The sequence below is a fragment of the Danio aesculapii genome, chromosome 6 (assembly GCF_903798145.1).
Source record: "Danio aesculapii chromosome 6, fDanAes4.1, whole genome shotgun sequence".
In the NCBI taxonomy this organism is placed as follows: Eukaryota; Metazoa; Chordata; class Actinopteri; order Cypriniformes; family Danionidae; genus Danio; species Danio aesculapii.
The window spans coordinates 10631784-10866065 of record NC_079440.1 but is presented as its reverse complement, the minus strand read 5'-3'; the positions used below and the strand labels follow the sequence as shown (position 1 = coordinate 10866065).

General features: G+C 35.6%; 6 protein-coding genes across 11 annotated transcripts; 5 read left to right on the top strand and 1 right to left on the bottom strand.

Moving 5' to 3' along the window:
- Positions 1–11580: 11580 nt before the first annotated feature.
- ube2g2 (ubiquitin-conjugating enzyme E2G 2 (UBC7 homolog, yeast)) lies at positions 11581–27442 on the bottom strand. The gene is made up of 6 exons (XM_056459507.1): positions 27323–27442; positions 26982–27017; positions 26819–26864; positions 20406–20524; positions 15854–15994; positions 11581–12461 (listed from the first exon to the last, which is right to left on the bottom strand). The coding sequence occupies exons 1-6, from the start codon at positions 27363–27365 to the stop codon at positions 12349–12351; spliced, it is 498 nt and encodes a 165-aa protein (XP_056315482.1). The 5' UTR covers positions 27366–27442; the 3' UTR covers positions 11581–12348.
- Positions 27443–29082: 1640 nt separating this feature from the next.
- cep20 (centrosomal protein 20) lies at positions 29083–35873 on the top strand. Its single transcript, XM_056459506.1, has 5 exons — positions 29083–29125; positions 29338–29535; positions 32009–32093; positions 33782–33919; positions 34006–35873. The coding sequence occupies exons 1-4, from the start codon at positions 29098–29100 to the stop codon at positions 33909–33911; spliced, it is 441 nt and encodes a 146-aa protein (XP_056315481.1). The 5' UTR covers positions 29083–29097; the 3' UTR covers positions 33912–33919; positions 34006–35873.
- Positions 35874–45498: 9625 nt separating this feature from the next.
- Positions 45499–144408, top strand: myh11a (myosin, heavy chain 11a, smooth muscle). 3 transcript variants are annotated; one of them, XM_056459505.1, is made up of 43 exons: positions 45499–45584; positions 59712–60074; positions 62195–62351; positions 75887–75914; positions 90200–90299; positions 92433–92459; positions 96739–96831; positions 96920–96983; positions 97111–97209; positions 97904–98047; positions 99358–99453; positions 99545–99663; positions 99751–99903; positions 99991–100164; positions 100293–100466; positions 101905–102019; positions 102196–102389; positions 102497–102618; positions 103314–103383; positions 103475–103635; positions 103721–103829; positions 105650–105781; positions 105848–106054; positions 109171–109308; positions 109397–109520; positions 109623–109794; positions 110183–110395; positions 112741–112885; positions 112982–113188; positions 114491–114595; positions 115442–115594; positions 115681–115929; positions 116775–116987; positions 119049–119261; positions 119336–119497; positions 121249–121377; positions 124088–124176; positions 124454–124577; positions 126708–126916; positions 127659–127767; positions 138614–138786; positions 139810–139842; positions 143234–143320. In XM_056459505.1, exons 2-42 carry the CDS (start codon positions 59733–59735, stop codon positions 139832–139834), a joined length of 5832 nt encoding a protein of 1943 aa, XP_056315480.1. In that variant the 5' UTR covers positions 45499–45584; positions 59712–59732; the 3' UTR covers positions 139835–139842; positions 143234–143320. The 3 variants fall into 3 exon arrangements, with proteins under 3 accessions (XP_056315480.1, XP_056315478.1, XP_056315479.1); XM_056459503.1 differs by lacking the exon at positions 139810–139842 and having other exon boundaries at positions 143234–144408; XM_056459504.1 differs by lacking the exons at positions 92433–92459; positions 139810–139842 and having other exon boundaries at positions 143234–144408.
- Positions 144409–145372: 964 nt separating this feature from the next.
- pglyrp2 (peptidoglycan recognition protein 2) lies at positions 145373–158082 on the top strand. 2 transcript variants are annotated; one of them, XM_056459502.1, is made up of 5 exons: positions 145373–145738; positions 148153–148971; positions 152874–152979; positions 155127–155424; positions 157296–158082. In XM_056459502.1, the coding sequence occupies exons 1-5, from the start codon at positions 145675–145677 to the stop codon at positions 157314–157316; spliced, it is 1308 nt and encodes a 435-aa protein (XP_056315477.1). In that variant the 5' UTR covers positions 145373–145674; the 3' UTR covers positions 157317–158082. The 2 variants fall into 2 exon arrangements, with proteins under 2 accessions (XP_056315477.1, XP_056315475.1); XM_056459500.1 differs by having other exon boundaries at positions 152769–152979.
- Positions 158083–158587: 505 nt separating this feature from the next.
- On the top strand, positions 158588–177377 carry rasal3 (RAS protein activator like 3). 2 transcript variants are annotated; one of them, XM_056459497.1, is made up of 18 exons: positions 158588–159464; positions 164424–164557; positions 164709–164787; positions 170038–170105; positions 170188–170273; positions 170374–170500; positions 171771–171869; positions 171963–172625; positions 172698–172842; positions 172923–173067; positions 173577–173813; positions 173896–174097; positions 174206–174297; positions 174424–174706; positions 174798–174914; positions 176520–176710; positions 176803–176887; positions 176987–177377. In XM_056459497.1, exons 1-18 carry the CDS (start codon positions 158930–158932, stop codon positions 177074–177076), a joined length of 3378 nt encoding a protein of 1125 aa, XP_056315472.1. In that variant the 5' UTR covers positions 158588–158929; the 3' UTR covers positions 177077–177377. The 2 variants fall into 2 exon arrangements, with proteins under 2 accessions (XP_056315472.1, XP_056315470.1); XM_056459495.1 differs by having other exon boundaries at positions 174421–174706.
- Positions 177378–179494: 2117 nt separating this feature from the next.
- wiza (WIZ zinc finger a) lies at positions 179495–201381 on the top strand. Of its 2 annotated transcripts, none has more exons than XM_056459499.1 (10): positions 179495–179561; positions 180637–180751; positions 182110–182673; positions 182829–183575; positions 185108–185584; positions 189004–189318; positions 192716–192930; positions 198561–198816; positions 198922–199087; positions 199824–201381. In XM_056459499.1, exons 2-10 carry the CDS (start codon positions 180658–180660, stop codon positions 199990–199992), a joined length of 3003 nt encoding a protein of 1000 aa, XP_056315474.1. In that variant the 5' UTR covers positions 179495–179561; positions 180637–180657; the 3' UTR covers positions 199993–201381. The 2 variants fall into 2 exon arrangements, with proteins under 2 accessions (XP_056315474.1, XP_056315473.1); XM_056459498.1 differs by having other exon boundaries at positions 182107–182673.
- Positions 201382–234282: the final 32901 nt, after the last annotated feature.

The following is a 234282-nucleotide window of genomic DNA, read 5'->3' as shown; positions in this document are numbered from 1 at the left end:
ATTTTAATTTCATGGGACCTTTAAGAATATTGTGACTGAAGCCGTCAAACTGACCTCAACAGAAGGAACAGCACTCTAATAGCAGAAGCAAATGGTCAGATTTTGATTGAAGATTACCAAAACAAACTTTTTTTTCCAGTGGATTAACTTACACTGATTAAATGTTAAGGATATCAATGTGACCTAGCAAAACAAACATTGCACATTTGGATCTCACACAGACTTTTAAGTCTGTGTAAAACTAAAGTTGCTGCAGCCTTTATTTAAGTTTAATTATGTATTTAACCCAGGTTCATTCTGAAAACGTACCGCTACATACATTTCTGGACAGTGGCAAATACATCCCAGGAGCTACGTTTTTTTTTTTTTTTTTTTTGCAGTTTTTGTTGCGCCAGAGTGGATTCGCAGATTTATCTCGTGAGTGCCATTCGCGCCTGCTCTTCTTGCGTAAATCCACCATAGGATTGACTGAATGACTGACCGATCGACCCATGTCCTTCCCTAAACCCAACCAATAGTATTTTCAAAAGCACCGATTGACCCGCCCACCCACTTCCCTTAACCCAATCAACAGTTTTCAAAAGCAATCCAGAAAAAGAAAAGCCATCAGCTGATTTTACCACATTTTAAGATTTTACCACATTCTCACCCTGTTATTTACTTGTTTATTTTATTGTTGGTCTTACCAGCTTTCTGGAACCGTTCTTCGCAAGACTCGAACCCCATCGTCATGGTCAGCTCCTCTCTGCGTCTCAAGTCCGTCGATGTACATGGCGAGCTAACTGGACAATCAAGTAACAGTGGGAAAGTCGTCCATATGGAGATAAGCTGTCAGCTGGTAATCGTGTAAAGGAACGGTCATACCGCCCTGTAGCGTTCGTTTTAAAGACGAAATGCAGCCATACGTACTTCTGGCTACATAATTTGCGATCTCCAGAGATGTATATGGGACTACGTTTTCAGAATGAGCCTATGTTGGATGTATTTCCACATGAAATGGAACATTGAGTAGGAGGTGGGGATTTACTTTTGCACCTCTCCTCTCGTCTTTCACTCACAGCAAACGCATGCATTATAGGTGAACTCGATAAATTAAATTGGCTGTAGTGTATAAGTATGATTGTTTCTCACCACAGGGGGTTCACAAGCTAGTGTACCCTCAGTGCTGGGTAGCGGCTGGAAGGGCATCTGCCTCATAAAATATATGCCAGAGTAATTGACGCTTCATTCCACTGTGAAACCCCTTTAAATCAGGGTTTAGGCCAAAGGAAAGTGAGTAAATGAAACCATAAAAATAAATAGTGAACAATATTACCACACCTCTCTTCAATGTCCTAAATGATCTGAGGTATCATTCGTGTCAGTGGCTGTTACCACCCAACCTGTTTTTCCCAGGAATATTTGTTTTGCATGACTTTTCCCTCTTACTCTCGGTCTCTCCCTCTTCTGGTACATTTTAGGATGTAATGGTTAAATGATTTGGGTTTGACTAATTAGTGAAGCAGGTATTACAGGTATTTTTTCAAAACACACATTCTACCCTACTGAAAACTACACCACAACATGTACTGTAAGTGCTAATGTACTAATCCTAAGGTAAGAGGCTTGTTTATCAAAAACTGTGATTGTGAGAAATATTTAGAAAGGGCATCTGCTGTATAAAACATATGCCAGAGTAACTGACAGAGAAAAAGACACATTACTCAACAAAAACTGACACCACACCTTAATATTATCTCATTAGCTAAGTGCTAACCTACTAATTCTAATATGAGGGGTTTGTTTATCCAAAATTGTTATTATAAGCAATATTTATAAAGTGCCTTTCCCACATAAAACATATGCCAGAGTAATTGACAGTAAAACGCACATTACCCTGCATAAAATGACACCACAACAGTAATCTAGAAGCAGTAGCTAAGTGCTAACATACTAATCCTACTAAAGGTGAGGGGTTTGTTTATCCAAAACTGTTATTGTGAGAAATATTTAGAAAGGGCATCTGCTGTATAAAACATATGCCAGAGTAACTGACAGAGCAAAAGACACATTACTCTACACAAAATGACACCATGCCATAATATTGTCGCATTAGCTAAGTGCTAACCTACTAATTCTAAGATGAGGGATTTGTTTATCCAAAATTGTTATTATAAGAAATATTTATAAAGGGCCTTTCCCACATAAAACATATGCCAGAGTAATTGACAGTAAAACGCACATTACCCTGCATAAAATGACACCACAACATTAATCTAGAAGCAGTAGCTAAGTGCTAACATACTAATCCTACTTAAGGTAAGGGGTTTGTTTATCCAAAACTGTTATTGTGAGAAATATTTAGAAAGGGCATCTGCTGTATAAAACATATGCCAGAGTAACTGACAGAGTAAAACACACATTACCCCACAAGAAATGACACCACAACATTAATCTTGTAGCAGTGGCTAGGTGTTAATTTACTAATCCTACTTGAGTTGAAGGGGTTTGTTTATCTAAAACTGTTTATTATGAGAAATATTTAGAAAGGACATCTACCACATAAAACATATGCCAGAGTAATTAACCAGGTAAAGCCACATTACCCTACAAAAAAAAAATTACACAATAATCTTGTAGCATTAGCGAAGTGCTAACTTACTATTCCTTAAGGTGAGGGGCTTATTTATCCAAACTGTTATTGTGAGAAATATTTAGAAAGGGCATCTGCCACAAAACATATGCCAGAGTAACTGACAGAGTAAAACACACATTACATTACAAAAACTACACCGCAAGATAAATATTATAGCAGTAATTAAGTGCTAACATACTAATCCCACTGAAGGTGAGAGGTTTGTCTATAAACTGTTTTTATGAGAAATATTTAGAAAGGGCATCTGCCACAAAACATATGCCAGAGTAATTGAGAGAGTAAAACACACATTACCCCACAGGAAATATACACCACAACATTAATCTTGTAGCATTAGCTAAGTGCTAACATACTAGTCCTACTTAAGGTGAGTGGTTTGTTTATCTAAAACTGCTATAATAAGAAATATTTAGAATTATATTTAAAAGTAAAATCCTTACATTAATTACATTTTACAAAGTTTGACAAACTGTTCAAGACAACATAGCTTACATGAACAATTAAAGACTAGCAGATTTGCTAATAGTTTAACAACATCTGAAGCTAAGAGCAGCATGCAGCACACCTGACCCACTTCACATTTGTCACTTAAAGTCTTGCTCACATCAAAGCTGGTAGAAAACGAGGAACATTAGAGACGTTAAAATGGGAGGAACACGGCAATTGAAATTCTTTTGCGAGCAGCAACGGCCTTTGACAAACACTTGACTTGTGTTTTGTAGTGGATATTAAAACACTGCGCTACCAGTTCATGAACTCTTGACAGAATCCTGCCGTCCCAACTGAATATTTATAATAGAAAATGACATTTTAATAGAGGAAAGCAGTCCATAACAGACTTCCAGAGCAGCCCTTTATCATAAAACTGCATTTTAGTGTTTGTGTTGTCGTAATTCAGGTTGTGTTACTTCATGGGTTTGATGACTTTACTAGTGGAGAGTAAACAGAGAGGGGAGGAAAAAAATTACTTACGGTAGATATTTGATGCAAAACAAAACTTTTTAAAAGTTACATTTTTATCTTAATGGGATAGTTGACCCCAAAATGAAAATTGGTTGATCATTTAATCTCCCTCATGTGGTTTTAAAACTTTATTTACTATGAAAGTCAATGGGCGCCATCAAAAAAATAATAAATAAATAAATAAAATAAATAAAATAAATATATATATATATATATATATATATATATATATATATATATATATATATATATATATATATATATATATATATATATATATATATATACATACAGTTGAAATCAGAATTATTAAACTCCCTTTTTTTTCTTTTTTAAATATTCCCAAATGATGTTTAACCGAGCAAAATAAATTTTCACAGTGTGTCTGATAATATTTTTTCTTCTGGAGAACGTCTTATTTCTTTTATTTCGGCTAGAAAAAAAGCAGTTTTAAATTTTTTATGAACCATTTTAAGGTCAATATTATTAGCCCCTTTAAGCAAATTGTTTTTCGATAGTCTAAAGAACAAACCATCATTATACAATAACTTGCCTAATTACCCTAACTTGCCTAGTTAAGCTAATTAACCTAGTTAAGCCTTTAAATTTCGCTTTAAGCTGTATAGAAGTGTCTATAGAAATATCTAGCAAATTATTATTTACCATCATCATGGCAAAAATAAAATAAATCAGTTATTAGAAATGAGTTATTAAAACTATTATGCTTAGAAATGTGTTGAAAAAATATTCTTTTCGTTAAACAGAAATTGGGGGAAAAAAAAAACAGGGGGGCTAATAATTCTGACTTCAACTGTATAATACAGTTTATATATATATATATATATATATATATATATATATATATATATATATATATATATATATATATATATATATATATATATATATATATATAGTGTTCAACAAACAAAAGAACTTTGTCAATGTAGAATCAAGATTTTTGATAGCCACATTGTCACATACAATATTTGATCTTTAATGGAAAAATAGTCCACCAATATTTGCCATTAGACCATTTGACAAAGTTTAATTGTGCATCTTTTAATTTGATTTGAAAATTTTGCGTTTGAGGATATTTGAGATAAAAGTTTTAAAAGTTACGTTACATTATATGTTTTAATTAGAAACAGCCTGTTATTTCATATTTTATTTATTTTATATTTAATTCTTTATCTTTATATTTATGATGGCCAAAATTATACACTGTTAAATTTCAAAGATATCCTAAGTGCTGCTAAAAGGAGACAAAATAGTTTTAAACATAATAGTTAAAATTGAGGGTGACACGGTGGCGCAGTGGGTAGCACGTTCGCCTCACAGTAAGAAGGTCACTGGTTCGAGCCTTCGCTGGTTCAGTTGGCCTTTCTGTGTGGAGTTTGCATGTTCTCCCCATGTTTGCCTGGGTTTCCTCCCGGTGTTCCGGTTTCCCCCACAGTCAAAAGACGTGCTATAGGTGAATTGGGTAAGCTAAATTGTCCGCAGTGTATGTGTGTGAATGAGTGTGTGTGGGTGTTTCCCAGTGACGGGTTGCGGCTGGGAGGGTATCCGCTGTGTAAAATGTGCTGGATAATTTGGCGGTTCATTCTGCTGTGGCGACCCCTGATTAAAAAAGGGACTAAGCCAGAAAGAAAATGAATGAATGAGTTTTAACTAATGGCTAATATCTTTTATTTTTGCCATGATGAAAGTACATAATAAAAGTGTATTATACACAAAAAAAAAAAAAGATTTTTGCTGCTTGTTCAAACTACTATTTAAAATGAGCTGAATCAACACAATTTTCGAGTTTTTTTTTTTTTGGGAGACAACTTAATTGTTTTATGTTCAATCCACTTAAATTTATAAAAACAATTAAGTTAACTTAATGGATTTGTGTCAGGACAACATGAAGATGGGTTTCCTCTGGGTGCTCCGTTTTCCCCCACAGTCCAAAGACATGCGCTATGTGAATTGAATAAACTAAACTGGCTGTAGTGTATGTGTGTGAATGAATGTGTATGGATGTTACTGGGTTGCAGCTGGAAGGGCATCCACTGTGTAAAACATATGCTGGATAAGTTGGCGGTTCATTTCGCTGTGGCAACCCCTGATAAATTAAGGGAACAAAGCGAAGGAAGATGAATGAACTTACGGTTTTACGTTACTTTAACTTAATTTAGAACGCTAATCAGGTAAATTTAACTTGAATTTTTTAGGTTAACTTAATTGATGCAAGTTAAAATGACTTGTACAGTTAAATTGGTACTTAAAAATTGAAGTGAGAAACATTTTTTTAACAGTAAATGTTAATTAGGTTAAAGTTAATTAGACATGTCATTGAACAAAAGTGGTTTGTTCTGTAGCCACTTAAATTTTTTTTTGCAGTTTTTACATTTTTAAATATATATATTTTAACTTAAAACAAGAGAAATAAATGAGACTTTCTCCATAAGACAAATGAGTATTCGCGGAATACAGTGAAAAATGTCCTCGCTCTGTTAAACACCTTTACATAAAACTTTTTTGCGAACCATATACGGACTTAAAGGTAAACAAGTCAAACAACTCATTAAAATTTAACCAAAGATCTGTTGGCTGATGACGTTAGTCTTAGGGTTGGGTGAATTGGGACATACTGGACTCCAGATTCAGATCAAATATGAGGAGTGTTGGAGGTGTGTGTGTGTGTGTGTGCGTGTGCGTGTGTGTCACATTTGCTCTTCTTTGAAAGCTGTTGTGGTCTCACGTCTGACCCTCAGGCTGAGCTCTGCTTTGAGCTCCATTTATGTTTCATTATCAGCACTGTGTGTGAAGTATCAGACGTGTTTGGACAGGGAAACTCATCACCAAACTGCAGCATTTCTGTTCCCGTTGATGAGATTCCAGAAGAGATCATTTGCTTTTGCTGCAGTCTCGTTCTTTTTAATTTGATACATTCAGTGGGTTTGATTATTAGTCACAAGTAGGCCCAGACTGAATCTGCTCCTGAAGATCTGCAGATATTTAAGACCATCATTGAGTTTATATAATTTACTTAGGTAAATGTGTGTAAATATAGATTTATTTATATTAGATAATATTTTTTTATCTAGTAATATTATTGAGTCTATATTATTTACTTATGTAAATGTGTGTAAATATAATTAATTTAGTTTATCTAATAATTTCAGTAATATTAATGGGTCTATTTATTTACTTATGTAAAGTGTGTAAATATAGATTTATTTATATTATATAATAGTTTCAGTAATATTATTGAGCCTATTTATTTACTTATGTAAAGTGGGTAAATATAGATTTATTTATATTATATAATAATTTCAGTAATATTATTGACTATATTTGTGTAAATATAGATTAATTTAATCAATCTAATAATTTCAGTAATATTAATAAATAATGCGCAAATGTTTATATGATTTATGCACAGTTTGCAATGTAATATTTTCTGTCTTTTAGTAGATATATTATATATGGGACTTACTTTGTTTCTAATCAGATTTGCATTATAAACCTTAAATAAAAGATTTTTTAAAAGACTTCTATTTCATTTGTTAAGTTTTTCGTTACTATACTCTCAAAATCATTCAGCAAAAATTATTATTATTTATATATATATAAAAATGTATATATATTTATTTTTTTTACAAAATTCTGTGCAGAAATACCAAAAAATGTCTGAAGATTCTGTATGGCCATAGTTATACATATGGACAGGATAGGGGAAATATATATATATATATATATATATATATATATATATATATATATATATATATATATATATATATATATATATATATATATATATATACACACACAGCTATGAACAAACATTAAGAGGAAGCTTGCAAACTCTTAATTTCTCTGGATTGACTGTATTTATTAGGTTTGAGCTTGAGCTTATTGTTAATTTGTGTTTTATTCTATGAAGATAAGAACATTTTTTAAAAGTGTTGAATGAAAAGTTGGTCATTTAGTGCATTTTTGACTTTATGGATTTCTTTACTCTTTTAACAGTTAAAATGTCATTATTGTCTTGTCTATAAATGCATATAAACACATCTGAAACATGGCATGGCTCTGAAAGGCAGAATTTTATTTAAAAAAATATTTATTTGGAAGAAATGTTATCAGCCCTTTAAAAAATAAAACAAATTGGATGTTTTCCTCATAAATCTTAACTATAAATTGTTTATTAAGTGGTCTGTATATATTTTTTTTACTGTATGTGAATAATACAGTACATTTAATCATGTATTTGGGATAGCAAAATAAATGGTAAAAATGCTTTAATACATGTTGGGTCTCTACTTGATAACTTTGCTCTATTTTGGTCACCCAGAAATATTAAAATGCTTTTAAATATATTAAAAATCATTTAAAAGACTTAATTCACTTTAGCTGCACCAATAAACCTTCATATACTCACAGAAATGTTTTGGGTCACACTTTACAATAAGGTTTCGTTAGTTATTGCATTTCTTAACATGAATTAAGTATGAACGATACTTGTACAGCATTTATGTATCATAGTTATTATTAAAATCCAAATTCATGCTTGCTAACATCGTAGCACCGTGACTTAATATGACCTAACAATGAACAACTGTTTTCATTAACTAACGTTAGCTAACATTAACAAATACTGTAATACATGTATTAATCATTGTTTATTCATGCACTAACATTAACTAATACCACATTAATGTAAAGTGTTACCATGTTTTGAAGTAAGTTTACAATTTAAAATAATATATGTTAAGCAATATTTTCATTCAATTACCAAATTCTTTTTTTTTTACTTTTAATTTTAGTTTGATTTGTGTCATTTGAGTGTCAGCAGACTGTGGGAATCCATGGGGTTATAGATGAGAGAAATGTGAGAGTAGGTGTGTATGTGGGAGATGATCAGAGCCTGAGCTGTTTTGTCAGAAGTGACAGCAAAGTCATCATATTTGACATTCAATTACAGTAATGTGTGGGAGGTAATAGCAGTACAGAAGCACAGCTCTCTCAGTACTGTCAATAAAGTTAACCCGCCTGTGTCTAGTATGCAGATGGTGAAGTTGAACCACAGGGAAGCGGCTGTGTTATAATGAGCTACATCAGCTGATAGGCCATTAAGAATAACAGGAGTTAATCTGGCCTCTGATGCGGTCAGATTCCTGCAAACCCTGATTGAGCTCTGCCAACTCAAACAGGCCTGATGATGTTCACTGGAAAGTTATGTCACCACATATACACTAAAGCTCAAATGATCAAGGTCAGCAAGTGCACTTGATTTTATTATTCTTGTGAAATATAGATTATTATTTAAATTCAGAACCAATACTTAAATTAATCAGAAGTGACATTAAAGCCGTGTTTTTTATATAATAATTTAAGGCTCCTTTTAAGAAACTCAAGGTCAGTATACATTTATACACCAAAAAACAATAAACCAACAGAATAAAATAATAAATGAATTCGTATATGTAGCCTAACAACGTATTTTTCTCTTAAACATGGACGATAATTATGTTGCTTGATCTATCTATGTGGTTGTTCCCTGCTAAAAAAAACAGCTTAAACCAGCCTAGGCTGGTTGGCTGCTTTTAGCTGGTCGACCAGCCTGGTTTAAGATGGATTTTGGCCATTCCAGACTGGGAGATGAACAGCTAAAACCAGCTTGACCAGCCTAGCCGGAAGCCCATCCAAAACCAGCTATGTCCAGCTTAAACCAGGCTGGTCAAGCTGGTTTTAGCTGGTCATTTTCCAGCCTAACCAGCTAAGACTGGAAATGGCCAAAACCCCTCTAAAACCAGGCTGCCACCAGCTAAAACTGGCCAACCATCCTTGGCTGGTTTAAGCTGTTTTTTTTTCAGCAGGGTTGCTGGATCAGATACGGTTGTGGCCAGAAGTTAACGAGAATTATTCATATTATTTATTAAATTTCCCATTTATTGTATTTTATTAACGTCTACCCCCAACTGTCAAAGTAATGTAAAAACAGTAGTTGTACCGATTATTACTTATGTTATTTATTAAATTACCCAATAAACTGTATTTTTTACGTCTACCCCACCTCAACCCTAAACCCAACCGTCACAGTACTGTAAAAATATTAATTATTGTTATTGTGTCATAAAAATGATGCTATATTTATGTGCGTATCCACAGCTGTATTCTATCTACTCATCTATGCTACAAACACACTAGCATTGTTTTAAAACATGCTAATAACATAATGAAGGAGTGACTTATCACTTAGCAAGCTATTAGTAATGAAACAACATATTTTGATTATTTTATGTACACATGCTATTGTTATGTATATTTCGTTTTATTTCCATGTATACAGACATTAATTTAACAATTAAAACAAAGTTACAATGAAACTTACACCGATAGTATTCTGCTGTGGATGCCATCTTGTGGTAAGACGCGGGAATTCGGCGAGTGAACTCACTGAGCATTTTGCATATTCTCTACATCGGTTGCACCCTACGGTTGTACCATATACCTGAATAGAAATAAATGCGATTAAATTAGATTAGGGTTGTACAGTCATTATTGTGGCGCATTGTGGAATGATCTATGAAAAAATCCATTAAGATGCCATCATTATACCGTTTTACAAAAGCATAAATTGTTAAGTTGGGACAATGTCAGGCAGATCAAATCTGTCTGATATATAAAATCTTTCATGGTCTGTCATCATCTCCACCACTCAAGTCAGATAAATTGATCAAGCGCACTTCATAACGTCCACTATGGTTTCGGACACCATAAATTGTTGCTCCCTCAAAGTGCACCATTTCTGGGTAGGCCTACAGCCTATGTATGCTTAGTAACATGCTAAAATGCTAATTCATGCTAACTATGTGTTAAGCATAATAGAAACATGTTAGCACCATGTTTATTCATGCTGGAAAATTATCATCATTCATTCATTTTCTTTTCGGCTTAGTCCCTTTATTAATCAGGGTTTGCCACAGTGCAATGTACCGCCAACTTATTCAACTTGTTTTACACAGCGGATGCCCTTCCAGCCACCACCCATCACTGGGATACACCCATACACTCTCATTTACATACACACACTACAGACAATTTAGCTTACCCAATTCACCTGTACCACATGTGTTTCGACTTGTGGGGGAGACTGGAGCACCTGGAGGAAACCCACGTAAACAAAAGGAGAACATGCAAACTCCACACAGAAAGGCCAACTGACCCAGCTGAGGCTCGAACCAGCGACCTTCTCGCTGTAAGGCAACAGCGCTACCCACTGCTCCACTGCTGAAAAAATAATTAATTCACATTATCAATGTGTTATTTTATCCATAACATTATCAATCATTGCTAAAACATTAACATGTTGATGTCATGTTAACAACAGGTTTAAATAACTTTACACATGCTAACAACATGCTAATTAATGATTGGGACGAATGTGGTAGTGCAGGAAGATGTTAATGCATGTTCAACATGCTAATACATTAATGTTGAAACATGTTAAGATAGCAACATGCTAAAACAGGTTACCAATGTGCTATACCATGCTACACCCTCATTGTGAATGACATGTTAGCAACATCTTAATGTGAAACATGCTAATTAATGACTGCAATGCGGTAATGCAGCAAGAGGTTAATGCATATTCAACATGCTAACATGATAGTAACATGCTAAAAATGTGCTATACGTGTTGAAACAGTCTAGCAACATATTTCAAATGTTCAACATGGCAGATAAATATTTTACAAAGCCATATAAATAATGTGTAAAGCTTAGTAGGATATTGTCTATTTACCCCACTCTGCTCCCCTTTAACATTATCTTGTATTAATCAATCTATACAGCAAATTTACCCATATATTTAACACTTTTTTCTGTGCATAAGATTTGCTTTTCCTTTCATGCTGGAGCAATACCTGAAATGAATAAAAACGATTCTGTATTTGAACACATTAAAAAAAATCAACTGCAGGCGTTCATAAATCACAAACATTTATTGATTTCATTGGCTTTACAATCCTTGAGAACAGATGAAAAGCAAAATATCAGAATTCAAAAGATTTTATTTATGAAAGTAATGATGAATCAAGCACTTCTCTCTGGCGAAGGCTGGATTATTCAAACTTGGTACAACAGAATCTAAAAACTTCAAAAAATGAAAACAGTGAGATTGAACAAAACACTGACCTACTGTATATGACCCTTACCAAATTGTAAAAATTGTTCATATGAAATGTAGTTAATCAAATGTTTTTACCATTAACGTGATCTTCAATCCTAAAAGATCAACAGTATAGTCTGTTCATGAAAAAAAAAGTGGATGTGATAGTCTCAGTGTCTGCCTCGTCGATGCATTTATTAGAATGAGGCATTATTAACGCATGCATCAGCATACCGTCATCAAAGCTGCATTCCTTTAGGTATCTCATGGATCTATAGATGGGTAACAGGCATGACCGGCAGCCCCAAAATGGCTGTGAATAACTGTAATTTGCTTGACTTTCAATTAGAACACTGTCCGGTGAATGCATAAAGATTTGCCTTCTTCAACAAAAGCCGTTCATCTACGCATCCGACCAATCCCCAGGACCGGGAAGGGAGTATGAAAAAGACTGGATGAGAATAAAGTGCTCACACTGGTGGAGGTAGGGGTAGTACACAACAACACTCACTCTTCCGCTGGGAGTTTGCATCCTCGTAAAACGTCACTGTCCTGGAGTGTGAGAGAGTGTCCGAACGCGGCGGAGTCAGAGACCCAGAGATTTGCGCACAATCTGCTTAGCTAATCGATTAAACTGCTCTCTGTCCTCTCGCCACATCTTTGAGGCGTCCACGTTCGCCCCGCTCTCGTCATTGGGCTCTGTGGGAGCAAACGGATGATTATTTACAAATCGAGCACAGCAGTCAATTTTGTTTTTGAATTTTTAACAACTGATGAACATTTAAATACAGCTGTTGTGAGCTCTAAAGGTGGAATGGTGGTTAATCAGTTTTGGACACCACTACAAATGGCTGCTCCCTCAAATAATGCACCATTTAGGGGCGATTTCAGGTAAAGGCCATGCATGCTAGCAATGTGCTAATTAATACTAACAATTTACAAGACATACGTACTTGCTAATTCATGCTAACCATGTGTTAAATTTAGTGTTGTCACGATACTGGAATTTCTAACTTTGATACGATACCTTGAAAAATATTGATGTTCTATACCAGCGTTTCCCAACCCTGTTCCTGAAGGCACACCAACAGTACACATTTTCAACCTCTCCCTAATCAAACACACCTGAATCAACTTATCATAACATCAGAAGAGACTCCAACACCTGAAGTTAATGGGTCAGAAAAGGGAGACATCCAAAATATGTACTGTTGGTGTGCCTCCAGGAACAGGGTTAGGAAACTGTTCTATACCATTTTTGATACTGTGAGAAACAATTTTCACAACATTATAAGTATGAAAATGTGTCGGCGCCAGTGGTGTAGTGGTTAGTGCATCGACACATGCACTCCGGTGCTCACGGCGACCCGAGTTAGATTCCCGCCTCGCGGTCCTATGCCGATCCTTCCCCCTCTCTCTGCTCCCCATGCTTTCCTGTTAATAATCTCTACTGTCCTATACATTACAGGTGAAAACCTCGAAGAAAATTATTAAAGAAAAAAAAAATAAAATAAAAAAATAAACCTCATAATGCTAATACCAGGTAAGTCAGGAGTCCTTAAATTCAAAAGGTAACAAAATCTATTATTAAAACAAAATATTTTTATTAATTATTTATCTCCCTGCTGGTGAGAAGAGAGAGTGAGATAGAGCAAAGTCATTATTGATACTAACCAAAAGCCAAAATGCCAGAAAAAAAATTAATTCATCCTGAAATTTTAACTTTCTTCGAAGAAAACTGACCTTTTAGTAACTGATAAACATTTAAAGACAGGTCTATTGTGAGATCTAAAGGTGGAATGGTGGATAATCATCCATATGGGCTTTTCTTGAAACCATTTGTTAGCATCAATTCAACAAATTGCGTTAAAAACTGAATTTGTGCAAAAATAACCAAAAAAAACCCCTACATTTCCAATGAAGCTGAACAGGAACATCAACCAAACATTAAGTCACAGTGAGCAAAGAGCACTAGGGATGACTTTGGTACCAATCAGTACAGTAAGTTTTAAAACAACTTATTCCCGCTAACTTTTATATAAACATGTAGTAGATACTGGAATTTCTAACTTCGATACGATTCAAATATTGATATTCTATACCATTTTCGATACTGTGAGAAACAATTTTCACAACATTAAAAGAATGAAAATGTGTCGGCGCCAGTGGTGTAGTGGTTAGTGCATCGACACATGCACTCCGGTGCTCACGCCGTCCCGAGTTAGATTCCCGCCTCACGGTCCTATGCCGATCCTTCCCCCTCTCTCTGCTCCCCATGCTTTCCTGTCAATAATCTCTACTGTCCTATACATTACAGGTGAAAACCCCGAAAAAAAAAAAAAATAACTAAACCTTATAATGCTTATACAAGTTATATCAGGAGTCCTTAAGTTCAAAAGGTAACAAAATCTATTATTAAAACAAAATATTTTTATTAATTATTTATCTCCCTGCTGGAGAGAAGAGAGAGAGAGAGAGAGAGAGAGAGAGATTCAGCATTCATGCTGAAATTGTAACTTTCTTCAAAAGAAAACTGACCTTTTAGTAACTGATAAACATTTAAAGACAGGTCTATTGTGAGATCTAAAGGTGGAATGGTGGATAATCATCCATATGGGCTTTTCTTGAAACCATTTGTTAGCATCGATTCAACAAATTGCGTTAAAAACTGAATTTGTGCAAAAATAACCAAAAAAAAAAACCTACATTTCCAATGAAGCTGAACAGGAACATCAACCAAACATTAAGTCACAGTGAGCAAAGAGCACTAGGGATGACTTTGGTACCAATCAGTACTGTAACTTTTAAAACATCTATTTCCCGCTAACTTTTATATAAACATGTAGTAGTCCAGCCTGATATCACAAGGAAACGTAACTATTTTATGTTTAGTCAGTTTAGTGGCTAATCTATATAACTTTGTACGAGTTCATACAAAAATATACGATTTTAAAAAGGAGGTGTGGCACCAAACCACACCCCTAAACCCATCTATCATTAGGGGATTAGCAAATCGTACTAAATTGCACGAACGAGATCGAACGAATTCATATGAATTAGCCACTAAATCAAAAAGTTAAGAACTGGCGTGAGATAGCGTTGAGTAGTCAACAATTTAATTGGATGCAAAAAAAAAGTTTATCAAAATTATCCCAAGAGCGAATGTTTTTCAACTGTTCTGCTGCATTCATTCTTACATGACGGGGCGCCACATCAAAATTCATTCCCGCCACGGCTACATTACAGCTTCTCATTCGAAACCTTCAGTTGTTGCTGTTTTTTATAGCGGGTTATAATCACACCAAAGCAAATTAAAATGTAAGTGAATTATAACAGAGCAAACATTTCTGTAATCATAGTAGTGCTGTGCATTATTTGTTTAAGCTTTACAGTTACATACTGACTGAAGTGCTGCGCGATGTATGAAGGCAGCAAACATGACGTAGCTTTCAGTTATGATGAACACGGTTTCCCTGATTATACTTTATTTATAGATAAAAGTCTATGCTTCTGCATACGATTACTTTATCTTGCTGGAGTTTATGGCCGTTTCACTGTACTTCAGGACGCATCAATGGTGTTCTGTAGGTCTATTTGAGACATTCATAAATGCTCCTAGCAAGTCTAATAAATGTTGGAGACATACTCATTACATAAACGCACTAAATCACGCTTCAGCAGTATTTATTTGAGAGCTTACAAGAAAATCTATGCTTGAGCAGCGTATATTTGAGGGCGTGCTGAAAGTTTGAATATCTGTGTAGAAAAGGCCTGGCACAACCGCTGGAAAAAATCCTAGAGGAAACACTGTAAGGTATTATATTATAAATTTATTACAAAAAATATGGACTTGTATCAGTGTTTGAATTATTTGCTTCTGATGCCCTGCATTTAATATTTTTTGCATTTCATTGTAGATGAGTAAAACAAACAAATTTAGATTTTTTTTTTTTAAATACAGACTGTTTAGCTGCATTTTCACCATTTCAGCAGGTGAAAACCCAAAAGCACCACAAAATAATGTAGAGTATTGGCCTTCTGACTTCTCAGGAGCCACTTTTAGGCAAATAGGATCAAGAATGGTGACTGACCGGCGAGCATGCTGACCACAGACAGCAGGATCTTCTCCACGCTCTGCACTGGACTCCACCTCTCAGCACTGCTCTCATATCCCATAGGATCATCACCGGGAGCGTGTAGGATTGAGATGCACACACGTCCATCTGGGTAGACTGCACAAAACAAACCACAACCAAACCAATGATTATGAAGCCATGTAATGGATTTGATTTCTGTGGTCATATGACCTCTATATGACCAGTGGATCTCAATCCAATGTCCTTGCATCCTCTTGTTATGCATATTTATACATTACATTTACTGCTTCAGAAGATATTCTGCCATAATACAAGTTTGACAGTGTGCTCTAGACTTCCATGCTAATGACATTACGGTTATGATTATTTGTGCAGAGCAAATCTTTTTTGTTTTTAATGAATGAAGTTCACTTCAGAGCATCAAACACTGTGTAAGGAACATGTCGATCTCAACACAGTTCCTTCTTGGAGCTCTTTTCTAATGAGCTGGTTATCTAAATCAGGTGTGTTAAATAAAGAGACATGCAAAATAAGCAGAGCGCGGTGAGCGAGGACTAGAACTGAGAACCACTGCTCTAGACATCTTTACGGTCTTCATTGCCGGTTGACTGAATACATTTGAATACACTTCCAACTTGATTATATCTGTTCGTGAGACTATATATAACAAACTAGCTGGTTCAGTTCATGGCATTTCATCCCACAGAATGAACCACTTCTCCCAATTCACCGAAAAACGCAATGTTGAATAGAGTTCAATCAGCAACTATGAACAGATGTCAAGGTCCTTAAAGGATAAAAGAACATACAAATTAATCTGTTAAATCAATTAAAGCATTAGTTCCATGAGCGTTGACCTGTGACGGGTTTCCCTTATAAAGCAAGAAAGAGCAAGTTATAAGAGGACACAATTAAAGATGAGATTATTAACCCTGAATGAAACCACCCCCGCATGGTATCAGCCCGGCTGATGTTATCTGGCGTTTCTCCCCACAGCTGAGGACAGTGATCAGAATCTGAGCCGTCCCGCTCTGATAACCGCCTCCAGAGCCACGGCACCATCAGAGGACGCTCTGCTGCTATCTGTGGCCTGCAGGAAGACCTTTATCTGGGCTCACTTCCCTGAACGCTGTGTCCACACATCCACCAGCCGGACCAGACGAAATGACCCAACCATAAAGATCCTACAGGGTCAGACTATGCTCATGTGCCACTTAGCACTGCATTAAAAGCCTCTCAATCAAGATTCTGGAGTCTCTACAACTCATAAAGAGGACAATTTTAAGTGATTGTTAAAAGGCTCAGGAAGTAATATATTTGACTCTTAAACTGCCACATTAGGGATGTTAAAATACTAGCTTATAAAAAAAAAATAAAAAAAAATACTAGTATATTATTTTATTTCTTTTTAAACATTAATGTTTTGCTTTATGATATTACGAAAGGCTACATTCGAATGACTTTTGTGTCAATGTTACAAATCATTTGGGAAAAGTGTATTTATTGGAGCAGAAAACAGCATTTAATGTTACCTCAGAGCTTGCATAGAGGAAGATCTCAGAATGACAGTTTATAATACTATGTAGGGCTGGGCCATTAATCAAAAAGTAATCGAAAGTGTGGAGTCATGTGACCACGCTCTGTTAAAACTGACTATGGTTGACACATGGGTATGATCCGGTGCAGCACTTCGCGTGGTCGCATACCCGTGTACCTCTCAAAAAATGTAACTCCACATCGCACGTTTGAACTACATTGACGATGATAGTAAGCTGCGTCAGACATGCCTTGAGATGGCATATTTTCCATTACATTAAAATTATTATTTACATTAATATATTCGTTTACAGAAGATGCAAGAAATGTGCTGTTTAAATACTATTTACAGGATATGCAAGAGTTTATAAATAATCATTTATTTTGTTTCCAAAAGTGCAAGTTATTTATTTATTTATTTATTTATTTTAACTTTTTTATAAGTTCGTTTAGGCAATGTGTGTTTTAATTTCAGTTGTTCAACGTTGATGTTCAATTACTAATCTTATATAGTAGAGTGTGTGTTTCCTTCAATTATTTTAAAATCAAGTAATGCTCCCTTTCATTCAGAAATTTCTCACTTGTAATATGTGAACATTTTTACTCTACAAAACTTGCCAATGAACTATGAGGTTAAAAAAAAGTTTATTAATTGTAATAGAGTTAAAATATTATAATAATAAAGTTAAAATTTTAATGAATTAAATTAATCGAAATTTTGCTTTTATGCCAAATCGCTCAGCCCTAATACTACGAGTTATGGGGACAATGCTGGATGTTTTACATTGATTCAAAGGGGATTTATGTGCTTCAGTAATTTATTTGTGTATGTTTGTTTATTTTAGGGTGTTAATGCTTTGTTAATGCATTTAGGGTGTCACCTTTTATAAATGTTTTAACTGTACTAACCTCAAACTTTTAAATACCAATACAAATTTATGTATAAAGGTTATGAGCTTTTATTTTGTTGAATTGGATTCATTTATCACTGTGTATTAAAATTAAATGTGAACATGGGGTGAAAGTGAAACCGATTTAATCCAAAACTGATAAAAGCATATGCTTCTTCTTATTTCCTTTTTGGAGTTAAATTTCTTTTGTAGTTAATTGTATTATCAGCTTTGCTTAACAATTGTATTCATTTATTTGATTTGTTATATTTTCGAAATAGCCATGGGCCAGTATAAGTTTCTGATAGTTTCATGATATTGTGATTACTGCTCTAAAATATCTTCTTTTTAAATGTCTTAGTAAAAAAAAAAAAATTCCCCATCAAACACAATATATTTAATTTTAGGAAACATTTATAATATTTTGGAACAGTAAACATGTCAGGATAAATAATTTTAATAAATCATTGACTTCTGCTAGCTTCAATAATTTCAAATACACAGATTCTTTTTACAAAACATAAAAAAACACAATAAAAAAAACCTTTTTTGCAGTTTTAAAACCTTCCCTTTTCCAAACCACAGAAAACCTTTGAAACTGGTTATCGTCCCATGCCTAGTTCAAAAGAAAGTACTTAAAAGAAAGTGCTTAAACAATCTTTAACATTTGAAGTTGACAACAACATTTATTGTGTAATTAATAAATAGATAAATAAATAAACTATATAATAAATGTATAAATAGTTACAGTGTATGCTACTGTAAAAATATTAACATTTTTCAATACACATTAAGCTTTTAGGACAACCTTTATGAAAGGTTTTGATCCACTTCAAATGTTGACTACTGTATAGTCTCTTACTATAATAATAATGTCATATGAAAACAGTTTGTCCAGGTAAAGAACAGTCGCTCTGATGCAGTCTCAGTCACTCATGGTGTTCCACGGGGATCTGTATTGGGCCCTCTTATTTATTATTTACATTGTACCTTTATGTACCATATATATGACCTATGTTTCGTTCTTATGGCTTAAATTTAAATTTTTATGACAACGATATGCAAGTTTATATCTCTACTAATGCTTCATCTTACCCCCTCACCGATCTTACTAAATATCTGCAAGATATTACTATTTAGACCAGTAAGTTAAATGCCAGTAAAACTGAAGCCCTTCTGGTTGGCTCTAAGACTGTTCTATCCAAACCACAATCCTTTACTCTATCTATCAATAAATCTCTAGTAAATTTTACAACTCCTACCAAAAATCTTGGGGTTATGCTAGATAGTATGCTTTCGTTTAATTCACATATTAGTAGTATTTCACGATCTACCTTTTTCACTTGCGTAACATTGCAAGACTTCGCCCTTCACTATCTCAACGAAGTACTGAAGTGCTTGTTCATGCTCTGGTTACATCAAGGATTGATTATTGCAATTCCTTCCTATCTGGTATTCCTATTAACCAACTTCACAGATTAATTCAGAACACAGCAGCTAAGAGAGTCACCCGCTCGCGTGCTTCTGAACACATATCCCCAATTCTCTTTCACTGGCTTCCTGTTCTTTATCGTGTACAAAATAAAATTCTCCTATTAACTTACAAAACTCTCCACAACCTGGCACCCGATTACCTCCCTGATCTTCTTCACTGGTACACTCCTCAGCACTCACTGAGATCTTCTGCGGCTGAACCAAATTCCAAATTTTAAGATGAAGTCATTTGGTGGCAGGGCTTTTAGCTGCATAGCACCACAGTTATGGAATTCCCTGCTGTTAGATATTCATCAGGTGGACTCTACTTCCAATTTTAAATCCCAGGTTTCAGGATTGCTTTTAATTATTTTCTGGTTTAATATTATTTTTATTATTCTTTTGTCTTGTATTTTATGATGTGCCTGTGACATATTGTAAGGTGTCATTGAGTGCTTTGAAAGGCACTAATAAATAAAAGGTATTATTATTATTATAATAAACACATGATAAAATATAATTATATCATGTAACAAATATATAAAACTAAATTAAACCTCACATTACAGTACATACGAGTCAGTAAACCTCTCAATAAACTGAATGTCTGAATGCTAAATGTGTAGTCCAGAAGAAAGAGCACTCACTGTTGGGATGAAACATGTCGCATGTGAACTTCATCTTGGGAGGGCTGAGAGGGTAGTCTGAGGGAAAACTGAGGATTGCAGGGAACACGCCGCCCTCAAAACATGTGTCCTCTGGGCCCCTAAAATAAGAAAACAAGAAGAAGATAATGCAAATATAAGCCTGTGACATATCCAGACTAACAAGACTGCTTCGGAATCGTTTTCGAATTTAATGCTTGGCCTTTGCTGCAAAAGAGAGCAAATAAAGAATAAGCATTCCAGCGGTGACTCCTCTAAGCAGGGGCTATACGCGGATGTCTGGAAAAGCTATTACTGTATTACTCTCAAATCCTAACCATTCAGTAGAGTTTTATTACAACGTTTTAATGTACATTAAAGCTTTATGCAGGAATTTTTACTCTCAAGAATTTTTGAGAAAATAATAAAATCTTTAGCATCGGGAATTAGATTAACCTGCAGGGAGTTTCCCAGACAAAAGGCATGCAAACTTGTCTACACTGTATAGAACTTTGACTTTCTAAAAAAAAAATTCTTTGTCCAACTGCAACTTTTGTTTTGGGAAAAACACAAATTTCCAAATTTGTGGTTGTGAAAATTACTCAAATGTGGCAGATGAAAATACAGTATTTTCTAACTTCAGTAGTAAGTCGACGAAACACTAAATCGATGCATTTATCCCAAAATCAGAGGGAAATAATAGCTGGATAACAAACATGTAGAAGTACAAAACCCTAACTGTAGGCCAATCCCTTGATTCTGATAGGCTGATTGGAATGTTGTTCCAGGATCAACACAGATGTCCTATTTGGTGAAATGCCCTAACCGAAAAAAGACACCAGAGGATGCTCACGTGAAAACTGCAAAAATGCCACAAAGAAGATTATACTAGCGTTACATTATAAACAGAAGATTTAACTTTCATTGATTCAGTGTGACTAATAATCATATGACTACAGTATCATCTCATTGAATGATTTATTTGAAACACTTGACTGAAGTTATGAAGAGAATTGAGTAAAAACATTATTAATGTGGCATATTCACACGCAGACTTTAATACACAGGGGTGCGTTTCTGAAAACCATCGTTAGCCAACTTAGGTGGTTTGATGATTTGGTGTTTCCCAAATCCATCGTTCAAACGAACATTTGCAAACTGCGTCGCAAACTTGTATGCTTGCAACTACACCTCTAGAGCTGTAGTTAGAAGCATAGTTCCTGGTTGTGTTCTAATCCCAGTTATCCCCACTATGGCCTATTTCTTTCGAACATTTGAACATTTAAAATTGGAATGATTAAATAATAAAAAAACAAACAAACATTAAAGTCATCTCTCCTCCATCTAATTTGCTTTTAAAGTATTAGTATTAAGTTTTACCGATGTTCATATTGACAATTTGCTCCCTTCATAGTGCTCTTTGAAAACATTTATGCCATTTTGATCGCAGCCGTGGCTCATGACGAAAGCTATAGGGGACCTATTATTTAAAAGGGGAATCTACGTTATGTCTCCAAAGCTTGTGAAAACAGAAACAAATTGCACATGTTATTGGTTTTAATTTATAGTAATAATATAGTAAAATGTGTCTGTACTGTATATGACATGGGCATGTTGGTTAGAACATTTCTGCAGTGGTTTAAATGTGTCAAAGTTATAAAAGAAGATTTTTAAAAAAAAAAATAAACAAAAAATAAAATAAATAAACAATATCCTACAAAAAGGAAATAATAAATTAATATTACAAAAAATTATTATTAATAATAATAATCATTATTATCCTTATTAAGTCTCAATAAATAGTGTTAAATTAATGTAAATTTCAACCATTAAAAATTAATATGATTTATATATGAGATTAGAATTAGTGTAAGTGGTTTTATGTTTAAGAATTGAATAAGGAATATTCTCAATAATATTTGTAAAGGAAATACAGGCCATATATGTGCCATTTATATATATTTAAATAACATGGAAAACGAGTGCATGTAAATATTGTAATACTGGATTTTATTTTATTTTTTTAAATGCGTGTGCGTGTAAAACAATATAATTTGCACAAATCAATGTTACTCCACACCGTTTCACATCATAACTAACGTGGTTCAATTGACAGATCTGCGACAGAGCAACTACAGTTTCGGGAAACACTCCTCACTACATGGTTCTGTGTACTAACTTTGGTTCTGTGTACTAAATAGGCATGGGATAATAACTGGTTTCAAAGTTTACCACGGTTTGGAAAATTCAAGGTTTTAAAACTGCCATAATTTTCTGTTACCATTTCTACAAAATTTTAGTTATTGTTTTTTTTACATGTTGTTTACAACAATTTTATTTCATTTTTAGAGCAATGGTATCTCCAGCAGAAAATGACCCTCCACATCAAAAGCTACTGTTCCAAAATATTTTAAATTTTTCTTAAAATACAATATATTTTGTTCGATGGGGAAAAAGTTGTTACCTAGACATTTAAAAAGAACTTATTTTAGAGCAGTAATCACAATATTGTGATATTAGAGCTGGGCGATATGGCAAACATGCAGTCTCGATAATTATTTTCCATTTTGAACAACAATGATATATACAGGTGAAGTTAGAATTATTAGCCCCCCTTTTGAATTTTTGTTTCTTTTTTAAATATTCCCAAAATTATGTTTAACAGAGCAAGGAAATATTCACAGTATGTCTGATAATATTTTTTCTTCTGGAGAAAGTCTTATTTGTTTTATTTTATAGCTTATTTTATAGTATTTTATAATTTTATTTTATTTTATAGTTTTTATTTTTTCAAAAAAAAAAAACATTTTAAAGGACAAAATTATTATACACTTTAAGCTAATTATTTTTTCAATAGTCTACCAAACCATCATCATCATCATACAATAACTTGCCTAATTACCCTAACCTGCCTAGTTAACCTAATTAACCTAGTTAAGCCTTTAAACGTCACTTTAAGCTGTATAGAAGTGTCTTGAAAAATATCTAGTCAAATATTATTTCCTGTCATCATGACAAAGATTAAATAAATCAGTTATTAGAAATTAGTTATTAAAACTTGTTTAAAAATGTGTTGAAAAAAAATCTTCTCTCCGGTAAACAGAAATTGGGGAAAAAAAATATAATTCTGACTTCAACTGTATATTTTGATATAAGTTGTTAATGATTCCAGATTTAAAAAAGAGAACCCCAACAATGACTGAACCCATAAAAATTAGAGGGTCCATTAAATGGCACAATATATTTTTGGCTGATAATTTTACAGTGGCCAAAAATTCAGTACATCCCTAATATCAACACACTTCTAGATTCCCATTGTTGCGCATTTCTGCTGCGTGATTGGCTCTTAGATCAATATGGAGTAAAAAAAGTGCAGAGCTTATCATTGTTATTGACATAAATTTTATCGCGATTCAATATAATATCATTTATTGGCTCAGCCCTATGTGATACCGTGAAGCCGCGATGTTTTTAATTAAGGTTATCATACCATCAGAATCTTATACTGGCCCATGCCTAGTACTAAATGCTGCTCTATCTGAAGAAATGTGCTGGAACCGGCTTTACTGACAAAATGCTTCAAACAGACTGAATAAAATGCGTTGGACATTTAAGAGTACAGAAATTAAAACCAGAGAGAAATAAGAGAGAAACCACAGCTGATATCTTTATATCGATGGATGCTACAATAAAATAAAAACCTATCTATATCATAAACGTCATAAATCACCGAAATCCATCCAGCGCTGCTGACAGAATTGGCAGAACTTCATGGAATCATTCTGAAAGGTCCATTTGACATGCAAATCTCCTTCTGTTTACCCACCATATCCAGCTGTCGGTCAAATACTGTGTCTATGGGCGGATATCGATCAGTATTCATGATTAGCACCGCATCAAAAGAGCTCCGTCCCGTATCTGTGGAACAGCTGTCGGGGAGTTGCTAGGGGACACTGTTCCTTATTTTGCTTGGCACTTCATTTCACTTAAAGGGTTATCGGTCAAAACCGCTGATCTAACCACCAGTTTGATTGACCGGAGGACACGCTGATTGGTCTTATCCAAAATCAAAACCACTTATCATCACTTAATGTGCCCTCATTGACTAAGTAGTGCAAGTGAATAAAAAGTAGCGCAGGCTGTGAATGAACACAAGCAATATTGTATACAGTTGCAAATGCCAAATTGTAAAATATGACAAGTGTTCTATTAAATTCTAGGCGTACAAAAGGTTTGATAAATCTATTGAATGATCACAATATCATAGCATTAGCAGTTTTAGATCAACGTAACACTAAACTGATTAAAATACAAAAGTACAAAGTTAAACTGCTTTAAGAATTTAGTAAATGTTAATGTTAATTTTTATAAATTAACTTGTTGCATGCTCTTAACTGATCTCTTTTAATATATTATATTTTAAATAATCTCCTACTTTTGACACGTTCATTAATACTTTGTTTTTAATGATAGACTATAGGATAATGCTTTACTTGAAAGTGGTGTTCATAAGACTGTTATAACACCTTTATAATGACATGACACATCAGGAATATGAATGAGATTTTATGCATAGTTATGACAACTGTAATTGAGAGTCATTCGCTCAGTTGTGTCATTTTAAATGCAAAGATGACTTTGTTTGAGATTTGTCAACTTCAAACTACCAAGAGGACATAGCTTGTTATGTTTATGACAGCTTTATTTAAGCTATGTAGTCTTTAAAATGACAAGTTGCCCTGATAAAGACAGATTATGATTTATTTTTTATGTCAAGTTGTTTAAAAAAAGACATTTTAAAACATTATCACCTTTGCATTTAAAATGACATAACTGTGCTAATGACACTTAATGATAATTATCATAAGCATGCATACAATTTCATTTATATTCATGATGTCATGTTTATGAAAGTTTCATTATGAACCTCTAATGAACTGCCCCTTCATGTTAAGTGATACTGAAAATGTTCACCTGGTAGAAATAAGAAAAGCAGCCAAACAATCAATAAACCAATAAACATATTTAGACACACACACACACACACACACACACACCCCATAGGGATCTTAATATTATTTGGAAAATCTAATTCATAGCATATAATTATTTTTCTAAGAGAATATAATTGTGTCTGTGGTTGTTTTATACACATCCTCACTATTTTTGTGTGAATCTGTTTGAATGTTCAGTATGAGGAATGACACCTATAGGTGCATGCATTTGCACACTTTGCACTATTCTTAACCCCTTTGTAAAGTAAATAGTGTGAGGAATATTAATAAAAGCCATCTATATAGTTTTTTAAATGCAGACCTAAAGTATACTGTGAACAAATAACAATATCATAAATGAAATCTTGTAATATCATTAAAAAAGGGTATATTTCCCAGTGATGGGTTGTGGCTGGAAATGCATCCGCTGCGTAAAAATGTGCTGGATAAGTTGGCGGTTCACTCCGCTGTGGACCCCGGATTAATAAAGGGACTAAGTCGAAAAGAAAATGAATGATGAAAATGGGTATACATATTATTTGAAAAACATCTGTTTCTACAAAGTTATAATTAAATATTTTTTCTACTCAGTACAGTAATCCATGCATTAATTTACTAATTTAACCACACTATTAATTCTAGTTTATCTAGTTTGTACGTGTTTAATCATGTTTTTGAGTAATTTATTTATTATTAATAACAATAATACTAATAATTTCTAAGTTTTATATATTTTAAATGTTTTTAAATGTTTGTTTGCTTTGTGCTAAAGTGTTGATTAATTCATGTGGGGTTTTTTAGCAACTAAATTATGTATTAATTATATATATATATTGTTTTTATATGTATGTTCTGTTTTTCCCAGAAAAACTTTTTTGGACCCCAAGCACTCCATTGCAGCCCCCTGGAGGTCCCCAAATCCCTGCAGTAGGCAGCACGTAAAGTACAAAGATATCCAGTACACAGATACCACTGTTTTTAACATCAAGAAAAAAATGTTCTCGCTCGTATCTTCAAATTATGTGACTAAATAAATAAAGGCAGCAGCAGGGTGGCTCAGTGGTTAGCACTATCGCCTGACAGCAAGAAGGTCGCTAGTTTGAGTCCCGACTGGGTAAGTTGGCATTTCTGTGTGGAGAATGTTCTCCCCATGTTAGCTCCGGTTTCCCCCAAAGTCCAAAGACATGCAGAATATGTGAATCGAATAAGCTAAACTGGCCATAGTGTATGAGTGTTTGTGTGAATGAGCGTGCATGGGTGTTTCCCGGTTCTGGATTGCGGCTGGAAGGGCATCCACTGTGTAAAGCATATGCTGGATAAGTTGGTGGTTCATTGCGCTGTTGTGACCACTGATAAATAAAGGGACTAAGCCGAAGGAAAATGAATGAATGAATAAGAAGAAGAATTATATGCAATACTTACATAATCAGAGCTTCCCACTCAAAGAAATTCTCCTCATTTACAGGCCCTGTGAGAATGGCATGAGTCAGACTATTCAATGAATGAGTTATTATTATTTTAATTTTCTTAACGATGTGATACAATGAGGTAAATGGAGCGGTTCACTAACTATCCCAAATCTCACCTGCCACAATCCCCTCTGGAGGGTTTAGGGTTAGTTCTGCAAAGAAACAAAAGCATTTAGAGAACAGAAACCTGATACATATAAAGCAATTTGAGTACAGCATACATGTTGTGAACTGAAGTTCGAGTTATTTACGGCCATTTTCAGTGTATTCAGTGTGACTTCGGCTGATGTGTTGGTCTAAATCTAAGTAATTCGTACTGTTCTAGTATGCAGGTAAAGTTCTGGAAGTATCGGAGTGTTTTGGGGGACAACAGCTGCCAAACTGTTGCTAGCAAAACACTGAAACATCCTCTGCTCACAAGCAACAACACTGCGCTGAATGGTATTACATGACTTACGTTTGTATTCGGCCATGAGTCTTTTTAAAGCTGTTCCAGCCATTTTATAGCCTGGTCTGGAAAGAAGTTGTTTTGACACGAAGGATGACGACAACTGACACGATGAAAAAACCTTCTTCTTCCGGGACAAAAGCGAGTGAAGAATCTCACACGCGGTGGATTTTCCACTCGATCTTCACTTCCGCGTAACGTCACGTGGCCCCCTTCAACGTTCCTACTGTTAAAATAACAATGGAACAACAAAAGCATCTTCGATTTTTTTTATAAGAATTGGCATGAAAAAGATATCAATTATCTTTGGGATTTACTTGATCCTCAAGGGAACTTCTATTCATACGGTGATTTTATGGTTAAATATAATTTCCATGTTATTCATAAAGAATTTCATACTTTGATTAAGGCCATACCTGATGGGCTTGCTCTTTAATGAAATGCCTCTTGTTTTTGAAGCGATTAGTTGAAGACAAATGGATTTACGATCTAAAATATAGTAATAAAAATATCAGGAATGTGTTTCAGTCAAAGAAAAGAATCACTCCTATTTGTTTTATTAAAATTAATTACCTTAAAATTAATTAATTATTCTGTGCTCCCAACAAAGTTAAAGAAATACACTTAAAAGTGTTACGCAATATCTACCCCACAAACGAGATTGTTTCTAAATTTGGTAATCCTAATTCAAATAGTGTTTTCTGTAACTCAAGTATCAAACCGATAGTTCATCTTTTTGAACTTTAACCCACATGTTAAAGTGTTTTGGACTGAGTTATCCGTCTTTTTTTCATAACATAGAATTTATAGGGTATTTACTTTATTGGGTAAATATTATATTCACAAATGTAAATTTTCCTCATGATTACCTAATTTGCTGAATTTTCTTTGTGACTTAAATTGTTTAATTTCTACTTTACAAAATGTTTACAGCAATACAAGTGTAAAAACTGTGAAACTCTATAAGGACTTTGTAAACATTTAATTTGATAGTTTTGCCGCTGTACCCTGTTTTTTATTATTATTATTTTTAGTACTATTTATTTTCTTTTATTTATTTTTCCCTTGTTTATTATTATGCTGGTTAATATGATTGTATTGTTAACAATAAAAAAACACACTAATAAATACATTTTAAAAAACGATTAAAATAATAATAATAATAATAATAATAATAATGATAAAATTAATTAAATAAAAAAAAATTGTGAGGGGAAGTGGGGGAAAAAATCCCCCAAAATTCTTAATTAATTTAGCTTAATAATAAATAATCTATGTTTCAAATAATTCTTATTAATTTGCTTTTGTTTGTTTGTTATTATTCATTCAGTCATTCATTCATTTATGTTGTTTGAATTAATTGTGTTTGTTGTTAATAATTACAATCCCTGTATTTTATATAAAGTGGCTTAATAAAGGATGAAAAAGGAGAAAGAAATGCATTATTAAACATTTTTATATTTTAAACAATTTTCAATAATATTAATATATTAATAAAAATATACAGAAATTTGTAAATTTGCTGAAAAAATATTTAAATTAGGTGCAATATATTAATATATAATAATATAAATTAATATATATTTATACATATAGTAATATATATTAGAGTAATTTTTTAAAAGTCTCTACTTTTTTTAACAGAAATGACCATGTTTGGTCTCCTGCTGTTTCTTGGTATGTAGAGTGGACGGGCTAGGCCTTAGCTTCTCTCTTTACTACACACATAATAAGCGCCACACTGACCTCTAGCGGAAGCGTCAGGTCACTGCAGAAGGGTTTCAATGGCAACCATCACTGAGTTGAAAAGCGGTGAGCTGATACTCAGAAAATGTCATCAATGTCATGTTTCTCATCGTTTTGCAGTCATTGGGTGCTTGTTAGATAAAGTCTAAAGTCGACACGCTTCTTAATGTTGCACTTTTAGCACCAAACGTTAGCCGCATAGTCGTCGGTGTGTGTAGTGAACTGTATGTTAGCCGAGCTGACTGAATTGTGTGTCCGTTTCCATGACTGATGTTTAGCGCTGAGGGAGACCCTGGAGGCCCGCGGGGTCCTGGGACAGCTGAAGGCTCGGGTCCGGGCGGAGGTGTTCAGCGCGCTGGATGACCCGAATACCCCGCGTCCGCCGCTCTCCCACGACAACCTGCTGATCAACGAGCTGATCCGAGAATACCTGGAGTTCAACAAGTATCGGTACACCGCATCAGTGCTGACCGCAGGTAAACACACACCTGTGTCCTGTGCAGGGCTAGTCCTGTACATGCGGGGGCTTTAAGCAGAATTATTTTAGGGGCCGACCTTGCTCTGAAGAGTGAAGTAATGCCATTGCAAACAAACTCACAAGCATTTTATTGCTTATTAAATACAGTCAATAAAACAAAAAAGTACAGCTTAAAGATTCGCTATATTTCTTCTACAACCTAGTTTTTGTCAACTACCAGCCTCAAAATGAAGAATTAATATTAATATTAAAATTATCTTTAATAATGAGACCAGTAGTGGTGTAAAGTAGCTAATTACAAATACTCAAATTACTGTAATTGAGTAGTTTTTCTCAGAAATTGTAATTTGCTAAGTAGTTGTAAAAATGTGTACTTTAACTTTCCCTTGAGTACATTTTAGTGCTGTAGCGGTACTTTTACTCCACTACTTTATTATTTCTTGTCAATGGGGATTAGAAACACCAGTCCTGTGATTCCTGTCCAATCAAATCGCACACAGAAAGTAAATCGCATCATTCTGAACAACCTCAAGACATGGCGATTTATAAATGCAGCAAACCGTTTGAAAGCGTTAAAAGTGTCCAAGATGTCCAAAATCTTTACACGCATTGACCTAGAGACTGTTTAGATGCATGCCACTGATGAGAAGATAAAAGATGTTTACTGTATGATGACCAAAATGGCCTTAAACACCCAGAAGGCACAAGACATCAGATTGACGTTGTACCCCAACGTTGTGGGCAAAATGCATTTTGTTTGGAAATAAAAATCTAGTTGACGTCAGAACCCATTGTCAGGCCGATGCCAATGTCCAACATCCAACCTAAAATTAACCAAATATCAACGTCTAATGATGTTCCAGCTTGACGTTGTGTGGACGTTACCACTATGACGTCTGTCAGATGTTGGACTTTAGTTGCCATACCTGATGAATAAATGTCAGGATTTGATGTCAATATGACGTTTGTTTAAGATGTTGGCTCGACATTGGATTTTAGTCACTTTCTAACAACCTAAAATCAACCAAATATCAATGTCAATACACGTCATTATTGGACATCAAAATAACGTTGTCCTTAGATGTTGGCTAGACATTGAATTTTGGTCACCTGACATCACAACCTAAATCTAACCTAATAATAGCATCTTATGGTGTTGTGTGCCTTCTGGGCACTACAGAATGTTACGTTTACACACATTCATAAATTACATGTAAATGCATCAGCTTTTTACAGCGTAATACTCATTATTCTTGAGTACTTATGAAAGGTCAACTTTTTACTCTTACTTTGAGTAATATTTACAACTGATCAGGGGCGTAGCAACCAGGGGGGACGGGGGGATACGTCCCCTGCACTTTTAGAGACAGACCATTTAGAAACAGGTGATTAAAAATGTAAACCTTTGGCTGTCCTCCCCACTTTTAAAATGTCCTCTACACCCCTGCAACTGATACTTTTACTCTACTTGCACTACATTTTTAGGCAAGTAATGGTACTTTTACTTGAGTATGATTTTTCAGTACTCTTTCCACCACTTGGGGCCAGTGATTCTTTGCTTCATTGGAGTGTTTCAAACATATGCTATTAATTTACAGCAAACAGATTAAAGATTCTAAAAGATTCTAGGTTGAGTGTTTTTCCCCAAACACAAAAACCCTGCAACGAAACACAGACACGGACTTTCAATTTCAGTCAGCCAGCCAGCCTCGGTGCTTCTGGTGAACTGCCTTTCCATTATAAAATAGCCTCGTTTAAGGTCTGATTTCTCTAAAAATCAGTGATCTTCACTGCCTTATAGATAAGCGATATAAAGTGGGTCTCAGACTCGACAAGAAGCACTGCATTAAATTCCAGCTTCCCCTACCATGTCTTTAAAATATGACAATTTATTTTACCCCAGTATTTTCAATGGAGTTTCTGCACTACGCAGGGTTACACAGTCTTTCATCTCGTTTTACGCTTAAACAGCTAAATGAATGCTTGAGTCTATTTAACTGACTGTATTGAAATTCCATTACAACATTGATGCCTTAAAAGGAACCTTATGAAATTGAAAATAGTCACATTAAGCTTTCACCAGAAGTTTGTCATTGGCTGAAAAACACTAGCTGTGCATATAGCCCATTAGCCAAAAGTGAAAAAGCAATATTTAGTCATAAATTATACATACATTCAGAACTCATGAAAAAAAGCAAAAATCAACAAAACAATTAACGTTATACAGTGCAAAGATTGATCCATAAATAATAAAATCAATAGGCAAATAATGTATTAAAAATACAATAGAAATAGAAATAACACTTGCTTGAGAAATACTATGAAAGATTGCCTTGCTCTGTTAAACATGATTTAGGAAGTATTCGAGAAATAATAAAAATTTCACAGCAGGGCCTTTTCTTTTTCAACTGTATATCACAGGAAATATGTTGGGTTTTTAAGGTTGATCTGTTTAAAATGATGTATCTCAGAATCAGGTCAGCCCGAAGTTCCTCTGGACCGTGAATTTTTGGCCAAAGAGCTCAACGTGGCAGAAGATTCAAGTGCCAGATCAGTGTGAGTATGATTGGTGTGACCAGCCTTACTCATGGGGCACTTAAATATAGCATTTACAAAGTGCTGCATAGAAGTGCACCATACAAGTGCACACACATATACATGCCACAACATTAAAGATGGCCCAGGGTCAGTGTGATTGAATTTTATGGCCTGTAAAATGTCTCTTCATCTAGAGCTCCATTGCTTTTCGTGTTTCAGTGATATGATGATCCTTTATGTGATTTTATGGCTTGCACATTTAAACTTTAAATAAATAAAAATCCGATAATCAGATATTTAAGCCAGGGACCTCTGGATGAGTTGACATAAAACAATTCGTTATTTGACCAATATTGTGACACAAGATATTTGAAACCAAGCATACACTTTATTTATATACAATTCTAGAATTTAATATATTTTTTCCTTAAATAAAATACAAACAATGTTGCAATCTGTACCATTGCCACAGCCATATCACCCTGCAGCCCAAGCCTGCTTACTCACCTAAACTAAGCAGGGCTGAGCCTGGTCAATACCTGGATGGGAGACTAGGTTGCTATTGGAAGTGGTGTAAGTGAGGCCAGCAGAGGGCACTCAACCTGTGGTCTCTGAGTCTTTCTGCCCCAGTATAGTGTCCCCTGAGCACCGTATAGTGTCAGTGAGCACCGACTTATGGATGAGACGTTAAACCGAGGTCGATATATATATATATATATATATATATATATATATATATATATATATATATATATATATATATATATATATATATATATATATATATATATATAATCCATCATAATAATCAACGAATTAATGTGTAAAATATTTTTTTAAGTTATATAATTTAATAATTTTTAATATAATTTATTATTATTATTATTATTATCATTATTTTATGCATTATTTGTTATTATTTTATGCATTAATTAATTAATTAATTTAGGGATCATGTACTAGTTAAAACAAAACTTATATTTACATATTTGGAAACTGACATAAGTATTAACTCGCTTGTAAATAGATAATTAAAAAAATATATTCAATAAAAAAAATTATATTGAAACTGAATAAAAAAAGACAGGAAATTTAAATGATTGTAAACTGGGAAAAAGTTTTACAGTGTTTTAAGTGCGAACACCGCTTGAGAGCCAGTGATTAAAAGCTGACTTGCCACTTTTTTTGCCACGCTTCAGATACGATCAGCAAAGAATGTTGGAGCAATAACATGAAGACGTTTTTAAATTTATTAAGAGGGTCTTTAAATTAGTTCTGTACGACACAAGTAGCCAGTGAAATGATTTAAGTGCTGGATATGATTCCTCGGTCTAGTATGAGGAAAAATTCCTGCTGCTCAGTGTTTGATTGAGATCTTCGGTCAGTCAGCCAAAACACTACTGCAGTAGCCCAGTCTGGATGTAACTACTGCAATACACAGACAGATTTTGCTCAAAGCACAACCATTTAGCTGTTTTGATCATATTAAAATTTCTATTGACTCACTTCTACAACTTTACCCAATATTCTTTCTGTTTCATATTAAAGGAATGGTTACCAAAATATTAAAATAACAGCCTCAACATTTACTTTGTTTTTTTTAATAAATTTGTATATAATATCCAAAACACACTTGTTTTTTTTAAACAGACATAATTATAATGTATGCTTAATGGTATTTGTGTTGTTTTGCTTTGTGGATTTAGGCCATTGTTGTATGGATTGTTCCATCATTTTCTTAGCAGTAAGGAAGAACACAAAGGACAAATCTTTCTAAAAGGCTCAGCAACAGTTACTTCACAAGAACCACATGGTCACCGTGATGCAGAGTCATAAACATGAAGGTAAGGAAGTGTTTGATTTTTATTATTATTTCTTTTTAAATATTCATAAATCTGAGAAACTTCAGCTGTTTCTGTTGTGATTTCAGCTCAACTGTCATCTAGAACCAACACACAAGAGGACGTAGCAAGATCCTAAGTAAACAGTTAATGCACTGCTGTTGTCAAAGAGGCCAAATTAGTCTGATCTTGTTTTTATTTAGAAGATTTTTACATGTTTTCACTTTATTTTCTTTTTAGCTTTTTATTTAATTTAGCTTTTTATCTGCATATCTGATGTGTCCTGAATGTAAGCAATTTTTATATTTGTCCAAATGACTTTGAATTTGATTTGAACATTAAATTTACTTTTGCTGTAAAATAGCTGTATTTTGATTTTTACACTTACTGTAACTAGCCACTTTACTAGGTACACTTTGCCAGTATCTAGTTGGACCGCTTTTTGCCATAAAAATCTGGAAATATTCCTCAGTTTAGTTTATATTGATGTATTCTGTCAACTAGAGCTGGGTGATATTGACCCTGTATTTCTTGGATGAAAAGCAATATATGGTAAATATTCATTCATTCATTTTTTCATTGGCTTAGTCCCTCATCAGAGGTCGCCACAGCAGAGCAAACCGCCAACTTATGCAGCATTTGTTTTACACAGTGGATGCCCTTCTAGCTGCAACCCAGCAAACAACCATACACATACAGTGCATCTGGCAAGTATTCATAGCGCTTCACTTTTTCCACATCTTTTTATGTTTTAACCTTATTCCAAAATGGATTAAATTCATTTATTTCCTCAAAATTCTCCACACAATACCCCATAATGACAATGTGAAAAAAGATTTTTTGAAAGTGTTGCAAATTTATTAAAAATAAAAAACCTGAAAAATCACATGTACAGAGCTATTCACAGTCTTTGCTCAATACTTTGTTGAAGGACCTTTGACAGCAATTACACCCTTGACAGCCTCAAGTCTTTTTGAATATGATGCCACAAGCTTTGGGTCATTGTCCTGCTGGAAGATGAACCGTCGCCCCAGTCTGAGGTCAAGAGCACTCTGAAGCAGGTTTTTATTCAGGATGTCTCTGTAGACTGTGGTCATATTATTTTTGAATTGCTATTGCCTTGCTATCACCTCCAATCTGGTAATTTGGACTTCCGACATCAACAATATTTGCTTTTAAGGTGCCATAGAAGAAAAATCTGGATATACCTAGCTAAAGAATAAGAGTTTAGTAAATGGAAATGGCTGTACTGTGATCCTCAAACATCATTGTTTCTTTGCTTTTATTGTACATCCCACAAGTGAAACACGCCCATTGACAAAACACAGACTATGGCCATCCACACAGAGAGATTAGCCACAACATTTTCTATTGGGATTACAGCAATTCATTTTTCTCCAGATTTTTGCATTCATCCCAGCTTGATTTATACTTGAGTTGTATGTGGGACTCTTATTTTGAAAACAGAAACAGGCTTTAAGGAAGAGTAAGCGGTTCTGTGAAGCATCCAACCATGCATCACCACAAAGTCTCTCATCTGTTCATAGCACTTTAGAACACAAAATGCAGGATCTACAGATTAAATATTTATTCAGTGCCGCCCCAAAGAGGCATAAGGTCTGTTTCAATGTATATTTTGTTAGTTTAACGTGTACATAGTAGCGGATGGCAAATCAAGGCTTCAAGAAACACTGAAACAGTTGAAGCAAATGTGTCGAAGCTTCAAAACGTTTTGAAACTCATGTCTACAGTGACACCTAGGGGTCATTTTTTATGTAATGCTCTGGAACAGCTTCAGCAAAGAATCAGTAAAGCAAATTGAGGTATTAAACCTCATATTGTAGATTTGAGGTTTCAAGTGATTTAGTGGAGCGGTGAGAGTTCCTGACTAGCATGCAGAGATAATGGGTTTGAATCCAGAGTGATGCAGCTGTAAATGTTAGTTTTGAAATGCTCTGTTCTTGTAACGTGTTATGTTTTAACATTGGTCTGACATCCAGATGATCACTTTGTGAATAAATGTGTCTTGGTCATACAAAAAAATCACCACAAAGTGTCACATCAGCACTTCAGAGAACAAAATGCAGGATCTACGGATTAAAAATATATTCAGTGCCACCCCAAATAGTCAAAAGGCCTCTTTCAATGTATATTTTGTTCATTTAACGTGTATATTATTAAATTTGCAGTGTATGTTTGTAATGAGGCAGCAGACACGTGTATGTTTGTAATGAGGCAACAAACACATGTAAACTGCTTAAGTGTTTAATATGTTTATGCATCATGTCAAATCGCTCAGCTCTACCATGATTATTCTGGAATGAAACATAGCCATTAAACATTAAAAACCTGTATAAAAGTTTCTGGATAATTTTCGCACTTAACTAAGCCACATACCGTCTGCTCATATATATGTCAGGGAACAATTTAATATATTGTTTCAATGCATTCTCTGACAAGTAGTGTACCTAATAAAGTGGCCAGTGAGTTTATATTTTAATGGTTTCTAATTCTAAAGGATGCAACTTTTGCTCACTTCCAAAGTTAAACTGTTACTTTTGAGACTTTTACTGTTCATCTTAAATTGCAATACATTACGAAATGCCAAAACGAGCCTTGATTGTTGGACAGCTTCTAAGTTGAGTCTTTCTGGTGAAGCCCCAGGTCCTTGAACTTTACATTTTTGAGCATTCTTTCTTTTGATTGGTTTTCATCTCTCACAGCCTTATCATCTTGCCAAAAGCCAGGCTGTCTAGAAGTGACATTTGAACTGCAGTTTCCTGCCGTTCTTTTCAACCCTTCTACAGAAAGCATTTTATATACTTTATACAGATGAATAAGCATGTTATAATCAAATGAACATCACTCGTGATTACTCTTGCTTTAATCTCTTAAGTGCTTCAGCAGAGAAACTCTTTAAGAATTTCAGTTGTGTTGTAATATGTTTGGTTTTCTTTCACCTCGAAACTTGCACCGCTCACAAACACTGTAAACATCATCCGTTGCCAAGTTCTGCAAATTCCCTCATTCTCCTTAAAAGGTAAGTCACTTACTCAATACTTCACTCAATATGTTTTATTGAGTATTGTTGCAGATAAAGCATTACGTTGAAAGGTTGATGTTAAAGTTTTCCCCAGTACACTCAGGGTACATTTTTCTTAACTAAAAGGTTATCATCAACAGATAGATCATGTGAAACATTTTGAATAAATATGAGCGGCCAAATATTTGCTTTCTCTCCTGCTGCTAAGCTGGAGAACGACGTTCCAATGGAGACAAAAATATCCAAACACATAACCCTCTAAAATAGTGCATCCTTCCATATTTTCTCTATGGGAACTGAATGTGCGCATGCAGAAGTTGTAGATAACAGACATTTTGTTCTTCTTTGTTAACTTGTTTTTATTATTAACAATTTCCTGGTTTTGTATCTCTGTGGGTAAGCATTCCGATACCAAAAGTGGTACCATACACACCTTGTCGTCAGATTTTTGTCTAGTAAATCTTGACGTCCGCTCATGATTAATTTGAACGCTCCAGTTCCTCTAAACGGATTCACTCTGAATGAGTTTTTGGATGAGTCTCAGGAGACTCTCCAGCTTGTACAGCCTGTGCCTCTCTCAGCTTTAATCTCGCACATATTTCCCGTTCCCTCCTCTCCTTCAAACGCACTGTCAGGAGTAATTCCTCAGATAGAGTTCTTCGGGTACAGCTAAGCATCTAGACTTTAGTATAGTCTTTGAAACTTCAGGTGTGCATATTGTAGTCTTTTTTTAATGCTTTTTTTTAACTAAGCAAGGAATTGTTTTTCCCTAAATATTGAAAAGTATTGCTGTTTCAAACTGTAAAACTGAAAGGAATAGCCCTTTATTATTATTAGATTTTTTTTTTATATTATTATTTATTTATTTTTTTATTTTTGGAAATACATGCAGGCTAAAAAAACCTTTTTACAAGTCACCTAGAGTTGAACAGTTGAGTTTTATATATTTTTTTGTCCATTCAGCCAATATCCACGTCTGGCGGGAGCACTTTTAGCTTAGCTTAGCATAGATCATTGAATCGGATTAGACCATTAGCATCTCACTCAAAAGAAAAAACAAGTTTATATAATTTTCTTATATTTAAGTTAGACTATTTTGTTGTTACATTGTGTACTAAGACCGATGGAAAATGAACAGTTGTTTTTGTCTAGGCTGATAGGCTGACTAGGAACTATACTCATGTTCTGGCGTAATAATCGGCGACTGCTACCGCGTTTTATTTGGAAATTTATTACCGCGGCGCAAGAACTGGTCGGGTCATGCAGCTCCCGCGTTGAAATGCAGTGAAAACAGCATCGCAAACTCACGGTTGACAAAATAGCAAATCAAATAAGCATTGCAATTGACTTGACGGGTTTTGTAAAGGCAATGCTATAAAAATATTTTGTGAATATATATATATATATATATATATATATTTTTTTTTTTTTTTATTGCAAATATTTTAGGTTTTTTTGCACTGCTTGATTTTTATTTGCAGATCTTTTTTTCTTTTTCTTTTTGAAAATTTTACTTTTATTTCCCAAAACTTAATTTTCCCTTTGTAGTTCTTTATTTTTGTTAGCAAATCAATTTTTATTTCTCAAAAAAAAAATTTCATAGCGATTATTTTTTTTTTTTGAGATTTTCATTTATTTGTTTATTTGTTTTGCCTAATACTTTATTTTTTGTTTGTGAAACTTTCTTTAAATTTTTGCAGGTTTATATGGCCCTAGACTGACTCCATATTGGATCCTCAACTCCGTTGTACCCCAACTCTTTACAGATATAGTGTCTGGAAATAGTCCTTGATTATTATGCCAGACTGAGTAGTAGAAAGACCAAAACTGTACCATCATGCAAAACATGTTACAATAATTTTTAGTTTACAACTTTGAAAAAAAATTCGACTTAGTCCCTTTATTAATCAGGGGTCACCACAGCGGAATGAACCGCCAACTTATCCAGCTGCAACCCATAACTGGAAAACATCCAAACATCCACACTCATTCACTCACATACACTATGGTCAGTGTTAGCTTATTCAATTCACCTATAGCGCATGTCTTTGGACTGTGGGAGAAACCGGAGCACCCGGAGGAAAGCCACGCAAACACAGAGAACATGCAAACTCCTCACAGGAATGTCAATTGACCCAGCCGAGGCTCAAACCAGCGACCTCCTTGCTTCTTGCTCATGTAATCTTTTTGGTAACATGTTTATCGTGGAGCTGAGAGAAAAGTTGCTCCGCTCTTTTTCTTTACGCCTTCATATGTTTTATATTCACACTCACACACAGTATTTAGTGTCTTTCTGCGTGAGTCTCTATAGTCCAGCTTACATTAATGTTGCTGCTGCTGTTAAATCATCATACGCTATGGGCAGGTGCAATACCTCACATTCCTTAATTGGCGTTTGTCTTTGCCGGCCTGAGAGTCTGCAGCTACTCAAAAGTTTATTGTTGGTGAGTAAACAGTCGAAAGATATCCCAATGAATGCCTATTTGTCTTAACAATGACACCGCTGTTGCACCATATTTAGTCAGTCGGTCCGAGTCTTTCGGTGTTCCCTTCTAAACACATACAGCCGAGATTCCAGGCAGACCCCATTGTACTTATATGGCACAACAGTGGAGCCATGCATCTCGATTTCACTCTCACTGTACACCCCCAAACCTTCATCCGTCTCCGGGACACTCGCTCTGCCTCCCTTCTTTTCCTTCACACATCCAGGAGAGCTTGATGCTGACCAGTGACAGGGATGAGCTTCTTTCCCTGCAGGCTTCGTGTTCTCTTTGCAGTGGAGGATGAAGTACACAATTTAGATACTTGACTAAAAGTACAGATACCCTAATAATATATGATTCCAGTAGAAGTACGTTGGAAAAAATGCTGGGTTCCACTCAGTCAGTTTGTGTTGGGACAACCTATTTGTTTTACAAATTTAAGTGGACTGAACGTAAAACAATTAAGTTGTCTCAAAATAAACTTAAAGAATTGTGTTGTTTCAGCTCATTTTGAATAAGTATTTTGAACAAAAGCAAACATCATTTGTTGTGTATAAAGTCATTCTTTTCTATATTACTTGAGTCAAAGTGCAAAAGTACTTTAATTTTAGCTTACTTAATAAAAGTTTAAGCACTTCCTGACTAATCTGTATTTACTACAATGTGTCAAACTCTGATAACAACACTGATAATTCATAATAGTTCAAGTAAAAACATGTGATACATTCACAACTGAAACCCATTCAGATCAGTTTGTAAATCAGTGAATTGTTTAGACTCTCTTTCAATTGATCATTTGAATCAGTTAATCGTGTACAGGAGACTCACTCTGATTTGATCAGTTGAATCATTTACTGGAGACTCACTGTTAATTGATCAGTTGAATCAGTGAATCATTTACTGGAGATTTACCCAGAATAGATCATTTGAATCAATTAACCATATATTGGACTCACTCTGAATTGATCATTTGTATAAGTGAATCATTTACTGGAGACTCATTCTGAATGGTTCATTTGAATCAGTAAATTTACTGGAGACTTACTCAGAACAGATCATTTGAATCAATGAATCGTTTATTGAAGACTCTCTCTGAATTGATTATTTGAATCAGTTAATCATTTACTGGAGACTCGTTCTGAGTTGATCATTTGAATCAGTTAATCGTGTACAGGAGACTCGCTCTGATTTGATCAGTTGCATCATTTACTGGAGACTCACTCTTAATTGATCATTTGAATCAATTAATCGTGTACTGGAGACTCACTCTGAATTGATTAGTTGAATCAGTGAATCATTTACTGGAGATTTACCCGGAATGGATCATTTGAATCAATGAACCATATATTGGACTCACTCTGAATTGATCCTTTGAATAAGTGAATCATTTACTGGAGTCTCCATATGAATTGATCATTTGAATCAGTGAATCATTTACTGGAGACTAATTCTGAATGGTTCATTTGAATCAGTGAATTTACTGGAGACTTACTAAGAACAGATCGTTTGAATCAATTAATCATTTATTGAAGACTCACTCTGAATTGATAATTTGAATAAGTGAATCATTTACTGGAGTCTCCATATGAATTGATCATTTGAATCAGTGAATCATTTACTGGAGACTAATTCTGAATGGTTTATTTGAATCAGTGAATTTACTGGAGACTTACTCAGAACAGATCATTTGAATCAATAAATCATTTATTGAAGACTCACTCTGAATTGATTATTTGAATCGGTTAATCATTTACTATCGACTCATTCTGAGTTGATCATTTGATTCAGTTAATCGTGTACTGAAGGCGCACTCTGAATTAATCATTTGAATCAGTAAATCATGCACTGGAGACTCACTCTGAATTGCTCATTTGAATCAGTGAATCATGCACTGGATACTCACTCTGAATTGATCATTTGAATCAGTAAATCATGTACCTGAGACTTACTCTCAATTGATCATTTCAATCAGTTAATCGTGTACAGGAGACTCACTCTAAATTGATCATTTCAATCAGTGAATCATGGAGACTTCCACAGAACAGATTATTTGAATCAGTGAATCGTGTACTGGACACTCACTTTGAATTGATCATTTGAATCAGTAAATCATGGACTGGAGACTCACTTTGAATCAATCATTTGAATCAGTGAATCATTTACTGGAGACTCACTCTGAACAGATCATTTAAATCAGTGAGTTATTGACTTGATGCTGTTGGTTAGGTACAGTTCACAATTCAAATTTTCAGTGCAATTTGTGATCTGATTTAGCAGGTTAACTTATAAATTGAATCTTATTCACCAATTAAACACCACAGTCTCATCTCTTAGCAATTGATAATTTCTCCCATCCACAACAACTTTTTACTCAGCTTGAGTAAAAAGTGCAATATTTTGTCATTTGGAATGTAGTAAAGTAAAAGTTTCCTGAAAGAAATATACTCCAATAAGGTACAGATGCTTAAAATGTGTACTTAATTAGTATTGAAGTAAATGCACTTAGCTACTGTCCACCACTGCACTTTTGGACTTCATCAAGGCCTTCAAACATACCAGCCATGGTCCTGTTCCCTGGAAACATCACACAGATGTGATTTACTGGACGCAATAGGAGGTTGTCCTTATATAGGAAGTTCCATTAGATAGCCGGAGACCGTTGTGGGAATGGAGGGGACGGAATGTGATTTGCGTAACGATAAGGGTCCCAAAAAGGATCTCAGGGGATTCGCTTTGTCCAGATGTAGTGTATTGCATGTAGCCTAGGGAATCTCCCTTCCTTTACATTTAATCCTTCTGTTTCTTTCGTCTGTAGATTTCTTATATATTTCTGCTGCTCATTTATGTTCACTGAATGGATGAACAAAACATCTCCTTTGTTTCAGACAAGAATAAGTCAGGAAGCATGCTCAGAACTGAGACTAATGTCATATAAGTACCATTGATGAAATATTTTGTTCGGTTATCTCGTCTTCAAAGGGGTAGTTCCCCCAAAATGAAATTTCACTGACCATTTACTCACCCTCAGATGGTTCTGAACTGTTTTTTATTTGTATGTTCAACACAAAAGAAATAGGCGTCACAGTGGCGCAGTGGGTAGCACAATCGCCTCACAGCAAGGAGGTTGCTGAACTGAACTGAATTTAAACACTAAAAACTGAACTACACTGTTCCAATTTACTATGACCTTTTATGTGAAGCTGCTTTGACACAATCTACATTGTATAAGCGCTATACAAATAAAGGTGAATTGAATTGAATTGAATTGAATTGCTGGTTTGAGCCTTGGCTGGGTCAGTTGGCATTTCTGTGTGGAGTTTCTATGGTGGTTTATTCCGCTGTGGCGACCCCAGATTAATAAAAGGACTAAGCCGAAAGAAAATGAATGAATGAATGAACACAAAAGAAGATATTTGGAAGAATGTTTGGTAATTATAGTCATTAACTTCCACTGTAGAATAAACAAATACTATCGAAGTCAATGGGTACGGTGATGACAGATTTTCGTGTTTTTATTTTGGGGTTTTCTCAGAATGATTGTCATCTCAAATAAATAATTCTACATCAAAACATGTTCATTGAATGCTCATCTAACATTGTTTTAGAATATTTAGAATATTCAAGAATATTTTAGGGGGTTTTACAATATTTGTGAAATGAAAACATGTTGCCAAGAAAAGATTTTGATGAATAATTTCAAACAGAAATTCATGAGAAATAATGTTTCTGTAACTTGGGAAAGTATCTTGTTTTAAACCAGCAAACAAAAATATTTTTTTGTAATTTTCAGCAAGTTTTGTTCTGCTAAGGGATTATTAACCCCAAATAAATATTATGCCACCATTTATTCACTTCAAATTTAGTGGTTCCAAAATTCAAAAAAACATTTTTTTCATTTAATCATTTTTTTAACCCCAAAGAAGCTATTTTTAAAATGTTGGAAACATTTAAATGAATAAATGATATTATTAAACCTTCAAGATAATATTACAATGTAATTTATATACTTGCCTACCGAAAAGACTGAATAAACAATTTAAAATAAAGTAAAATTTCGCTTGTCAGCATACACAAATTTTTCCTGTTCAAGTTGTCATAAAGTGTAGAAGGTGTTTAATACCAATTTTAGGAAAAAAACAAATGATTTGGTTTGAAATGATCCTTTAGAAAGTAAAATAAGTGTTGATTTTCAATAAAAACGAATAAAAATGTGACTTTCACTTTAGCCAGTACCATCGCAGAATGATATCAAGCACAGCACAAAGTTTGATTAGACATTATCTATATTAAAAAGCAAAACAGGGCAGTGGGTAGTGCTGTCGCCTCACAGCAAGAAGGTCGCTGGTTCGAGTCTCGGCTGGGTCAGTTGACATTTCTGTGTGGAGTTTGCATGTTCTCCCTGCGTTCGCGTGGGTTTCCTCCGGGTGCTCCGGTTTCCTCCACAGTCCAAAGACATGCGGTACAGGTGAATTGGGTAGGCTAAATTATCCGTGGTGTATAAGTGTGAGTGAGTGTGTATGGATGTTTCCCAGAGATAGGTTGCAGCTGGAAGGTCATCCGCCGCATAAAACATGTGTTGCCGGATAAGTTGGTGGTTCATTCTGCTGTGGCGACCCCGGATTAATAAAGGGACTAAGCCGAAAAGATAATGAATGAATGAATGAAAAAGCAAAACAATAAATAAATATGAGAGAAACAATCCCTGGCAACTTTCATTTTCACTTTCAATCAAAACCACCTTTTAAAAATGTAGCTCAAACTTATTTTTTAAAAATTAGTTTTTTTATTAATGTCAGGGTAACAATAACAGCATCACACAAATTTGTTACGTAGATTGTACATGAGTTTTACTGTGAAGTAAAGCATCAAATAAGCACATACAAGAGAAAAAAAAACTAAAAACAAACAACAAATAATATAAAATCATGTTAAGAAAATTAAAAAAGGAAGGTAAGTTAACAGTTCTAATAGCTTTAAGATTTTTAGAGGAAGCAATAGCACTAAATTTGAAGTTCCTTTTCAAAAAACAATAAAACAAGGTATACGTAAGAATTTACATCGGTGTATATGAAATTTTGACAGAATTAAAAGGAGATTAATAATGAAATATTCTTTACTTTTATCATCAGGGCTATTGAAAAACCCAACAGGATATCATTAAGAGATAACAAGAATCCCTGTAGTATCTTGCGATGAACAACCAAAGAAAGTTCAATCCAAAAGCATTGTGTATGAGGGCAATTCCAAAAAATGTGATCAGCACTTTCACGGGGTATATTACAGAAAGAGCAGCGTGTATCTATATATGACTTGAATCTTTTCAAAAATGTCATGGCTGGCTAAAATCTGTGTTTATTAAACTGTTAAAACAGTTTAAATGAAATTTCTCTCATTTTGTTTCTTATTATATTTTTATTTTATTTGTTTATTTATTATATCATTTTGTTTCTTACACACAAACTTTTTACCTTTGAATCTGGTCATATATTTTCATCCAGATAAACTTCACATATGGGGTTGTTACAAATTCCTTTTGAAAGAGAGACCTGATTTTGTAATTACGTGAGGAAGGTTGTGATAATGGCACAGACGAAACACTGGATACTCCACCATAGCCTCTAAAAAGCATTATAACACCTTTAGGAATTGCATCCATTACAATGGAAAATTCTTTTGGGGTTACCGGGAAACCAAACTTGCATAAAAACTCTTTATTATTTTAAGAGAAGACCATCTGAATTAAATAACTGAGAAACAGTCAAAATCTTTTTCTCAAACCAACTATTTAAAAATAAAGATTTGCTTTTATACAATATGTCCTGATTGTTCCAGATAAAATACTGATGAGGAGAAAAGTTGTGTTTGTAAATCAATGACTGACTGCTTCACGTAGTGTCGAAGCAGCACATTTAAATGGACGCTCCAGATGAGACTGTCTTACACCTGAACTGTCAAAACGCGTTGACCAATCACAGCGCGGCTGGTGTGCGCGGCTCCGCCCACTCCATCCGCATCTCCGTTTAAATGATGTTGTCATGCATTTCTGACTAATTTGGACGGTTCGTCTTTGGAGTACCTCACTGTCGCAGGACTCTCCAAACCCTAACTTTCCAAATCGCCGCACGTTTTCATCATCCTTGTGAGTATGCTTACTTTAAATGTGTTTTGTTTTAGCTGTGTGGCTGACGGAGACGTGTAAATCATCCGTGACTGACTGTACGCCAGTAAATTTTGCCTCAAGTGTGCTAAGTAGTGCTTAGTGTGAGAAAAATATGAATCTGTGATTGAACATAAAGCTAAATATGAAGCTGTCAGCTATTAACTGCTTCGAAAGACTTTGTATGACAGGTTGAAATTAAGTTCATGCTACCATTAATGTTATATTAAACATCCTGTGAGTATTTGCTGACCCTCATGTGATTACAAACATACAGCATTACATATGTGAAACGCAAAAGCACATTAATATTTGAATGTTTGCTACTGCCAGCCTCAGTCACCATTCACATTCATTGCATCTGTTTTCCATACAGCATAAGTGAATGGTGACTGTCGTTTATCTGTGCTTCACTGAAGAAAGAACTTCTTTGAAACTGCATGAAGATTAGTAAATTATTACAGATTATTAATCATTAAGAGTGAATCATTTTAGACATAATGGTTTCAGAAGCTTTGATCTTCTATTCCAAACACCATCCATCATTAAGTATCTCTTGAGTTTTAACTTCAACAACATGCCTGTCCATCCGTTCCTTCATGCATACGATCTAGTTCAGCTGAGTCTGTCATAGGAAATGGTTGAGGAAAGTGTGTAAAATGAGAGAAGCAGTGAGCTTGACAAACCAAAGGGTTTCCTGTTCTCCAAATATGGTTGTCAAATGCAGCTTTCTGAAGCTTGTGGTGAACAGTAGACTGTCAACTGACTGTCCTCTCATTTCCCACTGAAGCAAGCGATAATATAGACGGCTAACCATAGACAATAATGTGATCATGTCTAGAACTGTCAGTGACTTCTTGCTGTGTCATTATTTATACGTTCTTTACTTTTTAATGTTTTAGAGCAATTCCATGCACATGTCAACCTTGCTATGAAAAGTTTTCAGCAAAATAGCGAAACCGTTTCTACATTTTTGTGTAAGGAAGTATTTTACAGTACTTCAGAAATACTCAAAAATGTCTCTGTCAATGTTTTTAAACTATTATATTTGATTTACCAAAGTCACACAAGTGGCAATTTCACATCCGTCACATCCATATCGGAAAAGTGTCACATGCATAACGAAGCTTTTTCCTCATAAATGCAAAAATGTCCAACAAAATAAAATCACTGATGTTTGTTCTATAGTGAGACAACCCTTATCCTTTTGATTAGCTTTATTTCTTTTGTGTTGTTCAGTTTAATTCACAGAATTTCCACTAAGTATGTTGTATACTGTAAACTCGCAGACTTTTTTGTCACATCCATAACGCATGTTTGATTTCCACATTTAAAATATAAAAAAGTTTACAAATCGATATTTTTCTGATCCTTTAACTCTGTGGTTAGTTGTTTTGCAAAATATAAACAGTTGCTTCAATATCATGTTAATGTATACTTTCTATGTGAATTTATATTTTAAGTTTTTACTGCAAATGTCACATCCATAACGCTGGAATTGCTCATTAGCATTAGAGGCATTCTCCAGTATACAACATTAGTGATTATGGACATTTAAAGAAATAGTTCACCTAAAAATGACTACCACATAGAATAAAAGATAAAAAGATACAGTAATTGTATTCACCTCAGTGTTTTTCGTAACTTTACCTTTTTTTATTTCTTTTGTGGATTTTTATTAATAATAAATAAACAAATCGGCCAACTTTTTAACAATAAAGTTAAAAAAATAAGCTGACACAAGCTGAGTGTGGACTAGTAAACAATATATTTCATGTGTGAACCAGTATATAACCAAAACCAGTTATTTTAGTGTTACTGGGATAAAATTGTGAATGTGCTCTTTATTATGTATTTTTTTAATAATCTAAAATACAAAAATATCAAATTGCATAATATCAATATAAGGACGTCGCTGGTTTGAATCCCAGCTGGGTCAGTTGGCATTTCTGTGTGGAGTTTGCATGTTCTCCCCGTGTTGGCGTGGGTTTCCTCTGGGGGCTCTGGTTTACCCCACAGTGCAAAGACATGCGCTATAGGTGAATTGGATGAACTAAATTGGCCGTAGTGTATGAGTGTGTGTGTGAATGTGACAGTGTATGGATGTTTCCCAGACTGGGTTGCAGCTGGAAGGGCATCCGCTGTGTAAAACATATGTTGGATAATTGGCGGTTCATTCCACTGTGGCGACACCTGATGAATAAAAGGACTGAGCCAATGAATGAATGAATAATATCAATAAATAATAGCGTCAATAGTTTTGTATTATACTGTAAAAAAAAACTTCTTGCTGCCTTAATTTTTTTTAGTTGAATCACATAAAGTTTTCTAGTCATCATAACTTACATCAAACAGGCTAAAAATATTAAGTTAAACTTTGTAAAACTTTACAACAATATTAAAATAAGTGGTACCACTTTATATTAAATGATCTTAACTAATATGTACTTACACTGAAATTAATAAATCGTTAAAATGTATTTATTGTCTAAAGGTAAAAGTTTTACATTGTACTTATGATTGATTAAATGCATGCATGTAACTACATCAGTAATTCATTTATGTAATTACATTTGTAATTACACTGTTGATCAGTTCTTATACCTTAACCCACCCTTAAACCTACCCATACCACAAAACCTGTCACTAACCTTACCCATGTCCCACCTCAAGAGCACCAGAGGTGTGCAATACATTATGAACACATTAAGTACATTGTATCTCTATTTTGATACAAGCACATAGTAGTTAAGGACACTTAATTTAAAGTGGGACCCAATAATTTAAAGCAACATAAATATATTTGTTGTCTGGACTAGGCATGAGACGATAACTGTTTTCAAGGGATACCGTGGTTTGGAAAAATCAAGGTTTTAAAACTCAAAATTTTCTGCTATACCGCTCCGAAGGTATTTGTATGATTTTTTATTTACATTTTTTGGACAATAGTATCTCCTGCAGAGATATCCAAAGATGCCATTTTAAATTGTAAAAAAATAATCTGTTTTTGGATCAAATTGACAGCAGAAGTCAATTATTCATTTTAATTATTTGGCCGGACATGTTTACTGTTCCAGAATATTATAAATGTTTCCTAAAATAAAATATCTTGTGGTCAAAGGGGAAAAAGTTTTGTTTTTTTACCCAGACATTTAAAAAGAACTTATTTTAGAGCAGTAATCACAATACCGCAAAATCGCGATCATTTTTTCCAAGGTTATCATACCGTCAGAATCTTATACCGGCCCATGCCTAGTCTGGACTTTTTGTCATTGCATTTTTTTCACAGTGTACTGTAAATACGTTTCTGACAGCTTTTTAGATTATATTTCATAATTTAGGTATGAAGGGTGTGTGTGTTAAACAGAAGTTAGCCTGGTAAAAATAAGGAAGATATAGTTTACTAGTCATATAGGCCTTCCAGCCTATTTCCAGTCGTTTAACTGTTAATCGATTTCGCCTTTTGCACAGTTGTTACATTTATCTTTAGAGTGCTTCCCTGGGGTGCATTTCTGAAAACCATCGTTAGCAAACTAAGATCGCAAGTTCCATCGTTACAAACAAAGTTCGTTGATTTGACTTTTGCCAAATCCGTCGTTCCACCGAACATTCGCAAACTGCGTCGCAAACTTACATGCTTGCAACTAAACCTCTAGAGCTGTAGTTAGACACATAGTTCTGGCTGTGTTCTGTTCCCAGTTATCCCACCTATGGCCTATTCATTTAGAACATTCTTACATTTAAACTTGGAATTATATAAAAAAAGCATAAAAGTCATCACTCTAAGGTGTAATTTGCTTTCATAGTTTTTTAGAGTCCATTTTTGTGATCTTCATGTTTACAGTTGCGCTCCCTTCGCAGTGCACGTTGAAAAAATTGATGTCATTTTGAACACAGCCTCATGACGAAAGCTGTAGGTGACCTATTATTTAAAAGTGGAATTTACATTACGTCTCCAAAGCTTGTGAAAACTAAAAACACAGCTTACGTTAATGCTTTTTATTTGTTGGTTAAAACATTTCTGCAGTGGTTTGCATGTGTCAAATTGTAAAAGTAGACTTTAAAAAAAGGAAATAAATAAATGAACAATGTCCTACTTAATATTAATAATCATCATCATCAGCATCATCATCATCATCATTATTATTATTATTATTAATATTATAAATGTTAAAGTAGGTAAAGTATTTTTTTCATTTCTTAATAAATGGCCTCATTATTTATTTATTTAAATGATTTATACTTGTTAGCTTTTGTAAGTGAGTTTATGTTTTGGAATAGAATATATAATGTTCTCAATAATATTTGTTAAGGAAACATAGGCCTTATGTGTGCCATTTATATTTATTTCAATTAATATGGAAAACGAGTGCATGTTTTTACCAAAACTAATATTGGATTTTTTTTTAAATGTGTGTGAGTGTAAAACAATATAATTTGCACAAATAAATTATGGGGTACTTCTCTAAATAAGTTGTTACTCCACCCCGTTTAGAGCACCATTATGGGTGTTTTACGTTATAACTAATGTGGTTAAAATGATGGATCTGCGGCAGAGAAACTACGGCTTTGGGAAACACTCGTCAAAACATCATTGTACATCATTATGATAGTTCAGCCTCGAGTTATGTCGTTGTTTGGGAAACGCACCCCTGATTGCTACTTTAATTATTTAGCACAATTCTGCATCACCTGACAGAACATCTTGAAAACATCAGCTGAAATACTGCTAACAGTTGAATCCACTTTTATCATAGAATTAACATGTGTTTAGGCAAAACAAGACCTTTAAAGTCATTAATGGCTACATGATGTTAAATATCTAGGAAACAGGCAGTATATATTGTAATTGCAACTGTTTTAAAGCTGGTGCTGTTGACCTTGTGTGAACATCAATCTCAATAAAAATGTTAATAAAAGAAACCGAAATGACACAGCTGCTCATGAGAAACAGAAAAACCATATGTGTGGAATGAGAAAAAAGATGAGGAGGAGTAGAGGAGAGAGAAGGAAAGTCAGGGAAGCTTTCACAGGACCAGGGGTCACAAAAATCCATCCGCACAACACATGGTCACATGATCTTCTGGGCTTTAGGCCCACTTGAACTCGAGCCAAAGATCCTCAATCGTGCTACCTTTAACTTCTGCAAATAAAAAAAACTAACATTTCTAAAATAAAGCACAGCTTTAATTTTTTTAGGAAAGATTTTGGATAGTGGCTTTTGGAAAGTGGAGCATCTGATCCATAAACACCTTAATGTAAAGAGCTTCCCGAAGAACTGGCTGTGAATCTGCACACAGGACACAGGAAATTCCCTCTTTTAATTAAATCAGCTTATCATAGAAAAACTTTGTTTGTTTGTCCACCCTCAAACGTTTACAGGACGTTTAAATGACCCTTTTCCCTACGCCGTGTTGTTGATAGAAGATTTTGTCGTCATTTGGACAAAAGAATGTGGATTGGAAAATAAGAGGTGCAAAAAATTGGTTTACATTTTGTAAATGCTCAGTTTATAGTGTCATTCCATGTCCTGGCTACTAGATATACAGTTTCAATTCTAAACATTAATATACAGTTGTTGTGGTTTATTATTTACTTTAATATTATTAAGTTTTATTAAGTTATTTTTATAGATACTGTTGCTATTACATTGTCAATTAGTCAATTAGATGTCATTAGTGGTTTTATACCACTCTACCTGACAAAAGTCTTGTCGCCTATCCAAGTTTTAGGAACAACAAATAATAACTTGACCATTTGGTAAGCATTTGGTGTCAGAAGTGGCTTTAATGAAAGGCAAATGCCTCTAGATTATGGTTATTTTATCAAAATAAAATATGATCATGCCTTGATTTATAATTATTTAATTAGGACAGTAAGGTCTGATTTTGCTTGGACAAAAGTCTTGTCACTTAACAGAAATAATGTATGGTATAGAATATAAAGTCATGCTGCAGTGGAAAAAGAATTAATATGGTGTATGACTCCCATGAGCTTGGAGGACTGCATCCATACAATGACTCAAATAACTTATTAATAAAGTCATCTGGAACGACAAAGAAAGCGTTCTTGCAGGACTCCCAGAGTTCATCAAGATTCTTTGCATTCATCTGCAATGCCTCCTCCTTTATCTTACCCCAGACATGCCCAATAATGTTCATGTCTGGTAACTGAGCTGGCCAATCCTGAAGCACCTTGACCTTCCTTGCTTTCAGGAACTTTGATGTGGAGGCTGAAGTATGAGAAGGAGTGCTATCCAGCTGAAGAATTTGCCCTCTCCTGTGGTTTGTAATGTAATGGGCAGCACAAATGTCTTGATACCTCAGGCTGTTGATGTTGCCATCCACTCTGCAGATCTCTCACACGTCCCCATACTGAATGTAACCCCAAACCATGATTTTTCCTTCACCAAACTTGACTGATTTCTCTGAGAATCTTGGGTCCATGCGGGTTCCAATAGCTCTTCTGCAGTATTTGCGATGATTGGGATGCAGTTCAACAGATAATTAATCGGAAAAATCTAACTTCTGCCATTTTTCCAAATGATCAACTAGAAGTCAAGTTATTATTTATTCCTCTTACAACTGGGATCGACGACAAGACTTTTGTCAGGGAGTTTATATACTTTATACTACAATGGGATTCGTCAGTTTGGCTAGTTTGCATTTCGTCGGATTAACGTTGGGTCAGGTTGGCCCAATTCAGCATGTTGAATCGACATTCAAATCGTCATTGGCGTATTGGCTGAAGAGAGCGCTCTGATTGGTTTTTCAGCAATAAATCAGAGTGTGAGTTCTGATGTAGTAAAGTGACGTAGCAAATAAACAATTCAAGTCATGGAAGGTACACAAAAGGCCGGCTGTAATCTCACTACATTTATTATTTATTATTAGATTCTTAGACATACTGTATTTGCAGGAGCGAATCCCTCAGTGGTGAGTGACAATTACTGTGCAAATAATACTAAACGCTGCTTTGTTTACGTGCATTGGAGGTTCTGGTTTCCCGTTCTGAACGAGAAAACAGACTACTGCCACCCGTGGTCCAGAAAGACAACTCCTCCCATGCAAGTGCAGAACGTGCTCTCTTATTTCAGTTGGCTTTTGTCCGTTTGGTGTGTTCATAGGCATTTTTTTGTTCTAGACGTAAGCCGACGCAAGGCGACAACAGAGTTGGGTTTCGTTGGTGCTAGTTGTTTGGTGTCTCGACACTTAAATAAAACTTAATTCAGTTAAATGTGTGAGTAATGACAGAGCTCTTTTTCACTAACAAATCCATGTTGAATTATATTGTTGAGTGTCCTTGTAAACACAGACTGTTATTTCTTTACTTAAGCCAACTTAAAATGCATATGTATCAGTATATTTGGTTAGTGCATTCAGTATATTTGTAATGTTCATTTGTATGCTTGATAATATTTTTTGTAGACCTTACCTGAACCCTAGGAAAACCTGAAACCTTGAAACATTTTATATTTGATTAGTTTTATTTATTTGTCATTTTTTCTTATTTTATTACAGTATTTTTACTTTCTTTACTTATGTTAGACATTTATATTCGTTAGGATAATATTTGTTGTTGTTTTTGTTGATCCAACAATCTGTGACCAAACACAGCATGATATGAATCACAAGGCTTGTAAAGTATTGAACATTAAACTAGCATAGACTGACTGCTTAATATTTGCAAATATTTTACTTTTATGTTATTTAATATAATTTCAATACTTTTTTCTTCTCTCAACAGACATTATATTGACGATAAGTCATTTTTGAAAGTTTATGTCATCTGCTAGGTCTAATCTAACAGTATCCGAGTTTCCATCCTAAAGTAAATCAAATCTTTTCAAAGTTCGCTAAAAAATTATCACAAATGCGAATTAGGTGCGTTTGCATCAGGTTGTTAAGGTGGCTGAATGTAGTACTAGTTTTGACTGTAGTTACCTAGTAAAGCATAATGTAAGCATAAAGTAAGCATAATGGAGTCATATGGGTGTGATGTTTGCTACGTCAGAGTTTATTAGGCAAATGCGTTTCCATCTTCCTTTATTCGCATGAATCCTTTTTCACACAAGTCCAAAACCACCTAAAATGAGTGAAAACTTTTTCCTGCAAGCTAGGAGATTTTTATTTGAAATTTAGGGGTTCCTAAATCATGTAATACTTCATAAAATGCATTAACAGAGGACAAGGGAAAACCAGAATAAATAAAAAATACATATATACATATATAAACATATTATTTTAATAAAGGGCAAATATGCAATATAGATGAATTAGATCAGGGGTGTCCACACTCGGTCCTGGAGGGCCGGTGTCCTGGAGAGTTTAGCTCCAACCCTAATCAAACACACCTGAACCAGCTAATCAAGCTCTTACTAGATATACTAGAAACTTCCTGGCAGGTGTGTTGAAGCAAGGACACTCAGCAGGACACCGGCCCTCCAGGACCGAGTTTGGACACCCCTGAATTAGATGAACTAAAATTGGTCGTAGTGTGTGTGAATAGGAGAGTGTGTGGGGGTTTCCCAGCGCTGAGGGTTGTAATCTCAGTTCTGGGTTGCAACTGGAAGGGTATCTGCTATGTAAAACAATTGCCAGTGTAATGCTGCGGCAACCCCTGATAAAGAAGCAAACTAACTGAAGAAAAAAGAGTGAGTTAATCAGTTTTCAACCCTTATCTTAATATTTTTAGCCAGTTTGATTTATTGTAAATTGAGATGACTAGAAAAGTGAATTTGATTCAAGAAAATTTGGTGCCACTTTATATTAAGTGGGCTTAATTGGTAGGTACTTACATCAAACAATATATACAATGTACTTACTGTGATGTTGTGATATTAATATTCATAATGTTTTACAGAACACTTCTGGTGCTTTAGGGGTATGATACAGGTAGTGTTAGGGACCGGTTTGGTGGTATAGGAAGTTTTAAGGGTGGGTTAAGTTGTAAGGAATGGTCAATAAATGTAATTTACAGAAAATAATTGCAGATGTAAAATTAAATGTTTAAACAAAAACAATGTAAAAACATGTATTTAAACAAAAAGTAGATCATAACAAATGATTAATTTCAGTGTAAGTAAAGGCCACAATATAAAGTGGGACCAAAAATTGAATGCAGCTAGCATTTTTTTCATTGTAGTAATACTTCAAGTTGACGAAGAAGCAATTTACAGAGTTATTACAAAGTTAACAAAGAAATGATCAAAACATGTACTTATTTAAAATAAGTTGAATCAACACAATTCTTGAGGTTTTTTAAGGTCAGCTTAATTGTTTTACATTTAATCTACTTAAATTTGCAAAAACAGTTAAGTTAACCTAATCGATTTGTGTGGACAACATAAAGGAATTGTCTGGAACCCAGTATTTTTTACAGTGTATGTTTCTGAAAGCTGCTAAAAATGCACTTGCCACTTTATATGCACAATTGTTATTATTATTAGTATTGTTGTTGCCTTTTTACTATTTTTTAATCTCTTCTTGCTACTATTGTTGTTGTTTTAGACAAATAGGACATGCACTGAAAGGAAGGGCAAACACAAATATCATTGTATTTTGTACAGTGACAATAAAGATTCAGATTCTTTCTGATTTTGAAAGTTAACTCCTGTTAGAAAGTAAGTACTATGTAGGTAGAAAAAAAAGTTTTCCTGTTTTCGTCGAGCCGTTAGATCACACAATGCTAAAGTACACACAATGACTAGTAATGTCAGAGGAAATTGATTCATATCTAAGGCGTAGCTTCGGTTTCCCAAACCTACTTTTGAAGCTCTCGGCTTGCATGAAATCGATTTAGAGTAATAAATACAACCAAGGAAGAAAACATATACAGTTGAAGTCAGAATTATTAGCCCTCCTGAATTATTAGACCCCATGTATATATTTTTTCCCCAAAATTGGGGAGAGAATAGGGTGAGAAGATTTTTTCCAACACATTTCTAAACGTAATAGTTTTAATAACTCATTTCTAATAACTGGTTTCTTTTATCTTTGCCATGATGACAGTAAATAATATTTGACTAGATATTTTTCAAGATACTAGTATTCAGCTTAAAGTGACATTTAAAGGCTTAATTATGGTAATTAGGCAAGTATTGTTTAACAGTGGTTTGTTCTGTAGTCAATCGAGGAAAACAATATTGCTTAAGGGTGCTATTGAGCTTAAAAATGGTTTAAAAAATGTTAAACTGCTTACGTTCTAGCCAAAATAAAGCAAATAAGACTTTTTCCAGAAGAAAAAAAATTATAGGAATTATTGTAAAAAATTCCTTCCTCTGTTAAACATTATTTGGGAAATATTTGAAACAGAAAAGAGGCCAACAAGTTTGACTTTAACTGTATATATTTGGTGCACATATATACTCCAAAGCTGCACCTGCTGTATCGTCAACTGCACTGTATACTTGAAAATACTTGCGTAAACTTCCCTATATCAGCCCCACCAGAGGAAGAGAAGGGTGGGGAGAAAGTGGCAGGAAAATCAGACCCCCACCAGCATCTGACTGTCCCTGCCTAATGTTATCATTTTGGAGTAAACTGCGAGTCCGGCTGGAGGCATACTATTCCCTATAAGGGCTTTGTTTGGGAGTTCACTTGCTTCTGCTGTTTAGGTGGACAGAGAGTCAAAGGCAGCCTTATATGGTCATCACAGCACGGGACACACAGCCGAGCACCAACAGAAACAAGAAAAAACAGTGTTTGCTGTGGAGATTATCACATGATTATATATGTTTTGCCTGTCAGGATAGGTTTTGTGCAGTTTCTGGGGTTTTGTCATCAATAGTGACGCCATTATGTAAAATTTCCCAAGCATTTTTCTCATCCTTTCATCTAAATAGGGGATGATAGCAGTGTCCCCTGTGACCTATGTAATATTTGTTTAGGGAAAGGGCTGGTTTGTCGGGTGAACTTTGGAGTATGTACACTGTATTTGCAACTAGAAGTAAAAATCATCTGGTGTTGCATGTTCTATTGATATCAAGAGATTATATTCTCTAACTAAATCAAGGTCGTGTCTGTATTACTGAACAATGGGTGGGACCGAATTTTTTTTTTTTTTTTAAGACCCCAGTGGACTTTGTTTAAATTAAATAAAGGATTAAATCAATTTGGAGTAATAGAGAAAACGAAAGAAGAAGAAAAAGAATCTGTTTTTAGTTTAAAATAGGCATGTATACATATAATTATTTAAACAGATATGGTAAAAATATGTTTGAGTTTCACATTCGGTTATAAATTATGTAAATGGCAGCCTACTTTTTTCTCATTCAAAATTTAGTCATTTGACAAAAACTTTATTTTTTGTTTAAATATCTTTATTGCATTTTAACTTCACACTTTAGATAATACAGAAGTAAAAGCAACATCAAAAGAATTCTCAGTATTTTACATAAATATTTATGACCTCTCTTCTTATTCATCTATCTACACATTTCCAACTCCACCACATTTTATGAACAATTTGAATATTTTAAGTTTAATTAAATGTATTATTATTATTTTAATCTTGTCACATTCAACTATGAATTATGTAAATGAAAACCTATATTTTAAATTCAGAATATAACAAAAACCATAAATTATTAATATATATATATATATATATATATATATATATATATATATATATATATATATATATAATAAAATAATAATTATTTTAACTTGTCCCAAATAGTTATGAATTATGTAAATGACAGCATATTTTCATTTGACACCCATAAGACATAAAAAAAAAATTGATACATGAAATAAATGTTAACTAAAATAATTGTCAAATATATATTTTATATACATTTGAATATTTCCCAAATGATGTTTAGCAGAGCAAGGATATTTTCACAGTATGTCTGAAAATTGTTTTTTTTTGTTTGTTTTATTTCGGCTAGAATAAAAGCAGTTTAAAAATTTTTAAACATCATTTTTTACTAAATTATTAGTCCCTATAAGCTATATATATTTCGATAGTCTACAGAATAAACCATTGTTATACAATAACTTGCCTAATTACCCTAACCTGCCTAGTTAACCTAATTAACCTAGTTAAGACTTTAAATGTCACTTTAAGCTGTAAAGAAGTGTCTTGAAAAGTATTTAGTAAAATGTTATGTGCTGTCATCATGGCAAAGATAAAATATATCAGTTATTAGAAATTAGTTATTAAAACTAGAAATGTGATGAAAAAATCTTCTCTCCGTTAAACAGAAAATGGGGAAAAAAATAAACAGGGATAATAATTCAGGGGGTTTAATTATTCTGATTTCAACTGTATGTATATATATATATAAATATATATATATATATATATATATATATATATATATATATATATATATATATATATATATATATATATATATATATATATATATATATATATATATATATATGTATATATATGTATATGTATATATATATGTATATGTATATATATGTGTATATATATATATATATATATATATATATATATATATATATATATATATATATATATATATATATATATAATAATTTTTTACTTAAAATATAAAGTGGATATACATTTAATTTATCTTGTTACATTCAGTTATAAATTATGTAAATAATTTAAAACCATTAAACATAAAAAACGTTTTTGTTACCTGAAATAAATGTTTAACTCAAAATTATAAAATATATTTTAAGTTAAATTAAATCTATATATAACATTTTGTCTTTCAGCTAGTTGCCACGTGTTTCTCATTTGCATAAAATAGGCCATCTCAAAATTCATAAATTCTTTCAACAGCCACATCGTTTTTTTAATTATCATTTTCCATCACTTTAAGAAGCACTGTAATACTGCTGAAATATTATACTCCACTATAACTTCAAAAACATTGTTTAATATTGTCAAATACTGATGGCAATATAGTTCTGCCATTTCTAAGTATTCATAAGGAACACTTGAATTGAATAAACCAATACAATTTTCCTGCAGAATCTACAGTAAATTACCAGCAGCAGTTCACCAGTAACTTCACCAGTAAAAATATTGTATTTATCTTACTGTTTTACTAATTTACAGAATTGTATGTATATCTTTACTGTAACACATACCGTCATTTTCACAATGCAACTTTAAAATACAGCAACACACTGCATAACGTAAAATACAGTTCATATTACAGTTAAATACTGTGTATCTTCAAAAATCATTAACAGTGTAGCCACTATTTTTTTTTAAGCAAAACATTATTATAATCTGTGTTACGCTCTTGTACTTTTAGAGAATGACAATCAGTTTTAAATCACTTTTATGTTAAATTTGTTTTGGATTAACATCACTTTTTTGTTTTTTTTGTTTTGTTTTTTTGAGTTCGGCTCTCTTTCATACTAAACTGTTTCAGGAATTTCAATACAAAAGGAAGAAATGGCTTTTGTTTAGTTTTTGTTACATTAATATTGGATTATTATCCCTTTACAGCCATATCCTGTACAGTTTTGTTGTCTGAGTGGTGGTCTAAAATGGTCCTGTGGTCCACTACAGTGGACATGCTGTAAAATTAAAAATAAAAACAAAATGTAAAAACTCTAAATTATAGAATTTTTTAACCCAAAGGATGTAGGAAATCACAGAAAAAAAAAAAAAATTCTTCGGGTCTCAGGAGGATACAGTCATACAGTGGTGTAGTCCTTGCTATACACACGTATACTCAGTATGCCTACTTTTTTCCACAAGCTGTTTGGGTATTACCACTTCTGAGGATCAATAATTGCATATAACCTCGGTATACTCACTTATTTTTCTGATTAAACATCCCTAATTTTAGTGTATTATTTTAATTTCTTACTTAAAAATATATGTATGTATGTATGTATGTATGTATGTATGTATGTATGTATGTGTATATATATATATATATATATATATATATGTATATGTATGTATATATAGATATATATAGCTAATGAATCAAAGATACATTGACTTTCGTCGTTTCTTTGCCCACTTTCATTTAAAATTTGGTTCGGGTGTAATAGTACACCACCTTTTTTTTTGCCTACACCACTGCAGTCATACATACAAGACCACAATTTAGAAAACATTATATTTATCAATCTGTTTTTCTCCTTAAATTTGCAGTTGTCTTAACCCAGCACCAAGATGACGAAGAAAGGCTTGAGCGATGACGAGAAATTCCTTTTCACGGACAAAGACTTCATCAACAGCCCTGTGGCCCAGGCCGATTGGTCAGCCAAAAAGCTGGTGTGGGTCCCCTCCGAAAAGCATGGCTTCGAGTCTGCCAGCATCAAAGAGGAACATGGAGATGAGGTGCTGGTGGAGCTGATGGACAATGGAAAGAAGATCACCGTCAACAAGGACGACATCCAGAAGATGAACCCGCCCAAGTTCAGCAAGGTGGAGGACATGGCGGAGCTCACCTGCCTGAATGAGGCCTCCGTCCTGCACAACCTGAGGGAACGATACTACTCTGGCCTCATCTATGTGAGTGTGACAGGGGTTATTCAAATATCAGGGGGATGCAACTGTTTAGAAATCAGAAATATTTGAAAAGTGCTTCAGCACAGTCAAATCAAGTCATAAATATATATGTATATTTACAGCTGGGAAATAAGTATTGAACACGTCATGATTTTTCCTGCGAAAAATATTTCTAAAGGAGCTGTTGACATGGAATTGAACCAGATTTTGGTAAAAATACAAACATAAAAATAAAACAAAACAAAACAAATCTGAAAAATTAGTTGTTAAATAACCATGAAATGACACAAGGAGAAAGTATTGAACTACTGAATTGTATTTAATACTTTATATAAAAGGCTTTTTTGGTGATGGCAGTTTAAAGATGCCTCTCATATGTAGAATGAAGTCACATGAAGTGCTCAAGTGTGAGTTTTTCACAGACTTCAACAGAGTGTCAACGTCTTGATTGTTCTGTGGGTCTCATCTGTCAAATCCGATCTTTAATTTGTATTTTATATCGAATTCAAGTCAGGTGATTGGCTGGGCCATTCTACAGCTTGATTTTCTTTCTCTGAAAGCATTTGAGATTTCCTTGGCTGTGTTTTGCATAATTGTCTTGCTGAAATGTCCACCCTGGTTTCATCTTAATCATTTTGCTAATGTAGATGTTGGACTAAAGAAGCTATTTTTCATTTACAATGACGAATGGCAGAGGTTTGCTGAAGAACTACTGAGAGATTTCACCTGCTTTTTTTCAGGGCTTTCTACACCTCCCTTTCTTCATGTGTTCAAAACTTTCATCATTTGATTTTATTACATATAACTTAATTTGTAAACTAATTAGAGTTGTTTTCTTCGCATATATGGATTTCTTTACTTGTTACCAACATCCGGTGCAAATTTCAAGTCAACGGCAAATTTATAAATATGTTTTTTTGAGAAAAATGGTGAAATGGATATTTCATGAAGCAGGAAAATTTTCACAGTATTTCTGATCACATTTTTTCTTCTGTAGAAAGTCTTATTTGTTTTATTATAGCAGGAATATTAAGGTCAAGATAATTAGCCCGCTAATCTATTTGAGTATAATATTTCACAGTACTTTATTTTCATATCCTCACTTAGATAAATTAATTCTAGTTAATTGTAGATATACATTTACTGTATAATCTTGTCTGGTGTATATACTGTATATACACATTTTTAAATTAATTTTATATATCTTAAGTAGGGGTAACATGTTGGCTGAGTGGTTAGCATTGTCGCCTCACAGCAAGAAGGTCGCTGGTTCGAGTCCAGGCTGGGTCAGTTTCTATTGCTGTCTTTCAGTTTGCATGTGCTCCCCGTGTTGGTGTGGGCTTCCTCCGAGTGCTCCGGTTTCCGCCACAGTCCAGAGACATACACTATAGGTGCATTGAATAAACTAAATTGGTCGAAGTGTATGAGTGTGAATGAGAGTGCATGGGTTTTTCCCAGTACTGGGTTGCAGCTGAAAGGACATCCGCTGTGTAAAACAAATGCTGGAATAGTTGGCGGTTCATTCTGCTGTGGCGACCCCTGATGAATAAAGGAACTAAGCCGAAGGAATATGAATGAATGAATCTTAAGTATATATTCTTATTTATTTTTTTAATCTTGGACACTTATATTTGGCATTGACCCTCTGCTGACATTACAGTTTTATAACATATTATTTGCAGCCAATGCATCACACTTATAGATAACTTTATAGTGGTCTAAAAATGCAAATATATATTTTTTTGCATGGGCAATCATTTAGCTTAAAAAGAGATCGATGGTTTACACTATCTAATGCGCTAAAGCTTAAGAATGAGGAACCGTGCATTGCCCAAGAGTGCTGGGTTTTATAACGTCCACCATCCTCAAAACCACGTTTGCCCTCTGTTTCGGTAACAAACCATTAGCTAATGACAGTTTTGCTCTGGAGATATGTTGAGTTTTCAGTATGGAATCTGCATCACGTACTGTATGCTTTCAAATATTATGAGTTAAAGTACACAAACTCGAGCCTGACTTCCTTTGTGCGGTTCCTAGCGGTGCTGCCGTGTCTCCATGTTGTTCTTTACCTGATGGATTCATATACAGTGGAAAACTGAGATGTCATTTTTTTTTTCCTGCAGACTTACTCCGGACTGTTTTGCGTGGTGGTGAACCCGTATAAAATGCTGCCAATCTACTCTGAGAAGATCATTGAAATGTACAAAGGCAAAAAGCGCCATGAGGTCCCTCCGCATATCTATTCCATCACGGACAATGCCTACAGGAACATGATGCAAGGTGAGGCCAGTGCTGGAGATTACAGCATATTAACTCACAGATGAGTATAGCGTCATAGCAAAAACACATTTTTTGTTTATCTCATTTTCTATTAAAAAATAATAATTCAAGTCAATTTTAATTGAGAAGGAAACTAATTTAGTATATTAAAGCACATATTTACAGGGCATATTAGGATCCACAAAACATGCTAAATTTGCATACCAGTCCTAAAGTTGGCAATATCACTAAGCACTAAGTTCACCATTATTGTTTTGATGTGAAGCACTTGTGCACATTTTTTGTAGTTTACAAAGAGACATTAATGGCTGTTTTAAAATATTTGCACTTTGAAACCATTTTCAGGCCTACAAGATTAGTCAACTATTTAAATGAACAACGAAAACGCATTAAAAAAGGTTTTCTTAGTTGAAAATTGTTCAGTCAAATATAAATCACAGCGCTCTTTTGGAGATTGGTGCTAGGACCAAAGTTCCTTGCAAAGATGGTCTGCACTTAATAATTTATTAAATAACACAGCTGGAGAAAAGAGAAACAAATGATTTGGCTAGGAGCCTTCATAAGTGTACTGATTCATTACCTCTTTATGGTCTGGGGTTATTGCTTATATTGGGTATTTACCAAGCGGCAACCTCCCGCTCTCCCTCGGGAAGCCAATACGGAAGTAACTGAAACTGCAATTCATCAAAATTCCGCTAGTCCTGGCTCCATAATAGAGCAAATTGCAATTGAGCCCACTGTTAGAATGGCCAACTTTACAGCTGAAAAAAAGGTGTTTACAGCCTGGTACAAAGAACAATTTTGGTTCATATAGCTATTATTACCCTCCATGACAACTGCGAGAGGGGTGAATTTTTTTATAACTCATCCATTTCCTTTATATTAGGTTATATTAAGTTTGCATAATTAAGGGCGTGGCCACTTGAGTGACAGCTAAGTCTCGCTGGTCACCGTCACTTCACCTCAGCTGAATCCGGCAGATTAGCCACTGATCTCAGCATATTCATCGTATTTTTGTTCTGTTTTATGTGGCTTTACACAGTCAGCTGCCTTTTGGACTTATTTCTTACAATTATCAGATGATATGGGATGCTGTGTGCATTTAATTGTGCTCACAAACCATTCATGTGGCCTCATTTCCCATGTGAGTAAAGTTATATACTTGCATACCATCTCTATAAATGTATTTGTTTTATATAAGATCATTTATCATTAATATTTTTCTTTAGAGCTGTAAAGCACTCCAGAATGTGACAGATTGATTAGCTGTAGGCTCTAGATCAGTCATCTGAAGCGTTGTCATACAGTTTTATGCCTGGATTTCATCAATAGTCTTGCATTTACTAGCACAGACTAGATTTGAAGTGTTTGGAAGTAATTCGCGTTTTCCTCCTGTATAAAATCATCATAAGAACAATGCTTAGTGGCTCTGTGTATTACAACAGTGTTTTTAAAAGTCTAAACACTTTATTGTTATAGTGTACAGCCAAGCACATGTGGTCAGAACACAAACGAGTCGCAGGTAATAAATTATCAAGCGTTTCTCCAAAAGTAAAGTCTGTCTGCCAGGTCTAAGCAAAGTGCCAGCAGGTGTCTGTAACTCCGCTCACTCTCCGCCTCTTTACCCTTGTTTGGTATCCCGCCGTGGGTGCGATGACGCGCGAACAAAATGGCGACGGTTGGCCGCGCCTACTTGTAGCTTCTTTTGCGCTCTTCAGAAACCTATGGGTGACGTCACGGATACTACGTCCATATATTTTACAGTCTATGGTATTTACAGAGCACATTTTGGCCACGCCCCCCCCAAGGGTGGGGAAAACAATCCAACTCACTTCATTGACTTTCTATTGCTAGAGAGTGTCTCCTTGTCATTTCTGACTAATGAAAAAAAAACTATATCCAAAAGTTACTACAGTATGTGACAAAATGTAAAGTAGACAAGCTAAAAGCATCCAGAACCAAGTTTTTATAACTTGTGGACCCCAAAATAGATTTCAGGACCAAAAAGTAGAACACAACCTCTTACATTAGAATTCCCCGAATAGGGAACGGAGACGTGTGTCTGTTATTAAACAGACTTTTGGGAGTGCTTTAGACGACCAATCACATCTGAAGATAAGAAAACGGGCCAATGAAATGCCAATTGAATTGGCGGAGCTTAGCTCCACAGCTGAAACTGATGAGCCAATTAGGGCTATATCAGTCGGCTGCTGGAGCCAGCTCATCAGAATTTGCCTGCTGAAGAGCCGATCGCTCAGCTCCCAGCTGGAGACTCAGGTGCTGTGGCAGTGGAGACACACGTCTCCGTTCCCTATTCGGGGAACGTGGGTTACGTACGTAACCAGGACGTTCCCCTTCATATGGGAACTTCAACGTGTGTCTGTTATTAAACAGACTTTTGGGAGACTGTATGGAAAGCGCCACAGCAGCTAAGCCTGTCGCGTCCCTGATGTGTAGTTTGCCAAGCCAAAGCGTGAGCGCACTGACATCACCAAGAGCGCAACCTTCCAACGTCCCCTAAGCCCAACATATTACCATTACATGGGAATAAAAGTTTTAAATCGGGGGTCGTAAGTGTGCTTTTACCTAGCTAATATAGACTAGGGATTTTGGAAATACGACAGTACGTTGGGAAAGCGTGCCAGTCCCCGAAGGGGGAGGACGCAGCGGAGACCACCTGCTACCCTAAAAGGGGAGACCTGATGGTAAGGAGACATATGGACTAGCCCTAATGAGGGGGAGTGCTACATATGATAAGCTGGTTAGCGGTTTAGGGAAGACACGGGACCGCCTAATAAGGGAGAACACACCGTGGTAATAATGCATATGACATCACCAAATGGGGATGCACATAGCTGGCACCGATCCTCAATATGCGTGTAGACCTAATGGGCATACCAACCGCACACTGAGCCATGCACTCGACTCCTCCGCTGAGTCGATGCTGGGGGCCTCGGAGGAATTCTCTAGGGTTCGCCTGGGAAGGGAAACTTACTAGTAGAATAGGAAAAAGCGCACGCATCTCCGGTTTAGGGAGCCTGGCGCAGCAAGCGTTTGTGACACCGAGCTTAATTCTCCCCCGATTGATTGGGATTTCCCAATAACCGGGAGAAAACGGCTCCACTCGGAGGTTATAAAACCTCGCAAATGTGTTAGGTGTCGCCCAACCCGCAGCTCTGCAGATATCTGTGAGAGAGGCGCCGCGTGCTAACGCCAATGAGGAAGCGACACCTCTAGTGGAGTGCGCTCTCACGTTAGGAGGGCGCGGCTCGCCCTGGCATTGATAAGCGAGGGCGATGGCATCAACTAACCAGTGGGCCAACCTCTGTTTTGACACGGCACTTCCCTTCTGCCGGCCACCATAACAGATAAAGAGCTGTTCACATGATCTTACATTTTGCGTTCGTTCCACGTAAAGGCGCAAAGCGCGAACGGGACAAAGCAGTGAGTGGGCTGAGCCTGCCTCCTCCGCAGGCAGCGCTTGCAGGTTCACCACCTGATCTATAAATGGGGTGGTAGGAACCTTGGGCACATAGCCAGGTCGGGGTCTCAGGACAACGTGAGAGTAACCCGGCCCGAATTCAAGGCACGATTCGCTGACCGAAAATGCCTCCAGATCCCCAACTCTCTTGAATGGCGCCAATGCGATCAGCAGAGCTGTCATAATGACAGAATACAGAATCGAGTGGCTAAAACAGATCTCTCTGCAGCCACCAGGACTAAAGAGAGATCCAAGAGGGCATGAGAGGGGGGCGGGATGGATTTAATCGCCGCGCGCCTCTGAGGAATCGGATGATTAGATCATGCTTCCCGAGCGTGTTGCCATCCACCGCGTCATGATGAGCGGAGATGCCGCCACGTAAACCTTCAGTGTGGAGGGTGACAGCCTACGCTCCAGCTTATCCTGAAGGAAGGATAACACAATGCTAATCTGGCAAGTTCGGGGGTCTTCTCGGGGAGAAGCGCACCACTCAGAGAATAGACTCCACTTCAGGGCGTAGGCATGCCTCGTAGAGGGTGCTCTAGCCTGAGTGATGGTGTTAAGTACCGCGGGCGGCAAGTCACCAAAGTCCTCCGCGCTCCGTCTATGGACCACACGTGGAGGTTCCAGAGATCTGGGCGTGGGTGCCAGATGGTGCCCCGTCCCTGAGAGAGGAGGTCCTCCCTTAGGGGAATGCGCCAAGGAGGGGCCGCCGCGAGGAGTGTGAGCTCCGAAACCCAGGTCCGGTTGGGCCAGAGGGGCGCAACAAACAAGACCTGCTCCTCGTCCTCCCTGACTTTGCACAAAGTTTGTGCGATTAGGCTCACTGGGGGAAACGCATATTTGCGCGTGCCCGATGGCCAGCTGTGAGCCAGTGCATCCGTGCCGAGGGGGGCCTCGGTCAGGGAATAAAACAGCTGGCAATGTGCGTTCTCGGTGGAAGCAACAGATCGATCTGGGCTTCCCCAAAGCGCGCCCATATCAGCTGGACCGAATCGGGGTGGAGTCTCCACTCTCCTCGGGACACTAGCTGCCGTGAGAGCGCATCGGCTGCACGGTTGAGCTCGCCCGGGATGTGAATGGCACACAGTGATTTCAGCCGCGTGTGACTCCAAAGGAGCAGACGGCGAGCGAGCTGAGGCATGCGGCGAGAGCGCATACCCTCCATATGGTTGATATAAGCCACCGCCGCCATGCTGTCCGTCCTGACCAGCATGTGTTTCTGCTCCAACACCGGAAAAAAAGCGGCGGAGAGCCAGATACACTGCCAACAGCTCCAGGCAGTTGATATGCCAATGCAGGCGGGGTCCGGACCACGAACCTGCGGCTGCATGCTCGTTGCACACGGCCCCCCAGCCCGTGCTGGAGGCATGTGTCATTACGACAACATGCCTGGATACTAGCCCTAGGGGCACTCCGGCCCGTAGAAAAGCCAGATCCGTCCAGGGGCTGAGGGTGCGGAGACACAGCAGAGTGATGTTCACCCGGTGCGTACCCGCGCGCCATGCCCGTCTGGGGACTCGATCGCGAAGCCAACGCTGAAGTGGTCTCATATGAAGCAAACCGAGCGGCGAGACCGCGGCTGCGGATGCCATATGCCCCAGGAGCCTCTGAAAACATTTCAGTGGGACCACTATTTTCCTGTGGAGCTCGTTACACAGGAAAGCATTAGCCTGGCGCGCTCCTCGGAGAGGGGCGCAACCATAGCAACCGAATCCAGCTCCAGCCCGAGGTAAGAGATCCTCTGCACAGGGCAAAGTTTGCTCTTCTCTCGGTTGACCTGAAACCCCAACTGGTCGAGGTGCCGAAGCACTTTGACTCTGTGCATAATCAACTGATCGCGAGAGGAGGCTAAAATGAGCCAGTCATCGAGATAGTTGAGTGTGCGGATGCCCGCAAGCCGCAGTGGCGCAGAGCACCCTCCGCGAGCTTGGTGAAAACCCGCGGAGACAGAGAGAGCCCGAAGGGGAGGACTTTGTACTGCCATGCTCGTCCTTCGAACGCAAACCGGAGAAAAGGGCGGTGGCGTGGAAGAATAGAGACATGAAAATACGCGTCCTTCAGGTCTATGGCTGCAGACCAATCTTGTGGACGGACGCTCTGAAGCAAGCGTTTCTGCGTAAGCATTCTGAAAGCATTTAGTATAAATGACAGTTCAGTCTGCGCAGATCTAGGATTGGTCTTAACCCCCCGCTCTTTTTTTGGGCACGATGAAATACGGGCTGTAGAACCCGGACTCCATCTCGGCTGGAGGGACCTGCTCGATTGCGTCCTTCGCCAGGAGGACCGCAATCTCCTCTCGCAAGACAGGGGCGCTCACGGGGATCACCCTCGTGAAAAGGACACCCGTGAACTTGGGAGGGCGAATAGCGAACTGAATCGCATAGCCGAGTCTGACCGTCCGTATGAGCCACCGCGATGCGCTGGGCAGCGCTAACCAGGCTGGCAGAGCGCGCGCTAATGGCACCATCGGAGCGATCACTGACGTGCCAGCGGAGGGGCAGCTCGGGATGGGAGTGCTCATCCCGGGAAGCGGTGCGTCCCGGGGAAGAGCTGAAAATAAGAGAATTTCTCTTACCTTCCTCCCTGGATCCCGCGGTGAGGCCAGAGTGAGAGAAAGGAGTCCGTCCTGCTGCACTCTGAGGGCCTGAGGCGTAGGGTCCCGGTGCTGCGAGCTGAAAGGCGGAGCGTCCCAGACTGGCAGTACTCGGGCTCGCGCATCCGGAGAGAGAGGAAACTGCTCTTTTGGAAATTTGGTTGCCGCCAGCCCAGGGGCCGGCAGCGAGGAGTTTAAAGTCGTTGTGGACTGATTTAATAATCCTCGGCCCCCCACCTAGGAAAGAGCAGGTCCCCTCTTTTCCGAATGGCCCGTCCCAGGAACGCTTCGCGGTCCGTTTACTGGACTTAGCGGCGCCCTGGGGCGGGGGCGTTGCAGTCCCGCGGGAGGCTCGGCATTGCCGCCTGGCCGGAGCGGGCAGCGAAAGCGGAGCAGATGAAGCCGCGGGTGGACGCCCTCGGCGAAGAGCAACCGCAGCGGAAGGGGCAGCGGGAGGAGCAGTTTTTCGAGCCCGCTGATAGATGACCTCACCCCTCGCCTTGGACTGCTTTTCACCGCGGAGAATTCCTGGGTGAACTCCCCGACGGTGTCGCCGAAAAGGCCGGCCTGGGATACGGGAGCGTTAAGAAAGCAAGCTTTGTCAACGTCTCTCATATAGCCAAGCTCAGCCAGGGGTGGCATTCCTGGACCACTAATGTGGCCATCGTCTTCCCCAGGGCACGAGCAGCCGATTTAATAGTCATGAGAGCATAATCGGTTGCCGTGCGGAGCTCATGCAGCAAGCCTGGGGGAGAACCGCCCTCCTGCATCTTGGCCAGCTTCTCGGCTTGGTAGCGTTGATAGGTGGCCATAGCGTGCAGAGCGGAGGTGGCCTGGCCCGCAGCAGTGCAGGCTCTGGCCGTGAGAGACTCAGATAACCTGCACGCTTTGGAAGGGAGTGAGGGCGGACCTCTCCGAGTGGAGCAGCTCTGCGGACAGAGCACGCTCCGCCTGGGGAATCGCCTCATAACCCCTGGCCGCTCCGTCATCGAGGGAGGTGAGAGCGGGAGCGCACGAGGACCGGGCAGAAAAATGTGCCCTCCATGCCTGCGTGAGCTCTCTGTGTACCTCCGGGAAGAAGGGGACGGGGGGTCTAAAAGGCTTCGCCTTCTTCACCCCCACGTAACACCCATCTAAGCGGTCCGGACCCGGTTCTGGGGGACAAGCCATCTCCAGTCCCACGGCCGAAGCAGCCCGGAATAACACGGCTAACATGTCCGACTCCAGATCCGAAACCTCACTGATAACCCCGGAGGGTGGCAGGGGGTCCGGATCTTCATCAGAGCATGTCAGCCCGCCCTCCGATGCAGCGATGGACATCACGTCCCCGGTGTCATCTAATGAGAGCGCGGCCAACCCAGAGGATGGACCAGCGCTAACACTCGAAGCAGAAACAGAGCGCACTGACGAGGAGCGAGGGGTCCGCGGGCCCGAAGGCGACGGATTAGCCCCCACTGTAACCCTCAGGCCTGCCCGAGTGCTAACCGCTTGGCGGGGAGCAGCAGGGGTGACTTGCCCTAATAAAAGAGCTCGCCGCGACCTCAGTTGCGCAACAGTCAAGCCATCGCAATGCGGGCAAGAACTGTCCGCGAGCACCGCATCAACATGTTGGACCCCCAAGCATGTCACGCAGTACTCGTGCCTGTCATCCGGGGAGAGGAAACCACCGCATCCAGAAACGCACGGTCGAAACGACATCTTTAAAAAGACGCGCTGCACGACCGTGTGCTCTCTTAGGGAATTCTGCTCTTTTAAAAAACTGCTCTTTCAGGTCACCAGCGAAACGCCAAGGGGACGGGAACCCCAGCTCGACCGCCGCTAGAACGTCTTCCCTCGCACTGGTGAGAATAATGCTTTCTTCAATGTTGGAAGTCAGCTCAGCAGAAGGGTTCTTCAGTCTCAGATCGGGTCTGAAGCAACAATTCTGATGAGCTGGCTCCAGCAGCCGACTGATATAGCCCTAATTGGCTCATCAGTTTCAGCTGTGGAGCTAAGCTCCGCCAATTCAATTGGCATTTCATTGGCCCGTTTTCTTATCTTCAGATGTGATTGGTCGTCTAAAGCACTCCCAAAAGTCTGTTTAATAACAGACACACGTTGAAGTTCCCATATGAAGGGGAACTAAGGTTCCGCTCACTGTAGGGAACATTCTTCAAAATATCTTCCTGCATTCAACAGAAGAAAACTCAAACAGGTAAACAATGACAGAATGTTCATATTTTGGGTGCACTATCCCAAGTTGTTTTGCAAGTAAATAACTTGGTTTAGTTATAATATACTCACTCATTTTCTTTCAGCTTAGTCCCTTTATTAATCAGTGGTCGCCACAATGGAATGAACCGCCAACGTTTCCAGTATATGTTTTACACACGGCATGCCCTTCCAGTCATAATCCAACACTGGAAAACACCCATGCACACTCTTTCACACTCATACACTACAGACAATTTAGTTTATTCAATTCATATACCGCATGTCTTTGGACTTGTGGGGAAACCAGAGCACCCTGAGGAAACCCACGAGCACACGGGGAGAACATGCAAACTCCACACAGAAATGCCAACTGACCCAGCCGAGGCGCGAATCAGCAACCTTCTTGCTGTGAGGCGACAGTGCGAACCACTGTGCCACCGCGACGCCCTAGTTATAATATAAATATGTTTAGTTATTACCAAAATACAGACAAAATGTATATATTAACAAAATAACAAAAATACTGAGTTGGAAAATACATTTTTGTGGTGTTGCTTCTGTTAATAGACAACAAAAATAATGTTTGCTGTTTGTTCAAACTACTTATTTAAAATGAGCTGAAACAACACAATTCTTGAATTTTTTTGACGACCTCTTAATTGTTTTGTTCAATTCAGGTACATTATTAAAAATTAATATTTATTCATTCATTTTACTTCGGCTTATGCCGAGTTCAGACTGCATGATTTTCAAAGTAGTCGTGTCACAGATGTTTTCACACTGCATGACTTTATGGGTTAGCATTCTGTTGATGCTGTGTTCATACTGTAGGATGGATCAGCAATAGGAGAGTTCACACTACATGACTTTAAAATAGGAAGAATCACAGGCAACTGTCCAAACTCCATCTCACAACCAAACTAACGCATGAAGTGACATGAAAACAACGCAAGGTCACCTAATATCTTTTGTTATTAACTACATAATGGAAAAAGAAGGCTTTAGCTTTAGAAACTTATTTTGCTCTCCTGGCTTTTGAAGAGAATTAGCAATCTCTCCTCAACGTTTTTTTACTTTTCGACCTGATTGTGGTATTGCTCAGATGACACGTCAAAAAGACACAGTACTCTTGCCAAATTTACACTAGTTTTTCCTCCATTTCTTGGGTCCAAATAAACCGAAAAGGAGCGATTTTAACTGCTCCCCTTACCTCCCGCTGGCCTGCAGGTACCCGTAGCCTACTAGTGAATGCATCTCTCTCATTGGCTGTGGGAAGTCACTGATGTTATTTTCAGTCAGAACACATTTCACACTGCATGATTTGAATCGCCAACAGCTCCAGATATTTAGCACGCCAAATATCTCATGGGCATCAGCGACTCATCGGCGATTTTCTCATATCGCCTCCTTGGTAGTTCATACTGTGTGATTGTCACTCACGTGAACGAGCACCGATGTATCTGTGATTTCAGGCATTTGTCGGCAATTTCTCAAAACCAGGGCTAAAATCATGCAGTCTGAACTCGGCATTGGTCCCTTTATTTATCATATCATATCATATAATGAACTGCCAACTTATCCAGCATATGTTTTACGCAGCGGATGCCCTTCCAGCTGCAATCCATTACTGGAAAACTCCCATACACACTCGCGTTCACACACACACTATGGCCAATTTAGCTTACTCAATTTACCTATAGCGCATGTCTTTGGACTGTTGGGGAAACCAGAGCACTCGGAGGAAACCCACGTGGGGAGAACATGCAAACTCCACACAGTAATGCCAACTGACCCAGCCGGGGGCTCGAACCAGCGACCTTCTTGCTGTGAGAAGCCAGCCACTGAGCCACCACGTCGCCCTAAAAACTAATAAATTACCCTAATTTCTTTGTCATCCCAACACACATCGATTGTGTGGAACCCAACATTTTACTGTGTTAGATCTAAATGTAATAAAAAATGCTGAGTTCCACAAAATTTCTTCATGTTGTCCCATAAAGGGTCATGAGGGGTCATTTTTGTGGCTTGAAGGGCATCCGCTGCGTAAAACATATGCTGGATTAATTGGCAGTTCATTCTGCTGTGGCGACCCCTGATTATTAAAGGGACTAAGCTGAAAAGAAAATGAATGAATGAATGAATCTCTTTATAACGCTGATCTTTTTGCTTGTAATTGCGTTTGCTGAAATGAAGCACAGCAGCAGCTCATGTTCGCAGGTCAGTCCGTGGTGTGAGGGTTGTGTTTACATCTGTCAGCAGGTCACACATTTAATGCCACTTTCAAACACATTTAATCAACTGGTGTTACCCACAGAAACTTGAAGCGACACTATGTTATAGGGTGAATTGAGGTGCGAAATGAAAAGGCCTGCAATGTTTTACACCTCAGCTTTTTTTTCTTTTTCTTCATGAGTAGCTTATGAAGCTGTTGACACGTCAGCCTATTGTACTAAACTGGATGGACATGTAGAAAAGATATGTGATAAAGATAAAACAAGTTTTCAGCAAAGTTTGCAATGCTTTGTAATGGAAAACGTTATCTTACTGTCCGTGAAAGAGTCAAACTTGTGAAACTTGAGTTCAAAAAGCAGAAGCTCTGTCACGCTTTTCTTCTGCTCATAAACTTCTCATTAAACTGTTTACATTAGACATGGGCTAAAAAAAAGTCATGGCCAAACCCTATAAATGTATTCATGCAGTTCATTGTATTATTTTATGATGTGGTCAGAGCTTCCTGCTACTTTTCAAACAGCGCAAAATTAATCTGGTTGTATCACCTGAACACCACATGACAAATATGAGTGATACTTATGCCATGTTTTGAATTCTGGGTACTATTTTATGTTGGATGTCAAATTGACTCGATACAATTTACCAAGAGTTGAAGGGGGAAAAAACCTTGCCCGCGCTGGCCCAAATCGTCATGACCTATAGCAATAAAATAAAAAAAATAATAAAAAAATTAAAATAAATAAAATAAAATAAAATAAAATAAAAAATAAATAAATAAATAAAAATTTATTTTTATTTACCCCTCCGGGTGCTCCGGTTTCCCCCACAGTCCAAACACATGCGGGACAGGTGAACTGAATAAACTAAATTGGCCGTAGTGTATGTGTGTGAATGAGTGTGGATATTTGGATATTTCCCAGTACTGGGTTGCAGCTGGAAGGGCATCCGCTGTGTAAAACATATGCTGGATAAGTTGGCAGTTCATTCCACTGTGGTGACCCCTGATAAATAAAGGGACTAAGCCGAAGGAAATTTAATTTAATTTAATTTAATTTAATTTAATTTAATTTAATTTAATTTAATTTAATTTAATTTAATTTAATTTAATTTAATTTAATTTAATTTAATTTAATTTAATTTAATTTAATTTAATTATTGATTTATATTATTTATTGATTTATTTTTATAGAAAATAATATTTTAGTTGTAAATATATTTAAATAGAAAAATAGAAAACTAATATTTAATAACAAATAATATAAATTTTTTTTTTTTATTAATAAAATATTATATAGTATTATTTAAGAATATTTTATTATTTTATTTTAAAATATTTGTTGCAAATATGTAACAACAAATAATATTCAAACTTTTTTATTTTAAAATATATTTTTTACCTTTCAAAAATTAATTATTTTGTTTTTATTACATTTAAAATACATTTAATTATAATTAATACAATTATTTCATTTGTATTAAACATAAGCAGCAGAGCACGATGTTAGAAATGCTTGAATCATAGGTTTGATTCCCTTAAAATTTACCATGCTTTCACCAATAAAAATGTACGCCTATATTGCGACGTCAAAGTATATTAAATGCTTAATTTAAATTATGCTTAAAGTGTATGTTACAGGATTGTATTTATTTTGGGTGTCTGCAGCTGCCAAAATTGTGGGTCAAATTGCTAAATTTATGACAACAAAAGTCTTTATGCTTGTTCCACAACACCTCTATCTGTCAACACTTTTTTTGGTAAAAAAGACCCACAACATATTAATACGAGTTTTACCAGTTTGAGCGATTATTAGCAAAAGCTATATCCTAAACCGCTGCATTTGATGACAAGAGCAAAAATCCAGCAGGATCAAGCGTGAGCGCAAACATTCACATTCCTGCTCCGGGGCTTATTCTGATCTTCCTTTTGAAGTCCAGCAAAGGTTTCCATGCCTGACCTAGTGTGACATGGTGTAGCCCGTCATAATTCAAAACAGCAGGAGCCCATGCTGGATGCAGTGGAAAGGAACAAAAATGATTGAAAGTACATGTACAGCTGAAGTCAAAATTATTCGCTCTCCTTGAATTCTTTTTCTTTTTCAAATATTTCCCAAATTATGTTTAACCGAGGAAGGAATTTTTTCACAGTGTTTCCTATAATATTTTTTCTCAAAATATACAGGGGGGCTAATAATTCAGACTTCAGCTGTATAACTTACAAGCAGTTTAGATAAAACAATACCTGTGCATCTTGCTTTTTGTCAAAGCGCCTGGCTGCGATACAGTTCCCCATCAGCGTGTTTAGATTATTTTTCCATGTCCCGAATGCCTCGATTTGTGCCTTAATTAGGAAGAAACAAGGGAATGGGGGACTGCATGTTGTATGTGGAAACCTGCCCAGCTTAAGTCATATCCAAAATGAGCAATAGTGGTTCATTGTGTTTACAGCAGGAGAAGGTTCTATAGTACAGACACGCGCTCACATTCGACTGATTACCGAGTCAGGCGTTCGTCCAGCATCCAGGACCGTAGATAAGAATAAACTCTGTCTGAAATGAATGTACAAATTTATTGGCTTAGAACACTTGTGGAGGATCATAATCTGTTTGACTCTATCAAATTCTGATTTGATATATTATCTGATAATAAGCAATCATTGGTGTAAGGTTAGGATAATAAAAAAAAACCTTAAATGGAGCCAGTTCTAATTTTAGAAGCATGAACCAATGATTGTCCCGTTGCTGAACTTGGTAAGTATTGTGTTGCATGTCTCAAGAGACAAGTGGAGTCCGCTTTTCATTTTTCAGCAGATCAGATTGCTTCTCCAAAAATCAAACAATATTAGATTATGAGCATTACATGATGCTGTAATAACAATGGTATTTGATACAGCAGATTAGTTATACGAATAGAGCTTCTTGACTTGAGAAGAAAACCTTTTTTAGGTTTAAAAGCAAATCTTGTGTATTCTTCTTTTAGTTTTTTTTTGTGAGGCTGCATTGGCATTGTTTTAATGTCTGCATTTTCTCTTTACAGATCGTGAGGACCAGTCTATTCTTTGCACGTGAGTCTATTCGTTTTTGTTTTTGGTTTATTTGCATCACTGCAGAATCTGCATTTTTAGTCTAAAGAGACGATCAAAAACACCCTTGGGCGTTTATAACAGCATTATGATGTGTAACTCACACAGATGCCACTTTATAGCCAAGCATTTCGTCTGTATTTGACAGACCAAACTGAACATGTATTGAACATTTATGTGAATTCCTATTAGAAATGCTAGATTTTACACAATAATTTTAGAAAATTTGGAGGAGCATTGGTTTGTGTGGAGTTTACTTGACTAGATCCAAAGCAGTGCTTCTAAACCTGGATTAAGTGGGGGTGTTGCATGACTAAATCATGCTTAAATTAATAAATTATTATTAATGTATTAACAAACTCTAGTTTAAATGAAAATTCAAAACATAAATAAATAAATAAATAAATACATATTTTTTTACATAAAAAACACATAAAATTAACATTTACATTTGACAACCATGACACACATTCAGTATTAATCCACACAGTGGCAAAAGCTGAACTGTTTTGAAACTTGACCACCGCACATGTGTAGGAACAGTTGATGGAGGCCATAACAACACCAAACAGCAGAGGATCGCAAGCTCACGAACGCATTTAAATCCGTAAAGAAAGCGGTACGCGTTGCGTTTTCAACGTGGCTTTAGGCGTGATATGTGAATATAAAGAGTTAACCAGACACAGTACAAGCAGCGTGGAGCGATTACAAGTAACAAATCACAATTAAATACATATTTTGCAAGCTAGAGCGAAAACAAGGAGGCAACCATTTTAATCGCACTTGTAAAATGGTGGAATAAACTGGTCCATGAACTGTCCTGTAAGTTCCTGTCAAGCTCTGACAAAGTGCCATACATCAATAGTCTTTTCTGATCCTTCCTTTAACAGTCGACGAATCCCCCGTTGCAGAGTAGATTATTGCATTAATCACCACAACATTCACTCATTAATGTTCACTCATCTTTAGTCACGATCAGTCCCACACACACCCACATTCCACTAGTGTTTAAAGGGAAAGGCACGCTCACGTTTCACCGAATCCAGCACTTCATATTTGGTATTGTTTCATGTGGACGTCGATACAAACAGGCAAAAGATCCGGACGAACGATGAATTATTTAAACGACTCTAAGTCGAATCTTTTATTATAAAATCTATGTTGTTAAACATGATGCACTTTCAGATTTAAACATCAGCTGGATGTTTTCATTCACTTAGAGCTGTATTGCACAATGTATAGGAGGTACTATTCATAAACACATAATTGGGGCTCTTTAAGCCTTCAAACTGTATATTAAGCTGAATACCAGCATCATTTTAGCATGGCTGGCATATTTTAAATTATTATTTTACTTAATTTTTTTAATAAAATGTAATTTATTAGCCTCCTTAACAAATTATTATTTTTGATTAGCTACAAATTATTTTTCCAGTTGTGCAATGACTGACGTAATTAACCTAATTTGCCTAGTAACCTAATTAAGCCTTTGAATTGTATTTTAAGCTGAATACAAGCATCTTCCATAATAACTAGAAAAACATAATGTACTTTCATCATGGCAACAACACAAGATATTAGTGATTAGAAATTAGTTATTAAAACCATCATGTTTAAAACAAGAGCTCGTTCAGGGATATAAAAAAATTCAGAGGAAGGCTAACAATATTGTCTTTGATCGTATAAACCACAATCCTAGTTCTCTCTTCAATAATGTATAATGTTATTCTAATTTAAAACACATAACAGTTCTTGAAGAAATAGGAAGACAATATTGTTTAATTGTGCATCTTGTATTGAAAAAAGGTAATAGTGCTCCAGAACTGCAGTAAAGCACAAATAATTTAGAGGATATTATTTTAGCATTTGAAAAGCCTTTTGTGTGGTTGCATATAAAGAAGCACCATCATGTACAGTATCAGTTCATCAATAGAGTACAGGAAGTGGTCAAATGGGTGCAGCTGTTTCTGAAAGTGTTATTTTTTTCTTTATATGTAGTTCCTGGATGCAGAATTTTCCCTGCTGAAAAAAAACACATCAAATGCTATGTTTGGATAGTAATACTCTAATGAACACTGACCTATATCCCGTAGGTGTTTGTAGAAACCAAAGTTTTGTATAGTTAAATTTTAAAGGGCACCCCGTCCTGATTCTAAATCTAATTTTAATAGTTAATATTTTTGTAAGTGCACGTTATCTCATAGAATAGACAACCCTTCTGGAAAAAACAGCATATGCTGGTTATAGGTTTGAGCTGCTGGTTCATGACGGTTATGAACTAGTTTAAGCTGCTTCTGGCTGGTTCATTGTGGTTATGAACAGGTGTAAGCTGGTTCTGGCTGGTTCATGATGTCATGGGCTGGTTTAAGCTGGTTCTTGATGTCCATGAGCTGGTTTAAACTGGTTCTTGATGTCCATCAGCTGGTTTAAGCTGGTTCCGGCTGGTTCACAATTTCATGGGCTGGTTTAAGCTGGCTCTTGATGGTCATGAGCTGGTTTAACTTGGTTCTTGATGGCTATCGGGTGGTTTAAGCTGGTTCTTGATGGCCATGGGCTGGTTTAAGCGGGTTCTTGATGGTTATTTAGCTGGTTTAAGCTGGTTCTGGCTGGATCAGGATGTCATGGACTAGTTTAGGCTGGTTCACAATGGTAATGAACTGGTTTAAACTGGTTCTGACTGATTCATGATGTCATGGACTGGTTTAAGGTGTTATTGATGGCCATGAGCTGGTTTAAGCTGGTTCTTGATGGCTATGAGATGGTTAAGCTGGTTCATGATGTCATGGACTGGTTTAAGCAGGTTCTTGATGGCCTTAAGCTGGTTTAAGCTGGTTCTGGCTGGATCAGGATGTCATGGACTGGTTTAAGCTGGTTCATGATGGTCATGAACTGGTTTAAGCTGGTTCTAGCAGGTTCATGATGTCATTGAGCTGTTATTGGTGGTCATGAGCTGGTTTAAGCTGGTTCTTGATGGACATTGGCTGGTTTAAGCTGGCTTTTGATGGCCATGAGTTGGTTTAAATTGGTTCAGGATGTCATGGACTGGTTTAAGATGGTTCTTGATGGCCATGGGCTGGTTTAAGCTGGTTCTTGATGGCCGTGGTCTGGTTTAAGCTGGTTCTTGATGGCCATGAACTGGATTAAGCTGGTTCTGACTGGATCAGGATGTCATGGACTAGTTCAAGCTGGTTCATGATGGTCATGAAGTGGTTTAAGCTGGTTCTAGCTGGTTCTAGCTGGTTCATGATGTCATGGACTGGTTTAAGGTGTTATTGATGGCCATGAGCTGGTTTAAGCTGGTTCTTGATGTCATGGGCTGGTTTAAGCTGGTTCATGATGTCATGGACTGGTTTAAGCAGGTTCTTGATGGCCGTGAACTGGTTTAAGATGGTTCCTGATGACCTTTGGCTGGTTTAAACTGGTTATTGTTGGCCATGAACTGGTTTAAGCTGGTTCAGGATGTCATTGACTGTTTTAAGCTGGTTCTTGATGGCCATGGGTTGGTTTAATCTGATTCTTGATGGCTATTGGCTGGTTTAAGATGGGTTTTGATGGCCATGAGCTGGTTAAAGCTGCTTTTAGATGGCCATGAGCTGGTTATTGATGGCCATAAGCTGATTTAAGTTGGTTTTTGTTGGCCATGGCCTCATGAGCTAGTTTATGATGGGTCTTTGTTCTTCATGAGGTAGTTCTTGCTGTTCTTTTTGTTTGTTTTGTTTTTGTTGGTCATGACCAGTACTTAACCAGCAAGAACCAGCTTTAAGGAGCCATGTGTCAAAACACACATTCTGTATGCTTTTTTTCTTTAGCAAGTGGAGATGTGCACTTACAAACATGATCAATTTTTGAAATTTAGAAATAGAATCAATAAATGATCCTAAATAATGGTGACTGTTAGATATAAATTAATCTAACTAAACATTGTAACTACTGATCATTAATACACTGTCCCGAGTAGTAAACCCAAAAACACTTTATCTTGATGGTTCATCAACTTTTTTAAAGCATGTTAACTTATTCTTCTAGCCCTAAACAATATTCATTCTACTACTACTGCTACTACTAACCATAACCTAACCATATAATACTCTAATGTAGTTGCAATTTCATCAGAATGTCTAAAGTTCAGCTTCATCATCATGAAAGCAGAAATACCGGAAATGTCTTACTTAGGGAAAAACACCCATACAGATAGAGATGACAGATAAGTTGAACTCCATTGACTGAACACAAAACATCTGTGGTTGTCATCTTTAGGAAGGGTCGACATTGTTTACATTCCCGAATAAAGCAGTTGACAAATGGAAGTAAAGTAATATATAGACAGCAAGATAAATAGAAGAACAGATAAATCTGATATCAATCAAAATCAGGCCAACACAAAGGTACTGTATTGTGGATTTTTGGGGGGAGTTCAAAACAGCTCAACAAGGCAGACTTTACGAAAAAGTTGCAAACACCATTTGGAACTACATAGTTCATCATAGAGATTTAATGGGTTTTCATCTTCTTTGATTTGGTTTATTTCTTCAGTTCAGTTCATCAAAATTAGATGCAAGAAAAACACGAACACAAATTGTAAGGCCTCTTTGCTTCTATATACATTTGAAGGCAAAATGATTAGCCCTGTGAAATTTGAAAAAAAAAAAAAAAAGAAAAATTCCCAGTACAAACAATTCCAAGAAATTGAATACCTTTAATAACAATTTCAATTGTCTTTGCCATGGTGACAGTGCATAATATTAGTATATTTAAAGTGTTGTTTAATTTGAGAGAGGACTTTTTTTCCCAACACATTTTTATACCTAATAGATATAATAACTATTTCTTCTAACAATTGTTTAGTATTTGCCAAGATGACAGTACATAATATTTTAATAATTATTTAGCAAAATACTAATATTTTGCAATTGTGCAATTTACAGTCTTAATTAGGTTAACTAGGCAAAGTAGGATACTTAGCCAAGTCATTGGAATAACAATTTGACAACAAATTGACCTTAAAAAAATTATTGTAATAATAAAATATATATATTATTATTATTTGGCCTTTATTCCAGTCAAACTAAAAGAAATTAACTAAACTAAAATATATATATAGGTAATAAATTGTATATAAATGAACTTAGCTATGATTTTTTTAAAGTATTATAATTTTACAGAAAGGCTACTAATTTTGTTTTCAGCTGTTTATTACTTTTGTACAATATATTGTTTCAAACTAAAAATGTCAGAAAAGTCATTTTGTTAAATTGAGGAGTTCAATTTCTAAACGTGTCAGCAGAGATTAAAGCTGCAGTATGTAAGTTTGACACCCAATGGTTGAACTAGGTATTGCACTCCTGGATCAAAACAAATGCAAGTACAGGTTACCAGATTGACGTGAGTGTATACCTGGATATTGAGCCTAAAGGCTGATTTGAATCGTTTTCTAACTAAAAGCACTGGCACACGATAGAAGAATTTATTTTACACACTAAAAGGAGTTTAGTAACCAAACCCTGAAATGAATATTTTAGAAATGGTTTCTATTTCTCACAGGTGAACAACAGGATAAACAATGATCACCTCAGGTTCACCTCATGTGCTTTATTCAGTGTTAGATGCTAATACTGTGAGTTTGAATGGCATTTTACATGACATTTATTGCCATACTACAAGGATAGTTTTACCTCAGATCTTGACAATAAAATAAACTGTGTGAAACTGATCTTTAGAACTGTGACTCAGTGCACGCCAAGTTACAAAACAAATATCAATCATTCAGCATGTACAGTACATATAATAATGTTAAAGAAGGTTAATATGTACTAAATAGTTTATAAACTTTACCATTACATGAGTGAGTGCATATTCTGTGCTTCTGAATGGCTGTATTTAAATTTCTGTCGTGTTTCGTCTGGTGCAAATAGCCAAATTGCTTATCACTGCAATCTCGTCACGTGGCGTGTTGTAAGGACACGGGGTTGCAATGTAACCTGCTCACCTAATGTTTATGTTCATCAATATTTATATTATTTGCTAATTAATAACCACCTCATGTGGAACTCTGAATCTGAGTCTCATTTTGGAGTCTGCTACTGTCCACCAGAGGTCGCATTTCAGTCGCAGATGCATACTTGGAGAACCTTTCTGACTGAATGAATGAAATACATGGTTTTCCACCAAGGCAACCCAGGGTGCTGAAATATAATTGGTTAAAGTGGCAGTGGGCGGGTTAAAATACCCAAAACAAAGGCAGCTTTCTAGCACATAACACACATTTTCAAAGCAGAATATGTGACTTTAGCATTGTTTTTCCAGATGAACAAGAATGTTCACTTAGTATGTTTCGTAAATAAGAGAAGAAAAAATAACTTTCCCGTGACTATATTGGTGCCTTAATGTTACTTTTCAAACCCCTTTAAGCCACTTCTAACACAGTATTTAACTATTAAAATGATAACGGCAGCCAAATACGAACATCATTAGCTGAAATAGAATAAAAAATAACTTTCCAGTGACTATACTGGTGTCCTAATATTATTTCACAAACTCTTTTAAGCCATTTCTAACATGGTATTTAACTTTAAAACAATAACAGCAGCCAAATATTAACATCATTAGCTGAGATTAAGAAATAACGTTCATGTGACTATATTGGTGCCTTCTGAAACTCTTTTAAGCCACATCTAAAACGGTATTTATCTATTAAACATTAACGGCAGCCAAATACGAACATCATTAGCTGACATAGAATTAAAACGAACTTTTCTGTGACTATATTGGTGCTTTAATGTTACCTCTCAAACTCTTTTAAGCCACTTCTAACATGGTATTTAACTATTAAAGTGATGACAGCAGCCAAATACCACCATCATTAGCTGACATGAAATATAACTTTCCCATGACTATATTGGTGCCTTAATGTAACTCCTGAAACTCTTACTGTAAGTCACTTCTAACACAGTATTTAACTATTAAAATAATAACGGCAGCCAAATACGAATATCATTAACTGACATACAATAAAAAATAACTTTCTCGTGACTATATTGGTGGCTTAATGTTACTTCTGAAACTCTTCTAAGCCACATCTAACACTCTAAAATGATAGCCACTTCTAACACTATTAAAATGATAACAGCAGCCAAATACCAACATCCTTAGCTGTCATAATTGAAACTAATAGTCCTTCTGCTTGCGTGATTTTTTCCAAAAGTCCTCAACAGTGGGAACAAGGCAGATGAACCCCAAGGGTCACGTCTCCTCACAGGAAATGTGCCCCCGTCCTGATGCTAAATCCAGATCGTCTTGCGTCTTGGCTTCAATAATGTTTGTTTTTGAGTCATTATTGGGCATTTGACTCAACAAAATTCCTGACCTGCACAAAAAGAAACAACAACAAGGAAAAAAAGCATCCAAAAATAGCTGCTATTGTACTGAATAGACATATTAAGATTATGTTCACAAGCGATATCATTGTTCCACATCTGTGTGATAATAAAAGAGCTGTGAAATATGAGGATGTTAAAACGGTGTGGTGTTGATGCGATGTGTCAGTGTGGGAGTCGCCCGCTGATTCTGTCTGCAAACTTCCTTCCAATGTGGAATATAGGAAATGGTAGCCCTTTTAAACTGCTCCGGGGCTACTGTTGCTAGGGCACAGAATTCTCTAATGACATCAGAACATTTCCACATGGCCCAACTCTCCCATGGCCAACACAGGCTCATTGTGTAAACATACCCCTTTTTAAACATCCCCATTTCTGGAGAGTGCGAATTATGTAGCTCGAGCTACGTATGGCTGCATTTCGTCTTTAAAATGAACGCTATGACTTCCGGTTAGGTGAGCTATGGAGTAGGACGTGTTGTTAGGAGGTGCTGCAGAATTTGCAATTTATTATTAATTAATGCACATTTTGACTTACCAAGTGCCTGCAGATAATTGTGCCTAACGAAGTTCATTTTAAACTAATCCTGTGCAACGAAGATGAAAACTAAAGACAATGAAGGTGCTAACACGGCGCCATCGCAACAGCTAACCCGTGCTCAGATGAATGTGATACAGCCGCAGGGGGTTAGCAGACTGAGCTTGATACGGCTTCAAGCAACGTTCAGACTCTTAAAACTGAAATAATTTCATTGCTATGTTAAGATCTGGCACAAATATTTCGCTCTGAACTACAGTCTGTGCTAGGCGATGACTTAATGACTATCAAAAGTGAACTTCAAGCTGTAAAGGCAGAATTCTCTAACATGATGGTATCGATGCAAACTGAAATGTTGACACTGAAAAGTACGTTGAAGGATATGGAACATTCTCTTTCCACATGTTTGGATGATATCACTGTAAAATGAACACTACGAGGCGTTATGATGCCGCCGACGACTTCTGTTTCTTTTCGTGCGACCAGCTGACCGCTTACCTCCATGTGGACGGCTTTTCCACTGTTACCAGTTTGCTTAGTAGCTTGCTGGGTACGTCGGTGAACTTGAGACACAGAGAGGAGTTTACAGTGCCAATAGGGTTTAAGTCTGGTGAAGAACGGTTCCAGAAAGCAGGTAAAACAAAAACAAAAGGTAAAATATAAAATAAACATGTAAATAACAGAGTGAGAACGTGGTAAGGTCTGAAAACGCAGTAAAAATCACAGGCGGCCACGAAGGCTTTTCTTTTTTTGGATTGCTTTTCAGAACACAGTTGGTTGGGTTTAGGGAAGGCAGTGAGTGGGTTAATCGGTGCTTTTGAAAACACTATCGGTTGGGTTTAGGGAAGGGGGTGGGTGAGGGTATCGGCTGGTCATTCAGTCAGTCATTCAGTCAGTCAGTCAGTCAGTCTGTCAGCCAGTTGACAACGACCTCTTGTGGATTTATGTGAGAACAGCAAGCACAAATGGCACAAGTGTACACAATGGCCTCTGGTGGATTCGCGAAAACAAAAACTGCAAAAAAACATAGCTCCTGGGACGCATTTTGCGCTCTCCAGAAATGTATACAAGGGTACGTATCCATAATGAGCGTGGGTTGACCATCGCAGCTCTTTTTTTTGGTTGTTAAAGATGCAGTCTAGCTTTTTAAAGTTAAAAAATGTTTTTAAATCTCTTTTTGGTCAAGTACATAAAACCAAATGGAAAATAAAAGTTCCTTATCAGTGGTGTAAAGTAATGCCAAACAAATTACTGTACGACTATAAAATATACTGTAATTGAGTAGTTTTTTTCAGAGTTGTACATAGTTTACTAATTTAAGAAATGTGTATTATACTTTTACTTGAGTACATTTTTCTTGTCTACCATGAATGGCTAAGTAGAATACTCAGCATAGAGCATACATGTACAGTGTGGAAGCATTAAAAGTCCCCAAGAAGACTCAAAATTATTACATGCAATGACCGAGAAATGAGATGAAAACAAAGAGGGAAAATATATCTACTGTATGATGACTGAAATTGCCCAAAAAATGTTGAATGAAAAAAATGAAATTAAAATAAAAGTTTTTTGATGTTAGTTTCAGTGTGTCCGTTTTTAGGATATCTATTAGCTAGTGTGCTCCAAAACAGTGACAAATTTCGGATTTAGAGGATATAAAACTAATATGAACATCCAAAGCTTGCAGTAAATCACTTCCGCCTAAATCAATCAACATTTTTTTTTCACTTCACCTTATACTTCAGTTTCCCATCAAATCTTGACCAATCAAATGCACTCTAGCATCTGACATTCCCCGCCCCCTTCAAGACGCTTCTCATTTGCTTTTCATTTAATGCACTTGAGCTCAACCCCTCTCACTGGCAGAGCTATGATAAAAACAAAACACCATTGGCTGTTTTTTTAAAGGGGAGGAGCTACTCCATGTCCCACCCTCTCTTCATGTTTCAGTTGAGATTGCGTCAAAAATTGAATAAAAAATGATCATTTCAAAGCACTTCATGGGACCTTTAAAGGGCCACGAAAGCCCCCTGTTTCAGCAGGGTGTTTTCACACCTCTAGTTTGGAAAAAGTCAGGAAAGTGGGCGTGTCCAGCTCTGTTTAGGGGGGAGTGTATGAGGAGGGAAAAAGGGAAGGTGCATAAACTTGTGCATAAAAATGGGAGTTTGATTTGGTCACACGCTGATTTTCACAGAGGCAAAACAAACACAGAGAGGCAGGGGAGAACGACAGTGAATGTGTTTACATGGATATCAGTAATCGAATTATTTGACAAATTATTAAATGGTGGACTTTAACTGCAGTTTGGCATTTCCACTTTCATTCAGGAATTTCATTCATGCCCCTCGTGATAAACGAGATATTTGCTTCGAGGAATTGCTGAAAGCGTGTATTTTTAATGCAATGTTTGATACCGCACGGCGAATGAGAATTTTTTTCTTTAATTTCTCGGAAACTTATATGCACTTAGAAAGCCGTGTGTGTAAATGCGGCGAAAATCCTACACGACAGTAATAGTTTGATTGCGGTGTTTACATGTTTACACTCGGAGAGCAGCATTTACAGTGGATCTTTCAGTCCATAATATTGTAGTGATATTAACGTACTGTAAATTTTATTTACTTAGAAATCATTTGACTAAGGTCTGTCTTTAAACACTTAGTACTGCTGACGATACGAACTAACTTTGCCATCTGAATAAACAAACTAAGACACTGATCGCTTACCAAATCTGTAAAGACAGGACAATCAACACAAACTGGAGCCGCGTCTTTATTAAAAGGAGACGAGCAGCAAATCCAGATTTCACCATTTCCAGATGGGAAAAGCTCTCGGGTAAAAAAATGTTCCTTAGACACGTATTTCTTTCGCGCGTCGCATGCACTGTAATCCACACATGAGTCCAGCTGCGCTCTCATAGCGGGAAAATGAAAACAAAACCTTCGATGCTGCAAATTATTAAAGCAACGCTGACGACCCGTATCTCCCACTCGTTTTGGCAACACAACGTGGCGTCTTTCTGCCGTCTGAACACTGTACAGGTACAAACAGTCTTCGAGGCTATCATGCATATTAATGAAGTTGCACCACATACACAATAGAGTGCGCTGATTGGTTTGAACCAAGTCTTTCTCATGAATGAATGCAGCACACTTAGAGACGTCACGATGTACTCCCAGGTACAGACAGCCAGTCTACATGCTGGAATACACAAAAAGATCTAATCGGCGTGACGCAGCTTCAAAAATTCATTTCAAGCCAGAAGAACGAATTTGCTCGAAATAACGCAAAAACAACCAATTTTCACTCTTTTGTGAAATATATGTGTCCTAATAGTGTTTATAGCAGCGTGGGACACATAAATGACTGTCAACAGCTCAAAAAATGTGTTTTGGTATTTCGTGACACAAACTAAATGCACTACAGAATGTTACGTTTTCAAATATATCCACAAATTGCATGTATGCTATCAGTGCTGACTCGCGCCAACTGCTTGATAGTTAAAGCTTGTTAGTCAAGGTTCAAAGTACATAGTTAGCGTTAATAAATTGTCAAAGGAAGATTTTTAATCTTTAGTTTTACAAATTTCGCTCAGCATGTAAACACATCATTTTATAAAGTGTGGAAGCATTAAAAGTGACCAAGAAAATGCAACATCATTAAACACAATGACCAAGAGACAAGATGAAAAGCGTTGTATATGACTGAAATGATCAAATATCACTAAACACTAGCTAAATGCACTACGGAATGTTACGTTTTAAATATATGCACAAATTGCATGTGATTTATGAGTGTAGCTTGTTAGTCAGGGTTCACAATGCATAATAAGCATTAAAATATTGTCACAACTACATTTTTTTAACCTTTGGTCACACATAATTTACTTAGATGTTACTCTGTTACTCTATTTTGAGGCTTTAATGTTAAATTTAAAACTCTTTTAAGCCATCAGTCAATCAGTCTACTTTCTGTCAACTAATTATGTTTATATATTAATTCAATGTGTTCTCAAATCCAATTAATCTCACATTTTAAATTTATAGTCCATCAATGGCAACACCCTTAAAAGAAAATGGCAATGATGTAAGCTACATTTTTAATTTACAGGATGTATAGTGGAATAATTTCCACAGTGTAATACTTATACTCACTAGTATAAGTATACAGAACAAATATATTACTCTACTTTCAATACATTTATGTCAAGAAATGGTTCTTTTACTTGAGTCAGATTTTTCAGTATAATTTCCACTACTGTTTTTTACCCTACTCCTTAATCTTCTAACTTTAGCAAAGAGTCTAAGAGCTCAATCACTATTTGGTTACATTGTTGGAAACAGCAACTTTGATTGTCATCAATTTTACTACACTGTATCAGAAAAGAAATATTACAAGACTGTGGATCTACAGACATTTCAGAATAAAGTACCCCATAAAATAACTTTAAAAGCATTTTGTGAGCTGATCTGAAGGCATCCTACTTCTGCCAAACAGCAGGCCTTTGGATCCCACACTCTGGTTTCCTAATATGGAAATGTTAGCATGTCAGCATGAGGTTTAGTAATATCTCTTTCGTATCATAGAAGGCGAAAGGGCGCTGCAAAGCTTGTAACAAAGTGAATGTAGTTCAATTCCTAGTGTTTGAGCATGATCATTCTTAAACTCAACTGAGTTTGTTTTTCACCAAAGAAAGATTTTTTTAACCAGTTGTCATTTTTATTTATCTAAGACGCATTAAATTGATCATAAGTGAGTTTTATTTTTAAGAATGTGTTTCAAATAACATGAGCACATTACCCCCATTCTGAGGGGCTTCCATTCGCTTCCCATCCAATTTGGAATCGATTTTAAAGTGCTTTTACTGGTGAATAAATGCCTAATCTAGCCCCAAATTATGTTTCAGTGCTATATTAAGATCAAGTGAACAAAATCTTCTTTTAGTTTCCCAGTCCAGACTGAAACGTAGAGGGGACAGAGCTGCAGTTATGGAACAATTTGCACCTTGAGATTAGAACGGCACCATCACTATCTATTTTTAAATCACTCTTAAAAACTTACCTGTTCAGTTTGTCTTTATAATTTTAATATTAATATTATAATAGTTTTGCCGATTGTTTTATTTTAAAATTTATTCAGTTGTTTCTCTTGGTTTTACCTCTATGTTTTTATAATTGTCTGTATTTTACTCTGTCTTATGTACAGCGCTTTGGTCAGTCTTGTGGCTGTTTTTAAATGTGCTTTATAAATAAATTAACTTCAAGTCAATTCAAGTCAAGTCGAGCTTTATTGTCATTGCGCTACATGTGTGGACACACAGAGAAACGAAATGTCATGTCTCGCAGGACAACGGTGTTAGATAAATAAATTTTAAATACAAACACAACACTGGACATAAGAGCTATTTTAAAAACCTATGCATAACTAACATATACTATAAGATAAGATACTACAAGGTACTTTTACAGTATTTAAGGATGAACTGACGACATAAAAGCACCGTTTTGCTGTGTCTGGACGCGCCGCCAACTTGGTTACGTAAATTGAACTTGAGCTTGAAATAAATGCTGTTACTGTGAATATCATATTAATCAAAGAATACTGAAGGAAATATGAGTAATTCCACAAATAAAAAATATTAGGCAGTTGTTTAAAACAGGGGTTCTCAAACTTTTCAGGCTGTGACCCCTAAAATAACAACACCAATGACTCGCGACCTCCTCTATGCTCGGAGGTGGTTATAAGCATACAAATAGTAATACAAACACCAATAGGAACTATATAAACAAGCTCATTGATGACACAAAAAAGTGCAACAGTCTATTTTTTATAATCATTATTCATTTCATTCATTCATGTATTTTCTTTTTTAGTATAGTCCCTTTAATAATCTGGGGTCACCACACCGGAATGCACCACCAACTTATCCAGCACATGTTTTACTCAGCAGATACCCTTCCAGCTGCAACCCATCCCTGAGAAATATCCAAACACACTTATTCACACACACACATACACTACGGACAATTTACCCAATTCACCTATACATGTTTTTGGACTTTGTGGGGGAAACCGGAGCACCTGGAGGTTGCTCCGGTTTCCCTCACAGTCCAAAGACATGCGCTATTAGTGAGTTGAATAAGCTAAGTTGGCCATAGTGTATGTGTTTGAATAAGAGTGGATGGGTGTCTTCCAGTGTTGGGTTGAGGCTTGAAGGAACATATGCTGCATGATAAGTTGGTGGTTCATTCCGCTGTGGTGACTCCTGATTAATAAAGGGACTAAACCGAAAATAAAATGAATGAATGAATGAATAAAAAAGCACAGTTTTGTCATTCACTGTTGTTTTCTTCCTAGTGGTGAATCAGGGGCTGGAAAGACAGAAAACACCAAGAAAGTTATCCAGTATTTGGCTGTAGTGGCCTCATCCCACAAAGGCAAGAAAGACATGAGCGCTGTAAGTATGAAGAGTCTGGAAAAATAAAACTCTTTCTCTGTTTGATAACCTCTGTCACATCTCCTCAAGCCAGTTCTTGTTCTGAGTTCAGGCATCAGTTTTATGCTTTGCCTTTGCTTTGACCTGTTCCTTCAGATCAGAATCTCACATTTTGAATCCTCTTAAAATTACTTAAATAATGATGAAGAAAAGTTCATATTGTGAACTAGGGCTGTGCAATATGATAATATATACAGTTGAAGTCAGAATTATTAGCCTTCCTGAATTATTAGCCCCCCTGTATATTTTGCCCCAATTTCTGTTTAATGGAAAGAAGATTTTTCCAACACATTTCTAAACATAATAGTTTTAATAACTCATTTCTAATAACTGATTTCTTTTATCTTTGCCATGGTGACAGAACATAATATTGCACTAGATATTTTTCAAGATACTAGTATTCAGCTTAAAGTGACATTTAAAGGCTTAACTTAATTGGGTTAACTAGGTAATTAGGCAATTCATTCTATAATTATGGTAACTATAACTAATAACTGATAACTAATAACTGATTTCTTTTATCTTTGCCATGATGACAGAACATAAGATTGCACTAGATATTTTTCAAGATACTAGTATTCAGTTTAAAGTGACATTTAAAGGCTTAACTTAATTGGGTTAACTAGGTAATTAGGCAATTCATTGTATAATTATGGTAACTATAACTAATAACTGATAACTAATAACTGATTTCTTTTATCTTTGCCATGATGACAGAACATAAGATTGCACTAGATATTTTTCAAGAGACTAGTGTTCAGTTTAAAGTGACATTTAAAGGCTTAACTTAATTGGGTTAACTATAGGCTATTCATTGTATAATTATGGTTTGTTCTGTAAACAATTGAAAAAAATTGCTTATAATAATAATAATAATAATGTAAATAATAATAATATTTTTAATAATATTGATCATAATTTTTTTTTTTTCATTTTTAGTATTATTAAAACTGCTTTTCTTCTAGCCGGAATAAAACAAATCAGACTTTCTCCAGAAGAAAAATTATTTTAGGAAATACTGTGAAAAATTCATTGCTTTGTTACGTCATTTGGGAAATATTAGAAAAAGAAAAAAAGTTCACAGGCGGGCTAATCATTTTGATTTCAACTGTATATTGTGGACAATATAAAAAGTTTATTGTTTCATATTTTATTTTGTTATTTATTTTGCGCTTTTCACAATTTCTTTATGAGTACTATAATACTACACACCATTACAGGAATGACAAACACGAAAAACATGAGAATCATGAGAAAGTTGTAATCTTAATGTTTACATTTTGCATATAATTTCACAATTTATTTTTATGTAATACAATACATTTTTTTTGAAAAGCGTTTTATATTTTATTAATATCCATGTATAAGTTCTAAATAAAATTAGAAATATGATCACATTTGAGAAATTCCCAAGTCTATACTTTAAAATGTAATAAAAATAGTCCCTTTATATGTGGTCAATATATAAGGTTAAAGTCTGAAATATTCGCCCTTCTGTTAATTTGTTTTCTTTTTTTCTTTTTCAAATATTTTCCAAGTGATGTATGTTTAACAGAAAATTTTCACAGTGTTTATTTTAATATTTTTCCTTCTGGACAAAATTTTATTTCGGCTAAAATAAAAGCAGTTTTTGATTTTTTTAAATAATCATTTTAAGGTCAATATTATTTGCCTCCTTAAGTAATATTTTTTTTTTCGATTTGATTTTCGAACTCAGAAGGGCTAAAAATTCCAACTTCAACTGTTTATATAAACTATTAATTGGTTGATTTACTGAAATGGTACTATATCATGGTATATAATCATGATATATATCATTATTAGAATATCAGATGACTTATATTGTTATTATATCTGATTCTTGTCATATTGCCCAGCCCTATTGTGAGCACACACGAACAATCCATTTAATATATTAAGTGTGCTATTTAACACAAGATAGATCATACATTACTCTTTACTGTTTAGCCATTTGTATTTAAAGGCAATTCCAGAATTCTACAGATGCTGAAGGAGAGAACCAGTGATTGCAACAGAATGCTTTTAGTTCACGCTTATCTAATGTCAATGTCCTTAATGAATTTCCTCAAATAGCAACAATCAGGACAACAGTTTGCCTATGTGAGTAAAAAAAAGGATTGTGCTAAATTCCTTCTTGTGTGGGTTTGAGAATTTGCATGCTTGGATTTCTCACTGAGAGTGACTTTAGACAAGTCTTACATGGAGGGAGCTTTCATTTTTTAAAATTTAAATTAAAACTACCCTTAAGGATACTGTTCGGTGCCCCAGTGTTGCTTAAAAATGATTATATGAAAAATAAAGAAATATCAAAATAGATCACGTGTGCCATTCCCCCATCTGAGATGCGGTTAACTTTTTCTTTGCCAGCGCAAGACGCCTGGCATTGAAACGGTCTGTCTGAGCACAGTGTGTGTGCATGCCAATTTGATAGTTTTCTGAATTGATTACCTCATAACCTTTCTCGTCTTCTTTGATCACCTATTAATCTACCACAGGTTCATGTGCATCCTCTGTCAAGCTCATATGTGTGCGCATTAGGAATATAAACACCACCACCTCATTGTTTGATGAAGGCAATACATCAGAAAACCCCAAAAATATGTATGCACACATTATGTAAGCTGACATTTTATACATAACTTGCCATGCATATGAGCTTCAAAAGGATGCCCATAATAGTTTGGTTCTTAAAAATGTAGTTTCGTTACACTTGAATGCACTACTTTGAAATTTACTAAAAACTTCTTCTGATATCCTTTTTATAATATAAGAATAATTGACAACTAGTCCTTTGAAAGTTTAACTATTTTTTATCTTGCCATTTTTTAAACTTGCTTAAGGTTGGTTTAATGCAAGCGAGAGAGAGAGAGGGAGAGAGAGAGAGAGAGAGAGAAACAACTCTTTTTCTGCTTGACGTTCATTCCCAAATAACTATTCATAGAAACGTCACTCTGAGATTTATCCCAGTTAGGGTTTTATTTGTGTTTTGTCATTTTAACATCATGATGTGAGTGGAAGACGGTTCAATTTTTTATGTAAATGGGAATATTAAGTCGTGTCCCAATTTAAATCATGCATCCTTTAAAGGCTGCATTCTAAACACTGCAAAAAATGCCTCCTTACCTAGATTCAAGGAGCATTTCTAGATAAGCAAAACTGTTTTTTTCTTTTTTTCAAAACTTATATGTTAAAATTTTAAAGCAAGCGAATTAATCTGCTAATGGGGTAAGCAAAATAATCTTATGTCAAAGCAAAAACAAGATTTTTTGCCTGCCCCATTGGCAGATTATTAAGCTTAAGGGAAAAACTCACTTAATTTTGGTGTATTATTTCTGAAAACAAGACTTTTTTATTTTTACTATGTTTAGATACCATTACTTGATCATTTAAGTCAAATTTTGAGGATCCTAAATGATTTCTCTAAGTTTAAAATCTGTGACATTTTCACTGAAAGCCTCAGAAAACATTTACTATTTGACAGCTGTCAATAATTAATAATTTTAATAAGAATTTTAAATATGCCTTCAAGTGTGTGTGTATGTATGTGTGTGTGCGTGTGTGCATGTGTGTGTGTGTGCGTGTGTGTGCGTGTGTGTGTGTGTGTGCGCGCGCGTGTGTGTGTGTGTGTGTGTGTGTGTGTGCGTGTGTGTGCGTGTGTGCGTGCGTGCTTGCATGCGTGTGTGTGTGTGAGAGAAAATTGCCTTTAAACCTGTCTAAATGAAGTGCTTAACAATGCACATTATCAATCATATTTTGAGTTTTGATATATTTACAGTATGAAGTTTACAAATTAACTTGCTTAAACATCATCTTTACTTAAAATTTCAATGATTATTGGCATACAAGAAAAATTTGTTAATACATTTGACCCATGCAGTGTGTTTTTGGCTATTTCCAAAAATATGCATGTATAACATAAGACACAATATATACGGGTGCAACAATGGTTTTGTTGTTCATAGTTACAAATACTCATTTTGAGGTGAACTAACCCTTTAGTCTAATAAAATTATTTAAAACATGAAAAGCTGGAGATGTTAATACACTTTAGGTTATTAAAGTGTAATAAATGTCTGAATCCAAGTGATCTTGATATCATTTATTGGTCACACTTAACAAAAATATTTCATTAGTTAATGTATTTACTGACTAATAATTAACAATACTAGTATGCAGCATTTAATAATCACAGTTCAAAATTTACTAACGCATTATTAACATCCAAATTCATGCTTGTTAACATGACCTAACAATGAGCAACTTTATTTTCATAAACTAATGTTAACTAACATTAATAATCGTATTGTTCATTGTTTGTTCGTGTTATTAAATGCATTAACTTTATTGTAAGTTAACCTTATTGTAAAGTGTTTCCAATTAATTGCGCTAAAACTCAAAGATATCACAACTCTGAGAAAAAGAGTTCATTTCTCTTCCTCTCACATATACTGTGAACTTCACTCCGTGGTCCAATAAAGCTGTCATCTGGTAGCTACAGTAATATGCTCTGCCTTGAAACCACTGAGAGAACCTGTCCAATTCAGCCAGTTGCTTTATAAATGTTGTATTCAGCTTTCACCCTGTCCACTTTCTTCCTTACAACCTGTCTGTCAACAATCTGTCCACCTCCATCATTCTAAATGCCTCCTTTTCTCCTTCTTTTCTAGTTTACTTTATCTTTCTATGTCCCTGTCTGAAGCTATCAGCGACCTTCTTTCCTTCTCAGCAGAACTGACTCTGGTATATCTTCTTTTTCTAGATGTTGTCTATTTTTGATGCTCGGTGAGAAAGCAATTACCACGTTTGAGTCTAGGGTCTAATTATAAGATCAAATGACAAAGGCAGCATTATTCTCCTTAAAAAGCCTGTGTTTAATCTTTTATCTTGTTTAAGTGAACAATTAAAGATCAATAATTGAGATCCATTTCATGAAGCCCTTTAATACATGCTCTCTTCGCATTCCTCAATGGCTCCTCCTGATATCCTTGTGCTGTATGAGCTGGACATGCTTGGCAGGGCTTCTCATTGCTTGAGACTTGGCAGCAAATAGAACAGCGCACTTTTGATCTAAGGGGATTATGCCCATCTAATATGACATGACCCAATTTCTTTGCACTGTTGAAGGTATACTTGCATTTTAAGAATCACTTCGGGTCTTTGAAGCAACATCGGCAGTGATAATGTGCACCTGAACTTTTGCTGTTTTAGCCTGCCAAGCATACAAATGTATGGTATTAAAGGAACACTCCACCTTTTTTTTGGTGATAGGTATCTTATAAGTCACATAGAGTCAAACAGTCGAGATTAACCATTTTTGAATCCATTTAGCTGATCTCTGGGTCTGGCAGGAGCAATTTTAGCTTAGTTTAGCATAAATCGTTGAATCAGATTAGCATCCCAACAAAATTCATGAAAAAGAGATTTGATAATTTTCCTATTTAAAGCTTGACTCTTCTTTAATTGTCATGTCAAGTCAAGCTTTAAATAAATAAATACATAAAGAATGTCCTCAGGTCTTTACACTGGCTCCCAGTCACATTCAGAATAGATTTTAAAGTATTATTACTGGTCTATAAATCACTAAACGGCCTAGGACCTCAATACATTATAGATATGCTCACTGAATACAAACCTAACAGATCACTCAGATCTTTAGGATCAAATAGATTAGAAATCCCAAGAGTTCAGTCAAAGCAGGGTGAATCGGCTTTCAGCTACTACGCCCCCTGCTGCTGGAATCAGCTTCCAGAAATGATCAGATGTGCTCCAACATTAGGCACATTCAAATCAAGACTGAAAACACATCTGTTTAGCTGTGCCTTTACTGAATGAGCACTGTGCTACGTCCGACAGATCGAACTACTATGTTTTTCTCTTCTTTTTAATTCTTTTATAACACATTTTATCAGCTTTTATTTTATTTTATTTTTATTCTTACCATTTTTATGTTTGTTTTTATTTCTCTTATAATTGTTTCTTTTATTCCTGTTTATGTAAAGCACTTTGAATTGCCACTGTGTATGAAATGTGCTATATAAATAAACTTGCCTTGCCTTGCCTTGCCTTGAATTATGAATTATTTTCATCCAATGCTAATGGTCTAATCCTATTCAATGATGTATGCTAAGCTAAGCTAAAAGTGCTCCCACTAGACCCTGAGATTGGCTGAATGGAGTCAAACATGTTAAAAATCAACTGTTTAACTTCTTTAAAAGTAATTTAAAAGTGTTTTGTATACTCTAAAGGAGAATCTTTTATTTATTTATTTTATTTTTTATTTTATTTTTTTCAATCTTCTGGCATGTCTCCTTTTCCTTTACCTCCATTACTTTTTTCTATGAAATGATTCTTTGATTACTTTTTAACCCTGGTGCTGTAGGGTGAGCTGGAAAAGCAACTACTGCAGGCCAATCCCATTCTAGAGGCCTTCGGTAATGCCAAGACCATCAAGAACGATAACTCTTCCCGATTCGTAAGTTTGCAAATGCTATATGATAGCAGATGAATCAACGATCACCAAGATTTGAACTAATTTATCATTTAAAATCTTTTCTTTACAGGGCAAATTTATCCGCATTAACTTTGATGTGACAGGTTTCATAGTTGGAGCCAACATCGAGACCTGTATCCTTTAAGAATTAACATAAAACACATTTAATCTCTCATTCTGAATTATTAAGCAGCTCAGATATTCATATATTCAAAGATTCTAGCATAATAGAGTTTCGCCTTAATTTCTGAACCACTTCAGATCTGTTGGAGAAATCTCGCTGTATCAGACAGGCAAAAACAGAAAGAGCCTTCCACATCTTTTACTACATGGTAGCAGGAACAAAGGACAAATTACGTGGTAGGTAAAAACACATCAATACAGAATAACAGTCAGGCTCCTGATGTAATAATTCAATTTATTTTCACACCAAACCCATCTCTTTTTATTAGTTTTAAAACTTTTAAAACAATTTTATTTAATAGTAAAATTAATGCAGAAAAACTACATTACCCATGATGCTGTGCAGAAAATTCCACCAATCAGTTTCAGCCAGTATGGCACATTACATGCTCTTTAGCTCCGCCCACTTACATGAATTATATAATCGATTATGTAATTTTAAAATTAGATAATCTCCTTGCGCTCTCAAAATACATGCAAATTTGTATATATTTTGTTATAACTTTAACAAATATGATTTGAACAGTTTTATATGTCTACATCTTTTTCAAATGGTGTCAATAACCATTACAGTTGTTTCCATCATTAAAGCTGTCAAGTACACAGTCTTGTATCTTTGCTTTATTTTATTTTATTTCTTTTTCTGAGTTCCTTGTTGCTGGTGTTTATGGATCATGGGCCTTTTAACGCTCTCACTTATTAAAATCTCTGGGGAAAATATCTTGGTAAACACTAATGCACTCTAGATGTGACATATAGAGACAATTTTGCAGCATTATCTTTACCTAATGATAGGAAGAGTGAGACTAACAATGTTTTGAAAATGTTCTTGTATAGGATTATTCATGTGATTTTTATTCTAAATTGTTAGAGGAGCTTTTGCTGGAAAACTTCAACAACTACCGTTTCCTCTCGGCTGGCCATGTCCAAATTCCAGGCAACCAGGATGATGAGATGTATGATGAAACCATGGAGGCCATGGAGATCATGGGCTTCAGTGTTGAGGAAAGAGCAGGTAATAATTGCAACAGTGTCTAGTTAATAAAGAGACATTAGAACCAGCAAATAAGCTTTAAAATAGAAAGTGCCATAGAATGAAAACCAGGATATACTCAGGCATGGCTAAACAATAAGGGTTCGGTACATGGTACTGGGACAGGCATTAAGGAAGAGTAAACAGTTCGGTGATGCATGCATGACTGTGAATTCCTTCACAGCTAATATGAACGCAAAATGCAGGATATACAGATTATACATTTATTCAATACCACCCCAAAAAGGCATAAGGTCTGTGTAACTGTATTTTTTGTTAGTTTAACACACACACACACACACACACACACACACACACACACACACACACACATATATGAATGCACATTTTAGTGGCTGAACAACTTTAGAAATTTTGAAGTCAACTTTTATGTTGTTAAATTCGAATTGACGTTGACTAGTCGCTGATGATGTCATCCATAAAACACAAGACGCAAATGTTTTGCAACATGCCACAATTTGCAATTTATTTGCAGGAAATATATATGCACAGGACGCATTGCAAAACAATGCAATTTTAGCAAGGGCTAATTTTAGTGCAAAATAAATGCAGTCAACAGATTGATCACTGGACGTTCTACTAAGAATCTTAACAATAACAAAATAGCAAAAGTAATGCAAACATCTTCATCACAGAGAACACCAATTCATGACGAGTTATTTCATAACGTAGAGTAATGAAGTTTGCCCTGCGTGCTCGCGGTTTTTAAAGAAACTTTTTTGGTGTGTTAATCTGTCGGATTTTCATTGTATTGATGTACACTTGGCAAATGATGATAATTGATATGCTATTTCTCTGTGAAATAATGTTTTAAATATGAAGGTAAATAGTCCTTATGTGGTTAATCATTGAAAAATTCAATGAAAATGAGATTGTTTTTTGATCATCAAGTGGCCGTCTAACTAATGACGCAGTGTAATTGACTATAGGATAAAAGGGTGAAGTGAGAGGATTGTATCACACACTGAGGAAAGCATTGTGCCGAAACATTTGTGTTTTTGAATCATCCGAAGAATGTGAAAATAAAAACAGTACGAAGCAATTACTTGAAGAAGTTCAACAACATAACGCATAAGCCTACTCCCTGTCAGAGTTTTGCTCGGATGCATATTTTACCGCTATGATAGTAAGCCAAAAAACTACTCAAAATATTGCTCAAGTCTGACCTTTTTCCTGGCTACTGCCTCATCTTGGTTATCATCTTGGTACGTTTCAAGTATTGGACTCTTTAAAAAGATAATTGATTCTGATAAATGTTTTTTTTTTGTCAGATGTCCTCAAAGTAGTCTCAACTGTGCTGCAGTTGGGTAACATCGAGTTCAAGAAAGAGAGGAACCAAGAACAAGCTACCATGCCAGACAACACTGGTCAGATAGTGCAAAGTTATAGACTTCTCAGATGAATATAAATCAACACCGTAGACCAAACTGACATCTTAAATGTGTATCTCATTTTCAGCTGCACAGAAAGTTTGCCATCTTCAAGGCATCAATGTGACAGACTTCACAAGAGCCATTCTGACACCACGTATTAAAGTGGGTCGTGAGGTTGTGCAAAAGGCCCAAACCAAAGAACAGGTAAAGAAAGTGTTTAGTCGTGCTGTGATGTTGTGAAACTTATAATATTAATGTACAATATTATTAGTACTTTTTTTCCCATCACAGGCTGATTTTGCCACTGAAGCTTTAGCTAAAGCTATGTACGAACGCTTGTTCCGTTGGATCCTTCTAAGAGTCAACAAGGCGTTAGACAAGACGAAACGCCAGGGTGCTTCTTTCCTGGGGATCTTGGACATCGCTGGATTTGAGATTTTTGAGGTTTAGAAAAACAAATTAAGAAAGTAATTAAATGTAGGTTTTATCGAAAACTAAAGGCAAGTGACATACATCCTGTTTCTCCTTCAGAACAATTCCTTCGAGCAGCTTTGTATTAACTACACCAATGAGAAGCTCCAGCAGCTCTTCAACCACACCATGTTCATCCTGGAGCAGGAGGAGTATCAGCGGGAAGGCATCGAATGGAACTTCATCGACTTTGGGCTGGATTTACAACCTTGCATTGAGCTTATTGAAAGACCGGTACATTTTTATGTGTAGATTTACAGATTTCTTGTCCTCAGGATTATGCCTTTTGGTTCACAGACAGTGATTATGTCTTGTGTTTTTGGTATGTAATGTCACTCACTTTTACTGAAACTCCCTCACAGAACAATCCTCCAGGCATCTTGGCTTTGCTGGATGAAGAATGTTGGTTTCCAAAGGCAACAGACGTGTCCTTTGTGGAGAAACTTTGCAACACTCATGCTAATCATACGAAATTTGCAAAACCTAAGCAACTGAAGGACAAGACTGAATTCTCTGTGCAACATTATGCTGGACGGGTGAGTTCTGACTTGATGGACAGATGTGAAAATGAGTTAATCTGCATTCAATTTAAAGTAGCAAACTGCATTTTTTAATACTGTTCAATTGTATCGAGATCCAAATTTACATCATAATTTAAAATGAAGAGTTTATTTTCTGTCCTATTTGAACCGTGGATTTTGGACTAGTAAATGCCCATAGGTATGATTGGCTAACAGTTGTGCAAATTTAAACATTTTTAATACTTTGGTTCTGAGATTAGTCCCAAATTAGGAAAGGACAGCTGTGTAGCCACCAATGTACACTTCTGCATATACAGTGGGGAAAATAAGTATTGAACACGTCACCATTTTTCTCAGAAGACATATTTCTAAAGGTGCTTTTGACTTGAACTTTTCCCTGGATGTTGGTAACAACCAAAAGAATCCATATATGCAAAGAAAACAAATCTAATTAGTTTACAAATTAAATTATGCATAATAAAAGGAAATGACACAGGGAAATAGTATTGAACACATAAAGAAGGAAGATGTAGAAAGGCAGTGAAAGCCCAGACAGCAGCAGAAATCTCTAAGTGGTTCTTCCGCAACCCTCTGCCGTTTGTCATTGTAAATGAATATTGCATTATCAAGATGATAAAGATGAAACCAGAGTGGACATTTCAGCAAGACAATGATTCAAAACACAGCCAAGGAAAATCTCCAATGCTTTCAGAGAAAGAAAATCAAGCTGTAGAATGGCCCAGCCAATCACCTGACTTGAATCTAAAATGAAATACAAATTAAAGATCAGATTTGATACACCAGACCCACAGAACCATCAAGATTGTTTTACACTCTGTCGTCACTCACAGCTGAGCAATTCATGTGACTTCATTCTATATATGAGCCTTTTAAATAAAGTATTAAATACGTTTCAGTAGTTTAGTACTTTCTCCTTGTGTCATTTCATTGTTATTATACAGAACTAAATATTAATATTTTTTGTTTTGTTTTATTTTTACATTTGTATTGTTTGGGTTTTTACTGAAATCTTCAATTCCATGTCAACAGCTCCTTTAGAAATATTATTCACAGGAAAAACATGACGTGTTCAATACTTATTTTCTCAGCTGTATGTTTGACAGCCGAAATCATTCATAGATGCTATAATTTAGGTTGAAAAAAACACACAAATACTGAAAGTACACAACAAAATATCAGAAATAACAGACAAAGCAATAGTGACCACATAATAAACACAGTTACTTACACTTATAAGTGCGACATCACTGACTATTCACTTTGTACCGAGTTTGTAAACATATTTGCTGTGAATTTATGAGAACAAACAAGGAAGTTTTTACTGATGCTGTCTGGAACTTCATTGAACTTGAAAGTCTTTCTGGATGTTGAGATCAGAGGAAATGCAATGCAAAGTGAAATCTTAGTGAATTTTCTACCCTTTCTGAATTAGGTAAACTACAATGCCGTAGCATGGTTGACCAAAAACATGGACCCTCTAAATGACAACGTTACAGCATTGCTGAATAATTCCTCCAATCCATTTGTGCAAGATCTGTGGAAAGATGGTCAGTATTACATTCCCTCTTTTATTACACTGTCTAAAAGCAAAGCTGTTGCTGCCCAGCCGACACTGAATGTTTGTTCATAATTGGTGATTTGTTCATGATTTACAGTCTTTTTGTTTTGGTTAGTCACTGAAAATAATGGTTAAAATTCTCAATTTTTTTGCATTATTTCATAGCTGATCGAGTGGTTGGATTGGAAACCATTGCTAAGATGTCAGACAGCCTTGCACCTAGTGCCTCTAAGACCAAGAAGGGCATGTTTCGTACTGTGGGCCAGCTTTACAAAGAGTCCCTGGCCAAGCTGATGACCACACTGCACAACACACAGCCAAACTTTGTCCGCTGCATTATCCCCAACCATGAGAAACGGGTATATCGCCATTGCATTCCATACCAAAAGTAGTGGTACAAATTCTGTTTGGATAGTTTGTTGTGTATTTGTTATATCCATGTTGATTGCATTGTTTTGGTCTTCAGGCAGGGAAGCTGGATGCCCACCTGGTGCTAGAGCAGTTGAGATGTAATGGTGTGCTAGAGGGCATTCGCATCTGCCGGCAAGGATTTCCAAACAGAATCGTCTTCCAGGAGTTCCGACAGCGGTGGGTAACTGTATTATGTTAGATTGATTTAGTTTTTTAATGAGACTTATTTATCTTATTGGCTTCATCTAACTACATATAGTCTGAAATTATTCATACCCCTGGATTTAGATTTAAATATGGTCTTATAGCCCTTTCCTGACTCATGAGCAGCCACAGTGTGGACCCGCAGGTCCTCACTGAGTTCCTTTTTCTTCGCTATGACTGTCCACAAACCAACAGCTTCTGTTATTTACCTGTTGAATTAGTTAACAGCTGTTCCCAATGAATCAGGGTGGCTAGGATGCTTTAGAACAGCTTGGACTATTTGGAATGGAACTTTGGATTTTCCCATAGACTGAAAATTTGCAATAATTTTAGACATCCCACTTTTTTCAAATCTAAGTAAATGCTGAGAAATGTGTATTTTTTCCACAATGATGCCTCTTTTATATCGTCTTATTATCTTTTAGGACAATTATGTGTCATTTCCAGTAAAAAAAAAAAAAATTGCTGGTTGAATAAAAGTAAATTTAAATAAGAATTTGCCAGGGGTATAAATAATTTCGGGCTGGATTGTGTATAGATATATATATATACATGTATATTTATATACATACACACAGTATATGTATAGTACTCATATTGCACGAATACAATATGTTGCATGGTGTTATGCAAATGTTAGGTTAAAAACATTGTACCTTGACATACAGATATGAGATCTTGGCAGCGAATGCTATTCCAAAAGGCTTCATGGATGGCAAGCAGGCCTGCTGTCTGATGGTAAGACATAATCTAATGTGCCCTTTATAAAGAAAATCATCTGAAAGTTAAAATGTAAATATGTCTTCCTTTTGCTCAACTCTCTCTGTAGATTAAGCACCTGGACATTGATCCAAACCTCTACCGAATTGGTCAGAGCAAAATCTTCTTCCGCACTGGAGTCCTGGCTCAGCTTGAAGAGGAGCGAGACCTTAAGATCACAGTCATCATCATTGCCTTCCAGTCACAGGCCAGGGGATTTCTAGCCAGAAAGTGGGTAGAGTTTATTAATACAGTATCCTTTTTATGATAGCAAAGTGTAAATTGAATTAATCTCATTCATTTAAACCACGTGTAGGGCCTTTGCCAAGAGGCAGCAACAGCTGACAGCTATGAAGGTGATCCAGAGGAACTGCGCTGCTTATCTGAAACTCAGGAACTGGCAGTGGTGGAGACTCTTTACTAAGGTGAGACTTTACCAGGGTGTCAGCGGATCCCTAAATCGGTTTTAAAGTCTTAAAAAGTCTGACAATTCTATAGTATAAAAATAAAGCCTTAATAATTCTTAAAATGTCGTAAATACGTTTTAGAGGTCTTAATAATGCATTCGAACTAAAACCCTAAAGAAGATTTTGTTTCCATTTTGAAATCTACTTAAATCTCTTCGTCTAACATCACACAGAACAACATGACGGAACTCAATAAAATACATGCAGGGATTTTGTTTACATAATTAACTTTCACTGGAGTTTTGCTTACGTGAACAGAGTTTGCAGATTTCTCTTTATAATAGCTAATAGGGACTGTGTCAACCTGTACATTAACAAATGAAGAACTGGAGATGCACTGATCGACTAGCCAAGGACTGGAATCATTTATTGGCATTGGGAAATTATGTTTTGTTGTTGTTAATGCAGTTTGGGAAAACCGAAGTAAAAATGTTATCATGATTTTATTATTAGAATTGTATTAATGATAATAATAATAATGTTTTGAGTTTTTTTTCACGTTTTATATGTATTATTAACCGTTTTAAGGATGGTCATGCTTTTTTTTTTTTCAAATTTTGTACTATAAAATTGGTCCTAAATTTAATTCTGTGTGGTTTTAAAAAGTCATAAATATAACCTGTTTACTTATTGGATGAATCTTTTTACTTAGTACAGTTCATAGGAGTGTTAATTTAGTTGACGAATAATTTTCACTGTATTTTTCGTCATCAATATTGTTTTACTGATTGAAACTAGACAAAAACTACATAAGTTTTCAATAACAAAAACTGTGTTTAAAATTTACTTACATTTTGAAACAAAAATGTTTATAGAGGGACAATTTTTTTAAAGATCCAGTCAGAACAAATCTTTGTTTCAGTGAGCTTTAATGAACTTTAAAGTAGCCTATACTGATCTACACGGAAGGAAATAAGCAATTGTTTGCTGCTTTACCTGATTAAATGTCCAAAAATGTCAATATTTAGAGAAGAAAGCAAAAAGCATTTATAAATAAAGTTAAAATACACTTAAAATACACTTCTTAGACTGCACAAAAGACATATTTTTAAGCATTGTTTGTCAAAATGCCATTGGTTATGTTTACCAATCACAGCAAGAGTGATCTTCGCCCTCACAGAAAATTTGCTTTAAATAATATGCTTGTGGTATTAATCAACAGTAAATTGGACAGCACGCAATACACTTCTAAACTAATAGCATCAACTTGCCACAGCACACGCTTACTTTCACTTTCAATGAATTCATCAAGATGAACACTGGTTAGTAGTTCATGTAACTTAAAAGTCCCATGATATTAAAATAAAGTTTTTTAGATGTTTTTTAGATGGTGTTGGTTTTTAAGATATCTATAAGCTAGAGTGCACCAAAACAGTGACAAAATTCAATTTTAGAAGATATAAAACTGATATAAACATAAAGTTTGTAGTTTGTCACTTTCACCTTAATAGATCAACACTTTTTTTTATCAACGCATCATACTTCAGTTTCTCATCAAATCTTGACCAATTAAAGAATCTCTAGTATGTGACATGCCCCGCCCTTTCAAGATGCTTCACATTTAATGCGCTTGAGCTCAACCACTTTCACTGTTAAAGCGACACAAACAAAATGCTATTGGCTTTTTTTTAAACGAGGAGGAGCTACACTATGTCCCACCTTCTCTTCGTATTTCGATTGAGATTAAACTTTGAATTAAAGTTGCACACTTCAAAGCACTACACAGAACCTTTAATTTTTACTGATTGATCTAAACCCATTTCCATCTATTCCCACAGGTGAAGCCTCTCCTGCAGGTGACGCGCCAAGAGGAGGAGATGAGCCTGAAAGAGGAGGAGCTCCAGAAGGCCAAAGAATCTGCGCAGAAGTTTGAGATCGAGCTAAAAGACATTGCACTGAAGCACACACAGGTACGAAGAGCTCCTGGCGTCGCCCTCCTGCATTTAAATACATACTGATCAGAACCTATATTTCAGCTTATGGATGAAAGGAACCAGCTCCAGGAGAAGCTGCAGGCCGAGACGGAGCTCTATGCGGAGGCAGAGGAGATGAGAGTACGGTTGGCAAGCAAGAAACAAGAACTGGAGGAGATCTTGCATGAGATGGAGGCCAGGTTGGAGGAGGAGGAGGATCGTGGTGCAGCCCTGCAAATGGAAAAGAAGAAAATGCACGAACAGATAAAAGTACGTTCATTGTTTTTAAAGGGACAGATCAACAAAAAAAAGTAGTTTTGTCATGTACTCAGCCTTTACTTTACATACCAGTATGAGTTTTTGTTTGTTTGTTTTGAGATATATTGAAGAATATTAAAACCTGTAACTATTGACTTCCATAGTATTTGTTTTTCCGAGTAATTTGAGGTAAATGATGACAGAAATTTCTTTTTAATTCATTTAATTCAGTCCTTAGATATCTTGTGGCCTGCTATGTCAAGCCCAGTGCAGATAGCTGCGATAAGTGCATGCTCACAGCATTTTTATACAGACGTCTGGATCAATCACTGAATCAATTATGCAAATATGGATAAAACCCAATGTGAGCCCATCAGGTAACAAGTTGAAAAATGCCACTTCTGGCCACTGATCTGGTAACTCCCATTAATTTCAACAGAAACATATAAGTTGGTGAAAAGTAACAACCACTGTACATTCATGTTACTCAGGAAATTAATCACGAGTATTAATCGTAAACACTAATATTGTGCATCTTTTTAATCTTCTTTTTTGTTATTGTTGTTATTTAATCTATAATACGATCATTTTACATATGATTTATTATAATTATTATTTTTCTATAACCGTTTTCTGTCATCTGGTTAATCTCTTATCTTTCTCTCCACTATACAGAAATCTGAAATGGCCACATTTGAACATTTATAAATATACTGCTGATACAATTAGTGGCATTGAGAGTAACACTAACAGATAATAACTAGGATTAATCTTAGCCTGGTAGAGACCCTGTTGGGTTTTTGCTAGAAGGGATACAGCTGCAGCTGGAATTTAACAAGAAGTATTTATATTATTTATTAAATTATCCATTAATTGTATTTTATTAACATCTACCCATATACTTACCCTAAACCCAACCATCACAGTAATGTAACGATTGTTGTACAGTGGCACAAAAATTATGCTATATTAATATGAGCATACTCAGCTGTATCGCTTCTAGACTTTACCCTGTAGCAGTGGTTCTTAAACTTTTAAGTCAGCAACTCCCAATGTAAGATCGTCAAGAACTCGCAACCCCCCCCCCCCCCCCCCCACCAAAGCATATACAAACAATAAAAATAACTTCTTTTAAGCTGTTCACAATATTTTAACTATATTTACTTTACATTACAGGGCTCGTAATTAACATTTTTGCTTGGTAGCACTGGTGCTCCTAACTTAAAAAATGTAGTCTCACCCAACAATTATGAGCACCGTTACTACAAGTTTTATAAACAGATTTATTGCATTTGAAATCAACACTTATCAAAACTAACAAGCAAAAAAATAAATGCATGAGTGAGGAAAATATGTCTTAATGAAATCTCGTTATTACAAGAAAATACATTTTATAAAATAATTGAGTGACCAAAAGATACACGGACCGCTCACCGGCCCTGCACGCACTGCTTGACATGAATGAATCTGTTAATGATACGTTACTGTTCTGTGTTCTCATGCCTGGTGTCTGATATTGCACAGATGCTTTTGATATATACCTTATTATTTGCATACGTCATTTTAATAGCAATACCGGTCTTTTCATGAGCTGCAATATTAGTTTAATCTAAGTCAGTGCAAGCCCTTTTGCGATGGTGTACGTGGTGTTAAATTTTACATATAGCTGCCACTTGTACGACTGACAGCGTCTGGCGATTAAATGAAGGATTAAACAGAACCTCTCATGCTTAAAATGTGTAGATGTGGAAAACAGTTACCTGAAAATTCCATCCCACAGACTTTACAGTGAATGCTTTAGTTATTTTCATAGCAGACTTGAAGCCACTGGAAGTCTTTTATCCACTCTTCAAAAAGTGTAGATGGTGGATTAACATTCACCACATGATCAGTAATCAGATGTGGCATTATTTGTAGCTTTAGGTGGTTTCTAAAACAAAATCTGTCTGTGTTTTTTATTCTCTCATCTTCAGCGCGTTACTTTTTCACAGTTGTAGCTCTCCCTGTCATCTGAAGGCAGAAGGCATTGACTGAGTGATTGACAGCTGATTTTAATCAATCCATTCGCGTTCAGCTCTTAGAGCAGTGGGCCAATAAGAAGAGCGCGAAGGCGGGCAAGCATTGCAGGCTTTGTTTACTGCAGCAAGTTGACATGACTATTTTAAACTGTTCCTGAGCGCTGCGTTTCAAGTGCAAAGATGCATTCTGCCTGAATGTGTCCTAAATACTTTATGAATTCATCCTAATATTTCTGACATTTCCTTTTTTGGTCTGATGGGGTCTTGCTCTTATGCTTACCCAAAGTAGACGGTTCCGATGACTCAGGCAAACTGTCCACAGTTTCCTCAACATTTTTCGATTTGCGAATTATAAATTTATCCATCTCTGCTGTTGCGGTTTTCACATCCAGATGCATGCTGTATTGATAACTAGCGATTCGCTGCACAGTTATGATGCTCCATTCACTTTTTAAAAAAATACCAATCAGTAATATCTTTAAAAAAATCTAAAAATATTAGCTTTCAGTTGTTATACTGAAAAATATATATTATAATCACTGAAAATTACGCAATTTTTAAATCCCTCTCGCGACCTCTCGAAATTATTCTGCGACCCCCACAGTGGTCACTACCCCCAGTTTGAGAGCCACTGCCCTGGAGCAGGCTAGCTGCAAAGATTAAATCTCCCTAGTAACTGAAATTAGCTTAATTTAGCCTGCTTTGATGCAACTGAGTCAGAGCTAAATTCAACCAGGATAGCTTGAATCCCAGAATACTCCCTTATCTGTTTTATGCAAACCCCCTCAGGATATCCTATGGATCCTATTGCTTAAACAATAACTAATGCTATTCTATGAATATAATCTCAGGGTCTACTAAATCTAGATGATCTATTATGGTTTACCAATGTTTGGCTAAGCTATAAACCTAAACATGACCCAAAAAGCTGCTTGTGTATGTATATTGTTTACAAGTATTGTTTGGTCTCTCGTTTGGTCTCTAAGTCACGTTATTATTTTGATTTTGGGCATATAATTTTCTCACATTATTGTCCTTCTCATACAACCAAATATAAGAATGCTGCCTTTACCTACCAAAATTTGCATTCATATTTCTCTTGCTTGTAAGGATCTTGAGGAGCATCTTGAGGAGGAAGAGGATGCTCGTCAGAAGCTGCAGCTGGAGAAGGTTACCTGTGACGCAAAGATCAAGAAGCTAGAGGATGATATCCTGGTGATGGATGACCAAAACATTAAATTGCAGAAGGTTTGGTTTCAGTTCTTCTTTCTTTAGATGCCATATTGTGGTGGAGGTGGCACTTCATGTGTACTCAATTTGCAAAACTTTTTTGCAGGAGAGGAAGCTTCTAGAAGAAAGGATAGCAGATTTTAGCTCAAACCTAGCAGAAGAAGAAGAAAAATCCAAAAACCTGACTAAGCTGAAGAACAAGCACGAGTCAATGATCTCAGAACTGGAGGGTTTGTCCGTTATTCACCTTTGATTCATAATCACAATGTTTGTCTTCACATTGATGTCTGATTACTAAATGATTATAAGTATATATTTTTGGCAATCTGCAGTGCGCTTGAAAAAAGAAGAGAAGACTCGACAGGAGTTGGATAAAGCCAAGAGGAAGTTGGAGGCTGAATCCAATGACCTCCAGGAGCAGATCGCTGACCTTCAAGCTCAGATTGCAGATCTAAAAGCCCAGCTGGCTAAGAAAGAGGAGGAGCTTCAGGCTGCATTGGCACGGTACACGAAATGATTTTTTTATACATAAATTATGTCTTAAAAACAAACATCTGAGAAATTAAAGAGACAGCTCACCCAAAAATAAAAGATTAATCGCCATTTATTTACCGTCAAATGAGTTTCCTTTTTTCTGTTGAACACAATAGAAGACATTTTGAAAAATGTTGGAAACCTGTAACCATTGACATCTATAGTAGAAGGAACATACTGTGGAAGTCAATTGTTACAGATTTCCAACATTTTTCTAAATATCTTCTTTTGTGTTCAATAGTAAAAAAGAAACTTAAACATGTTTGTGAGAATGATGACAGAATTTCCAGTTTTGGGTGAACTATCATGTACGTCATATTAGACAACTACTTTTTATTCCCTCTTGCATTTACATTAGACTGGAGGATGAGACAGGTCAGAAAAACAATGCTCTGAAGAAGATCAGGGAGCTGGAGGGACACATCTCAGATCTTCAAGAAGACCTGGAGTCAGAGCGGGCTGCACGGAACAAGGCTGAAAAGACTAAAAGAGACTTGGGGGAGGAGCTTGAAGCTCTTAAATCGGAGCTGGAGGACACACTGGACACCACCGCCACTCAGCAGGAGCTCAGGTGTGTGAGGACACAGTTCATTTCAATATGATGTGAAATGTATAGATTTAAAGGGATAGTTTACTCAAAATGTAATATTTCCTCACCATTTACCAGACATACAAGTGTATCCAAACTTTTATGAATTTATATTCAAATTTATAATTTAAAACAAGATATTCTGAAGAATGTTAAAAGAAGCTGTCATTGACTTCCATAGTGAAAACAAATAATAGTATATAGGTTTTCTAGACAAGAAAAAAAGTTTTTTCTTGTTTTGAGAAATAATATGTCAAAATTAATTTGAGTTTTTCCTTAAATTAAACTAAATAATCGGCCAATGGGGTAAACCAAATAATCTTGCTATCGCTTTAAAATCAGTAGGCATGGGCTGGTGTAAGATTCCGACCATAAGATAACCTTAGATAAAAATATCACGGTTTTATGGTATTATGATTACTGCTCTAAAATATGTTCTTTTTAAATTTCTAAACTTTTTTCCCCTAAACAGAAATTGTGTATGTTTTTCTTAACACAAAACGTTTTATTTTAAGAAACATTTTTGAATTTGGAGGGCAAGGCAAGTGTATTTATATAGCACATTTCATACACAGTGGCAATTCAAAGTTCTTTACTGGAATAAAAGAGACAAGTGTATAAGAAATACAAAGGAATACAGGAAAATACAGGAATAAAAGAGACAAGTGTATAAGAAATACAAAGGAATACAGGAAAATACAGGAATAAAGGAGACAAGTGTATAAGAAATACAAAGGAATACAGGAAAATACAGGAATAAAAGAGACAAGTGTATAAGAAATACAAAGGAATACAGGAAAATACAGGAATAAAAGAGACAAGTGTATAAGAAATAAAAAGAAATACAGGAAAATACAGGAATAAAGGAGACAAGTGTATAAGAAATAAAAAGGAATACAGGAAAATGCAGGAATAAAAGAGACAAGTGTATAAGAAATACAAAGCAATACAGGAAAATACTGGAATAAAAGAGACAAGTGTATAAGAAAATAAAAACAAATAATAAAAATGATTAAAAACAGACTAAACTGTGTTAAAACAGGTTAAAAAAGAATGAAAAAGAATCCAAAATAGTGTGATCTGTCGGATGTACCACAGTGTTCATTCAGTAAAAGGCACAGCTAAACAGGTGTTTTCAGTCTTGATTTGAATGTGACTAATGTTGGAGCACATCTGATCATTTCTGGAAGTTGATTCCAGCAGCAGGGGCCGTAGTAGCTAAAGGCCGACTCACCCTGCTTTGAATGAAGTCTTTGAATTTCTAGTTTATATGATCCTAAACATCTGAGTGATCTGTTAGGTTTGTATATCAGTGAGCATATCTGTAATGAATTGAGGTCCTAGGCCATTTAGTGATTTATAGACCAGTAATAATACTTTAAAATCTATTCTGAATGTGACTGGGAGCCAGTGTAAAGACCTGTAAGGACAGGTGTGATGTGCTTTAATTTCCTGGTTCTGGTCAGAATCCTGGCCCCAGCGTTCTGGATGAGCTGCAACTGTCTAACTGCCTTTTTGGGAAGGCCAGTGAGGAGTCAATTACAGTAATCCACCCTGCTGCTGATAAAAGCATGAACAAGTTTCTCTAAGTCTTCACTTATTCTTGCACTGTTTTTGAGACGATAGTTTGCTGATTTACTTACTGCTTTAACATGGCTACTGAAACTCATATCTGACTCCAGAACAGTAAACATGTCAGACTAAATCATTCAAATAAATCATTGACTTCTGCTGTTTTTATTAGTTTCAAAACCACAGGTTTCACAACTTGAAAAGGCATCTTAGGATATAAATAAGCCACTGCACTGTTCAGGTCTATAGCATGCTGGGATTTTGGCGCATAGTACGTGATTTGTTTTTCAGATGTTTGCTGAATCATTGGCTGGCCAGTAGCTTCTTATGTGGTTGGTCCTTTTCTGCTGGAGATACTGTTACTGTAAAAATATACCGTATAAATTTTAGCGGTTTTAAAACTTTGACTTTTCCAAACCGGTTATCATTGTCGAAGTTCCCAGCCTTTCCATTAATTAACCATGATCAGTCTGGAGGTTTTCAATACCAGAAGATAGATTTTATTGAAACATAAATTCAAGAAAAATCCAGAGCAGACCCCAGAGCAATCTGAAGTCTCCCCTGGACAAATCTGAAGAGCCTCTTTTCAGTGCCCTCTTTGTACATATTTTCTTCCCACCTCTAGGTGTTCTCGTTTTAATGTCTTGTTTTGCAGTGCAATGCATGTTTTTGGCCAGCTAGTGCATTAGCCATTGAGAGATGGTTTATTAAATACCATTATCCCAATCATAAGGCTGCATATACCATATCTTCAGGGCCAAACGTGAGCAGGAAGTGACTCTTTTGAAGAGAGCTATAGAGGAAGAGAGCCGCGTCCATGAGGCTCAGGTGCAGGAGATGCGACAGAAACACACCCAAGCTTTGGAGGAGCTCACAGAGCAACTGGAGCAGTCCAAGAGGGTAAGCAACCATATCCAGAACTAAACGATGTTCATTCTGTTGGCCTGTTTGACTTTCTGAATAACCACTCAAGTGTTCATGTAAAATGCTTCGTAGGTGAAGGTAAACCTGGAGAAAGCCAAACAAGCTCTGGAGAAGGAGACCTCAGAACTCCATGTGGAGCTTAGATCTCTTACTCAGGGCAAACAGGATGTGGAGCACAAGAAGAAGAAGCTGGAAGGACAACTGGCTGATCTGCAGTCTCGATTCAATGACAGCGAGAGGAACAAAGCTGAGCTTGGAGATCGGGTCTCCAAAATCTCTGTGAGTGATTTCAAGACACTAGTATTCAGCTTAAAGTGACATTTAAAGGCTTAAGGCTAGGTTACTTGGGCAAGTTAGGGTAATTAGGCAGATCATTGTATAATGATAGTTTGTTCTGTAGACAATTGAAAAAATGTAAGAAGCTTCCTTCTGGTAGACGATACAGAGTACCCACAACAAAAACTAATATTTTTAAGAAATCTTTTATACCGTCTGCTATTACCATACTGAATAAATGACCATGAAGTAGATTGTATGTTTAGGGTGGTGGGTTGGTAATCTGTGGTGTAGGAAGCTTTGTGTTTGTGCTCTGTGTTTGTGTTTTTGTATTTGTGATAGTTGAGAGGCCAAAAATGAATTTCCACACGTGTGGACAATAAGGTTTTTCTATTCTATTTATTTTTCTATTTATATTTTGCTTATGGATATTGCTTAATATTGCTAATATTATTGACCTTAAAAAATGTAACTATTCCTTGCTCTGTTAAACATCATTTGAGAGATATTTGAAAAAGAAAAAAAATAACTGGAGGGCTAATAACTTCAACTGTGGATCTGTATATCAGTTTCGTAAATACCTATAATATGTTGGTTACCGGGTGCAGTTCCTTTTTATGTGGGCTATAGCCCCCTGTCTATAATTTCAGCCCCTCTAAAACCATCAACTATTAAACTATCAAACTGTATTTTAAATGTTAAGAGATTTTTTCCAATATCTTTTACAAAATGTTGATAAGAAAATCTTTTTAGTTTTTTTGTTCTTTTTTGTTATTATGCATGTGTGTTTAGGTGCAATATTGCTGTTCTACTGTCTTGTTGCTGCTACTGATTCAAAGTTATTGAATCATTAACTGAAAATGGAATTAAAATATAAATTAATTAATAAAAAAATATAAATAAATAAATATATATATATATATATGTTTATATTTTCACCTTGGAATTACAAGGTTCTATTTGCGTTCTGAATGGTTTTGAGATATTGAGCTTCAAAGTTTTTGCATTACATATAGCAAACAGTATGTGTATATATATATATATATATATATATATATATATATATATATATATATATATATATATATATATATATGTATAAATCTATCTATCAATATATACCTATATATATATATATATATATATATATATATATATATATATATATATATATATAATTTGAAATCCTGTTAAACAACAAGAAAAATAAATTAATGAATGAATGAAATTCTAGAAGCGCCCGTTTTTTTTTTTTACATTTTTTGTGCAAATGGTGTATTTACCATGTGGGCTTTGTTATTGCAGGTGGAACTGGAGAGTGTTACCAACCTTCTCAATGAAGCTGAGGGAAAGAACATAAAGCTTAGCAAGGATGTGGCTAGCTTGAGTTCTCAAGTTCAAGATACACAGGTATGAGGTTCAAAGACGAGACATCCTATTTTGGTGTCTGCATCAAATTGGATTAAATAATTTATTTATACATAGAAAGCCTATTTAATGCAAGTAAAGTGTGTACTTGCACGTTTTAAATAACATTTAATAAATAAATTTACCAACATTTTTCAATATTAATTATATATGTATTTATATTTATAATATGTATATGGTACTTTCATTTATAATGACATAACTGATGCTACACTAAATGGCTTTACTTTAATAAAATGAATAAATGAGATGCTTGTAAAGCAATAAGTTGACTTTACTTAAAGTGAGTAAACCCATTGCCTTAAAAATTGTAAGTAAATGAACCCTCTGCATATTTATAAAAATTAAGTTTAAGGGATAGTTCACCCAAAAATGAAAATTTACTCACTATTTACTCACTGTCAAGAACACTAAAGACGATATTTTGAAGAAAGCTGAAAACATGTAACCGTTGAAAAGCAAATAACATGGAAGTTAATGCTTACAGGGTTCCGACATTTTTCAAAATATCTTCCTTTGTGTTTAAAAGATGAAAGAATGTCAGACTGGTTTGGAACAAGTAAAGGGTGACTAAATGATTACATAACTGTCATTTTTGGGTGAACTATCCCTTTTAGTCAACTTAACAGTTCTAAGATGAAATGAGTTGACATGATTTTTAAGTAAAGGAACTAATCACTTTTTACAGTGTAACCAAATTGTAGCAATGAGATGCTATTCCATATACAGTTTCTGTAGATTCATCAACTGTACTGTGTAGTTCAGCTATAGAATTTGTAACTCTCTACAGCAGTTTGAGTTGTTCGTTTACAATTTCTAACTTTTTAGGAGTTGCTAGCTGAAGAAACAAGACAGAAGCTGCAATTGTCTACCAAGCTACGACAAATAGAGGATGACCGCAATGCTCTTCAGGAGCAGCTTGACGAGGAAGCAGAAGCCAAGAGAAATGTGGAGAGACATGTCTCGACACTGAACATTCAGGTTAACGCAGTATTCTGAAGTAGTCTTTCTCTATTCAGCTGGAAAAGCATCAGTGTTTGACTCGTGAATATCTTTTACGTCCACAGCTCTCGGACTTCAAGAAGAAGCTGGAAGAAATGTCGGGTAACGTAGAGCTTTTAGAGGAGGGTAAGAAGCGTCTGCAGAGAGACCTGGAGGCAGCGAATACTCAGTTTGAGGAGAAGGCCGCAGCCTATGATAAGCTTGAGAAGACTAAGAACAGACTGCAGCAGGAGCTTGAGGACACGCTGATGGATTTGGACAACCAGCGACAGCTGGTGTCCAACCTTGAAAAGAAACAGAAGAAGTTTGATCAGGTTTCTGTTCGTTTTTGTTTTTGTTTTTTTTTCTCAAGGGATATTGGCATACAGCGGATAAAATAGTCACCATTTACCTCAGAAAGAAATACTAAAGGTGCTGTTGACTCGAAATGTTCATAAGATCTCAATAGCAACCAAAGTAATCCATACAATCAAAGAAAACAAAACTAATTAGTTTAGAAATGAAGTTATGTGTAATAAGATGAAATGAAACAGGGGGAAAAGTATTGAACACGTGAAGAAAGGAAGGTGTTAAAAGGCATGGAAGGACCAGACAGCAGCTGAAATCTCTCAGTAGTTATTCAGCAGTCCTGCCCCTCAGATGATGAAGATGAAACCAGGGTGGACATTTCAGCAAGACAATGATCACAAACACAGCCTGGTTTCAGAAAAGATAATAAAGCTGCCAGAATGGCCCAACCAATCACCTGGCCTGAATCCGATAGAAAATAAAAACTTAAGATCAGAGTTGATAGAAGAGACTCACAGAAATTTCAAGATTTGAAGACTCTGTTGAAGAAAAAATAGCACCTGAGCAATGCATGTGACTACAATCTGCATACAAAAGGTGTCTTAAAGCCGTTGTTACTTAAAAAAGCCTTTTATACAAAGTTTTATATACTTTTTAGTAGTTCAGTACTTTCTCCTTCAATCCATTGTTATTACACATAACACATTTTTCAGATTTCTTTTTTCTATGTTACGATTGTTTGGGTTTTAACCAAAATCTGTGTCAATTTCATGTCAAGGGCTCCTTTAGAAATATATTTACCAGGAAAAATCATGACGTGTTTAATCGTTAATTTACCCGCTGTATATTCATTTCTGCTGTTTCCTTTCAGATGCTTGCTGAAGAGAAGAGCATCTCTAGTAAGTATGCAGACGAGCGAGATCGTGCAGAGGCTGAGGCCAGAGAGAAGGAGACCAAGGCTCTGTCTTTGGCTAGAGCTCTGGAGGAAGCTCAAGAAGCCCGCGAGGAGTTCGAGAGAGCCAATAAAGCCCTTCGTGCTGAAATGGAGGATCTGGTCAGCTCTAAAGATGATGTGGGCAAAAATGTAAGTTCAGGAGTGTAAAGCACCAAACACCAAATGTCAATCCTAAACATTCCTTGCATTAGAAAATGAGATGGACTACACACTGCAATAAATGCATTTCTTACTTAGATTTTTGGCTTGTTTCTAGTCCAAATATCTAAAAAGTCTAAAATCAAGATGCATTTTTCTAGACAAGCAAACAATATTGTTTTGTTTTGAGAAATACTATGTCAAAATGAAGTCAGTTTTTCCTTAAAACATGCTAAATATTCTACCAATGGGGTAAGCAAAATAATTTTGTTTTTCGTTTTGACATAAGATTGTTTTGCTCACCCCATTCACATCATTTTGCTTGTTTTAAAGAAGAAATCACTTAATTTTTGCTATATTATTTCTTAAAATAAGACTTGTTTTGCTTGTCTAGAAAAAGCTTTTTTATTTAGGACTCTTTAGATATTTGGACTAGAGACAAGACAAAAATATCAAAAGTAATAAAAGCCATAAAGGTGAAGTCAGAATTATTAGTCCCCCTTTGATTTTGATTTTCTTTTTTAAGTATTTTCCAAATAATGTTTAACAGAGCAAGGACATTTTTACAGTATGTCCAATAATATTTTTTCTTTTGGAAAAAGTTTAGTTTGTTTTATTTCGGCTAGAATAAAAGCAGTTTTTTTTTTTTAAAAACATTTTAAGGTCCAAATTATTAGCCCCTTTTTTTTCGATAGTCTACAGAACAAACCATTGTTAAATAATAACTTGCCTAATTACCTTCTTATGTTATCTTGAAAAATATCTAGTCAAATATTATTTACTGTCATCATGGCAAAGATAAAATAAATCAGTGATTAGAAATGAGTTATTAAAACTATTATGTTTAGAAATGTGTTTAAAAAAAATCTTCTTTCCGTTAAACAGAAATTGGGAAAAAAAATTAACAGGGGGCTAATTATTTAGGGGAGCTAATAATTCTGACTTTAACTGTATATATACCATAAATGGATATTAGAGAACAGCAGGGCTTAATTTGTGCCGGAACACGGTGGATCCGGATCCGGCACCTCTGAAATCTGATCACATTTTAGTGATCCCCCTCCTCTACTGCCCTCCTCCCCTGTCCGCTGTTCACTTTCACTTTCTTCCGCGACTCCCCAACCCTCTTTACTTTCGTTTGCAACACCCCTCCGCCATCCAACGGCCCACCATAATCCTTATCCCCCCCCTTTAAATTTTGTCCGCGCCAAACTTTCGTGCGTGCCACCTCTACATCCTCGGATAACATACCGGAACAGTTACTCATTTACAGTAAGACATAGTTTCCTGTGTTAAATTATATTTGTACATATTTTTTTTGTGTTTGTCTTTTTAAGCACACACCCAATTCCCAGAGTGTCCTTATTCACACCTCAGATTGTGTGTACAGAAGCTGCTCAGGGAACAGCATCAGTTTTCTTTATGGAGCATGTTCGACGGTCATGTAACGATAACATAATCTGACCAATTTAATGGTTTACATAGGAAGGATGATGGCGCATGACCTTAAAGGAAAGGAATTAATTGTGGCAGTTTTCATAAAAAAATGTTTTTCGTGTTTTTATAATCATTGGAAGCCGAAATAAAAACACAAAAGCAATGATTCTTTATCAACATTCATCCACTCTTCCCTAATGCTGGAAAAAGCAGAACTGCAATGCAAAGACTGTTTAAACCCATACCTGCCAATACTCCTGTTTTTCCCGGGAGTCTCCCGTATTTAAGTCTGTATACTGTCCCGCCATCCTCCCGTTTTGTTATTTCTCTTGGCAAACTCCCGTAATTTCAACTAGGCATTGATCATCTTCTGTGGGGGCGGAGTTTAGACACAATATTACATAATACAGTGGTCCATTCCACAGTCTGTCATTTGGCACATTGGCTTCAATATAAACTGCTTCTTGACTGTCAAGAAACCATTAAGTTTTGATTTAGTATAATGATAAGTTTTTATAGGATAATGACCTCTTATACTAGAAAATGAAGGGGTTCTAAGTTCATAAACATGTTAATGTAAGAGATATTTCAATCAAACTCATTTCATAATTTCAGGTGCATGAGCTTGAGAAGTCAAAACGTGGCTTGGAGGCTCAAGTCGAAGAGATGAAGACACAGCTGGAAGAGCTGGAGGATGAACTACAGGCTGCAGAAGATGCCAAACTGCGTCTGGAAGTGAACATGCAGGCTTTGAAGGCCCAGTTTGAGCGGGATCTCCAGGGCAGAGATGAGCAAGGAGAGGAGAAGAAGAGGCAGCTGGTCAAACAGGTGCAGTAGCTCTTTATTACCCATACTGCGATATCCAGTTATATAAGTGTTTAAATTGACTTCCTCACCAACAGGTGCGTGAGTTGGAAACTGAACTTGAAGATGAGCGCAAGCAAAGGACTGTACTTGCTGCTTCCAAGAAGAAGATGGAGGGAGACCTAAAGGACCTTGAGGGACAGATTGAGACGTCTAACAAGGGCCGAGACGAGGCCATCAAGCAGCTCCGCAAGCTCCAGGTCAAAACATTTTATGAACAGATTAAAGGTGCAGTATGTAGGATAGCCTAGTGGTTGAACTCGATATTGCAGTCCAAATTCAAAATATGAGAGGGCCCATCTGACAATGACCAAAGTCCCTAAGCTCTGCATTATGTTTAAATTGGGGAACATTAAATTCTCCAAAATTGCTTGCCAAGATTACTATTAAATTTCATATTAGGATTTAACAACTGTCTATTTAGTTTCATTTCTAAACATTTGAATCACACAAAATCTGAAGAAACTCATGCCTGGTCCGAGCCCCTCCTCCAGAACATCGTCAGTCTATAGCGATTGATGATTTGCTCCTGTAATAGAAGGCGGGGTTTAATTTGTCATATTGACTGTTACACTTTCCCCCATTCAAAACTATACCAGTGACATGTCTTGTATATTCTAAAGTCTTTGCAATCACTCAACAGGAGCGAGCGTGCCTGACGATCGAGCCTTACAATATAAGCTGCTCAATCAATGTTTACATTTGTAATATTTATATTATTTGCTAATTAAAACCACCTCATGTGGATTTATATAACCTCTGATTGACCTAGTGGTTGAACTAGGTATTACTGTCCAAAATCAAAATATTGGAGAGGGTTTTTTTTTCACCAGTCCCCTCTGACAATGACCAAAGTCCCTTTAAAGCAAGTCATTTCTCATTAGACGGCCATCTTTGAAACACCTTTCGGCCAGTATGTAAGTTTACTATCCCTATTAAATTAAATTTACTATTAAATTTCATATTAGGATTCACCAAAAAATGAAACAACAGCTGTCTCTTTAGTTTCATTTCTAACTGTTAGAATCACACCAAATCTGAACAAACTCATGTCTTGTCCGAGCCCCTCCCCCGGAGAATCATCAGTTTATAGCGATCTATGATTGGCTCTTGTACTAGAAGACGGGGCTTCATTCGCCATATTGACCGTTACACTTTTCCCCATTCAAAACTATACCAGTGACATGTCTTTTTCTTTCTAAAGTCTTTGCAATGACTCAACACAAATGCAGGTTGCCAGATTGATGACACAAACAGGATCAAGCGCCAGAAAATTGTCAGTCTATAGCTATCGCTGATTGGCTCCTGTACTAGAAGGCGGGGTTTCATTCGGCATATTGACCGTTACACTTTTCCCAATTCAAAAGTATACCAGTGACATGTCTTGTGCTTTCTATAGTCTTTGCAATGACTCGACAGATGTAGGTTGCCAGATTGATGACTCAAACAGGAGCCAGCGTGCCTGACGATCGAGCCTTACAATACAAGCTGCTCAATCAATGTTTACATTTGTAATATTTATATTACTTGCTAATTAGAGCCACCTCATGTGAACTCTGAATTTGTGTCTCATGTCGGAGGTTGCTATTGTCCTCTGGATGCCACATTTTTGGCCATTCCACATATATTGAGGCAACCATCACACATTAAATATGCTGTGTTTTCCACTAAGGCAACTCGGGAGCTGAAATATAGTTGGGTAAACTGGCAGTGGGCAGGTTATAGAGACAAACAAAGACATTCTGACATGGAAAGCACATTTTCATAGGAGAATAACTGACTTTAGCATTATTGAGGATGTTCACTTAGCGTGTTTCTTAAATATCTCCAAATTTGTTAAGGTATTTTTATACTTTAGAAGAGTCAAAAACTTACATACAGCACCTTTAATGTATTGAGTGTATAATTGTGATTTGTTTAGTACTTATTTTAGTGTGTTTTTATAACTTAGGCTCAAATGAAAGACTTCCAAAGAGAGCTGGATGATGCTCATGCTGCCAGGGAAGAGGTTTTATCCAGTGCCAAGGAGAACGAAAGGAAGGCCAAGACTCTGGAGGCTGAACTTCTACAGCTGCAAGAGGTGAGCTTTATGTGAATAGAAGGTATGCACGTGACGTTACATCCATTGGGTGTCAACATACGTATACAGCCTGAAAACACATATATAAATGTGAAATTAGGCTTATATATGTTATATACTAAAAGGGTTAGTTCACCAAAGACTTAAATTTTGTTAATCGTCCTCATTTCTTTCCAATGCCCTGAAACTTTTGTTCATCTTCGGAACACAAATAATGATATTTTAGATTATTGTAATTTTAGAGCTCCCTCATCCTCCATAGAAAGTAATGAGATTTTCAGGTCCAGAAAAGGAAACTAAAGTATTGTCAGAACATCCCGTGTGGCTTTAGTGGTTCAACTGTAATCATATGAAGCTCCAAGAACTATTTTGTGAACCAAAAAACTGTAAACACAATTTTATTTGCCTTGTTTTGTGCTGAAGCAAAATTCTATATTCTGAAGAACGTTGTAAACCTGTAACCACTTACATCCATAGTAGGAAAAAAAGTGATTTCCAACATTCTTCAAAATATCTTCTTTTGTTTCCATTAGAGGAAAGCAAGGTTATTAAAGCTTTGCGTTTTTAAATGAGTTTTTATTTCGATACTAGTGCAGTTTTAGTTTAGGCTTGCTTTGTTTCATCTATGTTTTATTTATTTTAGTTAAGTTGATTTTGTGAACACATTTCTATGTTGTTTTTTATGTATAACTTCAGTTTTAGTTTAAGTAATTCTTCTTCATCAGTTAAGTTAACAGAACATGTCCAGTGTTAACCAGAGCAAAGTTTAGTGTTTGCATAGTTTACATTAACTCTCGTGCAAATCTCTTGGTGATAAAAATAAAATGTTGGAATAAAACTGTTTGAACAAACACTGAATCGAAAACCACACAGATGCAACTTACACAAAGAAAAGTAAACATGTGGAAGAATTCTTCATATTAAACTTCTTTATATTAAATTCTTCATATTAAATCTCATATATGTAGTTGGCAAGGAAGATTTGTTTCTTCTGTTTGTCTGTAACAGCACATTTACAGGTGTTTGCATCAGATTTTCCACCACAAAATGGCCACTTTAATTCTGAAAACAAGCTAATTATAATTTTATTTCAGTTAGTTTTTCAGTGACTGTTTTCAGTTAGTTTTAGTTTTTTAATTTATTGTAATTTTTTTGTTTCAAATCACTTTTATTGTCACATCATCTGCAGCACGTGTCTTATGATGAGTGAAAAACTTAGGTGCTGGCTCCAGACAGTGCAAAATACAGACTTAGTAGGTTATTGCACACTGAATCTGAAATTTTCGTCCGTAATTTTCGCACGTTAAAAAATAAATTCGATCTCACGTTGTGTGAATTGTTCTGACACACTGCCACCAAAACTTTTGTCCATTATAAAAATTCGAACTGGGTCATTTTTTTTTCTGCTTTTCACATCCAAAAAAGTGCTTTGAGAGATGTTTTGACAGTTCAGAGCCACCGTACAAGCGAAAAGCTAAATACAGAATGCCGCCATTTGAGCTACAGATAACTTTATGACAAACACAGTGCATAAAATAAAGACAGAGCTGTGGTGGACAGCTATATGCTGGATTCAGTGACTGGCACACCTCTCCCCTGCTGGAGATACGCTGCAGGTACTGGCAGTTTCTGTTTAGGATTTGTTTACATTCGTGAATGTGTGAAGTATCACAAGCAATGTATCAAAATTCCACTGATTTCCGGAAATAAACTTTGCATTTCGAGATGATCATAGTTGCGCAGCTCTTTGATAATGAGCTGATCTCACTTTTCTCTCTATGTAGGCTAGGATTAAATGAACACAATATGTAGCATATTCCTCTTTCTGTTTCTACTTTGTAGAAGAGAGCAGAACAAGGTATCACTACTTGAACTGACTGAGAAATGTTTTGCGTTTTTCAGAATGTAATAATTGCACATTGGATTCAGTGGTTTGTTTACATGATGAATTTTTCGCATATGACTACGAAAAGAAATGCATACGAAAATTCAAACCTTTACTCCAAAAACAAAACAATATACTGTTAGCAATGTTGACAATAAGTATGTAAAAGACAATAAATACGTTAAGAAAAACACACATTACACACATGTAGGCACAGATAGACAAGTACACAGTCAAAAAGGTGTATGCATAGTTTTTATTTTAGTCAATGCCATTTTCTGACCAATAGTTTTAGTAGTTTTAGTTCTGTTTACTAAAAAAACCTTGGAGGAAAGAAATTCAAACAGGTTTATAACAAGCTGAGGGTTAACAGTGACAGAATTCTCATGTTTTAAGGGTGAACTATCCCTTTAAGAAGAAATTCAAGTACATAATAAGTTTCAGTTGAATAAACTAATTTCCCAGTGATGGGGTGCAGCTGGACGGGCATCTGCTGCGAAAAACATGTGCTGGATAAGTTGGCGGTTCATTCTGCTGTGGCGCCCCCGGATTAATAAAGGGACTAAGCCGAAAAGAAAATGAATGAATGAATAAACTAAATTGATCGTAATATGTGTGTGCATGTGAGAGTGTATGGGTGTTTCCCAGTACTGGGTTGCAGCTGGAAGAGCATCCATTGTGTAAAACATATGCTGAATATGTTGACGGTTCATTCTGCTGTGGTGACCCTTGATGAATAAAGGGACTGAGTCGAAGAAAAATGAATAAATGAGTTTTAGGGGGTTTTCAGAAAAGATTGTAAGACTTCAAATTCTTTAAATGCAGGACCTGGCCGCAGCTGAGAGGGCTAAAAAGCAAGTTGAAGCTGAGAGAGATGAACTGGCTGATGAGTTGGCCAGCAACGCATCTGGAAAGTGAGTATGACAACATAATATCACTGAAATATTTTAATCCTGCAGAATTCATTATAATCCTCTGATATATTGACTTCCATTGAAAAACATTTAGTTCACTGTTACAATTAATGGTAGGCATACTTTAGTTCGACTGTTTGTACAGGAACAGAGAGTAGTTCTAGACTTAGATATTGCACTGTTTAGACATACCAGCAGCATTTATGTACTGAAATATTACCACAGAAATGTCGGTAATCGGATTGAAACTAATATGTGGTTTGACTGAACCTCAAAGGTCTGCCCTGTCTGATGAGAAGAGACGGCTTGAAGCCAAGATCCAGCAGCTGGAGGAGGAGCTGGAGGAGGAGCAAGGCAACATGGAGATGCTCAATGACAGGCTGAGGAAGAGCGCACAGCAGGTACATGTGTTACAGTACATGGGACAGATATTAACATTAGGGATATTTTTTGGGAACAATAGGGAATTTTTAACCTGTTGTGAATTGATGTAGAGATAGACCAGGAGACTTTTTGGATATCTTCAAAGCAGAATTCTTTAATGAGAACATGCAGTTGCTTTATTAATCATCGGAAAAATCTAAAACAGAGCAGCTTTGCACTCAATTTAAATACATTTTAGGGGACAGTGATACAAATCTAAACAAAGCATGCAAATGAAGTACTGGAGTCAGATAGATACACATTTAAAAATGACTGTAAAGACTACTTATTTGAATTGAGTTGAAACAACACAAATTCTTAAGGTTTTTTGGGGGACAACTTCATTGTTTTAAGTTCAATCCACCTAAATTTGTAAAAACTAATAAGTTAACTTAATTCCTTCATGTTGTCCCAACACAATTCTATTGTGTGGAACCCAGCATTTTTTACAGTGTAAACGGCATTTCCCTTGTCCTAATCTCATCAACATTAAAGTACCAATCCAGGTGCATATAGTAGGTGTTAATCAGTCATTTGGGTTCCTGCGTGTTAGTCAGGAAATGCATAAAAGACCATAGGTTAAATGTCTCCAATACTTGTCCTGCTAGAGTTTTGAAAGTTATATTTCTAAAAAACCAACAGAAAATGATTTATACTGTTGTTAATTTGGAACTACTATATATATATATATATATATATATATATATATATATATATATATATATATATATATATATTAGTTATTATTATTTTATTATCCACAGACCAATGCCAACAACCTATAACCCTTTAGATTTGGAGGCTGATATATTGGCCGGTAAATATGAATATTAAAGATAAAAAATGTTCTGCGTGATTACAAGAACTAAAGGCAAACACGTATAGCAAACAATTCTGAATGTTAATAATTAACTATTGTTTCCACTATTGTTCAAACTTCTTTTATATAAATATCATGAGTAAATAAAGCAACAAAGTTAAATCAAAATACCAGTAAAATAATAAAAAATTGACAGGCAGCGAGGATGTGAAGTGGTTCAACCAGCTGAAATAATACGTAATTTTTTGGCCTAAAGATATTGACTTAACCCTTGTGTACTGTTCATATTTCTATTGTTTTTATACAGAGATCAACAGTCAAAATGACACATTTACCTCCTCCCAACAAGGAAAACCACCAACAATGAAGATTGCATGAATATACGTATCATAGCTTTGCAATTCATAAACATCATTATAATGGAAGTCAATAGGGCCAAAACTACCACAAACCTAATGAAAGGGTAGTAAATATGCCCAGAGTGTATTGTTGAATTTTTGAAAATTTTCAAAGCATTTTTTCAAAATATGTGTCAAAATAAGATTGGTTACCAAAAATCATCCCATTTGCTGAAACACAGAGAAACATTGTGGTCAAATTAAGACTCAAAATCACCCCAGAGTGGATGAAAACATCCCAAAAAGCTCACAACACAAGGGTTTATTTTGTTATCAGATCGCTGGCCATAATATTAAAAATAACATTAATTGGCCGATATTGACATGGCTTCAAATTTATTATTCATCCCTAATTAATATTATAAATAAATTATTCAATTAGGAAAAATATTACACTTAAATCCATATTCTGATGTCAGGTTTGTATACATATGTCTTTAATCTTTGGTCTCAAATGGCAGTATTTCCTTATAGGATATTTTGGAGTTCCTAGTGCCTAAATTAATTACCTCTTTACTATTTTTGTTTAAAAATGTTTCCCCATTTAGTATTTGCTCTAATTTTGCTTTTAAGAAAATTATGTTTTTGCAAGTTTAACTTAAACTTTATCTCTAAAATGAATAAATGAATGAATAAAAAAAAACTCCTGGAATACTCCTGGTATTCCCCTGGACCCCTTTTTAAAATAATTATTTATTTCAGAGATATTGTTTTTATAGCTGTCATTTATTTTTCCTCAGCACTAGCACACAATCTAAATATGTTTTAAAAAATGGCACATATAGACATGAGTACAGTGGTTATATTCACTGGAAATGCCATTGTAGAAACTTTGTGTCATTTGTATGAAAACCCATCTCATTTCCTCGAACGTTTTCTTCATCCTTCAGGTCGACCAGCTCACCAACGAGCTGCAGGCCGAGCGCACCACATCCCAAAAGAACGAGAGCGCCAGACAGCTGATGGAGAGGCAGAATAAAGAGCTGAAGGCTAAACTGCAGGAGATGGAGAACCAAGTCAAATCCAAATTTAAGTCTTCCATCTCAGCTCTCGAAGCCAAAGTGGCACAGCTTGAGGAGCAACTTGAGCAGGAGAGCAGGCAAGTACATTTCAAAATGGGGCATGTGGATATCACATAAAAAATTATGGTAATACTTTAGTTTAAGAAACAATTCACACCATTTACTACTGGCTTATTACCTGCTATTGTTAAAATATTCACTGTTTATTAGCACTTATAAACTAGGATCTTATTTTACATATCTAATTCCAATACCTAAACCCAACTACTACCTTACTAACTATCAATAGGCAGCCAATTAATAGTTTATTATGCTAAAAGTCTTATTTAATAGTTTGTTAAGAGCATGATTAAATTAATGTGTGACCAATTTTATGTATAATTAAGATATACATATTTTATGTATATATAAGATTGATATATATATATATATATATATATATATATATATATATATATATATATATATATATATATATATATATACATAGATATATATGTCACTGTATTGTCCCTTTACTCAAAGCTGATTGGTCCAGTTTGGGCCTACAAATCTGTAAGCCGCAATAAACGTTTCGGAGCAGGTTAGCCACGTAGCACAAGTTACCTTAGTGATGAAACCTGATCAAAATTGACCTTTTTGAACCTGAAAACTGAGTGTTTGGTCAAACTAAACACAAACTTATCTGGGTAAAGTCCAAACCTGCTTTGTCTAACAGGTCTCACGTGCCTCAGATGACTGCATAATGTATTGTATCTTATTGTATCAGTTTTATTTGGTCTTATTTGGTGCAGTGACTGATGTTTTCTTTTAACACAGAGATAAGCAGAACACAGCCAAAGCAGTTCGCCAGAAGGACAAGAAACTGAAGGAGATGATTACCCAAGTGGAGGATGAACGAAAACAAGCTGAACAATACAAAGACCAGGTTAGCAAGACGAAAGCTATATTCTCTTTGAGGCCTGTTGTGCAAAACTAACGTGGACTAACCATGTTCCGTACACTTTTCACTATTCAGTGCACTCAAACGACCACTCCATCATTGAAAGCCAGATAAGCATGTTTGTGTGATCATTCTCTGCGTGAATACCTATTGCATAATCCAAATTTTGATTGATGTCTTTTGGACCAGTAGTTTTTGGGAAAAAATGGGAAAAGTACCACCTCCGCATGTGTACGGAAGATGATACTGTAGGTAGTAGTAGTAGTAAAACTTTATTGTCCTTGACAGGAAATTTGTTATGGGCATCGCCATATTGCTGCAGACATTCACTAAAACAAGCAATAAAAACAATACAAAATACAACAGTTACAAAATGTATAATGGTAATTAAGATAGACTCTTATTAAATAAACCCACTGATACAGGTACAAAGGATTTCTTATAACGGTTTAACCTGCACTTTGGGACTCTATATCTTCTACCAGAGGGAAGCAGTTCGTAATGAGGAAACAAAAAATGAGTTGGATCGTTTACAATCCTTTCCACCTGATTGAGGACACAATTCTCATATAAAACTCGAGGATTAAAATATTCATCGTGCCCAACAATTTTCCATGCTGTCTTTAAGAGATGCATCAATTTAGACTTACACTGAACAGATAGGTTGCCAAACCACACTGTGATACCATATCTAACAATGCTTTCAAGAACTGCTTTATAAAACAACATCATGAGTTTCTTGTTAACTCCAAAAAGACGCAACCTCCGCAAAAAATACAATCTCTGGTGTAAACGAGAACAAACCGACTCAATGTGTATTTTTCATGTGAAAGAACTGTCGATGTAAATGCCCAAGTACTTATAGGTTTCTGACTGAATAATAGGATGGTCATGTACAACCCCTTGACGATGGTCACCTATACATTTTGGGTCAAATACCATCTCTTCTGTTTTCTTAGTATTTATTTTTAGCTTATTTCTATCACACCACTCAACGAACTGACTAATTTCTGACTGATAGATAACACCAACATCATCATTCTCATAAAGTAAACTTAGTATGGCTGTGTCATCGAAACATTTAAAAATAAAATTCTGTGAATGCTTACTTGAACATTCATTTGTAAAAAGTGTAAAAAGAATAGGTGAACTGACACAGCCTTGTGGAACCCCAGTACTACCGCTCTTTTCATCTGAACAGATATTTTTAACCTTTACAACCTGAGTTCTGTTTGTTAAAAATGAGAGATACCATTTGCATATGCATGGGTTTATGTTCAGCTGTTCCATCTTCCCAATTAACAAATGTGGTTGGATCGTATTAAAAGCGTAACTAAAATCAATAAAAAGCAGCCGAGCATAAGCTTTAGGGTTATCTAAGTGCTTCAGAATCAAGTGCAAAATACTATTAACTGCATCTTCAGTACCCCTACCTTGCCTGTAGGTGAACTGTAGAGGATCTAAATTACTAGCAACCTCTAATTTTAACATGGACACAACACATTTCTCAAAACATTTCATAATAACAGATGTTACTGCCACCGGTCGAAAATCATTATCAGAGGGCCTCGCCAACTTAGGAACAGGTACAATTTGAGATTTTTTCCACAAACTAGGAACAATACCCGTGTCTAGGGATTTTTGAAATATGGGAACCCAAACTGGAGTCAGTTCATCAGCACAGCATTTAACTGTATATGGCAAAATTCCATCTGGACCTGCAGATTTATTTGAACCAATATGTTTAAAATAAAAATTTATCTGCTTAGGATCAATCAGAAGCCTATCATAAGTGACACCCCTAGAAGACATTACCTCAGAACTGTTTTCTGGGGTGTATTCACAATTCTCAAATCTTAAGAAAAGTTCATTTAACTCATTCACTTTCTGTGAGTCATTAAAAACAAAAACAGAGGGTGTAAAAGACTGCATATTGGACATAGATTTCATAGAGTACCACAGTTGTTTGGAATTAGACATATGTAGCTTATTCTCCAAGCATTGTTTATGTTTTATCCTAGCATCTCTTAATAATCCATTCAACTCCTTCTGAATAACTCTTAATCCTTGATGGTCATGATTACGAAAGGCCAACTTCTTCCTCTTAATACAGTCTTTGATGTCCTTTGTAATGTATGGTTTATTGTTGGAATAGATGACTATTTCCTTTTTTGGTATCACATTCTCAGTGCAGAAATTAATATAATCTGTTATTACCGTGACAGTTTCATCAATATCCTCGCTATGAAAAACTTCCCAGTCAGTAGAGAGAACACAGCCTTTCAAGGCTTCAACGCTGTCTTCTGACCAAACATTCACGTTCTTCACCACGGGTTTATGTCTCTTTAAAAGAGTCTTATACGTAGGAATTAGGAACACAGTATTGTGATCAGAGTTTGAAAGGGGAGGTCTTACCCTGGACATGTATGCCTCTTTGATGTTCCCATAACATTTGTCTAAAACATTTTTGTCCCTTGTATTGTCTTTAACATATTGATCATATCCAGAATGAACAGCATCCAATTTACAATGATTAAAATCACCAAGAATAAAAGCCGGCGCTCCTGGTGTCTGTTCAAGTTGGGCTTGAATACAGTCTCTTATAGTAGTGGCGGCTATAGCTGCCCTAAACGAAGGTGGAACATAAGTCACACAGATCAATATATTCCCGAATTCTCTTGGGAGGTAGAAAGGTCTCAAACTCAAGCATAAGAGCTCAATATCCACATTACATACTGTAGATTTTATTGTTATATGACTGCACCATCGCTCATTCACATATACGCAGATGCCACCTCCTCTGCTTTTCCCTGAGGCGGCAGATCTGTCAGCTCGAATAAGAGAAAAACCTTGTACCTCTATCAGCGAGCTCGGAATCTCCGGACGAAGCCAGGTTTCAGTCAGTGCCAGGAGACCCGCCTCTCGATATTCAAAGCAGGCTCTAGCTTTAATCCGCAGTTCATCTACCTTCTGTTGTAATGATCTGACTTTACTTAGAATGATTGCAGGTAACGGGGGTCTGCTTCCCCGTCGACGAAAACGCCGCCGGACGCCACCTCTGTGACCTCTTTTCCTATGGCATGTACTCGCCGTCACCCTGGTTCTCAAACAGTCGGGAAGGTTTGTTGGTGCATCATAGTCAGCTGACCGAAGCTGAAGCAAGTCCTCTCTTGTGTATACCATGATCGGGTCACTATTCGCTGTTGTGTGTGCGTAGCCGGCAGAAAACAGGTGCCCGATTATTAGCAGGCCAATAAAGAGCTCTACGAAAGTCATCATACTGTTGTTGCACCCAAAACTACCAAAAGTACCAGTGTACCACTAAAAAGATTTGAATAATTAAAATATACTAGTAAGTTTAAAAAAGTAATTACACAAAAAACGTCAGCAGCAACATGTGCCCGTGTCGCCAGCAGTGCAGCGCCACCGGAATTGAATTGACCCGGTTAAGGTGTTAAATTGTGTACCGTACAGGGTGCATAACTTCATTTATTGGCACAAACAGTTTTCAGTCATATTAAAAACCAATGTCACAATATACTATTATTGTGTTTAACTTGAAGTTAATGTTATATTTAATATCTTTTTATGAAAGCTTGAAATGATATACTTATACAATCATTTAATTTTTATATCAAGTTTATTTTATTACAGCATGACCATATAAAATATTAAAACATTAAATTCATGCAAATTAACGCTAGCTTGACAGACCTTTTATGAATATAAACATCATCACTGCACAAAGATTATCCAGTGTCAGCAGCCTGTCTCTCAGGCTCTCTGGCGGAGAGTTGCGCCATGTGTTTCAAAAGCATTTATTCAACAAAAGATCATTTATTTAACAATATGTTATAACTTAATATTCAATGTCAATGTCAATGTCAATTTTATTTCTATAGCACTATTTAACACAACCAGAGGTTGACCAATGTGCTGCACAGTACAAATCAAAACAGATAAAAACAAATGTATATATAAAATTATAAAATTATTGCTAAAACAGACACTTTTCACTGATAAAATGCCAAATCAAAGAGATAAGTTTTTAACCTAGATTTAAAAACAGACAGAGATGAAACAGATCTGATACAGAGGGGCAGAGCATTCCACAACCTAGGACCAGCTACTGCAAAAGCACGGTCACCTCTGCATTTCAGCCTCGACTTAGGTATGAATAACAGTCTCTGATTAAATTACCGAAGAGACCAACCAGGCTGATGCTCAATTAAAATGTCTGACAGATAAGAAGGTGCCAGGCCATTTAGAGATTTAAAAACCAAGAGCAGCATTTTAAAAGTGACTCGATAGTGCACAGGCAGCCAGTGCAGAGAGTGTAAAACTGGGGTAATGTGCTCATGTTTCTTGGTCCCTGTTAAAAGCCTCTGTTTCTGGCTAATCCCAAAGTATAATGAGTTACAATAGTCCAATCTAGTGGTGATAAAAGCATGGATTATTTTTTCAAAATTTTTTCTAGATAAAATAGATTTAACTGTTTTTAATAGTCGAAGCTGAAAGAAGCAGGATTTGACCACTGCATTTATCTGTTTGTCAAAGCTCAAGCCATCATCTAGGATAACACCAAGATTTTTTACCCAGGGCTTCATAGAAAAACTTGATTTTTCTAGATTAACTATCGGTGCTCTGGAAGAGTTTGACGGGTCGAACAAAATCATTTCACTCTTACTTTCATTAAAATCTAGAAAGTTCAAGGACAACCAGTCTTTCACATCCGACAAGCAGAGCATAAGGGTCTCTAGCCCATTTGAACGTTGTTTCAAAGGCAGGTAGATTTGGGTGTCATCTGCATAACAGTGAAAAGACACACCATGTTTTCGAAAAATAGAGCCCAGAGGAAACATATATAAGGAGAAAAGAATAGGGGCTAAAATAGATCCCTGGGGAACACTACATGACAAATGTGCTGCCTCAGATGAATGTTCTCCAATAGTGACTTTAAAACTGCGATTGGACAGATAGGATTTAAACTAATCCAGGGCACTTCCTTTTATCCCCACAACATGCTCCAAGCGGGCCAACAAGATGGCATGATCTACTGTGTCAAATGCAGCACTCAGATCTAACAGCACAAGCACCGCACAGTCCCCGGCATCGCCAGTAAGCAAAATATCATTTAAAACCTTAACAAGCGCGGTTTCGGTTGAATGATGCTTTTTGAAACCTGACTGAAAGACCTCAAAAATTTTGTGATCATCTAAAAATCTTTGCAGCTGCTGCAATACAACTTTTTCTAAGATCTTTGTGATAAAAGACAGATTTGAAATAGGTCTATAGTTGGTTAAAACAGATGGATCTAAATTTGGTTGCTTCAGCAGAGGATTTACAGTGGCAAGTTTTAAAACGTCAGGTACATTTCCAGTTTTAAAACATTGATTTACTAAAGCTACAATAAAAGGACCTACTGTGTTAAAAACTTGCTTTAAGAAATATGGTGGAAGAGCATCAGTGGAAGAACCAGACAGCTTTAACTGGCACACTATTTCTTTAAGCTGTGTAAGAGAGATTTGTTCAAACTGGCAGAAGACAGTAGAGCACACCGAACCAACAGAAGGATCAGAAACAGATGGTGAAATCCCCAGTCTAATATTACTAATCTTATTAATAAAAAACCTGAGAAACTCATCACACCTTGTTTTTGACCCATCTGGGAGCACACCAACAGTTGGATTCACAACATTATTAAAAATGGTAAAAAGAGTTTTTGGTCTATGGTAATTTGTGTCAATAATTGCCGCAAAATACCTTGATTTTGCTAATCTCATTTCCTTTTGAAATTTAAACAGTGAATCTTTTAATATTTCAAAGGAAATTTGGAGCTTATCCTTCTTCCACCGACGTTCCGCTCTCCTGCAAATCTGCCTTAAAGAGCGTATATTGTCATCAATCCAGGGCACTGATTTTAGTTTGGGTTTAAATAATCTAACAGGAGCCACTGAATCTAGAACATCCACACATGTGGAATTAAACTTGGACAAGAGCTCGGCTGCACTCAAGTCACATTGACTGACATCCACTGATTTAAAAGCATCACAAAAAGCTAAAGAAAAGGCTTCGGTGGTGGTGGAAGTGATTAAACGAGATTTACGCATAGGCTGTGTAATTTTAGGCACATTAAAAGCAGATGGAACAGAAAACATAACAGTTTTATGATCAGAGAATCCATTGTCAAGAACCTCAAGATCATTTAGTGAAAACCCATATGATAGCACAAGATCAAGTGTATGTCCCAGCTGGTGAGTTGGGACATTCGTATGTTGTTCTAGATCAAATGCATTGAGCAGAGTAAGAAATTCTTTTGCTAATGTATCACCTGTACAACAAACATGCACATTGAAATCACCAAGAATCAAGAGTTTGTCATATGTCAATGAAACATCCCCAGAAAGGCTGCAAACTCACTTAAAAAGTCTGTGTTATGCTTTGGAGGGCGGTATATTAAGGCAACCAAGAGTGTAACGTTCAACTCCAAGGTGAACAACTGCAACTCAAAACACTGATAGTTATTTGTCCTAATTTCATGGCAAGAGAAAGTGTCTTTGAACAAAGAGATCAAGCCTCTACCACGACCTGATTTACGAGGGGAGTTAAAACACAAGCAGTTCGGGGGTAACAGTTCAGAGAAAGAACTTTGATTTCCGGTGGTTAGCCAAGACTCCGTGATAAATAAAAAATCCAATTCGCACGACGTAAATAAGTCGTTAATAATAAAAGTCTTATTTACCACTGATCTGGCGTTTATCAGTCCCATCCTGGAACAAGGTAATAGATCAGAAGCGGACACATCAGACTGTCGTGCCCGGGGGAGTGTGCGAAGATGGTTCACACACACTCCTCCACGATGAACTCGGGGTGTAGCGAAAACAGGGAGCGGAACCTCTGCCGCCGGAGTCAGTGAAACATTCCACCTGCCGACTGGATCCAGGGACCGCCAGCGAATGAAGAAATCGCCAACCACACCCTTCCAAGTGAGGGCCCGAAATTGATGCGTCTCGCACTGCTGAACTAGATGCTGTTTCAACTTGACGGAAAAGCCACCTCTTTTGCCACGTTTCCTCCTGCGCTTCCTCGCTGGCAGGGGACATGACCATCGGCGAAGGTGGTTAGGTATCAGCATCGAAAAAGGAGGTGAATGATGTGAGCCATTTTTTTCTGAGGACCACAGCTCATTTCCACTCGGTCGAAAACTTAGTAAAGTTGATTTGTCATAAATCAGTAGAGACAGGCCGCACTGCGTAACATAAGAGATAAAACCAAGTATAAAATATAGACTTAAAAGTAAACTATGAGATCGACGGCAAGCCACAAACACCGGCGCCATCGCTCCACCGTTTTGTTGTTCGCTTCAGATGACAAATCCACTAGAGGGCGCTGTTTACATTTTTGTGAATTTTTACATTTTTGTGAAAAGTAATATTCATTTCATAAAGACTGTAATACTGTGTGATGCATAAATTAAATACAAATTCATATTGTCGTTGCTCTAAATATCTCCCTTCCAAAGAGACACTGAACGCTTCAAGCGCATTGGGTGGATGTAGAAAACTTACTGAATTTTCTCGGAAACATATGGTAGGAGGGTCTCTGTTGTGCTCAGCTGAGAATAAAAGATTACACAGATATATAGCTTGTCTACGACCCGTAAGTGTTTATTCAGAGATTGGCGTTAAAAGGTCACCTGTAAACCAAACAAAACTAAACAAATCCAACCTGGTTAAGACATACCTGCCGACTGGGGCATAACAACTGGGGATCCCCCCCCCCCCCCCCCCCCCCCCCCCCTCACTTTTAGAGACAGACCATTTAGAAACAGGTGAGTAATAATTATATGAACATATGAACCCATACAGCCGCCTCCCCCCCCACTTTAAAATGTCCGCTACGCCCCTGCCTACCGACATTTCTCTCTGAATTTCAAACAGCCAATTACACAACACAGAGAGTCAGTTTGAGTCATTTCTAATGAGAGAGTCAGTGCAATCAAGGAGCTTAGAATGAGCTTACAAGAGGCGACACTGAATAGAACGTTCCATTGCAACAGCAGCGCCCAGCAACAGCCCCGCGATTCTGCTATTTTGGAGTGAAAGCGATCGGCTGTCCATTGGATCTCATTGCTGTCACGATGGCAAGCAGCTGCTTTGTTTTTTATTTATTTATTTAAAAAGCGCATTAAAGCTGAGATACAACCTGAAAGACGACAATTCAACACGTACTATGACAATCATCAGCACTTTTAATAGTTTATTTTACAGACTTATAATATGCTGTTGTTCTATTGGAATTTTCATTCCCAAATGGCCACCGTGTGACACTAGCAGCATCTAGTGGCTGTTTCCCAAACAACAACAGAGTGTCGCCTCTTGGTGATTCTATGCTATTTGGTGCAGTTCACTTCTCTGTTGAAGAATCAAGCCGCGGTCACACTGGACTTTTCTCCCCATAGACTTCTATTCATACGCACGTGAATGCGTCAGACCGGAAGCGCAAGCTCGTGCGTCAAGTTTCGCAGTTCGCTGCGGAGCAAAGATCAAGCTTGGTGAACTCCAACCTGCGAAATCGCAACATGTGACTGCGTAAGACCAATCGAAGATATTGCAGAAATTATGACCTCTCTGGACAGAAATTTTAAATATGGGCCAATCGCTCGCTTTTTTTAAATGTCTAATCATTTAGTTTAATCCTGCCCCTTTTCGCTGCACCGTACTACAGAATTTCACATGCTCACACACGACTGTGACCGCGGCATAAGAGATATTATCTGAAATATAAGGAATTTAAACCCATTTTCAGTTGCAGATAAATAAACACTGCTGGTGTAGAGAAAGTTTGAGAAGGCAACTTAAAACAAAAAATATTATAGAAATATAAATGCTTTATAAAAAAAGCTTTATATATAAAAACAAACTTGACATTTTGTTTTATTTAAAGGGCACCTATGGTAAAAAATCTACTTTTCAAGCTGTTTGGACAGACATATGTGCAGGTATGGTGTATAGACCGTCATATTGGGGTGATATAAGCACACCCAGTGCTTTTTTTTCAATTTAACAACATAAAAAACGGTGGACCAATTGGAGCTGTTTTCAGATCGACCGCAACTTTATGTAGGAGTGCGGTCCCCCCGCCCACCAATATTGATTGACAGGCGCATCATCATATCCTCAGTTTGTTGATTCACGTCCGCCATTTTCAGCGTGAGTCGAAGCGATATCACTAAAGGAACACCCTAGCTCTATTTTTAGATGCAAGGCTTATTGGGCTCATCACAAGATCAATATTCTCCACATTATCCCTCTAATCGGAATTATTGGTTGTATCTTTAGGTAGGTTTGCAAACATGTGTACTTTTCATTGAGTCTACCTTATACTTCAGCCGTTTGCATTTCTCGCGATCACAGAAGCTCCCTGTGATCTTAACTAGGTGCTGCTGTACCTGATGCAGCGCCATGCATTTTAGAATTCTAAACATAGGTTTCTATCAGGGTACACACAACGGCGCTTCAAGTCGGCTGCTGGGCACCGCGGACAGCCGCTGACTTGAAGCGCCGTTGTGTGTAACCTGATAAAAACTTATGTTTATAATTCTTATGCGTGGCGCGACGATTCGGGACACTTCATGTTTCTGCCGCGCCACAGAGAGTGTCTGGTGTTCCGTGTCGCGGCTTTGAGCAACGCATCCCGTGCCTCAGTCAAAGTTAATTCAGTGTGCGTGGTTATTAGTCTCGGTGTACAAGCTCGGTACTTGAAACTAGCACACAGTTAGCTGTAAAACTATACAAAGACACAAATGATTTTGTACTCTCTGCTTGGTCTGTGTATAAACCAGGCTTTACAATCTCTGATATGTTACCAATTACTGAAAAACTACACACAACATACATTTAGTCCTTATTTGGGTTCAAAAACAACACCCAATATATAGCCCACAGTAACCTCTTATCTGTATCTTTAATCTTCACCAGCACATGTAACCTCTTGTTAGATAGTAATTCCGTCATTCCAAGTTCATAATAGTCCAAAAGGTGATGATAACAGTTAAACATGGCAGTTTGTTCATGTTTAAGCTTGCTGAAAGAATCCTTTGCTCCCTTGTTTTTTTTTTATTCATGCTTTACTCTCGCATTTGTCCATTTCTGAAAGGATCGGGTGTCAGAAGCTCTTCAATAATCACAGGCACGTTATTATCATCAGCTCAAGAAGTTTGTTATTTCAAATATAGACGCGCGGCGAGCGCAGGCGAGAAAGTGAAACCGCTTGCTCTTTAGACGACCTTGTAAAAAACTACGGGGCACAGGGTAGATTCTGCTCATCTTGGATTTGTGGCTGTTCATTAGGACAACGACAAGGTTTGTTTGAGCTGGTTTTGACCATGGCTTGTTATTATATGTATATATTATTATGGTGTAGTCTCGGTTGTGTATTTAAAACATGGCTGTTTCTTTGTTTTCATTCTGGCTTGTTGCTTGAGCGAGTGACATATCTCTGTAAACCAATAGCATACAGTTGTGTGTCTAGCTCTGCCTTTTGTTGTGCTTGGTACCCTTTGTAAAGGGTACCCAAAAAGTGGTATGGTACAGTTCACTTTTAGGTATCTTTTGACAGTGGAAACATCCATAAAAACATACCAAACCGAACCATACCATACCATTCAGTGGAAACGGGCCATAAATTATTAGCAACAAAAGACAAAATGATGCTCGGGTCTTTGAAGTCTCTTCTGATGTGAAAATGTGCACTGTTGGTGTGCCTTCAGGGTTGGGAAACATTAAATGACTGTATTGTGCTTGGCCTGAGGAGTGTTTGTTGTTCACAGGCGGATAAGGCGACCGCTCGAGTCAAGCAGCTGAAGAGACAGTTGGAGGAGAGTGAGGAAGAGTCTCAGAGAATCACTGCGGCCCGCAGGAAACTGCAGCGAGAGCTGGACGAGGCCACCGAGACCAACGATGCCATGAGCCGTGAGGTCAATTCCCTCAAGAGCAAACTCAGGTACAGTATGTGAGCACTTAACCCAAGAGGTGATGTCTAGGGCCAGATTTACCAGCCGCAATGATAATTCAATGACCCATGTAAAAGAGAGTCACTTCGCATTCAATTTAATTTCAGTTAAGCCATATTGAATGAATTGTTTGAAGGAATAATTTTAATGAATATGCATTAAGACAGGTACTTAAAGAGATAGTTCACAAAAAATAAAACAATCCTCACCATTTACTCACACTGGAGTGTTCCTAAACTTTTGAGCTTCTTCTGTTGAACACAAAACAAGATATAGTTTAGTTTAAAGGTTTATTTTTATGAATGTATTTATTCTGACATGGTGTGGTGCTTCACACATAACAAGAATGACACACTTAAGACAGTAAATACCAACACTTAACATCAAGTACCCAAACAGACACTAAAGTAATAAATAATAGTAATGATAAAAAGATATGGTGAAGAATGTTGGATTAAAAAAAACTTCCATAGTAGGAACAGAATTCTATGGAGGTCAATGGCTACCTTTTTTTCCAAAATTTTTCAAACCATCTTCTTTTGTCTTTAACAGAAGAAAGGAACTCAAACAGGTTTGGAACAAGTGGAGGAAGAGTAAATTATGACCGGATTTTCATTTTTTTATGAACTATCCCTTTAAATAGGGTTTGTCAGGAAAATTACGGAAATTACCACCAAGTGCACGTTTAAAACCATAAGGAATCAAAAATGTTGTCTAATTTTCTGTTCTTATATATCAGTGAAATATTCTTAAAGCTGCTCTTGTACCCCTGTTAGGATGTCTTCAATTTGGACTAAGCAGTGACCTTAATTTAATTGTTGATCTTTAAATAGTATCGCTATTCTATTCATTTAGTACTGTAAATCTGGCCCTTAATACCCAGAAAGTGTTGAAATCCTTGGCCAGTAACTTCTAGACAGAGCTTTCAGCAAATTCTCAGCACTAGTTATAGTGCAGCCCAGATCTCTTCCTTTTATAAACTGCAAACCCAAGATTGTCTATCTCTGTTGCAGAGGCAATCCTGAACCCACACAGTGACTATCCAGGTACCTCTGTGCTCAAAAGTTTGACACAGAAGATGTACTCTTCACAAATCTTTCCTTTTACTTGCCACAATATATACTGTTTCTTGCCAGTGAGAGTGAAATATGGTTTATTACAATTTTGCAATGTTTTGTATAGCACACATGAGCTTAAGCAATAAATAATCTGTATTACTTTATCATTTACTCATCCTCGTGCCATTGCAAAACCCACAAGACTTTCAAAATAAGATTAATTATATGTTTTTAGGACAGCAGGACACTTTAGGTACCTAATTATATTATACAAGGAATTTAGAGTTAACTAAAATACTTAAAGTTAAAACAAAATGAAAATAGATAGCAAAAAACTAACCCGAAAATTTAATAAAATAGATAAAAACAACAATAGGATTTCAGTGATTGTATGTAAGTATATAATTAGTCTTTTTAATATTAAACAGCAGCCTATATTGGACCATATTTCCCTCTTCGCTCTTCAAGCATGGTTCAGTTTTCTGAACCAGCCTCGTTTAGCCTGTTTTCAGGTTTACAAATGAGGTTTTAACGCTGCCTTTAACCTCTTACAAACTTTAACTGATTCCTTTAACCTTAACAAACCTTAACTGATTAGTCTGATTCCACATTCTACTGTGAAGGATGCTTGTGACTTTATTCTGACATACCTATACAATACAACATTTTGCTATTTCTTTGTATTAGTCTAATGCAATGTTCAAATGGCAATGATTTATTTTATATTTTTATTTATAAATGTATATTTCAGTGAAGCATTGGATTGGATGTGAGCAGATCATGATCTGTTGTCTGCTGTGCTTCTTAGCTGTATGCTTCATGTCTCAAATTCTGAAATGTTACCATAATAATTTTCTTTTTTAGATAAATGTATATTTTTATTTGAAAATAATTAATATTAATATTTTTATATCTTTTTAATAACATTTATAAAAAAAGTACAGCTCTACGTATATAATACAGATATTATCCAAATTTGTCACACAGGACTCATCAGGAATAGTTCACTAAAACTCAACTAGTTGATCGGAAGATTTGGTAGTTCACTCTTTAATGGCGAGTTCACACTGCATGATTTTAGCTCTGATTTTTGCTCGCCGACTGGTTTTGTGAAATCACAGACAAAAACCCAAAATCAGAGGCAAATCGGTGCTCATTCACATGGGCAACGTTCACACAGTGTGAATAATCAAAAACGCAGAATCGCCAATGCCTGCGAAATATTTGGCATGCTAAATATCTAGACCTATCAGCGATTCAAAATTATGCTGTGTGAATTCTGACTGAATAAAGCATCAGCAATGATCAATAGCCAATGAGAGAGCAGGATACAGGTCAGTGGAGATTTCCGGGAGGAGTTATAGACCACAATATCAAAATAAACTAATAAAGTAAAATAAGTTTACAACAACTTAAAACAGAAACAAAGGAACATTTGCTTAATCAATCAAAATTATTTTTGACTTCCACCTATTTTTTTCTTTGCTCAACGCACAGTCCTTGTTCAATGCATCTCCCTAAACATTTCCTCCTCCAAATTTTTTTTCTTTTTGTCCTTCGGCTGTAAATCATTCAGTGTTCAGTGCACAAACCATTTGAATATCAGATTATTTAAGATATTTATTGCAGGGAACAATTTCCAGTCATGCACATGACCTTGAGTGATCTTATGTGCTCTTGTGAGCCAGACAGAGTAATCAGCAATTGATTTGTAGTCATACAGTGTGCATCCTCCTGTCGCAGATCTATCATGCAGTATGAACACAGCAGCAAATGAACACTTCTCTAGATAGTCATGCAGCATGAAAACAATGGCAATCCAACGATTACAAAAATCTTGCAGTGTGAACTCTGCCTAAGACTAGTTAAGTTTATGCTTCATTAATCACTCTTCAAGACAAGTCCACTGGAACTCAACTAGCTGGGTTACAGATTGGTAGAACGCTCTTTAAGACTAGTTCATTGGAGACTAGTACACTGGAACTCATCTAGCCGGGTTACAGATTGGTAGAACACTCTTCAAGACTAGTTAATTGGAGACTAGTACACTGGAATTCAACTAGCTGGGTTACAGATTGGTAGAACACTCTTCAAAACTAGTTCATCTGAGACTAGTACACTGGAACTCAACTAGCTGGGTTACAGCATGGTAGAACACTCTTCAAGACTAATTCATTGAAGACTAGTACACTGGAACTCAACTAGCTGGGTTACAGATTGGTAGAACACTCTTCAAGACTAGTTCATCTGAGACTAGTACACTGGAACTCAACTAGCTGGGTTACATATTGGTAGAACACTCTACAAGACTAGTTCATTGGAGTCTAGTACACTGGAACTCATCTAGCTGGGTTACAGATTGGTAGAACGCTCTTCAAGTCTAGTTCATTGGAGACTAGTACACTGAAACTCAAATAGCTGGGTTACAGATTGGTAGAACGCTCTTCAAGACTAGTTAATTGGAGACTAGTACACTGGAACTCATCTAGCTGGGTTACAGATTGGTAGAACGCTCTTCAAGTCTAGTTCATTGGAGACTAGTACACTGAAACTCAACTAACCGCGTTACAGATTGGTAGAACGCTCTTCAAGACTAGTTAATTGGAGACTAGTACACTGGAACTCAACTAGCTGGGTTACAGATTGTTAAAATACTCTTCAAGACTAGTTAATTGGAGACTAGTACACTGGAACTCAACTAGCTGAGTTACAGATTGGTAGAACACTCTTCAAAACTAGTTCATTGAAGACTAGTACACTGGAACTCAACTACCCGGGTTACAGATTGATAGAACACTCTTCTAGTTCATTGAAGACTAGTACACTGGCAGTCAACTAGCTGGGTTACAGAGATTGGTAGAACACTCTAAAATACTAGTTCACTTTTAGGACCAGCACTAAATTCTTGTATGGTTTGCAAACAGTTAGAGATAGTGAAAAGAGTTTCTTGGTTCACATTGGTTTGAGAAACTTCACATGTACACTCAAAAAACATCTTAGTGCTTGATAAAAACTATTTATTTAAAATCAGTAGAAACAACATAATTATTAAGCTTTTTTAGGCACAACTTAATTGTTTTATGTTCAAACCTCTTAAATTTGTAAAAACAATTAAGTTAAAGTAATTCCTTCAAGTTGACCCAACACAAATCGATTAAGTTATTAGTTTTACCAGTTTAAGTGGATTGAACATAAAACAATTAAGTTGTCCCAAATAATTCAAATAAATTGTGTTTTTTCAGCTCATTTTAAGTAAGTAGTTTAAACAAACAACATATGTCATTTTTAGTGTAAGGTCTAACACAGATGTACCAGGTACCAAGCAACCTAGAATGAAAGTCTGTCTATTTTTATGCTAAGATTTGTTGTGATATTTCAGGCGAGGCAATGAGACTTCATCCTTCAGCAGCACACCAAGACGCACTGGAGGAGGAGGCCGACGGGGAATCATAGACAGCTCGGACGCTGCAGAGGATGACGCCGACATGCAGAGCGATTACAACGGAACCAAATCCAATGAATAAACATCACCTTTCAAAAGACCTTCTCGTCAAACAACCATAGTCTACTCTTACATGGGTCATTATTTAGTTTATAATGTATTTGTTTGACCGCAACAAAGCACTGCTCTCTGACTAGGCATTTGGCCAGTCATGATTTTTATATTTTTATTACTTTATTAGCAGTAGTAGTTTTGTTAGTTCATTTATCACAACGCCAAGTTTTTACATCGATCGTTGTGGCTGCAGACCTTCTTATATTTCATCTTAACAAGTTTTTTGTTCATTAAAAACCTTCTTTTTAGATAAAAACCTGGTGTTTTCAAAATGTAGAGTTTACCTTCACTCAGATTTGAGGTAAAATATCTTCTTTGTTTTATTCTTTAATGTCTCAACTGCAGGTAAATGGCTGTTCACTGTTTTCTACTGCATAATTTTCCCGAGTATACTGCACTTTCTCATTTATTTGCTATATATTCCTGAAATACAGCTTGCACAAGCAACAAAATGGATTGTATGGAGCAATTCTGAAGGTCACAGATTTTTCTCTCAGTTACAGACAATGTGTCTTGGTGTCAAGTTTTTAGTTTTTAATTATTACTGTAGAGACACCAATATTTGAGGACGCTGAGATGAAGTGTATTGATATTTCAATGATATCAATGATGGTGTGTATCGTTCCTGAAAAGTAGTTATAAAATATAACATATTGAAATGTTACCTCTTTATCATACAGTCAGGTACCTTTGAAACATCTGTAGTTTTTATAGCATTTTATGTTCCCTCTGAATGTTTGCTTAAAGTATTTTCTTAAAAACGGTCAAATATTATGGTTATTATTCGCCTACAAATACTGAAATATTTGTAACAGATCTTTTAATATAGACTGCCTGTAAAAGAACTTTGAAAATATATATATAAAAATTTATTTTTCCAATAAGTTCACTTGGCGCAATTTAAAGTACATTGGGAATGCCAGGTCATTGGATTTATTCACTTCTATCTAGTTATTTGTGAAACCACATGCACATGAAATAAAGTCTGAAAAAAAATATTGCTTGTGTTTTTCTTCTGAATAATACTTGCATGCCGAAATGCTGTTTTAAATTGATCTGTTTGGTTACATATTTATTTTTAAATGTATGTCACACGTTTGAATGAAATGTGATTTAAAAGTGATGCAAAACTGCAAAACTGAAAAAAAATAATAATAATAAACAAATAAATAAAAAAACATGAGAATATTAACAAAAAGCCGAAATTCGTACATTACTACTAGTAATTTTGGCTAGCATAACACTCTTGTAATTTCAGCAGTAAATAGTACAGTATGCATATTTCTGAATTCATAGAATATGCTGAGCTTTTATACTGAATACCCACAGTGTCATGAATTCTTTTTAAAAATGCATATATTCAACTGCTAATTAACTCAAATATCTAATTAATAACTAAAATAACTGATCAGCTAATCACGACCAGTCTATGATCACGACAGCAACTCAGGGTTACAAGGTTGCCAAGTCCGCTGTTTCACCGCGGTATTTTGAACTTTTAACCACTTTCCGCATGTTATCTGTTTGATTACATCAATTATATGTACATGTTTGCGTTAAAATGTTTTACTCTACTAAATATTTATGATAATAATGCTATAAAGATGAGCTAGGATGTTAAAACAGAGTAAGCAAAAGGGATTAGGGACACTATTTTGATATGTGTGCTGCTGTTTTGTTTTCATTTCAAAGGTAACAGTGTCATATACTGTCCAGTTTTGTTGCTAAATTATTTTTTTATGAAAACAGAATGTTTGTGATTGCTAATATAACAGTGATTTTCAAAAATACAAGAATAAATAAGCATTTTACGTATTGCCGGTATTGGGATAATTTTGCTAATGGGCTAGTTTTGTTGCGAAAACCTGGCAACCCTGCGTCGTTAAGCACAGTCTGCTGAAGTGACCATCAAGCTATGACCTTTACCTCCCTCATTTCCAGTAACTCGGTACTCATCATTAAACAACAAACTGAACAGCAGAACTGTGAGTCCCTACCATTAAAAATCTATATAGTTCACTCCAGTTCACGAGGAAGACTGTATCACGTCAGATAGCCCTTATACGCAAATAACACATATATCGAACACATCCGAAACACCACAAAAATATGTTTGTCATGGTAGAATACGAAACCTGAAATAACGAATGGTAAATTGCAGAATTTGGACTGTCCCGCCTTCAGTGTTTCGCCATATGTTCATAGGCTAGCGTACATTCATATCAGACACTTTTAGAAGCAAATGGTAAGATTTAGTACTGATAATGACCCCAGGTGAATTATGGATTATGACCATGGCTGGAATATGCATAATAATGCAGAGCTCAGGTACGTACGCTATAAATCTTCTATTTAATTATATTCAAATTTACATGTCAATAATCAAATGACGCGTGTAAAATTTGTATTTGAAGACGGAACCTAATCAAATTCTATAGTAAATTGTATTTTTCAACCGTACTATGGTATAGTACAGTTTAATGAAATTGTTGTGGTAATTCTGTAGTTGTATACAACTATAGCAGCCTAGTATAAACAAATAACAAATATAGTTGTCTACAACTATATTTTTCCACACCACGGTGTATTGTAGTAAAAACTAAAGAACAGTATTTTTTACCGTTTATAAATTCACTTAAGTTAGTACTACAGTATGCTGTAGCATACATTACCAAATAGATGTAAATGCTATAATATACTGTCTCCGGCCACTTTATTAGGTACACCTTACTTGTACCGGATTCGACCCCCTTTTGCTTTCATAACTGCCTTAATCCTTCGTGGCATAAATTCATCAATGTACTGGAAATATTCCTCAGAGATTTTGGTCCATATTGACATGATCGCATCACGCGGTTGCTGCAGATTTGTCAGCAGCACATTCATGATGCAAATCTTCCATTCCACCACATCCCAAAGGTGCTCTATTGGATTGAGGTTCTGGAGACTGTGGAGGCCATTTGAGTACAGTGAACTCATTGTCATGTTCAAGAAACCAGTTTGAGATGATTCACGCTTTATGACATGATGCGTTATCCTGCTGGAAGTAGCTATCAGAATCAGTGTTGTAGCACACGGGCCCGCGACAAGGGGCCCAGCACGATAACCCCCCCAACTCCCCCCACTCCACCCCTCAGTACGTGTTTGCGCATCCTCCGGTCTAAAGTATAAAGTATGCGACCGTGACCCCTCCACCCCACGACTGAGCGTGATTTCCGTGACCGTCACCCTCCCCACCACACTCAGCGTGATTTCTGCCAGGGGCCCCCGTCACTAATCCGTGCAGGGGGGCCCCCGCATTTTGCACTATGCCACTGACCAGAATATGGGTACACTGTGGTCATAAAGAGATGGACATGGTCAGCAACAATACTGCTGTGGCGTTGACACGATGATTAAGTAGTTCTAATGGGCCCAAAGTGTGCCAAGAAAATACCACCACATCATTACACCACCAGCCTGAACCGTTGATTCAAGGCAGGATGGATTAGTGCTTTCATGTTGTTGATGCCAAATTCTGACCCTACCATCCGAATGTTGCAGCATAAATCGAGACTCATCAGACCAGGCATCGTTTTTCCAATCTTCTATTGTCCAATTTTGGTGAGCCTGTGTGAATTGTAGCCTCAGTTTCCTGTTCTTAGCTGACAGGAGTGGCACCCAGTGGGGTCTTCTGCTAATGTAGCCCATCCGCCTCAAGGTTCGACATGTTGTGCATTCAGAGATGCTCTTTTGGATACCTCGGTTGTAACGAGTGGTTATTTGAGTTACTGTTGCCTTTCTATCAGCTCGAACCAGTCTGGCCGTTCTCCTCTGACCTCTGGCATCAACAAGGCATTTGCATCCATAGAACCGCTGCTGACTGGATATTTTCTTTTTTTCGGACCATTCTCTGTAAACCCTAGAGAAGGTTGTGTGCAGGGGCGATTTTAGGATTTTCATTTCAGGGGGGCTCTGCTCCATATGAAAAAAAAAATAATAATAAAAATAAAAATGAAAAAAAAATATATATATATATATCCCTAATGTATTTATGAGTTAAAATTTAATAGTTATACACTTTGACTAATATGGTAGGGTTGTATGCTAAACTAGCAGTATTCCACTGTAATATATGTCTACATGTCAAAATGCATTGAGTTGAAATTGGCATTAACGTGCAGGTGTACCTAATAAAGTGGCCGGTGAGTGTATAATTAAGCTATAAAATGTTTACTATAGTCTGGCTCAAAAACTATAGCATTTACTATGAAATTGGTAATTATACTTTTGTTTTGTTTTTTGCTGTGAGAACATTTATCTCAATAGCTATTAATTAGCGCTGTTTAATTAAGCTGATGTACTTTGTCCAAACATACATTGCCCCAAATGACAATGTTTGAATAATTTACAAAAGATGAATTATTTTGTGACCATCTGAGGTTTTTATTAGCACCCCAGTTGTTGTTTCCAGTTGGTATATATTGGCATATGTTGAAATGACAATAAACATTTTCTCATGTTATAAGCAAATACGCTGCACTTGTGTGAGGGAAATATCATAGATTATGTTTTATCATTATTATAATAACAAGCTACACCTACAGGAGGATCCCAATGCCATTTAGTGGGATTTCATGATCTCTAAAAAGTAACACTTATGATAATTCAATATGAAGGCAGCATTAATACTTCAAATAATGTTGTTGGACATGAATATTGTGCTTTGATTATATTGAAATAATTCTATATTTATTTTACAGCTGTGCATCTGAGGAACATGGAGCACTTTATTACTGCTGTTGCACATTTAGAACATTTAAACCCACATCTGAGTTCACTGGCTTTAGTGTCGAATCTACGCCAGATTGCAGACCAAACTCACAATATCACTCACGGTTTTATGCGATCATCTAACAACGAAACTGAAACTCATCCGAAAATCAAAGAGCAGCTAAATATCGACTTCAATCTCTCTAATTTCTTCAGCCAAGCACTTCATCATTTTATAATAGATGCTTATGAAGAAAAGGGAGTTGTTCTGACTCCCGATGGCACAACGGTTGCCCTCGCTCCCCTACTTTTAGGTCTTGAATCTGGACTACGAGCAAAAAACGACAGTAACCAGCCTAATGGATTCTACCTACATCCACTGGCCAGGATGTTAGGCCTGTCATTTCTGAACTCAACTCCAACTGTGAAACTTGGTCCAGATGGTTGTTGGGACAGTGTATCCGCGCCTATGGTTTTTACTCTCTCCAGCAAGCCATCTTTGGTCACTGATGCTGTGGTTCATGGTGGTATGGATGGAGCCATACTTGGGAAGCACCTTTCTGTTGTTAATTGCTCTCAAATGAATGTAAGCACACTGCTGAGGAGTTACTACACAAGGACTGTGGAAGAGTTGGATGATGTTTTGGATTCTCATCTGAAAGGTCGATATCGCAGACAGAATTTTCAGAAGATCACAAGTTCTTCGATGCTTCAAGAGAAGGTAGCTGATGTACTATCTAGTCCAGGGGACGCTGAGGTGGAGAGTCTTATCGAAAAAGGAATCAAAGAATTTGTGCTACGTTATTTGGGTAAGTAAAGGTATGCAAAGTTGATCAAGTTCTGAACTGCTTTGCATATAATTTACCAACCCCTTGTCATCCAAGATATTTTTGTCTTCACAGTCATAAAGAAATGTATTTTGAGGAGAACATTTCAGGAATTTTGTTTATATAGTGAACTTTACACTGTTGAGGGTAACAGCATATGCTGGTTAGGTTGGTTTTGGCACATGGCTACTGGTTTAAGCTGATTCTTGCTGGCATAAAAAGTAACACTCCACTTTTTTGGATATAAAATAGGCTCATTTTACAAGTCCCGAAGAGTTAAACACAGTTGAGTTGACTACCATTTTTTAATCCACTTAGCCAATCTCCATGTTTGGCGGTAGGGCTGCATGATATTGGAAAAATCTGATACTCATTCATTCATTCATTTTCTTTTCGGCTTAGTCCCTTTATTAATCTGGGGTCACCACAGTGGAATGAACCGCCAACTTATCCAGCATATGTTTTACGCAGGAAATGCCCTTCCACCTGCAACCCATCACTGGGAAAAATCCATACACTCTCATTCACTCACACACACTACGAACAATTAGACATGAGTCGGTATGTTTCTGACGGTATGATAACCTTCAATAAAAATATCACAGTACCACGGTATTGTGATTACTGCTCCAAAATAAGTTCTTTTTAAATGTCTGTGTAACAAAACGACTTTCTCCCCCATTAAACACAGTATATTTTATTTTAAGAAACATTTTAAAATATTTCGGACCAGTAGCTTTTGACGTAGAGATTCCTGTTTTGCTGGAGAGACTGTTGCCCTAAACTAAATAAAAAAACTAAAAAACTAAATAAAACAGTGGTGAAAAACATACATATACAATTTAAGTCAGAATTATTAGCCCCTCTGTTTATTTTTTTCCCAATTTCTGTTTAACGGAGAGAAGATTTTTTTCAACACATTTCTAAGCATAATAGTTTTAATTACTCATTTCTAATAACATGACAGTACAGTAAATAATATTTTACTAGATATTTTTCAAGACACTTCTACACAGCTTAAAGTGACATTTAAAGGCTTAACTAGGTTAATTATGTTAACTATGCACATTAGAGTAGTTAGCCAAGTTATTGCATAATGATGGTGTGTTCTGTAGACTATCGAAAAACAATATTGCTTAAAGGGGATAATAATTTTGACCTTAAAATGGTTTTTAAAAAATTAAAAACTGCTTTTATTCTAGCCGAAATAAAACAAATAAGACTTTTTCTAGAAGAAAAAATATTATCAGACATACTGTGAAAATGTTTTTGCTCTGTCAAACATCATTTGGGAAATATTTAAAAAAGAAAGAATAATCAAAGGGGGACTAATAATTCTGACTTCAACTGTACCTTAGAAACGATATAACACAAAACTTTGGCGGTTTTCATCCCATGCCTATGGACAATTTAGCTTACCCAATTCACCTATACTGCATGTCTTTGGACTTGTGGGGGAAACCGGATAACCCGGACAAAACCCACGTGAACATGCAAACTCCACAAAGAAATGCCAACTGACCCAGCCGAGGCTTGAACCAGCGGCCTTCTTGATTTGAGGTGATTGTGCATTCGTTTTCTGCGATAAATATTGCAATGTAAAAAGATGATTTGAATAGTTCTATTTGGTGGTTTTCTGGTGAGTTCAACAGTAATTAGGTACAAAAATGTAAAAATCACAATGAAAAAACTTTTCTTCCTTTGCTTTGTTTTAGTCCAAATATCAAGATATTCTTAGATCAAGTAAAAATATTGTTTTGTTTTCACCTTAAGAAGAAATTTATATATTTTTTTGCCTTACAACAAGCTTAATTATCTGCCAGTGTGGTAAGTAAAATAATCTTGTTTTCGCTTTGAAATGTAGATATTTGGACGAGAAACAAGACAAAAACTCGTATTAGTTCTTTATAAATAATTATATTAATTAAATCTTTGTTACACCTCCAAACATCAGAATTTTTTGTGCTCAAATGTTCTAAACTCTCTTGAAATGCTCAGTCACAAGCCTTAAAAGCAGATGCAAACTCTACAAATCACATGTGTTCTGTGGCTCCTGGTCAACTATAATTCAGACTGAAAATTGCATATCTTGCGATGTGACTATTGCGATATCGATGCTGAAACAATATACTGTGCAGCCCTATTTAACGGGATCACTTTCAGATAAGCTTAGCAAATATCATTGAATCAGATTAGTCTATTAGCATTTCGCTCAAATTTAATTTTAATTAAAATAATTTTTTAATTTAATTTTAATTTAATTTAATTTTTAATTTAAAATAAATTTAATATTTTTTCCTTTTTTATTTCTAGAATGAGAGTATAGTTCCTATTCATATTGACCTGGAAAATCGTAAAAAAAAAAAAAAAAAAAAGTGATGCTAATGGTCTAATCCGATTTAATGAATTATGCTAAGCTAAGCTAAAAGTGCTCCTGCCACTGACTCTTAAATGACCAGCACATGATCAGCAAAAACTAGCAAGAACTTTCAAAATGCAGTTGCAGTGCGTAAGTTTGACACCCAGTAGTTAAACTAGGTATTGCACTCCTGGATCAAAGCACACGCAAATGCATGATTCCAGATTGACGTGAGTGTACCTGAATATCGAGCCTAAAGGCTGATTTGAACCGTTTTTTAACTAAAAGCACTGGCACACGATAGAAGAAATATTTTTTCATGCTAAAAGAAGTTTTTGTCCCAACCAACACCTGAAATTTCTATTTTAGAAACTGTTTCTATTTCTTACAGGTGAACAACAGGATAAACAATGATCACCTCAGGTACACACCATGTGCTTTATTCAGTGTTAAATGCTAATATTGTAAGTTTGAATGGCATTTTACATGACATTTATTGCCATACTACAGCAGATAGTTTCACCTCAGATCTTGAAAAAAAAATAAACTGTGTGAAATTGAACTTTAGAACTGTGACTCAGTGCAAGCCAATATACTAAACACATATCAACCATTCAGCATATACATATAATAATGTTATAGAAGTTTAATATGTATTAATTAGATATATAAACCTTAACATTCCTTCAGTGAGTGCAAATTCTGTAAACAGCCAAATTGCTTATCACTGCAATCTCGTCATGTAGTGTGTTGTAAGGACACGGGGTTACAATGTAACCTGCTCACCTAGTGTTTACAATCGTAATATTTATATTATTTGCTAATTATTAACCACCTCACGTCTCATTTCGGAGTCCACCAGAGGTCGCATTTCAGTTGCGGATGCATACTTTGAGAGCCTTCATGGCTGAATGAATCAAATAAAGGGTTTACCAGTAAGGCAACCCAGGGTGCTGAAATATAATTGGCTATAGTGGCAGTGGGCGGGTTAAAAGAACCAAAACAAAGACAGCGTTCCAACACCTAACAGACATTTTCAAAGCAGAATATCTGACTTCAACATTGTTTTTCATATAAACAAGAACGTTCACCTAAATATCTGCCAACAAATTATTGTATTTTTGTTTTAGAGTCAAAAACTTACTTAATTACTTTAAATGCAGATTGAAAGAGCTCTAAATGATCCCAGCTTAGAAAAAAAGAGTCTTACCTAGCGAAACTATCTGTCATTTTCTAAAAACGTATTTATTTTTTAAATGATGAATTGTTTTTTGCCAGTGGCGAAAGAAAGAGATGAATCCAAGAAAATGAATTTCTTGGATGATATTGGGGTGAGTGAATTATCTGTAAAGTTTTGTTCAGAAAGTTAACTAATCCTTTAAACCACCAAAAACCAAAATGACAAAGTTTTTTCCTTCAGATTGTCCGAGCATCATTCCTAGATGTATATGGGGTGCAGCGCCACCTCAGGTTCCTCTTGAACTCCTCTCTCCACCAATGTCATTTCTGTACATTCACCACACAGCGATACCCAGCAAACCCTGCCTGAACCTTCAGATGTGCTCCCAAAACATGAGGGCAATGCAGCGTTTCCATCAGAAGGATCGGGGCTGGTATGACATCGGCTACAGGTACTATCATCCTCTGGAGGATCTTGTCACAGATTAGATATAGTCTCTGTTCCGTATCAATGTACTGCAGTTTACAGTGTGAATTTTTTTGTATGCCAGGTTCAGACTATACTCTCAAAAAAAAAATTATGAGCAACCCAACACTGGGTCAAATATTCAATTCAATTCATCTTCATTTCTATAGCGCTTTTACAATGTAGATTGTGTAAAAGCAGCTTAAGGTTCTAGTAGGTTGTTGCTAGATCGGATATGGATGCGGTCGGAAGTTAACGAGATTTATTTATGAAATTTCCCATTTATTGTATTTTATTAACGCCTACCCCCACCCCAACCCTAAAACCCAACCGTCACAGTACTGTAAAAATTAATTATTGTTATACAGTGTCATAAAAAATGCTGCTATATTAATGTGCATATCGCACTTCCGGCGGGCCGCGTATCCGATCTAGACTTTACCGTTCTAGTAAATTGAAAATTAAACAGTTTTCTGAGTTAAAGTTCAGATTAGGGGCGTCACGGTGGTGCAGTAGGTAGCATGATCGCCTCACAGCAAGAAGGTCGCTGGTTCGTGCCCTTGCTGGGTCAGTTAGCATTTCTGTGGGGAGTTTGCATGTTCTCCCAGTGTTCGCATAGGTTTCCTCCATGTGCTCCGGTTTTCCCCCACAGTCCAAAGACATGCGCTACAGGTGAATTGAATTAACTAAATTGGCCGTAGTGCATAAGTGTGTGCGAAAGAGTGAGTGATGTTTCCCAGTGTTGGGTTGCAGCTGGAAGGGCATCCGCTGTGTAAAACATGTGCTGGATAAGTTGGTGGTTCATTCCGCTGTGGCGACCCCAGATTAATAAAGGGACTAAGCCATGAAGAAAATGAAGGAATGAATTAACATTATATATTTAACTTTTTAAGGAGGATACTTACTGTGTAATATGGAATTGTGCTTCTTCACTGTCAGTTCCAAATCTTCTTATAGCCTCATGAAATTGTTTTACTGTAGGAACATTTTGTTTACTATTTGATTGATATTGTAATTTGGACATTTTCCCCTATTTAATAGTTCTGAAATATTTCTATTTGGATGCTTCTATCTCAGTTAAAAATCCAAGAATCCATATAAGCAATCTTACATTTGCTTCATTTAAATCAAAAAGCGTTAGATGTACAAACCTCAGCAAGTTAAAATTAGATTTTTTTAATCTCTACTGGTTATTTTAGCTAAATGGTAAATGCAAGAATCAATCAAATTTGAGTAATCAATGATGACAGAGTAAAGCTGCGGTCACACTGAATTATTCCCATAGACTTCCATTCATATGCACACGGATGCGTCAGACCGGAAATGCAAGCTTGTGCATCAAGTTTCGCAGTTCGCTCCATTGCAAAGTTCATGCTTGGTGAACTCTGACCTGCGAAATCACATCACTTGACTGCATGACGCCAATCGAGGATCAAAACATGACCTCTCAGGACAGAAATTTATAATATGGACCAATCGATTGCTTTTTAAATGTCTAATCTTGATTAATCCCGCCCCTTTTTGCAGCATTGTACAACAGAATTTTGCAAGCTCAAACTCTAGTGTGACTCCAGCTTTACTGTTTATCTAGAGCAGGTCCTAAAATTGGTCCTGGAGTGCCGGTGTCCTGCAGATTTTTGCCTCAACCACAATTAAACACTCCTGGACCAGCTAATCAAGCACTTCCAGGCAGGTGTGCTGAGGCAAGTTGGATCTAAACTCTGCAGGAAACCGGTGTTCTCTCGATTTGTCCCACCTTGTCAGATTGTCCTACCTCCCATTTAAAAAGGAAGTAGCACATTTTGATGGCGCAATATGCTACCTATCAGATTTTGATGCCAGTAAAAAAAATGAATGTTGAATAGTGTGATATGAAGCTGTAATATCTCCCTAATCTATACCTAATCCCTAACCCCAACCTTAGAACCATTCAAATACAGTGCTGGTAGCAAAATCTGATGGGTAGGATAAAATGTCATGACACGAGTTTGGGCACCCCTGATCTAGAGCATTTAAAACAAAATTAGGTTACATTTCAGTTAATATGTTGCAAGGCAGTTCTAGAACAGTTATATACATAAAATGGCATATGCAACCCCTTTTTATTTGTTTATTTACTTATTTGTTATTAAGCTTTGTGCTTGGGTCTGATGGCTACATCTATGAAGGTCGGGGGTGGATGTCACAAGGGGCTCACACCAAAGGACGCAATAACGTTGGCTATGGTGTAGCTTTCATAGGGGATTATTCTGGTCGTTTACCTTCCACTCATGACATGGATCTGGTGCGCCATCATCTGGTCAAGTGTGGAGTGAACAACGGATTTTTGCAAGAGGATTTCACCATTCTCGGACACAGACAAGTAGTAGTAACCACCAGCTGCCCCGGAGATGCCCTGTACTCTGAGATCACAACCTGGAAGCACTATAAAGTACGTAGGATTCCACAGTCTTAAATGTATCGAACATATTTCAAAAATGCAGTTAAATGCTTGAAATACTTTTCATCTACAATGTAAATTAATATCTGTAAATGAGCAGTTTTCCATATTTTGTGATTCATATTTTTATTTAGTTTATTTATGCTTTTGGATTGCATTATGGGACATTGATCTTTCTTCCAACAACTTTGAAAAGTTAAAAAAGTGACATTTAATAAAATTTTGACTTTGTGTTATACACTATATGACAAAAGTCTTGTCGCCTATTCAAGCTTTAGGAACAACTAATAATAATTTGACTTCTAGTTGATCATTTGGTATCAGAAGTGGCTTATATGAAAGATAAAGGCCTCTAGATTACACTTATTTTATCTAAATAAAATATCATGCCTTGATTTATAATTATTTCATTAGGACAGTGAGGTCTAACTTTGCTTAGACAAAAGTCTTGTCACTTAACAGAAATAATGTACAGTATAGAATATAAAGTCATGATGCAGTGGAGTAAGAATTAATATTGTGTATGACTCCTATGAGCTTGGAGGACTGCATCCATACATCTCTGCAGTGACTCAAATAATTTAATAATGAAGTCATCTGAAATGGCAAAGAAAGCGTTCTTGCAGGACTCCCAGAGTTCATCAAGATTCTTTGGATTCATCTTCAATGCCTCCTCCTTCATCGTAACCCAGACATGCTCAATAATCTTCATATCTGGTGACTGGCTGGCCAATCCTGGAGCACCTTGACCTTCTTTGCTTTCAGAATCTTTGATGTGGAGGCTGAAGTATGAGAAGGAGCGCTATCCAGCTGAAGAATTTGCCCTCTCCTGTGGTTTGTAATGTAATGGGCAGCACAAATGTCTTGATACCTCAGGCTGTTGATGTTGCCATCCACTCTGCAGATCTCTCACACGCCCCCATACTGAATGTAACCCCAAACCATATTTTTTTCTTCACCAAACTTGACTGATTTCTGTGAGAATCTTGGCTCCATGTGGGCTCCAATAGGTCTTCTCCAGTATTTGTGATGATTGGAATGCATGTATTTGGGTTGATTCATCTGAAAAATCTACCGTCTGCCACTTTTCCTAATGATCAACTAGAAGTCAAGTTATTATTTGTTGCTTTTATAACTGGGATCGATGACAAGACTTTTGTCAGGTAGTGTATATTATGCTACAAAATCCTTGTAATGAACTGCCAGTACATTTTCTGTAATTTTACAGACTTCACACCAAGCAATTCTGGGTTTAATAGACATCTAATAGATGTCTAACATGGATGTTTTGGCTAAAACAAGGATAAATTTGGGCTGTCATTGAAAATATAATAAATGTCTAAGAATAGCCCAAAATTAGACCAATCAACAAATATACTGATTATACAGACTTCACATGTGTAGTATGTATTCATGTGTATTTGATGACTAGTCTAGTTTTGGGCTAGTATACTAGATTTTTACCCACAAACACATGCAGAGCCAAATATAGCCTTGTTTTAGCAAAGACGTCTTTATTTAGACATCTATTAGATATCTATTAGATATCTATTAGATATCTTTTAAACACAAAAAATGCTTGCTGGGTTAATTCTTTATATATTATTTCTTATACATTTCATTATTTCAAACTAGTAAAATGTCAATAAGAGTCGTTTTGTTAAACTTTGTGAGTTGAATTTTCAATATCAAAAGTCAACAGAGCAGAAATCAAGCTCCCATAATGCAGTTACCAACCGTATTTAAACAGTCAGAAAACGCTTGTGAACCACAAAAAACAGAAACTTACATAACAGATATTTTTTACAGTGTACATACTACATGCGAACTAAGAGTTTTTGTTTCTACTATGTTTCTTACAGGATAAGGATCCTTTGAAGTAACATTGGAGATATCACTGACACGTCATGGTTTATAGTGCAGGACTGGTACAATAACTAAGCCTTTTAATTGATCAGAAAATACATGAGGAATGATTGGTGGTAATTCAATATTATTCATTCATTCATTTTCCTTCAGCTTAGTTTTTAATTTACCAGGGGTAGCCACAGCGGAGTGAACCAATAATAATAATCAATTGTTCTGTTTATATAGTCACCACACCTAACGACTCTGTCTGATCTATGTTGATCCTGCAACATAATTTTTGTTCGAAAATGTAATCCATACCTTTTCCCTACCCCTAAACCCAACTATAACTGTTAATTATTCCCAAAATCAGAGGGGAATAATAGTTGAATAACAATCATGAAGTGCATAAACCGTAAGCCTAAACTTAACTGTAAACATATCCTTTAATGCTGATTGGAATGTTGTTCCACGATCGACATAGATGTATTCCAGGAACTTGTTCTACCTGGTTAAATCAGGCAAGATTTTGCTAATCTCATCCAAAGCCATTGTTTTGATTCTTGACTGTAAAACTCAAATGCAGTCAAGACCTTTAGCTGTGTGTTTATCTAAAAACATCTGCACACCTTAATCAGCCAATCAGAATCAGGCTCACAAACATTTCAATTCAACCCAGAACTGCAAGATCAATGGCATGAAACCAAACCAGACATCTTGGTTGAGAGTCTGAATGAGATTTACGAAACATTACTGTCCGTACGTGAGAATTACGTGTGCAAAAATAAACTGTGATCTCCAGTGTTACTTGTTTAATTTTTTTATACTACAGTTAGATTGAAAAAAAGGTTGACACGATTACTTCTAGTTCTTTTCTTTTTTTTACCACCACAGGAAGTGGTTTTTATAGCAGGCCCAAGAGTGAGAAAGGAAGTGTGCTGCTGTTGTGACAGGAAACGTAACAGTCACTGAACAAAACAAGCAGGTATTTAGGGTAAACCGTCAAACTTGTGCATCATTTATCAACTAAATCCAATCAACATCATGTTGTGCTCTAATAGTAATCTTTTTAATTTTCATTTTAAAACCATTTTGATTTAAACTGTAAGTAAGACAAACATTAAATAAAAGATTATGCTCTCTCACGGTAGTTTTTGATCAATTGGACCATATAAAGCAGGACAGCAAGTTTCTGGTTCTGTCAGGTTAGGTTTACAGGTTGATGAAAAGCTGAGAGATGCATCATCAACCTGTAAACCTAACCTGACTTCCCCACCCACAAACTGACTGACTTCCTGAACGCTACACGATAAGCACGCACAGAAAAAAACAGCTCACACTAGCAAAAACTGAAGACCTGCTCAAATAAGAGCCCAAAATTAGCTCCAGAATTGATTACTTGGGCCATATACTAGACTAGAGTGACTAGTGTAAGAGATTTAAACCTCAACACACTCAAAACCAGACCCATTTTAAAGCTGATGATGCGCAAAACAATTTGAGGAAGTACCCAATAGGTGAAGCGAGCTGATGATGAAATCCTGAGAACTTCATGATGATGCAAAGGATTTAAACTGGTAAGTGAACCATACACTTTCTGGTACTGTAGGAAAACATTCACGAGAGTTCACCGAGAAAGAAATCAGAGATGGGTACAAACAAAGAGTCAAATGCTGAGCAGTCGGGAGCAGCATCGCAGATTGAGGAAGACATGGAGCTGACAACTGAACAGAACAGTCCGGTTGATCAAGACCCACGACAAACGGAGGACGGCAAGCTTCTTAATACATACAAGTGGCACACTGGAGCCAAGGCTGAAACGGTGGCACAGGGCGCCATTGAGAGGCTGGAGAAAGGTGCCTCAAACAAGTGGAACAAAATGCAGAGCTGGCGCAAAGCCCTAAGTGAAGACCCTGGGGAAAAGTCCTCAACTGCAAATCGAGGAGGAGAAAGCCCTTCCAAACCAGACAAGCCGACAACTTCAAGGAAAAACCCTTTCCGCAGAGCTCTTTCTGAGCCACCGGGGTCTCTCCTGTCCTCTTCGGCCCCCGTGTCTTCGAGCGCACAGGCAACAGGGTCCACCGTCCAGGACACAACACAGAGGGGCAAAATCAGAAAGTACCTGCAATCGGTCTCAAATAAGTTCAAGAAGCCTCGTCTGCAGAGTACTGTCACAGAGCATGGTAAGAGATGCAATGTTAGATGCTTTTTTCTTTATTACAATTGTTATGACATCATTATTGTTAGATTTATTATTGTTTATACTACACTTTGTTTGTCGTTGGCGCAGCTTCAAGTTTATTTTTTTTACAGTGATCTATATATAAATTTTTTTGAAGTTTTTGTATATTATTGTGCAGTTTCCCAGTACTGGGTTGCGCCTGGAAGGGCATCCACTGCATAAAACATATGTCGGAATAGTTAGTGGTTCATTCCACTGTGGAAAATAAATGATGAATAAATATTATTATGTAAAGAGATACATGAAACTAGATGATACAGTTCAAAAGGAAAAAGAGCTAACAAAAAAAAAACACGCAAGACAGTCAACAACAGCCAGATTTGTGTGTGTGTAATAGTAAATGGGTGTACACATGGAAGCATATAAACACCACCAACAACAACAATTAAACACAAAAGTACAACATGCTTTACATGGATATCCATGTTTGTGGCATCACATAATATTACTTTTATCATCACCAACTTTAGTATTATTAATATTATCATTATTTTAATTATGAATGCTAAATAATATTTAAATACTGCCAATATTATTCTGATGGTCAATTCGGATTATACACATTCCTGTTATTTCTATTTCTGTTCTACTGATGTTTGTTTTCTGTGTTGACCATATAAAATGTGTTTACCAATGAAAGATGCTAAATATTTCACCTAATCTATGAAATATGGAGGTTCTTAGATGTACCTTTGTTGGACGGCAGTATGAATTTGCTTATTAAAATGATTGCACATGAAGATGCCACTGAATGGTGCTAAAGAATGAGGGTACAACAACAGGATATGACATACACTGAAAAAAGTGTTGCATGCAAAACTGTTGCAAACAATTTATTTGTGTTGAATTTAAACAAACAAATTAAATTTAATAATGTTCAACTTATTTTGTTTGCTTAAATTCAGCCCAAATAAATTGTTTACAACCACTTAACGTAAAAAAATTGAGTACATCCAAGGAATCATCTTTGAATATTTTTTTTCAGTGTATGGCATTAAGATGGAACAATAAACAAGAAGCCAAGACATCTTTATTTCTATAGTACTTTTTTATAAACTACTTATTTAAAATGAGCTAAAACAACACTCTTGAGGTTTTTTGGGGACAACTTATTTGTTTTATGTTCAATCGACTTAAATTTGAAAAAAAAATGAAGCTAATTTTATCAATTTGTGTTTGGAAAACATGAAGGAATTGTGTGGAACCCTACATTTTTTACAGTGTATAATTGTTAATATGGCACCTTTTTGTCATTGGTGCATCCTTAAGTTTATTATTATTTTTTACACCGTGATCTAATTATTCATTTTTAAATGTTTTTGTATATTATTATGCAAAGAGATACATGAAACTAGAAGATATAGTTCAAATTAAAAGGAAAAACAACAACAAAAAAAAACAAACATGCAAGACAATCAACAACAGCCAGATGTGTGTGTGTGTAATAGTAAACAACACCAACAAAAAAACACAAAAATGTGCTTTATATGGATATACATGTTCCTGTCATCACAGAATTTTACGTTTATCATGATTATCAACTTTATTATTATTATTATTGTAATTATCATCATTATTTTTACTATGAATGCTAAATACTATTTAAATACTACCAATAATCTGATTGTTGTTGATGTTTTTACACATTCCCGTTTTATTTCTGTTCTATTGTTGTTTGTGTTCTGTGTTCACCATATAAAATGTGTTTACCAGTTAAGTTAAGCGCTAAAAATGTAACTGAATCTATGAAATTTCTTAGAGGTATCTCTGTTGGACCGCAGTGTGAACCTGCTTATTAAAATGATTGCACATGTAGATGCCACAGAATGGCGCTAAAGAATGAGGGTACAACAGGATGTGACATTGAGATGGAATAGTAAACAAGTCAAGTCATCTTTATTTTTATAGTGCTTTTTTACAAACTACTTATTTAAAATGAGCTGAAACAACACAATTCTTGAGTTTTTTTGAGGACAACTTAATCATTTTATGTTCAATCGACTTAAATTTGTAAAAACCAATAAGTGAACTTAATTCCTTCATGTTGGCCCAACACAAATAGATTGTGTGGAACCTAGCATTTTTTACAGTGTAGTTCTTTAAAGTAAAGGTTGAGTTCAATACAAATATCACTGTTGAAGTTCAGTTCCGTTTAATATAAATGTCACTGTTGAAGGCTGTTCCTCCGAAGAAAATATAAGTATTAGCAGGATTATTAGGTCACACTATTTTTATGGTTCGTTTGTTGAATCTAAGTTACATTGCATCTACATGCCATCTAATTCTCATTAGATTATAAGTAGATTGTTGGGGTTAGGGTTAGTGTAAGTTGACATGTACTTGCACAGTTTCTTATAGTCAGTTAAATGTCTGTTTAGCAGCAGTATGAACAGATATTAAGCAGACAGTCTACTAATACTCAAATGGACCATCAAAATAGAGTGTTACCGACTATTACTTTACTGCAAATATTATATTTAAACCCTTTTAAAGTTAAAATTGAATTTCATTGGAGGTCAGTAACGTTATTAGAATGGTATAAAGTTGGTATTGGTATTAAGATGTTTTCGTTAAGCCAATCACTGAAATATTTTGAGTTTTTGACCACTTCAGTGGAAAACACATTTGATCAGATTGCTTCCAGGGTGTAATTGTTCATGCTAAAGGCCATCTATTTTTTAACTTACTGACCGAACACCAGAATGTTATGGGATGTGTTGTGAGAAAGCACACCAAAACAAATTCACCAAGCTGCAATGAATCAAAGCATACAAATCATGATAAAAAATTGTACTTGCTATCCACAAAGTGATCGTACAGTGAAACAGTTGAACATTGCGGGTGGAAAATTTCTCACCTGACCACTTTCATGAATAAAAATAAAGATGCCACAAAGCAGTTCACCGCATTGTAGTGATTCTTCAAAGAACTACTTTTTTTAGTGTGAAGAATATTTTGTGGAATAAAAAGGCTCCATGGATAGTTGTCCAGCCATTCATTCATACTGGCAGGATGTAATACAAGTAATACAAAAATATCTTTGGTGATGGAATGGACTTCTCTTTTACTACAATTTACTTGGGAATCATAGCAGCCAACTTAATGGTAAATGACAAGTATTTATTAAAAATACTTTTAGCAAACAGCAAGAAAATTGTAACTCGGAAGTGGCTACAACTTAAACCCACTACAAAATCGGAATGGTGGGATAGTGTATCTCAATATGTTCAGAATATAGAGAGGATGACTTTTTCATTAAAACTACAAATGTACAAATACCTGTAATATTGGGAGAAATGGAGTGTACTTATAGTTGAAGTTAGAATTATTAGCCCCCCTTTGAATTTTTATTTTTTTTTTATATTTCCCAAATGAGCAGGGAAATTTTCACAGTATGTCTGATAATATTTTTTCTTCTTGAGAAAGTCTTATTTGTTTTATTTTGGCTAGAATAAAAGCAGTTTTAATTTTTTTAAAAGCCATTTTAAGGTGAAAATTATTAGCATGTTAGTGTAAGTGTATTTGTTTATTATTTTTTTCTTTCTTCCTTAAAAAAGAAATAAAAATAAAGTATAAAAAAGGCTCCATGGATGTTAACGGTTCTTCATGGAAGCGTCAATGCCAAGAAAGAACCTTTATTTATGGTGTAAAGTGTGTTACAAACGTTAACTTCATAAACATTATTACCAGGACCTATGATGCTTCTATGTCATTTAAAGGGATAGTTCATCCAAAAATGAAATTTACATAATTTATTCTACATCTTGTGGTTTTAAGCTGAGTCTTTCATCTGTCGAACACAAGAGATATTTTAGGGGAGAAACAGTTTAGAAGGACGCAGTGGCGCAGTAGGTAGTGCTGTCGCCTCACAGCAAGAAGGTCGCTGGTTTGAGCCTTGGCTGGGTCAGTTGGCGTTTCTGTATGGTGTTTGCATGTTCTCCCCGCATTCGCGTGGGTTTCCTCCGGGTGCTCCGGTTTCCCCTACAGTCCAAAGTCCCATGCGGTACAGGTGAATTGGGAAGGCTAAATTGTCCGTAATGTATGAGTGTGAATGAGTGTGTATGGATGTTTCCCAGAGATGGGTTGTGGCTGGAAGGGCATCTGCTGCGTAAAACATGTGCTGGATAAGTTGGTGGTTCATTCCACTGTGGCAACCCCGGATTAATAAAGGAACTAAGCCAAAAAGAAAATGAATTAAATACTTTAGAAGACAGTGAGTGCCAGCATTCTTCCAAATACCTTATTTTGTGTTCAAGAAACTCAAATAGGTGGAGAATGAGTAAATAATGAAAGAATTTAAATTTTGGGGGGAACTATCTATTTAATGCAAATAAAGAACCTTTATTTAATAAGTGTTGCAAAAGTGAACTTTATAAAAGTTGGGCATTTGATGTGTTGTTAGCAGCTAGCTCTCTTCAACTCTTACATAATCGCCCACTGAAGCTAAACAGGGCTGCGTCCAGTCAGTACCTGGATAGGAGACCACATGGGAAAGCTAGGTTGCTGCTGAAAGAGGTGTTAGTGAGACCAGCAGGAGGCGCTCAACCTGTGATCAGTGTGTTTTCTAACACCCAGTACAGTGAAGTTAAACCCTAGCATCCTGTTCAAATTTGCCCACTGGCCTATGTCCATCATGGCCTCCTAACCAGCCCCATATCATAATTGGCTTCATTACTCTGTCTCCTCTCCACCAATCAGCTGGTGTGTGGTGTGCGGTCTGATGCAATATGGCTGCTGTTGCGTCATCCAGGTGGACGCTGCACACTGGTGGTGGATAAGAACATTCCCCCCAATGTATAAAGCATGTTGAGTGTCCAGAAAAGCGCTATATAAATGTAAGGAATTATTATTATTAATGAAATTTAAAGTGACATCTTTTTCCTTTTATGTGAAAACAAAGAAAAGTGTGAACCTGAATATGTGGTCCAAGACCCTGTTCGGCTATCCTGGGCCCCCCCACAAGAGGTTCCCGTTTGGGACATTAGCAACTGCTTTCTTCAGGATGGACAGATCCTTATCCCACGTGAAGAGGAGGTAATGAACATCTAATACATTCAACGATGTTAAAAGATGATGCGTTGTGCTAAACAGATTCAGATGCTGGATGCGTGCCATAGTTAGTTTGGAAATGCTGATGAATTGATTGATGCTGCCAGTATATGATTGATTTTTTAATTCATTTCAGCCTATGATGACAGTTCGGAACCGGGCCAGCAGTTGTCTCTTCAGCCTCAGTCTGCAGAACATCAGCGGAAGTCACGCTGGTCAGTATCACAGTTATATATAATAACTTGTTTGTGGGTGTTAAAGATCAGAGTGTTATTTTGGTGTCTGCATTAAACTATATCGAATTACATAGAAATGGAATGCATTTTACAGGTAGTTTTTAAAATAGCATGTTGTTATAATAATCTAATATGAGGGAACGTTATTCAGCAAAACATATATGAATAGTGAATAAATGAACAGCGTACTTATTACAGCATATGTTTTACACAGTGTGTGCTCTTCCAGCCGCAACCCATCACAGGGAAACATCCATACACACTCATTCACACACATACACTACAAACAATTTAGCTTATTTAATTCACCTATAGCGCATGTCTTTGGACTTGTGGGGGAAACCGGAGCACCCGGAGGAAACCTTCATGAACACGGGGAGAACATGCAAACTCCACACAGAAACGCCAACTGACCCAGCCAGGGTTTGAACCAGCGACCTTCTTGCTGTGATGCAATTGTGCTACCCACTGTGCCACCGTGCTGCCCACACACAAATAAATAATAATATATATATATATATATATATATATATATATATATATATATATATATATATATATATATATATATATATATATATATATATATATATATATATATATATACACTAGTGCTGGGCAAAAATGAATCACAAATAATCACATCAAAAATAACCTTTTTTGTGAACTGTGTATGTTTATTGTGTATATATAAATACACACATGCATGTATATATTTGAGTTTATGTTTAGATATAAAATATGTAGATATGGATACAAATTATATCTAAATTTAAATATCATTGTAAAAAATTTTCTTTGTTTATATGTATGTCTGTGTATTTTATATATATACAGTTAAAGTCAGAATTATTAGCCCCCCTGTTTATTTTTTCCCCCAATTTCTGTTTAACAGAGAGAAGTTTTTTCAACACATTTCTAAACATAATAGTTTTAATAACTCATTTCTAATAACTGATTTATTTTATTTTTGCAAAGATGACAGTAAATAATATTTTACTAGATAAAAACAGCTTTTTATTCTAGCAAAATAAAATAAATAAAGTAATACACACATATTTAAGTCAAAAACAAACTTTATTTTGGATGTTATTAATCGCGATTTTGCCCACCACTAATGTATACACATAATATTTTATATGTTGATATTGATTTCCCAGTGATGGGTTGCAGCTGGAAGGGAATCCGCTGCATAAAACATATGCTGGATAAGTTGGCGGTTCATTCTGTTGTGGCGACCCTAGATTAATAAAGGGAATAAGCCAAAAAGAAAATGAATGAATGTTGATATTGAGCTTAAAGTGCAATTTAAAGAATTAACTAGGTTAATTAGGCAAGTCATTGGACAAAAGTGGTTTGTTCTGCCGCCAATTGAAAAAAATAATGTATTAAGGACACTAATATTTTGGACTAATATTAAACACATATTCCATGTGTAATGTTGCAAATTGACACTTCACTTCAGTCATGACGGTTGTAATAAATGCAGTTTTATTATTTGAAAAAAAATGTAAAAATTAAAAATATATACTCCAGACAAACTAGCCTTTTCAGAAGAAAAATAGATACGGTGAACGTTTTTGTATTTTTTTGCTCTGTTAAACATCAACTAAGTATGTGAAAAAGAATTAAAATTTCACAGGAGGCATTTTGTAATTTGAATAATTAAAAATGCCTTGGTGGTAGGTGAAGGAATAGTGGTTAGTTTGGTATTTTGTTATCTACAGTAGATCAATGACAGTCATACACTGCAAAACCCAATAAGTTAAGGAAACTCAAACCATTTGAGGAAAGTGATTGCAACAAACCATTTTAGTTCAAAAACTAATCCTGATGAGTACTGTGAACTTAATCCATTTGAGTAAACGAAGCAATTTGAGAACAGTAAAACACAATGAATCCAGAGAACTAAAACCAACTGAGTACTGTAAAACCCAATAAGTTAAGGCAGCTCAAACCGTTTGAGGAAGCTGATTGCTACAAACCATTTAAGTTAAAAACTAATCTATATGAGTACTGTAAACTTACTCCATTTAAGTTAAAGTCATGATGAGGTATTTAATTAACTCATTACCTTCAACACTGAGTTCAAAACTCTTTTTAAAAGAGTAGAATTTACTTAAATAACAGTACATTTTAAGTCAACTACACTCATTTCATTTGATAAAGTTGGCTGTTGGGTTTTACAGTGTACATTTATACGTGTGGTTCATACTTAAGCCCCCTCAAAACCCAAATGTACTTAAATATTGTTTCACTGTGTCGTATATGAAGCTCATTGGGAAGATTGCAGGACACGTTGCTGAAATAACAGCCTAAATCTCTTCACAATTACAAATCTGGAGATGGCTTTGAGAGATGAGAGGTCTCTATCTAGCCAATGACTCTCTGCCAGTGACTAAAGTGAAGCTAGATAACATTGACTCAGGAAATGGTTGACGTGGTTGCGTGTGCGTGTGCTTATAAAATTGCTTCCTTCGAGTTTCTGAAGATATCATCATAACTGGGTGTTCCATCTACCAGAGGATGACTGAGACTGATGGGCTGTGCTGTCTAGTTTACTTTAACGTGCATGCAGAGCCTTCATATTAAGAGTTAAAAGGGGATTTTAAGAACTAATGGTCTGAAAGTGGGGGGTGGATTATTCTAAGCTGCACCAAAGCATGGGTTTCAGGCGTTGGATAGTATGTGGAGGGGCACTAGGTAAGCAGAATGATTTAAATTTTCTCTTTACAAATGATTCAGTGTAATTATTTTTACGGCGAGTGTAATGCATGTTAAATTCGATCAGTATTAAAACAAATCTAAGGAGACTGCAGACTCTGCTTAATTGAGTTGACATTGGCCTTCGTTTTCAGGTAATTGAGTTGTCGATACTGAAGATTTAACTGATGTTTTTAAGCTGTAATTCTTCACATAAAGAGTGTAGTGGAGTTTGACCTTGAGTTCAGTCGTTCTAGGATTTTTTTTTGTCAAATATGTATCCATATTTAGTCGGAGGTGGGAGATTCTTTGCTTTACATTTATTTTTTCTTTGACATTTAAAGTTGATCATTTAAAAGATTAAGATTGACAGTGTGTACATTTTTATGCAATATTAAAAAATGCCTTAAAAAATACATGGAATCTTATCCAGGGTTCCCACTCTTTCATGAACAGCAGATTCAAGGACTTTTTAAAGCATCATTACATTCAAATGAAGCACCTTTTTTATTCCCCAAGCATATGTAGCATCATGAAAGTCCTTACTTAACACCAGCCTGGTGAAAGGGGTGGTTTTTCTCAAAATGTCTACCTTTTTTGCAGTTATTCGCCTCATTTTCTATTTAATTTAGTGATATTTTAAGCACTTGCTGGATTAGCCTGTCAGGTGGTCAACATAACCACACTTTTTAATGTACCAAAGTATTTCAGAAAGATTTAGAAAAACTAAATAAATACTGAATAATGTATAAATACTGATTTTTAAAATACAAATTTATTACATTAGAAATAAAATAGGAATCTGTTAAAGTTTTTGATTAAAAACTGTAGTCTATTGCCATTTGTTAGGCAAATAACAAACTGGCCAGCTCATTCATCCTCAGTCAGGCCCTTTGAATAATAAAACTTTTTTTATGGTTTTGTTTCAAGAATAAGGTCCCAGATTTAGAATAAAAGTTACTTGTAAAATGTTTTTTCTTTTTGACAACAATACAGTTGCAAAAGATGATTTCACATACGTCAGACTGCATGTTTTCTTGCACGGCTGGATGCTGGACTCTACATAAATAATTGTTTGCATTGGCCAAAACTGATTAGCTGATGTCACACTGGTGTGATGGCCAACAGAGCATTCCGCTTGATCTTAAAGCCTTTTTCGATGGATTATTTTCACTATTTATGATGGCATAGCAGTCAAAATAGGACAAATGAGCTCATGTATGGGACAAATTGTGGACCTTTGTTTCTTTCGAACCACCAGGCTACAGGCCTGCATTTACACTTAATATTTACATTAAAAAGTTAGAGTAATAATGATGTTTTGAATGTGTCAGTTTAAGACAAATTTGGTGATATTCAAATGTAGTTTCTAAAATATATATATAAAATAAGCATTGTTTGTCATAGTTCTTGTACAAGATTTAAAGGTAATGTCATTTTTTTTTGTTCTGTTTATGACAGAAGCACAATAATAACACCATAAACATTTTAATTTGAGCACTTTCAAGGATCTGTGTTTGTTTTAAGTACTTTCCAGGCCTTAAATCCATGTTTGAAATGCAAGTACTTTCAAGAAGTGTGGGAACCCTGCTTATAACTACTCAAAAGGTTCTTTAATGTTGAAAAAAGTTCTCTACATCATTAAAATGTTCTTCACCTTAAGAAATAAATGGTTCTTTCAAGAAGTGAAAAGGTTTTTTTGTGGTTCGACTATAGCAGTACTGCAAAAAAACTCTTTTGGTGCTTATTTTAGAGCTGGTTTAGAAACATCACACAATCTAAAGACTCTAAAATGAAGGCTGTTGTCTATAACCTCATGCGCTGTATGTTGTATTTTTTTGAAAGGAATCTGAACATACTTGTAAAAGCTCAGTGCTTTTAATACCACAGCTTATAGCTTAAATTTTGTTACGACAAGTTTCTTGTCATTTTTTAAGATTGCACTAAGGTTGTGCTTTTTCCATCTTTACAAGATAGCTTGCATCTTTCAAGTTGCTATTAAAATTCATGCCAAAGTGCAAGCTCTCGGACATCATTTGGCATATGTTAATACACTGCCTACTAAATATGACTCATTTTTTAGAGCTGCCACTTCTGCATTTGTGATTTATTATGGCACCCTTAAGTTTGTCCATTGTAATCATGTAAATCCAAAAATTGGGAGAACATCCTCTGCATGGCACTGCTTGTCTGGTTTCCAGCTTTCATAAAGGCACATGAATGATCAAGGGAAGCTAATTTTTCCACAAAAAGATTAAATAAGACCCCAAATGTCTGCTCTGTTTTTGTGTTAACAGAATTTAACTAAAACATTTTCGGTTAAACTGGAAATTATTGATCTGATACACATGAGGAAGGAAATGACTATGCTTCCTGCTATGGTTTCTGCAGTATTTTTTCCCATTAGAATGAAATAAACAAGACATACATGAACATGTTCATTGTAAATGTCTCTTTCTTTTAAAACACGTTTCATATTTTGCAAAAGAATTGAAGTCATGGAAAGTGTTCTTTGACTCTCTTTAGAGCTAAACCCAGATCCTGTGGTCCCGTCAAGTGGTACCAAATTAAAAGGGCAAGATGGTGGAGTCAAAGTGAGTATACATTAGTACAATCAGTACAATTAGAAACTAAATGTATGGTTTTCCTTGACATTCCCTCTTATTCTCATGCTAGGGTTTAATCAAGCGCCGCTTACAGGGTGATGATAAAAGGAAAAGCAGCACCCAGCTCAATACTGCAGGATTAAGTGTTGCTGCAAGGTGAAGGATCTGTAACAATGTCTCAATTCAGTTGGAACACGTATAATCCAACTATTTGTTATGCTATGCTACTTACCAGTCTATTACACTTTCTGTCAAGGTATGGTTCCAGAGAATCTTTATCCATCCCAGTCAGTGCTGCAAAAAGCCTCAATCTAAATGCAGACCAGACCACCGTCATCAGGCCGGTCCACAGCTCCATTCTAGGGGAGAAGTACTGTTTTCAGGTAGACCTTGCAGTTGCGAATTAAAGTGAAATTCAAATTAAAGTGAATCTAAAATCACACCCTATACCTTATTCACTATTGCCTACATTTCGTCCACTTAAAGAATGCCATTTTGTTTGTGCTTTGCTGGATAAATCCCTTAGATGGATCAGTATTTCAACTTCTAGGTCAGACCCTGTGATAGTTATTTAACACTTAGCAAGGTCTCTATTAGTAACAACATATTTTGATTTCTGTCATGTATACAAACGTTAATTAAATTATATTTTATTTAGAAATTACCTCAATAGAATTTTCATCTTGTGGTCAGACACAAAAATCATTTGGTGCTTAAACACTCACAGTGCATTATAAGTATTCACAAGCCATTGGTTGTACATAAGTTCCATTGTGGGATTGATTGAGTGCACTTCAGAACATCCACTATGGTTTCAGACACTTCTTTTAAGGGTATAGATGGGTGTTTTTTTAAATACAGACTATAGTTGCGTCCCAAATGGCACACTATACACTATGCACTATGTACTTATGCACTTACACACTCAACAGTATAGTCAGCCTGATCTTATGAGAAAATGAAAGTATTTTACGTTTTGTCAGTTTAATGGCTAATTCATACGAGTTCAGTCGTGCACAAATGTACGATTTTTAAAAAGGAGGCATGGAACCTAACCTAACCCCAGCCCTAAACCTAACCGCCATTGGGTGATGAGCAAATCGTACTAAATTGTAGGAATTACATTATACGAATTCATACGAATTAGCCACTAAATCAAAAAGTTACAAATTGCTGTGAGATTGTGTTGGCATACTACATGTATGTAGTGTCATCCCAAATGAAACACTAACGTTTTTTACTAAGCGGAAATTCAAACCGTTTCCAGATGACTTTTGATGGTTGCCAAGTTAATAAAATAGATGACCAAACTACCAAATAATACCTGCCATGAGTATAACTGCATTCACCATCGGAAGGCAGTATAATCACACTCGTAGGAAAATTTTACTTTCACAATCCAAAATAAATAAAGTTCTCCGCTATGTGAGAAAAGCAGCGGCCGTTGAGTGCGTGAAATGTCCAACATTACACACTTTATTTTAACAGTTGAACAATTGCATCATCCAGGTATTTAAAGTGCACTCGTTACAAAATAGCATAGAATAGTGCAAAAGTATGCGATTTGGGACCCACATTATGTTTCAAATGACACCCCATAATTCAAACCAATTCTGTATTTTCTGGGTATTTCTACATCCAACACCATGATAGGTTATAAACTCAGAAAATAACCACTGCTTTGGGTGCACTTCAGCTGCAGAAAGAGATCGCTGGATTGAGGACTTGCGTCGTACAGCTCATCCAAATAAGGTATGGCATAATTTTTAATTTAAATATCCAATTTTTATTATATTATTTGTATTTATTCTAATACCACCCATTTGTACTCTTGTCTTCTGAAAGGACAACTGTGAGCGCACTGAAAACTCACTTTGCCTTTGGATTAATGAAGCAAAAGACCTTCCCCCAAAGAAGAGATATTATTGTGAGGTCCACCTTGATGGTACACTGTTTGCTCGTACAAGTAGCCGAGCTGTAGGGAAGTCTGTCCAACGCTCCAGCCAGGCAGTTGATGGAGGATCTGGAGCAGCTGGCAGTGGTGGTACTTTAGGAGGTTGCCAGTTGTTCTGGGGTGAATTTTTTGAACTTGACAACTTGCCCCCTGTTACCCAGATCACCCTGCACCTCTTTAAAGGTGAAGATCCCAAGAAGAAGCGCAATTCCAGAGACGATGCTATCCTGCATCCTTTAGGAAGTGTAGCTCTCCCTCTGGCAGACATAAAAGGACGTGCCTATCAAGAGAAATGGTATCCCATTGTTGCCTATAAAGCCCCGGGAACTAGTACAGCAAAGGATTCGGTTGGACTGCAGGCTTCAATTCGAGTCAAGGCCAAATTCAAGAACCTGAAAATTCTGCCTATTGAGAGGTACAAGGAATTTGCAGAGTATGTTACAGTGAATTATGTGGATATGTGTAGCAGTCTTGAACCCCTTCTCAATGTACGGGAGAAAGAAGAACTAGCAGGAGCACTTGTTCATGTGCTCCAAAGCATTGGGAAAGCTAAGGTGATTAGCACAGCAGAAATCGTAGGACTGGGCAGAAGAGTTCAGATTACTAAACATTTCATTCTAATGCAGGAATTCCTAATTGATCTTGGTAGTGCAGAAGTTCAACGCTTGGGAGAAAATGAGGCTTTGATCTTCAGGGAGAATACACTGGCTACAAAGGCTATTGATGAATACATGAAATTGGTTGGCCAGAAGTATCTCATTGACACACTTGGTAAGGAAAACTGCATCTTGTTATGAAACTACCCCCCCCCCCCCTCTCTCTAATCTCCTATTAACCACCTTCACCCATAGGTGACTTTATAGCAAGACTGTACAATGGAGGAGAGAACTGTGAGGTAGACCCGCAAAAATGCTCTCCCTCTGATCTACCAATCAACCAGAGACATCTTAAAGAGACCTGTGAGGACGTTGTGAAAAGAATTGCTGACATGCAAGAGTAAGATCAACTTAAATGTACACACACAACATAGTAAATGTGTGAAAACACTGATAGGTGATAAATAGTGCTGAAACATAATAGGGGTATTCAAACCTTACCAAAAAAACACCATATGCCCCCTATGGTTTAAACCACAGTACTCCTATAGCAAACTGATGCTCAACCTCCCATTTGCCCACCAAGCCCCCTCACTAAGTCCCCGCACCCCTACCTGCTGTCTGCCATCCAAGTCTCATACAAGCACATTTTAAATATTCATTTCATGTTAATCAAGGTGTTACCCTACTACGCCTGGTTAATTGGACTGTTTTTCTTGTCGGACAAAATAACAGAGACGGATGCACAGAATATCAGAATATGATTGGTCAGATCACCTGCCAATGTCAAACTTTAGATAAAGGGTCAATAGTGACTAGATTTACCATGTTCACATAATCTAAATGGACCATATTTTAAAATGCTCAATTATTTTAAAAAAAGATCTATTCTTACCTGTCTGTAAACAGATCATTCCCAGCGGAGCTGAATGAGATTTTTTCCAGTTGGGTATCAGACTGTGAAGATCGAGGTCAACAAGACATTGGACACCGTCTCATATCAGCCTCTCTGTTTCTTCGATTCTTATGCCCAGCAATCCTCAGTCCATCTCTCTTTGGCCTTACCCAACCCTATCCAGAGACAAACACCCTTCGCACTCTTACTTTGACAGCCAAGGTCATTCAAAACCTTGCAAACTTCACCTTGTAAGTCATATCTGATCTGAATTTTATTTTTGTATGGTTTGCTCTCATGTGACTAGTATAATTAATTCTCAATATCCACCAGGTTTGGTGAAAAAGAGGAGTACATGTTTTTCATGAATGACTTTTTAACACAACACTGGGAGCCTATGCGAGAATTCTTACAGAAAGTCTCTAATCCAGAGAGCGAAATCACCATGTCTCGATTTGACGGCTACGTAGACCTGCCTCTTCGTCTAGCTATCCTTCACAATCTCCTGGTTGATATTATCTCTGTCATGAAACAGGTACCTAAAGATAAGGTTTCTTGTAAACAAGTCCTTTACTGTCATGAGATTACTGACTACATTTATTAAACATTGTGCTCATGAGCAATAACACATATTTCTTCATAGGACCAAATAGACAATCTACATCCCTTGCCTAGAATTCTTAACCAGATCACAGAATTCCTTGGCCATGATGCGCAACAGATTCCTGTTAGCAGGTGCAGTTATATTTCAGTATACACAAAATTCATATGTGGTTTAATAGAAGCTGTATCAAATCAATGCTTACTCAATCTACTTTTACTTACCCCTCACCTGTGTCACTGCTCCTTCTGAAACAGCAGCCAAGCAATGCCAAAGCCTATATATGTACCTCCAAGGGATCTCCCCAAGTACAGTCCATTACAAACCTCCATGCAGCAGCTTCCCATAGACTCAAAACCCAACCAATGTTCTAAAGAACGTCAGCGGAGGCAGGTGCAGAGGGCATTCAGTGTGCCTAACAGACCATCAAGACAGCAGCGGCAACCAATGAAGAGACAGGCAAGCAATGAAGAGCTACCCACACAGTGCCCAGACGACAATCAAGTTCAAGATCACTGTTTGGAAATTTCACCCCCAAGCAATGTCAGTATGACTGGTTAAAATCTACCAAACATTTAGGCAATCATCTGCTTTCAAATATATCCTTTGATGTGTATTTTTTGTTTGAATGTAGCCCGAAAAATCCAAAGCCGCTGCAGCAGCAAAAGTACGCTGGATCATACAACCTGACGGTAGTGAGACCCGTCAGGTAACAAGGCAAGATCAAGAGGAGACAAACACATTGGATAAGGTGAGTTTGTTTAGGATGCTTTAAAAAGTGATTGATTTGAGTGTATTTGAATGTTGTACTTATGAGTCAACTTATGGTGCTTTTCCACTGTATTGTACTGGTTCGGTACAATACAGTACAGTATGTAATTATGTCTGTTTCCACTGTCAGAAGTTCAAAATAGCGAAGCATACTTTACCACTTTTTGAGACCTTTTCATAAGGGTACCAGGCACAACCGTATGGTACCAATGTGGTGGAGCTACACTCGCTGCTGAATGCTGGTTTACAGAGAATCATCACTTGAGCGTGCAACAACCCTTCAAATAGGGGAACACAGGAAGCTCCATTTTTAAATACAGAGCTGAGACATGACAGCATAATACAATGACGACATGAACCATGGTCATCCCAAGCTCAAACAAAGCTTGTTTTCCTCTTGTGACAACCAGCTGCATGCCAAGTAGCAAGAACAGGATCTGCTGTATGTACTAAAACATAGGTCTCAAACTCGATTCCTGGATGGCCGCTGCTCTACACAGTTTTACACCAACTCTAATCAAAAACAGCTGATCCAACTAATCAAAGTATTCAAGACTAATATTGATTGTTAAGCAGGTGAGTTCGAGGTGGTTAGAGCTAAACTATGCAAAGCCGCGGCCCTCCAGGAATTGAGTTTGAGACCATTTTTCTTAATCAGGGGTGTCAAACTCCTGGAGGAGGTATACAGTTTAGTTCCAACCCTGCCCCAATGCACATACCTGTAGGTTTCAAACAAGCCTGAAAGGCTTAATTAGTTTGATCAGGTGTGTTTGATTAGGGTTGGAACTAAACTGCAGAGCTGCTGCCCTCTAGGAACTGAGTTTGACACCTGTGTCCTAAATTGTTGTTTACTGGGCCATTCACATGTCGCGTGTGAGAGCTGACGCTTTTTCTCTCTATTTGCATTTGAAATAATGCAAACATGAGCAAAACATGATATGCGAATAACCTGAATGACATTCTTCTTCGAGCAAGAATCACATCGATCGCTTCTTTCTGACATGCACCATGCCTAGCAAGTATGGATACTGTTGGCAATGGAAACAAAAGGCTGAATGACATGTACCAAACTGAATCGTACTGTGCTTTACTAAACCGTACTACTCCATTCAAACAAAGCATAATTGACAACTGATATGTACTTTGCAGTAGTCAACAAAGAGTGCAGAATCGGTAAAAACACAATGGAAAGCAAACATGTTATGTCATTCAGAGGAACTCTCCTATAAACACTGCCTTACCTCAACACCCAATACAGCATAAAAAGCTATTGCAAAGTGTGTATTTTAGATTTGCTAATCTGCAGTAGAGTACTAGGATATCCAGACAGTCCCAATTTTGTTGATATGCCGCTGAGTTGTTTAATTTAAAAATAAAAAGACGCAAAATGTGGTGTCCCCATTCTTTTTTAACTAACATGTAATCATAAATGAGATTTCAATGCTATTTTGGCCACTGAACTAAAAATGTCCCCAGATTGACGGCTATCCCTGAACTTTACCAAGGCCTTTAGAATACTCAGACTCAGAGTGAATGGTGTACCAAGTATACCTCAGTATGTTGACAAAGATTTGGTATCCCATAGCACGCACAAGAGTTGTCTGAGCTGCGTATGGGAGTGGAACAGGTGACGGAGCGTGAGCTGGAGATGGCCAAGCGCTTAGAAGACTTCATCGTTTTAACTCAAGACCAGAATGCACAGCTACAGGCAGAGGTTCAGGACCTTCGCAATCTCTTGGCCATCCGTGAAGAACAGCTAGCAAGTGCAACGTTCAGGTAGATAAAACAAAAGACGTCAAAATGTGTACATCGAAAAGTACTGATAGGGCTGTGGTCATGTCTCTGTATCTCCTTACTTGTTTGTGTAGACTCGGAGTCATAGAAGAGGAGCGGGAGGAAGATGAGAGGAAGCTGAATGTTGCAGTGGCTGCAGTAGAGCGCATGAATGTTTTGGTGAGTTATCACTGTGTTTTTATACAGTTTTAAAAGTGCACATCATTCATTCTGACTTAATATAATTATTAACACTTGCATTTGTGTGACTGTTAACAGGAGGAGCAGTTTGCTGGGTTGTTGAAAGATGTGCACCACCTCTATGCAGCTAATTCCGATGGCTTAAGACAAACTTACATCAATACTTGATGCAAGACAGGAAATGCACTGGTGTGGTGTGCTACAGAGTGCCATTTCGCAATGCCATTTGTCAGATTTTCTGAATTCACTGCGCTTGCATAGCTACCTGTCACAGTTAAAGCAGATACATTTTTACCGCAATAATGGGTTGTTGTAAAAACAACAATGGTTACACAATTAAAAACTGGAGACATATTTGTGCATTTAATTTGTCCATATTTTAGAGCTTAATGTAAAGAATAGAGCCACATAAGAGTTTTCTTTAATTGTGTTTTGCAGACTTCAACAAATAAACTGTGTATTAAACACACCAATCTGGAGCAACGTTATTATTTTAACTTTAATACTTTAGTTGCTGCAATGAGTCAATGGCAAATAAGTGTCAAATATAATCAATATAGTCAACTTCTACATAGAAGTGCTTGGTTTTCATCTTGGTTTTAAACAGTTCATTCGTTAACTTCATTTCCTTTTATAACAAATAATTTGAATGACTATAAAATTTAATATGATGTAACTATCATTAACCCATTCCTACTCTTGAATACTCTAGCCAGGGTAACGGGTATCCTTGTCGTGTATTACGAACTCATTAATAACAATGAGATTTACACATGTGATACAATCACATGATCTTATATACTTATGAACTGGTGTGTGTTTTAAAGATTATTACATTCTAACTACCATACTAAATTTTGACTTGGATTTTTATAAATTGAAGGCATATTTGAATGGTTTAAATGGTTTCTAGTATACCTAGGCTGTGCTCCATTTCTAAAAGATCATCTCTATGACAGAATTCTTTTTTAAAGGCTTTGTCCTGTAGAATGGGAGTGTAGAGGAACAATTCTGCATCATAAATTAAGCATAAAGCAGCATCACTGGAGTTAAAGGTGTCCATTAACTTAATATTATTTATTCCATTGTGGCCCTTTAAAGTGCCCAGTTCTTCATTTTGAAACCCTTTAATATGTTGGCCATGCTGTAACTGTCCTCACTTCAAACTGCCCTTTGGATATGAATTTGTCCTGTTTGGAATACCGTTGTCTCAGGTTTGGGTAAGTCACCTGCCTATGGATCATCAGTAAACGGGACGGAGCAAATACACATCCTGAGATTTTAACAGTCTTGACTAGATGGGAACTTTAAATTGAACAGTACTTATGACCGTTTACATTTACAAGTACGTCCCTTATAAAACAGCTTTTTTTTTTATAAGCGGCCGCTTAGGGCCCCAGGAAATCTAAGGGCCCCCAAATAAATATATAAAGTATAAGTTATACCTATAAATTATATATAACATTATTTTCTGTCATATTTTGTATGATGAGTGTCTAAAAAAATAAATGTTTAATGTTTATTACATCTTTATTACAGATTTATTTTTAAAAACAAAATATTTTATATATAATTTTTAGTAGTGAATTTAGAAAAACAAATGATTTAAAACGTTTTAGAAGATGCTTTACGTGTTATTATTATTTTACATTAAGACAAAATGTAGAAAATGAGTAATTGAGTGAAATAAGAAAAAAAAAAGCTAAATAAATCAATTAAAAATACATTAAAATAGAAAAGTAGCATTTCAGAACTTTTGGGCACCATGGCTGGAATTGCTTAGGGCCCCCAATTCACTAAATCTGCGCCTGCATTTACCCCAACATACTTTATTCCCATAGTTTAAATCCAAAGTTTGTCATAAACAAACAGTACATGTCATTCATGTAAATGATATTTTTAAGGCTGTTAAAGATTATTAAAATTAATTATTTAATATCTAACCATTTGCAACTAATTTGCTAATGTGACTTAAAGTATTGTAATTTTTTTTTATAAATAATTGTATTTCCTGTGCATTAGCTTGTGTGGATTGGTTTTTCCTCCTCAAAAATTCACTGTAAGCTAGCAATGCTAATTTTCCATTTTGGGAAATCCTAATTTTTCCATTTTTATGAGGACATTTGTGTGTCAAACACTGAATAGTTAGACTACAAGGAAACTCACTGCATTGTTTTTTTGTTTTCCACCAAATATGGAACTGTCTGTTAGGCTATATTATTTTGTTATATATCTATCATATTACAGCATTTACAGGCTAAAAGGCACAATATTTTACACCTCGCTCGGTCTACATAACTTACCTGCAGCTTACCTGTAACATTCTACATGCTGCTATTACAAGTTCATGTCTTCAAATTAAAAACAAGGATATGAAATGAAAGTCTGCCAACATGGCGTCCGCGTTGGTCTTGCAAATTCATTATAGTTGTGTAAGCAGTAAAGAAAAAAGGAAGAAACTTTCTCATGTGAATGAATAAGAATGAATCTATAAAATTAATGCTGTGACAGCAGCCACGCCCCTGTAATTCATTCGCCCTCACGTGGGATTTCCTGAAATTGGTATCGACTGCTTTTGCCTTGCAGCTCGACTGTGCTGTGTTGTTTAGAGTGGCTGGCTTTCCTCCTGTAACAGAAACCTCGCAACTTAAAGGTATGTTCTTTAGCATTATGCGTTTCGGCATTCTGTTTTTAATAGAGTTGGCGATATGTAGCTGAACCACCCTAATGTTTTGTGGCTTTACACGCTGGTAACGCTTTTTATTACTTGCATTATGTGATAAATAATTAGCTCATGCTAGCTGCATGCGCGCGTCCATTGTGTTAAATGGCTGAAATTGACGCATGAAATGTTTGGAGATTGAAAGTTTGCTTTTAGTTTCTCATAATATATCAACATTAACGAGTCTTGCTGTGATAAAAATTAATGACTGCGTATAAATCCAGCTATTTAATATTAAAGCTGAGACAGAAGGAATGAGTGGCTGCAAGTGCCTTTACAGTGTCATACTAAGATGTAAACATTGTCAAGAAAAGTGTATAATCATAAATCCCGCCGAAATACTATAATCGATGTAAATGCATAACGAAGGTAAATACGTAAGTTTTGCTTCGGTTGTTTGATTTTATATGGTGTTTTGTTAGAGGTATGTGTAATACATATATCCTTATAGAATGTGAACAATGTTATGCTATTGTAGAATTAGCTGTAGTCACTAGTACGTTTTGGTTACGTAAACTTAAAGGGATAGTTTACCTCCAAAAATGAAAACATACTCACAGTTTACTCACCGTCAAGTGGTTCCACAGCTTTAAGATTGTCTATTTCCTGTTGAACCTAAAAGATGATATTCTGAAGAAAGCTGGAAACCAATAACTATCAACTCTCAAGGAAAACAAATACTATTGAAGTCAATGGTTCCAGTGTTAATCAGAATATTATCTTTAAAAGATAGAAACTAAAACATCTTCGTTACAAGTAAAAGGAAGTAAACAACAGACAGAGCTTTCATTTTTGATGGAAGTACTGTATCCCTTGAACATGTTTTTTCTCTTTCTGACTGTTAATAGTTGTTGTCTTTTAGTATAAAGTTAGGTTATTAGAAGAGCTTGGTCTACATGTTTAAGTTCTCTCTCTCTCTCTCTCTCTCTCTCTCTATCTATCTATCTATCTATCTATCTATCTCGCTCTCTCTCTACCTCTACCTCTGTCTATCTCTTTCTTTAAGAACCAGGAGAAGTTTCCAGCCATGGAGAATACAGCAGCAGACACAGCAAAGACGAGCACTGCTACCTTTTCCAAAGAGCACCTGGAGTCAGAAATGCATAAAGATGAATCAGACTGTAAGTACATCAATTATTGAATTTAGGTAGTTGGCGGAGTGGATATGCTATAATACAGTACTTAAATATGCTAGAGTACACAACAGTATAATTCCTTGATTTTTGCCCCATTGCCTAAAGTTAGAGCCAGCCTGCAGATATTGAGAATTGACATATTGTACAGAAAATAGCATGCATGACAGAGTCAGATGCCTTTTTTACTTTTTCATTCATTCTTTTTCTTTCATGATTTTATTCAGTTAGAGGATACCAAAGATGTTTCGATATCGTTCTGACAGTGCTGTTGTCTACATGAAAACATTTTCAAAGACGCAAAGGAAAAACCTTGCAGTTTTGATTTTATTCTACATTCTGTGTTTAGTGTTTTGTAAGTGTGCCCTCAGTTTAACTGTTTCATTCTTTAGAAGCATAGTTCACCAAAAATATATCACCTGTATTTACCATCACTATAAAACTGTGAGGAACTAACTTGTATTTTTGGGCTCACTGATCCTTTAATTGCTCCTATTACGAATGTTTTTTCATGCAGTGTGTGCTGTTCCTATTATTGAATATAAAAGCTCTACAGAGTTAATGAATACTAAAAATATTCTGACCTGCTGAAACAAATTCTACATAAATTCATAAAACATTTGCAAAATTCCAGCCTTCCCTCTTCATTGACTGCCCACAAATAGTGTTTACTTTGACCCAGCATCAAACATTGTATCTGCTTTATGTTGTCAAAATTTATCTTATACCACAAATTAAAAACTTTCCAGTGGAATGCTTGTATTGGAGGTTCAGGTTAATCGAATGTTTAATAATTAAACAGTGGCTTAAAATGGTACAGTAAAATTGCTATGCTGGATTTTACAAAGTCGGTGCAAATATGAGAAGAGAGGCACATTGCCACTGGGTGGCATAAATGACGTGACTGTGAAGTATTCACCTCAATTTCCCTTTTGAGTAGAAAAGAGCGAGTGACACAATGTTTTTTTTTTTTCCTCTTTGCATTTGGTGTGAACCCAGCTTTACTGTCTATGTTGTTCAAAATCATCGAGGTAAAGAAGCCTCCTAAGCAGATTCGGTAATGAGAAAGAGTAGGAATGGAGGGGTTTACAAAGAATAAGAGAAATCAAACCAATAATTTTGACAACTAAGCTGAATTTTAAATGTATATTTGCCCTTGGTTGCTTATAAACCTTTTGCAGGAGAACTCAAAAATATGAGCAACATTTTACATAACAAATGGCATAATAGTGGTACTAGTAATTTATTTTTATACATGAAAAATCTATAAAACAGACAATAAATGTACAAATTCCCGTTCACGTACAGATGTGTTTACTTTTTGCATTCTCACATTCTTACAGCAGGCATCCACAGTTGTGAGTTTTGTGGGACCAATTTTGAAACCAGACCCGGCCTCTCTAGTCATGCGCGGTTTCATCTCCGCCAGCTGGGAGTGGCAGTGTCTGACAGCAGTGGAGCTCCTATAGACTTCCTGTCCAAGCTCATGAAGGAAAAAGGTAGAACTCTACCTAAGTTCAAAAAACAGGCCAAGCCTGTCAAAAAGTTCAAACACAAGTCCCAGGTCCAAGCCAAGCCTGCCAAAAAAAACAAACTTCAGTCCCATGTCCTTAAAAAGAAACCTGGGCCCAAACTGAAGATTAAAATATCCAACCTTGTAAAGAAAAAATATGCTCTTTCCTCATCGTCTGCCCCCTCTGCTGTAAAAGGATCAACTGGTCCGACTTTCACTGTAGGGAAGACTTGTAAAACATCTTCAAAGAAGATTGTAGTGTCCAATCCTGCGGCCTCGTCTCTTCCAAAGGCTCTTGAATCCAGGATCGGTGATAGCAGTCCATCTACCTCCCTCTCTCTGGCCTCCGCCAAACCCCTCTGGGCTCCTCAGGAAACAGACGCTCCACTTAATTTAAGTAAGTAACTGCAATAAAAAAAATGTTGGAATGTGTGTGGAAGTGGGATTAAATCTTGGACTTGCTAATTTTACCACTCTATAAAGCAAGCTAATTAAATCTTTGCGTGTAACATTCAAATAAATTCTGAAATGCATTTTGTGCTTTTTCACCAGCAACTATGACAAATCCCACACAGAGGGAAGACGTCCATGTGTGTGAATTATGTGGAGCGTGGTACGAGACTCGTAAAGGTCTATCCAGCCATGCACGGTCCCACCTGCGGCAGTTTGGCATGCATTTGGACTCTAAAGGTGCTCCCATAGAAATGCTCCATAAAATTATCCAGAGCGAGGATTTCCAGGAAAAGGCCAGTGGCGGTCTGCTGGACATCTCAGGCATTGAGGATCGCACTTCACACACCTCTGCTCCTTCCACATCATCTTCTACCAGCAAAAATCCATCACCTTCCTCTTTGGTGTTTAAAAGACTGACATCTATTCGTCTAATACCTCCCCCAGTCAAAAAGCAGAACGTTTCTTTGCATGTTTCAGGGAACTCACCACTCAGCAAAAAAGCACAATTTAAATCCACTGTCTCAGCCAAAAAGAAGAAGATTTCACTGGATTTTTCAGGAAACATGCCTCCCAGTGGCCAAACAGAACTAAAATCACCTTCAAGGAAGAAGAAAAAACTCTCTCCAGATGTTTTGGGCATATTGCCCTTCAGCGGTAAAGCAGAATCGAAATCATCTCCACCAGCCAAAAAGCAGAAGGTTTCTGCAGATGTTTCAGAAGCATTGCCTCTCATTGAGAAAACAGAACTGAAATCAACTCCCTCAGTGAAGAAACACAAGATTTCTTCAGATGCTTCAGCAAGTTTGCCCCTTGGCGATCAAGCAGAATTGAAATCCCGCTGTCATGGTGAGAAAATAATTATTAATGTAACATAATAATATTTTTGTAAAACTAAGTTTTTTTAATGTTGGAAAAATGTTTGAAATGAGTGCACTGGCTAAGTATGTTTTAATCTTAGTCTTTTCGCTGTACTGGAAATTATTTAAAACCCAAATGACAAAAACTGGAAACTTTGAAATAGTTTTTTTAAAAAGCAAAATGTACATTTTATATTTAACTATATATATATATATATATATATATATATATATATATATATATATATATATATATATATATATATATATATATATATATATATATATATATATATATTAGTCAGAATTATTGAATTATAAGCCCCCCTTTGAATTTATTTATTTTTTTTATTATTTCCCAAATGATGTTTAACAGAGCAAGGAAATTTTCACAGTATGTCTGATAATATTTTTTCTTCTGGAGAAAGTCTTCTTTGCTTTATTTTGGCTAGAATAAAAGCAGTTTTAAATTTTTTTAAAACCCATTTTAAGGTCAAAATTACTAGCCCCTTTTTACTAAGCTATTTTATTAAACTTTTTTGGAAAGTCTACAGAACAAACCATCGTTATACAATAACTTGCCTAATTACCCTTACCCCCCTAGTTAACATAATTAACCTAGTTAAGCCTTTAAATGTCCTTTAAGCTGTATAGAAGTGTCTTGAAAAATATCTAGTCAAATATTATTTACTGTCATCATGGTAAAGATAAAATAAATCAGTTGATAACAGTGAGTTATTAAAACCATTATGTTTAGAAATGTGTTAAAATCTTCTCACCGTTAAGCAGAAATTGGGTGTAAATAATTTTATATATATATATATATATATATATATATATATATATATATATATATATATATATATATATATATATATATATATATATATATATATTTATTATTATTATTTTTTTTTTTTTTTAAACAGCTAGATGGTGTTCCTATAAAATGTTTTTACAAAAATGTTAAGCACAACAAAAGTTTAGAAAGTTGTGATAATAATATATATTTTTTTTTAAATGAGCACCACATGAGTTTTTTTTTTTTTTTTTCATGATTTTTGATAGATACTGTTAAATTTACTCAAAGGCATAGTTCACCCAAAAATAAAAATTCTGTCTTTGTTTACTCATGCTCTGGTTGTTCCAGTCTTATGTAAATTTCTTTGTTCTGCTGAACATAAAGAAATATGATTGGAGAAATATTAGTACCAAACAGATCTCGGTGTGTATTCACTTAAGGGTGAAAATCAAAAATCTATTGTATTGTATTTAAGCTGTGGTTCTCTACCACTTTCCTGGAGGACCACCAGCACTGCACTTTTTGCATGTCTCTTTTGTCTGCCACACACTTTTCAAGTCTTTCAGGCTCTGTTAATGAGCTGAGGATATGAATCTGGTGTGTATAATTAAGAAGACATGGAAAATGTGCAGAGCTGGTGGTCCTCTTGGAATGTGGTTGAGAACACAGTTAAGACTTTATCTCTGGTCCTAACATATTTTCTCTTTCTTCCTCAAAAGGTGAATCATCTAAATCTGTCAAATGTGAATTTTGTCATGAGAAGTTTAAGAAGAGTCAGAGCTTAGCCAGTCATGCTCGCTATCACCTGCGGCAGCTCGGCATCACAGAGTGGTCTGTCAAAGGGTCTCCCATGGCCACCCTGCGAGAGGTGATGGCCCGACAGACTGCTACTACGGGATCTCTCTCTACCCTGGAGCCGCCCTCACTGAGTCCACTCACACAGTCCACATCTCCATCTGCACCTCCCTCTGGACCCCCGCTTCTCTTAACTCCTGAACCCCCTTCATCCTCCCCTCGTCCAGTTCCACACAAAGTTCCAAAGGCCAAAAAAGGTTTCAGGACTGTGATCCCAAAAACAAAAGACGAGCCTGTGGAGGTTGATGTATCGATCATTGAGTCTCCAAAATCACAAAGTGCACCCATCACCCCTTTAACACCTGTGTCTGATTCGAATGCAGTCAAGTCATCTGTGACTGGTGAGTATGAATGTGTTGCTTGGGTTTTTGCTTCCTTTTGAACACAATCTCACATATTTTTGTGTGATGGTTAGTCTTCTGGTTAATTTGATCTTTTTTGAAAGGTGCTATATGTAGCAACACTAGTGGATGTTTAGGGAACTGCAACAAGCAAGTTAATACTTTTGCACTTGTGCATATGTAACGTACAAGAAACTTGCTTCTCAAAAAAACAACAACTATTTAATAAAATATTTATAATTGTATATAGACTATAGAGGCACTCAGAAATTTACCCAAATGGGATTCGTCTTTCATAGAAAAATTAGAAAGTCAGGGAAGGTCTGTTGTGTGTTAAGTTCCTGTTAACTTCTGTTATTTTATGGAGCTAATAATATGCCAAAACAATCTGAATTTGAATTGTGTTAATTATTGACAATTGTAATTTAATAAATCAGAATTTTTATTGTTGTTAAATTGTTTTGAACTTGAATTTCTTGATTAAATACTTGAATTTCTAAATGTGAATTTCATAAATTGAATATTGAACATCTGAAATTTAAGACAACTGAATTTTTGAAGGCAGAACGTTTTATAGACGCATTTTCAAACTTCAGATTTTCAGATCATAGACTGCAGATATTGGGTTTGTAAAAATACGGTTTAAAATTTTCAAGATGAAGAAATTCAGAACATCAAATTAAATATCCTAAAATTCAAAAGCAGAAATTCAGATCCTGAAATTCAGATTCAGCAGAAAGTAGGTCAGGGGTGATCAACAGGGAAGAGTAGACGATTACCGAAAAGTCAAACAAAGGATCACTCTCCTCGATGCATGGTTATGGATGAATTACAGGGTGCTAATTACAGGGGTGGCGGGTCTGTAAATAGGTAAAAATATGTTATTTTTTTTTCTTATTTACATATAGCCTGATGTAAAATTAAACTCAATTGTTATTTTAATAGTGGGGGAACAAATGCGTGGATGTTGTTGCTTCATGATCATTGGCTTGAAGTTGAAAGCTATTAAACCAGCCTCAAATCTCAGATAGTCCTCGTGTACACTGAAAACATAAATAAGTTTGATAGGAATTCAGTTCACTGAAGCATGTATATTTATTACACGCATTACTGAAAATAGCTGACCCCCAGTAGTCAGTTTGCAGAAGAATTGTGTCCTAGTGAGCCTTACATATACCAGTAAACTCATGCAGCTCTGTGATTGCCTAAATGCTCAGTTTGACTCTTCGGTGATCGTCTACTCTTCTCTGTTTCTCACCCTGACCTACTTTCTGCTGAATCTGAATTTCACAATCTAAATTTCTGGTTTTGAATTTTAGGGTATTTAATTTGATGTTCCGAATTTCTTCATCTTGAAAACTTGAAACTGTACAAACTGGATATCTGCAGTCTATGAATTCAGAACACAAAAAAGTTAGAAAATGCGTTTATAAAAAAATTCAGCCTTAAAATTCAGTTGTCTTAAATTTTAGATGTCCAATATTCAGGTTATCAAATTCAAATTAAGAAATACAAATTTTAGCGGCAAATAAAATTCAGATTTATTAAATTATAATTGTCAATAATTCAAATGAACACAATTCAAATTCAGATTGTTTTGGCGTATTATTAGCTCCATATTATTTAGGTTGCTTATTGCAAATGTGCCAATAAAAAAGTGAATAATTCACATAAATTTTTACATATTGCATTTTTTTTTCTATTAAGGCTAAACAATATATAGTTTTGCCATTGATATCGCAGTGTGTGTTTCCACAATAGTCAAGGCATTCGGGCACAAAAAAATTACATTTGTAACTAATAATAATATCTTTGTACAGTGACGACTATACAGTGTTTTTCAATTTTACTTTACGTTTAATTATTCAATATCTATACCTGAATACCGTTTGACTCTCCTAAAAACCATTAAGCACTGTTTATTTCACTTTTGAACTTTGACCTATTATATTTAATAATGCTTACAATTTGTTTCTTGTATGTTATGCTAGGTCCCTACAAAATCATGCCAATCTATATTAATGATTTCTTTCCAAGCAGAGCTATTCAAGTCATCTGTTAAAATTGTATTCATAATGTAACGTATATCGTAAGAAAACTAAATATCGTCAGATTTTGGCAATATTGTGCTGTAGGGGTGTAATGGATCACGGAACACACGTGACCCCGGATTAATACATTTTTATAAACTTTTTAACGATCACAGACAGATCACCTCTCACATCATTCAAATCACATGTATAAAAGGATTTAGGCTTCCTGTAAAATATAATGATGATGGAAGAAGTTGTGGTAGGTTATACAGGATGTGTTTGGTTTTTTTTTTTTAGGTGTTTTCTGTCACAACTTGTTAAGCCTGCATTAATGCATCCAGTGTAAGCTGCACGATTAATCATTGAAAGATCGGGATCTCAACAATCGCACAACATAAATTATAAATGATGGTGGTTTGCATATGTTTATTAATCCTAAGAGATTCAGTCTTTAGTCCTTTGAGTTAGTTATGAAGTTACAAACAGTAAAATAACACAGAAGTACTGGGATAACAGTTTATAGTTTAGATAAAACCACTGATGTTTATGGTAAAGATTAAAATCATCGTCATATGCATTTAACGACGTTAAAAAATGAGTTGACAATCAGCCATCATAAAATATGCAGCTGATTAATTCTAACTAAAAATGATACCTCTAGCACGGAAACATGAAGTTTTTATGTGTGAATAACTGAATCATTTATTGAAACTGAGACTAAATATACATTTAAATATACATTTTATATGTCTGCGCCAATAGCCTAGTGGTTAAGTGCGTATATAGCACCATGGTGCTCACGGCGAACCGAGTTCAATTCCCAGCTCGAGGTCCTTTGCCGACCCTTCCCCTCTTTCTGCTCCCAGTACTTTCCTGTCTATAGTCTTCACTATCCTATCCAAAATAAAAGGTGAAAAACCCCTGAAAAATAATAAAAAGATAAAATAAAAATACATTTTATACTAAATATACACTTTACACATTTAGCGTCATCAGTAATAGTAAAAGTGAATTTTTCACAGTACTGAATAATTTACAATTAATTTTTATTCCGTTGATTATTTCTTCATTTTATTTTTAAGAAAATTACAGGTTCTAGGTTTTGGATAATAAAACCAAAAGTGTCTTTCAGTACTGTTTTTGTAATAAATGGAAGGCAAATCATATTTGTCTCCTCCCCTTTTTGGCTGATCCGAAATGGTCCGATCCATGACTAAAAAACCATAATGTGATCCGAACCGTGAGATTTGTGATCCTTTACACCACAATCTTGCAGCCCTACAATGTATGATATGCAACTTTTTAGCATGAGTTCCAAGAAAGCAGCATTGCTCATTATGTGCCAAACTCTTAATGATAATGTTGACTTGTGTTTGCTTTCCACAGCACCTAAACCTGAGAACCAGGAGCCCAAACAATTTGTATGTTGTGACTACTGTGGTGAGATGTTTGATACTCGCAAAGCTCTGTCCTGTCACGCACGTTCACACTTACGACAGCTGGGAGCAAAGTGGTCCGTGAAGTTCCCACCCATAGAGGCGCTGTATGAGCTCATGAGGAGAGAGGGCACTGTACGGGCATCCCAAATCAAACCAGAATCTGCTTTAGCGGCGTCAGTGCAATTCAAGAAACAGGCAACCTCACCTCCAAAATTAATTCTATCACCAGTAGAAAAAGAGAAACCTGCTGAAGACGGCACAGGTACATTGAAGTTTTCATTATAATTTTTTTTACTTGCATAATTTTTTTATAAGGCAGCACGGTGGCTTAGTGGTTAGCGCTGTTGCCTCACAGCAAGAAGGTCCCTGGTTAGAGTCCCAGCTGGGCCAGATGGCACTTCTGTGTGGACTTTGCATGTTCTCTCTGTGTTTGCGTGGGTTTCCTCTGGGTGCTCCGGTTTCCCCCACAGTCCAAAGACATGCACTATAGGTGACTTGAATAAACTAAATTGACCGCAGTGTATGAGTGTGTGTGTGAATGAGTGTGTATGGGTGTTTTCCAGGACTGGGTTGCGGCTGGAAGCTGCGTAAAACATATGTTGGAGTAGTTGGCGATTTATTCCGCTGTGGCGACCTCTGAAATAGAGACTAAGGCGAAGGAAAATGAATGAATGATTATTTTTAAGTAACTACCAATAAAATCTTCCAAAGGTCAACAAGGACTACTGTTAAGCCTTTATGCAACATTAAGCCTAATAAACAGGGAATGTTTGAAACGGCATACTAATATTTAATTAAAAAGCTGGCATGCTAAGTGTATACTCAGACCACTTTTATATTAATCAAATACTGGGTCTGTCATGGATAAATGAGACACAAAAAACTCCATTAGGAAGCACCAAGTCTGTTATTAAAGAGTGATCAGTTGAATTGTTCGTCCTAATGATTTGTTCAAAACTATTTATTTAGAAACTAAGCAAGTGACTGTCTATTGATTACTGAAAAACTGGCTCGCTCGATTAGAAAAACTGATTTATTCAGAAAAGAAACGCTGCGGTGTTGCTCTGGAAATAGCATTGATCTGCTTTGGCTTTGTTTGAAAGTTTTGTTTGCTGTACTTTAAGATAACAAACTTTAAACGTAATGAATCAGAAACCAATAAAACGCCGTCATTGTCAAATTCTTAATAATAAATAACTTAAGTTATGTTTTGTTTTTTAACACGTTTAAGTGTATGGTCTTGCCCCTGAGGTAGTCTGAGAGCTGATGCATACATTTAGACTAGAGGGGCAGTAAGTGGGAATTGTAGTATTTGCAGATGCAGAACCACTGTAGTTCAGTCTTCGTTTTCAGTGACATCTATGGGATCCCATGCCTCTTGATTTAAATTTACAATCAGATCTCCCAATTTTTTTCGGTAAAGCTGAAACAATAGCTGACATCTTTGCAGCAATGTGAACTGGGGCTGCACGATTAATCGAAAAAAGATCACGATCTCAATTCGACCCTACACAAGATCTTAATTCAGCTTTTCTACAATTCAGCCAATTTTATTTTCAAGGTCAGGAGAGAAGTAAGGCAGTCAGCAAGTTTTCACAGCAACATTGACACCTTCAAATGGTGTTAAAAGTGGCACATACTGTATTTATAAAGTATAATTCACCCAAAAATGTCATTTCTGTCTTCATGTAATGATGTTTTCGCAGCCGCAAAATCACACGAGAGCTGACCGCCAGCTGTTTGTTTACTATCAAAAACTGCACGCGTGTATGTCCAATGGTGCCTACTTTAGTGAACAGAACCTGCATAGGCTGTGAATAACAGGTGATGAAGTTGTAAATAACGTTCGGTTTCTTGCACAGAGTGATCGTTTGAGGGCCGTGCAGGAGGTTTGATCTGCATATATGTGTTTTTTCTCATTGTGACAGCAGCCATGAGCCACACCCAGAAGTGAAAGTGAAACCTGTGCTGTGCGCACATCATTTAAATGATCATATCGCATTGTACAGTTATGATTACGACAAGCATTTGATATGTTTTTTTTCTTTCATAGTGAACACAGTGTTGTGCATGAAAATAAATGTTTACTGTGTCAGGATAACAACCCTAGCCTGTATATAATGTTGAATATAGTGCAAGAAGGAATCTGATAATGACAAAATTCAAATTTTACCAGTGAAAACAAATGGTCTAATAATGTTGTTAATGACAGATGACAAGCACATGTCTTAAACATAATAAATCAACTTTAGAATTATTAGTAGTTATATTCTGATGTCATCATTTTACTGTGAATTAACAAACAGGACATATTGAAAGTCTGTTCAAGTCCACCATAACGACTGTACAAAATTTAGCATTTTAAGCAACAGTAGACCTACACATAGGCCTAATATTATTGTTGTTTTACCATATGTTTGAGAATTAACAAAAATAGTAGGCTAAACATATTAACCTTTATTTTACATTTACAGAATCATGAGAATATCATGATCTCGAATTTAAGCAAAAAAAAAATCATGCTTCACATTTTTGCCAGAATCGTGCAGTCCTAACGTCATCATTAAGTATGATTCATTCAGATTAGTCAGGTCTACATTTTCCTTAAGAATGCAGATTGACTGACTCTTGGATTATCATGATTTTTATTTATTTTTATTATGTAAAGCCTAAACGGGGACAAGGGCTGCAAATTAGCTTTCAAGAGTTCACACTTTACTGATGATTGGTTATAAAGAGTGTTTGACATGCTGCCCCAGGAGAGAGCTCTAAACTCAGAATATCCTCGAGCCTGGGGCTCCCTCTCGTTTGAAGAGTGAGAGAGAGTTTGAGCTCAGGTAGATCTCGAAAACTCCCCAGCTTGTGAACGTGTTAGAAATAGCTGAGAGGTATTGCTAAGAGTTTGTCTTATGATGCCACTTTGGATCAATTTACTTATAATGTATGTCTTTGGACGGTGGGAGGAAACTGGAAAACCCGGGGAAAACCAACGCAAGCACGAGGAGAACATGCAAACTCCGCACAGAAACGTCGACTGATCCAGTAAGGGCTCGAACCAATGGCGTTCTTGCTTACCACTGGGCCGCCGTGCTGTCCTATCAGGAGAAGGGGAGGGGGTAGGGGAGGAAGGGGGGATTCTTCAAGACAAAGATGACTGAAGTGGAAAACTCTGGTTATTTATAGTGAGTTAGTATTCATCTGATTGGCTCAATATGTGAAGCTGATGCGGGACCAGCTGTGATCAATTATAAGCACGTGATCCTCTCGAAATTACTTTATAAATGAACCAAACTTATGCTATATGTCCTATGTACGCGGCATCAGTTGTCTTTGTGTAACAATGTCAAATATATTGTCTCTGTTAAATAAACAAATAAATAAAGCATATTTTATTTTTTAGTATTTACCAATAGTTACTTTCTTGCAATATCTACTCATCTAAAACCATTTTCTAAATTTGTGACCTGTTAAATGTCTCTTAAAGGCATAGTTAACCCCAAAACTTTAATCCTTCAAGTTTCTTTCTTCTGTTAAACACAAAACGGGTTATGCTGAAAAATGTTGGAAAGCAGCAGTCATTGACATTCATAGCAAACAATACTGTGGAACTCTCATTCTTAATGACTTGTGTTCTTCACTGTCTTTTCTTTCTGCTGTAGGCTGTGATGCTACCTGTGAACTGTGTGGTTTTGATTTTGAGAACCGAAAGGCACTGGCCAGCCACGCAAGAGCCCATCTACGGCAGCAGGGAGTGGACTGGAAGGTCCACGGTTCTCCTATTGAGACCCTGATGGCCTGGATGAAGAGTGAGCCGCGGAAAGTAGCAGAGCTGCACAAGAGTTACATGAGGGGACAACTGCCGTTTGTTAAGAAGGTAAGTCCTATCAATTAATTTATGACTTATTTTCTTTATGGGAGACTAATATAGCTATAAGCAAATATAGAAGATCAAAGTGTATATAATGTTAGATATTGTTTTCCATTATTGATGCCAAAATGAGTCCTCAGGAAACTAGTCTTATTTCCTGCACACTTGTATAGTGGCAGGTTATGATCCTTCACTGCAAAAGAAAATCCACTTTACTTGTGCTTAAACTCAAAATTGATATGGTAAATTGAAATCGTAGTTATTTTTTGAATCGCCATGTTTACAAGTGCTGAGAAAGCCTCAGGCACTGATATTGATTTGATTTCTGACATGCACTGTTAATGGGTATAGAAGACTGAGACATCTGACCGAGCAGAGCAGACTCTTGGAAAGGAGTTGTTTAGAGAGCAGGGCTGATCTCAATATGCGTTCCTCAGTGATTTTGCATCCTTGTGTTCTTGTGTAACGTCATCAACTGCCAAATTCGGCTCCAAAACTCAAGACCGTAACAACGGAGGATGTGTGAAAGAACCCAGATGTGTTCTTGATATTGAGGATGCCTCGATGCAGACTTGAGCGCGAAACTCACTCGAAGTCCCAAAAGTCATTGTGGCTGAATAAAGGAGGTGGGAAGCGCAGCATTTTATATAGATTTACTATTAAAGTTCAGATATATAACTCATTTATTTCAGAAGTTTCTGTAAATGAGTCGGTGAAATGAATTTAAATATGAATTTTGTCTTGAATTTACGAATTGAATTTGTGTATTATGAATTGTTTTGAATTTTATTGGATTTGTGTGTTTTGAATTTACGAATTGCATTTGTGTATTTATGAATCGTGTTTTGAATTTCTGAATTGAATTTGTGTATATTATGAATCATTTTGAATTTACGAATTGGGTTTGTGTATTTATGAATTTTGTTTTGAATTTACGAATTGGATTTGTGTATATTTTGAATTGTTTTCAATGTACGAATTGGGTTTTTGTATTTTTGAATCATGTTTGAATTTTATGAATTGGATTTGTGTATTTATGAATTGTGTTTTGAATTTACTAATTGGATTTGTGTATATTATGAATCATGTTTTGAATTTACAAATTGGATTTGTGTGTTTTTGAATCGTGTTTTTCAATTCACGAATAGGATTTGTGTATATTATGAATTGTTTTGAATGTATGAATTGGGTTTGTGTATTTATTTATAAATCATGTTTTGAATTTATGAATTGGATTTGTGTGTATATATATGTATATATATATATATATATATATATATATATATATATATGAATCATGTTTTGAATTTATGAATTGGATTTGTGTTTATGAATCATGTTTTGAATTTATTAGTTAGATTTGTGTATTTGAATTTTGTTTTAAATGTACGAATTGGATTTTTGTATTTATGAATTGTTTTGAATGTACGAATTGGGTTTTTGTATTTTGAATCGTGTTTTGAATTTTATGAATTGAATTTTTGTATATTTATGAATCATGTTAAATTTCTGAATTAGATTTGTGTATATATGACTCATGTTTTGAATTTACGAATTGGGTTTGTGTATTTGAATTTTGTTTTGAATTTACCAATTGGATTTATGAATCGTTTTGAATGTACAAATTGGGTTTTTGTATTTTTGAATCATGTTTTGAATTTATGAATTGGATTTGTGTATTTATGAATCGTGTTTTGAATTTATGAATTGGATTTGTGTATTTATGAATCGTGTTTTGAATTTCTGAATTGAATTTGTGTATATTATGAATCATTTTGAATTTACGAATTGGGTTTGTGTATTTATAAATTTTGTTTTGAATTTACGAATTGGATTTGTGTATATTTTGAATTGTTTTGAATGTACGAATTGGGTTTTTGTATTTTTGAATCATGTTTGAATTTTATGAATTGGATTTGTGTATTTATGAATTGTGTTTGAATTTACTAATTGGATTTGTGTATATTATGAATCATGTTTGAATTTACAAATTGGATTTGTGTGTTTTTGAATCGTGTTTTTCAATTCACGAATAGGATTTGTGTATATTATGAATTGTTTTGAATGTATGAATTGGGTTTGTGTATTTATTTATAAATCATGTTTTGAATTTATGAATTGGATTTGTGTGTATATATATGTATATATATATATATATATATATATATATATATATATATATATGAATCATGTTTTGAATTTATGAATTGGATTTGTGTTTATGAATCATGTTTTGAATTTATTAGTTAGATTTGTGTATTTGAATTTTGTTTTAAATGTACGAATTGGATTTTTGTATTTATGAATTGTTTTGAATGTACGAATTGGGTTTTTGTATTTTTGAATCGTGTTTTGAATTTTATGAATTGAATTTTTGTATATTTATGAATCATGTTAAATTTCTGAATTAGATTTGTGTATATATGACTCATGTTTTGAATTTACGAATTGGGTTTGTGTATTTGAATTTTGTTTTGAATTTACCAATTGGATTTATGAATCGTTTTGAATGTACAAATTGGGTTTTTGTATTTTTGAATCATGTTTTGAATTTATGAATTGGATTTGTGTATTTATGAATCGTGTTTTGAATTTATGAATTGGATTTGTGTATTTATGAATCGTGTTTTGAATTTCTGAATTGAATTTGTGTATATTATGAATCATTTTGAATTTACGAATTGGGTTTGTGTATTTATAAATTTTGTTTTGAATTTACGAATTGGATTTGTGTATATTTTGAATTGTTTTCAATGTACGAATTGGGTTTTTGTATTTTTGAATCATGTTTGAATTTTATGAATTGGATTTGTGTATTTATGAATTGTGTTTTGAATTTACTAATTGGATTTGTGTATATTATGAATCATGTTTTGAATTTACAAATTGGATTTGTGTGTTTTTGAATCGTGTTTTTCAATTCACGAATAGGATTTGTGTATATTATGAATTGTTTTGAATGTATGAATTGGGTTTGTGTATTTATTTATAAATCATGTTTTGAATTTATGAATTGGATTTGTGTGTGTATATATATATATATATATATATATATATATATATATATATATATATATATATATATATATATATATATATATATATATATATATATGAATCATGTTTTGAATTTATGAATTGGATTTGTGTTTATGAATCATGTTTTGAATTTATTAGTTAGATTTGTGTATTTGAATTTTGTTTTAAATGTACGAATTGGATTTTTGTATTTATGAATTGTTTTGAATGTACGAATTGGGTTTTTGTATCGTGTTTTGAATTTTATGAATTGAATTTTTGTATATTTATGAATCGTGTTAAATTTCTGAATTAGATTTGTGTATATATGACTCATGTTTTGAATTTACGAATTGGGTTTGTGTATTTGAATTTTGTTTTGAATTTACCAATTGGATTTATGAATCGTTTTGAATGTACGAATTGGGTTTTTGTATTTTTGAATCATGTTTTGAATTTATGAATTGGATTTGTGTATTTATGAATCGTGTTTTGAATTTATGAATTGGATTTGTGTATTTATGAATCGTGTTTTGAATTTATGAATTGGATTTGTGTATTTATGAATCGTGTTTTGAATTTACGAATTGAATTTGTGTATATTTTGAATTGTTTTGAATTTACGAATTGGGTTTTTGTATTTTTGAGTTGTTTTGAATTTATGAATTGAATTTGCGTATTTATGAATCGTGTTTTAAATTTATGAATTGGATTTGTGTATATATGAATTGTTTAAAATTTTTAATTGGATTTGTGTGTTTTGAATTCGTGAATTGCATTTGTGTATTTATGAATCGTGTTTTGAATTTCTGAATTGGATTTGTGTATATTATGAATCATTTTGAATTTACAAATTGGGTTTGTGTATTTATGAATTTTGTTTTGAATTTACGAATTGGATTTGTGTATATTTTAAATTGTTTTCAATGTACGAATTGGGTTTTTGTAGTTTTGAATTGGATTTGTGTATTTATGAATTGTTTTGAATTTCTTAATTGGAGTTGTGTATTTATGAATGGTTTTGAATTTCTGAATTGGATTTGTGTATTTGTGAATTGTTTTGAATTTCTGAATTGGATTTGTGTATTTATGAATTGTTGAATTTCTGAATTGGATTTGTGTATTTATGAATTGTTGAATTTACGAATTGGATTTGTGTGTTTATAAATCATGTTTTGAGTTAATGAATTAGATTTTGTGTGTTTTATGAATTGTTTTGAATTTACGAATTGGATTTGTGTATATTTTGAATTGTTTTGAATTTAAGAATTGGGTTTGTGTATTTGAATTTTGTTTTGAATGTACGAATTGGGTTTTTGTATTTTTGAATTTATGAAATGAATTTGCGTATATCAATTGTGTTTTGAATTAAGAGTTGAATTTGTGTATTATGAATTGTTTTGAATTTTTTATTGGATTTGTGTGTTTTGAATTTACGAATTGCATTTGTGTATTTAGTAATTGTTTTAAATTTACTAATTGTATTTGTGTATTTCTGAATTGTTTTGAGTTACGAATTAGATTTGTGTATTTATGAATCGTGTCTTGAATTTATAAATTGAATTTGTGTATTTTTGAATCGTGTTTTGAATTTGCGAATTGAATTTGTGTGTTTTGAATTTTTATTTTAGATGTGTGTTTTGAATTTACGAATTGGATTTGTGTATTTTCAAATCATGTTTTGAATTTACATACTGGATTTGTGTATATTATGATTTGTGTTGAGTTTACTAATTGTGTTTGTGTATTTATGAATCGTGTTTTGAATTTACGAATTGGATTTGTGTATTTATGAATCGTGTTTTGAATTTATAAATTAAATTTATGTATTTTTGAATAGTGTTTTGAATTTACGCACTGGATTTGTGTATATTATGATTTGTGTTTAGTTTACTAATTGTGTTTGTATTTATGAATTGTGTTTTGAATTTACAAATTGGATTTGTGTGTTTTGAAATTACAATTTGATTTGTGTATTTATGAATCGTGTTTTGAATTTATGAATTGATTTTGTGTATATTATAAGTCGTATGATTTTACTAATTGGGATTGTGTATTTATGAATCATGTTTTGAATTTGCAAATTGGATTTGTGTGTTTTTGAGTTATGTTTTGAATTCACGAATAGGATTTGTATATATTATGAATTGTTTTGAATGTATGAATTGGGTTTGTGTATTTACGAATTGGATTTATAAATCATGTTTTGAATTTATGAATTAGGTTTGTGTATTTATGAAGTTTGTTTTGAATTTACTGATTGGATTTGTGTATATTATGAATTGTTTTGAATTTATGAATTAGGTTTGTGTATTTATGAATTTTGTTTTGAATTTACTAATTAGATTTGTGTATATTATGAATTGTGTTGAATTTATGAATTAGGTTTGTGTATTTACGAATTGTGTTTTGAACTTACAAATTGGATTTTGTGAATGTGAATTGTGTTGTGGATGTATGAATTATATTTTGTAAATGTATTATTTTTGAGACTGATCTGGCTTCATACCTTATTGAATGATTGATTGCAGTATGGTGCCCCTCCTTCATGTTTGCACATAGAAAAGTTTTCAGCAGCCTGGTACTTTATTTATTTTCTCAAACCATCTCTGTTGCAGGTCCCCAGAAAAACCTCTACTCCATACTCCTCCACGGACTCGGAGTCTGTTCGCCTCGGTTCTCCCAAAGCTTCATCGAGAGACTCTGCAGGTCAGCCGCAGGTATCCCAACATTCCAAAGCAGCAAGAGATGGCAAAGCAGGGATGACCCACTATTCACCACACAAAAAACGGCCTCCATCAGATGAACTATCCTCAGACAGCCTTGTCCAGACTCCCACAGCCCGCAGTGAGCTGAACGTTCGTTTACCTCGAGGTAAAGGGATCTAAATTTAAAGCTTAAATGAACTTAATGTACTAATTGAGTTATTGATTAAAAGAAAAAGATTATGTGCAGTGAAAGTCTCTGTTGTTGTCTTAGGCTTTGAACGGCGTCCTACAAAGCATTCATCCCACTCAGAGAGCAGATCTGGGGAAACGGAACCTTCAAAGCCTCCTCGGGTTGGAAACATTCCTTCTTTGGTACCCAGACCACCAGAAACCAGCCTGGTGAAACTGGTGGGCAAGATATACTCCCTCAAGTGCAGGTAAGTGTCTTTTATGAGCTTGCCTGTATTTATGCATGGATTTAGAGAAGAACTGATTAAGCAGGTTTAAAAATCTCAATTCACAATGTTTTTCACATTGCACATTGTTACTGTTTACGTCAACAATTAATCCGCTCAACTTAATCCAATGACAAAAATAGTAGTAGTTTGGGTAACACTAAAGTAACGGTCCATTATGTATTTACTAACATAAACAAATTATTAGTAATCCATTTGTTATGGTATTTATTCATGTTTGTTAACTTTTGTTAATGTTAAGTTAAATGACATTAGTTAATGCAAAGTGAGTTAACATGAACTAATGTTAACAAGCACAACTTTGGATTTCAAAAATGCATTGGTTAATGTTGAACTATGATTAAAAAATTGCTTTACACAATTGGTCATACTTAGTTAATGTTAGTAAATGCATCAACTAACATTAATTGATCATTATTCTAAAGCACAGATGTCAAACTCAGTTTCTGGAGGGCCATAGCTCTGCATAGTTTAGTTTTAACCCTAATTAAACTCACCTGATTAAACTAATTGAGTGCTTTAGGCTTGTTTGGTACCTACAGATAGGTCTGTTAAAGCAGAGCTGGAACTAAACTCTGCAGGGCTGCGGCCCGAATTGAGCTTGACACCCCTGTTCTAAAGTGTTACCGAAGTTTGTTTTGGTAATCTTCAATTAGTCTTCAATAAAGTCTAGAGTAATCTGTGAATGATTTGGCAGGTTCTGCGAGGAGGTTTTTCACGGGCCGCTCTCCATCCAGGAGGATTGGGTGATGCACCTCCAGCAGCACATCCTGAAGCTGAAGCAGGACTCCAGCGCCGGCTCATCAGCTCAGCCTCCTCTCAGCCAACCAGAAACACCACTGCTCATCGGCCCTCAGGCAGTCTAGAGGCTCTTTCTCTACTGTAATCTTATGCAATGACACTACACTGACTTAACTACAGCTTCATCATCCGGACCTTATTTGTCAATGATGTTTCCTTTTATTCAAAGGTGATCAGTTTTATAGGACACTACTGAAAAATGTGGACCACAGCTTTTCCTACCTATCAAGCGTTGCGAAGGCCGGTAGGTTTTTATCATATTTTCATAACGCCACTACGTTTTTTTGGTTAATTGATTAACAAGATTACAAGCCTGTTGTTTTATACTGTACTTTAAAGTTGCGATAGTACTTAATGTGTCTAGTTTTAAAGAGCGTTTCTCGAACAAAAACTGTCATTATTTTTACTTTTAGTACTTCAAATTTTTATACACAATCCTACAGTGTCATTTTCAATGCCAAAAAACAGATTTATTATATGTGTTCAGCACCTAGTTTCAGGATTTTTGCAGCTTAAACAGAAACCAGCACTACAGAGCAATCAGGTGACGTCAAGTGATCTTAGATGAACGTTTACTGTCTTGTTTTTACTATAGCAGGTTTTTCCCCCTTCCCAAGTCTTCAATTGTACCGGTTAAATAAGTATACAGTTTGATACTATTACATGTTCTTGTGTGTTTACATGATGCTATTACATGTTCACTGTGACTTGGTGTCTGGTTGGAGTAAATGGTGTTGTATTTTCCAGCGTCAGACCTTTACAGAATGTTATATGTGGAATTTATTTCCACGTCTGTTGTTTTTTGTGATTTCCGATGTGTTTTTACCAATTTGCTGCCCTTTTAAGGTTTTAAGTAAAATCCAGTTAAAAAACCCTGGCGTGTTCTTGCGAAATAATTGGGTAGACATTATTGAAACTACTTTTTATACCTGCGTTTGATTAATAAAGTCATGCTGTAAGTCTTCTTACTGTAATGCGGGCCATTTATAGACTGTTTGACTGAATCTTTAGAATAATCAATTCAGCGTACGTCTCTTATATCTGAGACAAAAAAGAGTGATATTCCCAGAGCTGCTCTCGTTTTCCCATCTCGAGCTGTTTTTTCACTTTTGAGCTCTGTTAATATGATGTTCCTGCGTAAATGAAACCCTCCTGTTTGGGGAGTTTTGTCTGCTTCCTGCAGTGAGGAGTCTGTGTAAAGCAGCTGTGCTGACAGATGTTCATTACAGGACATATAGACCCGGCCGACACATTTATGGAGCTCTTATGTGAATAAAGGGCCTTTTCAGGTGGAAGAGGAAGGGGAAATTGAGCACTTATACAACAGGCTGTTCTGCTAGGACAAACTCAGTTATTATGTGCTTCATACGTGCTGTAAAAAAAACTTGTTTATTTGTAGTAAAATATATGACGCTGCATTCTTAAAACAAAATACTCATGCCTGTAGCATGATCTGGCTGTATATTAATTAAATGTAAAAAATTTGTTAAATTATTTATTATTTATTAATAAAATTTTAAATAACTGCTTATCTATTGTATGTAGTGTCAAATAAAATTATTATTTCTGTCATTATTGCTTTTATTACTATTACCATTAATAATATTAGTATTAGTATTAATAATATTAATTAATATTGAGTAATTTCTGAAGGATCATGTGACTCTGAAGACTGGAGTAATGAAGCTGAAAATTCATCATTAAATTCACTGGAATAAATGATTAAAATTATAAACTACTTTTGAACAGTCACTTTATAGTGCAATAGCGTTTCACAATTTTTACAATTAGTACTGTATTTTTTATTAAAATTTGCTGTATTATTTTTTACAGCTTTGGTGAGCAGGAGAAGCTTATTTTAAAACATTTAAAAACCCCACTGACCCCAAACTTTTGACTGGTAGTGTGTGTGTGTATATATATGTATATAAGTGTGTATACACGTTTAAGATGTTATTAAATTACAATTAAGAGAGGCAAACATCCCATCAAACGGTTTCTTTTAGAATACTATAATACAGAAAAACAAATAGTCTCTGATACAATATGAAGTATGTACGTAAATGTATGGAAATATGTTAAAAAAAATATCTTCTAATTTTTTTAATGTTAGCATGTGTGCATAAATGGGTTAGCACAAATTCAGTATGGGTCACTTTCACTTCCATGGAAATGTCAGGAGAAAAAGTAAAATAAATAAAATATCAATAAATAATTTTAAAAAATGAGAAGATAAATAAAATAAGATTAAGAAAGACAGTTTGGTACAAAAGTAAGGTAACACTTTATTTTGATGGTTCATTTGAGTATTAGTAGACTGTCTGCTTAATATCTGTTGATACTGCTGCTAAACAGACATTTAACTGACTATAAGAAACTAAGAAAGTACATGTCAACTTACACTAACTCCAGCCTAACAGTCAATTTATAATCTAATGAGAATCAGTTGGCATTTAGATGCAATGTAACTTAAATTCAGTAAAGTAATTATAATTAAAGTTATTATAAAAGCAAAAAAAAAAAATCATACAAAATATAATATTTAAATAAACGGTCTAAAATGTAAAAAAAAAAAATAAAAGTAGATTAAACAAATACAAATTAGCAATCAGATTAAAAATGCATTTATTCATTAAATAAAAAATAATGCTGCTTAAACGCACAATACGTTTTTTTTTTTTTAAAATATAAAAAATATATTTTGCTGACCTTTGTACTTCCATTATTCCAAATCTTTAAAAGAATGTTAAAATCCAAAGAAATTAGCTTTTTCACAGGACCGTGTTCTGTGTCTCCATGCTAATGACAGTTTGCGGTTTGGTTTTCTAGAAAACAGGGAAATCCCAAAGCCTCTTTAATATGTTGTGCATTTATTAAACTGGTCAGAGCAGCATTATAACAAAACCTTAAAGGGTATTTAACATGATAAAACAGTGAAGATTCCCTTGCAGATTCCACGTGATCGAGAGTAAAAGAACCAGAAATGGTGGACTGTGGCATAATTAAAGCTCATCTGTTTTCATGGTGCGTCTCCCGTTTAGCTTTGACAGCTTTCAGTCTTACTCAGCTTTTATACTTGCATGATACTTTTCAAATACTTTAGATCATTTATGTGCATGACATCTGCAGGCGTCACATTGAATATAATTAAGACTACGACTCACCTGATACCACACTCAGTCGTGGCATCATTAAACTATGCATTTGTTTGTTGCAAACATTCACCCTCTAGTGGCGAAAATTACATACTGCGCTTTTAACAGAACTAAATATTTTTTAAATAACATTGTGCATAGGATTGCACAATAATGTTCTGATTGAAAACCCATGTTGTTTACACTGTACGATTTCCCGTTAGTCCCATTAGGCTGTATGTGGCACATTCTCCATTAATTCTTCAGATATGACATTAAATGACACTTAGGACCCGAAGTGGGGAAATATGATTTCTGCAGTGACCTTTTCAAAACAAAACAGAAAATTCCTAAAACTGTTTAGCGCAATTGGTACCAGATTGACCCAACTGCTGTCTAAAACTATTATGCAGTGTTTTTCTAGTTCAGCCCGAGCCCCTCGTGTAGAGAGATCAATGTGAGCTACATAGAAGAAGTGGCTGAACTAGGTTGTAGTGAACAGATGTGAAAAGACCTTCTCTTTTTTTTTTGAGAATTAAAAAGGCAGTCTGAGCTATAGAACATTCTGGATGCAGTCGAAAAGAAATTCTGTAGACGTGTCCTCTGTACAAGTCATTAATCGTAATGGAGTGAAACTTCTGTCGTTATTTACTAACCCTTTAATAGCTAGAAATACTTCTGAACAGTGTCTTTAGGTGTGATAACATGCACAACAAATGACGTGTGTTGTTTGTTCAGACTACTTATTTAAAATGAGTTTGTTTTGAGACAAATTAAGTGTTTTATGTTTAACATACAGTTGAATTCAGAATTATTAGCCCCCCTTTGAATTTTTTTTCCTTTTTTTTAAATATATTTCCCAAATTATGTTTAACAGGACATTTTCACAGTATGTCTGATAATATTTTATCTTCTAGAGAAAGTCTTTTTTTTCCATTTTCTATTTTAAGGTCAAAATTATTAGCTCTTTTTTAAGCTTTTTTTTTTTTTTTTTTTTTTTTTTTTTTGACAGTCTACAGAACAAACCATCGTTATTCAATAACTTGCCTAATTACCCTAACCTGCCTAGTTAACCTAATTAACCTAGTTAAACCTTTAAATGTCACTTTAAGCTGTATAGAAGTGTCTTAAAATATCTAGTCAAATATTATTTACTGTCATCATGGCAAAGATAAAATAAATCCGTTATTAGAAATGAGTTATTAAATCTATTATGTTTAGAAATGTGAAGAAATCTCTCCATTAAACAGAAATTGGGGAAAAAAGAAACGGGGGCTGTTTAATTCCAATAATTCAGGGGGGCTTATAATTCTGACCTCAACTGTAGGTTAATTGGTAACAAACAATAAGTTAACTTAATTCTTTCATGTTTTCCCAACACGACTGTGTGGAACTCAGCATTTTGTACAGCGCAATCACAGAATAATCACACACACCTGAGGTGTAACAGACACATTGTGAATAATTTCAGCTTGTTTAAGTCAACTTCACAGCTAAAGCAGTCCCATATCACTCCGATTATTGATTACAGCTATTCTACAGTAAATAAATCAAAGCATGACATAAAGCTTTGGATGAGATGCGTAAGAAACTAGTGCTACACACAAGAGCTGTTTAAGGACAAAAAAGTTTGCTGTTTGTTCAGACTACTTAAAATAAGCTGAAACAACATAATTGTTTTTTTTTTGGGGGGGGGGGGGGGGGGGGGGGGGGCATCTTTTTTGGGATGAGATAACTGTTTTATGTTCAATCCACTTAAATCTGTAAAAATTATTATTATTATTATTTTTTTTTTTACAATGTGGCAAATGTTTTGAAATATAACATCTAAACAATGTATTTAAGTGTGGTGACCGTGGTGTGGGGATATTTTCTTCGCACACTTTGAGCCCATTAGTACCAATTTAGCATCGTGTCAATGCAACATCCTACCTGAGTATTGATGCTGACCATGTCCATCCCTTTATGACCACAGTGTACCCATCTTCTGATGGCTACTTCCAGGATAACGGGAGATTCGAATCATGAATGTGCAGTTGACAAATCTGCAACTGCGTGTTGCTATCATGTCAATATGAAGCAAAATCTCTGAGGAATACAGTACCTTATTGAATCTATGCCAAGAACGCCTAAGGCAGTTCTAAAGGCAAAAGGGGGTCCAACTCGGTACTAGTATGGTGTACCTATTAAAGTGAGTGTATGTGAGCAGTGTGCAAATTATACATCAACTATCAAGCGTGTTAAATATTTTTACCAAACTAAGCATGCTTGAGTGAACCAAATTCATACATTTCATTCAATGACATCTAATTTATTAATCAAACATGTAAAATAAAATTCAGTGTTTTAATTTTTATTATAAAACGATTTAAAGGGATAGTTTACCCAAAAATGATAATGTACTCACTATTTACTTAAGCTGAGTATTTATTCTGTTGTACACAAAAGATTTTCTGAAGAAAGTTGAACACTTGTATACACTGACTTTTATCGTAGGAAAAACAAATACTATGGAAGTCAATGGTTACTCTTTTCAGACATTTTTGAAAGTATCATCTTTTGTGTTCAACAGAAAATAGAAACTAACATGTTTGTGACTTAATGATGGCATGCAAGTTTGGTGAATTGAATAAACTAAATTGTCCTTAGTGTATGAGTCTGTGAATGAGTGTGTATATGTGTTTCCCATTACTGAATTGCAGCTGGAAGGGAATACACTGGATAAAACATAGGCTGGAATAGTTGGCGGTTCATTCCGCTGTGGCGACCCCTTATAAATAAGGGACTAAGCGGAAGAAAAATGAATGAATGCATATGTGATGGACATTTGTTATGTTTATAAACTCTGCAATTTGACTAGTTAATAGATGTAAAATAAGCCTTTGGAATCTTCAGTTAAATAATCAAATCATCAGATAAATGAATTTGGACAGCATTTTTCAGTGGGGTTGTCAGTTTTGACGACTATTATCATAGCACAGCACAAGAGCCCACGTATCAGAGCCGAGCCAAACGCAAAGTCCACAAGCCCTGAGAAAAGGGAGTCTAGTTAAAGCTGTGAGATGACAATATTGAGTTACAGTCTTTTTCTCAATTTAATCGAAGCCTGTAATCTTTGATAAATGATTTATACTGTTCAAGGTTTGGCAGCTCTGAACAGTTTCTCACACAACTTGTGGCTTTGCAATCAGGGCTCTCAGAGGAGCCAATTCTCATAGTAGATCAGCTCTTTTTTTTTGTATTCTATCTTAAGCTGCTGTACAATGTTCTATAGGGTTCAAACAATGTCCATTCAAAGGTCCCATGAAAATAAAATAAAGTTTTTCAGATGTTAGTATCAGTATTGTTAGTTTTTAGGATATCTTTAAGCTAGTGCGCACCAAAACAGTAACTAAATTTGCATTTAGGTGATATAAAACTGATATAAACTTGTAAAGCTTGTAGTTTGTCACTTCCAGAATAGATCAATGTTTATTTAGGTCACCTCTTACTTTTGTTTCTCATCAAATAATGACCAATCAAATGCTTTCTAGTATCTGGCATGCCCCACCCCCTTTCAAGATGCTTCTCATTTGATGCGCTTGACCTCAGCCACTCTCACTGGCAGAGCGAGATAGAGAAAGATCATTGATAAAACAAACCGCTATTGGCTGTTTTTTTTTTTAAAAAGGGGGAGAAGCTACACTATGTCACACCCTCTCTTCATGTTTCAGTCGAGATTACGTCAAACATCAAATGGCTCGTTTCCACTGACTGGTACAGTTCGGGTCGGTATGGGTCACCTTTATCAGGCTTGCATTTCCACTACTATGGGTACCCTTTTGGTGAGCGTGGAGTATAACAAAAACATTTCAGTCGACGTCATTTTCGCTTGAGAAAATGTCTAACGTTACAGTAAAGGTGTACGGGTTGCTCACATATCATATGAGAAGCTCTTCTCACAAAACAGATGCTTTATACACACAAATACTTCTGTAGAAATGTTTATTACTAACTTTTCTATGAACATGAGTTGATTATAACTGCAGATCAATGAAATGCACAGTTCAAAGCACTTCACATGACTTTTAAGAACAATCCAACCTTTAAAATTCAAGGTTAGTCGTTCTATTTGATTCAGCTTTTTTTGTCATGGTTAAAGAATAGACTAATAATGTAGTTTGGCATTTGGAAACAAACCCAAAGAGAAGAAATCATATTAGTAAGCAAACTTCAAATAGAGAATGTTTTCGGTGACTGTCAAAATGTAGAATTTCATAGTTAGCCTTATGGGCAAGGTGCCAATCACAGGGAGATTTGGCCACCCTAATTAATGCTTGAACCTCCAGTGAAGAACAACAAATCTAGATGTGTGATGGGGTCTGGAAAATAGTTTGCACTCTCTCTGTAATAATAATAATAATAATAATCAACTTTCACCTATGAATTTTCAGTTTAGATGTTTCGTAGAATGCCAAGGCAAGTTTATTTAGATAGAACATTTCATACGCAATGGTAATTAAAAGTGCTTTACATAAACATGAATAAAAGAAACAAGTATAAGAAATAAAAACAACAAACAACAATTTAATAAAACAAATTAAAATGTTTTAAAGGAATGAGAAAGAAAAGAAAGACATAATAGTGCGATCTGTCGGATGGAGCATAGTGCTCATTCAGTAAAGGCACAGTCTTGATTTGAATGTACCTAGTGTTGGAGCACATCTGATTATTTCTGGAAGCTGATTTCAGCTGCAAGGAGCGCAGTAGCTGAAGCCGATTCACCCTGCTTTGACTGAACTGTTAGAATTTTTAATTTAAAAATAAAATAAACTGAAAATAAAATAAATTGACATTGCCAATAATAATAATAACTATAGACTCTAAAAAAAATCAAAAATATTTTTGTACCGTGCCATTGTCTCTGATTCTAATTGGTGGAGACAACTAGTGCGTCCCTTTATAGGTGGTGCGTGTGTTCTAATTCTATGGGCAAAATTCCCACAGTGGCGTAATCGGGTAAACTGGTGTAATTTCAGTTTCCATTACATTGGAGTTTTGACTCTCCACCTGCCCACCTTGTACCCATCCACATGGTAGACATTTAATTCAATTCAATTCATGTTTATTTATATAGCGTTTTTTACAATGTAGATTTTGTCAAAGCAGCTTAACATAGCTCTAGTAAAGTCCAAATTTCAGAGTTGAAGTTCAGTTTAGTTTAGTTCAATGTCGTTTAAATTTCACTGCTGAAAGTCCAAACGCTGAAGAGCAAATCCATCGATGTGCAGCTCCACAAGTCCCGATCCAAGCAAGCCAGTGCAGACAGTGGCGAGGAAAAAACTTCACCAATTGACGAAGTGAAGGGGAAAAAAACCTCGAGAGGAATTCTGTTGGGCACGACCATTATTCCGCTGGCCAAACTTCCTGTGTGGAGCTGCAGTCTAGGCGGTGGAGGCTGGGAAAGCTGGACGTCCATCGTGGAGAACTGCAGGTGTGAGTAGGACACCGGCAGGTGGTCAGGCTGGCCCACAGGATCAATGCGGAGACTCGTTTGTAATTGTGGTCTTTCAGGAATCTCATGCGCTCCATTCCTCCATGACCACCACAGCATCATCTCGGCATATGATCCATGTCCTGGTCCAGGATTATGGATATCATGGGATCATCTCTTCACAGGTCTTGAATCACATCTATGGCGCTGCATAGTCTCTAGGGGCCTCGTAATGATTATCCCCAAGTGGAAATAGAGAATAAAGAAAATAATTAGCGTAGCTGCTGTTTATAGTGTATTTAAATGGAGTATTAATCAGAGTATTGCCTTAATCGTATTAAAATTATTATTGGAGTCCATGTAAACATTGGTGTCCATGTAAACATACTCAGTGTGCAAATTGGGGAAGTTTTTTAACAGTTGTAGAAAATACCACCTGGTACTAAAAATTCTGGGTTCCACATAATTCCATCATGTTGTCCAACGGTTAATTTAATTTAATCCTTTTTGCAAATTGAAGTGGATTGAACATAAAATATTAAGTTATTATCCAAAAAAATTGTTTGTTCAATTCATTTTAAATATGTAGCTTGAACAAGCAGCAAGCGTAATTTTTCAGTGCACCTGTGAGCAAAAAAAAAAAATCTGCCTGAAATATTTTCTTTTAAAATGATTTTTTTTCTGTAAAATGCTACTTTTGTCCAGTCCCCCCCCCCCCCCCCCCCCGTCTACTCTTGTTATGTGTTTGTTATTTTGTATGCATCCTACAAATCAATCTATATGTCTAAAATCATGAATATCTAACAAATGTATCTGTTCAAGTCGTCTAATGAAATAGTTTTTCAATATAGTGCAGCCCTAGTTATATTAATGTAACCAAGTGAATCGTCATTGTTGTTGTAATGCTTATCTGCTCTCTGTTGGGGACAAAATGTTTCACCGCATCTTTGGTTTCCTCTATTGATGACGCACAGATTCTGCATTTGGAGTGGACTGTTATCTGACCCGGCCGAACTGTGGATGTGTCTGAAGCAAAATACAGCTGAAGCTCAGGTAAGATGATCTCAAAGCGAAGGACGTTTGTTGATGAATGGCATAGCTCTGCTCAAAAAGACTCTTGTTCCTGTATCTTGTAGATCAGGGAGAAGAATCGTGTATCTTGTGTTCAGAAATGATGGATAGTGAATACTGTGAACAGTTCTCTCGTAACGTGACTGAACATCATGTTTCTTAAATGGATAGTTCACCCAAAAATGAAAATGTAATTTTTTTTCGCACTCACTTTGTTCCAAACTTATTTTGAAGAAACCTGGAATCTGGTAACAGTTAATTTAGGAAACATAAAGCCGAAAAGAAAATGAATGAATAAATGAAATCCTATGGAAGTCAATAGCTATGTTTCCAGCCACATACTTTGATGCACATTTTGGAATATTGCAAAAAAAATGCCAAGGTACACATACATTTTGTAAATGTGCATTTTATCCCTTAAGAATGTGCATAAACTACAGTGGAAACACATTTACTGAATAAATGGATATGATGGGCTGGCATTAAAGGGGTCCTATTATGCCCCTTTTTACGAGATGTAAAATAAGTCTCTGATGTGCCTAAAGTTTGTATGTGAAGTTTCAGCTCAAAATACCATACAAATAATGTTTCATAACTCTTTGAAACTGACGCTTTTAGGCTAATTGTGCCATTTTGGTGACTATCGCTTTAAATTGAAATAAGATTGTGCTCCCAGCCCACTTTTCAAAAGTGGGAGGAGCTTAAATGCCTGTGTGTCTGCATAGTAGCAGATTCAAAAACAAGACTAACATCCTATGCAATAAGGGAGAGATCGTCACTAATGGACTGGGCTTTCCCCCTCTGATGACACATACAAAGGGAGAATGTTAAAGTGTTTCTTCAGACAATTTTTTTATGAAGTGAAATTACAAAAAGTAATATGAATACATTTTTACTATTAGAAGCTGGTTATATTCACAGACTGTTGTCACACAGCTGTACTGTACATGAAATATACAAAAACACATTTACAAAGACTATCATAAATGTAATTACAATGTTATTACATAGTAATTATATTGTAACGACAATGTTATTACATCGTTATTACATAGTAATTATAATGTAATGACATAGTAATTACATCCAAATTAAAAGTTTGTAATGTGTATATTTACACATAAATACACAAAAAATGTACATGAAATATACAAAGAGACATTTACATTTATGTATATCATCTTTGATGAAACGACAGCGTAATTATAATGTTACTACAGAGTAATTACAATGTAACGACATAGTAAGTACATCCAAAATAATGTACTGTTTATTAGGGTTGGGTACCAAAACCCGGTGCCATTATAGCACCGATACCTTAGTAACCGGTATGTACCGGATCAAATCAGCATATGAATTTCGGTGCCTAATTTCGGTGCCACTGGTGCTGCGACAAGGACGTAAGAAGCATCAAAGGCACACATAGGCGTTGTGTCACACCATCTCTAAACATTTAATTCTAAACAACTTTGAGAAATACGGACAGGCGATGTAAGGCGATTGTTTTTGATTCTAAGTGAACGCGCGCAGTACAGCTCAATCAGCCTGGTATTTCGGTGAGCGAGAGCGACACTCTTCAGATTAAGACGCATGATCACTCATCAAATTTGCTTAAACTAATCTTTCTAAAGCGTATTTTACAAGCAAGGGTTCTGACACAGCAACGTGCTTTACAAAAGTTGCGTGTAAGGGGGAAACATGTCAAACTTAATGACACATTTGAGGGCTCAAAAAGGCAAAGGAATGCCTTTCTCGCGTGCTCTAGGTGTCACGTGCAATCGCTCCCTCTGGCACTCGCTCCTTCTGCTTTCGCGGCACTTGCTCTCTCTGTGACGGTGCTGCGTGCATCAGTTCCCCAAATTTGTCAGAAGTTGACGCCAAAATTGACACAGGTAATAAAAAGATTAAACTTCAGTCATGATCATGTTGTGAAACACTATCAAAATGTCCAATGTTGATGATATTAGACTTCTGTTTTCAATAGCGGTTTTAACACTTTCAATATAGGAAGTGCTCGGCTATGCAGAGACCATTATTAATTAGAAATTGAGTGTACATAGTTTTAAGTTAGGGAATGCAGTTTTGAATTTACAAACCAAAGAACAGATGTAACACATTAATCAAATGTAATTTTCAGTTACGGTCATGTAAGTCATATTCAACTCGTTCAGTTTTGTCTTCATTCATTTTTGATTTTCGTCTTCAACACATGATTTATTTACAGCACATTTTAAACATAATAGTTTAAATAACTAATTTCTAATATCTACTTTATCTACCCAATAGTGACAGTTAGTGCATAACATTTAACTAGTTATTTTGCGAGAAAGTTGTATTCAGACAAAGGCCCTTTAAGTATTTTATAGTCTTTTATTCAGGTTAAAGTGTAATTTAAAGACTTAATCAGTTAACTACGAAAGTTGAAATTAGTCAAATTATTTTGTAACTGATTTGTTGTGTATATCAAAAAATATACAGTAAATATTTCTTATTGAGGCTATTAATACTGACCTTAATTTTTTTATTAGAAACTTCTTTTATTCAAGAAATAAACAATAAGATATACGACTTATTATGACTCCAGAATCATATTTTTTTTAGGAAACACTGAAAATTTTCAGAAACATTATTTTAAATGAATGGGAGGGCAAAATAAATTGACTTCAACTGTAGGCCTATCTGTTACAGTTTACAGGTGCAACAATGTGCCTTGATGTACTTGAATGTTAGAAATGTGTTATCCTACACCAGTACAAAGTTACTTGTCAAATAAATTAACAAGGAAGATTATCTTGAGTTTAAGTTATTTATTCATCTTGTTTATGAAGACTGCAGAGTGATGCATGAAAAAAATTAGAAAAATGAAAAAAAGTATTTTGTGATATATATGTTAAAATGTGCTCCCAAAAGTACGTGGCACCGGTATCCTTTTAAAAGTATCGATTTAGCACCGGTATCGATGATAACCGCAAACGATACCCAACCCTACTGTGTATGTTTACATATAAATACTGTACTTGAAATATACAAAGAAACATTTAGGTTTATAAATAATATTTTGGATGTAATTACCATGTGATAGAAATGTAATTACAATGTACTGACACAGTAATTACATACAATATAAAAGTTTGTAATTACATGTGTACTGTGTATATTTACGTATACAACTTTAAATAAACAAATACTATACATGCAATATGCAAAGAAATATTTACGTTTATAAATATTATCTTGGATGTAACTACAATGTAATTACAATGTAATGACATAATAATTACAATGTAACGACAGTAATTACATCAAAGATAAAAGTTTGTAATTACATATTAAGGTTTATAAATATCTTTGATGTCAGTACAATGTAATAGAAATGTAATTACAAGGTAATGACATAGTAATTACAATGTAACGACACAATAATTACATACAAGATAAAAGTTTAACTACATGTGCACTGTGTATATATGTATTTAACTGTAATTTACAAATACTGCACATAAAATAAACAATTACATTTACAATACTATCGTAGATGTAAATACAATGTAATAACAATGTAACTACAATGTCATTACATAGTAGTTATAATGTTATGACATAGTAATTACATCAAAAATAAAAGTTTGTAATTAACATATGTACTGCGTATATTTACGCATAAATAAACAAATACTGAACATGCAATATACAAAGAAACATTTACATTTAAAATTACTATCTTGGATGTAACTACAATGTAAGAACAATGTAATGACATAGTAATTGCTGTGTAATTACACGGTAATTGCACACAAGATAAAAGTTTGTAATTACAAATTACATCTCATATGCAATTAAAATGTCATTACATCCAAAATAAAAGTTTGTAATTACATATGTATTGTGTATATTTACATATAAATACACAAATACTGTACTTGAAATATACAAAGAAATGTGTTTATACAAATTATCTTGGATGTAATAGAAATATAATTACAAGGTAATGACATAGTAATTACGTCCAAGATAAAAGTTTGTAATTACATGTGCACTGTGTATATTTATGTATATAACTATAATTTACAAATACTGTACATGAAATAATCACATTTACAATACTATCTTCGAGGTAATAACAATGTAATTACAATGTCATTACATAGTAATTATAATGTAGTGACAGAGTAATTACATAAAAAATAAAAGTTTGTAATTACATATGTACTGTGTATATTTACATATAAATATATAAATACACAAATACTGTACTTGAAATATTCAAAAAAACATGTTTATAATTATTATCTTGGATGTAATTACAATGTAATAGCAATGTAATTACTATGTAATGGCATAGTAATTACAATGTAACAACACAGCAATTGCACACACAATTAAAGTTTGTTATTACATGTGTACTGTGTATATTTATGTATACAACTATAAATGAACAAATACTGTACATGCAATATGCAAAGAAGCATTTTCATTTATAAATTTTAACTTGGATGTAACTACAATGTAATGACATAGTAACTACATCCAAGATAAAAGTTTGTAATTACATTTTAAATATTACGTGTACTTTGTATTTGTATAGAATTTTAATTTAAAAATACTGTAAATGAAACTGTACAAAAACACATTTACAATACTATCTTAGACGTAAAATACAATGTTATAACAATGCATAGATGATGTTGTTACATAGTAATTATAATGTAATGACAGTATTTACAAAAAAGTTTATAATTACATATGTACTGTGTATATTTACGTATAAATACACAACTACTGTACATGAAATATACAAGGAAACGTTTATGTTTATTAACAATATCTTAGATGTAATTACAATGTAATAGAAATGTAATGACATGGCAATTAAGTTTGTAATTACATGTGTACTGTGTATATTTGCATACACAACTATAAATAAACATACTGTACATGAAATATACAAAGAAATATTTACATTTATAAATATTAACTTGGATCTAACTACAATGTAATTACAATGTAATGGCATAATAATTACAATGTAGCGATATAGTAATTACATCCAAGCTAAAAGTTTGTAATTACATATTACATGTGCACTGTGTATAATTATGTGTATATCTATAATTTACTAATTCTGTACATGAAATAAACAATCACATTTACAATTCTATCTTAGATGTAAATATAATGTAATAACAATGTCATTACAATGTCATTACATAGTCGTTATAATGTAAAGACATAGTAATTACATCAAAAATAAAAGTTGGCAATTACATATGTACTGCGTATATTTATGTATAAATACACAAATTCTGTACATGCAATAAACAAAGAAACATTTACATTTATAATTATTTTCTTGATGTAATTACAATGTAAGTACAATGTAATGACATAGTAATTACAATGTAATTACACAGTAATTGCGCACAAGGTAAACGTTTATAATTACATATTACATCTCAGATGCAATTACAATGTCATTACATCCAAAATAAAAGTTTGTAATTATGTATGTACTGTGTATATTTACATGTAAATACACAAATACTGTACTTAAAATATGCAAAGAAACATGTTTATAAATATTTTCTTGGATGTATTTACAATGTAATAGCAATGTAATTACAATGTTGTGACATAGTAATTACAATGTAACGACACCGTAATTGCACACAAGATAAAAGTTTGTAATTACATGTGTACTCTGTATATTTACGCATACAACTATAAATGAACAAATACTGTACATGCAATATACAAAGAAACATTTACATTTATAAATTTTAACTTTGGTGTAACTTCAATGTAATTACACCCAAGATAAAAATTTGTAATTGCATTTTACATATTACATGTGTTCTGTGTATGTTTATGTATAGAACTTTCATTTACAAGTACTGTACATGAAATATACAAAAACACATTTACAATACTATCTTAGATGTAAATATAATGTTATGACAAAGTAGTTACAATGTTACAACAATGTATTATTAATGTCATTACATAGTAATTATAGTGTAATGGCATAGTAATTATGTCCAAAACAAAGTTTGTACACTAAAAAAAAATTATTTAAAGATGATTCCTTGGATTTACTCAAATATTTTACGTTAAGTGGTTGTAAACAATTTATTTGGGCTGAATTTAAACAAACAAATTAAGTTGAACATTATTAAATTTAATTTGTTTGTTTAAATTCAACACAAATAAATTGTTTGCAACAGTTTTGCATGCAACACTTTTTTCAGTGTAATTACATATGTATTGTGTATATTTACGTATAAATACAAAAATACTGTACATGAAATACACAAAGAAACATTTAGGTTTATAAATAATATCTTGGATGTATTAGAAATGTAATGACATGGCAATTAAGTTTATAATTACATGTGTACTGTGTATGTTTGCGTTACCAATTATAAATAAACATACTGTACATGAAATATACAAAGAAACATTTACATTTATAAATATTAACTTTTGATGTAACTACAATGTAATTATAATGTAACGACACAGTAATTACACCCAAGCAAAAAGTTTGTAATTACATATTACAAATTACTTGTGTACTGTGTATATTTACGTATACAACTATAAATAATTAAATATTGTACATGCAATATTTAAAGAAACGTTTACATTTATAAATATTACCTTGGATGTAACTACAATGTAACGGCATAGTAATTGCACACAAAATAAAAGTTTGTAATTACACATGTACTGTGTATATATATAAATACACAAATACTGTACTTGAAATATACAAAGAAACATGTTTATAATTATTATCTTGAATGTAATTACAATGTAATAGCAATCTTCAGTATGCAATTCACTTGGACAATGCACAAACATAATTCATGTCTGACAGACAGAGATACGGTTGATGCCAGATAATAAGTGATAAAAACATCCCATGAGATGATTGGATGAGCGGAAGGAAAGGTGAAGTTAGATGAGGAAGGAAGAGGAGGAAGTTACATAACTATGTTAATGTAGGAGCTCAAATACACCACTCAAGTTCCGCCCTGTAACATTAGGACATTATACAAGCTTAGAGTTGAAGTCAGAATAATTAGCCCCCCTGTTTATTTTTTCCCCCAATTTCTGTTTAACAGAAAGAAGATTTTTTTTCAACACATTTCTAAACATAATAGTTTTAACAACTCATTTCTAATAACTGATTTATTTTATCTTTGCCATGATGACAGTAAAAAATATTTAACTAGATATTTTTCAAAACACTTCTATACAGCTTAAAGTGACATTTAAAGGCTTAATTAGGATAATAAGGTTAGCTAGGCAGGTTAGGGTAATTAGGTAAGTTATTGTATAATGATGGTTTGTTCTGTAGACAGTCGAAAAAAATTGGCTTAAAGGGGCTAATAATTTTGACCTTACAATGGTTTATAAAATGCTTTTATGCTTTTACTCTAGCTGAAATAAAACAAAGATTTTCTCCAGAAGAAATAATATTATCCGACATACTGTAAAAATTTCTTTGCTCTGTTAAACATAATTTGGAAAATATTTAAAAAAGAAAAAACAAATCAAAGGGGGGCTAATAATTCTGACTTAAACTGTATGTAATCTTATATATGTCACCTGTACAAAATGATTGCATGTTAAGTTACTAAAAATGATGTCTGAAATTTATTTCAACTATTTAAAACAAGTTTTGTATATTATAAATCAGAAAAAAATAAATATTAAATCATTTTATTTTAGCTGTACTAAAAATGGCAGCATTTCTCATTTTTGTTTAGTATAAATCGAAGCACTACATAAGCTAAGACTAAATTGTAAAAATTTATAGACGTTTTAAAACACTAATAAAATTGACCCGGACGCTTATTCAATAATGAAAACAATAACAGTGTCAATAATAGTAAAATAGCACTGCTCAAGACACTGCAAACCATTCAGTAGACTAAAACATATAATCAAATACTAGGGTGACTGGTTCGAGTCCCGGGTGGGTCAGTTGACATTTCTGTGTGGAGTTTGCATGTTCTTCCCGTGTTCGTGTGGGTTTCCTCCAGGTGCTCCAGTTTCTCCCAAACACAGGCGCTAAAAGTGAATTGGATGAACAAAATTGTATATGTGAGAGTGAATGGGAGTTTCCACATGTGCCAGAGTTGTTGGCAGTTCATTCCCCTCTGGCGACCCCTAATGAATCAGCGACTGAGCCAAAGGAAAATGATTGAATGAAAAGAAATAGTAAACCAATACAAAATGATCTTGACATTTGGAAAAGTCACTGCAGTCCAGTGAATATCAATTGTTCTTCAATATCTCTGTCAGAGTCTGGAACTAATGGATCCAGGATAACTCATAAACAATAATGTTTATTTACTGCGACATATGAATACAGTTAATCGTTTATTCAGGCCAGGCTCCAGAAAAACTGACCCTGAAAAAAATAATAATAATAAATGAGAAGAGTTTGCAAAACCTCAAGAGAGCTTTCAGATTAGCCAAATAGTGATGAAGGAAAAAAATGGGAAAGGAAAGGCGAGAAAAAGGAAAGGAGAGAAATTAACATCAGTGTGTGAAATAAAAAAAAAAAAATCAATGTTTAGTAAAATATTGCTATTTTTATACGAACGTAAATAGTTATGTTTCACCATAAAGTCAATTGAAACATATTTGTTTAGTCTGTGCATTTAATAGGTATGTAAAAGTATATATATTTTAACCCTTAATTTTAAACTCTATAGGAGCCAATGCATGTACACTCACAGCAAAGTTCACTCAAAAAATGACTTTTGCTGCTTGTTCAAACAACTTAATAAAAATTATTTGAAACAACACAATTCCTATTTTTTTGGGGGGGGGGGGACTTAGTTTTTGTATGTTCAGTTTTTATAAATTTGTAAAGACAATTCAGTTAACTTAATCGATTTCTGTTGGGACAATATGAAGGAACTGTGTGGAACCCAGCATTTTCACAGTGTTATTTTTTCATTCCTCAGGGTTAAAAAAAGCTCTGAAATAACTGAGCAGCAGTGGTGAATATCATAATGTCACCAACATGTTGATGTACTTCCATCACAAAATACTAAGTAGCGGTTGTTGTGGAGGGAATGTCGTGATTGGCTAATCAGAATCAATTACAGGGAGCCGTGTAATAATCTGTGATGACAACCGGCTAGATGTACACTGTAAAATAGCTGTAAAATTGACAGTATTACTGGCAAGTGTACTGTAAATTAACAATTACAATTGTGCTGTAGTTCTACATTATTAATTTACAATGCGCTAGTAAATTTTACACTATTACTGGCAAATTTTACAGCATTCATGGCAACTTTTAAAGTATTACTGGCAAAATTTTCAAGCACACTCTAGTTTTTCAGCATAATTGTATTTGTTCATTTACAGTACAATTGTAAACTTTACTGTATTACTGGCAATTTTTACAGTATTCCAGGTAATGTTTACAGTATTACTGCCAACTTTTATGGTATTATTGGCAAAATTTACAAGCACACTGTAGTTTTACAGCATAATTGTAATTGTTAATTTACAGTGCACTTGTAAATTTTACAGTATTACTGGCAATTTCATGGTATTCCTGGCAACTTTTACAGTATAACTGGCCAAATTTAAAAGCGCACTGCAGTTTTACAGCTTAATTGTAATAATTAAAATACAGTGCACTTGTAAATTTTACAGAATTACTGGCACTTTTTACAGTATTACTGGCAAAATTTACAAGTGCACTCTAGTTTTACAGCACAATTATAATTGTTCATTTACAGTACACTTGTAAGTTTTACAGAATTACTGCCAATTTTTACAGTATTCCTGGCAACTTTTACAGTATTAGTGGCAACCTTTACAGTATTACTGGCAAAATTTACAAGCACACTGTAGTTTTAAAGCATAATTGTAATTGTTAATTTACAGCATATTTGTAAATTTTATGGTATTACTGGCAATTTTTACAGCATTACTGGCAACTTTTACAGTATTACTGGCAAAATTTACAAGCGCACTGTAGTTTTAAAGCATAATTGTAATTGTTAATTTACAGCATATTTGTAAATTTTATGGTATTACTGGCAATTTTTACAGCATTACTGGCAACTTTTACAGTATTACTGGCAAAATTTACAAGCGCACTGTAGTTTTAAAGCATAATTGTAATTCTTAATTTACAGCATATTTGTAAATTTTATGGTATTACTGGCAATTTTTACAGCATTACTGGCAACTTTTACAGTATTACTGGCAAAATTTACAAGCACACTGTAGTTTTACATCGTAATTAATTGTTAATTTACAGTACACTTATAAATTTTACAGTATTACTGGCAATTTTTACAGTATTACTGGCAACCAAAATGGCCAGTTATACTGTAGATTTCACAGCAATGTTTTACAGTGTATATTATCGCTTAATCGTTTAATTTTTATTTTATTATTGGTGTATTGTTGTTTGACCTACTTGGTCTGTTTTGAAACTTTACTTAAATTAAACCATTTTTTAAATCAAGAAATCATGTGGAAAAAGAAACAAATAATCTCCACGAAAGATGATCCGAGACAAAATGCTTATTTCAAAAACATTCTGTCACGGGCTGAATGCAAGGAATGTTCTCAGCACATAATTCATGTTAGCACACGTAACTATATGAGGCTGAATATTAATAATAATATCCTGGAAAGTGAGTGCACTGTCTGAATATGTTTCCAGATGATTACTTGTTTGATGTTTGGCCTCTCTTACGGTCCAGCCACAGCATTGACTTACAGATGGGGTATTTTTAAAAGCAGAAGCGATTCAATGGCAAATCCAGGCAGAGGGTCTCGGCAAATAATCAGATACAAAGAATCACTAACGTGCACTCAAAAAATGACTTTTGCCGAAAAATATTTTAGCAATTACTTTGTTCATTTGTACATTTTTGGGGGAAAATTAATTATTTTATGTTTAATTCACTTAAATTTGTAAAAAGTGTAAAGATTTGTGTTGTGACATGAAGCAGTTGTGTGGAAGCCAGTTTTTACAGTGTGTAAAAGTAATTATTAATCTATTTCACTGCCAGTAAATTATAATAAACATGTTTTTAGATTATTTAGCTTGCTTTTAGGGGAAAAAACTCCCATAATTTTAACTTTTTTCTGAAAACAAGACAATTTTACTTGATGCTTCTAGATTTTAAACTGTTTAGAAATTTGGACTAGAAACAAGACAAAACCTTTTTTAATGTCTGACAGTATATGGTATAATAAACTTGTTTTTAGATTATTTTGTAAAAAAAAAATTTTAAATAAAGGAAATTAAGAAAGAAAATAATTTTGTGCTGTGTGCTTAAATGGTGGTATAGTTTATTGTATGATTTAGATGCCACCCTGTTCCTGAAGTGTGTTTTATTATGCTTTTACTGATTTTATCAAGTATTTAGCATTTTTGATTGCCTGTAAGACTGTAAATTTACAAGCTCATTGTAAATAAATAATTACATTTTACTGTAAAATTCACAGTAACTTACTGTAAAAAATTTTTCAGCAAGACTGTAAATTTAAAAGCACATTGTAAATTTAAAATGACATTTTACTGTAAAATTCACAGTAACTTGCTGTCATTTTTGGTTGCCACTCGTAAGTCTAAATTTACAAGCACTCTGTAAATTAATAATTACATTTTACTGTAAATTTACAGTAACTTACTGGCAATTTTGGCTGACAGTAAGACTACATTTATGACCGCAATGTAAATGAACAATTACATTTTACTGTAAATTCACAGTAACTTACTGCCATTTTTGGTTGCCACTGGTCATTTTAAATTTACAAGCACTCTGTAAATTAATAATTACATTTTACTGTAAATTCATAGTAACCTACTAGCAATTTTGGTTAATAGTAAGACTGTAAATTTACAAGCATAATGTAAATTAATAATTATAATTTGCTGTAAAATTTACAGTAACTTACTGTCAGTTATGGTTGCCAGTAAGACTGTAAATTAATTAATTAATAATTATAATTTACTCTAAAATTCACATTAACTTACTGTTAATTAACTTTGGTTAAGACTGTATATTTACAAACACATAGTAAATTCATTCATTCATTTTCTTTTTGGCTTAGTCCCTTTATTAATCTGGGGTCACCACAGCGGAATAAACCGCCAACTTATCCAGCATATGTTTCACGCGGTGGATGCCTTTCCAGCTGCAACCCATCACTGGGAAACATCCATACACACTCATTCACACACATACACTACAGACATTTTAGCTTACCCATTTCACCTATACCACAGGTTTTTGGACTTGTGGGGGAAACCGGAGCACCCGGAGGAAACCCACGCGAACACGGGGAGAACATGCAAACTCCACACAGAAACGCCAACTGACCCAGCCGAGGCTCGAACCAGCGACTTTCTTGCGGTGAGGCAATTGTGCTACCCACTGCGCCACCATGCTGCCCACATTGTAAATTAATAATTACACTAGTAATGTAGTAAAAGACAGCAAACATTGTAATTATTTATTGTGCGATTGTAAACTTACAGTCTTACTGGCAACCGAAATTGCTGGTAAGTTACTGTAAATTTTACAATTAACACGTTAAAGTTATTATATCCCAAAAGTAAGCTCAAATTCTGAACAGCTTGAAACAATTAATGCAGCGATGTATATTTTGATAAATGTCAAGTGTTTTTTGACTTGGATGAATAGATGTCAATTATTGCAGGAGGTTTCTAAAGCAATATAGATTCTTTAAAAACGGTAAGCTTCTAAATGAAAAAAAAACATAATTGGTTATCCTATTAATTCTCAGTTTACAGCAAGGCGGTCATTATTACACCTAAGAATGTGAAATCTAATACTCTTTGGCATTCAGTGCTGTTTACGGTTAGTGATAAACAGCTATTTCTCTTCATCTCTCCCTAGTGTCTTGCTGTGACTCATTCAATGCTTGTAATTCATTAGTCTCTCTTTATATTCCCATGCACGTACGTTTAAAGCAGCTTGGGGAATTATAACAGAATTGGAAGGGCAAATGCATTTATATATTTGTAAATTCCAGGTGTTTTGGTTGGACTTTTGAGTATGAAAAAATGAAACAGATCAAATAGCTTTTCTCTTATTTTATTATTTACTTTATTCTGTTGGGTATGAAAGAATCATTTTGATGAAACTCTGTAACAAAGTGCGTCTTCTGATGAACAAATGGAATCTGTGAGTATTTGTGTTATTATGAATAATGAATCTCCAGGCACCAGTGAAAGGCTTTACCAAACCAGAGATCTGGAGGCTTGTTTTCTTGTTTTTCCCACATTTTTTTTTTATAACTCTCTCCAGTTCTTGTTTTTTTCTCTCTCTCTCTTAGTGACTGATTCACACACTGTATAACTTTCTTTCAGCTTTCATATATTCCTCTTGAATATACTACAAAAAAGTTCTGAAAGTCCTATATATTTGTTTTTAAACACAAATGTTCAGAATCTGATTGGCTGAGAGGTTGTGTGATGGTCTACCAGAATCACCATGAGAACCGCTGGTGTCAATCTGCCTTCAGCATTGCTCACAGCGAGTGTGTTATTGCAGAGGTCCAAACACATTACAAATGTACATACTACTGCACTTGTGTCACGAATTGTAGTGTGAAGATTTTTTAAACAAGAACATTGTTGCTTAGACGTCAAACCAATGCAATCAAAAGGCAATTCGTAACTTTTTGATTTAGTTGTTAATTCATACTAGTTTGTATAATCTCATTTGTATAGTACATTTTTGTATGCTTTTCTCATCCTCCAATGATTGATTTTGTGTTTAGGGGTGGGTAGGTTTTCTTACAAATGAAATCTTATGACTTTGTACAAATTAGCCATTTTTCTTACTATAAATATAGTTGTTTGAAGCAAATAATTTTGTGTTTTTGAACTATAGTTGATCTAAGAACTTGAATTAATCTGTTGTGGTTATTCTGTAGTTGGCGGTTCATTCCACTGTGGTGAAGAAAATTCCAAGAAAAATGAATGAATGAATGGTTACTCTGTAGGTGTCATGTTAATGCAACCACCATTATAATATAAATTACCCAATACTCTTACCCAAAATAGTTTTCTTATATACAGTTGAAGTCAGAATTATTAGCCCCCCTGTTTATTTTTTCGGAGAGATTTTTTCAACATATTTATATTAGATAAATGTTATATTAGATAAATGTGATCACATTAGATATTTTCAAGACACTTCTATACAGTTTAAAGTGACATTTAAAGGCTTAACTAGGTTAATTAAGTTAACTAGGCAGGTTAGAGTAATTACGCCAGCTCTTCTCGCATAAATCCACCAGAGGCCGCTGTCAACTGACTGACTGACTGACTGACTGACTGACTGACTGAATAATTGACTGACTGCCCAATCAACTGAACCAGCCTCCTCCTTCCCCAACCCAACCAATAGTGTTTTCAGAAGCACAGATTAACCTAAACTCTTGTCCTACCTGCTTTCTGGAACTCCCGTTCGAACCCCGTTTGCTGTCAACTCCGCTCCACGTCTCAAGTCTGCCGATGTACATCGCGAGCCAGTAGACAAACTGGTAACAGTGGAGAAGCCGTCCATATGGAGCGGTCAGCTGGTCAGTGCAAAAAGGAACGGCATACCGCTCCATATCGTTCGTTTTAAAGACGAAATGCAGCCATACGTACTTCTGGCTAAATAATTTGCGATCTCCAGAAATGTACATAGGGCTACGTTTTCACAACGTGCCTATGTTGAAAAGTGGAGTGTTCCTTTAAGAAGCACAGACTGACCTAGACTGCAAACTCAACCCAGAAAACCCGGTGTGCTTCTATGAAGAACCAACAATCTCTGTTGAATTCAGATGAGTTACAAGACAATCGCTCATTATCTCACTTTTAGTCAACATCCCGCATTGAAGATGTATCTCCACTCATGATTAATAACTCAGGACATGTTTTCATATCTCTGGAGTCTTCAAAAGAGCACAGAGCCTTTGGAAAGATCAAATCCATCGAGAAATACATTGTGCCAGAGATAGGAACTAATAGTGTTTTGGTCACAACACAGTCACAACCTTTTCCAGATGTGTTAGAGGGATTTGAACGTGTCCATGTTGTTGTTCAAATGTGGTGAAATAATGTTTTATTTGGACTCGTGGTCCGAATTTACATAAAACACTTTTCCCTGATTTTTTTAATGCATATTTTACTGAATTTTCAACATAAAATTATGCTTTGACTATCAGAGAGTAAAAACATTTCATATGCTGCAAAACAGTTGCAGGATGACACTGCATGACTGTAACAAAATATAAAACATTCAAAGTATTTTAAATAAGAGCTCAAATGTGCTGTTCACATATGTGGACACTCAAGCCCTAGGAGGTTATGTCACAAAGTGCTTTACAATAAAAGAAAGCATATCAAAACAGGTTGAAAATAATCCAAGTGCAGAAAGAAATGCTATATTATTATACTGAAACTTTCATTTCCAGTTTTAAATTAGATTTTGAATTGCATCTTTTCAATATGGTCTCCGACTGTCTTTCCAAGAAGCCTAAATATGATTGATTCTAGAATTGCAGGAACATTTTGTGTCTCCAAGATAAACCTATTATTTTTCAAAAACCTATTATTTTTCTAATCAAATTTTAAGTGATAACACAAATTATATCAAGTTATGTTAAAAAAATTTATGTTTGAATGTGTATTTAGGGACATATTGTCTTAAAATTATTACCTCAAGGACTCCCACCATAACTATTTTTGACGGTCTCCACATACTCAGTCATACATCCAGCTTCAGTTATCATGAACTAATTGTTTCATATTTTTTTGTTTATTCTATTAAGATAAATACAAATTCAATTCAATTCAATTCACCTTTATTTGTATAGCGCTTATACAATGTAGATTGTGTCAAAGCAGCTTCACATAAAAGGTCATAGTAAATTGGAACAGTGTAGTTCAGTACAAATGTGCATGAAACACCTATTTTCTGTATTATTTATACTTTCAGTTATAATTATTTATCATTTTTGTTTTCTGGTCAACTCTGTTACATCGTTTCTAAAAATGCATGACAATCTTTTAAAACAATAATAGAAAAAGCAAGTGACTGGCTCCAAGCGATGTCACTTCCTCTGAAAGGCATTAAGGCATGTCATTATTATTTTCTCATTAACTTGTACTACATATTTAGGATACACCAATAGATTGATTATTTGTCAACTCTTATTGTGATATTTCACTGAAGACATGCCATGCTAATGCACAAAATGGTTAACTCTGTTATTGTCAACTCTGTTCGTGGTTTAAAAATCTTAAGTTAAACAACAATTAATAATGGATTCAGTTTCCTGTAAATTATTATACATCTGTTATAATTATAGTTTAATTAAAATGATTGGAAAATGGGGGCAGCACGGTGGCTCAGTGGTTAGCACTGCAAGAAAGTTGCTGGTTCGAGTTGTCTGTGTTGACTGGGATTTCCTCCGGATGCTCCGGTTTCCCCACAGTCTAAAGATATGTGCCATAGGTGAATTGAATAAACTAAATTGTCCATAGAGGCGATGCGGTGGCGCAGTAGGTAGTGCTGTCGCCTCACACAAGAAGGCCGCTGGTTCGAGCCTCGGCTGGGTCAGTTTGCGTTTCTGTGTAGAGTTTGCAAGTTCTCCCAGTGTTCGCGTGGGTTTCCTCCGGGTGCTCCGGTTTTCCCCACAGTCCAATCACATTCGGTACAGTTGAATTGGGTAGGCTAAATTGTCCATAGTGTAGGTGTGTGAATGAGTGTGTATGGATGTTTCCCAGAGATGGGTTGCAGCTGGAAGGGTATCCGCTGCGTAAAACATATGCTGGATAAGTTGGCGGTTCATTCCGCTGTGGTGACCACAGATTAATAAAGGGGCTAAGCTGAAAAGAAAATGAATGAATAACTGAAATTGTCCATAGTGTATGAGTGTGTGTGTGTGTGTGAATGAGTGTAAATGGGTGTTTCCCAGTACTAGGTTGTGGTTGGAAGGGCATATGCTGGAATAGTTGGCGGTTCATTCCGCCGTGGCAACCTCTGAAATAGAGACAAACTCTGAAGGAAAATGAATGAATGATTGGAAAATGCTTGAAATGTACCAACTATTCTGGAGTGAGTCTTAAATCTGCAGTATTTGCAGATGCGAAGCTTTCATTTTGCATTGATTCCTTTGTCAGAAAGCAAAAGGTTTGTGAACAGTTTGTTCAAAATATTTCAATCTTCTGGAATGAATCTTCTTGTCGTTTTTAGATCCAGACTGCTGGCAGCGCAGTTCAAAGAAATATGTAACGTGTTAAACTTGGCAAAACGATATACAGAGGAATTAAGCCGCGGCTGCCTTTATGGAAATGTAATCCATGTGAATGTGAACTCTGCTTTTGTTAAAGAAGATTAAAGTAGGAATTCATCCAGGTCAAGAGGAAGAAAAACAGTCCAGGCCGTGGCAGCCTGTGTGGGCGCTATATCTCACAACTCGATTTCTCACATAAATAGTCCATTAATGCGTCAGCAGAGCGGTTCATTATTGCCTGCTGAAGTCTTAAACATGCATCTAAAACACTGAGAGAGAATTATTAAAGAAATTCAGTATGCCAAGATCAGCTGACAGCATTTTGTGGCATCAATTTAATAGGGTATTAAACAGACGTTTAATATTCAGTCAACCAGTTAAAGGGCGTCAGATGAACTGTCATGCCATTTCAAAATCGCCATGTTTAAGATCTGGTTTCTTTAGTGATCTTCACTGCCTGATTGATATACAATATAAAGTGGGTATCAGACTAAACAAGAGGCACTGCATTAAGTTAAATTATTCTGTGTCATTTCTCTAAAGGACACCTATGATGAAAATCATCTTTTGGAAGCTGTTTGGACAGAACTGTGTGTGGGTATAGTGTGTCCACTGTCATATTGGAGTGATATAAACACAATCTCTTTTTTAAAGTTAGACCCAAATCCCCGTGATTTTGAGGCCCACAGCAACATGTAGGAATGCAGTTTTCCCTGCCCACCAAATTGATTGACAGGTGACATGTTTCTATAATAACATGTATACACATGTCTGCAGAACATTTTTTGCAAATAAACTAGGATAAAAATGTGTTTTTAAAACAAAGCATGTTTGTAATAAAGACAGTAAAATCGCTGTAATTCTTAACCTCTATAATCACCATCGCCACATGGTGTCAATAAATGTGCAAATATATATATATGCGTGTGTGTGTTCTGCAAACGGCATTTGTGGGAGACTCAACATTTCAGAAAGGCTTGAATAAACTCCACCACAAATACATGAAATAAATTTACTTGATTTTTTAAAAATGAGCTGTATTTCAGTTTCATCCGTGTCTGTCTCTATCACTGACTGCTGTTTATCTGCTGTAACACAGGAAAAGCAAACACGCACGTGGGAGCGGTGGGTGGAGAGAAGCAGCTCATTTGCATTTAAAGCCACAGGCTACAAAAACAGCTACACTATACTCAGACACCAGGGGCAGACTGGCTATAGGGAGCACCGGGACATTTCCTGGTAGCCTGACGGTCAATCTGCCCTGCCACCGTTACTCTGGTCTTCCACCTAACCAAAACCCCTACCCCCCACTCCCCTACAATAACTTTCCCCCGGGTGAAAATGCTGTCCTGCCCCCTGCAAAATGGGCATACACTGTAGGCTATAGTAAATAATCAAATGGGTATTTTGAGCTGAAACTTTGTGCTGAGACACCAAAGTCTTATCTTACGTCTTGTAAAAGGGGTAAAATAGGTGCCTTTTAAAATATGGAAATTTATTTCACCGCACACTGTAAAAAATGGCCGTGATTTCAACGGTAAAAAAATTGTAAAAATGCTACAGTACAAATCTGTAACCTAGTTAAAGGTATGTTTCCTTAATATACACAGCAAATAACCGTATAATGACTTTCTCAGAATTCCCTGCATGGCACATCACTTTTTATGCTATTTGTTGACATTACTGTGGATCTTTTTAGTTGTTTCCCCATCAGTTATGTACATTAGAGGTTTATGTTACATCTAATGTTGATAAACAATGTTTATTTCATGACTTTAATTTTATGCGTGTTACCATACTGGTGTTTAGGAGCTGTGTGAATCACACTGAGCACCTTCTATACACTGATGCACTTCTCTGCTTGTGAGAAAAATTGATTGTGATGAGCATTGGTTCATTATGTAACTTCCTCATCACCACTGGCTGTGCTGACGCATCTAACTGTGTAACAAAAGATGTGTAGATGTTGGTAATTCAAAATACAGGCCTATTACCTCTATAAATTAATAAAATACGGTAGTTTACCGTAAAAATTAGAAATTACTTTTACAGTTAGTACTGTATTTTTAACAGTAAGGTACTGGCAACCGCAGCTGCCATTTTTTTACCGTAAATTTTACGGATTTATTTTTTACAGTGCAGTGTTTTCAATAGACATTTTGCACTAGCCTGCTGCTACTGACGGTGCTTGCGTTTAAACTTTCTTTCATCTCGTTTTACGCCTGAACAACTAGACGAATGCCTAAGTGTATTGAACTGATTATATTTGGATTATATTACAAGATCGATGCTGTAAAAAGAAACTTATGAAATTGAAAAGTCACATAAACCCATTGAACAAAAAAAAATCTATATTCTGCTTATAAAGATTTCGCTAAATTTTCATATTAATAATTTCTTTGATTTGAATATAAAGAAAGTTGATATAACAACTCTATAACAACATGTGGGTTGCAGCTGGAAGGGCATCCACTGCGTAAAACATATGCTGGATAAGTTGGTGGTTCATTCTGCTGTGGTGACCCCAGATTAATAAAGAGACTAAGCCGAAAAGAAAATGAATAAATGAATGAATGATATAACAACTTCCTCATTATGGTAACATCAACAACAATAAAAAAGTGTATTGTTGTTTTATGACCACTTTATATTTGTAATTGCAAGTGATTTTATTTATATACAGCCAAAGCACATTAAATGCATGCAAAATGTCTATTTTAATTCTTCTGAAGTACTGTGATATAAGAATACATTAAAATATGAGTTAAATAAGTTTCCAACCTACTGGTTTGACAGAGAGTGACAAAGTATAAAGATTTCATTCTAGTTTAGGGCGTACATTGTCTAATAATATTATATTATTTACATTTTTTTTGTAAATATGCCTGGTAGGAATTTGTGGTATTTAAATCAGAATCACATTCTGATTATTTTTTTTATTTTTTATTTTTTATTTTTTTTATTTGTTTCTTTTTTATAATATAGATGTCACGATCACCAGCGATCATAACTCCTAAGATCGCTGGATCTCAATCACAATAACTTATGGACTACAAAACCGCCGTTTCTGGACTACATTTTCATAAATGCACTTCACTGTCACACACATATGCGTCCTAATTCTGACTGATTACACTCGCACCACCTGAGGATTGTCAAAGACTGATTACACACACTAATTAAGCAGCACACACACTCATTCCCATCGCCGAGTCTTGTTATCTGTAAAGTGACATTTCAACGCGTTTTCCTAGTCTTGTTTCTCCGTGTTTTGACCTTTGCCTAGTTTGTCTTTTTGTCCCTGTCTGCCGCCTGCCTTCCGACCTCTCGCCTGATACTTTGACCACGATTCTGGACTGCCTTTATACATCCGTTTGCACCCGTGTTGACCATTGCTTGCCTGACTACACAATAAACTTGTATTTGGATCTGAACCCAGTTGTCTCTGTCACTTTCCGTGTTACAATAGAATATATAAATATTAATTACATTATATTATTCATTCATTAATTTATTTTCCTTCAGCCTAGTCTCTATTTCAGAGGTCGCCACAGCGGAATGACAGCTATTCCAGCATATGTTTAACGCAGCGGATGCCTTTCCAGCCGCAACCTAACACCGGGAAACACCCATACACACTTATTTGTATGTACTCCTTCACTATGGCCAATTTAGTTTATTCAATTCACCTACAGCCCATGTCTTAGGAATGTGGGGGAAACCGGGGAGAACATGCAAACAGAAATTCTAACAAGTGCTATTGCTATTACAGAAATGCTAAACATATGCTGGATAAGTTGGCAATTCATCCCGCTGTGGCAACCCCTGATGAATAAAGGGACTTAACTGAAAGATAATTGAATATTTTTCATTCATTCATTAATTTTCTTTTCGGCTTATTCCCTTTATTGATCTGGGGTCCCCACAGCAGAATGAACCGCCAATTTATCCTGCATATGTTTTACACAGCGGATGCCCTTCCAGTCGCAACCCATCACCAGGAAATGGATGAATATTATATTATATTATATTATATTATATTATATTATATTATATTATATTATATTATATTATATTATATTGTAATGGGTATATATACAGCATATAATGTATGAGAAAAAAATGTTTCTGTCGTTCTTTCTTTTTTCAATTTGTTTTAAATTAAATAAGAGCTTCTGGCACATTTTTGATAACTGATGAAATGCACTCTGACTTTTCATTTGTATCCAAAGTTCTACGGGGAGCTTCGTCTAATTAAATAGAAATTATATTTCCTTATCCTAAAAGCTGACAATATTAAACACTAGAGGTTCTGTAATGCCAATTTATGGAGTAGATTTCCCAACTGACAAAATCAGATCCTTCACAGCCTGAAATCCCTGCAGCTGTAATCTGATATACAACACAAGCTTCAGCAGCTGCGGAAAAACAAGAAAAAGCAGGAATTCTCCTTTAAATCTTAATGTGAGGGGTGACACGATGGCTCAGTGGTTAGCACTGGGTTCCCCCCAGGTGCTCCTATTTCCCCCAGAGTCCAAAGACTTGCGCTATAGATGAATTGAATAAACTAAATTGGTCGTAGTGTACAGGGGCGCCTGTAGGATTTCATTCCAAGGTAGGCCTACACACAAATCCAGCACCACCCTGCCCCCTTCCTCCAATCATGTCAAGACACACTGATGCTTACTGCCAAAGGCTACATTATTTAAGGGCATTCGTTAAGACATAATTCGTTTCCTTTTAATTTTAATATTTCGTTGAAATCTAAATGTAATAACAGCACATAAGCACCAAGGAAAAATCAGACACTCAAGATGTAATCTTTAAAATTCTGACATATTAAAAAATTGCAAATATATGACTTGTGATACAATACAATTAGTGAAGCATTAATTCAATTCTTACTTTCCACTGACCGAAACTCATCCACCTGCACAGTTAGTGTCAGGGCTCAAACAAAAATATAATTCGTAACAAAATATCTTTTTAAAACGAATTTCGTATATAGTTTGTCTCTTTGTTTAAATATTTTTCTTGGTCAGTTATCTTCTAGATAAAATAGCTTTGAATGGTAGCCATTCCATGCGAGGAAGCTGCGCAGCTGGATCTGATCTGTCTGATGAAAGAGACAGTTTCCCTGGCTCAGGTGCTGATGAGACTGCGATCTCCACTCTGTGTGGGGATCAGTATTTGTTTCATTAGTTTCAGGCCTTTTGGCAAATGTCTCAGTTAAGTTTATCTGCTAGTGTTTTCTCATTTTGAACCTTGTTTTAAACAATAGTTATCTGAATTGTAATTTTTAATGTGCGGAAAAACTGCAAGCAAAACTAAAGCCAATAGATTTCTTTGTCCATCTCCCACCATGCAAGTGCATACACGCTTTAAAACACACAATCACACAACTTTATTTGTGTAAATTCGTGTCATTCTTTCTTGATTTGTCAATATATCGTAGTGTATACTGTTCAATAATCAAAATTCTGTAATAAATAAATAAATAAATAAAAAAGCTCCATTAATTCCCGCCCTCTCATGCCACTGAAAAAAATTATTCAAAGATGATTCCTTGGATTTACTAAATTTTTTTACGTTAAGTGGTAGTAAACAATTTATTTGGGCTGAATTTAAACAAACAAATTAAGTTGAACATTATTAACGCACAGTGCGTACAGCCTTACGGCTGCAGGCGCCACTGGTAGTGTATCAGAATCAGAATCAGAATCAGAAAGAGCTTTATTGCCAGGTATGTTCACACATACGAGGAATTTGTTTTCGTGACAGAGCTTCTACAGTGCAACAGGATTACAGAGACAGGACAAAAAACAGATAATAAATATATATTTTTAAAAATAGAAGTAAGTAGTGAGTGCAAATATACAGATTGACAAGTGTATGTACATGTTTATTACTATATACAACGTTATGTGTGCAGCTGTTATGTGCAAATTGGCATGTAAAGTGTGTTGTTAAATAAGTGTATATGTGTATAAAAGTGTATAGCAAGTAGTGATGTTGGTTCCACAATTATTATCATCAAGTGTTCATGAGATGGATTGCCTGAGGGAAGAAACTGTTTCTGTGTCGGGCTGTTCTGGTGCGCAGTGCTCTGTAGCGTCGACCAGAAGGTAAAAGTTCAAAGAGGCAGTGTGCTGGGTGTGAGGGGTCCAGAGTGATTTTGGCAGCCCTTCTGCTCGCTCTGGATAAGTACAGTTCTTGGGGAGTAGGAAGGGTTGTACCAGTGATTCGCTCAGCAGTCCGAACTATTCGACGTAGTCTTTGGAGGTCGTATTTAGTAGCTGAGCTAAACCAGACAGTTATTGATGTGCAGATGACTGATTCAATGATGGAGGTGTAGAACTGTTTCAGCAGCTCCTTTGGGAGGTTAAACTTCCTCAGCTGACGAAGAAAGTACATCCTCTGTTGAGCTTTTTTGACAATGGAGTCAATGTGAGTGTCCCACTTCAGGTCCTTAGAGATGGTGGTGCCCAGGAACTTGAATGACTCCACTGCTGCCACAATGCTGTCCATGATGCTCAGTGGGGGGAGAGCAGGGGGGTTTCTCCTGAAGTCTACTATCATCTCCACTGTTTTGAGCGTGTTGAGCTCCAGGTTGTTGTTACTGCACCAGACAGCCAACTCCTTAACCTCCTGTCTGTAGGCAGACTCGTCACCGTCCTGAATGAGGCCGATAAGTGTGGTGTCGTCTGCAAACTTCAAGAGCTTCACAGAGGAGTCTTTTGATGTGCAGTCATTCGTGTACAGGGAGAAGAGCAGTGGGGAGAGGACACACCCCTGGGGGGCGCCAGTGCTGATTGTGCGGATGCTAGATGAGAATTTTCCCAGCTTCACCAGCTGCTGCCTGTCCGTTAGGAAGCTGTTGATCCAATGACAGACAGAGGTGGGCACAGAGAGCTGAGTTAATTTGGGCAGGAGAAGTTTTGGGATGATGGTGTTAAACGCCGAGCTGAAGTCAACAAACAACATCCTCACATAGGTCCCTGGTCTGTCTAGGTGTTGCAGAGCATAATGCAGTCCCATATTAACCGCATCATCCACAGACCTGTTTGCTCTGTAGGCAAACTGAAGAGAATCCAGTGAGGGTTCAGTGATGTCCTTCAGGTGAGCCAGCATCAGTTTTTCAAAGGACTTCATGACCACAGATGTTAGTGCCACCGGTCTGTAGTCATTTAGTCCTGTAAGTTTGGGTTTCTTTGGGATGGGGATGATGGTGGAGCGTTTGAGGCAGGAGGGCACTTCACACAGCTCCAGTGATCTGTTGAAGATCAGGGTGAAGATGGGGGCCAGTTGGTCAGCACAGGATTTTAAACAGGCTGGTGTTATAAAATCTGGGCCTGGTGCTTTTT

What these genes read in the sequence shown, in the direction of transcription:
- ube2g2 (XM_056459507.1), bottom strand. Translation starts at nt 27,365, where the DNA reads ATGGCTGGAACAGCTTTAAAAAGACTCATGGCCGAATACAAAC. An exon ending in GAGTGGGAAGCTCTGATTAT is followed by an intron (nt 20,525 to 26,818) that starts GTAAGTATTGCA and finishes TTCTTATTTTAG; the next exon opens with GGGCCCAGAGGACACATGTT. An exon ending in CGACATGTTTCATCCCAACA is followed by an intron (nt 15,995 to 20,405) that starts GTGAGTGCTCTT and finishes TGTTTTGTGCAG; the next exon opens with TCTACCCAGATGGACGTGTG.
- cep20 (XM_056459506.1), top strand. Translation starts at nt 29,098, where the DNA reads ATGGCAACCATCACTGAGTTGAAAAGCG. An exon ending in CATCACTGAGTTGAAAAGCG is followed by an intron (nt 29,126 to 29,337) that starts GTGAGCTGATAC and finishes ACTGATGTTTAG; the next exon opens with CGCTGAGGGAGACCCTGGAG. An exon ending in CGCATCAGTGCTGACCGCAG is followed by an intron (nt 29,536 to 32,008) that starts GTAAACACACAC and finishes GATGTATCTCAG; the next exon opens with AATCAGGTCAGCCCGAAGTT.
- myh11a (XM_056459503.1), top strand. Translation starts at nt 59,733, where the DNA reads ATGACGAAGAAAGGCTTGAGCGATGACGAGAAATTCCTTTTCACGGAC. An exon ending in AGCAGGCCTGCTGTCTGATG is followed by an intron (nt 103,384 to 103,474) that starts GTAAGACATAAT and finishes CTCTCTCTGTAG; the next exon opens with ATTAAGCACCTGGACATTGA. An exon ending in CTCAAGTTCAAGATACACAG is followed by an intron (nt 114,596 to 115,441) that starts GTATGAGGTTCA and finishes CTAACTTTTTAG; the next exon opens with GAGTTGCTAGCTGAAGAAAC.
- pglyrp2 (XM_056459500.1), top strand. Translation starts at nt 145,675, where the DNA reads ATGACCCCAGGTGAATTATGGATTATGACCATGGCTGGAATATGCATA. An exon ending in CATAATAATGCAGAGCTCAG is followed by an intron (nt 145,739 to 148,152) that starts GTACGTACGCTA and finishes TTTATTTTACAG; the next exon opens with CTGTGCATCTGAGGAACATG. An exon ending in ATTTGTGCTACGTTATTTGG is followed by an intron (nt 148,972 to 152,768) that starts GTAAGTAAAGGT and finishes TTTTTCCTTCAG; the next exon opens with ATTGTCCGAGCATCATTCCT.
- rasal3 (XM_056459495.1), top strand. Translation starts at nt 158,930, where the DNA reads ATGGGTACAAACAAAGAGTCAAATGCTGAGCAGTCGGGAGCAGCATCG. An exon ending in TTATCCCACGTGAAGAGGAG is followed by an intron (nt 164,558 to 164,708) that starts GTAATGAACATC and finishes AATTCATTTCAG; the next exon opens with CCTATGATGACAGTTCGGAA. An exon ending in CAACAGATTCCTGTTAGCAG is followed by an intron (nt 174,298 to 174,420) that starts GTGCAGTTATAT and finishes CTTCTGAAACAG; the next exon opens with CAGCCAAGCAATGCCAAAGC.
- wiza (XM_056459498.1), top strand. Translation starts at nt 180,658, where the DNA reads ATGGAGAATACAGCAGCAGACACAGCAAAGACGAGCACTGCTACCTTT. An exon ending in AGACGCTCCACTTAATTTAA is followed by an intron (nt 182,674 to 182,828) that starts GTAAGTAACTGC and finishes CTTTTTCACCAG; the next exon opens with CAACTATGACAAATCCCACA. An exon ending in ATTGAAATCCCGCTGTCATG is followed by an intron (nt 183,576 to 185,107) that starts GTGAGAAAATAA and finishes CTTCCTCAAAAG; the next exon opens with GTGAATCATCTAAATCTGTC.